Source organism: Dama dama, chromosome 13, assembly GCF_033118175.1.
Source record: "Dama dama isolate Ldn47 chromosome 13, ASM3311817v1, whole genome shotgun sequence".
NCBI classification, from domain to species: domain Eukaryota; kingdom Metazoa; phylum Chordata; class Mammalia; order Artiodactyla; family Cervidae; genus Dama; species Dama dama.
Genome location: NC_083693.1, coordinates 57947707 through 58236064, shown reverse-complemented (window position 1 = coordinate 58236064; position 288358 = coordinate 57947707). Strand labels below are relative to the sequence as shown.

The 288358-nt window shown below is 35.9% G+C and overlaps 1 protein-coding gene across 1 annotated transcript; it reads left to right on the top strand.

The window, feature by feature from the left end:
* Positions 1-151041: 151041 nt before the first annotated feature.
* Positions 151042-151690, top strand: LOC133068457 (large ribosomal subunit protein uL30-like). Its single transcript, XM_061159678.1, has one exon. The coding sequence runs from the start codon at positions 151057-151059 to the stop codon at positions 151681-151683; it is 627 nt and encodes a 208-aa protein (XP_061015661.1). The 5' UTR covers positions 151042-151056; the 3' UTR covers positions 151684-151690.
* The last annotated feature ends 136668 nt before the right edge of the window (positions 151691-288358 follow it).

The following is a 288358-nucleotide window of genomic DNA, read 5'->3' as shown; positions in this document are numbered from 1 at the left end:
TCTGGAGAGGAAAATAAAGTTGCCAACCACACTTGTGACATACCACTGGCTCTATGAGGCACCCTTACTTCACGTGGAAGGGTGTCTTTAAATTGCTGACATGTGGAACCTGCCCCCTGACTCCCCAAAGCTTATTAACCCCTTAACTGTCTCCCAGCATGTGTGGGGAGTATGTGTGCATCCATGTATGCGTGCATGCATGTGCTTGCACATAAGATATGCCTGGGCTGTCTTTGCTATATGTACATAGGGCCATTGGATCTTTATTTTTGATTAATTTGTTCTGATTTTTTGGTCTGTTTTTTAAGGGAATGTCATGAACAAATGTCAGGATATACAATGCCAAATAAAGATATTGTATTTATTAAAAAAAAAAAAGCCTTTCATCAAGAGGCTCTTTAGTTCTTCTTCGCTTTCTGCCATAAGGTTGGTATCATCTGCTATCTGAGGTTATTGATATTTCTCCCGGCAATCTTGATTCCAGCTTGTGATTCTTCCAGCCCAGCGTTTCTCATGATGTACTCTGCATATAAGTTGAATAAGCAGGGTGACAATATACAGCCTTGACATATTCCTTTTCCTTTTTGGAACCAGTCTGTTGTTCCATGTCCAGTTCACAGATTTCTCAAGAGACAGGTCAGGTGGTCTGGTATCCCCATCTCCTTAAGGATTTTCCACAATTTGTTGTGATCCACACAGTCAAAGGCTTTGGCATAATCAGTAAAGCAGAAATAGATGTTTTTCTGGAATTCTCTTGCGTTTTCGATCATCCAGTGGATGTTGGCAATCAGATCTCTGGTTCCTCTGCCTTTTCTAAATCCAGCTTGCACATCTGGAAGTTCATGGTTCACATACTGTTGAAGTCTGACTTGGAGAATTTTGAGCGTTACTTAGCTAGCCTGTGAGATGAGTGCAATTGTGCAGTAGTTTGAGCATTCTTTGGCATTGCCTTTCTTTGGGATTGGGGTGAAAACTGACATTTCCCAGTCCTGTGGCCACTGCTGAGTTTTCCACATGTGTTGGCATACTTTGTGCAGCACTTTCACAGCATCATCTTTTAGAATTTGAAATAGTTCAGCTGGAATTCCATCACCTCCATTAGTTTTGTTTGTAGTGATGCTTCCTAAGGCCCACTTGATTTCATATTCCAGGATGTCTGGCTCTAGGTGAGTGATCCCACCATCATGATTGTCTGGGTCATGAAGACCTTTTTTGTACAGTTCTGTGTATTTCTGCCACCTCTTCTTAATATCTTCTGCTTCTTTTAGGTCCATACCATTTCTTTCTGTGATTGTGCCCATCTTTGCATGAAATGTTCCCTTGGTATCTCTAATTTTCTTGAAGAGATCTCTAGTCTTTCCCATTCTATTGTCTTCCTCGATTTCTTTGCATTGATCACTGAGGAAGGCTTTCTTATCTCTCCTTGATATTCTTTGGAACCTTGCATTCAAATGGGTATATCTTTCCTTTTCTCCTTTGCCTTTCACTTCTCTTCTTTTCTCAGCTATTTGTAAGGCCTCCTCAGACAGCCATTTTGCTTTTTTGCATTTCTTTTTCTAGGGGATGGTCTTGATTCCTGTCTCCTGTACAGTATCAAAAAATGCAGCGCTGGAGCATCTTTGAGGAGATTCCCCATGTCCAAGGGCAAAGGAGAAGCCCCAGCAAGATGATAGGAGGCGCAAACAAATTCACGTTTAGAATCAAACCCCATTCCTGCCAGAGATGCTCAGAGGGCTCAAACAAACCTTGTTCACACCAGGACCCAGAGACCCCACAGAGGCTGAGACAGACTGTGTTTGAGTGTCTCCTGCAGAGGTACGGGTCAGCAGTGGACTGCAACAGGGGCAGAGGCTCTGGATGCAGCAGACGTGGGTATGGCATAAACCCTCTTGGAGGAGGTCTCCATTAACCCCACCATAGAGCCACCAGAATTTACACAGGACTGGGAAACAGACTCTTGGAGGGCACAAACAGAACCCTGTGCACACCAGGACCCAGGAGAAAGGACCAGTGACCTCACCAAAGACCAACCCAGACTTGCCTGGGAATGTTCAGGAGTCTCCAGCAGAGGCTTGGGTCATTGGTGGCCTGCTGCAGGGCTGGGGGCACTGAGTGTAGCAGTGCATGCATGGGACCTTTTGCAGGAGGTCGCCATTATCTTCATTACCTCCACCATAGTCTGGCCCCAGGTAAATAGCAGGGAGGGAACACACCCCACCCATCAACAGAAAATTGGATTAAAGATTTACTGAGCATGATCCCACCCATCAGAACAAGACCCTGTTTCCCCCTCCTTCAGTCTCTCCCATCAGGAAGCTTCCATAAGCCTCTCATCCTTCTCCATCAGAGGGCAGACAGGCTGAAAACCACAATGACAGAAAACTAACCAATCTGATCACATGGACCACAGCCTTGCCTAATTCAATGAAACTATGAGCCATGCCTTATAGGGCCACCCAAGATGGACAGGTCATGGTGGAGATTTCTGACAAAATGTGGTCTACTGGAGAAGGGAATGGCACACCACTTCAGTATTCTTGCTCTGAGACTTTGAAAGATGAACTCCCCAGGTTGGTAGGTGCCCAATATGCTACTGGAGATCAGTGGAGAAATAACTCCAGAAAGAATGAAGAGATGGAGCCAAAGCAAAAACAATACCCAGTTGTGGATGTGACTGGTGATAGAAGCAAGGTCTATTGCTGTAAAGAGCAATATTGCATAGGAAACTGTAATGTTAGGTCCATGAATCAAGGCAAATTGGAAGTGGTCAAACAGATAGCAAGAGTGAACATCGACATTTTAGGAATCAGCAAACTAAGATAGACTGGAATGGGTGAATTTAACTCAGATGACCATTATATCTACTACTGTGGGCAGGAATCCCTTAGAAGAAATGGAGTAGCCATCATAGTCAACAAAAGAGTCCAAAACGCAGTACTTAGATGCAATCTCAAAAACAACAGAATGATTTCTGTTTATTTTCAAGGGAATCCATTCAATATCATAGTAATCCAAGTCTAGGTCCTGACCAGTAATGTTGAAGAAGCTGAAGTTGAATGGTTCTATGAAAACCTATTAGACCTTCTAGAACTAACACCCAAAAAAAGATGTCCTTTTCATTATAGGGGACTAGAATGCAAAAGTAGGAAGTCAAGAAACACCTGAAGTAACAGGCATATTTGGCCTTGGAGTACAGGATGAATCAGGTCCAAGGCTAATAGAGTTTTCCCAAGAGAACACACTGGTCATAGCAAACACATTTTCCAACAACACAAGAGAAGACTCTATACATGGACATCACCAGGTGGTCAATACCAGAATCAGATTGATTATATTCTTTGTAGCCAAAGATGGAAAAGCTCTATACAGTCAGCAAAAAGAAGACTGGGAGTGGACTGTGGCTCAGATCATGAACTCCTTATTGCCAAATTCAGATTGAAATTGAAGAAAGTAGGGAAAATCACTGGATCATTCAGGTATGACCTAAATCAAATTCCTTATGATTATACAGTGGAAGTGACAAATAGATTCAAGGGATTAGATCTGATAGAGTGCCTGAAGAACTATGGATGGAGGTTCATGATATTGTACAGGAGACAGGAATTAAGACCATCCCCAAGAAAAAAAAAATACAGGCAGCCTACAGAAGCTTTAAAAGGTAAGGGAGTGGCACAAAACCAGAAGTGCAGATCCATGGAACAGGATAGAAAGTCTAGAGATAAACCCACACACCTATGGCCATCTAATCTATGACAAAGTAGGCAAGAAAATACAATGGAGAAAAGACAGTGGTGTTGGGAAAAAACTGAATGGCTACATGTAAAAGAGTGAAATTTGTACACTAACATCATATAAAAAAATAAACTCAAAATGGATTAACGACCTAAATGTAAGTCCAGATACTATAAAACTCTTAGAGGAAAACATCGGCAGGAACCTCTGACATCAGTCACATCAAGATCTTTTTTGATCCACCGCCTAGTGAAAATAAAAAAATAAATAAGCAAATGGAACCTGCTGCTGCTGCTAAGTCGCTTCAGTTGTGTCCACCTCTGTGCCACCCCATAGATGGCAGTCCACCAGGCCCCCCCATCCCTGGGAATCTCCAGGCAAGAATACTGGAGTGGGTTGCCACTTCCTTCTCCAATACATGCATGCATGCTAAGTCACTTCAGTCGTGCCCAACTCTGTGCAACCCTATGGACAGCAGCCCACCAGGCTCCTCTGTCCATGGGAGTCTCTAGGCAAGAATACTGGAGTGGGTTGCCATTTCTTTCTCCAATTAAACTTAAAAACTTTTGTATAGCAAAGGAAACCATAAGTAAAACAGAAAGACAACCCTCAGAATAGGTGAAAATATTTGTAAATGAAGCACTGATAAGGGATTGAACTCTAAAACATACAAAGAGCTTATATATCAGAAAAGCAAACAAGTCAATAAAATTATGGGTGAACTTGCTAGTCGTGTCCAACTCTTTGCTACCCCCTGGACTGTAGCCTACCAGGCCCCTCCATTCATGGGATTTTCCAGGTAAGAAGATATAAATAGCCATTTCTCCAAAAAAGACATACAGATATACAAAGAGCACATGAAAACATGCTTAGCATCACTAATTGTTATAGAAATGCAAATCAAAAATACAGTGAGGTATCACCTCACACTGGTCAGATGGCCATCACCAAAAAATCTACAAATAACAAATGCAGGAGAAGGTGTGGAAAAAAGGGGTACTCTCCTACATTGTTTGTGGGAATGTAAATTGGTAAGGCTGCTATGGATAACAATATGGAGGTTCCTTAAAAAAACTAAAAATTGAATTACCATGTGACCCAACAATCCTACTCTTGGGCATATACCCAGATAAAAATATAATTCAAAATTATACATGCAAAAGACTGGTTTATTTAAGGAAAAAAGTTTAAAAATGCTTTTTTTAAGATAGAGATTTTTACATTCTAAAAAAGTACAAAATGATTTTTTGTTTTGTATCAAATCAAACTGACTATTCAGATTCTAGTGGTGGTAATTTTCTATACAAAACCAGTTACATGACTACTTAAGTTATGGCCATCCCTCCATTTAATACTGTCAGTACCAACAACACTAGGATTTTAAAATAGCCTTGGGACATGACAATATAAGGAAAGTTATGACCAACCTAGACAGCATATTAGAAAGCAGAGACATTACTTTGTCAAGAAAGGTCCATCAGTCAAGGCTATGGCTTTTCCAGTGGTCAAGTATGGATTATGAGAGTTGGACTATAAATAAAGCTGAGCACCAAAGAATTGATGCTTTTGAGCTGTGGTGTTGGAGAAGACTCTTGAGAGTCCCTTGGACTGCAAGGAGAGCCAACCAGTGCATCCTAAAGGAGATCAGTCCCGGGTGTTCATTGGAAGGATTGATGCTGAAGCTGAAACTCCAATACTTTGGCCACCTGATGCGAAGAGCTGACTCATTGGAAAAGACCCTGATGCTGGGAAAGATTGAGGGCAGGAGGTGATGGGGACGACAGAGGATGAGATGGTTGGATGGCATCACCGCCTCAATGGACATGGGTTTGGTTGGACTCTGGGAACTGGTGATGGACAGGGAGGCCTGGTCTTCTGCGGTTCATGAGGTCGCAAAGAGTCAGACACGACTGAGTGACTGAACTGAACTGAAACTACATATTTCTCCTGTAGAATAAAAAAAAAAATGCTTTATCTACATACTCATATAAACAGATATCAAACACTTAAGAGCAAGTAGTTTTGGTTTATAATTCAAGTTTTTGGTACTTATCACAAACAGAACTAAAGTAGTATATAAATAAAGGAATGTATCATTATTTGGAAAAATTATATCACATACAGAGAATGTTTTCACAGGGGTAATAGTGAATTTTGATTCATGATGGTAATCTCAACACATTTTAAAGGATACACACTAATAGAGAATAAAACAAAAGCATAGAGGAACGTGAAAAAGCATTCGTGCAAAAGTGAAGCTTTAAGCAATATTTTCCCTTCGTAAAAGTTGGTCATATGAAAGGGACTTCTGTGGCAATGAAGAGTTAAATTATTGGCAGCAAGAATCAGGAAAAGCACAGATCAGGGAATAAAGCACACATGAATTCTAAAGCACTTGTATTCCACAGCCTCACCCAGAACAGCAGAACAATCTTAGATGTCTCAGTGAATCAATAGAACAGGGGAAGTGTCCATGTTCAGACTCTAAATCTTTTCTTCTATTGTAATTTTGCAAATATTTTATGAGGTCAAAGTGTTTCTCAGATTCATTAGTTTTAACAGGAATGTTAATTCCATGCATTTTGTTCTACATAATCAATATGACTATTAAGTAATGTGTATGCACTATCTTAAGGAGATGAATGTACTCTGCCACTCTACCGATCTTAATATTTATTGAATGATGATTTTTAATCTCATTAAAACTGTGAGTGATGAGTTTAAACTACATGCCACTCATTATTAAAAATTGATTTATATTCTAGGACACCTGCATTTATTTCTAATGTGATCACTCTTATTTCACTTCTTTGTAGCTCCCAATAGATTATCAATTAATCTTGTTTCTAGACCCTGGTATAATGCTTGACAGGTGGTCAGCATGTATATAAATATATACAATTATATACAATATATGTGTGTATATATATATACACACAATATATATATACAATATATACACAATAAACTGTTAAGTAAATCATAAGTAACACAGTTATATCATTTCAGAAGATCTAATTATTCTAGACAAGATGACAAATAGTAGCCACTAATACCATAAATCTTTTGTCCATAACATTGACCTATTGTAAAAACCATTGCCAATGTAATGCCCAATTACAGCATCTAAGCTATTCCTCTATAAATTTACATTTACTGAAACATTCACGCATGCTTCCCCAAAATACATCCCTATTTTAGATATTGCCTTATAAATTATGGCAACATTTAAATTTTGGTACATAGTGTATTTAACTTAATCAGTGTTCCAAATATTACTAGCTTCGCATTTTGTATTAAGTACAATGCCACTAATCCATTTTCTTATATGAAGCAGGAATTTATTTAAGTAGTAAATCTCTTACTTGGTACCACAAGTTTTATGGATACAGTAGAGCTATAAGAATGGGAAAAGAGAAATTATAGATTGAAATTTTGAGCAAAACACCCCCCTGATTGTCTAGATAATGCTGCTGATTTTTTAAAGTACATTTATGGATGTTGAGGGCTTCCCTGGTAGCTCAGTTGGTAAATAATCCACCTGCAATGCAGGAGACCCTAGTTTGATTCCTAGATCAGGAAGATCTGCTGGAGAAAGGATAGGCTAACCACTTTGGTATTCTTGGGCGTCCCTGATAGCTCAGCTGGTAAAGAATCCATCTGCAATGCAGGAGACCTGGGTTTGACCTCTGGTTTGGGAAGATGGATGTTGAATATCACTTTGTAAATTACTTAAAAAAATAAATACATAGTTATTCTATAGTTACTATATTTCATAAAAAGAGGAAGAAATGTATCCACAATCTTACAGCTAAAGACAGAGACACAGCTAAAATCCATCTTTCTCTAACTCAAGTACACTTTCCACCATGTCATGGAAACTCACTATCAACCCCAACCTCACTCATACATATAATCTAGATAGAGTTATTTTTAACTCAGACATGCACATGGAAGTAAATATTCAGCATCATGGAAGGTTAGCCTTCCAACCTGCTCTCAGTTTTAGCCCATCTTTAGCAGTAATGAGTTTTGAATGTTTGTTTTATGCATTTTGAGGGGGTGATATCTCAAACTAAGTAGTATTGTTAAATATCTAATTTCCTATCTTTAACTCATACTGCTCTATCTATTTCTTTACTTTCTCTCCTCTAAATTTTCTTAGTTTTAGGGTTTTTTTTGTTTGTTTTTTGGTATTATTTGTTAAGTAAATCATATAGCAAGATTATCTTGGACTTTCTTTGATCATGTTTTAAATTTCACATATTATGGATATGTTTTAAATTTCACATATTATGGATATCTTAAATTCAACAATATGTGAACCGTGAACTTCCAGATGTTCAAGCTGGTTTTAGAAAAGGCAGAGGAACCAGAGATCAAATTGCCAACATCTGCTGGATCATCAAAAAAGCAAGAGAATTCCAGAAAAACATCTATTTCTGTTTTATTGACTATGCCAAAGCCTTTGACTGTGTGGATCACAATAAACTGTGGAAAATTCTGAGGGAGATGATGGGAATACCAGACCATCGAACCTGCCTCTTGAGAAACCTATATGCAGGTCAGGAAGCAACAGTTAGAACCAGACATGGAACAACAGACTGGATCCAAATAGGAAAAGGAGTATGGCAAGGCTGTATATTGTTACCCTGCTTATTTAACATATATACAGAGTACATCATGAGAAAGGCTGGGCTGGAGGAAGCACAAGCTGGACTTGAGACTGCCAGGAGAAATATCAATAACCTCAGATACGCAGATGACACCACCCTTATGGCAGAGAGTGAAGAGGAACTAAAAAGCCTCTTGATGAAAGTGAAAGAGGAGAGTGAAAAAGTTGGCTTAAAGCTCAACATTCAGAAAACGAAGATCATGGCATCTGGTCCCATCACTTCATGGCAAATAGATGGGGAAACAGTGGAAACAGAGTCAGACTTTATTTTTTGGGGCTCCAAAATCACTGCAGATTATTGACTGCAGCCATGAAATTAAAAGACGCTTACTCCTTGGAAGGAAAGTTATGACCAACCTAGATAGCATATTAAACAGCAGAGACATTTCTTTGTCAACAAAGGTCCATCTAGTCAAGGCTATGGGTTTTCCAGTAGTCAAGTATGGATGTGAGAGTTGGACTGTGAAGAAAGCTGAGCGCCGAAAAATTGATGCTTTTGAACTGTGGTGTTGGAGAAGACTCTTGAGAGTCCCTTGGACTGCAAGGAGAGCCAACCAGTCCATCCTAAAGGAGATCAGTCCTGAGTGTTCATTGGAAAGACTGATGCTGAAGCTGAAACTCCAATACTTTGGCCACCTCATGCGAAGAGTTGACTCATTGGAAAAGACCCTGATGCTGGGAGGGATTGGGGGCAGAAGGAGAAGGGGATGACAGAGGATGAGATGGCTGGATGGCATCACTGACTTGGTGACATGAGTTTGAGTAAACTCAAGGAGCTGGTGTTGGACAGGGAAGCCTGGCATGCTGTGATTCATGGGGTCACAGAGTCGGACATGACTGAGCGACTGAACTGTTTGAAATTCATTTTAAAAACTGTAATGGCTACGTAGTATTTTACATTAATAACATAACATAACACACTATGTCGTGTCTGACCCTTTGCAACCTCAGAGACTGTAGCACACCAGGCTACACTGTCTGTGTTATTTCCCAGGGAAGAATACTGGAGTAGGTTGCCATTTCCTTTTCTTAGAAAGATACCTACACCAGTATCATTATTTATTATTTATTATCAGTTACTTGTATTAATAGAAATAATGACTATTATTATACAGAGAATTACATTATTGAATTGGCTCACACGACTACGGAGGCTAGCTGGTCCCAAGCTTTTCAGCATGAGTTGGCAAGCTACAGACTCAGGCTGGTCTAGATATATGAAATATTTTTGCTCAGTCATCAGATTTTTATGTTCACTGCTTTATGAATACAAATAAAATATAGTATTTTCAATCTTCCAATGCAAAATATCATCAGAACTTAACTATCCTTTATTTAAAACAAAAATTAAAGTAACCCTCCCAAATTTGGGGCTTCCCTGATAAAGTTAGTAAATAATCCGCCTGCAGTGCAGGGACTCTGGTTCAATTCACATGTCGGAATGATCCGCTGGAGAAGGGATAGGTTACCCATTCCAGTGTTCTTGGGCTTAACTTGTGGCTCAGCTGGTAAAGAATCTACCTGCAATGCGGAAGACCTGGTTTCAAACCTTCGGTTGGGAAAATCCCCTGGAGAAGAGAAAGGCTACCCACTCCAGTATTCTGGCCTGGAGAGTTCCAAGGACTGTACAGTTCATGGGGTTGCAAAGAGTCAGACACGACTGAGCGACTTTCACTTCACTTCACTCCTAATTTTTAATATTAGATTATACTTTATCTCGTCATTTAATAAGGTGTTAATGTCAGTCCCTATAGGAGGCGTTATAGTTTTTCCACACCATTACTTGTATTTATAGTTAAATATATCAAAGCATTTTATTTCTTGTTAATGAAAATTTTTTTCATCTATCTTTTATTTTAAATAAACAAAAATGTAAATACACAGCTACACTCCCAACTCTTTCCTTTTTAACATCTCTTTCCATAGAAAGAAACACTATCACAGGGCTGAGATGAATCATTTCATCCAGTATTTAGCACTTGTGATCTATTTTCAAAGTCTCTGGTCTGAATCATATAAAATTTTTATTGTTGGTCAGAAAGTTCAGACATTAGCAATTTCATAAGGCTCAATTTTACTAAGTATAAACCATTACTTTGAGGCTTTTAAATAAATGTAAAGGCTACCAGAAAATGAGTTGTCCTTTGAAAATGATTTGTAAAACCTACAAAGTTCTATCTATTGAAGTTGGAGAGTCAATAAAGATTGTACTTAATATAAAGCAGATTATAAACATGTTCTAATTTCTATTTTTAAAAAAAATTGCATTGCCTGAAGTAAGAAATCAATTAAAAAATATAGATTCCCCTTTCTTTTGATTATGTTAGTGGTTCAGTCATGTCTGACTCTTTGCGACCACAAGACTGTAGCCCACCAGACTCCCCTATCCATGGGATTCTCCAGGCAAAAATACTAGAGTGGGTTGCCATTTCCTTTTCTGGAGGATCTTCCTCACCCAGGGATCTATATTTAGTCACTTTTCATGAAGAAATCAAAATCTTTCCTTTCAGTTTAAAAATAAAACAAGTATTTGAAATATAATAGGGAAAAATAAGTTGCTTTTTAAAAAGTCCTCTGGAAGTAGTTCCATTCTGAAAAAAAATTTGCTTAAATTACATAAAAAGTTGGGCAAAAGCAAATGATTCTATTATTCCATTTGCCATGTGTGCATTAATGAGATTGAGCGGCTGAGAATTAGGATAAATCCTTCACCCAATGGAAAGAAGTGGAAAAGTCGATTTTTTTCTTCCTCACAGATAATTTGGAAATAATTTCACAAACCATTTTACATAGTTTCCTGAATAATGTTAATAGCTTTATGATTAAAAATAGTATAAATTAACTAATTCTTGGTTGACTTTGAAATAAATGTATCTTTTAAAGTCAGAAGACAACAGTCTAGATGGCTGGATGGCATCACCGACTTGGTGACATGAGTTTGAGTAAACTCAAGGAGCTGGTGTTGGACAGGGAAGCCTGGCATGCTGTGATTCATGGGGTCACAGAGTCGGACGTGACAGATCGACTGAACTGTTTGAAATTCATTTTAAAAACAGCATGCAGCATGACTGCATGCTAAGTCGCTTGTCTCCTGTGGCTCCTGAATTGGCAGTCAGGTTCCTTACCAGTAGCGCCACCTGGGAGGACCCAGATCACTTATATCAAATAGCTCTTACCAAGATGTATAAAAGTTAGCAGTGCTTTCTTTCAGAATTTAACAATTTTCAGATTTATAGATAAATTTATCAACTGCACTGTTTCTCTTATTTACTTCCCCAAAGAATCTATATTCACAGAGATTTTTATAGTATTTAACGAGAATATATACAAGTGAAAGGCAAAAAAAATCACTTTAATATATCCTCTGTGCTCAGTCACTCAGTTGTGTCTAACTCTTTGTGGCTCCGTAGACTGCCAGCAACCAGGCTCCTCTGTCCACGGAATTTTCCAGGTAAGATACTGGAGTGGGTTGCCATTCCCTTTTCCAGGATGTCTCCCAACCCAGGGATCAAACTTGCATCTCTTGCATCTCCTGCATTTGTAGGCAGATTCTTTATACTAGCACCACCTGAGAAGCTCAATATATACTATATAGGCTATTAAAATACTAAATTAAAACAGGAGATGATATCCGTGAACTTGGTAGCATACTTTAGGTTCTATTATTTCACTTAGGTTTTTTCTGAATAAGAAAACTATTTTTGTCATTTCAGTTCTAACAGACATCAGTTCCCATACACACGTAAACATATCTTTTTAAATTAAAAAGAAAAACTGAACAAAAAATAATATAAAGTTGTAAGAATTGAAATATGTTAGAACACTCTGAGGTATTCTGGAAATGGGATGACTTTTTTTCAATGGAGGATTTCAATATTTATTTGCAATACAAATTCTCTAAATTCTTAATGTTCACTTCAAATTTTCACTTCAGAAACACTGGGCTTCTACAAATCCTAATTTTCATTCCAACAACTTATTTAGCATTAAACAAATAGATACTGTAGTCTGCCATTCTTAAGTGCATAACTGAGTTTTTATGCACTATCTTACAGAGTTATTACTGAAATATACATTTCTTATTCCTATGATATTATGTATGTGTTTTATTTCTCATTTACTCGGAGGTGATAACTTTCCTGTTATTCCTGTTAGTCCATATTTGACAAATTGTTGTTGTTTAGTTGCCAAGTCATGTCTGACTTTTTTGTGACCCCATGGACTGTAGTCTGCCACACTCCTCTGTCCATGGGATTTCCCAGGCAAGAGTACTGGAATGAGTTGCCATTTTCTTCTCCAGGGGATCTTTCTGACCTAGAGATGGAACCTGCATCTCCTGCATTGGTAGGCAGATTCTTTACCACAGAGCCACCAGGAAAACCCATTTGACAAACTGAAGCCAACGTGATGATTGCTGAGAACTCATACACTCCAGAGTAAAGTTGTCATTTTTGGCATTTCTGCTGACTTGATCTACTTTGTATTTAACATGTAATGCTAAGATAGTGTCCAATTTACGTACATGATTATGAGCACCAGCCAAATGGCAACCCATCCAAGTATTCTTGCCTGGAAAATCCCATGGAGTTTGGCAGGTTATTGTCCATGGGGTCACAGAGTTGGACATGACTTAGTGACTAAACCACCACCACCAGAAAGTCTTAACCTTTTCTTGCATAGAATAAATATTCTTATATTCAACTGTGGATATGTAGTCATTTAAAAATATTCCTGTGCAGTTTAATGATAGTTGAGTGGACTAAATTATAAAATCCTGAGTTAGCACTAAGTCCCACAGAGAAAAGTTTAGGCAAGTTAAGTATTGTTCCCATGTGTGACTGTATAAATGACTATATTATAGAGAAAACCCTGGAGTAAGAAACGGAAACCGGCTCCAGTATTCTTTCCTGCAAAATCCCATGGACAGAGGAGCCTGGCAGTTTATAAGTCCATGGGGTTGCAAAGAGTTGGACATGACTGAGCAAACACACATACACATACAGAAACATCACACCCATGGGTACATAGGTATATGTATGTGTGTATATGTGTATTTCATATTTTATAAAATACTAGATTTTACTTTTGTTTAGTGGTGAAAAAACAGAAGGAATTGCCAAATCAAAGCCTATTTCTTCTCCACAAGTGATGTTAGTTTCTTCAATCCTTCTCTAAGGCAAAGAGGAAAAAATGGAATACTATCAGGAGTTTGAAGTTATGTTGTTTTCTTTATTCTAAGCAATATTTTAAATTAAATTATAGAGATTAATATCCTATGATGGAAGAAGCTGAGTTTGTAGTTGCTTCTCTTTAACTTTCAAAATTCTATCCCATTCATCCCCTAATTATATACAATGAAGTTTATATACCTTTCATTTTCATTCAATGATAATTTCTTGAATTGTTAATCTCACTTCTAGAATCAAGGTGAAGTTTTTATTCTTCACTTCAAATATGTGAAAGATATATAACTTTATTATTTATAACAAAGCTTAAATTGCTCAGGAAGGCTCATGTCCATTCTTGACAGGATACAAATATTTTGTTGAATATTATCAATGAAAAGTAGATAATCATTTTAAAATTTATATCAGTTTTTAAGCCTAACATATCCCATTTTGAATATTTTCATTGAATTAAAAATTAAAAGTTGTCATCAAACCTCCCTCTACCTGATTCAAAAGGGACTTCTCTGCTTTTTCCAGTAAGATAGTGACTGAATGTAGCAGAAAGTTTCCATAATCTCATGGTAGCAATTGAGTTGGTCTCTGTTTTTCTGTCACCCTAGTGACCTTACAGAACTTTACTGATGTCTCTCGCTGACTCTGTTCAAGGACACCTGCTGTGGTGCCTTACAACAAACCCTCCTTTTTTTACACTCACATCCATGGTTCTCCCCTCTTCCTCACAGGACTCAGCACTTGAAAACTCAACTATATTTTCTTCAAATTACTAGAGGATTTGTTTCATCATGGCTGCATGCTAAACCAACTAGGTACTTATGGGAAATCAAGAAATTAATAATAATAGCATCAATGTTCATTAGGTGCTTTGTGGATACTAATTAGACCTCAGTTCCTACGCTTAGAACTGACAAAACATCACATGACTAGGTCTCACCATAAGTTAAATTTAAATATAGAGCATATATAAATATACAGATGAGGAAACAATGGAAACAGTGAGAGGTTTGTTTTCTTCTACTCCAAAATCACTGCAGATGGTGACTGCAGCCATGAAATTAAAAGACATTTGCTCCTTGGAAGAAAACCTGTGACAAATCTAGATAGCATATTAAAAAGCAGAGATATAACTTTACTGACAAAGGTCTGTCTAGTTAAGCTATGGTTTTTTCAGCAGTCATGTATGGATGTGAGAGCTGGACCATAAAGAAGGCTGAGCAGTAAAGAATTGATGCGTTAGAACTGTGGTGTTGGAGAAGACTCTTGAGAGCCCCTTGGATAGCAAGGAGATCAAACCAATCAATTCTAAAGGAAATCAACCCAGAATATTCACTGGAAGGACTGATGCTGAACCCGAAGCTCCAATATTTTGGCCACTTGATGCTAAGAGTTGACTCATTAGAAAAAACCCTGATGCTGGGAAAGATTGAAGGCAGGAGGAGAAGGGGATGACAGAAGATGAGATGGTTGGATTGCATCACCGATTCAATGGACATGAGTTTGGGCAAGCTCCGGGAGATGGTGAAGGCCTGAGAAGCCTGGCATGCTGCAGTCCATGGGGTCACAAAGAGTTGGACACAATTGAACAACAATACAGCAGGTATTAGGGAAGTGGAGTATTAGAAAAAGTTGTATGATTTTATTGATAAATTAAAACAAAGACACAACAGACAAAAAGAAACACATATTTTATAGGCCTCAATATGTTTGTATGAGCAAAGAGGAACTTGTCTAGGGACACAAACTCATGGAACATAGGGCACCTGACAATTCTTTTATACCTTACTTATTTTAATACTTAAGCATATAGCTTCTTATATCAAACATATACTGCCTTCATAATAATAAGCAAAAATTCAAATGTGAAATATTTTAATATAACTATGTATAATTTATTAATAAAGCTGACCTGGCAGCATTCAATCAGAGAGAAGCTTTACATATCCTCACCAGCATCTTCAGTTCCCAGACCCTGAGTCCCATATCTATTTCAAAGTTTTCATAGAAATATTTAAGAACAAAATTCCAGTTTACTTTAATGACAAAATATCAATGTCTCATCCAAATAAGGCTTATTCCTCTCTCTCTTTTAATATCTATAATGGATGTAGAAGTCTTCTATTTGGAAGGGAGGTGAGGAATCTGGCTCATGGCTAAAAACTCACGTGTGATTTTTCAGGCCCCATCACAGGTATTAACGAAGCTTTATTCCGCAGGCTGCTTGGGGAAGAGCTGCCGTCCCCACAGCAGAGTTGGTGCATGATCAGAACACTGCAGTCTCTGAAAGGAGTTGTAGTCAGGGATGCTGGCACTCTGTCCAGCCACTGTCTTTGCATATTGACATTCCTAGTCTAGTCACCTGCATTCCCAGGTCTCTTGTCTGAGGCCTTGAGCATGGTATTTTTAGGTCGTTTAAGTAGGGCAAGAGAGAGAAACCTTGGAGGCATATCTCGCAGAACCCAGCACTTTCACTCTTGGTCCTTCCCTTTGCCTCCCCCAGGTCCAGGGTCCATAAAGATGCCAGAGCCTTTTGCTCAGGCACGCAGATAGTTGCTCAGTCATGCCTGATGCTTTGCGATACCATGGACTATGGCCCACCAGGCTCCTCTGTCAATGGGATTCTCCAGACAAGAATATTGGAGTGGGTTGCCGTTTGCTCAGGACCCCCTCAAAATATAGAATGACCACATCAATGTCTATGCTGATCCACCTGATCTTCCAGCTCTGAGCTCTTCCATGGGTGAAAATACAATAGGGGGAATTGGAGTACTGAGTTTTAGATTCTGACCTAACACCCTCTCATTAAGTGATTAAAGACCTAATTCTTACCTGTCGAGTTTGTTGCTTTAATCAGCTACTCTGGCACCTGGCAACTTGGCTCTCTCTCTCTGTCCAGACTCAGTTGAGGTCCTCACAGGAGGCAACATAGGTTTCTTTTCTTTCATCTACAACAAGGTATGAATTAAAAATTATACAAACTTAGGATCAATGAAGAGAGGAATCAGATTAATGTGGCTAGGGTGTTATGTCTGAATGGATGAATAATAGTTCAGTCTGGGCATCACAGAAACACAAAAGCTATTTTTTAAAATTTCTTCTCCTAAAGTTTCAAGAACAACTCCCCAGATACAAGCATGTATGTTTGCACGCCACCCTCCCACTACTTTAAGCCTCTTGGATCAAGTCCCTTTGATCATAACTGAACTCTGGTTCCATTCCACAGGTCCATTTGGCCCACCAGAAAATGCATATTATTTCATGATTAGAATACCTTGTAAGCTACTTTCTTTCACTACAGTTCTTCCAATCTACTCTTAGCTTTAGGATGTTTGTTTAAATCACTAGGGACTCAGGGATTGGTCCATGTTTTTTTTCTCCTCCCCCAGGTTCCAGTGGCTGCATACTAGGATTTCTAAATAAAAATATTGGAAATCATTCCATGTAACTGGAGGGATAAGAGAAAAAATACAATATTAGAAGGCAGTGCTGTGCAAAGAATTCCTTATTACCAAGTCCCTGATCATTTCCAGAGCCTTCCTTTATATTTCCTTGAGGTTTGTAATGCCCTGCAAATCACCAGACTGTTTGAGATGAATTCTTGTCTAGTTTTACATAAATCTCATAGCAGTTCAGGCACTCTACTTTTCAATTTTTTGAGTTTTGATACCTAAGCAGAAACAAAAAATAAGAAATATCTTATTTTCACATTGAAAATATTGTAACTTCACATTTATACAAAAAACTGACATCAGGCATCCTCATCAGTTTAGGGAAATAAGGTCTATATGACCTGAACAGTGATTTTACTCTCCTCAAAGTTTGAAAAACAAAATGAATTTTAAAAACCTTAAAATTCTACCATTGTGATGACTGAACTCATGAAAAAATTATTGGGCCATGATTCACTGAAGATCTTAGAAATACATTAAATAATTCAGGATCATTTTACAAGCTAACAGAGAACTTATTCTAGAAGATCTATTTCCTAGATTCATATTACAATGAATATTTTAACATTTCATATCTATTTAAGAATGTATTTTGAAAGAAAAAATCAAAGGATTTTTTCTAGATGGTTTAATCTTAAAATTATTTTTTCTAATTGAACAAAAAAATACTTATATACATGACTTGTTTTTATAGATCTCCTCCTGTGTTTATTAAATGCCTGATCTAGTTGTAATCCTACCATTACAATAGCAGAACAATAGCCTGATCTATACCTACAATTTCTGGTATAGGTGGTGGCACTGTTCTTTATAGTTGGCACACATTATCATTTTAAATTATTTAAGCCTATCTACGTGAATATTGTTTATATGCAGTTCCCTGGTGGCTCAGTTGGTAAAGATCTGCCTGCAAGGCAGGAGACCTGGGTTCGATCCCTGAGTTGGGAAGATCCCCTGGAGGAGGGCAGGGCAACCCACTCCAGTATTCTTGCCTGGAGAATCCCCATGGATGGAGGAGCCTGGCGGGCTACAATCCATGGGGTCTCAAAGAGTCAGACATGACATGGGTTCACAAACAGTGCTTAGTTGACTAAGCACTCACACTTGAAGAGTAAGTGTGTGTTTATACCAATACCAATATTCCTGGTATTATCTTTATATCATTAAACTTAGAAGAAAATATACAAATATACAAATCATTAAAGAAAAGTTGCTTTTATGTTTTCAACAGTAAATTAAACATGTAATTTCTCATGTGACTGTCTGCATGGAATCTTTGGCAGTATATTTCAAATGCCCTAGACTAGGGGGGTTGAGTCTTAACAAATATTGACAGAGCATTTTAATTCAATATTAGTATATCACTAGTGAAATATTTGAGCTCATTATCAAAATAAAACAGCTTGACCTAATTACAATAACTAGCTATACTGTGGCTTAAAACAGTAACTTTATTTAACTAATATATATGAAAATTTAGAAAACATTTGAATTGAAACTTGTTTCTTTGTGGATTTGTATAATAAGTAATAAGTGTTTGTATAATAAGTAAGGTGCTTGTGCAAGTATTCCTGTTTTAATTTGTTGAAAGAAAAATGTTTTGTAGTGCAAGAAGAAAATCATTTATCAACTGTGACCATAATTGCATATTCAGAAGAAATAGAAAAAAAAAAGCTTAATGATTGTATTAAATCCATATAAATGGTTCTCTGTTCATGGATTTGAAATAAACTAATATGAATCTCTTTTAGGTGGTACTGATACAGTATGTTGTCTAGCAATAATTATCTTCTCTACTGAGGCAAAAACTTTCTGAGTACTTTAGCCAGTGTTCCAAAATTATGAGACTTTTCAGGCTAGCTGGTGGAGACATGGGTTATTCTCAATCCTCTATCTCTCCAAATAGTTCATTTAGGCAATTTTGTGGTTACAGAATCTGTTCCCTGTCTCTCAAGGATCACTGACCTCTGCATGGTATTCAATGTATTATGTCATGTATTTTATCCAGTTTTAGGTGGCTGTGCAGAACAGACAATGAGCCCTAGATTAAGACTGCTCAGGTTTCACCTAATAAACTATGAAGGGGTCAATCTATCTCCAAAAACTTTAAATACAATCCACAGCATATCTCAATAATATTTGCAAGAATAAAAAGAAAATCATCGATCATCAAATTTCTTCCAGCCATGATAGAGTAACTGGGCATTAGAGCTCTGCTTCAGTATGCATACCTCTTCTCTCGTACTCCATTTTGCAAAAACAAGGTTCCTTGAACTCCCAAGGATTCTAACTGCATATCCTCCATTCAAGAATATCTGTGTGCTCTGATAGGATCCGCCTTCCTTTGCTACAGCTAGGAAATTCTCTTTAGGTTTTAATTTATGGCAATATTAGAACTTAGTCATTTGTTTCTTTTTTTTTTCAGATAGTCAATATCTGAAAACAATTGTTTCTATATTTTAGGTTTTTAGTTGTTTATTTTAGGAGAGCAAATTAGATGGATCTTATTCCATTTAACAAGAGGTATAAATGGTCTCTAGTGATTTTTAATCTTGAAATTTATCGGAACATCAGGTTAACCCACTATGTTAATGATTTTTACACTGATTTGACTTGTGAACTGAAAGCAAATGTTTTAAATGCCTCAGTAAAACATGTATAAAGTATACAGTGGGATATCAACTTGAAAAAAAGTCAAAGGTATTTCTCACTCAGTAAAGTTTGTACGAGTTCTCTGATTTTCAGCATATTGAGATATTCCCACCAAAGTGAAAACTGTCAAACCTCATAGCACTTATTCTGAAAAAAGAATGATAATCATTTTTTAGGCATTTGGGGATTTTGGAAGTTAAGTATGCCATAGTTGTGTGAGTTATATCAACTCACCTTGAAAGTAAAAGTGAAAGTCGCTCAGTTGTGTCTGACTCTTTGCAACCCCATGGACAACATAGTCCATGGAATTCTCCAGGCCAGAATACTGGAGTGGGTAGCCTTTCCCTTCTCCAGGGGATCTTCCCAACCCAGGGATCAAACTCAGGTCTTCTGCATTGTGGGTGGATTCTTTACCAGCTGAGCCACAAGCGAAGGCCAAGAATACTGGAGTGAGTAGCCTATCTCTTCCCCAGGGGATGTTCCCTACCCAGGAATTGAACCGGGGTCTCCTGCATTGCACCTTTACCCTGAGTTATCAGAGAAGCCCAGCTATCAACTCGCCACAGATTCATCTTTTAGATTTGCAGGGCCTTTAAGGCCATAGCAAGAGAAGCTCTCCAGCAAATCCAGATTGTAGTACAAGCTGCCCTAGGACTTGAAACTTGAACTAATGATCTAACAGAATCATTGATGCTTGAAGGACCAGTGTTTTAAGAAACCTCTGAAAAGATCAAAAGGAAATTCATAGCCCAGAACTCTGGTGTATGTATCTCCCTTCTTCTGCAGGTGTCTATTCTCTTTTTGACAAATAACTATGGTTTGTTAATGGATTTAGGTAGACAGCGAATGCCTAACCAGGAACATCCAGCAATCACGATGTCTAAGCTTCCCACTATGAACTTATCACTGGCTGATCTAACTCTTCACAAGGAGCGTTGGAGTGGGGGACATGCGTAGCATATGAGTATCATCAAATGAAAATGATTTCTAAGAAAATGAACTCAGGTAGACTCAGAAATGAATGTAGGTTGAATGAGAAGGTGACTTGGGCTCTTTTGATACTTATTCCTATTGCTTTGTCTCTTGTCCTTCAATCCATGCTATGGTATCCTCAGAAGTTCATTATGACCAAATGACTGAGGAGGAAGAAATTTAAGTGTCAATTACAATTTACTCTACATCATGCAATGGCATAATCTGAATTAGTGGGAAAGTTCAAGCATTACAGCCTTCTCAGGAATAAATCTGAAAAAGTTGGCAATAGTTGGGCCGAATGGTCAATGACCCAAAAGAAAGAGGATTGAGAAGTCAGTGACAAAAAGGACTATGGAAGATATAAATGGGTGGACATTTCAGAATGGGCACATCGTGCATGCCCAAGAAAGGGGTGTCTACTGCAGAGGTGTGCTTCATCATCAGATGGCATTCTGATTGCTACTCTCATTGCTTAAATGATGTTTCCTTTGGCTGCTTAAGTGTAGCTACCCTGTCTTTGTAAATCTGGGATTGCATCATACCAGATATTAGAGAACTCACTTTCCATGGCAACACTCCTAATGTCAACTCTAGTCACTGTTAAAGATTAAAGACAGTCACTATTGAGCTTCTCAGTATGTTGATACTCTCATCATTGGTGTGTTTCTTTTTCTTTTTCCTTAAATAAGTTGTCTCCTGGGCTCTCCAGTGATGATATTCATGGGATGGATTCTCAGGTAATACACAATCAGTCCATTCAAATAAACCCACTTCCCTAAATTCCTAGAAACTTTTCTCAAATTTTGCCAAGGGAATACTAGTCTTGATATGATTTTCACTGTAGGCATATGGTTACCAAAATATGGTGCCAGAACCAGCAGCATCAATATCATCTGGGATCCTATTGGAAACGTACATTTTTGGCTCCAACCCATGTGTATCAAATCAGAACCCCTGGGTGGAGGCCCCAGTCACCTGTGTTCTACTAAGACCTCCAAGTGATTCTTATGTTAAAATTTAACAATTACTCTACTGTAGACCATTATCAAATTCAAGTTTTACAGAGCTTTCTCAGACTGAGGCCAGTTTCAGGCACGAAGTGTGTTTTACAGAGCATGAAAGGTCAAGTTATAGAGTAGTGTATTGCTTTCTCTTAAAATTGCATGTTTGTTAAATAATGTGTTCATTAAATCAAGTAAACATGTGTGTGGAAACATATAATTGTGTACCCCTGTCACAAAAGAAGATGCATTCTTAATGCTCAGTTTATTTATTTCTATATTTTATGTAAAATTGTATTTGCATTAATGTAACCATATTTTAGCATATTATGTTTTTGTCAGATGTTGGTATATGAGTGTTATGCCAGCAAAATAGTACTTTTTCTATTTTCTGAAAAAAAATAACCTAGAATTGGTGTTTTATTCTTTAATATTTAATAGAATTTAGTGAAACTGTGAAATGTAGGCCTGGATTTTCTTTTATGTAATTAATTTTAATTTCCTTAATAGAAATTTATTCAAACTTTCCCTTTCTTTTTTCTTAGTGAGTTCTATTTTTTAGGAAAATTTCAATTCATCTAAACAGTTGAATTTGTTGCAACTTTTTCCATAATCTTTTTACCATTTTAATGCTAGTAGGATTTGTTATGAAAATCCTTGTTTTTATTCCTGATATTGATGCATTGATTCTTTCTTGATTTTAATGACCAGTCCAGTTTGGAGGTCTGCCAATTTTATTGATCATTTCAATGACTCAACAATTTTTATTTGTTTGTTGCTTAAATTGGATTTCTGCTATCATCTTCATTACTTATTTCTATTTACTTTGAACTTTACTCTTTTTTCCCCCCCTAGTTTCTCATTTTTGGATATTAACATGGTAGGCAGAATAATACCTCCTCTCAAATACCCACATTTCAGTCCTCCAAACCTATGAGTAAACTACATTACATGACAGAAGGGACATTGAAGGTGCAATTAAATTAAGGATATAGAAATGGTGAGACTGTTCTAGGTTATATTGGTGGGCAGAAAGTAATTTTTAAGTTCCTTATAATGGAAGGCAAAAGAATAAAAATTAGAGAAGATCGTAGAAGCAGAAATGGGCTTTCCTGGTGGCTTAGTGATAAAGAACCTACTTGCCAATGCAGGAGACACAAGTTCGAACCCTGGGTCCAGGTCAGGAAGATCCCCTCGAGAAGAGAATATCAACCCACTCCAATATTCTTGCCTGGGAGATCCCATGGACAGAGGAACTTGGCTGGCTACAGTCCACGGGGGTCACAAAAAGAGTCAAACATGACTTACTGACTAAACAAGAACAAAAATAAAAGTAGAAGTCAAAATAACAACATTGCTGGAAAGAGTCATGAGCCAAGGAATACAGGCAGCCTCTAAAATCTAGCAAAGGAAAGGAACCTATTCTCCTGTAGAACCTCCAGGAGGTACGCAGCCCTGCCTCATAAGATCTGTTTTCATATTTCTGACCTCCAAATGGTAAGATACTGCAGTTCTGTGCATTAAGCCCCTAATTTGTGGTAATATATTGTAGCAACAATAAGAATATAATACACATAGAAATGTATTTTATTTTTGTTTTATTTTGTAACATAATTTGAAATTACATTAACCTCTAAACACTACTTTAGCTACATTCTATAAATTTTGATATTTATATTTTCAATGCCATTCAATTAAAAATATTTTCTAATTTATCTTGTGATTTCATGTATGGTCTATGAGAAATGTGATGTTTCGTTTCCAAATATAGGCTTTTCCAGATACATTAATGTTATTGACTTTTAGTTATTTGTTGTCCAATATATTAGCAACTACCAGTCACATGTAGCTGATAAAAACTTGGAATGAACTGAAACTGGAATTAAAGCATATAAAACTATAAAATCATAACATTTCAAAGACTTACTATGTAAACCTAATCTATAAAATGTAAATATCTCATTAAAATAGCAGATAATTCAATGTAAAACATAATATTTTCTATATATTGCTGCTGCTGCTAAGTCGCTTCAGTCGTGTCCGACTCTGTGCAACCTCATAGATGGCAGCCCACCAGGCTTCCCCATCCCTGGGATTCTCCAGGCAAGAACACTGGAGTGGGCTGCCATTTCCTTCTCCAATGCATGAAAGTGAAAACTGAAAGTGAAGTCGCTCACTCGTGTCCGACTCTTAAGGACCCCATGGACTGCAGCCTACCAGGCTCCTCCGTCCATGTACTGGATTAAATAAAATAAATTATTAAATTAAAATAAATTTTATATGTCTCTTTTTCCTTTCATGTGGTTAATAAGAATTTTAAATTACACACGTGACTCACATTTGTGACTTACATAATCTTTCTACTGAACAGCATTGTCGTAATTTAACCCCACTGTAATCAACTTCCTCATCTCCAAATATATTTTTCCTCACGTTCCTCTAGTCTATCTTCTTGTTATCTGTTTGCCTTTTTCATTATCAATGACAGCATAATGTTAGAAAGTAAACTTCAAACATTCTCAACTCTAACAATCAAAATTCATTTATTGTAGTCTTCCGTTTCATTGCTTTCCCACACACTAATCCTACCATTTTTATTTCTGAACCTATTCATATTACAATGCATGGCAATCATTATTAGTCCCTCACAGGATCCCTAAATTACACTGTCTCTGACAGTAAACTCAATTATCAGTTCCTGTTTTGACTGCAGCTAAGTAGAATGAACGCTGGTGAGAAAGCAACACAAAAGTGGCTTGTTTATGGTTATGGTAAATTCATGGCATCAAGGCAAAGGAAAAGAATCAGACCACAATTGTCAATGATGTCTGATTTTCCATTTCCCCAAATGAAAATTTCTATTCTTTATCTCCTAAACCCTCCTACTTTGTCTAGGGGTATGCTTTGAGGTACTATGAATTCAATGGTGATAACCAGATATTGTTATTACTGCTTACTAATATCCAGTGGTGCCAATAGGTGAATAAAATGTGTAATTACTTACCTTTGATCAGGTGATCCCAGAAAAAACTTGGAAGAGAAATTTTTAAGCTAAGATCTGTATTATCAGGCTGAGCCAAATGTACAAAAAAGAGTATGTATAACCAAGGACTGCTTTATCATTTTATCAAAAACCATACAACTGTACTTCCTTCAAAACAGAAAAAATTCTGTATAGTTCAACATAGTCTTTTTTTAATAACAGAATTCTAAATTACCACCCTTTGGATCTTTTCAGTATTTTTAAATGAACTAATACATATTAAATAAGCACATTGTGTTTGTAATCAGAAAATATTTTGATTTGATTTGATTGCTAACACATTAAATTTAAAACCCTGCAGCTGAGAACATACCAGTATTCAAGCAATCTTGCAATACTTTAGATTTTAGGGAGAATATTTTAAAATTCTGGTGTATGACACATTTTGCAAGTAGTTTTGGAATGTTTGCCTAGTTCTTTGCATGAAATAAGTCCTATTTTATATAATAATATACATGTCTTATAATATATATATATATTCATAAAGGGAAAATAGCACCAATTGAATAATGCATAAATATAATTAACAATTAACAATACATTCATTTCAAAAGACTTTAAGACATACAGTCAGTTTCTGTTCTGTGGGCACCACATTTGCATCAATCATTATAAATAAATAGAGACGATACTTTCAGTGATAGGAACAATGGACACACTATTCAATCTCTCCAATTCTATGAACTGAGGTCATTTGTCAAACTGAAAATAATCTCCAATTCTCCAGCTAAGGGCTCAAACTGGTATTAATTTAGTTTCAAATCCAAACAATATGAAGCCCTAATTAAGTAAGTACGGACATAAAAATTCATCATAGCTTTGTTTTGTTCCCACTCTTGCCTTCTTAGTTCTGTTTATGCCATTTCTGCTCTGTCATTGTCATAAAGCCCATTTTGTAGAAACTAGGTCCATGTCTTGCTCCTCTCCACCTACATCTGACCTTTGATAACATTTCTAGGATCCTACTTTCTCCCAGTCTTAGAATTGAGGACATAAAATGCACCCATGAGAAGGGTATCTATAAACTGTTACTCTACATTAGTAAGGACTTTGATTTGGGAAAATTCCATGGATGGGGAACTTGGTTCCACAGGCAATCTGAGAACACTTTTGCTGCTAACTTTACTTTTTGAAATATCTACTTAAAATTCTTTTTCTGGTATTCTTCTTTAGTTGTCCTATTTCACTATTTCCAATAATTTTTTAATCCATTCTACTATATTTTTCAATGCTTTCCTCATATACTTCTGAACATTTACAGTGGCATCCTAAGTGCTAATTCTAATAATATCTTTGTTCCTTCTTAACAATTTGCACTATTTTTCATTATTGAAAAACACTGTTAAACTTGATGGTTTACAAAATTACTGTCAGTAGTTTCTCCCTGGTGCTTAATCCCTTTCCATATCTATTGCTTCACAGAAGGCTCTTCCTCTGCCACTCAACTGACATTATCCATCAAGGGTCTCAAGTTGGTGCTGTGTTTTGCATTACATATCCCCATGGTGATCTCATCAACAGTCAGAGATCCAACTAACCTATGTCTGACTATGATTCTGAAGTGTATATTTCAAGTAGGAGCTTCTATCATGTTACAGAAGTTTATTTCCAGTGTAACTATAATAATAGACTACCCAAAATTCAATACAATACTAATAGAAGAAAAATAAAGTGTCAGTAACTAAAATCACTGTGAATCAGGTACAATGATAAATAAACATGGCAGCTGGCTTGAAAGTCTTCACATGACTGTTAGGCACTAAAGACATCATTACAAAATATTGTTTAAGTATAAACCAGAAATATGTTTAGCATAATGGAGCTTTCTAGATTAAACACCCATGGAGTTTGTCTTTTATTGCTCTCTGTCTCTATCAAAGCTATCAACTTTGTCACATGAATGAGGTCATGATTTATAGATATTTTCCCCAAACCATAGATTGTGAGTTGGAGGATGAAAGGATGATGGTGTAGACATGGACCACATGACAGGCCAAGAATTATTAACATGAGCCATTTGTACTGACTGTGCAAAATAAACACTGTTAAGTAAATATGAGCACTCGAAGATAATACAAAAACAGCACACTTGTATTTCAGTTTTGCCCCACTGGAGTAATCAAGCACTGTGTCGAGAAGTTATAGAGCTCCTATTGTGTTTCATGGGCTGAAAAGGCAACCAGTCAGAATCTTGGTGGGGTCTAGAATCTGGAATCAGGGGATCAATTTGGTTGGTTCTAATAGAAATGAAAATCTAAATTACTTTAGAGACTGTACTTCTGGTACTGGGCCCTCAAAGGACAATATCTACAAGAGTTACCTAAAAGAGTACAAGGACCTTAAGAGTTATGGACTGAAAAACACAGGTTAGAACACACTACGTTGAGTGTAATATCAACAGAGGAGCATTTTAGTGGTTTTTTTTTTTATTTCTCTTTTAAACCACATTGATCTGTGCTGGAAGTTGGATCTGCAGGATTTAGCTCTACCATGGCTTTAATTTGTTGACCCAATGTTGAAAGGCCACATAAAACAGAGATATTGTGTATCATTAAGCACCAAGAGCCGCACAACTGTAATAGAATGATAGACAGCAGGACTTTTCTCTTTTTCCTCTAAAAGTTTGAGTATGCCCCTGAGTGGAAGAAATGTAGCCTTATAAAGTTTGTTTTTCCTTTAGGTAGATTTTATGATTTCCAATGGAGCCACTTGTACTGGATAGATATGTAAAATTAAAGAATTAGTACATGCCTCTAATGGTGAATTCTGTTATAGAAAGCCTCACAGCAATTGTCTTGTCAAAGTTCTGAATAATTTATATTAATAAAAAGTTTGCCAAGTGAACAAGGTGGTAAAGAGTTAAGAGTGCTACTAGAATGAAGCAAAACATGAACCAAAGCATTAGGCATGAAACAGAATAGTATATCCAGGGAATTAAGAGTTTTGCAGTGGTATAGTATGTGCTTCAAAACAACACAGATGTATTTGTTCTGGTATCCATAGCACCACAGCAGTTTTAAACAAAGAGTGGACCAGTAGTAATTGTACAATGGTAAACGAGTACATAAACTAATGTAAAGTGTAAGGAGACTGAATTCAGTAAAAACTTAAGAAAAGGTTAACTTCTAAAGTTACTTATAGGTCATAATAAGACACTTTAGTTTTACTCATCAGTAAAATAGTGTTGTACTGTCATCATAGGAATGATTACTTTTTTTTGAGTTGTCTGGGAAGTTGGTGTGGAGCTCAGGAGAGAGGAGGAACTCTTCAACAACAAATCCTCTACATGCAAATTTTCTTCACATATCGAGATTTTGATATGTTTCTCGAAAATAAATTTGATTAGAGATGAGGTTTATTTAAAATTTTAGAAATACTAGAAAAAAATGAAAATCACATATCTTAATTATCAGCTTGTTGCATGTTCAAACTCTTCAAATGAATGTGAATTTCAAAATAATGCAATCACAGCTTAAGGTGTTTTAAATAACCTCATTTACCTCAACATTAATTTCCTCCTCTTATCATCTCAATTACATTTACATTGCAAATAGCTTTACTTTGATGATTTGTAATCAATTTTATATTTATATTGTGATAACAAAAATTAGTGTTCTTATGACTAAATCACTTAATGCAATAATCTCACTACATAAATTCACATAATCACTCTGACCAAAATATATTTGTACACACAGCTTGGGGGGAAAAGTGTCTTTGATGACATACTCATTTTAATGTAATGCGGTGCATCTGAATGACTTCCAATTTATTGAGACTGTTTGGCAAATAAAATGCTTTATACACACACACATAGAATTACCTTATAGATGAATAATCATTTTATATGAATAGAAATTCATGAAAATATATATATATATATTATGTATATATTATCAATGAAAGGCTAATCTGCAGATTTGGAGCATTGAGAGATGGGTCTCAGGTTCAAGTTCTAAGTGCATGCACAAACAGGGAATCATTAGCAGTGCTACAATATGTGCTTTAAAGTAACAGTAGATACATTTGTTCTGGTATTCATTACACTGAAGCAGTTTTAGGAAAAGAGCAGTAATTCTTTTGCAATATACACATGTATCAAACCAGTATGTTGTCATACATACATACATAACCACCTCAAGGTCCATCCATGTTGTAATAAATAGCAGGATTTCCTTCTTCCTTCTTTCTCATGACTGAATAATAGTCCCCTATATTTGAGTATATATATTCCCCTTGACACACTCATCAGTTGAAGAGATAAGCCAAACAGAGAAAGACAAATAATGATTGATATCATTTGTATATGAAAATTTAAGAAGCTGACTCATAAAAACAGTGAGTAGAATGGTGGTTATTCAGTTTTCAATTTTGTCTTTATGTTGCTTTAATATCTAGTATCAAACTCAAAATAATTTGAGTCATAAGTGTTATCTCATTTCTGAATTAGTTACTATAATATTTAAATTATCTATTTCTGGATTATTTGGTAGAATGAGTGTCTTTATATATGTGAACCTCAGGTTGTCCTCAGTGGAAGATATTTACTTATTTATGAAAAGTTTAATGACTACAATGCCATTTAGTTTACTGTTTAACCCGTTTAGTTTATCATTAACATTTCTCTAGGAAATTACACATTTTAGCTAATTATATCAAAATAATTTGTAAAGGATTTTTCAAAGATTCAGATAAACACTCTTAAGCAAAAAAAAATTACACACACACACACACACACACACACACACACATATATATATATGATTATTAAACATTTTACCAGCAAATTTGACCTGTCAGTTAGGAAGGAATAAAGGAAATTAAGCTAATTTTAAAATCATGTTCTTTGTCTTTCCATGATCCTCTACAAATAATTACCTTTATCTATTTTGCAACAATAAAACACCCTATATAGTATTTTTCTACATTCAGGATCAAGCCTAGGAATATATATGTAAGGAAATCAAGGTCAATGCAACAACAGCAACATTACCTTAATTCCTTGTACAGTACTGTAGGGTTTATATAGTGCATTATATTAGTTATCTCATTTAACATGCACTGCATTTCTACCAAGAAAGGGTTATATCCCTGTGATCAAATAATGTGACCACATTATTAACTGAGTCACTCAGATTACACAGCTGAGCTGAGATTTAATTATATGTCTTTAGACAACAAATGAAATGTTATTTTTACTATACCTCATATTATTGTTTTCTTAAAAGTACTCTTTAGAATAACTTGAAATATTAAAATCCATTCAATGAAATCCAACCTGCAAATGCAGAATCTATTATTTCCCCTGAAAAATACATGTCCTATTTTGGTTGAAAGTACTGAAAGAATGCTATAAAATGAATCTCCAATATGACAAACCCGAGAGCTTAGAAAAGGCAGATCTTTTCACACCTTTAAACTGGAAACATCAAAAGCATCTGGAAATTGAATTTTCACAGTAGGGGCTGGGAAGGAAAAGTAAGAACGTAACGATATAGTACTTAATTATCATAATTCACCCCAGGTGTTGAAATGTTTGGAAAAGATATATTTATAATGAGTATCAAACCATGTATTCGCAAACTGCAAAAGATAAAAAGTTTTGGTGAAACATCATGTGTATTATACAAGGAAGATAAAGCAAAGTTAATTTTTGCCAAGTACTGGTATTTTTTCCTAATATTCACATAGAAATGAAAATTTTATACAGTTACTTGTGTTACAATCTGTTGATAAACTGAGTGAGGCAATTGCTATGAGACATAAAAAGTCTTATAATAATTGCCAAATCATATTGTTCACCACTAAGAGTAGTATTATATGATGCATAGTCTTTTGTGAAAATCTTTGTTAGTTTCACTGGACTATTGGCTGTCACAGGTAAATGTAAGCATGACATAAATCTGAACTATAAGACTACTAAAAAGTTACAATTTCACTAATGTCAAGAACTTATAATTCGGAGAAAAATAAGGAAATTACATTTTGCATGTAAAATAATTTTAAAAATCTTACTGCCTGTATAGTTTGGAAATTTGATATTTAAAAATGTCAGTTAAAATAAGCATAGAGAGAAAAAATAAATTGATAACTACAGATGTTGGAAATTTCCAAAACCATACATGAACTAAGAGAGGTTGAGGAAATAAAGCAGTTTCGTGATCCATCTCAGCATGACTACATGCAAAACTGAATACAATTACATATCCTAAAAATGAATATAAGACTGTATGTCTCTTAAAAGATTCTCACAAGTGAGTACTACAAATAAATAATTCCAAATTAGGTTCTTACTTGCTACAGGAAAATTTTATAGTAAAATTTTTTTAATTTTACTATAAAAGGTCTGTATAGTCACTGTAGTCATGTATAGATGTGAGAGTTGGACCATAAAGAAAGCTGAGCACTAAAGAATTGATGCTTTTGAACTGTGGTGTTGGAGAAGACTTGACAGTCCCTTAGACTGCAAGGATATCAAATCAGTCAATCCTAGAGGAAACCAACCGTGAATATGCATTGGAAAGAATGATGCTGAAGCTTCAATATTTGGCCACCTCATTTGAAGAACTGACCCATTGGAAAAGAATCTGGTGCTGGGAAAGATTGAAGGCAGGAGGAGAAGGGGATGACAGAGGATGAGATGGTTGGATGGCATCACAGACTCAATGGACATGAGTTTGAGCAAGCTCTGGGAGTTGGTGATGGACAGGGAAGCCTGGTGTGCTGCAGTCCATGGGGTCGCAAAGAATCAGATAGGACTGAGCAACTGAACTGAAGACACAGTGCTTTTCCATCCACACACACACACACACACACACACACACACACACACACTAAGTGCTGAGAAATATCTAAGCTCAACAACATAAGTTTACATTGAAGGAAAACTTTCATTCCCAAAAGGTGTTATTAATCAAGCAGATAGGTCTATGAAATACTCTTAGAACAATATCATCTTATGCTGTACACATTAAACTTAAATCTAAATAGTAATAGTATATAAAGCTATACAAATACTGGAAGCAAATTAGGATTAACTGCTGTATAAACTGTGTAGGAGAGGCTTATTTAGCTTGATTTAAAGGAATATGAAAATAAAATATTTTCATGGTAAAAAAATAAATATTTATATATTTCTAAGAGAAAATATTTGTAACATATATCACAGAAAAAAAAACAATATCTTTAATATAAAAAATATCTTTAAAATGGAGGAAAAGCATAAAGTAAAAATCTTAGGGAAAATGAATTTGGGCAAAATGTATGAACAATCAATGCATTAAAAAGAAAAAAAGAATACTGTAAAACTGGCCCTAGGAAAAGTTCTTCATCTTTACTCATAATAGTAGACTTGCAAATTTAACCCTCAAACAAGTGAATCTGATAATATCTAACACAAGTATAACACAATGATAAGGACCAAACAGAAAAAGAAGAGATTAAGAAGAGGTGTCAAGAATACACAGAACTGTAAAAAGAAAATAAGACCTGGATAACTGGGATTACTGTTGAAATATAGAATGAGGATAATAACATATATAGGAAAAGCTATTAGCTTATGAGGAGAAAAGCTAATTTAACATTATACTTTCACAACCTTGAACTTTCAACTTGACTGTTTCGTCACCCACTCTGAGGATGGTGCAAACAGTGAGGCCAATGGACAGCACCATTATCCTTCCGTACTCCATTTCAGAGGAGATGAGAGAGGTGGAGAGGCCAGTAAAAATACTGCTGAGATTACTGGCATATGATGGATAGATCTAAATGTTGTCTCTTCTGAGGTTCCAGGAGCAGGAAAGATTTCCGAGTTGGGATTGCTTGTTAGTATTAGATCCACTGCAACTCAAGAAAATATTTGGGACTAGATTTAAGATGTCTGCTCCATGGAGACCACTTTGGGCTGACAACCAAAGACTTCCTGAATCTGTTTTTTTTTTTTAATTAAATTCATTTATTTTTAATTGGAGGATAATTGCTTTACAATATTGTGTTGGTTTCTGCCACATATCAGCAGGAATCAGCCAAAGGTATATGTATATCTCCTCCCTCCATCATTATTTTTTTATCACATCTTTTATTCTTGGAGTCTGCACAAATGATATTCCAGTATCAGGCTACCTGAATCAGATCCACGAATTTGCTTATTGAAGTTCATTTTCCTACTTCCCCTCCTATGGATAGAATTAAAATTTCTTAAGGTAGGGTCCTAAAATCTGTAATTTTTTCAAAATATCCTGGACGACACATGCACGCTAACATATGGAAACCAATGCACTACGCTCTGCTCCCCACAGTAGGATTCTTTCCTTGGGAGTTTATCTACAGTAATTCCTAGAGGAAGCTAAAACCTTGTTCAAAAACCAAATGCACTCTTTCTATCAAGTCGCAACCTCCTCTCTGAATGAGAAGAAAAAAGCTTTTTTAAATGAAACATTTCAGTGTGAACAAAGATTATGAGTTTAGAGAATAAGAATTTTAAAGCAAACAAGACAGAATAAACCAAAAAGGAAGTGTAAAAATATGTCTATTTACTGGAGTACTTCATTACATTCAAATTTCTAAGTATAAGACTGGAAATGAAAGGGTAATTCTATAACTAACTATATGCGTTAGTAGCAGCTTAAAAGAAATATATTATTTCCCCAAACTGCTTACCCTCATGTTGCTTTTTCCAACTCTTTTTAAAATCAGCACTTACAGTATGCTAAGCATATTGAAAGGCACAATTAAAGACTCCAGATGTGACTGTGATTTAGCTTGATGAAAGAAATTGTGAGACACTGATGATCAACGCTAATTTCTTACATTCTGCTCAATCTTGGCAGTAACATGAGTAAATCCCACACAATGTTGTTGCACCACATTAATTATTTTCTCCTACTTTACTCAAATATGCCATGCATTTGAAATTAATAGGCTTCTTCAGATAACAACAAATAGAGGACTCTGCCAAATATACGTACACAAGTTGTCTAAGCCAGAATATGTACCTAGAATAACTTGTTAATGGCAATTGATTGATATTTCTATAAGCTGGGAGCAATGTGCTTTATGATACTTTTTGGAGGGTGGTCCAATTTTTTATTTTTGCAAAGCAACCTAAGATTAGCATTACAAATGGGAATTTCCACAAATGAATCTTTTCAATATTAGGAAATGTTCTTAAACTTTGAAATTTATGATAAATATCTCTAACTATGCTTTATGATATGGAGTCTTAATCTGTTTTTCTGTTACTGTAACTTTGAGCATCAGATATTAATACATTGGATAATAAATCCAGTGAGGGAGGTGGTACATGACAGTGAATATATTGGTTTAACCAGATTTGAGTTACACTTAGCCTTGCTAACTTAATATCCCTGAAAACTTTGACAACAAACTTGATATTTTCTTCTGTCAATCAAAACATGAATGCCTGTTCTACAGTATGCTTATGATGATTAAAATGTACAATGTACATGAACTGTTGGTCTGAGTTTTCTGTGTTTAATAAATAGCCAATTAATTCCTATGAATATGATGAAAATAGTTGATAACAGGCTAATAAAAGTATATTGAATTTGAATCCATTTATAGGATATTAGAGACCCAAGGAAGGAGAGTAATTTTGAAAATGACCTAGCTGAATGGGAAGGCAAGAAGTCAGGGAAGTCCTCGAGCTGTAAACTCAAGGTGGCTCAGATGGTAAAGAATCTGTCTGCAACACTGGAGACTGGGGTTCAGTCCCTGGGTTAGGAAGATCGTCTGGAGAAGGGAATGGCAACCCACTCCAGTATTCTTGCCTGGGGAATTCCATGGAGAGGAGCCTGGTAGGCTACAGTCCAAAGGGTCCCAAAGACTTGGACACAACTGAGAGACTAACACTTTCACTTTCAAGTGAGAAAAAACCACTGAGGGTCTTCCTTAATATTTTAAGACCTTAAAATCTCTATTTTTCTGTTTATTCTTACCTTAATGTCTAGGAGGTGCTAAAATCTCTTGACAAAGTGATTTTTTTTGAAAGAAGTAAAGAGGTATTAGAGACTGAAGAGTTTCTGTAAAATTGATCAGTAAAGAAGCCTATGGAGTTCTTGGTCACTAGCAAAGATATGTTGTTTTTGTTCAGTTGCTAAGTTGTGTCTGACTCTTTTATGACCCCATGGACTAACAGCCCACCAGGCTTCTCTGTCCATGGGACTTTGCAGGCAAGAATACTGAAGTGGTTTGCCATTTCCCTCTCCAGGGGATCTTCCCAACCCAGGGATCAAGCCCACATCTTCTGCACCGGCAGGTGGATTCTTTACAGCTGAACCACCAGCAAAGTTAGGTTCAAATCAGGTTCAAAAGCTCTGATTATTCTGGTAACACATTAGCAAGCAAGATATTGTCATGTTGAAAACAAATCATAAGATAATTTCCTATGCATTATTCCATGTAAATTCAGAACAAGAATTACAAAGAGTATTCAGTACCTCTTTTGAAGAATTTTAAATAAGGTATTTAAAATGTATGCTATGGGATCTTCATATCCAGTAAAGGATTAGGGCTATCGAAATTTTAATACTTCATTTTTAGAGTCCTTTAGAGTCAGAGAAATATCAGATATTTATTAACAGCTGCTATTGTAATACATAAACACCCAAATCTTTATTCTTTAACAAGTATGATTTATTACTTGCTAAAGTCCAGTCTGCAGCATTGGGATGCTGACTGGACATAGTCACTCAAGAATACAGTCTGATAAAGGCTCTTCCATATTCCACAGGTAATTTCTAAAGTTTCTTTGTCAGAAAAGGTTGGCATTACCCTGTTCTAAACCTCTTGGAGCTTACTGATATAGTACATTTCAGCCTGCCCTCCAACCCCCAGCATGTACCACTCAAATGAGGGCTTTCTTTGAAAATCTGGGTCTGTCCAGCCTGCAAACACCACAGGCTGTCACTACTGCTGAGTATTGCATGTCTTCAGTAAGAGTGCTCAACCAGAACCTGATTGGACCTGCTGGATAAGCACCCGATTTCTCCTGTCCCTATTGGCTGGATAATTTGAGATACATGAGCTACAATGACCCCTTACGTTCTACAATAGGTGTTAGACTCCAGGGACTTACATTGTTAACTTGCCTGATCACATGCCTTTATTGTCTGCCTTGCCTTTCCTGATACTATAAGCCTGAAGGAAAAATATGGAAGAATATGTGTTCAATTATTGATATAGATCACTAGATAGAGAAGGAGGTACTGTGGGCTTTGGGGGTCATATAAGAAAGTGCTTTCAGGTTAAATGATCAGGGAAAAAAATACCAAAATTAAGTGTGCACATGATCAAATATAAATCTATGTGAAGAAATTCAACTATTTGGTAAATATAAATTTAATATAGATTACAATAAAATATTGCTTTAAGCTTATTTCATGTGGTTGTATACAAAGTTAGTCATGTTATAATCTTATATCTGCAAGAATGTACAGACATACATACCTTATAACAACATAGGGAATCTAGATGGAAAGCACTGTCTTAACTCTCTAATGCCAGCTTTCAATATATCTGAAATATGTGTTGTTAGTCTTGGAGAGAAGTAGGTATGTACCAGATTGATTCTTTTCAGACCATCCAAAGTGATATCTATATGGGCATGCCTAGGCCAAGAAGCCATATCATTTTCAAGAGATAAGCTAAATAGGAATGAAGATTTCAAAATGCCATAATGACAGTTAGTAAGAAAAGATACTTATAAATATAACCTTCAAGGAGTGAGCTTGTTGAAGTCAGCAATTTTTGGAATCTGCTCCCTACCATGTACTCATAATACCTTAAAAATCAGATTAAATCAACATCATATTTTTTGAATTACTATAGAAATAATTAGAAGAATAAATGTGTGCATCATAGTGCCAAATAGATTTATTGTTGTTATTATTTTACTACCAGAAGCCAATGCATACCCATGGTGTACTCTATTATTTACACATTTCACAAAACAAGATGAAAACTTAAGTGATTTTTATATTATACAGGAATGCTTTTTTGAGTGTATAATATAAAAATAAATCACTTTTGCCTACATGTATCCATCTTTCATTTTTCAAAGGAAATATATATAGCATATTGTATAAACTAGAATGTTACAATATAAAAATATGTCATCAATGGAACAGTTATATATTTGAGATTTCCAAGAAAATTCAGTGCATGTGTACATGTCTTTTTTTATACACCTTTTAAACTACTCTCCTTTCATAAATTACTTTTGTTAAACACATTTTATGACATTTACCATACTGTACTTTCCTTATCACTTTCTATATCTGTTTTTCTTACTAAGCTCTGAATTCCTTGAGGGTATCAATCAGATCCTATTCTAAATAAAGTAAAGGAATTAAATATTACTTCTTGGTTTTGAAAACTGAAAATGCCATTTAGAGAAGCTTACACTACATGGTGCTTCATTCATCATTCATGCAACCATTTATAAAATTGTCTTTGCACTGACTACATTCTCACTCCTGTGTGAAGAGTTGAAACTAGAAGATGTGTAGCATAATCTTTATTCTAAAATATGAGGGAGTCAATAAACAGTACTGAGCAGTAGAAAGATATGTATGATTTGTGTTCATACAGAACATTCTAGGAGCAGTTCTAAGGATCTGAGCATAGGCAACTAAAGAGAAGTGAATACGCAGAACATATTATAATGCTCAAGATTACAGGATTTGAGGTGCTAACACTGTGTATATTTGATACAAACATTCCAAAGCTTTTCTACTACAGCTAATCCATAGAAATGGCTCCTAATGAATGAGACCTTCAAGTACTCACACACAGTATATGCCCCCTCATCAAATTTGGGCTTGCCTTGTTACTCTCTTTGATCAATAAAATGCAGTTAAGTAATTCTGTGTAACTTCCAAAGATAGTCCTTAGAAGATCTGAAGTGCCCCTTTTACCTTTTAGAACATTTGCTCTTAAAAACTTGATCTTGCAACTTCCCTGGTGGTGCAGTGGATAAGAATCTGTCTGCTAATGCAGGGGACACAGGTTCAATCCCTGGTCAGGATAATTCCACATGCTGCAGAGCCACTGAGACTGTGCACCTACTACTGAAACCCAAGTGCCTAGAGTCTGTGCTTTGCAACAGGAGAAGCCACCACAATGAGAAGTCCACGCACTGCAGTTAGAGAGTAGACCCCTTTCACCACAGCTAGAGAAAGTCCGTGCAGAGCAATGAAGACCCAGCACAGCACCCACCCCTCAAAAAGAAACAGTTACCTTGTTGTTAGAAGTCAAAGCCACATGGAAAGATCACAGTGACAGAATCTTTGTCGTTCTCACTAAGATCCATGAAGAAGCTCCTAGTCAAGAACCAGCATTAACTGGAACCACATAGGTTAAATGTCTTGAACATTTCAGCCCAATACAGACTACAGATTCTAGCGGCACCTGATGACAATGACCTGGAGCAGAAGAACCATCCAGCTGAGCCACTGTCAACAAATGGAATCATGAGAAATTAAAAAAAAAAAAATAATTGTCAAATAATCCAGCAGGCTTTAGAACAGATTTGCCATGCAGCACAGATACCTAAACAGATATTGGTAACAAAATTAGGCTGTAGCTGTGACAAAAGGCTGAAATAGTGGATCGGCTTTGGGACCAGCTGTCAGGTGCAAGCTAGAAGGGTCCTAAGGAGAATGTTAGTAAAGATTGAACGGGAAATTTTAGTCTAGTGCAAAAAGTGCCCTGTGTTAGGAATTTTGGCAGCACTAGTTTCTGCAGAAAATATGGGGAAAAAATTATCTGTTGAACTTATAACCCTGATGAATAACATTTCCTTCTTAAAAAAGAGAAGCAGTGCCCAGTGCCTTTGAATTTTGGGACTAATATATATTTCATTTGAGTTTGCAATTCTAATCCATTTACCTAATAAGATGAAAAGATGCTAGTTTTAAATAAGATGCAGAGAACCTGTAGTGCAATAAGTCCAGACTGCAGTGCAGGCTCTTATGCCAACTGTCCCTAAGACCCAGCAGATTTAATGGTGCTAAGGATGATAGGGATGAAGTTTGTCATATTTGGCAGGACAATGTTGGTGATTCACAGTACGCGTGTGTGTGTTCTGTTGTTTTTGACTCTTTGCAACCCTATAGACTATAGCCAATGAGGCTCCTCTGTCCATGGGATTTTCCAGGCAAGAATACTGGAGTGTATTGCCATTTCCTCCTCCAGGGGATCTTCCCAACCCAGGGAACAAACCCAGGTCTCCTACACTGGCAGGTGAATTCTCTACCACTGAGCCACCTGGGAAGCCCAATTCACAGTGTATACTTCCATAAGTTTGGAGTAAAGCTATGTTGATCTCTACACATAACTATTCACTTCATGCTTGTTTTGGGGTCCCAGAAGTGACTAAATATTTTAACTTGTCCCCCAATTTATCAGGCATCCCCAGTGGCTCAGGAGTAAAGAATCTGCCTGCAATGCATGAGACACAGGAGGTGTTGGTTTGTCCCCTGGGTTGGGAAGATCCCCTGAAAGAGGGCATGGCAACCCACTCCAGTATTCTGGAAAATCCCAAGGACAGCGGACCCTGGTAAGCTATAGTCCATAGGGTTGAAAAGTGTCAGACAAGACTGAAGTGACTAAGCACACTCATATCAATTTACCATAAAATTCCATATGTCCACCATTAACTGGGTGTTGTCTGCCTCATCAAGCCATAAAGTTGAGTGTGCAAAGTAGCACTCAATCTTCAAAAGTAGGTAGCATACACACAAACAATGTTACTGGGTCCAAGCTCACTCTACTTGACACACGATAGAACAATAAATCAGAGACAAGGTGTGAGGCAAAGAATATGACTTTATTCAGAGAGCTGGCTGACTGAGAAGATGGCAGACTAACATCTCAAAATAACCATCTTGTCAGGGCCTGGATGACAGGTTCTTTTGCAGATCAGAAATGGGGGTGGGGTGAGGAATCAAAGTAAAGAGAACTTTTAATTCTTGCAAATATCTCCTAGAATGGCAAGCCTCAGGCAGGTGGATGTGTTAGCTTCACTCCGTTATAGTCATTTCATGGGTGGTGTGAAATGGAATATCTCCTGTCATATCAATAAACAAAGATACCACAGCTATTTGTGATCCCAGCCCCCAAATGTGATCTGCTGAGCCACAGTGGCAAGCAGTAGACAAGAGGTGCTATTTCCCACACAAAGAACTAAAGAATGTCACGGTCCTTCACAAGTGGGCAGGGGCAGGCTCATTCTCTATGAGCCAAACAAAGCCACCCTATAGCCCAACGGTCAAGAAGAGGGAGGCTGGCAGGTCTCCCTGAAGCAGGCCATTATGTATACCCACAATCACAAAAGTGGCAAAATAAGAGTTGAAGTCACAGAAGTGGATCCAGTATGAAGTCAAAATTAACCCTTCCCAGTTAAAATAAGACTCAGTTACTAAAAAAACAAAGTTCCTGTTTTCATGACTTCTCCTACCACTACATAGCCTCCCCTTTCTCTTTACCGACATTTATGGTCCATGAGAAATTCTTTATGCACAGTATGTAGTGAGTCTGGCTTAAAAATAACTCTCCAAAGTGTTTTGGTACCACCCAAAAGTGAAGATATGCAGCATTAGCACACTACTCAGGAGTAGCTCTGAAGCAACATTTTCAGAGAAAATCCTTCTACCAAGCAGTTTACCTTGTTGTTAACTTTGACTAGAAGGAGGATGTCCAGAATTTTAGTGCTACATTGACCTGTGGTGAACAGTTTGGCTTGAGAGTTAGGGGAATGGAAGGAATATGGTTGAAAAATCATTGATAAAGGGGACAGGAAAAGTTACAAGGATGGACATCTCTAATAAACATACTTATGCTCCACGGCCATGTTTAGGGGAAAAAAAAAAAAAGAATAATCAGGTAGACAAGATAAATTAGTCCTTGAATGTCAGTCAAATTCTCTCCAAGACTTCCCAGTGGGCATTGGCTAATGTAGTCATAGGGGGAAAATGGAGGGTATGTATGGATTAAGCAATAAGAACTTCCACTCACCAAGAATCATTTGGTGATGGCCACTGCTAAGTGTCAAACCTGCCAGAAAGAGACTAAAATACTTATCCCACAACATGCTACCATTCATTGAGAAGTCCCTCTGTCCACACTGGGTGAATTCTACAATGGAAGGTGGAATGATTTGTTCTCACTGTAATAGATAGCTAATTTTGATACTGATTTGCATTCCCTGCTTTGAAAGCTTCTGACAAAAAAAAAAAAAAAAACACATTAGTTATATGCTTATGTATGTACAAATCTCATCAAATTTATGCCAACAACATTGCTTATGTTTTCCCAATATCACTGATTCTTATCAGGGAAGTCATTGTCTATAAAATGAACTGTGCTAATGAGTTCTTGGTCAGGGAAGTTGCTAGTCTTATCATTTTCCCCATCACCCTGTTAAACAGTTGAATGACCTTTTACAGACAAAATCTTTTGCAAATTTACTCATGGTGCTCACTTGATGACAACACCACAGGGCTGGGATAGTATCCTCCTTGATGTATATACGCTAAGAATCAATATATTGTGTTGTTTCTCCCATACCCTGGATTCATGGTTCTGTGAGTAGAAGGATAAAATTTATAGCACCTCCTCTCACAGTTATACCTAATAAAAGACTTCACATTTTTTATTACCATCTTTTTGAAAATATGGGTTCTGCTGGATGGATTAGAGGCTGTGACAGGCAAAATTCTAAAAATCTGCTCCCTTCTCCCCCTATCACATATACACAGCATCCCTGTTCCCTGGTTATTCAAACATGAAAGAACTTACATGATGACATGATTTTGTGACATAATCAAAATCGCAAGTCAATCGGCCTTAAGATGTGAAGATTATCTGGTTATATCTGACTCAGTAAGGTGTACCTTAAAAACTAGAAGTAAAAGAACAAGCCAGGAAAGTATTCAAGAAAATGCTTCTGACTTTAAAAGAGGGAGAGGGCCATGCAATGAAGAATCCAAGCAGTGTCTGGAAGATGTGTCCTTCCCCTGGGCAACAGTCAGGAAACTCCATCCTAAACTATAAGGAAATATTAATAATCTTTCCTGACTGCATAAAAGAGCTTGGAAGTGTATTCTTCCATAGATCTTCCATCTAAATAAGAGTCCAGCTTAACTGACACCTTGATTTTGGCCTTAGAAGACCCCAAGCAAAGAACTCCAATTGAGCCCTGCTGTGAACTTCTCACATACAAAAACATAGAAAATGAGAGTTTTAAGCTCCCAAGTGTGTGGTAATATGTTGCAAAGCAATGAAAAGCTAATACATAAGCTTCAGTTTTCAGGGCACAAACTACTATCAGGATTGAACGATAAACTGGAGACCATGGTTGTCATTTGGCTCATGGCAACTGAGCCAACACGCGCGGGAGCTTACTGTGCAGACTGGGAAGATTCATTTAGCTGTTATCACAAAATAGGGGTAGTGAGAAATATGTAAGTTAGAAGATCTCCTAATTATATCTTAGTAATTTCATATCCAATAGGAAAAAATAATGGAAATTTACAGCTACCAAACACAGAAAACATTCATAACTGCCCAAGCCCCTTGGTAATAAAATTTTGGAATACTGACAAGGCAAAGAATTTTGACCAGCTGAGGTGCTTGCTGAAGGCAAAGTGACTATGTAGTGCATAGGGATGAGGGCTAAAACAGGAATGTTCTAAATACATTCTAAAGTTTCTCAGTATTATACAGTATATATATACTACTCAATAAGTTGTTTTGCTTATTGTCTGTTTGTGTATGTAGTGTAACTAGTTTGTAAAATAGAGGACTATAACTACTATTAAGGTCGTACTGATTGCAATTTAGATGTTTCATTGACTGAAGAGGTGTGGATTGTCTTTTATATAGCGATCTCCATGAAATGAAGCAAGACACACTTCCCTAAATAGATTTTAAGATCTCCTAAAATCTTCATTTTAAGATCTTCATCACTTAATCTCATTAGGTGTGGCTATTTTCAATGACATATATGAATATTATATATGTAAATCTGAGTTGACTATAATTTTAATTATGGTCAAGAAACCAGCACTTCAACTCTAATGCAATTTGCCCAATCAGAAAAACAAAAACTTAATTATTTAAAAAATGAATAAATAAAGTTTACCAAAAAAATTTAAATTAAAAAACAAAGCTTCTATTTGTCTATTGCATGTAAAAAAGATGTTACCCTCTTACCTAATTATAATGGAAATCTACTTTTTTTTTTTCTTTTCTATAGTAGTGAGAAAAAGGTGATGTTCTTCCCAAACTGGGTTACACACTAAATAATTTCTCTTCTGTTGCAGAGTCCTAATATTTAACTGGATGCACAAACAGGCAAGGACTGCTGCTTTTTAAAATAAGTTTGAAACCTCACTGGAATAAATCAACCATTTTTAAAACAAGTAGAACATGATACAATACATTAGACTTAGTAATTTCTTCTGAAGTACACCCACATTCAGGTCAAGTCTTAACCTGACCTGTTCAGGATTTTATATTAGGTTTACCACTGAGAAATGGAGAAACAAGGTAATGAACTAAAAGAGGAAATATATCAAATAGAAAGATGGCCTCTTTTCTTTAATGATAAGTGAGGAAATTGCTTTTTAGCCCAATAAATAATTGAACTCAGGGAGAAATAGAAATATAGGCAAAATAAAATAAAAATCAAACAAATTGAAACAATATCACTGCTACTACTACCACTACCAGCAATACCAGAAAATAATGAGGGCAAATAACTTCACTGTATAAAGCTTCATTTTCTTTAGTTAAAATGCAAACAATGGCCAGTATATTTCCTTGTCAGTTTTAGTGTTTTTCTGAAACTTGAAAATTAAAAATAACAGCCCTTTCCATAGTATATGATTGTGATAAGTGATACATTAAAGTCATCATTGGAATAAGTACTCAGTTTTTCACAAATCAACCTGCAAAGCATCCATTTTTAAGAAGTTTAAGTTTACTATTACTATGTGTGCTTAGATTGTTTGGACACTTATTTGCTGACCAAGTTTTTGTCTACTATTTACTATGTTATTTTTTAAAGAGAAATTAGAGTGAGTTTTGTTAGGGTCATAAAATTTTACCCTTAATTCATTCCTTTACTTTTTAAATAAACATTTAATACAGGATAGTTTTTATATTTACATTACTTACAATAGCTTTTATTACAGTACTTTTACATTTACAGAAAGTTGCAAAGATAATAATTCTCTTTTACACCATGTTCAGTTTCCTCTATTAATGTCTTACATTAGTTGGGTACATTTGTCATGCAAATGAACAATATCAACATATGATTATTAATTAAACCCTTGTTTATTCAGATTTCCTTATTTTCTGCTTAGTATCATTTTTCTATTCTGGTCTACCACTTTGTATATTGCCATCATGTCTCTTGGCAGTCACAATTTTGAAGACTGTCATTGTTTCTGATGACTTCATGCATTTTGAGGAGTACTGGTAAGGAAATTTTTAAGCTACTTTTCCACATGAGTTTGCCTGATGTTTCTTTCATCATTGTTTTGGGTGTATGGGTTACTGATGATGACTTTGGCCACCTAACTGAGGTTGTGTTGGTCAGGTTCCTCTACTAAGCTTTTCATTTTCCTTCCTTTCCATACTGGTATTAGAAACCAAGCACTGAACACTAAATGTGCTTGTTGTTCGTCTCCAACTATATGTTACTCTGTAGATTTATATCAATCTGTATTAGATTAGAGTGAATCCATACTGAAGTATCCAGCCCTAATCCAATATCACATAGATCATTCTAGTCTTCTGGCATTTTATATAAATACATTTTTAAATCTATAGACTCCACTGATGTCAGTGAAAAACCTGATTCACCATGTTCCATCCATTTACTTATTTGTTCAATCACAATATATATGTGACACATCAACCCACACCTCTATGGGGAAAAATCATACCAACTATAGTACAAAGCCAATGATCAGCTCCTTTTGTTTTTAGGGTCTCCACTTATTTCCAGAGTTACTTAGATAAGAACCTTTTTTCCTCCAACGTATTGAGTGATGTTATAGCATACATTTTTTATTAATTATTTTGTCACCATCTGAATTTCACCCTGAATTATCCAGATTCCTTAATTTTGTCTTATTAACATACATTAAGGTTCGTTATCTGTGCTAGGTATGAGATTACCAGTAGCATCTAACCTAAATCTCTTTTCTTACTTTCATGGTATTTTATGTCAATTGTAATTATTAGCCTAATTCTTCCATAGGTATTTCTTTATTTTCTGATTTCCCATAACAAGATTTTATTTTTGTCTTTGAGTTTCTGTGCAATTTCATTGTGATATATCCAAGAATGTGTGTGTGTGTGTGTGTGTGTGTGTGTGTGTGTGTGTAATATATATTTTGTTTTGCTTTGTTTTTATATTTATACTTCTTTATTTTGTAAGAACTTTCTGGATATGATTTTGGATCCTATCAAAAGTGTGAACATATCACACTTTCAGATATTATCTCAAAGTTCCTGGACTTTTTGTTTTCATTCATATTTGCTCTGCTTTTCAGCTGGGGAGGTTCATATTGACTTACTCTGAAGTTTCCTTATCCTTGTCTTACCTGATGAGCACAGTGAAGGCACCACTCTTTTCTGTCACTATGCTATTGATTTCTAGTGTCTCATTTTGATATTTTTTATGGTTTCTTCTCTCTGATGGCAGCCATAACCCATCTGTTCTTGCATGTTGTATACTTTTTTCATTAGAGCCCATAATATATTAATAATTCTTATTTTAAATTCCTAAACTTGTAATTCCAACAAATATGTCACATCTGAGTTTTATTTGGTTTGCTTTGTCTCTTCCATGTATTTTTCTTGCTTTTTGGTATGCCATTGCAATTTTTTAAAATTGAAAACAGGGTATGTCATATAAGGCAATAAGTGCTAACATAAATATTCTTTTAGTGTGAAGATTTATGATAATCTGCCTGGGATTTGGGCCATATTTAACATTTATTATAGCAATAGGTACAAGAGGTTTAAATGATTAAGGATCATTTATGGTCCTTGTTTTAGTTTCACTTCTAGGCTTTCAAATTCTCTTATGAATTGCTACTAAGAGAGACTCAGTGTGATATAGGTCTTTCAAGGCAGTACACTGTTATTATATTGGTGGTTTATGGTGTGTGGATAGAGAATGGGGCAGAGGACATTCTACAGTCTTCTGGTTGTGTCTCTCTTTTATTGGACCTTCACAAGTATTTATCCCTTCTTTAAGGACATACCCCTATTGCTATTCTCTTCCCTGTCTGGAGTCACTCCAACTTCTTTCTTAATATCCCTATGATATTTTTATTTCCTTCACAGAAGACATGAAGGCTGAAACTGCCTGGAGTTGGGCAGAGTTCTCTTCCTTTCCAGAGGATAAGGGTTCAGAATTGTCCCCTGGGAATCCCTTCCTCCTGGAGGTTGGCTCTTTACTAGGGGAAAGAGTCTAGGAGAATTTCATTGTGGTTAGTCTACCCCTCCCTCTTTCAGGACTATGAGATGATTTCTCTCAGCTTCTTAACATGAAAATCATTAAGGTTCCTGGAGAGAAACCCATGAAAATAGCAGAGTCCTGGTGAAACAACCTTCCATAGTTTCTCTGGATGCAGCCTCCAAGTAATTTTCCAAAATTACCATTTAAAGGATTTTTTTTAATCAGCTGTGCTGTCTGGTGGCTTCTGCCCCAGGCAAGCAGATAGACACGCAATATTGTACCTTGCTGTGGGAGGTCGGGGGGTGGGGGGCTGGCTATCTCTCTAGATTGCAAGGATTTGGGTGGCCTTACAACCAGTTTCTGAAAGGTCCATGAAAATGCACTGATTTTCATTTGTTCAGTTTTTCTGGTAAGGATAGGTGTAATGACTTCCAATCTTTTTACATGCCAAGGGGCTCAGCATGCCTTTTTTGCTATTATAGTTTATGATTGCCTATAATGATAATTACTGGATTATAAAATTTTGTTTCCTTACTACTATTCCACTGCTAGAAAAATAATGGGTATATTTCTGTTCTTACGTAGCTATCTTTATCATGAAATATACATGTTTATAATCATTTATATTAATAAGATGTCAACAAGCATTTAATTTTGCTAAAAATAAGACACAAATACTCTGGCATACTATTACTTATTTTTTCTTCTCACATTGTCTGCTTTTTGTCATTTTAGTTCCAGTTCCTTTAAAAATTATTTTCATCAAATGAAAATTTTTCATGTAAATATGAATGTGAAAGAGAGTTTTTTGTGTTAGTATTTTACATCATCCCTCTGCTTTCTTTGATTTCTTTATTAAGTTGGTTAACTATTTTGCTAGTTGTTCTAGAATAGTTGTTTCAGATATTGACTATAAATTATAAGCTTTGTGTGTCATTATATAACCAATTTTTAAAATTTTTACCTTTATACTAGAATGCTATTTTGGATGGGTATTAATTCTAGATTATAAAAAATCTTCTCCCAAATATTAATCTACTGCTTTATATAGTCTAAATTGTTAATTATAAGAAATTTGCAGTTAAATTGAATTTTATTTCTGAATAGCACTACATTTTCTTTTTAATGATCTGGAAACTTTTGGGGGGATTTTTCTTCACCCTAAATTTCTATATGTTCAACATTATACTCTACATTGGTGCCTTTTTTAAAAAATTAATACACATATAGTAGATCTTTAGAAAAATCCTCATTTTTATTCTGTTTTAGGAAATGATTTTTGCAGGTCATTATTAATTTTCCACTCTCTTTTACTTTCTGAAGATTCACATAAAGTATAGAAAGGGATTTGGGGGGAAAATTATTACTTCCCTTATTTACATGCTTTTCTACTAATCAAACAAGTCAATCCTAAAGGAAATTAACCCTGAATACTCACTGGAAGGACTGCTGCTGAAGCTGAAGCTTCCATACTTCAGCTACCTAATGTGAAGAGCCAACTCATTGGAAGAGACCTTGATGCTGGGAAAGACTGAAGGCAGTAGGAGAAGAGGGTGACAGAGGATGGGATGCTTGAATGGTATCAATGCCTCAGTGGACATGCGTTGAGCAAACTCTAGGAGATGGTGAAGGAAAGGGAAGCCTGGCATGCTGCAGCCCACAGGGTCATAAAGAGTCAGACACAGTGCACCAGGCCAGAGCACTTGTCTCATGCATCCCACCTGGGCTGGTGATCTGTTTCACCATAGATAGTATACATGCTGTTCTTTTGAAATATCCCACCCTCACATTCTCCCACAAAGTTCAAAAGTCTGTTCTGTATTTCTGTGTCTCTTTTTCTGTTCTGCATATAGGGTTATCGTTATCACCTTTCTAAATTCCATATATATGTGTTAGTATGCTGTAATGTTCTTTATCTTTCTGGCTTACTTCACTCTGTATAATGGGCTCTAGCTTCATCCATCTCATTAGGACTGGTTCAAATGAATTCTTTTTAATGGCTGAGTAATATTCCATGGTGTATATGTACCACAGCTTCCTTATCCATTCATCTGCTGATGGGCATCTAGGTTGCTTCCATGTCCTGGCTATTATAAACAGTGCTGCAATGAACATTGGGGTGCATGTGTCTCTTTCAGATCTGGTTTCCTCAGTGTGTATGCCCAGAAGTGGGATTGCTGGGTCATATGGCAGTTCTATTTCCAGTTTTTTAAGAAATCTCCACACTGTTTTCCATAGCGGCTGTACTAGTTTGCATTCCCACCAACAGTGTAAGAGGGTTCCCTTTTCTCCACAGCCTCTCCAGCATTTATTGCTTGTAGACTTTTGGATAGCAGCCACCCTGACTGGCGTGTAATGGTACCTCATTGTGGTTTTGATTTGCATTTCTCTAATAATGAGTGATGTTGAGCATCTTTTGATAATTTGTAATGAAATGGAATGAATACAAGATAATTTGAATTAAAAAAAAAAATAGTCAGACACAATTGAGTGACTGAACAACAACTAGTACTATTAATACAATAATGTTTTAAGGTCCTTTGCACATTGATGATCTGTGCAAATATTCAGCTGAATTTTTTCTTAGTTTAACTCTGGTTGGATAATTGATTTTCTAGTTTCTGAAACAGGTAGGCATAATGTTCCTGAACTGGAGAAAGGAAGGGAAGGTAAGTCTCTGGACTGCTCCTGTCATTCACCCACATTCTCAGTTGCCCATGCCCAAGGTACTGTTTAAGCTGCACTGTATGCAGATTTCACAACTGTGAGTTCAAGTAACAATGTCCTTGTTCAGTCACTGAGTTGTGTCTGACTCTTCTGCAATCCCATGGACTGTAGCTCTTCAGGCTCCTCTGTCCATGAGATTTTTCCAGGCAAGAATACTGGAGTGAGTTGCCATGCCCACTTCCAAGGGATCTTCCTGACCCAGAGATCGAACCCACTTCTTCTGTGTCTCCTTCATTGCAGGTGGATTCTTTATGAGAGAACCACCAGGGAAGTCTCTATAATAATATGCAAATGCCTGTGTTGTTGTTGTTCAGTCACCCAGTCATGTCCGACTCTTTGCGACCCCATAAACCGCAGCATGAAAGGCTTCTTTGTCCCTCACTATCTTCCAGAATTTGTCCAAGTTCATGTTCATTGCATCGGTGATGCCATCCAGCCATCTCATCCTCTGATGCCCTCTTCTCCATCTGCCCTCAATCTTTCCCAGCATCAGGGACTTTTCCAGTGAGTCATCTGTTCATATCAGATGACCAAAATATTGGAGGTTCAGTTTCAGCATCAGTCCTTCCAATGAATATTCACGGTTGATCTCCCTTAAGATTGACTGGTTTGATCTCCTTGCTGGCCAAAGGACTTTGAGGAGTCTTCTCCAGCATCACAGTTCGAAGGCATCAATTCTTTGGCGTTCTGCCTTCTTTATAGTATAGCTCTCACAACCGTACGTGACCGCTGGGAAGACCATAGCATTGACTATACAGACCTTTGTCGGCAGAGTATTGTTTCTGCTTTTCAACACACTGCCTAGGTTTGTCTTAGCTCTCTTGCCAAGAAGCAATTGTTTTCTGATTTCATGGCTGCTATTCCTGTCCAAGATGGAGCCCGAGAAAAGGAAATCTGTCACTGTTTCCACATTTCCCCCTTCTCTTTGCCATGTAGTAATGGGGCTGGATGTTATAATCTTAGGGTTTTTTTAATACTTAGTCTTAAGCTGGCTCTTCCACTCTCCCCCTTCACCCTCATCAAGAGGCTCTTTAGTTCCTCTTCTCTTTCTGCCATTAAAGTGGTATCATTCACATGTATGAGGTTGTTGATGTTTCTCCCGACCATGTTGATTCCAGCTTGTAATTTATCCAGCCTAGCATTTCTCATGATATGCTCAGCATAGGTTAAACAGAGTGATGGCAGACAGCCCTGTTGTATCCCTTTCTCAACCTTGAACCAATCAGTTATTCCATACAGGATTCTAACTGTTGTTTCCTGACCCACAAACAGGTTTCTCAAGAGACAGGTAAGATGGTCTAGTATTCCCATCTCTCTAAGAGCTTTCCACAGTTTGTCATGATCCACACAAAGGCTTTAGCATAGTCAATGAAACAGAGATGGATGTTTTTTTTCTGAAATTCTGTTGTTTTCTATATAATCCAGTGAATGTAGGCAATTTGATCTCTGGTTCCTCTTCCTTCTCTAAACCCAGCTTGGACATCTGGAAGTTCTTGGTTTGCATAATGCTGAAGCCTAGCATGCAGGATTTTAAGCATGACCTTACTAGCACTGGAGAAGAGTGCCAATGTCTGATGGTTAGCAAACTCTTTGTGCAAATGGCTATATATTGAGATTAATATAAAATTTTTAAAGCTCACATTTCCATCTTTTCATATTATTCAATTCTTTCATATTCATTTTTAATGAATATATTTACAGGTGTTTTATTAAGAGCGGGAGCAAATATGTCAGGCCTTGTAACATTAACAAGTTACACTAACATTACTAAATATTATTAAGGCTCATTAATGAGAATATTTTATTATTTTTTTTAATGCTGATTCATTTCACAAGCACTATTTTGATCTACGGGGAAAATGTAAAGATTCTGACAAAAGCAAAGTGTATGAGCACTCTGACATTCTTAATAGACTTTCATTGTTGAATATACATAACTAGAAATATTACCTTAGAAAGAACATTATTTCATGAATGAAAGCTCAAGATCTATACCATTTAGAGAATTGTAACCATTATTCTCAAAGCCACCAAAGTTTGTATTCATTTATTTCTGGCATTCTGGTTAGGAAAGCACTGATGTGAAACTGCTGCTAGTAATAGATGACAGTAGTAATAGATGACAGTGTTAAAGGGAAAAAGGTCAAGATGTCAAGGATAAGTTAAATTACATGGCCATGTTTAGGGACTTTTGAAAGAGAGACTATTAAAGAAATAAACACCTGGATCCCATATCTCAAAAAAAACTTAAAAGAGAATTTTAACATGCTTCTATTGAGAAGTTGACTTAATATGATTCTCAAAGATTTGTTTTTCTAAGTAAATGTCAAATTTCTGTATAAAGAACAGTACTGCTCACTTCTGAAGTGCAAATACTGTCAAGATGAAATGGATAATCTTTACAGTATCAAGAGGTATCTGGCTACAATTTCATCATATATTATACGATTTCTCTTTCATGAATTTTGACTTTGCTTTTTCCTTGCTCAATTCCCGTGCACTCCCCTCTATATACTGTCTGACTGTCTCTGCTGAGCTTCTTCTCCTTCACAGATTTAATAGGCCCACATATATTTCAACTTCTACAGTCTTTACATCTTCTTGTTTAAATGAGAAAATCTGATTACTTTCCATTAGTTTATCATGGCATTGCTCTGTATCAATTTCTTACATGCCCTTTGCCCCAAGTAGGCCACATGTCATTTACACCAAAGTAAGATGTTCTAACCAGGTATGTACCAGGACTATCCCAGCCCATCTAGCAAAAACATAGCTACCTAAAAGACAAGCTATTATTTTTTTTTTTTCCCCCCAGTGGGTTTTGTCATACATTAATATGAATCAGCCATGGATTTACATGTATTCCCAATCCCGATCCCCCCTCCCACCTCCCTCTCCACCCGATTCCTCTGGTTCTTCCCAGTGCACCAGGCCGGAGCACTTGTCTCGTGAACACAGATCACCAGCCCAGGTGGGACAAGCTATTATTAATATGCCATTAGAAGATTTAAGCAGAATCATTGCCATGAACGTCTTATATTGTATAATAGTAATCACTTCCTTTTTGATTATTTTTTTTTTTTAATTTATTAGGTCATAGTTGATTTACAATGTTGGGTTCATCTCAAGTGTACAGTAAAGTGGATCTTTTCTTCATGTACATATATCCACATGTCTTTAGCTTCTTTTCCCACATAGGCCATTATGGAGTATTGAGTAGAGTCCCCTGTGCTATACAGTAGGCCCCACGTGGTGGGGGTGGTGGTTTACTCACTAAATGTGTCTGACTCTTGCGGCCCCACGGGCTGCAGCCCGCCAGGCTCCTCTGTCCATGGGATTTCTCTGCAGGAATACTGGAGGGGGTGCCCATTTCCTTCTCCAGGAACAATAGGCCCTGGTCAGTTATCTATTTTATGCACAGTAGTGTGCATGTGTCAATCCCAGTCTTCTAATTTATCCCTCGTCCCTCTTATCCTCAAGGAACCATAAGTTTATTTTCTACATCTGCAATTCTGTGTTTTATACATAAGTTCATTTATAGTCATTTTTAAGAATCCACCTATAAGCTATATCATTTGATACTTGTCTTTAATGTAGCATTTTAATTTCCTTAATAATTTTAACTACATTTTTTATTTTTTTGTACTAGCTGCTATAAAATTTGCCATATATATCTCAACTGAATCAGCTTCCAACTTGTACTAGCTTAATTCTAGTATTATATATAAAATTATACCTTTATATATATGCCCTTTCCCTCTCACTATGGTATCATCACATGCATATCACATTAATGTGCAAAGTAAACAGTATGCTTTAATAATCACTACTTAGCATCAATAGTCATGTCCTTAGCCCTTGCTCTCATGTGCCTCTTTTGTGCTCTTTATTGGCAAATATATTTCTATATATCATAGGCCCTACAATAAATTATATAGAAACTATATATACATACATTATGTAAAGACTGATATACAATATTTATAAATATGTGTTACATATTATCTATAGCATGCATAATTTTATACAATGGCTTTGAAAGTAAATTAAGAGAAAATAAGAAAAATAAATATATTCCTACTTACTTGTATAATTATGCAATGCTTGTATTAATGTGGATTTGAATTACCATTTGGGTAAATCTGTAAAAATTAAGAGCCAGGAACCACTAAGCCAGGACTCTGAAGTTAGGGCTGGTAACAATGGCAAGCATCCCTCTGAGCCACTATTACAGAAACAGTCCAGCTGAGAGCCAGAGAGAGAGAAAGGTGGGTGTTTTTGACTGCGTCAGTAAGGAATGGAGTCTCTACTTTGTTAAAGAATTACTATTAATAATTAAAAACAAATAATTAGAAAAAAATCTAATTTCATATTCAAATATGACTGTGATCAGATCTTCAGGTTTTCTTTAATTGTTAATATTAAAATTAAAATCCTACATACAACTCCAATTTCTTAAAAAAAAAATGTACATGTTGGAGTGAATTATCAAGTTAGAATTAAGACAAAGATTAGTTATATTGTGAATCTAGATAATTACTAAAATATTGGTTATAGAACTTCTGTTGGATAATTTATAATTGCCAGTTTAATCTTTTTAAATGTTTAATCTTTTTAATGTTTTGTTTAACATAAAATAAAGCAAATCAAATTACATTTTCAACAATGAAAGACTCCAGAAGAAGTGACACCTTCCACTTAATTTGTGTCCTTAAGAAAATAATTAAAATCTTGAACCCTCAGTGTGTGTTCTATAAAATAATTTAATAAATAATTTAATAAATAATAATTTAAGGTTATTTTGCTAAGTAAATAAGAGGGTACATGAATTTTTAAAATACATTAATTTTATAAAATCATATATAAGTGAATTATATTTTGTAATTTGTGTTTATTAATATAACTTATTTAATTTTGGCTAATATTTAGTGCATTTTCTACTACAGTATACAAACCTACCTCACCAGGACTATAAGAGGGAAAAAGGAAGTAACAAACTGTCTTAAGGAAAAAAGAATAGACACTGTGGTTTGGAATACACTGACCTTGAAATGATTTCAATACAAAATCATGTGCAATTAATAAAGGACAGCAAATAAAATGAGCTTGAGTTAATTGAGCTTTATCATTAATTATCTAGGTAATCACAGTCAAGGGGTTAACCTCTCAGGATCTATACTCTAACCTTTCCAGTTCTACTGTATTATGATACACAGTAATATCAAGTAGATGGAAAAGCAGGAAAATGGTTTATGACTGATAGAGCCACATGATATTTTACTACATTATATTTGATACATTAACTGAAAACTCACCATTTATATTTTCCACCAACACTATGGTTTACAAATAATTTATTTTTTATCAGTAATATGAAAAAAAATCAGACAGGAGATGAGTGACACTGTTTTAGTTTTTCAAGGAGTAGTGTCAAAGAATTGTGCTTGGGAACTGTAGGGAGAAAAAGACACATAAAAGTAAAGGGAAAAAATGAATACTTCTTATCCAATTAAAGAATGAAAAAGGGCGGGGGGAATGGTAGAAACCATATGATATTTACTCTTAGCAAGACGAAAGTTGGTTTCTAAAATAATAGCCCAGGTAGAAGCTGACTGAATTTCTAAGTCCTCTGCTGAGGTATATGCTATAGCTGCAATAAATTCAAATTTCTCAGCCTGGGATCCTGCCTGTCATCTGCTACTGCAGTGAAGAATAGAATCAAGGTTAACATAGATGACTTAACTTCTGGCCGTTTCACAATTTGGTGGAATGATTGTTTACCCAAGAATAAGAAAACTCATTGCTATACCACTGAAGTTCATAATCTTTACTTAAATATCTAATTTTAAAAATGCACATTAAACACAGTCACTAAAAATCATCCCAGGTAGTGAATATGTTTATATGTGTATTATCTTCATTTTAATTGTTTTTATATTTTCATTTTGCTATTTTAAAAATATTAATGTATAGAGCTATCTCAGGAACTTGAAATGCACAGGGGCCTGTGCATAGGTCCTTGTGGCTTTTCCTCTAGAGAAGCGCATGATGGTCTATGTGGCAGTTTTGGGGTGCCAGGGTCACTCCTGGCATAGCAGGGGATACTAAAAGAATTGTAGACTTGGAATTTAAGTATAAGGAGATGAAGTAAGAAGAAATGTACTCAACATAATGTAGCAGATTAAAAGTAGAGAGTTTAAGAGGGGGAATAAGGTAGCAGAGTAGGAAGACAAATGCTTAAAAGAAAAAATACACCTACATGTGAAATAATTCAAATGGAAAACTAACTGGAAAATAGCAATAGAGCTTCTATACAACCAAAACTCCAAGAAACATCTCCATGTAACCAAGTAGGAAAAAAAAAAAAAACGGGGGTGCATCAGGTTTGGGCCTGAGCCTCAAGGAGGGATCTATAAGGAGGAAAAGGTCTGTAAGGGTGAACTCCCACCCTGTGGAGTGAGCTGCTCAATCTAAAATCTGGGCATCCTAGTCCTCGGGCTCTGAGAAGAAGAGAAAGCCCTCTTGATCGGTTGAAAATCCACAGAGACAGATGACAGACTAGAGAAGCCGAGACTCTACTCAGGAGGATTGTGTCTGTGATGCCTTGCTGACAATCAGGGAGGGGAGAGCCTTGAACTGGCGGTGCCACCTCACTGCACTTCCCAATCTGAAGGTGCAAACATCCTAGCCCTGCTTATTCCACACCACAGCCTTTATGATACCTGAGCAAAGATTCACTCCAGCTGCACAAACTGGGGCCCGGAGTGTGATTTAAGTGAAGCCCCAGAGGCCAGTGTCAATGTATGCAGTCATGGGGTCACAAACAAACGCAGACATAAAGAGAGGGAATGACAATCACTGTAGGAGACTAATGGCATCAATGGACAGTACATCCAAAGAAAATCAATAAGGCAACACAGGGACCAAATGAAAAAACAGACCACTTCGAATTAATTGTTATCTACAGTACACTCCATCCAAAGAAGAAAAAGAAAAACAGTATACACATTCTTTTCAAGTGTACATGGACTGTCCTCTAGGATAGACCATCTAGTAGATCACAAAACAATTCTCAAAAAAATAAGAAGATACAAATGATCTCAATGTATATTCCATCTTTTCTGATCACAATGGTATAAAACAAAAATTTAACCACAAAGCCCTCAACAAAATGTTAGCAAACTGAATCCAACAATACAGAAAAAGAATCACACATGATAGTTAAGTTGGATTCATTCTAGTGCTGCAATGATGGTTCAGCATATGTAGACCATTTGATGTAATACTCAGTATTAATAAAAGGAAAGACAAAAACCACGTTCATCTTAATAAATTCAGAAAAAAAATTGGCAAAATTTAACATCTGTGCATGACAAAAATTCTCACCAAAGTTGGGACAGATAGAACATATCTCAACATAGTAAAAGACATTTACAACAAACCCATAGCCAACATAATACTCATTAGTAAAAAGTTGAAAGTTTTCCCACTAAATTCAGGAAGAAGACAAGGATGTCCAGTCTCACCACTTATATATGACATATTAGAAATCCTACCTACAGTAATCATACAAGAAAAGGATATAGAAGGTATCTAAATTGGAAGGGCAAAGGTAAAGCTGTCACTCTTTGCAGATGACGTGATAGTCTATATTGAGAACCCTGAAGTTTCCCACCCCAAACTATTAAACTTATAGATGAGTTCAGCAAACTAGCAGGATACAAGATTAGTACACAGAAATCTGTCACACTTTTTACAATTATAATGAAATATCAGAAAGATAAACTAAATAAACAGTCTCTTTTAAAATTGTATCAAAAATAACTAGGAATAAACTTAACCAAGGAGGAGAAAACCAAGAAAACCAAGGAGGATGTTGTAAACTACAAAACGTTGAAAAAAGAAATTGAAGATGATTCAAAGAAATGCAAAGATATTCAATGCTTTTGGATTGGAAAAATTAAATTGTTAAAACTGTCATACTCCCCAAAACAATCTACAGATTTAATGCATCCTATCAAACACCCATGGCATTTTTCACGGAACCAGAGCAAACAATCTTAAAATTTATATGGAACCATATAAGAGCCAGAATTGCCAAAGCCATCGTGGGGAATAAGAACAAAGCTGGAGGGATGACCCTTACAAGTTTCAGACTATACTATATAGGTAAAGTAATCAAAACAGTATTGTATTTGCATAAACACAGACATATAAATCAATGGAACAGAAAAAAGAACTCAGAAATAAGCTCACACAACTATAGTCAATTAATCTATGACAAAGATGTCAAGAATATTCAATGGAGAAAAGTGGACAGTCTCTTCAACTAGTGGTGTTAGGAGAGCTAGACAGACTTATGGAAATCAATGAAATTAGAAAACTCCCTCACACCATATACAAAAATAAAGTCAAAATGATTTTAAAACCTAACTATATGACACTATAAAACTCCTAAAAGAGTACATAGACAAAAATACCTGTGACATAAATCATATAAATATTTTTTTAGATCAGCCTCCCAAGGCAAAAGAAATAAGAGCAAAAATTTAAAAATGGTATTTCATCAAACTTAAAACCTTTTGCACACCATGGAAATCATCAACAAAACAAAAAGACAATCTATAGAATGGAAGAAAATATTTGCAAATTATGCCACCAACAAAGGGTTAATGTTCAAATAAGCAAACATCTCATACAACTTCATCTCAATAAAATAAAAAACCCAATTAAAATATAGGGAGAAGACCTAAATACACATTTCTCCAAAGAAGACATACAGATGGCCAATAGGCATGTGAAAACATACTCAGCATAACTGACTGTTAGAGAAATGCAAACCAAAACCAAAATGAGGCATTGCCTTACACTGGTAAGAATGACTATCAAAAAAAGTGAACAAATAAATGCTGGAGAAAGGTGTGGAGAAAAAGGAACCCTTGTACAGTGTTGGGTATGTAAACTGGTGTAGCCACTATAGAAAACAGTAAGGAGGTTCCTCAAAACACTAAAAATAGAGTTTCTATATGATCCAACAATTCCTCGTCTAGAAATATACTCACACATTATATAATGGAGTATTAGTGAACCATAAGGAATATAATACTGCAATTTGCAGCATGTGGATGGACCTAGAGAATATCACACTTAGTGAATTAAATCAAATATTGAAAGACAAACACTATATGATATCACTTATTTGTAGAATCTAAAAATAATACAAATGAATCTATAGTAAAACTGATATAGACCCACAGACTGAATACAAATACATTGTTCCCACAGGGGAGAGAGAAGGAGGAGGGACAAATTAGAAGTATGGGATTAACAGATGCAAACTATAAAAAATAGACAAGCAACAAGAATTTACTGTATAGCACAAGGAGTTACATTCAATATTTTGTAATAACCTATAAAGGAATATAAACTGAAAAAACACTGAATCTCTTTGCTGCACATCTGCAAATCACACAATACTGTAAATCAAATAAATTTCAATTTAAAAAAGAAACTTGAAATGCTTTCATCAAAGATCAATGCATATTCCATTTAATTTACCAAGAAAAAGGCAATATAATCAATTCCCTAAAATATTATGAGATGAATACATGCACTGTCTTATCAAATCATAGAAGTCTTAGGTTATAACAAAAATCGTTTAGCTAAGTAAGATTTGAGGATGATACAGATCTTCCCAATGGCTCAGCCAGTCCAAGGTTATGTATCTTTGAAATGCAAGTTAACTATTACTCTTTTTAACACTCGTGAAGTGACTGTCATCTCTATTAAATAATAATATCACAAGTGACTGATATAGTAGAAGCAACATTTAATAATACCCTATTATTAAATGGCAAAGTGCATTTTCCAGTATTATGACGATGCTATGATGTTAGTACCTAGAACAAGTTTATCTGAAATCTCATTGGCTCACACACTGCAAGTATCATAAAGTTACACTTTAATCTTTCCTGAAGGTATAAAATTACTATTGTTTACAATTTCCAAGTGTACAAATATATAGTGAACAGGGTGAAAGTTTTTCATTGACTATGTCATATATCACAATGCTAAATATTACATAGATAAAGAAAATATCAAAATTTCTCCATCTTTAGCTACTATTTTGCAGCAGAAAAAAATTGCATAGCTCTTTGCATATACCAAAATATGTGTTGCATTATCAAAGCAAGTTAGGGAAATGTAAAAATATTAGAATCCACTAACATAAGTCCAATAACGAATTTGTTTCTTTTTTGAAAGATTAATCTGGATAATCAGTGCAAATTAAAGTCAGTTTATTTTTAGACTAACAAATAATTTCCCCTTTGTTTAGTTATTTGTAGATTATATAAAAAATAAAAATATATTAAATATGTCATTTTTCCCCTATGTTTTTAACTTTTGAACAATTTATAATATTTAAATGATGAGTAATATTTATGATATAATTCATTTTATAATTTATAACTATATTTATATAATACAGTATTAAAGTTGAAATAATAGTGAATGTAATTTATTTTAATAGTATTTGATCTTATATATGTAGATATACAGATATATATGTAAAATGATCAAAATGGAAATTTTATAGTAAAAAAGTCAGATATATCCAAATGCATATTTAGTTAAACATTTAGTCTCACAATTATATGTTAAGGACATTTACCTTCCTTTGGCAACTCAGGCTGTTTCCACGGAAACAACAGCTGGCACACAGAACCAGAATGTTTATAACTTTGATATTTCAGCTGTACTTGTCAGGTAGATGATGGAAATGTCATTTTTCAAAGAAGCACCTGCAGCTTTTAGGTTCCAACAGGTTCACAGACTATAACATTTTACCTCCTGAAAAAGTTTTAGTTCATAATGTTTCTGTATAAATCATAAATATGCCTGCTTTTAAGAGAGACTTACTTACTCTAGGTTTATTTTAGAAAATGACTTTTTAAATGTAATAACTGATTTGTGGTAACATAGAATTATAATGATCTACAGGGACCTTGGAGTCACAATGAGGAAAATTATCATGATAATTTGCCTTAATTCACACACTTACTGGCAGTAGATTCTGTCCAGAGCCACTTTTGTTCTATACTGCAAGCCTACTCTACTTCATTTCTCTTTGGCTGAAAATTCATCATTCTAGGAGGTTTTATTCTTAGTAGTAATAACATCTGGCTAGAGGACTGGTTTTCCCCTCTTTGTCTTTCCTTCCCATCCTACCCACGCCCCACAACTAGCCAATAAGTATAAAAAATATGCTGACTTTTTGACAAAAACGATCTGTTGTTACTGACTTATTCTTGTAAGAGATAAGCTTTAAAGTGCTAATACTCTGTTGGCTCAAAAATCCAAATTGCTTACTAAGATGCCCATCATCATTTCTTCCTGCCAATGCATTTAGAAAATTTGCTGTTCTTTTGAAATATCCCACCCTCACATTCTCCCACAAAGTTCAAAAGTCTGTTCTGTATTTCTGTGTCTCTTTTTCTGTTCTGCATATAGGGTTATCGTTATCACCTTTCTAAATTCCATATACATGTGTCAGTATGCTGTAATGTTCTTTATCTTTCTGGCTTACTTCACTCTGTATAAGGGGCTCCAGCTTCATCCATCTCATTAGGACTGGTTCAAATGAATTCTTTTTAATGGCTGAGTAATATTCCATGGTGTATATGTACCACAGCTTCCTTATCCATTCATCTGCTGATGGGCATCTAGGTTGCTTCCATGTCCTGGCTATTATAAACAGTGCTGCGATGAAACAGATCACCAGCCCAGGTGGGATGCACGAGACAAGTGCTCCGGCCTGGTGCACTGGGAAGACCCAGAGGAATCGGGTGGAGAGGGAGGTGGGAGGGGGGATCGGGATTGGGAATACATGTAAATCCATGGCTGATTCATATCAATGTATGACAAAACCCACTGGAAAAAAAAATAATAATAATAAAAAAAAATGAAAAACAAAACAAAACAAAAAAGAAAATTTGCTATTGCCTAAATAGCATCCACAACAGAAACAGTAGACTGAAACAGATCACCTGTGGTAAACAGAGGTTTCTCAAATCAAAGTTTCAAGATTATATTTTCAATTCAAGAAAATATGCTAGTGAAAGGAAAATAAAATTATATCCTCCTCAAAACTTTATGTTTTTAATTTTCTGTAAAGGACTCAAGCAAGTTGAAGTTATTTAAAAAGTTGATAGATTAGAGTAGCACTTCAGCATGTAAAAGGTACTCAGAGCCAATAAACTTACTCCAATATATATTTAATCAAAGCAGTCCAATCAGCTGGCCAAGATAAGCAGTGATGACTTTTAATGAGAACTTACTTGCTACGGGCAACGGATCAACTTCCAGTCATTCAGTGGAGTTATGGAGTAACTGCTGCATGCAAGACATCAGCAGGCTTTTGAATAACAGAAAGTAATTAAAGAGAAAATAACACCACTTGATAACAGCTCCAGAAATCTACATCTGAACCTGAGATATGTCAACAATTTTCATTAAAAATAGTGCGTCCAAATCTATGACTATATTCAAATCTCAAATTCTATGTTGGCTTTAGAACACTAGTGTGTTCTGTTGAAGGAATAAAAAAAGGCAAATGAACTTATGCAAAAGTGTCTTGCGGATTAAGTAAAAAGCTAAAACACGTGTAAAACAAGTGGAAATAATAGTGAAAACTAAAAATGCATATACACTGTGACCATGTAATCTCAATTTTGGAATTCATACCAACAGAAATATTACGATATGGCACTGGGAAGTGGGAAAAAAAGAAATAACTGACCATAGAGAAATTGTACCTAAATAATATTCTACTTGTCTTCTCAAAAAAAAAAAAAAAAATAGCTAAGCAAAATAATTAACTATCAACGATTTTGCCCAAAGTTTTGTTCAGAGTATTTTGTCACATTATGTCCAAAAGTTGCAAGTGAATGCATATATAATATGCTTATTATGAAAATAAAATAATAACAAAATACATATGTGCATATCTACAAATATGTTAAAGCATGAGAAAAATACTAAAATTAACATACCAGATTGGTAATTCTTGTTTAATTAGGGATGGATAGGATTAGAAAAATAGACAGGGACCAGATGATTGATACTTTCTTTGAGTATTTTTTGTCTCATTCTTAAACACAAATTTTTAAGTAAAAAATATGAAAAATGTAAAGAAATAAGGCCAAAGGAGGCAGGCATTACTGTTTTCATTCCAAGATTGTCACAAGAAAAACAATGTTAAGTAGATTTATGTATTTGAAAATGTTAAATATAATGCATTTATTCACTTAATAGATAATGAGTCAGTCACAATTAAGGTGCTTAGGAAACACTGAAGCATGAACCAGATAAATGTAACTGCCCTAGTGTACTTTATATCCTGGAGGAGAAAGACAAATCACAAACAAAAAAAAAATGATATTAAAATTGTGTAGTATTTTAGAAGGCAACAATTGTCATGAAACAAAGACTGAGTTAAACAGGGAAAAGGGATGAAAAACTTCAGTTAAACTGAGTGGTCAGTTTAGGGTCGCACTGAGAGCTGGCATTCAATAAAGAATTTAAAGGTGTTGAAGGTGTGAGGCCACTGACCTGGGAGATAATGTTCCAGAAAAAGAAATAGCTAGTACCTCTGCATTATGAAAACTCACAGCAAAAATTTAATTTTAAAATATAATTTTACTCATTGTTCCACCATTTACTTTTCCTGAGATCTCAGTCCTTTTCTTAAATTTCAAGGTTTCTATGCCATCAATATATAAGTACAGCACTTCTCATATTTTAATTCATTGGAGCTTTTATAATCATAGTTTTGCTTAACTTACACTTTGTGTATAATTTCTATGAGCTGCATCACCAAACAGAAATCTGGGAATGTGAAAATGAAAAAGAATTCCCTTCTCTGAAGGAATTCTGTTATGTAAGAAAGAGAAATTTACAAGGACATTATCACATTTTGCATGGCACACCTAAATAATGATACATTGGCTGATATGCATTAGATCCTTAATACAGTTTTATAAAAAGTCTATTTTAAAAGCTATTGGAAAAATACAGTATTATAAACTACCTCCCAGTTATGGTCTGCCCAGATAACAATAAACTATAACTCACTTGACTGAACCTTCCATGTCAATTTTCTAAACCCAATATATTATTCCCCCTAGTGTATATTTTATACATAGTATCATGCTGTGTTTAAAGTAATTAAAGTAATTAGTTTCATATGAAATCACTTAAATCAATTAAACATGGTATCCTTTAAAGAATTAGGTAAGAATGTTTTTAACACAAAATTAACATTCATTTAATAAAATTCAATAAAGATAAAAATAAACATTGCCTGATTTCCTGCTGGAAGTGTTCATCTATTTATTTCTATAGTTTTAAAATCACATCAATATACACTGATAAATTTCCAATGGAAATTTTACTTGTTTACATATTTTATGAGGTCTGTGGTTGGTTTTGACTTATTTCACAAAATGTGTTTTAAAATACATTTTAAATACAAAGACAAGGAATTTGGCACAGCATAAATTACATCAGTTACAGAGGATAAACACTCCAATACTCCCTAGTTCCAGTTCTATTTTAAGAATCTGATGGTATTTTAGGCAATTTAAAATCTATTAAATTATCAACACCTTAATTTATGAATGGGGTAAAATCACAGCTTAATGAGTGGTTGTGATACTTCAGTTAGATTTTGTGAATATTCTTCAGAATGTAGAGCTTATTTAGTGAAGTGCAAGTTGATCAGTCATGTCCGACTCTTTGCAACCCCATGGACTATACAGTCCATGGGATTCTCTAGGCCAGAATACTGGAGTGGATAGCGTTCCCTTCTCCAGGAGATCTTCCCAACCCAGGGATTGAACCGAGGTTTCCCGCATTGTAGGCAGATTCTTTACCATCTGAGCTACCATGGAAGCCTAGAGATTATGAGCTTATTTAAAATGAAGGTAAACAAATGAAAGTGAAAGAAGAGAGTGAAAAAGTTGGCTTAAAGCTCAACATTCAGAAAACTAAGATCATGGCATCCAGTCCCATCACTTTATGGCAAATAGATGGGGAAACAGTGGAAACAGTGGCTGACTTTATTTTTCTGGGCTCTAAAATCACTGCAGATGGTGATTGTAGCCATGAAATTAAAAGACGCTTACTCCTTGGAAGGAAAGTTATGACCAACCTAGACAGCATATTAAAAAGCAGAGACATATTTTGCCACCAAAGGTCCATCTAGTCAAGGCTATGGTTTATCCAGTGGTCAGGTATGGATATGAGAGTTGGACTATAAAGAAAGCTGAGTACAGAAAAATTGATGCTTTTGAACTGCGGTGTTGGAGAAGGCTCTTAAGAGTCCCTTGGACTGCAAGGAGATCCAACCAGTCCATCCTAAAGGAGATCAGTCCTGGGTGTTCGTTGGCAGGACTGATGTTGAAGTTGAAACTCCAATAATTTGGCCACCTGATGTGAAGAGCTAACTGATTAGAAAAGACCCTGATGCTGGGAAAGATTGAGGGCAGGAGGGGAAGGGGGCGACAGAGGATGAGATGGTTGGATGGCATCACCGACTCAATGGTCATGGGTTTGGGTGAACTCCGGGAGTTGGTGATGGACAGGGAGGCCTGGTGTGCTGCGGTTCAGTGAGTCACAAAGAGTCGGACACGACTGAGTGACTGAACTGACTGAAACAGAGATTGTTTAAAAACCAATAAGCCTGTCTTAAACATCATCTTTATTTTTTCTTTTATTTTTCTTAATATCAAATAAAGAGTTCAAAGTTTTCTCAATCTCTTTGTATGATGTTTCTTTAACAGTGTTTATTCATTTATCTCTCCTAATCTCACTTGTCTTCCTGGATTTTTTATATTCACCATAATGCTTTCATGACAACAATGAATTTGTGTTTAACCTGACAGTGTGGTACACCTGCACATGCATATTACTTCAATTAAATCAATGTGTATATTTTCACTGTGCTTATTAATCAACAAATTTAATTTTTTCTTAAAAGATGGTTTTAATATTTAATAAGTTTAAATGATTCTTCTACATGGTGCTATAAAAAAAGAGGCAACATTTGTGGAAGGTAAGTTTCTATGCATCTTACACTTCCTAAATTAAATCATCTTGGATTAGCAGTGAATCTTTTTTGTTTTGTTTTTCTTTGAATATCTAAGCTTTTTATAAAATTCTGTTTATTGTGGAGAATAAATATTCTGACACCATATTTTTAAAAGATTGAGTTTGTACTGGTAACATTTGCTGCAAGGGCTCCCCTGGTGGTGGGACAGTAAAGAATCCACCTGCAGTCTGGGAGACCTGGGTTTGACCCCTTGGTTGGGAAGATCCCCTGGAGGAGAGCATGGCAACCCACTCTGGTAGTCTTGCCTGGAGAATCCCCATGGACAGAGGAGCCTGTTAAGCTATAGTCCGTGGGGTCGCAAAGAATTGGACAGGACTGAGCAACCAAGCATAGCACAGAATCCTAAGTCATTGGTTTAAGACAATAAGTATTTATTAAGCATTAGCATTAGCTAAGGAACTCTGCAGGTCAGTGAGCAACTCTTGGTCTGGGTACTTTCACTTATGTACCCTAAAATAGCTGCAAGGTCACCTGTGATCTGACTTTTTTTTTGTGGGGGGGACACAGGTGTTAAGCTATCACTCTAGTCTAAGTAGAAGTACTTTATTTTTTTCCCAGTCTCTATGTTCTATATGATTTTACTTCATTTTTATGTTTAATTACAGTGGCTAAATTCTTAGGTACTATGTTGAATAAAAGGGATAAAAGCAGTCATCCTTGCCTTGTTCTTGACATTGCAATAAAAGCATTAACTATGGATGTTAGTTGTAGAGTTTTTTCGGCACATGCCATTAATCAAGCTGAAGTAGTTCTTTATTCCTAACTTGCTGAGAGTTTTTATCATGAAGGCTATTCAATTTTATCAATTTTGTTTTGCATCAATTGATATGATCAAATACTTTTTTCTTCTTTAGCCTGCCGCTGTGGTGAATTGCATTGATTGGTCTTCAAATGTTGCTGTTCCTTTGTTCAGTCGCTAAGTCATGTCTCTTTGCAACCCCAGGGACTGTGGCACACCAGGCTTTCCTGTCTTTCATAATCTCTCAGAGTTTGCTCAAACTCAAGTCCATTGAGTTGGTAATGCCGTAAAACCATCTCATCCTCTGTCACTCCCTTCTACTCAGGTCCTCAGTCTTTCCCACCATCAGGGTCTTTTCCAGCGAGTCAGCTCTTTGTATCAGATACCAAAGTAGTGGAGCTTCAACTTCAGCATCAGTCCTTCCAGTGAATACACAAGTTGGTTTCCTTTATGACTAATTGGTTTGATCTCTTTGCTGCCCCAGGGACTCACAAGAGTCCTCTCCAGCACCAAAATCCAAAGGCATCAATTTTTCAGTCCTCTTTATGGTCCAACTCTCACATCCACATATTACTACTGGAAAAGCCATAGCTTTGATAAACAGAATTTTGTCAGCAAAGTGATTTCTATGATTTTTGATTCCCTGTCTAGATTTGTCATAGTTTTTCTTCCAAGGAGCAAGTGTCTTTTATCTTGTTGCTGCAGTCGCTGTCCAAAGTGATTTTGGAGCCCAAGAAAATAAAATCTGTCAATATTTCCACTTTTTTTCCCTCATCTGTTTGCCATGAAGTGATGGGACCTGATTACATGATTTTAGTTTTTGAAATGTTGAGCTTCAAACCAGTTTTTACACTCTCCTCTTTCACCTTCCTCAAGAGGCTCTTTAGTTCTTCTTTGTTTTCTGCCATTAGAGTGGTGTCATCTGCATATCTGAGATTGTTGATAATTCTCCTGGCAATCTTGATTCCAGCTTGTGATTCATCCAGCTCGATATTTTGCATGATGTACTCTGAATTTAAGTTAAATAAGCAGGGTGACGATATAGAGCCTTGATGTACTCCTTTCCCAATTTTGAACCAGTCCGTTGTTCCATGTCTGGTTCTAATCGTTGCTTCTTGTCCTGCATACAGGTTTCTCAGAAGACAGGTGGTCTGATATTCTCATCTCTTTATGAATTTTCCACACTTTGTTGTTATCCCCACAGTCAAAGGCTTTAGTGTAGTCAATGAAGCAGAAGTAGATGGGTTTTTCTTTTTTCTTTTTTTTTTGGGGGGGGGAGGTGGGATTCCATTGCTTTTGCTATGATCCAAAGGAAGATGCAATTTGATCTGGTTCCTCTAGCTTTTCGAAATCCAGCTTGTCCACCTGGAAGTTCTCAGCTCATGTACCGTTGAAGCCTAGTTTGAAGGATTTTGAGCATTACCTTGTTAGTCTGTGAAATGAGTGCAATTGTGTGGTAGTTTGAACATTCTTTGGCATTGGATGAGCTTATTTCTCCACCTCTGTAACCTGGGCTGATCCGTTAACCAGTGATAGAAGTGACTCCTGCCACTGATACCAAATGAACAATTTTTGCCAGCCTGTGGCATGGTCTTTCTCCATTGTCTGGATCCATGTATTATATTTCTAGATACCCGCATCACTCCCAGTTGCCTTCACAATGTGTGAAGTCTGGAGCTGAGCCCGACTCAGGCATTTCCCATCTGAATAAAGCAAGCACTTGACCTGGCTGTAGCCCAGGCCCAGAGTGAACCCCACAAAAAAAAAAAGGAAAGGAAGAAGTAAAACTGTTTCTATTTGCAGATCACATGATTGTGCATAAACACCATCCCAAGGGATCTACAAAAATAATCCTTGAAGTCACAGGGCAGAATATCAATATTCAAGATTCAATTTCAGTTCTATATGGACAGGTGGAAAACCAATATCAAAACACAAACACACAAAGAAAATTAAATGCTGAGATACAAAGTTAACAGAACATTTATGAATCTTTTTGTTGAAACTTTTAAAATTCTTTGGAAAAAAATCAGAGAGGACAAATAAGTGGGAAAATTATTCATGCGGTCAATACATTAAAAATATTAGTTCTCTTCAAGTTGATTTACAGAGTGAATGCAAGTAATTGAAATTCTAACAAATTTTCTGTAGTCATAAACAAATTAATTCTAAAATTTATACAGAGGACTTCACTGGCAATCCAGTACTGAAGACTTCACATTTCTACTGCAGGGGGCACAGGTTCCATGCTCTAGTCAAGGCACTAAGATTCTGTATGCCTCCCCCTCAAAAATTAAAATGTAAAATTTGTATAGAAAGGACTGGCCATAGAATAGCTAAAACAATAACAAAGATAAGTCAACAAAATGACAATAATCATTCCATCGGCTATTAAAGCCTACTATTCAGTACAGTAGTCAATATAGACAATTTTAACCCAGGGAAAGACATATAGATCAACAAAACAGAATTCTAAAACCTAGAAATAGACCCACACAAATATGTCCAACTTATTTTGCAAAGTGTAAAAGAAGTTCAATATAGGAAGAATGTATAGCCTTCTCAACAAACTGCTCTAGAACAATTGAACATCAAGAAAAAAATGTGTTAACTTAAGCCTCACATATTACACAAAATGACTCAAAATGGATCACGATGTATACATGAAAATTAAAACTAAACTTTTGAAAAAAATAAGAAAATCATCAAGATCTACAGGCAGGAATTTCATTTTTAGACTCAACATCAAAGAACGAGCCATAAAAGAGCAAATAATATATCAGACATCATCAAAATTAAAAACCTTTGGTCTGCAAAATAATTTGATGGAAGATGGAAAGACAAGCTACAAACTGAGAGAAAATAATTGGAAATCACATCTGATAAAAGGCTTATATTTAGAATATATGAAGAAATGTCCAAAATCAATAGTATAGAAACCAAGTATTTGTTAATGGGAAATAATCTCCTTGTTTCTAAATATGTCTATTGGAGGTGTGGGGAGAAATTAATGATTTAAATCTGGAAAAAAAAAGAGAATTGAACACTGAATATCTTTCATTTGTGTTGGAGGAGGGATTGGGCTGGCAGCAGATTTTCTACTAGTTATTACTGTGCTACCAAGAGGTTATTCTACTTAATTGTTGCTCCTGTTCTCACAAGTTCCATGAAAGCTGAGTTGCCAGCCTGTGGACAAATTCACTTAAAGACATGCTAACCAGCTACTATAATGTCAGATGCACTATTATCCTTCACTATGTACCTAATACTTTGATTAATTTAAAAAAACCCTAGTATGATAGCTTATTTCTATATTATGAATTATGATACATAAATTGATAAGGGAAAGTATATTTTTAGGTAATACAATATAGGTAACCGTGAGCTCAACAATATTAGAAAATGTGCTGATTTGCTTGCTGTGAGAGGGATCTATGTGAAGACAATTTAACAGTAGGCTTTTAATTTTTGTAACTTTTGAACTCACTTTTTTTTTAGAAGCATTTTATTATGAACAAAGTATAGAAATGGAAAATATTTAGGGAAAAATTATATACTTACTGCTATATCTAGATTTTGCAAATGCACAGGTGAATATCACCAAATTAGTAATATCATTAAATATAAAAATATGCAATGCTTGCAATTACATATTGAGAAAGTGTAACAAAAGAGCTGTCCACTCTAGAATATTTTTCTCTAATTAAATAGTCTGTAATTGGCGGGAAAATGGCAGAAAGGCAGCAGTAAAAGTATTCAGAGTTAATTATCAATTAATTAAAAATGAGAGTATCATGTCCACCAATTAAAATGCATATTTACTCATTAATTAAGTACTCAGAAATCAACAAAATGCAAAAGCAAATTTTCACATCATTGTGAACTCCAGCCAAGTATGTACTTTTAATAAACTGCCAAAATCATAAATATCCTTTTAATAGATGGAATGTGAAAAGAAGAAAAGCCTAAACCAATATGCACTAAGGATAACTTTGTTATTTATGAAAATAGTCAATTAATAAATGAACACCTAGAAAATTACTTGTGAAACCTTTAAAAATCTAGGAAGATGCTATTTTTGATGTTTAATAAATCTGTCTGAATATCATTTCTGAGTCAAGAGGTTTTTGATAAAAAGTCTTATTGGTGAAAAATATAGAATATTAATGTAGCTGCCAGATCATTTTAGTGTATGTGAATAAGTACATATATTTGTTTGTGTGTATATACAATTATAATGCCTTACTACTATTAAGTAAGAGAACTATATGCATTTTATAAACTGATATTATTTTTTTAATTTCACCCAAGTCATGCCAACATTATAAGTTAAAGTGACTGTATTGAATAGGGTTATCTAGTCACTTCTAAGGCAAATGTCTAAAATTTGATTCTCAGAAAAATCCATCTAAAAATAGTTGCAGAGGGGAATGAGGAGGTAATGTTTAATTTGGTGCACAGTTTCAGTCAGCTAAACAGAAAAAAGGGTTCCAGAAATGGATGGTGATGATATTTGCACAAGAATGCAAATGTAATTAATGCCACAAAACTATACAGTGAGAATGATTAAAATGGACCTACTGTATACCCTGGGCTTCTCAGGCAGCACTAGTGGTGAAGAATCCACCTGCCAATACAAGAGACATAAGAAAGGCAGGCCCAATCCCTGGGTGGGGAAGATCCCCTGGAGGAGGGAGTGGCAAGAAAGGACAGTATTCTTGCCTGGAGAATCCCATGGACAGAGGAGCCTGGCAGGCTACAGTCCATAGGGTCGCAAAGAGTTAGACACAACTAAAGCAACTTAGCACACATCCACGCATAGCACAGAGAACACTGTTCAGTATTATGCTACAAACTAAATAGTAAAAGAATTTGAAAAAGAATAGATACATGTATACTGCACAAGGTCAGCTTTCATTCCAATCCCAAAGAAGGGCAATGGCAAAGAATGTTCAAATTACCACACAACTGCACTCATTTCACATGCTAGCAAGGTAATAATACTCAAAATCATTCAAGTTAGGCTTCAACAGTAAGTGAACCAAGAACTTCCAAATATACAAGCTGGATTTACAAAAGGTACAGGAAACAGAGATCCCATTGTCAAACATGCACTGGATCATAGAAAAAGCAAGGGAATTTCAGAAAAACATCTGCTTCATTGACTACTCCAAAGACTTTGACCATGTGCATCACGACCAATTGTGGAAAATTCTTAAAAAGATAGGAATATCAGATCACCTTGCCTGTCTCCTAAGAAATCTGTATGCAGGTCAAGAAGCAACAGTTAGAATTGGATATGGTGCAATGGGTTGGTTCAAAACTGGGAAAGAAGTATGTCAAGGTTGTATATTGTTACTTGGCTTATTTAAATTATATGCAGAGTATATTATGCAAAATGCTGGGCTAGATGAAGCCCAAGAAGGAATCAGGATTGCAGGAGAAATATCAGTAACCTCAGCTATGCAGATGACACCAGCCTTATGGCTGAAAGTGAAGAGGAACTAAAGAGTCTCTTGATGAAGGTGAAAGAGGAGAGTGAAGAGGCTGGCTTGAAACTCAACATTCAAAAAAATAACATCATGGCATTCAGCCCCATCACTTCATGGCAAAAAGATGGGGAAAAATGGAAACAGTGACAGGCTTTATTTTGGGGGGCTCCAAAATCACTGCAGATGGTGATTGCAGCTATGAAATTAAAAGATGCTTGCTCCTCAGAAGAAAAGTTATGAGGAACCTAGACAGTGCATTAAAAGGCAGAGACATTACTTTGCCAACAAAGGTCTGTTTAGTCAAAGCTATGGTTTTTCCAGTAGTCATGTATGGATGAGGGTTGGACCATAAAGAAGACAGAGCGCCCAAGAGCTGATGCTTTTGAACTGTGGTGCTGGCAAGACTCTTGAGAGTCCCTTAGACACCAAGGAGATCAAAGGACTCAATCCTAAAGGAAATCAGTCAATATTTATTGGAAGGACTGATGTTGAAGTTGAATCTCCAATACTTTGGCCACCTGATGCGAAGAACTGACTCATTGGAAAAGACTCTGATGCTGGGAAAGATTGAAGACAGGAGAAGAAAGGGATGACAGAGGATGAGATGGTTGGATAGCATCACTGACTTGATGGACATAAGTTTGAGCAAGCTCCAGGAGTTGGTAATGGATAGGGAAGCCTGGCGTGCTGCAGTCCATGGGGTTGCAAAGTGCTGGAGATGACAAGAGACTGAACAACAGCAGATACGTGTGTAAGTGAATCACTTTGCTGAACACTTGAAACTAACATACATGGTTAATCAATTATACTCCAAAATAGAAAGTTTTAAAAAAAGGTGCATTTTATGTTATGTATTTCTTACCACAATTTTTGAAAACTGATAAGTCACAGTAGTAACAGGTACACTTGATATGATGTGATGATACTGACAAAACAAAATTCACCAATCGGGAGTCTTGAGGTAGGAATAAAAAATTCATGGCCTTCTATCTCAAAGGTTAATAAATTAAATGTATGCAATTTCCTTTCATTTAATTACTTTTCAGTTTCTTCTCCAACTTCATCTTCTTATGTTTAATATTTTCTTTTTAATACTTTCTGTTAAATTATTTTAAATATGTATATATTTAATAAATACTTTACAAAGTTATCTTTACATTAAATTATATCACTGTTGGAATTGAAGTATTTAAAATAAAATTCCTAAGATTACTGAATACTTGCATACTAGCACACTAATGAAGCAATAACATTTCAAATAACGTGTATCTATATTACTATAAATAGGCTTGGGCATTTCTTAATTTCTAAAACCAGGTATTTAAAAAAACACAATGTTTTATATGTGGAATCTAAAATAGTAAAACTTGTAGAAGCATAAAATAGAACGGTAACAAGGGCTGGAGGAGAAAGAAACGGAGCTATTTGTTAGGGGATACAAAGTTTCATTTCTGAAAGTTCTGAAAGTTCATGAAGTCTAATATAAAACAATGTGAATATAGTTCACAATAGTTTATTATATACTTGAGATTTTTCTAAGTGTTCTTTCTCGTCACACATAAGAAAGTAATAATGACCTAAGGTATAGGTATATTAATTAGCTTGAATGTGGTGATTTTTTTCACAAAGTAAATACAAATAAAATCATCAAATTGTACATCAAAATCTAAAATTCACAATTATCAAATATACCTCAATAAAAAATTAAATAAAAACCATGTGTTAATGTAAGAAGACTTTCCATCTTTTCTACTTATTTGATCTCTTTGTGTGTGTGTCTGTATATATATATATACGAGATACACTAAATAGTTGTACTTAGCACCAGTCACCATAGGTTTATAAACTTATGATATAAATGCAGTTAAGGTTCTAATTTTATTGGCAAGTTAAACACAGATACAATGGTAAAGTAGAGAGGTTACTTCTGAATTAACAGACTGTTTTACTTGTTACCATTTTTTCATTATCTTATTTGTTAAAGTCCATTAACATATTTTAGAATATTTTTCTCATGTGATATGTTGATAGTTGAAATAGTCTATTTAATTATGTATTTTTCATCTTTTGAAAAATAGCATTTCCTTTCACTAATTTCAAGTCTGAGATAAAATATTATTTGCTTTTATGTTGGGTTTTCTCTGTGTATTTATCCAATTTAGCTAATTTATTTCAGTTGCAACATTAATGTGGTAATTAGATGGCTAATGACAGAATATGTTTATTAGAAAAATTAGATAATATGTTGAAGGCACAAACTACTGAGTTTAAACAACTTATATTTTTATGTATTTCCAGCTCCATTTTAGACAATTTTTGTTAAAGGAAGTGATGAAAATACAAAGTGGAACTAACATAATGAGGAGTTCAGTTCAGTTCAGTTCAGTCGCTCAGTCGTGTCCGACTCTTTGAGACCCCATGAATCGCAGCACGCCAGGCCTCCCTGTCCATCACCAACTCCCGGAGTTTACTCAAACTCATGTCCATCGAGTCGGTGATGCCATCCAGCCACCTCATCCTCTGTCGTCCCCTTCTCCTCCTGCCCCCAATCCCTCCTAGCATCAGGGTCTTTTCCAATGAGTCAACTCTTTGCATGAGGTGGCCAAAGTACTGGAGTTTCAGCTTCAGCATCAGTCCTTCCAATGAACACCCAGGACTGATCTCATTTAGGATGGACTGGTTGGATCTCCTTGCAGTCTAAGGGACTCTCAAGAGTCTTCTCAAACAACACAGTCCAAAAGCATCAGTTTTTCAGTAGCCGATGCTAATTATCTCAGCTGACTGAGAAGCAGTTAACTCAAAAGAGGATTCATTTGGTAGAGAAGTAGACATAGACAAGAATATACATTAATAGCTATAAAACAATTCCATTTTACCCTCACAAGAAATCCTAAATTTCTGCATCACACAGTATAAAAATAAATCAACAAGCAATAGTCGACCATTCAATCCTGAACATAAGTAACACAGGACAATTGGAAAACAAGATGGTCAAACAGTTCTTTAACCATATTTATAAATGATTGCTGTAAAGCACATCTTCCTCCTATCAGAGATCCAACACTTGTTCTTAGTTACCATTGTAACAACACCTGAATGAAGCTTGCTATTCCTGACCAATGAAAAGATTTCTGAACCTGATTTTTTCAGAAGAGATATCTAGTCTTAGTCACATTAAAAGTAGTTGGCATTTGATAAGCAAACATTAAAGGCAAGTTCTCAAACTCTGGATTCACAATCTCTTCAGTCTTGCTCTATATGTTTGCCACAGTCAGCTTCTGATATCATTTTGTGTTTGAAATATTCAGACAAAGGCCTCCTCACTTATCAATGAAAATGTTAGAATCTCTCAAACATCCAAAACTCCTGTAAGTTCTTTCTTATTTTAATTTTCCCCAAGAGACATAGTATTATTTACAGACCTAAGTTAGGCTAGTTAAATGATCCTTTGCTTGAAAATTTTGTTCTAGTATGAATTTCTATGATTGAGATATGCATGGACTTATGCATAATTACACATTCAGAAATTATAATATTTTGCCCTTTCTAGCTATCTCCTACTGATTGTTGTACTACAATAATTCAAAATCATCTTGAAGATAATTAACTTTAATCTAAATCAGCAGTGCATGCATGGGTGCTCAGTTGTGTCCTACCCTTTGTGACCCCATGGACTCCAGGCTCTTCTGCCCATGGAATTTTCCAGGCAAAAAATACTGGAATATCCTCCTCTAGGGGATCTTCTTAACCCAGGAATCGAACCTGTGTCTCCTGTGTCTCTTGCATTGGCATGTGGATTCTTCACCACTGAGCCACCTGGGAAGCCCCAAGTCAGCAGTATCACCCTCAATTAAGTTGTTGCTGAATATATCTTACGTATGGCCACGGGAATGTTAATATCTACACAGAGTATCTAAAACTTCTGTAAATGACATCTAAATTCATTTTTTTCCTTGCAATATGTTTTCAAAATTTACATGATGGAGTCATTCAGTTCATTCGCTCAGTCGTGTCTGACTCTTTGCGACCCCATGAACTGCAACACACCAGGCCTCCCTGTCCATCACCAACTCCCGGAGTTTACTCAAACTCATGTCCATTGAGTCGGGGATGCCATCCAGCCATCTCATCCTCTGTCGTCCCCTTCTCTTCCTGCCCTCTACCTTTCCCAGCATCAGGGTCTTTTCAAATGAGTCAGCTCTTTGCATCAGGTGGCCACAGTACTGGAGTTTCATCTTGAACATCAGTCCTTCCAATGAACAAGGGACTCTCAAGAGTCTTCTCCAACACCACAGTTCAAAAGCATCAATTCTTTGGAGGTCAGCTTTCTTTATAGTCCAACTCTCACATCTATACATGACCACTGGAAAAACCATAGCCTTGACTAGATGGGCCTTTGTTGACGAAGTAATGTCTCTACTTTTTAGTGTGCTGTCTAGGTTGGTCATAACTTTCCTTCCAAGGAGTAAGCGTCTTTTAATTTCATGGCTGCAATCACCATTTGCAGTGATTCTGGAGTCTAAAAAATAAAGTCAGCCACTGTTTCCACTGTTTTCCCATTTATTTGCCATGAAGTGACGGGACCGGATGGATTAAAGAAAGGTAAAGACTTCACACTTTTATCTTGATTTACAGGTTATTTATTTGGAATCCATGCTTTATATCACACACAAAAATTATAAAATTTAAACACATTTAATTATAATGAAATTCTCTCCAACTCAATAGCATTTTATTAATCCAATATTTCTATAATATAATTAAGAAAATCAATAGGGAGAGCATGGGAAAATACATGTGCCAAGTAGGAACTGGTATAATATTTGAAAATTTATCTCTAGAGTAGTAGTTTAAGGGACTTTTCATGATCATTTTAAAATTAAGTAATAAGCACTGTTTATAATTTAACATAACAGATCCATTTTAAAGATGTTGTTGAACTCATACGAATGTTAACATTTGCTTTTAAATCAATGTTATCTTTAACATCATAAGTTAGGAAATACAAAGAGAATATTTTATGAATTAATGTATTTTAACCCATGAACTATTCAAGCCTGAAATTTATTCTTCCAGTCAAGAAGAATGGTTTGTTCATTTTGGTTTTTCAAAAGTGTGAGGAATAACCCTTGTTTATATAAATATGAAAAATTACATAGTAATTGATTGAATAATTTGCCCTGAAAGGGCTTATACTCCCATATAAGAATGGATCTTAATTTTTAAATAATTTCTATATTGAAACTTTACACATGTGAAATTACCATGGACTAATATAGTCTATACATATCTATCCACTGCTACAATTGAACACAAGCTAACACATTATCATATTTTTTCCTATCTTATGGATGTGTTATGAATTATATTTTGTGTCTCTCTTTAGTTTCCTTTCTCTAGCCCACCTTAGACACGGTAATTTCCATGAACTGGTATATATCTTGTCTATATGATTACACTTAATATAGACCCTTTGATTTTTTTATGATATAGAACTTTTGTGTTTTCAAGTTTACATAAATGGTGTCATGCTGAATGAAAATTATACAGTATTATTTACTTAATGTTCTGGAAGTTTTTCCATATTGATTCATATAGTTGGGAAACTTTATTTCAACAACTGATTTAGTACTATTATTAGAACACAAGTATAAATCACTTATTTCCCTAGCAATGGACTTCATTGCAACAATGCTACAATGTATAACTGCACACATCTTTGTGAACATTTTTAACAGACTCCATGCATATTCATACCAATGTAACTGTGTTGGTAAAGCACTGACATTCTACTCCACTGAGTATTTTCAAACTGGTACTGTTAGAATTATGCCTATGCTCTAAATTCAGTACAGATTTTCTTTACATTCTTCTACTAGTCTTGTTGATTCTCTGTGGAACCACACTATCACTTCAAAACGATGATGTGCTCTCTATGTTTTATTTGTTTTTCTTGTATTAATTCAAATTATGCTCCTGCCATTGCTTAGACATACCTTTGAATCATCAAACTCTATCGGGACTGTGTGAAGGGGGGTTTACTTAAAGTGGATTTTTTTACGATCTGAGTCATCGGTTCAGTTCAGTTCAGTTCAGTCTCTGAGTGTGTCCGACTCTGCGAACCCGTGGACTGCAGCTCACTAGGCCTCCTTGTCCATCACTAACTCTAGGATTTTACTCAAACTCATTGTGTCGGTGATGCCATCCAACCATCTGAGCCATCGGGGAAGCCCTAATACTTTCTAAAAGAGACTATTAAATACCTTCCTGGTTTTGATAGTTTGTAGGAGAGTGTTTTTCACAACATCAGTGCAAGACAGATCAAGTGTGCAAAAAAGGGTAAGAATATAGAAGATCTAAACAATATATATAAGACAGTAAATTGAAATCTATACCTGATGATATATAATACATATTCACCTTAAGTATACAGCACATGCCCAAATAATTATTAACAAAACCAATCACAACCAGCTGAAAATCTGTTTTCAATGTTATTAAATACCTCTATGGTTAAAGGAGAAACACTACCTAAAATTGCTTAACTTTTTTAAAAGATGAGAAAAAAAAAACACTACTTAAATCAGAGTCTATGGGATGCCATTAAAAGCAGCAAGTACAAAACACCTCATTGCACTAAAATTTGCTATCCATAAATATGAGGAGATGGAAAATGTAAGTAAAATTCTTAGACCATAAAACTTAAAAAAGAACAACAACATAAGCTAGTGAGCACAAAATATAATGATTAAACAGAAAGCTATGAGTTAGAAAAATGAAAAACAATAATAAATTTAACACATTAAAATTCTATTTTAAAAAATTACAAATAGACAAACCACTATCCAGCTTCACTTTTAAAAGTTAGAAAGCACAAATAAAAAATAATAATAAATAAGGAGAAGTAATACTGAATCAGAAAAAAGAAAATAAAAATAAGCAGTTATCAGTGTCTACTGCCAGACCTATTTGCAAATAAACTTGAAAACCCAGATGAAGTGGATAACTTCCTACGGAAACTCAAATTGCCACTATTGATCTTATATTACTAGAAAGCTGAAAATATATAATAATAGAGGAAATAAAGATAGTTAAGACACTACCTGACCAAAAACACCAGGGTCAGACAGTTTCAGATGAGACTCCAGCAAATCTTCAAAGATTAGATAACCTCAATGCTCTATAAATCATTTCTGAGCATTGAAAGGAGGAAAACTTCTTAGTACCTTTTTTTTTTTTTTTTTAACATCAGTAAAGCGTTAAGACCAAAATTAGGTCAGAACCAATATAACAAAAAAACCCTATAGATTATTATGACATTAATATCAGTGTAAAATGCCAAAGAAAATGTTAGAAAAGAGAATCTAGCACTGCTTTGAGGAAATAATACATAATTAACAAGTGGGATCTATTACACAAGTGAAAATTTGATTCAACATTAGAAAATCTATCAATATCATATAGTACATTCATAGATCTGAAAAAAATCATACAATTTTCATTACAAATTCTGAAAAGATCTTTGACAAAATCAAACCTTCATGATTAAAAAAAAAAAAACTACTAAGTTATAAGAAAACACCACAAAAGTGTTAAAAACTGCTGATGAACTGGGAGAAAATATTTACAAACTATCCTACAAAGGGCTAATTTTTTCAATGTTTAGAGTATTCTTCTTGGGCTCCAAAATCACTGCGGACAGTGACTGCAGCCACAAAATTAAAGATGCTTGCTCCTTGGAAGAAAAGCTATGACAATCCTAGACAGTGTATTAGAAAGCAGAGACATCCTTTTGCTGGCAAAGGTCCAGATAGTCAAAGCTATGGTTTTTCCAGTAATTACGTACAAATGTGAGAGTTGGACCTTAAAGAAGGCTGAGACCTGAAGAATTGATGTTTTCTAATTGTGATGCTAGAGAAGAATTTTGAGAGTCCCTTGGATTGCCAGGGGATCAAACCAGACAATCCTAAAGGAAATCATCCCAAAATATTCAATAGAAGGACTGTCACTGAAGTTTAAGCTCTAACACTTCGGACACTTGATGCGAAGAACCAACTCACAAAGACCCTGATGCTGGGAAAGGACTGAAGGCAGGAGGAGAAGGTGGGGACAAAGGATGAGATGGTTTTGGTGGCATCACAGACTCAATGGACATGAGTTTGAGCAAACTCCAGAAGATGGTGAAGTACAGGTAAGCCTGGTGTGCTGTAGTCCACGGGGTTGCAAATAGTCGGCCAAGATTGAGCAACGGTACAACAAAAGAGTATTCTTAAATATTAGGAAGATGACAAACACTAATAGAAATTGTGAAAAGCACACAAAGAGACACTTGAAGAAAATATGTAAAAATGGCTTTCAAATATATGAAGAAATATTCAAAATCACCCTTATCTGGGCAAATGTAAATTAAAATAATAGTAAATTCCATTCTCTGTTTATCTAACTAGTATAAAAAATACATAACAACACATTCTGTGTAAGGTTATGGGAAAACACACTCAAATATTATTGCTTGGTATGCAAATTAGTATAAAAATGTGGAAAATTTGACAATATCTAAAAACCATGTATATATTAGACTTCTGATCTAGTATCATCCAGGAATCGACTTAAATATACATACCTAACAATATGAAAATACATATGTGTAAGGTTATCCATTTTGACAATGTAATAGTCAAATGTTGGAAAAATTCTAAAGGTCCACACTTTAGAAGAGTGGTTGAATCTATTATGTTACACCTACTATGTAACTATTAAAACAAGATATCTCAGAGCTGATTTTGAGTTATCATTATGACATACTATCGAATGAAGCAATCAAAGTACAAAGTATTAGTGATATACTTCTCTTCATGTAAGAAATAAGGATGCCTACTTAATTGTGCAAAAGGAATTCAGGAAGAACAAACCATAAAGTTAATAAATTACCTACAGAGAGTGGATGTGAAAGAGGTGAAAAAAAGAGGCTGAAGAGGGAGCACTATTTCTTGAACTATACCATTTTGCAGGGCTGAAATAAAATAGGTAAGTGGGCAAAGTGCCTGAGGTCCTTATATTTTGCCTTCTAGGTGCCTGATATATTCCATTCTAGTCCTGGTCCTGACTTTTTTGTATAGCTTTGACTTTTAAAACCATAGCAATATTTTACATATAAACATACAAACACACATATACATATACCTATAAAATTATAGAAGCAACAAGGATTTAGAAGAACTCAAGATATAATTCAGCAGTAACAAAGAAATTATTTACATTGCAAATGAAGAACATAACCATACCAAACAAGGTGGGAAAAATAACAAAGTGATCTAAAGCTAAAACCAAAAGTGGTGGTGACGTTGCTTTAGTCACTCAATCATGTCCAACTCTTATGACTTCATGGACTGTAGCCCACCAGTTCCTCTGTCCATGGGATTTTCCAGGCAAGAATACTGCAGTAGGTTGCCATTTGCTTCTCCAGGGATTGAACCCAGGTCTCCTGAATTGTAGGTGGACGTTTTACTGACTGAGCCACCAAGGAAGCCTAAATACTGCACTGTAGTTAATAAATTTGCTTTTCATAGGTATCCAGTTACCCACTTTGTAACTACTTTATATGTATACTAGGATTAAATAAATAAGTAAAGGTATGGTAGGTATTGAGAGTCATGTTTTCATGTTAAAGAAACAAGTTACAGACAAGGGAAAGAGAGGACAAGAATGAATATTGTGGTATTGGACTGGAGTCAGAGACATCATCATAAACTCATAGTTTTATTTATACATAACACACACATGTGTGTGTATGTATACACATACAGGTGGAGAAATAAATACATGTAAATATATGTAAGTGGGTTAGCATATATGCATATATTTCATGGTTTTGCTCATTGAAAGTAGGCTTCTAGATGCAATGACATCCCACTAGTAATAAGCACATCTAGGGCCAAGAGCTAGCTTTCTAGATACCATTTTCCAATTAAAGGGACAAAGGCTCTTTTAAGAAGAATTAGAAACTAGGGCTGGGACAGGGGGAAATGAGGCTGGAACATCTTCTGATACTATATAATAATCAATTTCTCAAAAAAATGAATGGGGCATATTAAGCAGCCAATCAAACAGAGGTCTCAACAACGAAAGTTGGAACAATTTAGGATCAACAACAAAAAAGCAGGTTTGAATTACATCCATATAACACAATAAAAATTAGTGAGTCCATATGATTTACAAATCTCTATATATCCACACTGACATGTGTGTGTGTACATGTATGAGAGAGAGGTGGGGACCTCTTAAGTACACAACAATTCCAATTAATAAATGTAAAAAAAAAAATGAGAGAAACACAAAATAATCATTAAACAAACACCACAGAAATAACTGATAAAATCATGATTCAACAATAAAATCAGTGGGCAAAACCTGGAGAGAAACAGGATATTAACAGTCTCAAAGGATCTTCCTCAGTATATTTATTGATTACAAAAGACAAAAAGAATGCTTTAGAATAGAGAAACACAGCAGCTATCCCCTTAACCAAGTCAAGATTAACATCATTAGTAAAAAACATATCAACATCAGGTAACCCCTGATACAGTGCACTGAGTAATAAATACATGTGATGTTCCCACCCCAAATACACAACCCAACCTAATCATTAGAAAACATCAACAAACCCAAACTGAGAGACAATCTATAAAATAATAGACCAGAATTCTTCAAAAGTGTGAAGGATATGAAAGACAGAAAAGAATGGGAAACTGTGAAAGGTTAAGGAGACAAAAAATTAAATGCAATGTGGGATCCTCGCTTGGATTCTAAAATTAAAAAATGACATTAAGGAGGAAAAAAAGCTGGTGATAGTCTAATGATATCTGTAGTTTAGTTGTTGCTACTACACTAGTCTTAATTACCTGATTTTGATCACTGCATTATGGTTTTGTAACGATAATGAGAAGCCAAATAAAGAACATGTTGGAACTGCCTATACCATTTCAACAACATGTTTATAAGCCTAATATTACTTCAACATACAAGTGTAAAAAATGAATGAAAACTCAATAATCTGTTGGATAATGTCAAATAATTTAATGCTTGTAAGAAGGTAAAGAATCTGCTTGCAATGCAGAAGACCCAAATTCAATTCCTGAGTCAGGAAGATCCCTTGAAATAGGAAATGGCACCACTCCAGTATTCTTACCTGGAGAATTTCATGGACACAGGAACCTGGCAGGCTACAGTCCACGCGGTTGTAAAGAGTTGGACACAGCTGAGTGCCTGCAATGCGGGAGACCTGGGTTCGATCCCTGGGTGGGGAAGATCCCCTGGAGGGGGGCATGGCAACCCACTCCAGTATTCTTGCCTGGAGAATCCCCAAGGACAGAGGAGCCTGCAGACTGCAGTGCACAGGGTCGCAACGAGTCTGACATGACTGAGTGACTACACATGCACACACACATGAGTGATTAACACAATAATTAGAACCTTGGCAGAAGAGAAAAAAGAGAATGGGACACAAAAATCTGTGAAGAAATATGGCCAAAAATTCCCCTAAATTGATGTACAATATCAACCTACATATCTAAAATGTCCAGCAAAACCCAAGCAAGTGAAATCAAAGATGGCTGTGCCTAGATACACCACCATACAGAGGAACTCCATAAACTGTTGAAATCCAAAGTATCTCAGGGCAGAATAAAATTTATTTATGTTTCCAATTATTTTCTACAGCTTGTCAATGTTGTATGGAGAAAGTGACAAATTGTATACTTTTAAACAAATGCAGAGAGACTCATGGATTCTTTCTGACAGTTTACGCCTTTTAAAATTCTCATTAGCCACTCAAATTTTTCTAAAACTTTATGACAGCCAACATAATAGCATCTTGGCAGCATACTCTGTACTGTACTTTTCAATGTTTCTTGCACCAGAAATTCTTGGTTTTTTTTTTTTTTTTTTTTTTGACTATTTATAATTGGGTAACTTCATGACATGTAAAATAAAACTTTGCCCAAAGCATGTTGCTCATTTTTCTGCAGAAGTCCTTCTTATTTCACATTTTCTTCATCCAAACCCTGAAACTGTTATTTCTCCTTTACCTATCATATGCTACATCTACTCTATTAGCATCTTTCATTTCATCCATTCCAAAGAGTTTCTTTAAATATTATTGAGAAATAAAAAAGTAAAAGTTCAAAGACTACAAGTCATTAACTGTGCACTTGTAAGAGATTAATTTATCTAAATCCATGGAGGAATCAAGAACAATACCCAAACTGGCATTCAATGAACTTCTTGAATATTAACACCAACTCATTCTTATCTATACTCCCTCCTCTCAAAGATTGTAAATATGCCCAATAAGCCTAAAATCTTAATTACTGATCTTTTTAAGCCATATTTTGCAAATTGTCTTTTTCTTTTAGAATTTTCTGATCTTCTTGATTCTATTGTGATTCACTTGTCTGCTTAATTTCACTCCGGTTTGTTTTTTTGTTTGTTTGTTTTGATCCATATATGATCTACTATTAACATTAGCTTTTATTATTTTAAATATCACTTTCATTCTGAGATTTCAACAAAAATTCCTTGAGCCAGCAACCCCTTCTCCATAATGTGAGAAGTTGGCAACTTGACTATCTACCTCGAGGGAGGAAAAATTCATGATTAGAGTACAGAATCATGGAGAGCATCTTTGAGAAATATTAAAAGGAACGATGTGTGATTCAGCATTTTATGATGGTTTATGACCAACTTAAGTACCACCTAATGCTTGTTCTTTAAGTTATATTTCAAATGCAAATCAGACTTTAACAATTTATCATACTTAAATAGAAAGGCTTAAACTATATTTAGATCTACTGATGCAGTCTGAAAGGTAGTCACATCAAAATTATCCTCCATGAGTAATTTGGGCACTCTTATTTCCTTACTGGTTTTTTAGAAAATGAGCCAACTCCTTAGTCATTAACTCTATTTCCTGTGGAGATGCAGCGGCAGACTTCAGGAGAAATGCAAATGCTAGCTACAGCCATCTCCTCAGATTTGACAAGAGGAAAATCCACAGCTATTTGACTCTGGACTTCTGCCATAAGCAATCTCGAATAAATAACTCTGAACTTAGGATATATGGGCACATTGAAATTCAAATGAGGGCCTCAGAGTTGCAAGGTTCATTTAAACAGCCCAGGATGAAACATGTTTAGCAGTGCTCTCAAATCTCTAACCCAGATTTTCTGGGGCTCCTGTCTGTCTCTATCCAATTTAACCCTAAAATAACTCTACTTATTCTGTGTATTAGAATTATGCAGATTAAAGAAAGCATTTAAAGTAAAATAATAATGGATGAGTTGTTGATAATAGAAAATATGTTTCCTCAGAAAATCATTAATTAGGCAAAAATCTACAACACATAAGCACACAAATTGATTTGATTTACTCAATGAAATTTCCTTGATTTTTATTTGTTACATCTTCCAGCAATTTCTAATATGTGTGAAAGTGAAAGTCTCTCAGTCGTGTCCGACTCTTTGCGACTCCATGGACTATACAGACTACGGAATTCTCCAGGCCAGAATACTGGAATGTGTAGCCTTTCCCTTCTCCAGGGGATCTTCCCAACCCAGGGATCGACCCCAGGTCTCCTGCATTGCAGGGGGATTCTTTACCATCTGAGCCACAAGAGAAGACCAAGAATACTGAAGTGGGTAGCCTATCGCTTCTCCAGCGAATCTTCCCCACCCAGGAATCGAACTAGGATCTCCTGCATTGAAGGCGGATTCTTTACCAACTGAGCTATCAGGGAAGCCCTAATGTGTGCAGTAGACAAAAAGGAAAACCATATTATCTTCATTAAGAACTATAAATAAGGTGACCATATAACTCTTCGTTCAAACCAGAAAACTTTTGAGAATGATGAAAATTACTTTAGAATATCTCATAAGTTATAAGTGTCCTAAGAAAATCAAGACATATGGTCCCTCAAGTTTTGGAAGGTGTGTATGTACTTAAGTTTATTAAAGTAACAAATGTTATTAATGATTTACCTATACAACTGATCCTCCAACTCTCACAAATAGATGAATGTTCAAAATAAAACAAATAATGTGAATTGATGTTATTTTAACTGATTCAGTCTTACGAAGTTTTAAATTCTTCTCATTTTTGGGTGGCTTTTGAAAGATAGTTGGCAATTATTTATTGATTCCTAAAGCTAATCATCTACTTAGATTTTATTCAAGTAAAGGAAATACAGATCATACTTAACAGAAGTTTAATTCTGATGCAAATCAAATTTATATGGAATTAGGAGAGAAGTTTTTGTTGTTGTTCAGTTGCTCAGCCGTGTCTGATTCTTTGTGACCCCATGGACTGCAGCACGCCAGGCTTCCCTGTCCTTCACCATCTCCTGGAACTTGCTTACATATTGAGTCAGTAATCCCATCCAACCATCTCGTACTCTGTCATCCCATTCTCCTCCTGCCTTCAATCCTTCCCAGCATTAGGGTTTTCTCAAATATTTCTAAAGCTCAATGAACTCCATCATGTAGTGATTTTTTGTTATTGTTCAGTTGCTCAGTTGTTGCCCAACTCTTTGCAACCCCATGGACTGCAGCATGACAAGCTTCCCTGGCCTTCACTATCTCCTGGAGTTTTCTCAAACTTAAGTCCATTGAGTCAGTGATGCCACTCAACTATCTCATCCTCTGCCACCCCATTCTCCTTCTGCCCTCAATCTTTCCCAGCATCAGGGAATTTTAGTGTAGTAGGTTTTTAGTTTAGTGGATTTTAGTAGTGATTTTTAATGTAGTAAATTTTCATTTAATTTTCATTTCACAGTTTTTCACTGTGTATCATTATATGTGTATTTATATTTGGTCGCTTACAATTACTAGTCTGAGGGCTAAATATTTCACTGGAAAAATAAAACTGGCTGCCACAGATTTGAGTAAGTCAGGTTATTCCTTTGACACAGAGATGTGGGGCAGACATTTAACATTCAGTGTTACATCTTATAGCCCTTAGCCACACAGTCATTGTGGTTTTTGAGAAGAGAGCCAAAATAAATTCCTTCCAAAAGCTCTTTTACCTAAGTCAATCTTCATTATAAAATTGAAAGTTACTTGAGATGATTGGCTACATTAAGATTTTCTGTAATTTGATTTCAAATTCTAGGTGGGAAAATGATTGTTTTTGTCTCAGAGCTAGAAGAGAATAGAACTAAATGTATTGTTATTGTTGCATCTAATAGGTATGTTATATGCCTGAATCTCCCATAAATCATCATTCCATTCTTTAACAGGACTCAAATTGCAAGACAGCTGATATTCTGTTATATGCCTGCTATGATTCCAATGGCCCACTCTGCACAGCAGAGGCTGTCCTGGATCAAATTATGTAATCATGTAACTATTCTCTTGAACAGTTTAAAAAGGAAAGAACATTTTTTCTTTTAAGAGTTGTTGTTCTGGAAAGTTTCACTTTCTTTTCCATTGCCCACACTTTCAGGAAATATTTTTATTTTTTTCAAAAAATATATATATACACACTTAATATATATATATATATATATATATAATCTGATTGTGTGATTTTTGCCTACAAGATATCTATTATGCCTCACCCTATGCCTGAAGCTTTTTTAAAAAACCATGAAATAATTCTCAACTTTATTTTCTCATCCGAAATCAATCTGATCGTAAAAAAATAACCATTTATTTCCCTAACAATTCTTAGTAGAAAGCTCCCATTTTGTGAAGAATTATGATTTGTTATTATAAACATAAATAATTATGTGACTTTTTGTTCAACTCTTTTGGCAACCTATGATTCATGTCAAAATCTGTCTTAAAATGAAAACTTCTGAGGTCCAAAAAAGTATTTTCAACTTGTTTTGGACAGTACAAAATATGTTACTAGATGCAATTTTGAGGATTAAATATATTTTTGGTTCACAAAAGTAACATGTCCCTTGAAGACAATTCTGTCTCCAAATAGACTGGCAACACTATCATAAATTAGTTTTTTGTTTTTTCTTTAACTCCTTGATATAGAAATAGTAGTTGCTTAAAGGCTAAATACAATCTGAAATACATCTAGTTATTAATTCTATTTTTTGTTGAACAAGTTGGCTTATACTTTGTCTATATTATATTTGCCTTAGTTGTAAAATTAGGTTTACTCTTTGGAAAAAGTCAGATACTTTACTACACAAAGTTGTAGTACAACTCTATGTTGGAAGAGTGGACTTAAAAGCAGAGGATGGCTAATACTTCTGAAGCCATTTACATTTCAGCATTAAGAGAGTATTTAATTGGTGACTTTGGTGCCCTGAAAGGCTGGAATGAGTGCAGTGTCTGACTAATGCACCTGTTGAATTATCTAAAATAGTTTCTCTTTCAGTAGAAGAGAGATTTCAGTTACACACGTCATTTATGCATGTACTACTCCCGTTGAAAATTAAAGGTAGTTATGCTGCACTTCAGCGTAACGTAGTTCATGTACTTGCCAAAATGGATGATACATAGGCACCTCTTTAAATGTCTGTGTCTATGGAGAGCTCTCTGCCTACATATGATTTTTCACATCTTGGCTTACACTTCCAAATGCAAATCCAACATGAAGGGACATTGTGAATATATTACACTTCTTCATGTGTTCATTTTTTAATGAAGCAAAATGATACAACAAAAAATTGAGGGTGCAATTTAATTAATTTGTAGGAGGTTTAATTCAGTTCTTAAAATGAGATTCTAATACCTATTTTATTCCAGTTATATCCCTTTACATTTAAAATGGTATTTAGAAATAAATTTTATTTAATGAATGGAAATGGATGAATTCCTTTACTTTCTGTCTGGCTTGTAATAACTGAGGGATGGACTAAGCTGTGTACTAATGATGCTACAGCCAATCATATAATTACTTTCTTAAAAATACATTAATTAAAACACAGTGTCTTTCCTGTTCACTTTGACCTACATTTTGGAAGAATGAAAATCTTGGTTTGGCAATTGATTAGAATCCCATTAGGCAGAAAAGATGAGGAGTTGAAATATATTTGATTATTCATATTCAAGTTACTATAATAGTAAAGCTAAATCCATAGACATGGTATATTCTCAGAGAAAATATTTCCATCCAGTATATGGCAAAACAATATCTTCTCATAGACTGGATGTAAATCATTTTCTTGAAATTAATGGGGAGATTATTCAGAGCAAAATTCTGTCTGTTTTATTGTCTAGGCATATGTCACTCACCCAGTGAGAGACAGAATTTTCAAAACTGAGTCCTCTTCTTATTCTTTATGACTCTTAGTAGTTCCCAGATTCTATACAGAATGGGGCTCTGTGTTCTCTTTAAATTGCCCTATTATCTAACCTTCTACATAAGAGAAATTTTAATATACCTGAGAAATGACAATGTAATGATGAAACCAGGGAATAATTTACTAAGCTTTCTCATAGCTATTCATGATGAAAGTAATGCTACAAGTTTTTAAAATAATAGTTTGTATATAAATGGATTAATAATATGGCATCCTTATAATCCATATTAGATCATAATCCCTTTTTATGTAACTGCTTTCATCTTTCTCACATATGCTAGTGAATTATTGATAACTGCAGACATACATGACAGAGTGGTGTTGGAACTCATAAACTATAACTTGACTGATTGTCAGAAACATTTTCTAAAATTCTGAAATCTTCAATTTCTATTTTAATTCAGTTTAACAAACACTGTTTTGTGAGTGATTAGATGATTTTGGTGATACAAATATACAACTTCCCAAGTTGTTATTGCTTCCTATTTCTAGGTTTCCACAATGGTTCCTCAACATTGTAAATAAAATTGGCCTCTTGGAAAGCTCAAAGCCATTCAGCTATACTGAGTCCTAGCAGTTACAAGTACATAATGATGATGCCAATTTTTTTTTTTCTTCTTTACAAACTCTTTGTTGAGAGCGGACTTTCAGTAGATCCAGGAAGGGAGCTGCTCTGCTACTGTATTGAAACCCCCACACAGAGGCAGATTCTCTACCAATGATTTAGCACTGACTCCCCACAAGAGTGCAGCAGGTAGTGGGCAAGTGGGTGGCCACCTTTCCAGACACCTGACTTTCAGGATGAGGAATTCTCTGCACTAGATCCAGGTCCTGATGCAGGGTTGGGCAAAAGGTGGGGTGCACTGCACTGCACCCCAAGTAAAAAGTGAAAGAAGTCACTCAATCACATCAACTCTTTGTGACCCCATGGACTATATAGTGCATGGAAATCTCCAGGCCTGAATACTGGACTGGGTAGCCTTTTCCTTCTCCAAGCGATCTTCCCAACACAGGGATTGAACCCAGGTCTTCCACATTGCAGGATCGAACCATCTGAGCCACAAGGGAAGCCCAAGAATACTGGAGTTGGTAGCCTATTCCTTCTCCAGTGGATCATCTTGGCCCAGTCAGTTTTTTTTTTCTGAACCATATATGGTTGAGACCTGCAGCAACATACCTCCTAAAATATTCAGTCAAGCAAACAAACAAAAACTCAATAGCCTAAGTCTACAAATAAGTTAAGATTATATTTTTTCATTCATTCCTATTCTTCACACTTAATTGATGATGCTACTTCTAGCCTTCTCCCCTAAAACCTCTTCATTCACTCATTCTATTTATATATACTCTTGTTCATTTTATAGCAGATATATTGATTTTCATATCATACTACACTGAAAAGAGGCATTTCCATAAAGATGACTGAATACTTCACTGGATATTTGACTACTAGGAACTTTGAGAAGGCAATTTACCTATCTGGGATGCTGAAATATGGTCTATCTACAGCACTAGTTAGTTGTTTGTTACTTGTTTCATATATAAATCATTTATAAATCAAATGATTTACATGAGAATGTGATATTGGTAGAATGGGAATGTGAAACTGGTAGAATTGTACATCTTGTGAAGAACAGTAATTATATGTACTTTTGTATTAATTATAATCTGACTGCTTTTCATATTCATGAGTTCCTAGTTCAGTCACTCAGTCATGTCTGACTCTTAGCGACCCCATGGACTGTAGCATGCCAGGCTTCCCTGTCCATCTCCAACTCCCAGAGTTTACTCAAACTCATATCCATTGAGTCAGTGATGCCATCCAAGCATCTCATCCTCTCTCATCCCCTTCTCCTCCTGCCCTCAATCTTTCCCAAAGCATCAAGGTCTTTTCAAATGAGTCAGTTCTTCACATCAGATGGCCAAAGTATTGGAGTTTCAACTTCAGCATCAGTCCTTCCAATGAATATTCAGGACTGATTTCTTTAGGATGGACTGGTTGAATCTCCTTGCTGTCCAAGGGACTCTCAGTCTTTTCCAACACCACAGTTCAAAAGCATCAATTATTCGGTGCTCAGCTTTCTTTATAGTCCAATTCTCACATCCATACATGACAACTGGAAAAACCATAGCTTTGACTAGACAGACATTTGTTGGCAAAGAAATGTCTCTGCTTTTTAATATGTTGTTTAGGTTCGTCATAACTTTTCTTCCAAGGAGCAAGCGTCTTTTAGTTTCATGACTAGAGTCACTATCTGCAGTGATTTTGGAGCCCCCCAAAATAAAGTCTGTCTCTGTTTCCATTGCTTCCCCATCTATTTGCCATTATGTGATGGGAGCAGATGCCATGATCTTAGTTTTCTGAATGTTGAGTTTTTTTTTTTTTTTTTGAATGTTGAGTTTTAAACCAACTTTTTCACACTCCTCTTTCACTTTCATTGAGAGGCTCTTTAGTTCTTCTTTGCTTTCTGCCATAAGGATCATGTTATCTGTATATCTGAGGTTATTGATATTTCTCCCAGCAATCTCGATTCCAACTTGTGCTTCCTCCAGCCCAGCCTTTCTCATGATGTACTCTGCATATATGTTAAATAAGCAGGGTGACAATATACAGCCTTGACGTACTCCTTTCCCGATTTGGAACCAGTCTATTGTTCCATGTCCAGTTCTAACTGTTGCTTCCTGACCTGCATACAGGTTTCTCAAGAGGTAGGTCAGGTGGTCTGGTATTCTCATCTCTTTCAGAATTTTCCACAGTTTGTTGTGATCCACACAGTCAAAGGCTTTGGTGTAGTCAATAAAGCATGGGTTCTTAAAACATACAAAAGAATCTATAAGTCCATTAGTCTCTCTCAAGAAATTTATTAATTGCAATGCCCCATCCCTCTAAATTTCTATTTCATAGCTCTGGCTTTGTCTTCTTTTACATGTTTTAACACTGCCTCTTTCAGTGGGTCACATAATTATTAGAATGCAGGTTTGAGGAAATGAAAATTACTATCATATTCTTTTTTCATAGACCTCAATCTAGTAGAGAGTTTTCTTTCTCTGCATGTTCCTCAGTGTGCTACAACTGGTCATTTTTTTTTTAATCAAAATGATAAATGTGGAATTGTAACCAGCAATATTTTAGCTTATAAGAATTCTGGATATTTGGAGTTCTTTATACTTATGGGACATTCTGGTTTCCTAATTTATAAATTCTTAATAGAAATTTAAATTATATTTCCCCTGGAGAGAAAACAGAAACCTACTGCAGTATTCTTGCCTGGGAAATCCCATTGACAGAGGAGCCTGGCAGGCTATAGTCCATGGGGTTGCAAAAGAGTCTGATATGGCTTAGCAGCTAATCAATGTAAACTTTTACATTAAAATATTGTGTCATTTGTACAGTATTTACTTGTAGAAGAGCTATGTAGTTTTGTGACTAGTTCTCTAACAGTTACTTGCTAAAAAATTTAATATAATTTGTGACATCTACCTATATACTAAATGAATAATAATCAACCTACAACTCTGTTAGGTTCCCATTACACAGAATAGTGATTAAAGATTTCTTTACATTTTAAATCATCACCATGATAAGTTATTTACATTCATCACCATAAAAATATATGAGCTTTATTCATTAAAAAACAAATGTGCAGAGCATAATACCTGAACTTGAGGTAATATGGGAAACTGCTGGGGATTCCCTAGTAACTCTGATGGTAAAGAAAGTGAAAACTGAAAGTGTTAGTCACTCAGTGCTGTCCAACCCTTTGTGACCCATGGACTGTAACCCACCAGGCTCCTCTGTCCATGAAATTCTCCAGGCAAGAATACTGGAGTGGGTTGCCATTCCCTTCTCAAGGGAATATTCCAAACCCAGGGATTGAACCCGGGTCTCCTGCATTGCAGGCGGAGTCTTCACAGTCTGAGCCACCAGGAACCCACTTGCAATGCAGGAGACGTCAGTTCGATCCCTGGGTTGGGACAATCGCCTGAAGAAGGGAATGGTTACCCACACCCACACAACATGAGGGAACTGGGGGAAAAAAAATCTCTGCTTAATTAGGTTCTCTTTTTGCATGCAAAAATATTGTAAAATTGTAATTGCTATTTGTAATCATACTTTATTTGGTGATATATTGATATAAAAGCATAACCTGAGAAATACTAACCTAATCATGGAGAAGAGAAAGTTATAGTAGAGCAAAAATAAGAAGAAAGAGGAGAAATTCACTAGATAAAGGAAAAGAAAATATTCTAGACAAAAAGGAAACAGCATCTGTAAAGACACTTACAGTGAGATTAGATGTACTAGGAACAAGGTAGAAAATACAGGAAGAGGCCAGACCATACAAAGCCATCCAGCATGTTAATGATTTGTCTTTTTGTCCCGGGGGCATAGCAAACTTATTGCGGTATTTTAATCAGGTATAGAGGGCATGGGTACAGGTGTCAGCTATATAATCATGGTTATGTTTCTAAAGCATCACTCTGCCTGCTTTTGGTGACGGTATTAAAGATAGACTGAATTAGGAATCCATAGATGGGGATGCATTAGCTGTCTGAAACCATCCTTTGACATATTTTACTAGCTGTGCAATGAAGGAGGAATCAAAGCCTTACATCACTAAAATTATTAATCACACTGTAACTTAGCATGTACTACAAATATGTCCAGTTAAATCAATCAGGAAATGATAAAATGATGTGCCAATGAGGACAATATCAAAAACTCTTAAACTTTTATCATTGACGAATAACTGCTTCACTTGGGAGTGATGCTGAAGAATGTTCGATTAGATCTGTCTGTGTGATCAAATATAATACTTCCTTTTCCAGGAAAAAGAATCTCCCTGTCAGGTCACTGTTTTCTGTAGCTTTGATAAAAGCCTAGTTCCTGATCTGATGCTTAGATTTATTAAATTCAAATGCTAACTATATAGCCTCTTTCTTTCAATTAGGAAACTAACATATATTTCAAGTATTATACTTCAGAGTGGCGAAAATTTGGATGGTGAAAACTTTTAGGCTTTTGGAATATCCTGAATGAAAACATAATATTGACAATTCCCATTCAAAACTGGAAAAAGGTGCCATATATTTATATATATATATGGAAAGTTACTCCCAGAACTAATTTTATAACAGAGATATTTTATCAAATAATCTCAAGAAAATTGAGATTTTGGAACTCATAAAGTGTATTTATGATTCAATACTAGATAAGACAGCTTGACTGATCAAGCTGATTTTATTGGCTGTATTTAGATTTTAGGCATGAGAGTACAAAATTGACTTGTTCCCAAAACTTCAAAGGCTGAGAGTGCTATAAAGTAATTCGGACATAACTCTCCCCATTTGACCCTCATTCACTGCATTTAGATAATAGATATGCAAGCTCTAGAGCAAGCGTATGAAAGAAATTTGAATAATATCCCTGAGGACACATGTGCTCATTTTGTATATCATTATATTCCATGTCATGAACTTAATACCATCTGTAAGAAAGTAAGAGCAGCGACAATTTTCCCAAGAAGATACAGGCGCCTGCTGAGATGGATCCAGGGCTGGCTGGTGACTGGCCCACGCTATGGTCCTATGGGATGGCTGATGAAGCATAGCCCGATGCTCCTAATACCTCGGGCAGGGTCCCCCCACCCCTCCACACACTCATGGTGATCCCTCCAACTGCGGTGGACAAGCACAGCTGAAGAAGCTTTGGCTGTTCTTACGGCAGCCAGCAGTGTGAGTTTCAACTTTTTTCAAAATTTTATTTTGTCTTTCAGTCATAGTGAGGAAGCTCTTCTGAAATCCTTAGGCAATATTAAGGGGAAGGCCACCCTGTGGTTCATGTGGCAGCCACAAGCACTAAACTAAAACCAAAAGTCTGTGAGCCTGAAGGATGCATCACAGCACATGGGCTTCTTCCTGTCGTGGCTTCTTAAGTACCATCAGGCAGCTCCTCTAGGTTCAGGCTCACACAGCTTTCTGAAGGATACTGATGAAGAGCATGTTTCTTTCAGATGTCTGGATTTTACTGGCAGTCTATGTTCCACAGATACATATTTTCTTTGTACCTTTATTTGGTGTCAAATGTATTCATATTTAAACCACTTTTGTGTACACTCCTTGCATATTCCATTTCAAATCACATTTTGGTAACTAAAATTTTAATAGTCATGAAAAGCTTCTGCTGTGGTGAATCTATTGTACTATTGGATAGAAATCTGAAACAGCACACATACAAATTTGAGGTTTATTACAAATACTTCATGAGTAATATTAAACCCTTTCAGTGGCTTGATCTGCCTCATTTAATTTGTAAAGAAATAAAAGATATGGCAATGCATTTACTTTTAGCCACAGAAACAATTTACACATTTCTCTTTTAATATGTAATGGTCTTTCATTGAAAGTGGCAGCTGAAAAATACCTTTAATTTTAAAATATCTTCTGATAGATCCTGGATTTCTTATTATTTAAAGAATGGTCTCATAGCCGTTAAGAAGTAAAGCATACTACATCATTTTATGGAGAAGGAACCTGAAGGTCAGCATGATTAAACACTTTTTCTGCTGCTTACAAAGTAAAGTCAAATGCAGAATTGAGAAAGTAATATATGAAACTTGGTCTCTTCCTCTACTCATTTTAAGCTTTAGCTCATTTTTTTTTTTTTTTTTTTCGTTTTTGGTAAAAGACACTTGCATAAGAAGTGGTATTAGAGTAATCATATTTTCTAGTCACACCTTAGTTATGTGAACACTGAGATTAAATAGCTGTTTGTCCATTTTGGTGTGCTGTTAACATATTTCAAAACTATTTTAAGTAATCTCATGGAACATATGCCCACTTAAAGGCATTCCTATATTTTCTTTCCTTAACTTGTTCTACAGGGAAAAATTAACACACATAATGCCTTGCTGGTTCATTAAAATGTGATTATTTTGGTATCAATAAGTAACATTTGATGGTTTGGCTGTGCTATTTGTAAGTAAGTTAATAAGAGTGATAGAACAAGAAGCTGTAGCAATACAGCATCTTCTAAAAACCATGTCTGGAAATCCAAGCTTCAAGTCTGAGAAGACTGCCAACCGAGGACAAATTAATAAATACATATTCACCTAAAATATTTATATAATTGGCATGCAAATTATACAAAAAGACCGATTGATAATAATTTTATAAAGAGATTTTACTTCTATAATAATTCCTTCAGGAGCCAGCATTTATCAGTGATGAACTGTCAATAATATCTGTTCACATTCAAAATGGCTTCAAGGGACAATTGGTTAATAGCTAGATGGCCCTAGCAAAAATTAAATCAAAATAAGCAGACAGAACACAAATGTTTCTTTAAAATAGAAAATCAAATATAATGCTGCCTAATAAAAAGTGTTTTAGTAAATAAGGATATTTTTGTAAAAATAAATGAATGTCACCCTCCCCACAAAATAGGTGATAATTACTCACTTGTCCTTTTCCATTCTCTAGAAGAAAAAGAAAAAGTGTTCTCAAATACAACTAGGAATCAGTAAAGCCTAATTTTCCTTAATTTATATGCACTAGGAATACTCTGAGAATTCTCCGTATCTCAGCTATAACTCTCAACAGGATTTAAACATGTACATATTTACATAAATCTAAATATCATTAGGATGGCCAGTTAAGAATACTTGAATATATAGGGTGGTAAATTTGCATATAAAACATAGGAGAAAAACACATATTTATGTATGTTCTCTTCCTTTCTCATTTCTTTTTTGAAGGTAAAACCACTTCTTCGGGATATCAAAAATAATCTATTAAAAATCCACATGGCGATCACAGAATGGGAAACAGTAATGTGCCATTCTGAAGCTCAAACACCTTCTCCAAACAGTATATCATCCCAAAGGTGGTAAATTATATGTTAAAATAAATACATAAACTCCTATTCTGTACAGCTCAGTCACAATTTTTTTCAAGTCCATGATCATCTTTTACTGAAACTGATCTCTACTCAGAAAAGCAAAGTCAGGCTGTAGGTTATAAGGAAGTTATATAAGTTATAAAGAATTTATATACAAATGTAAGTTACTGAATGGCAAACAGAAGGGGAAAAGGTGGAAGTAGTGACAGATTTCCTCTTGGGATTCAAAATTACTGCGGATGGTGACTGCAGCCATGAAATCAGAAAATGATTGCTTCTTGGCAGGAAAGCAATGACAAACCTAGATAGTGGGTTGAAAAGCAGACACTACTCTGCCGACAAAGGTCCCTACAGGCTCGTCTTCCCAGTGGCCGCATGTGGTTGTGAGAGCGGAACGGTAAAGAAGGCAGAATGCCAAAGAATTGATGCCTTCGAACTGTGGCGCTGGAGAAGAATCCTGAAAGTCCCTGGGACAGCAAGGAGATCAAACCAGGCAATCTTAAGGGAGATCAACCCTGAATATTCCCTGGAAGGACTGATGCTGAAGCTGAAGCTCCAGTATTTTCGTCATCTGATGCACACAGACAACTCATTGGAAAAGTCCCTCATGCCCGGAAAGATCAGGGGCAGAAGGGAAAGGGGGTGTCAGAGGATGAGACGCCTGGATGGCATCACCGATGCAAGGGACATGAACGTGGGCATGTTCACCGGGAGATGGTGAGGGACAGGGAAGCCTGGCATGCTGCAGTCCAAGGGGTCGCAAAGAGTCGGACACGACTGGGCAACTGAACAACAACATATAAAGAAGTAGGCTGAGCTTTTTAATGGATGAGACTTGAACATAGGCTTGTACTCAATAGGAAGGAAAATTAGCTGATCAGTCAATTCACTCCAAAATTTGGGTTAAAAAATAGTGAGAAGAACGGTGGCCAGCGAGGAACAAGAGTAAAGAGCGGAGTGAATCGGAGATGCTATGGCAGATAACTGTTGCTCATTAGATGGAGAGAAAAGAAGAGTCATGTAACCTAAGAACTGCCACTGGTCCAGACCAAGTTAAAATCCAACTTAAAATGCAAGCACTTGGTTTTATTTTTTGTATTGTTCTACATTTACAGGCTATATATGAACATCTATATAGAAAACTGAAAGAACACACAAAACTGTCCTTTGATTATCCTCCTCCTCGTCCTCTTTGGTAACCCAGTAAAAGTTTAATACAATTTGTTGAGCACTGTATCCAGGAGCACTTCTTGAAAGTAAAGGAAGAAGTAGCTAGTTCATCTGACTTGTATCTCTTTCAGCTACCTTTCTGTACCCCTTGCATAGGAGACATGGAACTGCTGAACCTCCAAGTTATCATGATGCAACTTTAAGGAGAAAACATAGAATGGCAGAGCAGAAAGATGAACAGAGGCTACCTTTTGTCAGCAATATTATAAATGAACTATTCTACTAGACTTGGAACATCTAATTCTAGCTTTTTTTTTTAACTTTGAAGAAAAATAAACCTTTACAATATTTAAGTACCTGTATTTCTGATCACTAGGATTACCACTGAAATATAATTCCTAATTGGCTCACCAAGCACCATTATCCAAGCTAGATAGTGGAAAAAAACATTGCATTTTTATTTCCCACTCTCATTTTTAACTCTCCTTCTATATTGAGAATTTGTTAAATATTAATATCTTAGCTAAGGTCAACTTTGGCAGCAGATTCTTTGGAAGATTACAGAAGACAATAGAGAACATGCCTCCAGGGCACAATCACACATGTCTTCAACTAGGATAGTTCTTAGAGCAGTCCACAGAGCTATCCAGGAGTGATTATCTATGCCTCTCCAAATGATGGTTTCAGAAGCAATAAAATAAAATTTGTAAGGCAGGTGTAGGAATAATATGACACCACATGGCCTTCAAAAGCCATTATCACTTGTGACAATTCCAGAGACAGCTTCTAGGTTCCTGCACGGGACATACACATAAGAATCATTAGACTCAAGAGAAATCCAAAGATATGTCCTACTAATATTCATTTCTCCTAGTCCAGATACAGTCTGCCAAATGTGGATCATTTTTGCAATGACTAAATGTACTAATAAAAGTTACCATCTCATCTTTATCAATTTTCTAGAGGAAAAGAGCTAAAATACTCAGGAAGAATGGGAAATGGTTGCTTTTAATGATTTGCCCACAGATATTATGGTAGAAAATAACACATTGATTTTAGAAAGAGAAGATTCTTAAATGTGAGATTAAGTAGTCTGTGGTTTATTCTGTATACTCTGGGGACACATGGAAAATTAGAGGTATTTTTAAAGAGAATGACAAACTGAATCAACTAGCATAAGACCTAGAAAATTCCAGAACTTTCTTGGATATAGAACTCAAGAAAATGGGAAGCATGTCATTTCACACACAACTTTAGAAGGGTTTCATCTTAAACCTCTGTCTATTGGAACTAGGTTATTTATCAACCAAATGGGGGCTCCTATTTTTACTATATTTATTTCATAGATATTTTCCAAAGACTGTTGGAAAGACACTATCTTCCAGATAGTTACCATTTGTCCCCCTGGATCCATTCTGTGATGGTTAGTTATATGTGTCAACCTAATTAGACTCAGGGATGCCCAGATAGATGGTAAAATATTATTACTGGGTATGTCTGTGTGAATATTTCTGGAAGAAATTAGGATTTGAATCAACAAGCTGAGTAAGGGAAATCTGCTCCCATGAATGTGGCTGGTATCATCCAATCCATTAAGGGACTGAATTGAATGAAAAGATGGAGGAAAAGCAAATTTGCTCTACTTTGAGCTGGGACATCTGTCCTCTCCTGCCCTCCAACATCAACACCACTGGGTATTATGTTTTCGGATAGGATCTTAACACCAATGACCCTCAATTCTCAGGCCTTTCTACTGAGATTTGTACTATCACCATTGGCTCCCCTGGTTCCTGGATTTTTGGACTAAGACTGGATTACACTACTGGTTTTCTTGGTTTACAAACTACAGATCTTGGGGTTTTCTTGACCTTCATAATTTCATAAGCCAATTCCTATAAGTAGTCTCTCTCTCTTTCTCCACACACACACAAATGTACTTCTACACCCTACTTTGTATCCTAAGAGACTGACCTTCATAAACCTCATCAAAAGGCTCCCTTGTACACTGACTTCTGACAGAGCTCAGCCAACTAGGGGACTTGGCAGGAGATGGAAGGGAAGGAGCAGACTGAGGTTAGGTACACATTGCTTTGGTTCTCTTCCTGCTGAGTGGCCACAGTATAACTGTGTCTCTTTACTCAAGGTCACTCATCTCCAAAAGTCCCTTTGTATAAAACTCTCTTGGTTTCCAGAAACCACCTCACCTCTCATTCTTTATAGCCCCAGGTTGGCTACAATTCCACCAAAGCACAGTGTTTCTAATCTATCCTCTGTAGCATCCCCTCTGTGGGTCTCTACTTTGGTATACAATAGTCCTTTCATTAAAATCTCCCTCTAATTTGGGAAGATCCCCTGGAGGAGTGCACAGCAACCCACTCCAGTATTCTTGCCTGATGAATCCCATGGACCAAGGAGCCTGGTGGTCTATAGTCCATGGGGTCACCAAGAGTCTGACACAACTGGAGTGACTTAGCACAATCTGCTTTTGTTGAATGTGCCTCTGATTCTTTCTGTTCTGACAAACATGGTCATAGAATCCCTCTTTGGTCATTCTCTTTGTTTTGTCTATATTACCTTATAGACATGGGATGATGGGGCCATTTCAGTTCAGTTCAGTTCAGTCGTGTCCGACTCTTTGCGACCCCATGGACTGTAGCACGCCAGGCCTCCTTGTCCATCACCAACTCCTGGAGTTTACTCAAACTCATGTCCATTGAGTCAGTGATGCTATCCAACCATCTCATCCTCTGTTGACCCCTTTTCCTCCTGCCCTCAATCTTTCCCAGCATCAGGGTTTTTTCAAATGAGTCAGCCGTTTGCAGCTCTTTGCATCAGATAGCCAAAGTATTGGAGTTTCAGCTTCAACATCAGTCCTTTCAATGAATATTCAGGACTGATTTCCTTTAGGATGGACTGGTTGGATCTCCCTGTAGTCCAAGGCACTCTCAAGAGTCTTCTCCAACACCACAGTTCAAAAGCATCAATTCTTCGGCACTCAGATTTCTTTATAGTCCTACTCTCACTCACATCCATACGTGACTACCGGAGAAACCATAGCTTTGACTTAGACAGACCTTTGTTGGCAAAGTAATGTCTCTGCTTTTTATTATGCTGTCTAAATTGGTCATAACTTTCCTCCCAAGTAGTAAGCATCTTTTAATTTCAAGGCTGCAGTCACCATCTGCAGTGATTTTGGAGCCCCAAAAAATAAAGTCTGCCACTGTTTCCACTGTTTCCCCATCTATTTGCCATGAAGTGATGGGATCAGATGCCAGCATTTCTTAAGTGATATAGGAAACAGTCTTCTCCATATTTTACACTAGTAATCTCTGTAATAAAGGGAGGTTTAGAAAATAACTTGCCCTAGATAGTAGAAGACCATTTCCTACCCATTTCCTAGTTAAAATTATAATGATATCAAATTTCAAAGGATTTGTATATGATTTCATCTGGTTTTCAGGAAAACAATTGTCAAGAAATCCTTACATTGTACCAGACTTTCATATACTGATCATAAATGAAAACACAAATTTAATTAATAATTAAATTGTTTCCCAAGGAATAATGAATGAGATAGTGATACAAAAGGGAATAAATGTATTTCAATATTCAGTATTTTCAGCCTCCAACTACTCTTTAATATGTCAAAAATACAAATACATGTATATGCCATCAAATTTATAAAGTGGTATAAAATGTAATTCTAGTGTAATACTACATTCATTTCATGATTAAAACGGGTCCATTTTGCTATTTTTGCTGGAATTTTACTTTTTAAAAATCTCTAGCTTACGAAGTTACCTAATCTTTTCTGATACTGGCTTACTATTTATGGCTCTCAACTAATTGTTGAGATTTAAATGATCATTTTTCTCACTACTGGTAAAAGTTGTATGTTTTAAACTTTCAGTCAATTTTGTTTTCTGATAATATATTCTTCTTACTTGTATTTCACTAATTCCTTTGAGGAAAATGTAGAGCCTTTATAATAAAACATGGCATTTAAAAAATGATTGCTATGACTTATTTTGAATACTTTCCTATGTTTGTAGTTCCTGGTACAGTATGAAAATAGTGATTATATGCCTTGAAATAATGGGTGTGATAATGTAATTTAATGTGTTACATTATAACATTTATAAAGCACTTGATTGAATTTAAAATCATTTTCTGAATTCACACAATGCATTTAGTATCAGATTAATATATTGATTTTCTTTCACTTCCATTCTCCTAATCTTACTTGGTTTTTAAAGTGAATTCCCATTCACAGCCTTATTTTTTGAAACAATTTTCCCCAACTAAGTTTCTTTATTCCTCTGATTCTTTTCCATTCAATTACTACAAACTTTCTCTTTTTAATTTAAAAAAATTCTTCAAAGAAACTATCCATTACATCTATAACCACTGACATCTGGTCTTCTTTATTTTTTTTTATTTTTTGATAAGTTGTTTTTCTTGTTTGATACCTGTTGTTTTTCCCCTAGGACAGTATACACTCTTTTTTCTATTTCACTTTTCACTTTAGATTTGTTATACCGAGAATAAATAATTTCTCTACTTTATAATGGAAATCAGCAGAGAATTTAACAGAGAATTCACCAAATAAGAAATAGCGGATATATTACTAAGTTTTCATTTAAGTGAAATATGGCCAGAAAGGAAATTGGCTCTACTGTAATATTGAAGCCATTTAATCTTGTGTATAATGGATTCTATAGACTGAATTGTGTCCCTCAAAATTCATATACTGAAGCCATAAGTCGCAACATAACTGTATCCAGAGTTAAGACCTTTAGGAGATTATTAAGGTTAAATGAGGTTACAGGGGTCTACACCTAACCCTAAGGAATGGCAGCCTAAGAGGAATAGGAAGAGAGACCTCTGCCAAGAGAGGACAAGGAGGAAAGGCAGTGACTGCAAACCAGGAAAGATTTCACCGGGGATTAAAGCCGCTTGTACTTTGATCTTGAACTTAGCCTCCAGAACTATGAGAAAAAACTCATTTCTGTTGTTTAAGTTATACAAACTACAGTATTTATATGCCAGACTATGCTAATACAATAGATAGAGACTACAGAAAAATTGTATATTTATATGTATTTTGAAATCTAAAAATAGACAATATGAAGTGTTTGTGACAAATGGCAATTATACATTTACAACCTGAAATGTTGCATTAGGGTAAGATTTCTCTCTTATACATTGCTAACAATGAACTAAAGGTGAGTTTTTTGTTTTGTTTTGAAATTTTATGTGAAAAGAATTATTTTTATCATTACAAGTAATCGATCTCATCTGAATATGCATCTCGTGGAAGTATTGCCATTTTGAGTGTGAAAAGAAAAGCTATTCCTTAGACGTAGACTTTGATGGGGTATTATATAGATTGAAATGTAATAGTAACAGGAAAATACTAAGTGTCCTAAAATGCACCCTTATCTTTTTTTTAAATATAAAACTGATTAAAAGTGAAAATGAATAATTGCTTTCAAAACTAACTATAAATAGTATAGGATTATTTCTTGTCTCTTTTATGGAAGCCACCAACAGCCAACTAAATATATTGAGGTTTCACTGACTCCTTAGTGAAGTAGTACCACAAGGAGAATGGTGAACAGGTTGGTCTTTGCTAGGAATTAAGAACATGAGACACCAAGTGTCTCTAGCTGGAGACTTTTGACTGAGGTAGTGTTAGACTGCCATCTGGAGACTATTTAAGTCAGATGCATCTTGAATTAGTATTAGTTTTTACATGTTTAGGGCTTTGTTGTTATTGTTTGTCTTTATTTTTTAATGGGGTTTGTTACATGTCTTCCATATTTTGCTGATAATGATTTCGATGATTTGTATTTGGCTTTATTAAAAACAAATATGGAAATGAAGAAGGATATGTGTTATAAAATTTTGAAATATTATTTCCAAACTTGTACATAAACATAAACAACACTATTGTCTGTGATAACATTCAGTTCTACAGTCAGTGCAACAGCCATACACAGTTGAAACAAATTACACCATAACCCATTATGTATGGCTGTTACATTGACTGTAGAATTGAATGCTATCCCTAGTAGCTCAAATGGCAAAGCATCTTCTTGCAATGCAAGAGACCTGGGTTCAATCCCTGGGTTGGGAAGATCCCCTGAAGATGGAAATGGCAACCCACTCCAGTATTCTTGCCTGGAGAATCCCATGCACAGAAGAGCCTTGTGGGCTACAATCCATGGGGTCGCAAAGAGTCAGACTTGACTGAGTGACTAACACACACACACATGATAATAATAATCAAGTTCAGTGTTTTTTTTCAAAAGTTAATAATATTTACTTAGAACCATCAAGATAATTCCTAACATCAAGATGCTCATAGTTTATTGAAGGCATAAAATGAATTAATGCATGCTTTATAAAAGGCAAATATTGCCTTTTCATTGTTTATGAGCATTTTTTTGGTCTGAAATAAGTTTTTCAATTATAATCTAGTTAAATCGATCTATATTTTACTTTATGCTTTGTGCATTTAGTACCTGCTTTAACAAACCTTTCATTAAACTGCTGTATTGTAGAACTGATCAATTCCAAAATTAAGAGGAAAAAATTGGGTTACCTCAGTTCAGTTCAGTTCAGTCGCTCAGTTCTGTCTGACTCTTTGCGACCCCATGAATGGCAGCACGCCAGGCCTCCCTGTCCGTCACCAGCTCCCAGAATCTACCCAAACCCATGACCATTGAGTCGGTGATACCATCCAGCCATCTCATCCTCTGTCGTCTCCTTCTCCTCCTGCCTTCAATCCCTCCCAGCATCAGGGTCTCTTCCTTAAATTTTTATAAAAGGGTGTTTCCAGGATTGCCAGAATGGTGACAGAATCAGAGAAGTTCTAAAATGCTCCCAGCATTTTCTTTGGGTTTCAAAATAAAATCTTTATGTTTTAACTTTACCTAATTTTTATGGTGGCCATTCTCTCTGACAAAATCCATTCCTCAATCCAACATTATTTCTCCCTATTTTTGGCTGTGCTACAAGGAAGCAGAGCTGACTCTGTAGTGGTCACAACTTCCAATTCATTTGGATTATATCCTGATAGTATTCCATTTTTCAAATCTCCAAAAAGTAGAGCTCAGAGTAACAAAGAAGATTGTCAGAAATGTTGAGCATGAGCAAAATTTATTTTTCTCCTTTGTTTATTGGAACTTAGGTTTTATGTTTTCTATGGTATAAAAAGCCAATATATACTGAATATTTCATACAATATTTTGCAGTCATTAGAATGGCAGCTCATACTTTCAAGATGTTTTTTCTGGACCACTGCTGTAAGGAGATTTAACAGATCATTATGGCCTTCTACATAGCCAGTCCTTTGGTGGACTGAGGAAACACAAAAGCTATGGGTTTTAATAAATTATCTTCAATTTAATTGGAAAATAATTTCTTTGTACAGAATAATATTACTGGAGAAGCAATAATGATGAATAAAATATTCAGAAAATCTGAGAATGGCAGTGTAGTGCTGATGATGTGACCATGTTTGCTAGATTAAAAAATAATTGTAAATCTCAGCTTCTATTTCAGTGGGGACAGATATATGATCTTTCCATAATGACGTGTCCAATGTAACCAACATTTAACCAGTTGGGTTAGCTAGTTCTCCTAGAAGGTAATACCATATTGGAGTGCAGGAGCGGATGTTCGCTGCTCATTAAAGCGGTCAGCAGTACAGTGGTTCGATTCATGTTGGGTAGTTATTTGTTGTTCTTGTACAGTACTTACTCTCCCTCTCAGAGCCATATATCATGTCAAAACTATTTCTCAAAAGTGATACATTTACTGCCCTAAAAGGACTGCAATCTCTAATATTCTTGCTTTATTAGGAATTACTTTGGGGCCTATATACTTTCTCATTAGTTACAGACATGCCAAGTACCAGATTCTCTAGATAATAAGCTTATCCTGCAGTCTGCATTTGATGGAGAGACATTTCTTCTAAGCATAATTAAGAGGTGACAGGTTTTGAGTCAATGGTGCAGTAGGTTTGAATGGTTTTCATAAATATTGCACATGAGCATGGATACCGGAAGGCATGGATGGTTGGGGACCAGCTACCAGATCAGTTATCATTCTAGCTGTCAGTACTGAAATGACTTTCTCCGTCTGACTTTGTCTTGTTCCTTATCCCCCAGTGATAAGTTGAAATTCTGACTTTAGTTAGTAATTTACAGATAAGGGATAATTTTATGGTACATGAGTAGAATTGGATATGGGAGCTCAAAGGGAATTTTTAAGGCAACGAAGCTATTTTGCTTGATATGTAGTGGTGGATACATGGCATTATGCATTCTTCAAAATCAGTAGAACTTTTCAGCAAAGAAAGTGAAGTTTAATGTATACAAATTAAATAAAAATCATTCAAGAAATATGGGGTTCCCAGGAGGGAATAAGTCTGTAATAAAACAATGTTGCTATTGATAATTTTTCAGAGAATGAAATAACCTCACTGAAGGAGGTGATGGAAAAAGGTGCTAACCAAAACAAATCTGGAAGTGAGTGAAGAATGTACACTGAAGGCAAAGGTAATGGGATATAAGCACTGAGTTCTAGTTAATAAAGTTGTTTCCCACAGGGTGCCTGCTAAGTCAGATAACAATTCTGAAACCATTATACATGAAACCACACAAACAGGCGTATTGAAACTGAACCATTAATAAGTGGATAGCAGATTCTGGAAGCCAAGTTTCATACATCTGGAGTGACGAGCAATGCAAAAACAGCCTAGAATGATCTGTATGGTAGTAAATTAGAGTTGAAAACAGTAATAAGACTGTGCATTCTACCTGACTGAACTCCGTACAAGAAGCTCTTCCAGAAGTCCAATACAATGTCTTTAATCATATCTCATACATAGATTTATTTACATGACTATACTTAGCTGCAAGGTAGCCTTCTTTTGTGTTTAGCTGAAAGCTTTGTTATCCCCAAATAAATTCAGGGTTCTGTTACTGAAAAAGTAAAAGCTGTAATTTAATTGAGTGATACCAAATACCCTCTACCATAGATGCCTTCCTCAGTCACAAAAAATAAATAAATAAACTCTAAATTACTTGAGGGTATAATCACTTAAAAAGAAGAGAACAAAATATAAATAATTATTTTTCTAATTAAGGTTTGGTCACATAACTTTTTATGTGTAAGATAAGGAATTTTTATAAAACAAAGGCTGTCAATTACATAAAACTCCAAGCATATTTATGCCCCCCATTATTTAAAATTAGTAACAAATACAAACTAGAAAATACTTGCAACATATATTAAGTATGCTCAATTTAATTCAGTATTCAATATGTTACAAGCCCTTAAGAATTACCAAAAGAAAAGAAAAGAAAAGAAAATCTATAGGGCTGATTCCACAAGAGTTGGAGATTTCCTGAAACTTTAGTGATTCTATAGCATGGCACCTGGCATCATAGCACTCATCAGATTCATTATGAAATATTTTAAAATATAAAGAACTGTCAAATGAATGACAAATTCCTTACTTACTATCAGTAGTTCTTTTGTTATGAAAATATGTTGTCATTCACTTATTTAGTCAGTGAGAAATTATTGGATATCTACTATTCAGTTCAAAAATTTGGGCAGATTGGGAAAGGGAAGTTGAGGAAATAATCATAATAAAATAGATTTTAAAATTCCAGTAATATTAAGTAGCAGTTTCTCCCAAAGTTGAAAGAAAATAAAAATAACACAAATCATTTGAGAATAAGATCTAAAATTAAAAAATTCCCCCCACCTTTCATGTTATATTAACATATGGTTATATTATATTTGATGTTCTTAAATTATTTCATATATCTAAGTTATTTCTTTCATTTGGCTTTCTTAACTTTCATTCTTCAAAATCAGGGCCTCTAATTTCTTTTGTTCAATTATTTTCACTCGCCCTGATTCTTAACTTCTCTTATTTTCTCCTTCACTTTTGCTTTCCACTATCCTTCAAAATTGGTAAAGGCATAGTTCATGTTGATGGCATCCTTTTATGTAAAAAAGGAAAAAAATTGTCTTCAGAAATGTTGGGTCTTGAGTGAGAAACCCAGCATTACAGACCATTTATGTCTTTTACATTTGTATAATATTGGACAAAATGACTTTTTTTGACATAAGACTATTTTATTAATACATTTTCTTTACATTTAAATGATTATATTTGTTCCTGGTATGATAGAAAAAATAAAGAATCCACATTATGTAGTAAAATTAGACTTTGAGGATGGCCATGCTGCTGCTGCTGCTAAGTCACTTCAGTTGTGTCTGACTCTGTGCGACCCCATAGACGGCAGCCCACCAGGCTCCCCCGTCCCTGGGATTCTCCAGGCAAGATCACTGGAGTGGGTTGCCATTGCCTTCTCCATTGCATGTATGCATGCTAAGTCGCTTCAGTCACGTCCGACTCTATGCAACCCTATGGGCAGCAGCCCACCAGGCTCCTCCGTCCACAGGATTCTCCAGGCAAGAACACTGGAGTTGGTTGCCATTTCCTTCTCCAAAGATGGCCATGCTTCTCAAATAAAAACATACAAGAATTTCTCTAACAATGCCTGTGAGAGTACAATATTTTTTCAATATAATGATCTTCAGTTGAAGGTAATACTGTCCAGGTACAGATCAGCTCTGTCATAGAATCAAGGAAGAAAGGCCATTACTAGGAAGCAAGCATCAAAAAGCTGTTGAGTTATTCCAGAGCTATACAATCATAGCAGTTACCATGTAGGAAGTTAATTTAACTTCGTGAATTAGGAAAAGTAAAACCACTAAATCGAGAAACTGCATAAATCAAAAACAGCCCCAAATTAAAAAGCCATCAGAGGAAATGAAACAAGGCATTCTCGTAGGCACTGTTTTAAAAAAAGGATAATTAAACGACATGCATATGAATGACCAGACTAACAAAGAATTGAAGTAAATATTACAGTCGTTGAAACAATTTACTATATTTAATCACTTAAGAATTGTGCTGTCACCAAGTTTTTGTTTCAAAATGTAAAGTAATGCAACTAACCTAATAATCATTTTCAAGTGTTTGTTCTTCTAGGATATTATAAAGGAACTATGTAACAGAATCTGAATGTAAATAAGCAACTCCAAATGTAATATAGTTATTTAACCCCTATTTAGTGTAGGCACAGTGAAATGTGCTGTGAGTGAGTGGGAAGGACATGAAAAGAGTGGTCAGAATTTAAATTTCAGGCTAATCCATAAGAAGCTAGAACAGAAAAAAAAGTTTACAAAACAGATGTAGTTTGATTTAATTTCCACTGGATCTAGTAGTCTACCATGAAGCACATGCTTAACAAAATCATTACCTCAAAAAGAAATAAAAGGAAAAAAATGTAAATATATTTGACTTTTAGTTGAATTTTATGTTCTGAAAGAAGGCTGATATTAGCTAGAACTGCAATGCTATTTTTAAAAACTGTATCTTTTTTTTATTTGTATTTTAGTTATTAGTAAGACATGAGAGAAAATACAAGTAAATAATAAAGCCGTAGGTAATTATATATGGATGATCATGAAAAAAATTAAACTAAATGTACCACCTGGATCAAGATTTTCCTACTATGATGTTGTTATTTGTAGTTACCCTTGGACAGTAATTTAGAAGTTGTCTATTTTTACCCTGGACAGCATTTTTTTTGGTAGTATATCAATTTTTTATCTACTTTTCCTCCTTGACACATAAATTAACTATCTTCTAGGAAATTTTATTTTGCAAATGCCTTTTTTAATTACTGAAGAGGTAATTTAAAACATAAGTAGATGCAACAGCAAACCTGAGTTATTACATTCATTTAACTGTATTCTTAAGGAGGAGGAAGGCCTTCACAGGTCAAAATCAAGGGCATTTTAAATGCCAGGTTTCCAGTTAAATGTCAAGTGTACTTGGACATATTCCCAATTCAGGCTTGTTTTTGGCTTAGCCGCTGAAGTGACAGGACCATTCAGTGAAACTCACTTTTTTGTAAAGAACAGTGTGCGCATTTATCTAAATCTCCTCATTTTTTCTTTTCCTCTCCATGCGGTGTGTGCTGTGCTGTGTTTAGTCACTCAGTCATGGCTTTTTTAACCACATACAGGTAACATGTGCAACACACACACACATTACTTCTTTTTTCCAGAGAAGCAAAGGGTCCTAGAGCTTCCTTCTACTTTGCATAAAATGTATTCCCAGCTCTGTACACTCTATCTTACCAAGCAGAGTTAGCATGAGACTCATGCTAGATAAGCCACAGAAGCCTAGCTAGTCAAAGTTAAAAGCTTGCCTCAGGAGTTCTGGGCCTAACACACAGCCAATAGTTAAGTTTTCTTTTCCTAGACATTTTCCTAAGGAAACAGGACCTTGATATACAGAAAGCTGATAACTGAAAGGATCCAGGTGTCTGTGGATGCCATAATTACAGGTTGCTTCATTACATAGCAACATACAGGTTGCTTCTTACATAGCTTCATTGGGGCAACTAAAATATCCAGGCACTAAAGAACTTAAAGAGGCTTCTACGGCAATGATTCTCAACCCAGATGACAGAATATCTTTAGGAAAAACTTTTCAAACTATTTTCAAATCCAGATTCATATGATTCTCTCACAGTGTTACTTCCTTCTCAATTAATTTCTGTATTAACTGTATTTAACAGACTTCTGAAGGACATATGGTACTTGGATTTAGAAAAAAATGATTAGAACTCATTGCTTTAATGTTTTAGGTTCTAACTCAAGTAGGCCTGGTGGGATATTTATTCATTTAATAAGCATATATTTAACATTACTATTTCTCTAACAGTGCTCTAATAGGTTTAAATTACTATTTCATTTGATCCTATAATAATCATAAGTAATTACCACTGTCTCATTTTTAGGTGGGAAAAACAAGGCATCATAGAATAAGGAATTTACCCAAGGTTGCACACCTAGTAAATGGTTGAGATGAATTTGAACTCAGTCCAAATCCTGAGACCATGCCCTTAAATACAAAACTTTGTTTGCAATGTCCTGAAACCAGAAAGGTCAGTCGAAACAGTAACAGCTGGGCAGAACAACATTGTCTAAACACTCCAAGAGTGACATGGTAGTCACCAGCAACATGTGGCTATCTACAGTTAAATGTTTTTTCATTAAAATGATAGAAAAATTTCTTCCTCCATCATGCTATCCACATATCAAGTGATTTTGATAAGCTACACATCTTCAATGGTTGACATTTTGGAAAACACAGGTAAAGAACTCTGTCATCACAGAAAGTCCTATTGAACACTGTTCAATACCTCACAATTAGTTTATCAGCATTTGTTACAGAAGTGTCCCAGATCATGGGCATTATTTTGGCACTGGAAGGAATTCTGGTAGACCAATGCTTTTCTAACTTCAGTGTATATTAAATCACTTGCACATTTTGTTTAAATCCAGCTTCTGATTCACTAGGTCTGGGGTGGGACCTGAGAATCTATATCCCTTAAAAAAGATAATAGAAACTTATTATGACCCATAAATGATTACTGTCACTTTATGGTCTAAGGATCATTTTTCTTGGTTATCTCAGAGTGCAGAAATATCACTGCTTCTAGAATTCAGAGCTAGTTTGGGGTCTAAAAATCTGTATAAAACCCATCTATGAATCCTCTTATTTTCTCAATCTCACAGTAAAAATAGGTGTCTGTGCTCAGTCACTCAGTAGTGTCCAACTGTGTGAGACTCCATGGACTGCAGTAATTTGCACTTCTGAAAAGACTACAACAGTGCTAAGGTCTTCGTTATGAGTTTCACAAGCAAAGAAGAATTATATTCCCATTACATATTCTTCCCTTAGAAGACACTTGGATCTTGCAGGTAAAAAAAAAAAAATGTAGTTTGAAGTGACAACATTTTTGAAATATAAAGTGATCCTATAATTCCCGGGATCAGTATATATTGCTTAAGGCTTACTGCATACTTTTCAGGATGCCCACTGTATTAGTGGCTTCAAACAAACATTGCTTTTCTCTTGTAGGCCTGTTTCCCATCTGTTGTTCACATAGTAAATGACTTCAGCTGATAGGGACTGATAGCAGCTGAACTTCAATTTATGCCAAATATTGGGTTAAGTCAATTTTATTCCTTGCCACATTCTGGGACCAATAGCTAGCTTGGAATGTTCTTCTCATGGTGGAAGACAGGATATCAAGAGGTCAAAGTAACTCACATGAGGACGTACAAAGCCTTTTTCACACAAAGTCAGTCATGTGGATAAATGTGTGGGATACAATTTCAGTGGGAAAGTACACTCCCAAGAAGGATGGAGGAGAATGTGAATGTTTGCTGAATATTAATATATTCTACTACAGACAGTTCCTGATGTATAATTGTTCAGTTGAGCACTTAACAACTTAACGAGACAAGAAAGCAAACACACTTTACTTTGAATTTGGAATTTTGATCTTTTTTTCCAAGCTAGTGATATGTAGTAGGAACTCTCTCCTAGTGGTAGACCATGAGGCTTAGCTCCCAGTCAGTCCCTCAATCATAAGAATAAACAACCAACACTCTTATAACCATCCTGTACCCATGCAACCATTCTGGTTTTCACTTTCAGTACAGTATTCAATAAATGACATATGATATTCAACACTTCATTATAAAATAATCTTTGTGTTAGATGGTTTTGCCCAACTTAGGCTAATGGAAGTGTTCTAAGCATGTTTAAGGTAGGTGAGACTAAGCTATATGTTCAGTAGGTTAGATGTAGTCAGTGCATTTTCCAATTATATTTTTTGATTTATGATGTTTTTATTGGGGTATAACTGCATTGTGAGTCAAAGAAAATCTGTATATTTACTGACTGTCACACCTTTTAAAGGTTGAAGATTCACCCTCACTTCTGCCAAACTTCAGGTAGTGAATGTTAAGAACTGTGAAGGATCTGATATATTTATTCTGGTTGTAAGCTGGAGACTTAGTCTACCACAGTTTCACAGAAGCTGGCAAAATAGGCTGCCCTGGGTCACTGCCCACTGCCCTGGGTCAGTGGCAAAGGGCTTTAACACAGTGCATCAAGCAGAATAAGCTTCATTTTTCTCACATGTTCCTCTGTCCCCCAAAGTCACACAGGGGAGATGAGACGGGCAGCCCAGGCACACACAGTGGGCTTATGTCACAGTTAATGAACTCTAAGTTTAGGAAACCCCCAATCATTTAAGGGAACTATGAGCCAACCTGCCCAAGGCTTTCCAGAGAGAAGGAGACATTATCTATATTATACTAATCAGGAAATAAACCTCTCTTTCTCTGAGGATCAAGCACTATACCTTCCAAGGATGATTTGCTATGAAAATATCCTTGAATAGACATTCCAGAACAAAAACTGGTATAAAAATTCATAAAGAACATGGAAAACTGTCTCTCAATAAGGAAACTGAAATGTCTCTTATATTCATGCCTTACACGCATCTCCTTATGGTGGCAGGTTTTTTTTTAATCATAGTAATGATATATAATATTGACGGAATTTACTTAACACTAGTCATAACTCAAAGCATTTTTCATTAAGTTAGTGCTCACTATAAGCCTATGAGGTACATATATTGTTGTAATCTGATCAATAACGAAATTGAATCACCGAACAAGTAAACTCACCAGAGAAGCCCAACTTTAAAGTGATGGGTTGGGATACTAACCTAGGTTGTCTATCTACAGAATCATAATCATTATGCTTCAAAGATGAGGTTACTTACTCTTATCTTCTCCAGAGTTTTGCTTTGTTTTGTTTTTTTAGCATTCTTATAACAAGCAATGGTTTCCTTCAAATAATGGTTGATGGATGTTTCTGGAAGGTAGTTCTTCAATTTTGACACAGAATGCCTCTCATCAGGAAGGTCTTTTATAATGCTTCGACATGTACTTCTAGGTTTTCAGTTCAAACACAAACTATGGTACTCAGAGATATGGGTCATATTCACAGGAGTAAATGTAAAGAGCAAATATAATACTAACATCACAGAACCTAGAAGATAATACGGTGTGTGTGGGGGGCAGAGGGTGGACTTTATAATCCTTTCTCTGCCAAAATGTCAGTAGGAATGAATGATTGTCCTCCCATGGCATAACCTTTAGAAAACAACCTTCATAGATCATGTTAAAGAGTCTACTCTGGAATGACAATTATGTTACTCTGGTATTGTTCTATTCAAAACTATCAACACCCAACAATATTATAAAATAAGTTTTACAAAATGAAGTAACTGAGAGCTACCTTTAATCATTTATAAACAGAAAATATCAGATAAATAACAGTGACAGGCTTTATTTTCTTGGGCTCCAAAATCATTGCAGATGGTGACTGCAGCCATGAAATTAAAAGACACTTGCTAAAAAATAAATAAATAAATAAATAAAAGACACTTGCTTCTTGGAAGAAAAGCTATGACAACCTAGATAACATATTGAAAAGCAGAGACATTACTTTGCCAAAAAAGGTCCACATAGTCAAAGCTATGGTTTTTCCTGTAGTCATGTATGGGTGAGAGTTGGACCATAAAGAAGACTGAGCACCAAAGAATTGATGTTTTTGAACTGTGGTGTTGGAGAAGACTCTGAGAGTCCCCTGAACTGCAAGGAGATCAAACCAGTTAATCCTAAAAGAAATCAGTCCTGAACATTCATTGGATGGACTGATGCTAAAGCTGAAGCTTCAATACTTTGGCCACCTGATGCGAAGAGCTGACTCACTTGAAAAGACCCTGATGCTGGGGAAGATTGAAGGCAGGAGGAGAAGGGGGCGACAGAAGATGAGATAGTTGGATGACATCACTGACTCAATGGACATGAATTTTAGCAAGCTCCAGAGATGACGAAGGACAGGGAAGCGTGGCGTGCTGCAGTCCACGGTGTCACAGAGTCGGACACAACTGATAGATTCAATCTAACTTGTAAATCATACTTAATTCCTGGCACATTCTTTCCTCACATCATATATATGCTTAGGAAATAAAGATGTTTTTATGTTTTATATCTGGTATTCAAGATTGTCAACACAATTCAGTTCAGTCGCTCAGTCATCAACACAGTGTCAACCCAATGGCTAATAAATATTGACTTCCCTCTGTTCCTGGTCATACGCAATATATTTATATTTTCCCATTATAACTGACCAAAAGAGTCTGTTTTTAATTCACTCAAATATCTGCAACGGAACAGAAAATAGTGCAAGGCTCATAAGTGAAGTCGCTCAGTCGTGTCCAACTCTTCGCTACCCCATGAACTGCATGGTCCACCAGGCTCCTCTGTCCATGAGATTTTCTAGGCAAGAGTAATGAAGTGGGTTGCCAGCAAGGTTCATAGGAGAGCTCTAAAAAAGGGCAATTATGAGATGAGCATGGTGAGAGACATCAAACTTGGAGAGACAGGCAACTTAGGACTGAGGTATGTCTCAAATATTAGCAAAGTAATCTGTGTACCACGGATAAACAGTGGAACTCCTTAGTGTACCTGAAAAGAAAAAAAAAAAAAAAAAAATCTATTGCATAACAAGAGAAGAGGAAGGGATAGAATATATTCTGTCTGCTCCAGTCCAGGAAAGTTGTTGACAAACTCATAAAACAGAATTCTCTACTGTCATAGAATCAGTTCCAAAAATATCATGTTCCCATATTTCTTAGCTATATTTTTCAAAGTGTTTTCTTATTTTTTCTAAACCATTGTTTTAAAAGCATCAGCTCCTAAATTTCTCCCTGTTCACCAAAGAATTCCAATACAATGTTTTCCCTATAATGATGACTTCCCAATGAAATCATCTTTCTCTTTCTACCATTCTTTCTTTTGAGATTAAAACATTACAGACCTTTAAAATTATATATTTGGGTTGACTGAACGGTATTTCCTAATTCTTTTAGGTTAATCACGTTGATGAGTAACAGTTGATCATAGTAGATGTTATTGAAGATTATTTGATTTTGGAACTATACGTTTGCTATATAGCATACATTTATGTTTGTCTACTACATGTTTAGGGCTTCCCTTGTGGCTCAGTGGTAAAGAATTTTCCTACTAATGCAGGAAATGTGAGTTCAATCCCTGGGTCAGGAAGATCTCCTGGAGAAGGAAATGGCAGCCCACTTTAGGATTCTTGCCTGGCAAATCCCACAGTCAGAGGAGCCTGGTGGGCTACAGTCCATGGGATCTCAAAGAGTTGGACGTGGCTTAGAGACTGAGCATGCAGACACTACATGTTAAGCATTATCTTGAGTATGCTAAAAATAAAAGCTAAAGTTAACAAAAGTTCTCTAAACCATTCATTTTGATTAATTGGTTTTCTTAATTTAAAAAAATATTGAAAAGTGGTAGATTGAGTGGAATTTCCTTAATAATCAATATGTCAGAATTTATAAACAGATGTATGTAATTCCATCAAGAACTAGGAAAGTCTTTATTTTCAGGAGCCATAGAAAGAAACTATTGTTAGGGAAAGAACACTGTTTTTACTTTAATTATTTTTAGGTTTGTTTTTTTTTTTTTTCTCTTAAGGTAGCTTCTGTAATTATTAGTTATTAATATGCAAAATTATCTTTACATTCTCTTATTGGGAAGAAAATATTTGCCATATTACAAAACCAAATAATTTATATATAATTATATATTTTTTCTTACCATAAAGATATTTCCCACTCTGTCTTAATGATGAAACTATGTTTGAAATTGGGTAGCACAAGTATTTCATCTTTGCTCTTCTTTTTCTCAAAAAAAACTTTGATTATTCTAGCATCTTTGCTTTTCTATATAAATTTTAGTATCTGCTTGTCAATATATATATTTAACAAGCCAATTGGATTAAGATTGTATTGTGCTGAAATGCATAATTCAGTTTAGAGAAAACTGAAAATAATTTTTTTTAATTCATGAAAAGAGAACATGATATATTCATTGTTTCACTTTAACATTTCTCAGCAATACTTTTTGTAAAATATTTTTTTCTAAAATTTACTGTCATTTTCTAAAGTGACACTGCATAACTTGGTTTAGATTTACTCGTAGGCATTAGCTACTGTCCTGGTGGTATCATAATTGTATATTAAAATTATTTTCCAAATGTTACTTGATGCTATGTAGAAATACAGTGATGTTTTCTACTTCAATACTGTGCATCCTGTCATGTTGCTAAGGATATGTAAGATCTAGTGTGTTCAGTACAATCAATAAGACTTTCTACTCACAGAATCATATAATATATGAATAAAGGCAGCTTTACTTCTTTTCTTTAATAGTTGCATTGAGACGTGAAAAATTCAAAGACTTTTAGAATATTTAAACAATTGTGCAATCATCACCATAATATAATTTTAAATAATCTCCCTTTTAAATTTTGTCTTTGATATCTTTTTATTACCTACTGCATTCATATCTATATTAAATTATTTAATAGAAATGGCATGAACAGGTATCCTTGATTTTTTGTGATCAAAGAGAGAAAGAGCTTAGTCTTTTACTATTTAGGTATCTGTGCCTGGTAGTTTTTCCTTTTAATATCTTTTACCGGGTTTTTAATGAATTTATATTAAAAGTTCTTATTTAAATAACCTTAGATCTTATAGATAATGACTATATCCTTTAAAAATTGTCACCAGTTCTAAAAAGAAACTTAATCTTTGTTCTTCTTTTTTTGTAAAGAAGGGCCTCTAATTCTATCAGTTTTCACACGTGGCATTGGTAGTAAAGAATCTGCTTGCCAGTGCAGGAAATATAAGAGACACAAGCTCCATCCCTGGGTCTGGAAGACCCTCTGGAGGAGGAAATGGTAACCCACTCCAGTATTCTTGCCTGAAGTATCCCATGGACAGAGGAACCCGCTGAGCCCCAGTCCATGGGGTTACAAAGAGTTGAACACAACTGAGCATCTGAGCACATAGCACAGTTAATTTTATCACTGCCTATAAAAACGCACAAAAATACACATTTTTTATTTAAATAAAGTATACACTTGATGAAAAAATAATACTGTTGATCGGCTAACAATGAAAAGAAGTGTGCCTTTGCTCCTATACTATCTGGTTTATAAATTAAGAAGATGCTTGATTTTTTAAAGAGTATTTTACTTAATCTAGAGTTAAAATACATGTTTAAATCACTAGTCTTTGACTTACCTTTTAGGCATACTCTATTGCCTGATAAAATACCTGAGTATTTATCACAAACCATCTGTTTCTTCCACCATCATACAACTGTTATAACACACCTCTTAATTGTTCTCTGTGCTTTATCTGTAATTACAGAAGGTTAAAGATTTATTAACCTTTAATAAAGGAGGGCCCAGAGGAGCTACTCCCCGTTCAAGGTCAGGAGGGGTGGCTGTGAGGAGATACCCCTCATCCAAGGTAAGGAGAGCTGCTGCACTTTGACGTCCAAGCTAAGAGAAACCCAAGTAAGATGGTAAGTGTTGCGAGAGGTCGTCAGAGGGCAGACATAGTGAAACCATAATCACAGAAAACTAGCCATCTATTCACATGGGCCACAGTCTTGTCTAACTCAATGAAATTAAGCCATACCTTGTGGGGCCACCTAGGATGGATGGGTCATGGTGGAGAGGTCTGACAGAATTCAGTATTCTTGCCTTGAGAACCCCATGAACAGTATGAAAAGGCAAAATGATAGGATACTGAAAGAGGAACTCCCCAGGTCAGTAGGTGCCCAATATTATAATGGAGATCAGTGGAGAAATAACTCCAGAAAGAATGCAGGGATGGAGCCAAAGCAAAAACACCACCCAGGTGTGGATGTGACTGGTGATAGAAGCAAGGTCCGATGCTGTAAAGAGCAATATTGCATAGGAACCTGGAATGTTAGGTCCATGAATCAAGGCAAATTGGAAGAGGTCAAACAGGAGATGCAAAGAGTGAATGTTGACATTCTAGGAATCAGTGAACTAAGATGGACTGGAATGGGTGAATTTAACTCAGATGACCATTATATCAACTACTGTGGGCAGGAATCCCTTAGAAGAAATGGAGTAGCCGTCATGGTCAACAAAAGAGTCCAAAATGCAGTACTTAGATGCAATCTCAAAAATGACAGAATGATCTCTGTTCATTTCCAAGTCAAACCATTCAATATCACGGGAATCCAAGTCTATAACTGACCAGTAACTCTGAAGAAGCTGAAGTTGAACAGTTCTATGAAGACCTACAAGACCTTTCAGAACAAATACCAAAAAAAAAGATGTCATTTTCATTATAGGGGATTGGAATGCCAAAGCAGGACGTCAAGAAACGCCTGGTGTAACAGGCAAATTTGGCCTTGGAGTACAGAATGAAGCAGAGCAAAGGCTAACAGAGTTTTGCCAAGAGAACATACTGGTCATAGCAAACACCCTCTTCCAACAACACAAGAGAAGACTCTACACATGGACATCACCAGATGTTCAACACCAAAATCAGATTATTTTCTTTGCAGCTGGGTATATTACCCTACACCTAAAATAAATTTCCTTCAATCTATTAAATGTACTGTCTCATTGCATGCAATTTTCTGAAGGTAATTCCTTTTTGGATTAAATTTTTTTACTTTCTAGAGGTTTTAATATGTTTATCTTTGATGTTCTGAAATTTTTTATTACTATAATACACATTTTCAATTTTGTAATACAAATTTTCAATATACATATATTATTTAATTTGGGGGCTAGTCATTTACTGAGTTTATTATATAAACTGATTATTTTATCCTTCAGCTCTAGGAATCACTTTTACTTTAAAAAATTCATTCTCTCCATGTTTTCATTTATTTCACATAAAAATCATGCCAGTCAAAAGTTGAATTGTTTTAGATTCCATTTTCTTGTTTCTTATCTTGGTAGCATACATATTTATTTCATTTTCTTTGTGTTCTCTTTGAAGATATTTCATCAATTTAAACCAAAAATTTTACCAGAATTTTGATTTACAAGATGTGCTTGTGTATTATTATTTATTTTTTAGAAGCTTTACTTGTTACATATATAATATTTTAATTAATAGCATTAAGAATATCTTAGGACTTTTATGTTTCTCTGGACATTTTATTTAATTTTGGACTATATATCAATGGACATGAGTTTAAGTCAGGTCCAGGAGTTGGTAATAGACAGGGAAGCCTGGCGTGCTTCAGTCCATGGGGTCACAAAGAGTCGGACACAACTGAGTGACTTAACTGAACTGATATATTTTGTATTCCAAGTTTTCCTCAAATTCGTGTGACTTTACACTACTTAAGAAAGAGTCAATAAATATGGTTGTTTGTGAGTTTTTGTAGGGCAGGTATAGAGATCTTCACTTTGGCCAAAAAAATGGCCACTGCATTGGTCATTCTTTAATGTCAAAACGCTAGGCATTTTGTAAGAGGCTATTATTTTTTTCCTGCCTACAATGTGTTCCTCTAAGGTATCAGGAACACAATTATCTGCTGTTTTACATATTAACTTCCAACTGATTCTCCATTCTTAATCTCATATCTCAATTCCACATTCTATATTGCCGGGTTCATTTTCTCTAAGTTCTGAGTACTTTCAATGGGGCACAAATGCAATTGACTTCTTTTCGACATATAGCACCTACTTTTCACTCTCAATTAAAGACTCAGTCTTTCTTCCATATTTATGAATCTTTTTAAATGGCAATGTCTGCTGATGGCGCAGCCCCTGATGAGATTATATTATTTAAAATATTTCCTTATTATTTGTAATCTTTAGAGAACTTCCTACCATTTTGAATATGAAGTTCACTTTTACTTTTTAAACAGAAGACTTTGCTTGTATGAAACAAAAATACCTACAGTTATGATATTTTCTACAGTCTAATATTTATATTTTCATTCAAGAATATTAATAAATATTCATGTCTTCCCACTCAATATTCATAGTTAGTACTAATATATTCAATTATTCATATCTCATCAACTTCTTAGGATGCTATATGCTTAAAACTTTTAATGTCATGAATATGTCTCAGCATATCTTAATGGTTAAAAAATATATGTATATAAAAAGAAAAATGTCTGGAAAAAATACATCTGGTTTAGGTCATCTATTTTGGGAGAATTTCTAAGTAACAAAAGGTTTAAATTGCTGAATATTTTTTGAATATCAGACATACTTAGTGTGTAACATTCGTTATATCATTTTAATTTCCAGAGTAGAGTTGAAATTAGTAAGTATTATTCTTATTTATTTATTTTTATTCTTAGTTAAAGATGCACAATCTTGGTCTTAGATTAAAGGACATGTTCCAAGATACAAAGCAGATAAAAATCAAAGCAAAATTTGAAACAAAAGATAACTGCTTCTGCCATTTCTGCGCATATGACCACATTATATAAAAATGCTGTTGCTGTTCAGTCGCTTCTTATCTGACTCTTTGTGACTCCATGGACTGAAGCTCACCAGGCTTCCCTGTCCTCCACTATATTAAAATGGATTAAATTCAATAACAACATCTAAATAATTTTATAATTAGATTTCTAAATAAAAAAATTGGAACGCCTAAGTAGCATACAATAAAATTTATATTTAAAATGAGAAGCTAGCAATACATAAGGCACATTTAAATGCTATTTTATCTTCTAATTTAAAGGATATCTTTACATTTAATGATATGATTGTGAATCTCAGTTTTCAACCTTTCTATAATCTAACCAATTTCAAACACATAACAATGAAGAACATAAATATAAAGCAATCAAAAGTCAGAGATCTATAAAGATACCAAACCTGGAAAGATACATGACTCTATTACCACAAAAACAAAAAAGACAGTGCATGATTAAAATAAAGTTACAAAAAACATTTAAAATGCATTCACACACTTACATAGTAGGCCATCAGTTCTTGTTCATTAAAACAAATGATAACAAACTTAGAAAAGATATAATTAAAAATGATATACATTTTAATATAGCTTGTGCCAAAAGTATTCACAATAAAGTGATTTGTTCTTAGAATTGTAGATACATGTAAACGAAAAGAAGGTAATCCAGTGGAGTAGTAACTTGATGCAGAACAAAGTCGTATTGGCATTTTTGATTGCACAACTGCTAAAATGCTGCTATAGAGAACAAACTTCTCTGCAAGTGATGTGTCATGTGGTAAAAAGAAATCTCTCACTGAAAAATGCTCATCCTTTTCTGCATTCACTATATCCTGAGACTGTTGAATTTTCAGGGCTTTTTTTCCCCATTTCCACTCAAAACTATGCTCTTTTTTTTGTAATGCAGCCACATCAGCAGACACAGCTTCACACTCTTCATACTGACAAGGATGCTGAAAATATTGTTGCTAAGCAACTTGATGCTGCACATTGGAACTCCCATTTTTTCTGATGAAAGTGACAGGAGAAAGATAGTGACATCAAGAGCTTTCTGATTTTTTTTTTAACTTAACAGTTGCAGTGAAAAGACAGGACGATGGGTTCAGTGAAAGAAAAAAGTCAAAAGACTGAAAAAAAGTTGTTCTGAACATCAAGAAAAATAACTGTGAAAGGAATCCTAAAAGAAGAGCATATCTGATTTATAGAAATGGATGGAAAAGCTTTAGAAACTAATCCAAAAAATAAACGAGAATTCTGTATGTAAAAATTGTCTTGGTAAAATAGATGGTCTACTAATGAAGAAAACCAAAAATGAAATACAAAGCCTTGATCCTTAAATCAAATGAATTAGTGCATTGAAACTTCCCTAACCCTTCCAGATTCCATTTCTTTTCTCTTGTGGTATGCTTCCAAGTTTGACTTTTTATCTCTGAATCAGAACAGTTTTGGTCTTTGAAATTTAACAGCTGGTAAAAAATAAGACTCTGAAAAATGATAAAGAGGTAACAGGGATAGACAGTTTTGAATCTCTCCAAGAAAAAAAAAAAAAAAAACAAAACTCTGCACTCTTATTCAGCCTAATGAAGAGAGACCATCTAAGTAATAAGGGCATAGGAAGAGGGAAAAGCCTTTGGATAGAACTGAACGCAACTGGACATGTACTGAACTGTGGAAAACAAAGCAGTGATAGTGATGATGGACTGAGGACTCTTCTTTCATTTCAACTTGAATGACTATAACATCAAACCAAAGTTGTAAAAAAAAAGAAAGAAAGAAAGAAAGAACTTGAAAAAGCACAAATACCATTAACAGTAATCTACAAATTATCAGTTTGAGATATTTTAGATATATATTTGATTCCTGATTTTAAAACTTTCTATGAGATCACAGCATCTGGTCCCATCACTTCAAGGCAAAGAAATGGGGGAAAATGGACAGACTATTTTCTTGGGCTCCAAAATCACTGCAGACAATGACTGCAGCCATGAAATTAAAAGATGCTTGCTCCTTGGAAGAAAAGCTATGACAAACCTAGACAGTCAATTAAAAAGCAGAGACACTACTTTGCTGACGAAGGTCTATCTAGTCAAAGCTATGGTGTTTCCAGTATTCATCTATGATGTGAGAGTTGGACCATAAAGAAGATTGAGCACTGAAGAAATGGATGCTTTCGAACTGTGGTGTTGAAGAAGACTCTTGAGAATTCCTTGGAAAGCAAAGAGATCAAACCAGTCAATCCTAAAGGAAATCAACCCTGAATGTTCATTGGAAGGATTGATGCTGAACCTGAAGCTTCAATACTTTAGCCACCTGATGTAAACAGCCGACTCATTAGAAAAGACCCTGATGCTGGGGAAGATTGAAGGCAGGAGGAAAAGGGGAGTACAGAGAATGAGATGGTTGGATGGCATCACTGACTCAATGGACATGAGTTTGAGTAAGTTCACAGAGATAGTGAAGAACAGGGAAGCCTGGTGTGCTGCAGTCCAGGTGTTGCAAAGAGTTAGACATGACTGAGCGACCGAACAACAAATGTGTTGATTAAGTTCTCTGAACTTCAGTTTATGCTTCTGTAAGATGGCACTGACATCTAACCTTTAGGGTTTGAGTGGTAAATGAAATAATATGCTAAGCTCTTACCACATGCCCTGATTTCTTTCACCAAAAAGAGCAATATATTCACTAATGGTTATAGTGTAAAATGAAATATTGACTGTGTGATGTGCAAACTTTTACTAATTTTGCCCATCAATATTATTGCACAGTCCACCACTGTTGGTTGAGTGGAGCAACTAAGAAATACAATCCATTGGTAATCTAAAGTTACAACTTTTAGTGAAAAAGTTCATCCTATTCTTCATTGTGAAAAATAGATTTAAAAGACAGTGCTAAAGTTTTATTTTATGAAATACTACATTCTCAACACTTCAGTACTTAAATATCTGGATTGTAAATTTGGTTCAGGAATTTAATTTATTCTGTCAGTACAGCTCTGCCTTGAAAGAGTGACTGGTCCATGTCCATGATGAATTGAAAGAAAATTAAAAACTCAAGGAAGACAAATAGCAAACTATTGATTTCATTCTAATTAACTTTGTAACAGTTTCTTCCTGGCATGGGTTAGTATGAATTGCTCCTTGCATTGTATCGCATGTTATGTTCCTGAGAGATGGCTCTTATCACCCAAAAGAAAGTACACAGAATTAGGGTAACTGATCCTGGAAGATGGTTGACATGGAGAAGCAGAAGGTGGACTCATTAGAAGTAGAGTATTCTGTGTGATTGGTTAGGCGTGCATACTTGACTTTCTCTGGTTGGTGCTAATTTGGAAGCAGGGACAAAAATTAGAGAAGCTATCAGTCTTTCAAGTCCTCACCATTTGTGGGCTAATGGTTGCAGATGTTATTGTTTACTGTTCTGGATTACTATTGACAGTAATCTGCAATTCTGATTTACATCAGGTTGGTTCCTGGGTTGTTTATTGTAGTTAAGGGGTTGGTTTCCTGGGTAGATCGTTGTACAACTTCAGGTTGTGGGTCACAGATCTGTTTTTATACATGATCTGACCACTGTCCATTCGTAATATTCGGCCTCTCAGTTCACTCTCCTTTATGGTAAGTAAGCTCATATTTTCCTTGGTGATTAGTGTGGACTTTGCATTTTTATTGAATTTAGGGATCCCAGTATGCTGGAGACAAATCTTGCTGTGGCCTACAGAGAAAAGCTACCACAGAGATACTCAAGGGTGCTGCTGCTCCCCTCATGAAGTTCTTGCGGCCTCAATGAAGTAAACGCTCTGTGGACTTTCCCAGAGGACAAACTAAAGAAATAAGTAAGGCGTGTCTTGCACAATAAATTTACTCAAGTATCCCACCATGCTTAAGCCTTTGTGTACCTTTCTAAATACCTTCTGACATTTTAAATTATCGTAGGTCATTTTTGGTTTGATAAGTCAGTCACCCACCCAACAAACTACTAGAGCTATTACCAGCCTCTCAAGTCTAGCCACGAATTCAGGCTTTCTGCTGATGATGCTATAGCAATAAATGTGTGCTGATTCGACTTGTGTATTATTTATATTCTGATCCCACATTCACAGCAACCACAGAATTCTATGAATTGCCAAGTCATGCAAATTCCCCTGTTATGTAGCATATCTCCTTATGGGTCACTTCTTATATCTCATTCTTCAAGGCATGCTGGGAATTCAGTCTAGTTAAATATTAAGAAGCAGGGAAATGTGGTAGGGATAAATACTGGAAAGGGTTAGCAATCCACTATAATGAAATCACCGTTGGAGGGACAGTTTCTTCAGGTGAGCAGAGTGTCCTTTATATAGGTAAAGGATACCTCTGCTGGCAAAGTTCAGTAGGACTAACAGTTGATGGTTTCTAGCTCCACTGGGATCTGCTCATTGGCCACATGAGCAGATTGTGGTCTGCAATTGGCCACATTCCCATTTTTAAGATCCCATCCCTTCCCGAGATACACTGTATGTTTAGGCATATAATTTGCATTGTAACTCAGTCACCTGCAGGATCAGATTTTGGGTATTATTTTCAGAAAGCACAGCCCTATGGCTATAAAAGGTAAGTATTACTTTTAGAGTAATCACAAAAACGTCTAGGTCCCTTATGTAGACCTTGAGGTGAGAACTAACTTAAAGGCTTGAGCTTAGCATGTTCTCTCTGGATGCTCTCCAGTGCTATTATGATATGGCAATATAATCCCTCTATTTACTGACATTCAATGACAACAAATGCTCTGTCACTAGGAATTTTGCCTTTTGTAGACACTTGCATTAGATTCTATTCTGTCAGAAACAGTATCAATATCAAAGTTTGTATTAGAGTTCAACAGAAGACGCATAAGCACTCCAGTACGTGAACTGAGAGCTATATTACAGAGATTTGACAGCATGCAATTGTAGCAGCGAGTTAAATAGTCTTTTTTTAGTGCCTTTGTGTCTGAAGCTGAAGGCTGAAGTCCAAAGGGTAGAAAATCAAGATATAAAGGGGAGAACAGAGACAAGCTTAATCTCATGAGAATAAACTAGGACCCAACAAGCATCAGCAGGCTGGAACATACAACTAGCATTTTCAAACTTATTAACTGGGCATCCTAAAAGAGATGTTGCAACATGTCTTTTCTGGGATTTTTATAGAAATCTTCTGTCAATCTAATTATATAAATTTATCTTTCGTCTAGTGTTCCTAATATTTCTCATTGATCTATTTTACCACTGAGTAGTTAAGTATGGAACTAATTCTTATTAATCCTCTAGGAATTAAGTGTATCTTTTCAATCCAGATATATGTGACTTTCACCAAATTATTAAAATAGGCTGTCACTATCTCATTTAACATGGCTTCTACTATATCCTGAGGTAATTTTTAGGACTGTTTACAACTATATTTCTCCTCTTTTCTGTACATGTAAGAATTGCACATTACATCTCTCTAGAGTTGAGCTTGGATGTGTGACTTACTACATATGATGAATGTACTCTGCCGGGAGCGGCATGTATCACTTTTCAGGTGAAGGTTTAAGATCTAGTTCATAATTTTCCTGTTAGGAAAAGTATCATTGCTCCAGATAATAAGAGTTCCATTAGTTTATGTTGGTAGCTGGGATAACTGGTGGTGACCTTCATGACTGACGTGAATGTCCAGATTTCTCAAAGGCAGTGTTCTGACTATAACACCCCGCATTTCCAATAGTAATAAGGTAAGACCTGAACTCCTACTATCAAACTGCTCCCTTTGCTTTCACTTCTGCTTTCCTAATTTAAAGACTAGCTGATACACGAACTTTTTATAAAACAGGCTGGAAATCTAGGGAGCAGTGAACATAAAACTAGCACAGGCATGTTTCACAAAAATTGAGATAGGAAGATTTTGGAAACTTGTCTCTACTTGGCAGGGATGTTCGAGAGCTAGAGATTACTTCCGCCAAGAATCAGATGACTGCACTGGTACTCTTTATGGTCAGAGATGAGCACACATCAATCATTATTTGTATTGAGGTCACTTACATTTTCTCATTCCATCTAGAGAAGCTCTGTCCAACACAGAAATCACTAGTCTCCTGTAGCTATTGAGTATGTGAAATATGGCCAGTCCAAGCCAAGCTCTGTTTTCAGTATAAAATATGCATTTGATTGAAAACATCAGGACCAAACAAAGAGAAAAAAAGAACGTAAAATATCTCACTATTGTTTTTTTTATATTGAACACATGTCAAAATGACAGTTTAGATGTAACTGCTTAAATAAAGTTTATAGTTAATATTAATTCCATCAGTTTCTATTTTAGATTTTAAGTGTTTCTATGAGAAAAAATTCAAATTATGAATTTGACTTACATTATATCTGTACCGAATAGTATTCGTCTGGACTTTGAAGATCAAATATGTCTATTATCTATAGAATGATTTATAGTGAATTTCCCATTAAGTAATCACCATATTGAAGTTCTAAGTTTTTAGTACTGCTTAAAGGAAATTCCTTTAAGAGATTTATTTACTATTGAGAATAAATTATTATTGATGTATTTTTGAAAATTCTAGGCTAGTGTGAATAGTATGTATATCTGTTGTGGTTATCGAGCATTTGTTAATTGAGATGTTTGACATTTTATACTAGACAGCCCAGAAATGGCTATTCTTCAAAGTTTTATTAAAAAATGGGATTAAAGATACCCAAAGTCTAATTTCATGTCTAGAGTTTCAATATCAGACTTCTAAGATGTGAATTTCATTCCTTGTCACTCAAATATATCTTCCAATTTGACTTAAAATGTGTGACTTTCAAATTTGATCAGATGCCTGAAATTGTTTCTTATCCTTCACTGAACTTATTATAAGTCCACACGACAAAGTTAGTGATTTAAGTAATTGATCCAATTTCCTCTCTTTCTCAAATAATATTAGCCTATATAACCCAAGTGCCAGATTTGAATTTTGCTAAGAGTGTAGTTTTAGGCAGAGAGAAAATAATGTAAAAAGTATTTGTATCTGATAACAAGTTGCAAAGTTTATAAAGAGATTTTCAGGTTTTTTGATAATGTTATATGCATGATATATATTATATGTATGTAAAGAAAATAATCAGAGTTTTGCAATGCTATTCTAATGCTGGATAGAGATGAACACGCAAACAAATAATCTAGGCTAGTGATAACAGTATCTCCTAGAAACCAAAATGGTGGCTGTTTTACTTTTGTATAACACTTCTTGCTTTTTCAAATTCCTTTCACATATTTTCACATAATTCACTTTAAAAACATTACAAAAAGATAGCTTTAATAATTAAAAATAAACAGTAGGCACTCTTCAAAGTAGTTTATATGCATTAGCTCACTTAAATCCCACAAAAAATTTAGATATCTTGCTGCTGCTGCTGCTGCTAAGTCACTTCAGTTGTGTCCAGCTCTATGCGACCCCACAGATGGCAGTCCACCAGGCTTCCCCATCCCTGGGATTCTCCAGGCAAGAACACTGGAGTGGGTTTCCATTTCCTTCTCCAATGCATGAAAGTGAAAAGTGAAAGTGAAGTCGCTCAGTCGCATCCAACTCTTCACGACCCCATGGACTGCAGCCTACCAGGCAAGAGTACTGGAGTGGGGTGCCATTGCCTTCTCCATTAGGTAACTTAACTATCTCTATTTTATAGTTGAAGGAACTAAGGGGCAGAAATGCTAAATATCTTGCTGAAATTCCCTTGTATGTAAGAGCAGAACTAGGATTTGAACTAGCAATTTAGATCTATGGTCTATGCTCTTAATTACACTAATTTTACAAGGAATGGTAAGTGCCTTGCTGTAATTTATAGGAATTAAAGTTTATTATTTTTATTTTATTATTCATTATGACTCCTTTCAATACATGGGAACTATAGTAAAGAAAGTGTAAGATGAAGAACAGACTGAAGGAAAGGAAGAAACAAAGGAAGAAGCAAAAGCATAAAAATTTTGAACAGTGTAATATTATTATGCAAGTTTTTAACATCACTACTAGACTTCTTTTTTAAGTTAGTAATTAAAATATGAACCAGGTATATATACCCTGCTAATAGATTGTTAGGTTCAATTTAAAATTCTATATAATATCATGAGTAGAAATGCTTTGATATTTGATTTGTAACTCATTCTGTTTGTGATGCTATGGATTCATCCCATTAAGAAAACACATAGGAATGACTAGAAATTACATTGAAAATATTTTTGGTGTAAAAGTATCAGAAACTAATCCGAAAAATAAAGAACTGTGTATTATCTATTCAGTCACATCAAAAACTATAGAAGGTTGTGTATGTGTGTGTCTGTGTGTGTGGGCCTTAAAGAAAAACTGATTCTAAAATATAAATGGCACCACAATGGATCAAGAAGAGGCAACATGATCCCAGACTATTTTATGAGGTTAATATATTCAGTATCTGATAATTAATAATCTCTATAAGGCTGAAATAATGTAGATAGGGTGGTTTTGGCAAAACAATAGGCAAACAGACCAACAGAACAGATCTCAATCCAGAATAGACCTATAGGAATACAGTTATTTAATCCACAGCAAAAAAGAAAAGTGAAAGTCGTTCAGTTGTATCTGACTCTTTACGACCTCATGGACTATACTGTCCCTGGAATTCTCTAGGCCAGAATATTGGAGTGGATAGCCTTTCCCCTTCTCCAGGGGATCTTCCCAATCTAGGAATGGAACCCAGGTCTCCTGCATTGCAGGCAGATTCTTTATCAGCTGAGCCACAAGGGAAGCTCAAGAATACTGAAGTGGGTAGCCTATTCTTTCTCCCACCAATCTCCCAACCCAGGAATCAAACCGGGGTCTCCTGCATTGCAGGTGGATTCTTAACCAACTGAGCAATCAGGGAATCCATAGAAAGGTAACACTCAATAAGGGCTTCCTCAGTGGCTCAGCAGTAAGCAATCTGCCTGCAGTGCATGAGACGCCGGAGATGCAGGTTCAGTTCCATAGGTTGGGAAGATCCCATGGAGTAGGAAATGGCAACCCACCCCAATGTTCTTGACTGGAAAATTCCATGGAGAGAGGAGCCTGGAGGACTATATAGGCCATGTAGTCTCATAGAGTCGAACCAAACTAAGCGACTGAACATTTGTGTCAGCTCTCAATAAAGTGGTGATCTTTTCAGTAAATTATATTCTGTCAATGAAATATTCACATAGAAAATAAAATAAATCTTGGCTTTACTTCACACTATGAACAAAAATAAATTTCAGGTGAATTTTTAACAAATTTTAAAAGACAGAAAACTAAGCTCCAAAAGATAACATAAGAGAATACTTTCATGACTTTAAAATAGACAGATTATTAAAGTGGACATAAAAACACTAACCATGAAGGAAAAAATATATATATAAACCATTAAGCCTTATACTATATATATATATATATATATATATACACATACATATATAGTGAGATATATATATATATATATATATTTGTGATACACATGTTTGTCAAAGCACCCATCCATAATGCATTTTAAATTCCTAAAATAAAATGTTTACAGTTAAGGCAACTACATTTTAAAAAGCAGTCAAAAGCCTTGAAAAAGTAGCTCACAAAAAATAGTACCCAAAGGCCAACATGAAAAATGAGAAAAATATATCATCACAGAAGGTTCAAGTAAAGCCATGAAGGGATACCACTAGGCATCCAACAGAAATGCTAAAACAACAACACTGACAATTGCTAATGAGGATGCAAAGGAAACCAGCACTCATCCTCTGCTAATGGGAATGTCATCTGATACCACCTTGGAAAACTATTTGAAAACTACCACTATCTCTGAATATCCTATGGTGCTTTGCTGTGATTAGTTGCTCAGTCATGTCAGATTCTTTGGCACCAGACCAGCTGGCTCTTCTGTCCATGGGATTCTCCAGGCAAGAATACTGGAGTGGGTTGCCATGCCCTCCCCCAGGGGATCTTCCCAACCCAGGGATCGAATCCAGGTCTCCCGCATTGCAGGCGGATTCTTTACTGTCTGAGCCACCAGGGAAGCCCAGGCATCCTATTACCCAAGTCCATTCCTAAGTATATACCCAAGAGAAGTGTGTATTTTTGTGCACAAAAGGTGATATACAAAAATGTTTATAACTATTATTTGCAATAGTTCCAAACCGAGAAAATCAAACTTCTCCTACATTCAACAACCAAGAAGCAACTCAAAAATAAGATACTGGGCAAAATAAACCAGTCACAGAAAGTACATACTAATTTTTTTTCACACAAATATCAAAAACAAGCCACAAAAGTCATTGATGGAAATCATTATACTGGTCATCTTTTAGAGGAATGATAAATGTGAGATGGGGAAGTAATGTTCAGTTTTTTGGTATGGGTAATGTGTATTTAAATAATTGTACTTGTGTGTTTTTTTAATCATAAGCCAAATTATATGACCTTTATTTTCCTCCTGTGCAGTCATTTTGTTTTCCAATTTTAAAAAGTTTCCTCCAGAAAAAGAAGACATGGAAAACTATAAGAGGTTAGATGAAAATACAATAACTCCAACTATGTTTGAGAGTTTCTTTTTGCAAGTATGTTTCTAAATTTCAAAAATAAGAACCTAAAAGTTAAGACATGATTGAAAATTTAGTACAGTGTTACACATTACTGTTACCTTTGGTCATTTCACAAATGGAATCTGTCATTGCACTATCCCTTTTTATATCAATATGAACTTTCTCCTTCCTGCTCACTCTCACTGTTGTGAAATTTTCTTCAAATTAATTTCAAACTTCACTACTGTCTAAATTCTTCATTAAATTTCCCTCCCACAGCTCTTTATTAACTGAAACATGATAAATGCCTGCTTGTACTGTATCACTCTCACATTCCCTAATAATAACAGTGGTGAAGGGAAGAATTGCTATTCAAGTCCATGATGATCCTTTCAGATTTATTGTTGCTGTACCAAATTATCAGAAATTTGCATGTTAAGTTGCATCAGTTGTGTCCGACTTTTTGCGACCGTACGGACTGCAGCCTGCCAGGCTCCTCTGTCCATGGGATTCTCAAGGCAAAAATACTGGAGTGGGTTGCCATGCCCTCCTCTGGGGCATAGGCAGGCAGGTAAGAACCTACTATCACCACCTGGGAAGCACAAATTTAGTGGCTTAAAATAACATACATAATTGTGAGAGTTATCTTACAATTCACCAGGCTCACTGAGCCAGAATCGAGGTTTCAAAAGCAGTGTTCCTTCTGAGGTTCTAGTAGAAGAATCTGTCTCCTTGACTTTTTCTGTCCCTGGGGCTGCTTGCATTCCTTACCTCGTGGCCACATCCTTCATCCTCAAAGGCAGCTGTGTAGCATCTTTGTATATCTTTCTCTGACACTCCTACCTTCTAGTCTTAAGGACCCTTTGATTACACTGGAGCAACTTTTGTAATTCAGGATAAATTTCCCATTTCAAGGTCCTTAACACGTGCAAAACTCCTTTCACTAAGTAAATTCACAGTCACTGGCTCTGGGATTAGAACACTGACATCTCTGTGGGGGCCTTTATTCTGCCTATCACTCATATCTTTCAACCACTGTCAGAGGTCTTAAAATGAAATTTTTGTCCCTAAAACATGTTGTTCTTTATATATTACTATCCTGGTTAAGACCATTACCATCCACATAAGAAATCAGTTTTTGTTAATGCTAATGAATGTTCATTCTTTCTCCCTCACAGTGCATACCTAATTAATAATCAAATAATGTAAAATGTAACCTCAGTTTACTGTACCTCCTCCTCTCCCTTGCTTATGCATTATTCATTCCCATACCATCTCTGGCTTGACCTAATGTAAAAATACCTTAATTAGATTTCCTATCACTAATACTATCTTCCTTACTCTCAAATCTATTATTTATTATGTTGGTAGATTTTTCTTTTTAAAGGGAAAATATGCCATGTTACAGGCTTCATGGGTGGCTCTGGTTGTAAAGAACTCGCCTGTCAACTCAGGAGACATAAGAGACGAGGGTTAGATCCCTGAGTTGGGAAGATCCCCTGGAGGAAGGCATGGCAACCCACTCCAGTATTCTTGCCTGGAGAATCCCATGAACAGAGGCGTCTGGCGGGCTACAGACCAGGGGTCGCAAAGAGTCAGACAGGGCTGAAATGACTTAGCACACACACACACACACACACACACACACACACACACACGCCATGTTACTCTCTAAATCAACCCAGCTGAGTTGCTCACTATATTATTAGAAAATGAAGTTTTTTCAAAGGTTACAGAGAATTTTATGATGCCAGCTCAACCTACGTTTCACTCTCACAGACCAACTGTGATATATAAATTATTGTCTCTCAGCTCCAAATCTCCCACTATCCATTAGGATTCTGGCACTGAGACTCTGCAAAACCATGAAATCAGAAGATAATGATTATCTTCATGAAAAACTACTCCTGTCTTGTTTTTAAACCCTTGTCAGAGACTGAATCCCTGAGGTAAAACATCAAGTGATGAAGCTATCTCAGCAGTCTACCAAGAAGTGCATGTTATCTAGCTCAGCAAGGCAGAAGTGTGAGTGTTCATAACCAGAGATATCATCAGACAGGAGGTAAGGCCCCAAGAGATCACGCATGCGTGCTCAGTTGCTCAGCCGTGCCTGACTGTTTACGACCCCACGGACTGTAGCCCGCTAGGCTCCCGTCCACGAAATTCTCCAGGCCAGAATATTGGAGTGGGCTGCCAAGCCATCCTCCGGGGGATCTTCCTGACTCAGGGATCAAACCCAGGTCTCCTACATTGCAGGCAGTTTCCTTACCATCTGAGCCACCAAGGAACTGGAGGCACCAAAGAGGTGCACCCATAGGTGGCTGAGACCCTCAGAGCAGCTACTCGAGTTTCATCCTTTCCTTTCCTCAGTCTGCACCTACAATCTGGAAGTACACAGGCACCACCATCTGATTAAAGGTATAATTTTTTTGTTTAACAAATTGTTTTCAGGCCGTACTTGTAACAATCAGAATTGGACTGCTGGAACACCCCAGTCTCAGTCAACAGCTTTCCAGAAAGACAGCAGTGCAGAGAAATTTTGCCAATAGGCAAAACCCAGGGGAGTATATTTAAGTCATCTATTTTATATTAAGAAATGCTTGGAAACATGGATCTGCACAGATTAATGGCTAATAGCTCTGCTTTGGCCTTATTGTCAAGAACTGGAAAGAATAGAATGGAAAGATTAGAAGAGAACAAAGCATAGGTTTTGAGAAAAAGGTAATGGATATTAAAATGTCTGCTTTTATTTGAAGCTCAGTAGAATGAGTATATATACATACTGGACCACATTAAGTCTCTTTGCAAGCCATTCTGGTACCTAAGTACATTGTGGTCATGATTTAAAAAAAAAGATAGAGTCTAGGTATGGACTCAACAAAAATGAGGTTTTTTTCACTGAATCTGACCTGGTTCCCTGAGTGTCTTATCTGCCAACAGCAGAGACAAATGTTGTCATGATATAGAGCTGTCACAGTTCTCTAGATGGACCAGCCACACAGCTGGTGGCAGATTGACTATACTGGATCCCTTCCAATATGGAGATATCGACTACTCTGCTTCACTGAAATAAACATGTAGCGCCTTCAACGGACATGCATTTCATGTTCACAACTCTTCCACTACTGTCAACATTCTGTGAACTTAGGGAATGACTTACTTTGTGTTCTAGTATTCTTCCCAAAGTTGTTTTTATCAAGGAATTTATTTCATATCAAACTGTTAGAACTGGATCCTGCCTATAGAGTTCACTCCTGCCTATAGAATCACTGTGTCACTTTGAAGGTTCTGGGATTAGAGAATGGTACAATAGCATAACAGTCTACTGAAGACTTTATTACAGCCCAATTGAGAGAGAATATGCTGAAACTGTATGTTTCTATCTTTCAGGATAGAGTATATACACTGAATAACCATGTTATATGTTGCGGTTCAGCCCAAACTAAAATAAATGAACCAAGAAATCAAAGGTTGACAAGAATCAAGAATCAAGAAATCATGATTTGCTCCTGCTCCTCTCATGTTTATACATAATTTACTTATACAAATTTGGCTGTTTATCCCTACAAATTTGGCCAATGTTAATTTGAAATCTTTTGTTCCCACGGCAGGTGAGATTGTTTGCTACCTGACCAGATAAGAAACCTAAATGCTAGCTGGGTGATAATTAACAACAACAACAAAAACAGACGGACAAAGAAGAAAAATACAATTTACCTATCGTAGAAACAGGAATTGATAACAGTTATGCATCTTCTTCCTTTTGTATTTTAGGTATGCACACACATTTGCATTCTGTCTCATGTACACAGGTTTATACTAACTATTCTTATTAATATTAACTACACTTTTGTCCTTTACTCATCAGTTTATATAAGAATTCCTAGTGGTATTTTGCTTTATAACTTGATCTTCCAAATTATAGACTATTCTGAAGAGACTGGGAATGAACGAGAAGAGTAATTTACATTGCTCAGAGATGAACCCTGCGACTATTGCCCCCAAATCACACTATGTTTCTTGGTATTTTGTTACTCACATTTTTGTAGAGACAGTGAAAGTGCTTTATTCATATAAATGGTTAACTACATCTTAGGGTGAAGCATAAATATATTGTCATGGTGTGAAAGTTAAATGTATGGAAGGGCACGTATAAAATGTTGCTTCACCAATGAAATACACTGTGATTGTTTTAACCCATTCCAAATTGTACCTCCTCATTGGGATGCTAAGACTGGAAGCATTATAATACCTACCTTTTTAAATTTTTTTTCTCATTTTATTTTATATGAGGCTCTAAGAAGAGTTGAAACAGGAACTAGGGAGAGTCATTGGACTATTTTTTCCTTTCAACTGCTATTCTTGTCAGTGGTATTCCAGCTTCTTTTCATTCACTAAAACTAATTCATGTACCCTCAAAGGTATCAGCACTAGGTAAGCAGCAATTTCCCCTCAGAGATCTAAGCCCCAGCTTCACTGGTACGCACGTCCAAGTGTCTCTGTTCTTATACCATCGATTGCTTGCATTTGTTCCTAGAGCCCAAGAGTTGATAGCTGTTTTTACTGCCATTATCTTATTTTATATTGAATTTGTTTTTCTAGTTCTCTAACACCTGTATCTGACTCTCTAAATAATAACCTCTTTGTTGAAAGCCTGATGGGATTTCTATACTATTAATATTAACCTGAGACTGACTGTCATGCTATTGCTTGCAACCGGTGGCATATTCTATAACCATGCTGACATCTTGAAGAAGTTCCTTGAATGTACTATATTCGTCCATGAATTAATGGTTTTGCATATCTATATCTCCTTACCTGAAATGCCTCAAACTGACTCGTTATTCATGAGACAGATTGAGTCACTCCTTTCTTCTCTCACTCAACCCACAATCAATCCTATGAAAAGTTACTTCTTGACAAGGTTATAATCTTATATACCACTCTTTTAACATTCATTAAAATTAGTTGGAAAAGTTCACTTATAAATCATTCTCATTAATCTGTGTGAGTTTTGAAGGCAGAAATCCTATGTTTTTAAATGTTCATCATCTAACAAAGTACCTTCACTATAATAAAACATAAATGTTTGATGAAGGAATTAATGATTGAAGACCTTCAGTCTTTAGTTCTCTCTCATTCTAAACTCTGTAATACATTTTATTCCTAGCAATTGCTGCAGTGACTTACTGTAAAGATTATGACAAGATTTATTTTATAAGAATTTATTACCAAAATGTCCCAATAAGTGCTCATCTCTTTGTCTTAAAGTCTTTTTTTCCCAATTACATATATATCTCAGCTGCACTGGAAATATTTTATGTACTCAATATGTACATGAGATTGGACAGAGCAGACATGAAATGTTCAATCAAAGAAGTTCTACTGGTTAGTGCCATTCAAGAGTAAACTCTTAGAATCTGGCATCACATGTTACACACAATTTAATACCAACAGCCTAAAGGCACTATTCAGCCTCTGTTTATGACACAATAAATCTACTTATAAACTAATATATAATACTTTTGAAAGTTGAAAGGCATCTGCTTTTTAGCACTCTGTAGCTCTTCAAGAGGATCTTGTGGCTCAGTTCGAACCACAAAGAGAAAAGGTTTCAGCAGAAGCTGAATGTTTTCTGATTGGTGTTGGCAATGCAGAAACTTTGACATAAAGCTTAAATTCATAAAATAACTGACACTTTCTCTTCATTGGTCAAAGACGCTTGGTTCAATTAATTTTACTTCTTATAAAATTCTTTAGATAGTGTGCAGGATGGTATTTTTCCAGTTTCTACCAAGTAACCTCTGACTGGAGAGAATGAATCTATATCCCTGGAGAAAATGGTGGAATAAACTGAAATGACCCTTTTATTTATGCCAGTTTATTGATCTACCCTCAGAAATGTGTCTTTTTACTATATAACATATCCTATTACTTTTAGTATTTAAAAATTGTTTCTCAGAATCTCATTCAGGAGAGAAGAGATCAAGATGGCAAGGTAGGAGGATGCTAAATTCCCTCCTGCCATGAGAACATCAAAAACATATCTAAGTGTTTGTGTTACTCGCTCAGTTAAGCCTGACTCTTTGCAACTCCACAGACTGTAACCCAACAGGCTTCTCTGTCCATGGGGATTCTCCAGGCAAGAATACTGGAGTGAGTAAGTCATTCCCTTCTCCAGGGGATCTTCCTGACCTAGAGATTGAACCAAGGTCTCCCACATTGCAGACAAATCCTTTACAATCTGAACCAGTGTAGCAAATCTCACTAAAAACAAACTGGAGAATGGCAAAAAGATTCTTCTGCAACTAAAGCTATAAAGACATCCATGTGGAGTCAGGAAGGAAGGGGGAGAAATGATCAGGTTGAGACCCGAACCCCTACAGAGGGGACACAGAAGAGGAGAGTATCATAGGCTCAGAGATTTTCCCTGGGGAATAAGTAGTTTGAACAACATATTATGCACCATAGATTTGTGGTCTCAGATTGAGAAGAGAAGCCTTATCTGGTTTGAAAACAGAAGGGTTGTAAGAAATCTAGACTCCGCTAGTGGAAAGTACACACACGCTTGCTCCCAGCAACAGGGTGGCGGAAGCAGATGAAAACTTCCCCGGGTTCTGGCCTGTTTCCTATGACTGCCCTATTGCACACCCTGGTCTGTGCCGAGCACGCCCTCTCAACTCTCCGCCTCGAGTGTCACTTTCCACTAGGCCAAAGGCAAGGAGGAGAGTGAGCAGTTGTGGAGGATGGAGCAGGTGTGGACCTGGCACTGAATCTGAATGGGGTGAGGATGGCCACTGCTGGCTCTTGCTGAGGTGGTAGACCAACCGCTGTACTTCCTCCATGCATTTTTATTTAAATGCTAGGAGGAGAAGGGGATGGCAGAGGATGAGATGGTTGGATGGCATCACCGACTCCATGGACATGAGTTTGAGCAAGCTCTGGGAGTTGGTGATGGACAGGGAAGCCTGGCGTGCTGCAGTCCATGGGGTTGCAAAGAGCTGGACACGACTGAGTGACTGAACTAAACTGAACTGAACTGAATGCTTACAAGCTGTTTAAAATACATGGAGTTTGTTGCTGTCCTCTTCCATGTCTACTAAACCAAGGGTAACTTGCATTTACTTATATTTTGTTAATTGTTTCATTACATACCTTGCCACCAATGTTACTTTCCATATTGTACACTCCACAATGTGTCCTAAGTCACTTCAGTCGTGTCTGACTCTTGGCAACCGTATGGACTGTAGCCCCCCAGGCTCCTCCGTCCATGGGATTCTCCAGGTGAGAATACTGGAGTGGGCTGCCATCTCCACCTCCAGGGGAACTTCCTGACCCAAGGATCAAACCCACGTCTCTTACGTCTCCTGTATTGGCAGGCAGGTTCTTTACCACTAGCCCACCTGGGAAGACCATACCACAGTAGCATTTTTTATTCATTCATAGTCATAGTGTAGTATATAGCTGCAATATTGCATGAGGCTTATGAATGTATTTAAATATGGAAATTATTTGAGATTTTAAACTGTAAATATAAAATATGTTAAATAAATATAAAATGAAATTCATATGACGATATTGAAAAGAGTTTAGATTGTTCTAGTTATCTCTTCAGAGGCCCTGCATACTAACTTTTACATTCCTGTTACTGTATTTCAGGGTCTGGCTCAGGTTTTACTTGCTTAAAAAGTTGATTTGTTTCAGTGTCACAGAATTATCAAATTCTGAAATGCTAACTCATTCTACAAAGCCTTGTGTGGGAATACTATTTAAAACAGAGGGCGATTTATCAGAATCTAACGAGAAGCATTAGGATGGTGCAAATGTAATTGCAGTTTCGGACTGTGAGTTTTAATCATTATAATTAGGTTTAAACACATATATAATAATCAAAATAGGGACAATTACAATCAACACATGTTTGCCAATGAGACATAAATTTGTTTATTCCTGTAGTGTAAAAATCCATGCTTCAGGATTCGACAAACTCTTGGAAAGCATTTTTTGCCTCCTGCTGTCTGTGAAAGCATTTTCCCTGCAAAAAGTTGTCAAGATGCTTGAAGAAGTGGTAATCTGTTGGCAAGAGGTCAGGTGAATATGGCAGATGAGGCGAAACTTCGTAGCCCAATTTGTTCAGCTTCTCAAGCGTTGGTTGTGTGACGTGTGGTCAGGCTGTGGTTGTCGTGAAGAAGAATTGGGTCCCTTTGGTCGACCAATGCCGGCTGCAGGTGTTGCAGTTTTCTTTGCATGTCATCGATCTGCTGAGCATACTTCTCAGAGGTAATGGTTTCACTGGGATTCAAAGTGGATCAGACAAGCAGCAGACTACCAAACAGTGGTCTGACCTTTGCTCGGTGCAATTTTGGCTTTGGGAAGTGCTTTGGAACTTCTCAGTCCATTCACTGAGCTGATCATCACCAGTTGTCATACAAAATCCACTTTTCATCACACATCACAATCCAACTGAGAAATGGTTTGTTATTGTTTTGTAACCACATTTATTTAAGAATGTATCCCAGTATCAAATGGCAAAGTTCAACAATGCAAAACCACAATTACTTTTGCACTGACCTAATATAAAAGGTTAATAGGAATAAGCACACACACATCCTCTGGCTAATACATTCTGCAAAAATGTAAGATGCATGGAAATAAAATCATGTTCAGGATGTAGCTTAGCATGGATGGCATCTGAAAAAGGAAAATTTAATACTCATATTTAAGTTGTAAAACTATTTAAAACTGTTTATTATGAAGTACTTATATATCTTTTCATTAAAGTGCACTAACTATGGGCACATTTAGTGTGAGGCATAGAGTAAGGCGTAAAAATGCACTGTTACTACACCTAAGGTAGGCTCTAATAATGTGGCAAAATTCTACAAACATATAATAACCCCAAACTGTTATCAAGGGAGAAGGATGTCCAGTACTGTGTGGCAGTATAAAATGGCTAAGTCTACAAAAGTAAACCAGGAAAGATTAACCAAGTAGGTGGCAATATGTTTTTACTAATGAGAAAATTCTGTCACTTTGAGCAAATTGGTTTATGCTGCAGGCCAGAATGCAGCCCTTTTTTTCTGAATTGTGCCCGGGTAGTTTTTGGTTTTAGACGAATTTGTCCTTCAGTTCAGTTCAGTTGCTCAGTCGTGTCCGACTCTTTGTGACTCCATGGTCACATGGAAGCATGCTAGGCTTCCCTGTCCATCACCAAATCCCAGAGCTTGCTCAAACTCATGTCCATCGAGTCAGTGATGCACAGAAGATAATTTGTCCTTATCTTCTTTCAAAAAGCCAAATTTATAAATGAAAAGCTGCTTATATTATTCCCTTATTATTTTTAATGGCTGTAGAATGTGCAGTAATGTGCAGGTTTCAATTGTGTTATTGCCGACTTTTCTCTCATTTATTTTCATCAGTCTTGCTAGAGTTTTATCAATTATGTTGACATTTCTGAAGATATTTTCTGTGGTGATTTTATACATCTTTTTATTTTCAACTTGATTATTTCTGCTTTTACATTCACTATTTCCTTCCTGATGCTTACTTTTGGCTTCTTTTGTTCTTATTTTTTTGTTTTTTTTTTTTTTCAGGGAATTGGAAATGAGGTTACTGATTTGACACTTCTTATTTCCAGTGTAAGTACTGAGTAGTATAAATTTCCCTTTGGTAGTATTTTCATCTCAAATGCTTTTATATATGTTCTCATTTTCATTCAGTTCTATATTATTATTTTATTTTTGATGATACTTCTCTTTAGCTCAGATTATTTAGAAGTGTGCTGTTTAATTTTCTTGTATTGTTTCTCCAAATGGCTTTCTGCTATTACTCTCCAGTTTGGTTCTGGAATGGCCAGAGCATATATGCTGCATAATTTCAGTGCTTTTAAATGTGTTGAGGCATATTTTATAGTCTAGAGTTTTGACTATATTGGTAAATATTCCTTAAGCTCTTGAAAAAACATGTACAATTATAAATATGTCCCATGTATGTCAATTATAAACTATTGGTTGGTTGTGCTGGTTAGATTTTCTAATTTCATGCTAAGTTTTTCTTGTTTTGTTTTGTTTTTTCCCCTAAGGTGTTCTATCAGGTCCTGAGAGAGGGTGTTAAAATCCCGAACTCTAACTATGGGCTTGTCTATTTCTCCTTTCAGCTAGATCAGACTTGACTCACCTATTTTAAGGCTGTGAATTTTGGTGCATACACATTTAGGACTGCTATGGCTTATGGTAGGTTGATACCTTTATCAAAATATAATGACCCTCTTTTCTTCAGTAATTTTCTTTTCTCTACACTCTAGTTGCATTGCACGGGCTTCTCATTACTGTGGCTTCTCTTGTTGCAGAGCCTGGGCTGTAGGGCTCATAGGATTCAGTAGTCACGGCTCCTGGGCTTTGGAGCACAGGCTTAAAAGTTGCTCACTGGGCTTAGTTGCTCCTGGCATGCGGGATCTTCCTGCATTAGGGATAGGCCATGTCTCCTGCATTGACAGGCAGATTCTTTACCACTAAGCCACAAGGGAAATCCTATGTGTTATTTTTAAGTGAGCTCGTTGACAGCATACAGTTGGCTTGTGTTTTTACACCCATTCTTCCGATCTCTATCATTTAATTGCTATATCTAGGCTAATTAATTATGAAAAAATTAGGACTTAATTATGCCATTTTATTTTTCCTATTTCTTCCCTATCTCTCTTGTTCTTTTGTTCTCTCTTCCTGTTTTTCTAGGTGTTACTTGAATATTTTTAAAATATTTTATATGTGTATGTGTGTTAGTTGCTCAGTCATGCCTGACTTTTTTGGCCTCATGGACTGTAGCCCACCAGGCTCCTCTGGAGTTCTTCTGCATAGGATTTGACTATTTTTCTCCATTTATTTTTTACTAAATAATTTACTTATCAATATGGACATGTATTTTCAAATATATTAGTCTTTAATAAATTGCTCTAATATAAGACAGGCTGTAAACTATCTGTGCAAATATTCCACCTGAAATTGGTGGAGCATAACTCCCCAGTCCTTAGGTAGAGGCTGTCTATTGTAAATTCCTTCCAGAGAGTACAGTATGGCAAGTTTGAAAAAGACATCTGACAACACTATACAGCCACATGATCAAAGTCAACATTAACAGTATCAGTAATGATGCCACATACTTTTAACATATACTCTTGATATGGTGTGAATAATATGGTACTTGCACTTTACCTGTGTTGTCCTCTTCCCCAAATCTACAAGCCCAGTGAAGTCATAGGGGAAATATCACATCAAGCCCAACTGAGAGACATTCTACAAAATACCTGACTAGTTCTCCTCAAAACTGCCAAATCATGGGAAAAAAGAAGACAATTTTAGAAATTGGCAAAGTCAAGCAAAGTCTTGGAAGAAATGATGAATCAATGTGACATTGCATTCCGGGTTGTATTTTGGATCTGAAAAGGGGCATCATGATAAAACTAGGAAATCTGAGTATAAAATGTACTATAACACTGCATCATTATTGGTTGACTGGTAACGCAAGATGCTAACAAAAAGGCAAATCGGGTATGGGCTGTATAGGTACTCTTTGTGCTATCTTCACAATTTTTTTACAAAAACCTAAAACTCTTCTAAAAATAAAGTTTATGAACTATATTAACATATAATATTTTAAACCTAAAAATCTTCTAAAAATAAAGTTTATTAAATACATTAACATTGCTGTTTATAACATTCTTTTACTGTGTACCACTGAAAGGAGAGAAAGAAACATTTTTATGGTCATTCACAGAGATTTCATTCTGTCCATATCAAAGACTCATGATATCCCACTTTAAGATCTGAGCCTCTTTCTTCATTATTAGATTATGCATACAAAATCAGCATAGAATTTTACTATACCATAGTTATTTACATATTTCTCAGTTTTAATGCAATATTATGATTTCAAATTAGTTCAATCTATGCTTATCCTCAGTTCTGACAACACTTTGAAATGAAGCTTTTCAATTATTAGCTTGTGTTAATGGTTCACATAAGAAAGGATTCCACCATCCATAGCAACTGCTTAGAAACAAATGTCAGGCATTCTTCTAACCCACTTCTAAGGTGAACACTGAATCAGGAGGGCGTATTTGTTCTCGTTTTATTTTTCACTAAAATTCCAGGCCTCTGAGAGGAAATTGATTCTGACCATATGACTGAAAGAGCAGAGAATGAAATTTATAAGACTCTTGGGGAAGCAATTGAAATATAAAACATGGTATACTAGTGCTTTATAGCAAAACTCCAAGCAGCCTAAATTCTCTAAAGTACAAATGCCCTTTTATAGAGAAAGGCTTAAAATTTTTAAAAATCACTTCTATGGTTAGAAGGAAATATTATTAATAACAATGATATCATTGATTTTTCCATTTTAAGCCACAAATTATATTAATGATAATATTACTTAATATATAATACTGTAGTACAGCTTTTATGAAAAATGAAAATATTTACTAAACAGCAACATACTACTGTAACAGATGCTGGGTAACAGTTTTCTTCTTCCCCAGAATTTGTCACTAGAACCAAAAAACCAAGAAAAAAGAAGTACACCTTGGAGCCTCCTCTGCCCACCCTCTGTCTACCGCAACCTTGGAGTTAGGCTTTGATAAGAAATGCGGGTAAATTCAATTCATGGCATTAGGACCATAAATCCCCCAAACAACAACCTACCTGGTCTAAGGGAAGAAGATATGAAAATATTATTATGACCAGAAAAGAATAATACAAGAAAATGGAGCAAAATACAATACCATTCATGGATGTAGATACAAAAATTCTTAACAAAAATAATTAGCAACTAAAATCCAGCAGCATATAAAAGAATGATACCACATGGTCAAGCTTGAATGCTAATTATTTCAACATACAAAAATCAAGGTAATTCACCACCTTAATAGATGAAGGAAACGGTATTAGGCACACATTTAAATAGAAGCAGATAAAGCATTTTGCAAAATACATTACTTTTTTTAATGTTCAGCAAAGTAGAAACAGAAAGAATTTTCTCAACCTAATAAAGACATATATGAAAAACCTACAATAAATGCATGGCTGAAATATCCCATGCTTTGCCTCTAGAACAGACACCAATAAAAAAATGTACAACCTCAGTATTTCTATTCAACATTATTTAAAGGAGGTCTTAGTGAGAACAATAAGAAAAGGAGAAAGAAGAAAAAGAAATAAAATCCAAATGAGACTAGAAAGGAAGAGGTAAAGCTCTCTTGATTTGCAGATAAATCCTAAGGAATATACAAAAATCTACTAAAACTGGTAAATAAAATTTAATAAATATAGTCAATATATAAAAATCAATTTTATTTATTTTTATCAGTAATTCATGGAGGAAGACAGGGCAACCCACTCCAGTATTCTTATCTGGAGAATACCATGGGCAGAAGAGCCTGGCAAGTTACAGTCCACTGGGTCACAAAGAGTCAGATGCGACTGAAGCGACTTATATACACACACGTGCACATATCAGTAATTAACAATTAGAAAATGAAATACAAATACTACTTATAATACCATAAAAACTCTAAAACTTATGAATAAATAAAACAAAATATGTTCAAGGCCTTTACATTAAAAGCCATAACACATTTTCAAGAGATTAAAGAAAAGAAAAAAAGGAAATGGACTGCTATACCATGATCGTAGATTGGAAGATTCAATCTTTTTGAGATATCATTTATCCTCACATTCATGTATAGATTTATTGCAATTTCAGTAAAAATACAAATAGAAATTTCCCCCTAGGAATGAATCAGATAATTTAAAATTTTATTTGGAAAGACAAAAATCTGGAAAAAAATCGTAAATTTGAAGAACTCATCCTACTTGACTTCAAGTGTTACTAAAAGGTATGCTAATCGAGATAGTCTGATATCAGTAAAATGATAAGCATATAAATCAATTAAACAAAATAGAAAGGCCATCACTCAGAAGTGATTAATAAATTTCAACATTATGGCCAAAACAATTGAATGAAGAGGGGAGAAAAAAAATCTCTTCAATAAAAAGTACTGAAATGACTAGTTGTGTGAAAGGAAAAGAAACCTAGCCCCACCGTGACTGAGAGACCATGGCAGCCTAGAAAAAAAAAAAAAAAGAAACCTAGCCCCTACCTCACATCATACACAAAAATCAAATGTATTAAATCATAATCCAAAATATGAAATCCAGAACAATAAAGCTCCTAGAAGAAAATATAGAGGGATAACCTTAAGATCGTGGCATAAGTGAAGATTTCTTTAGAGAAAATACAGATGGCAAAAAGCATAATAGAGAAAAATGAAATAGTGGTCTTCATAAAAATTAGCAGAAAACATTTACAACATGTATATCTGAAGAGGGACTTATATTCAGAATATAAAAAATAATTCTTGCATTCAAGAATGAGCCATGAAACAACAAAACAAAACACACAAAGGACTTGATCAGACAATTCCCAAAAGATATACAAATGGCCAATAAGCACATGAACAAATGTCTATCATAAATTTTCCAAAGGAAAAATGCGAAGTAAAATCAAAATACTATATACCCACTAAAATGGCTAAATGGAAATGACTGAAAACACCAAATCAAATGTTGAAGATTAACTCTCAAAGTTTATAGGGGAGGGGAATAACAGCGACCTCAGAAAACTGTTCGTGGAAAATTAAACATTTACTCTGTGATCTAGCAATTCCAATTCTAAGCATTTCTCCAAGAAAAGAGCAAATTTTATCCACAAATAATCTTGTAAAAAATGTTCATATTGTGTTTCTTCATAATATGGAAACAACTCTGATGTCTATCTGAGGAAAATGGATATTTATATAATAAGATGAACTACCATAAAGCAAGGAAAAAGAATATCTGATACATGCAAAACATGAATAAAATATTTTTAACTTGAAAAATACCTTGTATAAGGCAGACACACAAAATAATGCAGACACACTAACAAGATTACTAATTCCAAATACATAAAATTCTAGAATGGGTGAAACATGGCCTAACCACCTTCTGTATGGAGGCTTATCCCTCTTGTACCTCAATCCTGGATCTTAACAAAGTTGTCCCCTCACTAACTCTGGTCAGGGCAACACTGACTTTCTTCCTAAAGCAATTGTGATAAAGATAGATGTGAGCCATGGAGAATTAGCATTAAGGAAAGACTTCCTTTTCAGCCCTCAAACAAGAGCAGTGGTCAGCAGTCATTTTTCATATTTCTTCCACTATTTCCTTCATGGTCTTCTGCAGCTGCAGAGTCTTTCCCTTGAGTTCATACCTGGGCCTGGACAGCTGGCCTAGAGTGACTGAGCAAGATAAGTGTGTAAAGGCCTGCACGCTTCACTCAATTTGGGACACTGAGGAGTCAGCAGTGGCGTCAGAGCTCCCCCCTCCAGCCAGGTTGGCCTAGGATTTGTAGGACCTGTGTGGTGGTTCACCTCCTCCCTCTAAGTGAGACTGCATCCATCCTCTTCTTTTCATGGTGCTGATCCCTAAAAAACATCTCACACTTCACTCTTCATCTTGACGTCTGTTGACATCTGAACAGAAGAAGGAAACACGTAGCAGTGCCTTCACAGGCAGCACATCATCGGCAGCTTGGACCCCTAACTGTGGCCAGTGTAAGCTGAGAGCACGCACAGGCCCCACCTGCTCCAGCACTTCCCCCTTTGGGGCAAGGCTTTAGTGAGGTGAGAGGGGAAAACACAAACAGGGCCAGCTCGGGCCCAACCTCACGGCTTCTGCTGCAGCAGCTTGAGCAAACCCCACCTGGAAAGGCAGTGATGCCCACTGAGCAATGGAAAGTCCTGCCTCAAACCCCGCTCTGGCTCTTGCACCCCTACCAAGGTGAATGAACAAATGTAACAACACAGAAACAGACCCACCAATATAGCAAATAAGCCAGTGGTTAACACAGGGGAGAGTGCTGGAGGGAAGGGTGGAATAGGTGATGGTTACCTAGAGTCATAAACTACCGGTTATAAAACAAGTCAAAGTAACATAATGCACCGCACATGGAACACACTCAATATTTTGTGATGCCTTTGTATGGTGTGCAATCTATAAAAAATCCAATCACTATATTGAACACCAAAAACTAACAGAGTCAACTCTACCTCAATAACTTTAAAAATTATTTTAAAAATAAGTTAAAAATTTGGAGAGAAAAGAAAGAAAAAAGAAGGGAGAGTAGGAGGGAGACAGCTGTCCTTGACTCTTTCAAATATAGTTTTATTGAGTCTTAATATTTTTAAGGAAATAACAGCTAATGAATGAAGATACGGGCTAAGCAGTTATAGTAATTAGTTCCAACTTGAACTCTATTAAATATAAAGCATGTAACAACATGAATCTAAAAGGTTGAACTGAAACTGGGCTAGCAAAATTGCTCAAAGATATATAAGAAATTTATCTGTAAATACTTCATTTTTCATCTTGTTTCACTAAAAATTCTATATGCTCTTTTATGTTGATATTCTCCTTTAAATACTTACAATATCACTATGGGGGACAAGTCAGTGTAAATAGCAAGCTACATTTTCATTCTCTTCTAATCTGTTGAGCAAAAGGGACCCAGGGAATTCATAAAGGTAGATGAATTTAATCAACTTAAACAATGCCTAATTTGTGACTCTAAGCATCTACACTCATTCCTAAAACTATTGTTGAAAGAGATTGATCATATATATTGCATGTGGCAGAATACATTTTCATTCCATTCTTTCATGATAATAAGCCTCATGACTTCAGTCTGAAAAGTTTTATAGACTTATACATGCATATGTAAATATATAATTATGCCAAAAATGTAAAAGCATTATGCATATCTAAAGCAGATATGTGTTAAAACTAGAATAATTTCTGAATAGATACCTTAGGTCCATTAACATCATAATATATGAATTATCACACCAGGTTAAGCACCATTACCTCAAATTTAATAAAAAACAAAAAATGAGCTTATTAGACAGATATAGATATTCTGTTAGAGGTCAGCCTCAAATATTCAGGCTTCATTTAATAACTCTCGAGGTATATAGGTTTCAGACTGAAATTCTCAGTGGTAAGTCTTTTTAGTACATCCCTTATATTTGACTGTAAGCACTTTATAAGTAGGATTTGTGTCTGAGCCATCTTCCTCTTCTAAACTCCACTCCAAAGACCTACCACTGTTCTTTTGTAATAGTAAGTTTTTAGGGAATTACACTGGGGCTTTTAAGACATGTCATGTCATTTTATGGTTGGTGAAAATAACTTTACTGAATTAGAAATAAATACATAAAAACTCTGGGATTATCTCCTCTACTGATTCTTCCTACTCTACCAAGTATTTGGGGTACCTATTCTCCCTGAGTTAAAATCAATTTAAGTTTCAGTTCTATCTGTAACCAAGAAAGACTAATTATTTAGATATGCAATAACAGACACAAAATTTTACTAAAATTGTGTAATAAAATAATATGTTTCTGCAACAGTTCTCTCACATATATGAAAAGAAAAGTAACTCTGCCTTTTTTAGTGAAAAGTGTTTTATCAGAGAAAAGGCAAGGAACTGTCCAAGATAAATGTTCAATTAAAAAATAGAACATATATATCTATGTATCTTTGTGTATGACTTACACAAAGTTAAGTTATATACATGCATAAATGTATGTGCATAATTCTTCAATACATTTATTCATTTCAACCAAACAAAATTTTCAAGTAATCATTGGACTGAGGAAGCTAGTGATATTGGTGACTCCAAATATTTTGCTCAGCAATTTTTGTGTTTTCATACTGACAGGTCATGAATTAGAAGTAACACCATATATTTGTTTATGGTTTTATTTACTTAGTGATTTGAAATTAATCAAACAAATACTACCATGCCTAGAGTTAAAATACATATGGAATTTTGAACAAATACACCACATAAACATACCTATAGTCTATTAAAGATTGCAGAATAACTGCATGCATTTCTCTTTCCTTTCAAAAAGTCATTCACCTGACAGTAAGAAAGAAAGCATTGCTTACACATATAAGGAAAACAGGAAAAAATAGTAGGCATGAAATTTCAAAACATTTTGGAAAAGGAAACAACTGGCAGAATCTGTTTTAACTTATGAAAGCAATGACAAATGCAATGCTTGGAATGGGAGAGACAGGTGAAAAGGGAGACAATATTACCTATCACCTGCTGAAGGACTAGCAATTCATGGTTCTACCACATAACACAGAACCAATGGTCAGGAAAGGGAGTAAAGATCAGGAAACATGAAAGTTTTGTGTTCAAACAGGACTACCTGTCACCCTCTCTCTATGAATGTAACTGATAAATATCACTAACAGACTTCACATGTCTTGCAGTGAAATGCTCATATTAAAGTGTCTATTTTAATGCAAGACACTAGACTCCTGAAACTAAACAGCTAAACAGAAATGATGGGGGAAAAAGTGCTGAAAGCATCTCTCAGGAAAAGCTTGCTTGCCGCCTAATCACACTGTAACAAAACCATTCACTTAGTGAACTAAGCTCATGGCAATATCAATTCTAATCTATGCTTTATGCCTTACTTTTAAGTATAAATGCTTTATCAAAGATAGCCAGATATTTGAGAAAAAAATCTTTATCAGAAAAGGGAAGAAACTAAAACAAAGAAATAAAAAAGGCAGGCAATCTAGAGGAAATATAAAAATGCAGAAAGTAGAAAATATCTTTTTAAAAGTAAAATCTATAATTGATGTCCTCAGAAAAATAAAGATGTTTTGTTCACAAAGTAAGAAGATAATAAAATAACAGAGAAATAACAACTTCTAGATATTAAAAATAGGATGCCTAACTTTTTAAGTGAAAGGATAAAATTAAAATAAAAAGACAAGGACTTGTATTATATAATTTCCTAAAAGGAAAAGGCTAGAAAGAGAAAGAAATGACCTATCCAAAGGAAAATTACAAAAATATCCTAGAGTTGAAGTCCAAAATTGCTGACTGAACACATGCTAAGTTGCTTCAGTTGTGTCCGACTCTTTCCAACCCTATGGACCGTAGTTCTCCAGGCTCCTCTGTCCATGGGATTTTTCAGGCAAGAATACTGAAGTGGGTTGCGATGCCCTCCTCCAAGGGATCTTCCCAATGTAGGAATCAAAACCACATCTCTTACATCTCCTGCATTAGCAGATGGATTCTTCATCATTTAGCGCCATTCACTGATTGAATGGGCACACTTAGTTGTGGACTAAATGAATGTAGATCACATCAGTGAGAAAGCTTGAGTTTTAAATTCCTTGAACCAGCCCTGGCTGGAACCATGGACAGTGCAGAAGATTAGAAAAAAGAAGATTCCTGCTGTGCCAGAAACCCTTAAGAAAAAGCGAAAGAACTTCGCAGAGCTTAAGACCAAGCACCTGAGAAAGAAGTTTGCCCAAAAGATGCTTCAAAAGGCAAGGAGGAAGCTTATTTATGAAAAAGCTAAGCATTACCATAAGGAATACAGGCAGATGTACAGAACTGAACTTCGAATGGCTAGGCTGGCACAAAAAGCCGGCAACTTCTATGTACCCGTGGAACCCAAATTGGCATTTGTCATCAGGATCAGAGGTATCAACGGTGTGAGCCCAAAGGCTCGAAAGGTATTGCAGCTCCTTTGCCTCCGGCAGATCTTCAGTGGCACCTTTGTGAAGCTCAACAAGGCATCAATTGACATGCTGAGAATTGTGGAGCCATACATTGCCTGGGGGTACCCACATCTGAAGTCTGTAAATGAATTGATCTACAAGCATGGTTATGGCAAAATCAACAAAAAGCGAATTGCCCTGACAGACAACGCATTGATTGCTCGATCTCTTGGGAAATACGGAATCATCTGCATGGAAGATCTGATTCATGAGATCTATACCGTTGGAAAAAGTTTCAAAGAAGCAAACAACTTCCTGTGGCCCTTTAGATTGTCTTCTCCACCAGGTGGAATGAAGAAAAAGACCACCCATTTTGTAGAAGGTGGAGATGCTGGCAACAGGGAAGACCAGATTAACAGGCTTATTAGAAGGATGAACTAAGGTATCTACCAGGATTATTTTTGTAATCTGGTCTGTTTAATAAACAATTGAAACAAATTGAAATGTAAAAAAAAAATAAAAAATAAATTCCTTGAACCAAAAACATTATACAAACACAAACAGTATTCAGAATGGTATCAGAAAATTCAATGGTATACTGTATCCTAGAAGACACTGGAAATACATCTTCAGCATTCTGAGGGAAGGTTACTCCATCCTAGAATTCTATACATACTCAATTTAGCGAGGTCGCAAAAACTGATTTTGCTATTTAGCAACATGAGAGAGTTAATGAAAAAAGAAGATAGGACTGAAGAGGCTGAGAATTCAACCGCAGATCACAGAGTAAAGGAGACAGCAGGATGAAGACTTGCAGCAGGCCGAGAGAGCTCCCAACACACTCTGTAGCAAGAAGGCAAAGAAGTGTGTGAACAAAGACTATTAAAAAATAATCTCAATTGATAGTTTATTGATGTTTGTGGATTTAAAAGTGTTGGTATTTGGAAAAATATTTGACAAGAGTTGTGGACTCAAAAAAAAAAAAAAAAAAAAGAGTTGTGGACCAAATGGGAAAAAGTGAAATAATGCTTAATTCAAGGAAATAAGAAAGCTGTATAACAAAGGAATTATGTGATAGAATGCTAACATTGTTCTTCAAAATGTGGTCGCTGACTGGCTACCAGTCCTCAACTGTGCATTACCATATAGTGAGGAGATAAGTAGCTTCAGTAAATCAACTACATCAATGAGCACATTGTTTTTCCCCGCAGGTATTTTATTTTTTTCATACAAGATTTTCTCTAGGAAAGAAATATATTGATTTTCTTTCCTACAAGGGCCCCTTTTTCTATTGCAACCCCTGCAGTTTGAGTATTATTATGTTAGTATAGCTTTCTGGCTATGAGTTTAAACAAAAATTCTGACAAAAGTGTTGTGAAGATTGACAGAAGACGTAAAAACAGTTAATACAGAAAGAGCTATATTTTCCAATTACATAGGATGAAGTTAATGTTTATCTAAAATATATAAATCAAAGACAACAGTATAAGAATAATATTAAGATATACTGAAGAAAGTTTTTAAATGCTAATGCTAACATTGTTTGTCTTTACAAACAATACTGAAGGTGAGCAAGGGTTGGACAGCAAAATTTTCTATATTTGCTATACAATGAAAATTTGACATATAATGAAATTGCTATATTTCATTAAAGCCATTTAGCATTGGTATACCCTTATCCATATACATATATTACATTGATAAAAATTTTAATTGATTTTAAATAGTCTATAAAAACTCTTTTTAAGAGTTTGTTTATGATCAAATAATTTCACATATATTGAGAACATATTTGCATATCAAAGATCTGAATATTTGATGAGTACAATAGTTGAATCATGTTTAAGAACTTTGACAAAATAAAAAAATAATAAAACATTATATGAATCAAATACAAAGTGAAAATAGCTTTAAAAGCACTGAAAAACAAGAAGAAGCATTACAGAGGAGAGGAAGAACAAAAATTATTAAAATTAAAGAGAGATATCATTATAAATAATCACTAGAAAGTTTCCAGCAGCATGCCACAGGACTCTGGCTCATATGCTCAGCTGTGTCCAACTCTTTGCAACCCCATGGACTTTAGCCCTCAGGCTTCGCTGTCCATGGAATTTTTCAGGCAAGAATACTGGAGTGGGTTGCCTACTCCAGGGGATCTTCCCGACCCAGGGATTGAACTCATGTCTCTTGTGTCTCCTGCAGTGGAGGCTGATTCTTTACCACTGAGCCACAATAGCTTATAATAGATACAAATAAATATAATATAGGAAACATGTCTTACAACCCTGAATATTACAGAAGTATATTGGGAACAAGAAAGAAACACATTCCAGAAATATGACAGTACTCTGTCAATAACTACTGAGAATTTCCAAAATAGCATACCTAATGCTTCCCTTGTGGCTCACTGGTAAAGTATCCACCCACAATACAGGAGACCTGAGCTCAATACCTGGCTTGGGAAGATACCCTGGAGAAGGAAAAGGCTATCCACTCCAGTATTCTGGCCTAGAGAATCCCATGGGCTGTATAGTTCATGGCGTCTCAAAGAGTTGTACATGACTGAGTAACTTTCACGTCACTTCACAAAGTTGAAATGGTGGACCTCAACCTAGGAGCTCAATATAGAGCTTGAAACAATTTAATAAGTACTAACTCTTTGGAGCAAATATTCAATGTACTACACTTAGGAAGCTGCATTTAATTGGAAAGTGAAGAAAAATATTTATATAAATATGTGACTAGTTTTAAAATCTTATGGAGAACGACTCATTTGAAGAACTCTGTGTCTTTTAAAGAACCAAACTGAAAAAGCATTTCAGTCTCCCGCTGAATGCTGACTAGATTAATTAAGGTAGACAGAACTGACTGCTGTAATTGAATTACAATCTTTTCTAAGAGTGGTTGTTGCCTTATTCTCTGTATTTTATTGACTCTTTTATGAGTTCTACTGCTAAATCAATTCTAATCACTGCATCAACTGGAAAAATTCCACATTCCACTGCCAGATCAATTATAGTCACACAATCAATAGCTGGTACTGAAGCCTTTTTGATTAAAAGAAGATAAACAAAAGAAATAATAGAAACTCTACTAAAATAGAAAGTTAAAATAATTCTATTTCTGTATTAAAGAAAAGCAAACTAATTTAATACATAAATTTGCACATTGAATATAAAATTCAATGATAAAAATTATTTGTACTGAAATAATATGTTCATAGTAATTATTTAACCTATTTTGATTTACTGTTAATGAATCATTTCACAGTTAACAAAAATGTCTTGTGGCACTTATATACATTGGATTGAAATTATTTACAATATATAAATTTCACACTGAGCCTTGGATCTATTGGTTCCTCTTCTATTTATTTCATCATTTCTTTGTTGTTTTTGTTGTCTCTCCAAAACTTTCCTCCTTTGAAAGTAACATCACCTTTTATTTTCCTATTAAGAAGTACCTCTGGGATACAGTCCCACTATTCTCAATTGTTTCAAAACTTAATCAGGGGTTTTCATTTCTCCTAACTTATGTTTTCCTAAATGACTACAATAGTATTTTAAAGTCACTCGTAATGTATTTTTCTTGAATGCCTTTAATGCCCTCAAATAAAATGACATTTACTTATATGCATATGTGTGTGCTATGTCATTTCAATCATGTCCTATTCTTTGTGACTCTATAGATCATAGCTCTCCAGGCTCTTCTGTCCATGGGTTTCTCCAGGCAAGAATACTGGAGTGGACTGCTAAGCCCTCTTCCAAGGGGGTTTCCCCATCCATAATCAAACCTGCATCTCTTACATCTCCTGCATTGGCAGGGGGGTTCTTTACCACTAGCACCACCTGGGAAGCCCTTACTTAAATGACCTAATTATAACTCAGAACATTTGATGATGTCAAATTTCCACACATCAAATTGCATATTGTGTTTTCTCTTGTGACTGTAAACACCTTATGGTTTGTGTTTTCTTTTCCCTGTTATTATTGGGAATATATTAAGATTTGTGTTCAGTATCATGGTGATTTTCTAGCCACCACCACTTCCCTAAGTGACTTGACTTTTGGAATAGTCAAAAAACAGTAGAGTTTCTTCCTTGATATGCATTATTTGATAAGCTTCAGATAGTACTATTTTCAGTTCTGACATGCTAAAAGTGGTACATGCATAAATAACATTATAAGGGCATCACACCATCAATTAATTGTGTTCCCGTGGGGCCCCAACAGTTAGAATACAGTGTAAACATTTCTGCAGTACACAAACAATTCTTAAAGGGAATCTGATATCACCACCAAATACTGTCCATCTTCTCTGGATTGCTGAGGTTCACAGAGGCATAGAATTAGTAAAATCCTGCAAATGATCTTGGCTTAGGCTTTCATTAGAATAAAACCTAAATATCTATCAACAGATGAATGGATAAAGAAGATATGGTACACATATACAATGGAATATTACTCAGGCATTAAAAAGAATGAAATAATGCCATCTGCAGCAACTTGGATGAACCTGGAGATTATCATATTAAGTGAAGTAAGTCGGAGAGAAAGACAAGTATCATATGATATCAGTTACATGTGGAATGTTAAAAGTAATACAAATGAAATGACTTATAAAACAGAGATGGACTCACAGAATTAGAAAACAAACTGATGATCACCAAAGAAGCAATGTCAGGGGGAGGGATAAATTAGTTGGTTTGGATTAGCATGTATGCTGCTGCTGCTAAGTCGCTTCAGTCGTGTCCGACTCTGTGAGACCCCATAGACGGCAGCCCACCAGGCTCCGCCATCCCTGGGATTCTCCAGGCAAGGACACTGGAGTGGGTTGCCATTTCCTTCTCTAATGCATGAAAGTGAAAAGTGAAAGTGAAGTCGCTCAGTCATGTCCGACTCTTAGCGACCCCATGGCCTGCAGCCCACCAGGCTCCTCCATCCAAGGGATTTTCCAGGCAAGAGTACTGGAGTGGAGTGCCATTGCCTTCTCCGATTAGCATGTATACCTATATATAACAGATAATCAACGAGGACCTACTGCATAACACAGGGAACTCTACTCAATACTCTGTAATAACCTATATGAGAAAATAAACTGAAAAGGATTGAATATATAACTGAATCACTTTTCTGTAAACCTAAAACTAACATAACATTATAAATTGACTCTAATCCAATATAAAATTTAAAAAAGTTAAGATAAAAATAAATGGCATTTCAAAAAGAAAGAAAAAAGTAGTATATAGCCAGACATATAGCAAAAATTTTGAAAATAATGAGATAATTCAGTGGACTAATTTGCTTTCTCTAAAACTTAATGATACAATTGGACATTGCCTAAACAGAACAAAAGTTGTAATAGGTACAATAACAACTGTCTGGTTTTGTTTTCCATTTAAAGCATTATAAATTGGAAAATGGGGTTATAAATAACTAATACATGGATCTCAGTTTTTTAAACTATATTTTCTGCCTTCACCTGCCATAGAGCCCTGGTATGTCACCTTTAGAGTGATACTCTTAATTTCATTTAATGTTCATCTACCATTCTTGCTCTCCTCCACATTACTATCCTGAGATATTTTAAGGTGAGCAGAGGAGGAGTGGAGAACATGGAATATACTTACATAAGCACATATGTATACATTTCTCTGAACTCACTCCTGCTGTCCTCCATTGTTGTGTTCCACTGGCCCTCTGTTCTACATCTCATGATTTGCTCTCCGTATCACTGCTCTTGAAAAACTCTTTTTTTGAATTACTGAACCTTTTCATGTCTGATTAACAGCTCTTTTATTGGGCCTTTCCCTAGTAGTAGTGTTGCCTCATCTCTATTCCCTTCTTTACTCCACCCCTCATCTCTGCTCTATGTGATTTAGACCTTTCAGGGATGGGTTAAACCAGGAAATGATGATAAAACAGCTTTTAAAAGGCATGTGAAATCCACATCCTCTCCATTGCTTGAAGCTTGCTGCTGTGTGTGACCCCCACTCCAAACCTCTTCAAATTTCTCTCATAAGTTCTACGTCCTTAAAGTCTGGTCTACATATTAAAGTTCTTGACCATCCAAGAGGTGTGTATACATCTTAACAACAATTTTGAACTGGATTAAATTAGGGACTGTTTTACCCCCAAGAACATCAATAGTTGTGACTATCACAGTGTCACAGGACTCTTCTCAACAGGGAAGAACCTCCCTGAGACTTCTTTGACAATAGGAAGGTTGTGTTGAAAACATGCAGCATTTCTGCCCTAGATAAAAGCCCGCACTGCAATAGTGATTACGTGTCTTAGTCAAAATATGCAGATTTAATATGTAAAGTAGACTATGTTCTGACTTTTGTGGCTTTCTCTTATACCCATTCTATTTTGAACTCTCTGGTGAGGGTAGAAACTTGCTCTCTTTCACATATACCCTGTGCAGAGAGAGAAAATGCTGACAAGAGAATATGAACATAATTTGAAAATTCACCAAAATTTCACCTACGTGAATAATATTGATCCCTGAGACTTGTGACAGAAATGGAAATCATTTTTTTTAATAACACTATTTTGATAGTTTTTCAAGTCATAGTACAAAAGCCACCTTGTATTTGTTGGTGCTTTTACTGTTTATAAAACCTTTTTGAGAACCTTAGGCTCTATGAATTTCTATAAGAATCCTCTGAAATAGAAAAGACAGAACAAATGCTTAGTACAAAATCAGTCAAGTGGAGTGGCCATCAAAAATTGAATTTAGAGCATCTGTAATATGCAATATTTTTTAGTAGCTAAGTCATATCGAACTCTGTGACCCCTTGAACTGTAGCCCACCAGGCCTCTCTGCCCATGGGATTTCCCAGGTAGAATACTGGGTGGGTTGCCATTTTCTTCTCCAGGGGATCTTCCCAACTCAGACTGAATCCACATCTCCTGCATTGGCAGGCAGATTCTTTACTGAGCCAACAAGGAAGCCCATAATATACAATACCTTACTATAATTTTACTTACCTTCATTTTACTTACATTCAGCCCAACAAGCAAACCTTGCTCTATTGCTTTGAAATATTTTTAATAAATATTCTTTATTTGTATTACCAATCCTGCATTTAATATCATTATCAACTTAAAGCTAGAGTAAAGTAATAATGAGTTAACTGTTTTCTCCCTTCCTCCCCCAACAGCAATTCTAGTTATGTATTAAATTAAATCTCCCTACAATATTATGATGATCATATGACTTCCTTATTGAAATTCTTTAATATTTCATTATTGGCTAGAGGATAATATGTCAGGATAAGTCTGGGTATCACTTAGAATCCTTGGTATCACTGATTGTTTCATCCTGGCAAGTCAGGATACTACACTGAATAAAAGACCATCAAGTTTAGAAATAATGACCTCAGAAAAAATCCTCTTTCTACCTCTTGCAGTCATTGAAACCACAGCATTTTGTATCCTCAGTTTACTCAACTGTAAGATGAGACTAGTTGTTCTTAGCTGTAGTGTAGGGTAAGAGAGTTAGAGAAGGGGAAGTTCGGACAAAGAACAGATCACCTTTAATGAGGCGAGAAGGAGCAGCAGTCAGATTAGTGAGCTGCTCCACTAACCCAAGAAAAGAGTAAGTATATATAGGCATATATGTGGAAATCTACTGTCTTAAGGGGGCCTGTTTCTCTCCAAGGTTGTTTGGAGAAGTTATCTCTTAAGCGGCTGGGGCAAGGAATTCTGGAGATGGGCCAAGGGCTGGGAGCTGGGCATAATCAAACTTAATGTCCATTTTTTTCTTCCAGTGAGAGAGTTTTTTGTTTTGCATAGAATGGTGGGGAAGACCCGGAGGGGAGTTTTAACTCCAGGCTATTTTGAGCCGTGTAACTTTCCTTCATGTAGTGTTGTGAGATTTTCATTATTATTTACCAAAGCTTATTTTCTACCATTCCTTGATGTCAAATTATTTCATCTTAATAAACTTAAAGAATCACATAGAAATGTTTTTTTCTTGCCACATATATCAGTCTTATTTGCCTACCTGCATTCTGTTATATCCAATCAAAATCTCAGAACAGGAGGAGGCAAAGAAAAGTGTAAACCAAACAAACAAAAAAACTCAGGTGAAACAGTTTTGAGAATTTTATTACTTATCAATTTTTATCATAATAGGTAAATAAAAAAATGAATAATGAAGCCAAAGTATCTTTTTTTATACATTTAAAGTACACTAACAACAAAGATAAATGTAGAATTTTGATGTTGGATAGAGTTTATTCGTATTAATGCTAACAAATATGCACAAAATGATATCATTAAATGACAGAAAAAGAAAATGAAGAGAAAAGTAGCTCTTGATACAGTCAAGTATGATGAATTTTGGCTGCAAAATCACCAACCATGGGAAGATATTAATCTTTGCTATAATAAATTTAAAAGTTATCAGTGAATAACAAGATGACTTTCAGTCTATTCAAATATTAGTTTGCTGCATCAATCTGCCTACGACTTTTTTTTAGTTCCTTAGAATGGTAATGATATATTTCTTCTAGCCTCCATTAAACTTTTATAAGCTCAATGATCCCAGATAATGCACATCTTCATTGGTTTACCAGTTGCTTATTTTTATATTCTATCAGTAAGCATATTTTGCATTTACTAGCAATAACTTTAAATATTTCAGTAGCTCACAGTCCATTAAATACAATTAGTATAAAATGTCTGCAGATGACAAAGTGAGAAATTAAGTTATTAGCAAATCAATCAAAGAAAATTGCAAGGATAGCAGAAGTGGATAATATCAGTTCCATGGCAGCAGAGCCCTAGTAAAAGCAAGTGTTTATTTCAGCCTGCAGATGGGAAACACTAGAATTACAGGCCTGTTCCTTGACAACACTGCACACATTAGATGACATTTTACAGAAACAGGATTACATAGGAGTGTCAGGTGGCACTAGTGGTAAAGTACCCACCTGCCAATTCAGGATACTTAGAGTCATAGGTTAGATCCCTGGGTTGGGAAGATCCCCTGAAGGAGGACCCGGGAACCCACTCCAGTATTCTTGCCTGGAAAATCCCCTGGACAGAGGAGCCTAGCCTGCTATAGTCCATAGTGTGGCAAAGAGTTAGACCTCAATGAAGCAACTAGCATGTAGCACAGATATCTTCACAAGGGAGAAGAGGTAGATTTTTATCTTGGTAGAAAACGGTTACATGAGATAATGTGGTGAATATGATTCTCTTAACTATGCTAGGTCCCATATTGAGCTCAAATATTAGCAATTTTGCTATATCCTTATAAAGCTTGAGCACAGAGAACTCCAATTTTCTTCTGCTCATTTCTAGCCCAAGCCAGTCATATACACAACCTTTCACATCTCCTTAATACCGACTCTGCCCTTCCATTTGTTAGGCCAGAAAAAATCAGATTTATCTTTGCCACCTCTCTTTCCCTCACTAACCTAAACTCAATTGATCCACTCAATGGATCCCTTGGATCCACCTTCAAAAATATACCCAGAATCTTATACATTCTTACCAATGCCAATGAAACCATCATGACCTCAGCCTCCTCATCCATCCCAGCCTCCACCAATCAGTATGCTTCTACATTTACCCCCTTTCCACCAATGTTAACCAGCATCCAGAAGGATGTGCTAAAATTCGTCACATCAGGATTCTCCTCTGTACCGAACCCACAATAGGGAACTGCAAACACAATTATGGAAACATCCCTTTCAGTGACCTCTGATCATATCTAGTACTACCCCAGCCTTGTTCCAGACACAGTGGCCTTCATCTAGTTCCTAGGAAACACCAGTATGGTATCCAAATAATTAGGGTCTTGATTCTAGCAGTTTTCTCAAAATGAAACACAATTTTCCCCAGATATCTATTTGATGAATTCCCTCACATCCTTCAACTGTTTGCTCTAAGTTCAACTCATAGTTACTCATTTCTTGTACCCCACTCCCTGCTGCCTTCTAGCCCCTACACTCTATTCCTTCACTCTGCTCTAATGTTTGCTTTATGTTTCCAAAAACTTACTTTATTTCTGTCTTCCCTTCTGGACCATAAGCTCCACAAAAGCAGAAGTCTTTCTTAGTTTGTTCACTGATACACCACAAGCCTCTAAAACAGGAATTATATTTGAGGAATGTAATATGAAGGACTGCTCTGTAAACTTATTAGCTCTAGGTTAATAAGGCTTGATAATAAGGCTATTTGTGCAAGAATCCCTACTTAGGCAATAATTCATAATTCTCCCTTCTCTACCCAGCAACTGAATGACCTATAATATGGGCTCCATCCATTCACAGAAAATATATACAGTAAAGAATTAGAGGCCTCACTTTTCAAAAAGGGCCTAATAATCACTGTTGTATAAAACTCCAAATTATATTAGGTGAATAAAACAAAATACATAAAATGAAAAATACTACATTACATACTTCATTCTTTAGAGAGATTTTTACCCATGAGTTTTCTCTTACTAGGGAGTCAATAATAGTTTAATGAGATGAAGAATCAATGCCTATTCCCAGTTTGAAACAGATCTAATGAGATTTATAATATGAATCTAGAAGACTGTATACTTTTGAGTTATTTATACAAACTCTTTTTCAAATAATATTGCTATTATTACTAGTATACCCTGTCCCTCTGCTGTTTTTTTTTTTTTTTTTCTTTCTATTTTTTTTCTCCCATCCTGATTTTGTTCTTCTGTATTCTACCCTTGCAATGAAACCCTCTTTTCTACACCTATCGTTTCTCTTTCTCTTCTTAAACTCTTCTTCTCCTTATGGCCCTGACACAAGCTATAGTGTGTGGTCTTCTCAGGGTTGACCTATCTACAATTTTAAGATTAAACAGTCTCTCAAAGGCATACTTACTTCCATTTGGATAAAGTCTTTGGGCTCAATTAACAAAAGCTGCTTACCAGAATTTCAAATCTCCTACATAGGCTTTAATGCATCACCAGCAAAATATTTGTAACATCTCATTCTCTATAATCTTTCAGACATCCTACATAAATAACACATATCTTTAAAAAAGTGTATATTTAGAGCATTTCCTTTTATCAATTTTCTATTATACCAATTGAGTTTTGCATTGTGACTATAGTCTTCGCCTTCCTTTTATTCCCTTTAATAACCCAAGAGTTCATAAAACCCCAGTGGGCTTTTAAAGCATAATATTGCATAAACATTTCTTGCAGGGAGTTGAATTCATTGGGAAATTCTTTCTCTTTGACTGGCCTTTATAGTTGTGGATATATACATATGTATGTGTACACAATATATAGGAACATACTTTATTAATATTTACTTCTATCTGTTATGCTGCCAAATGATCTGATACAAAATTTTGTTTAGACTACTCCAGCTCCTCTAGATCATATGAAATTATTCATCATCTATGAGGTTTACTGGAAACAATGACAGCAATTCCAACTTCCTTCCCTTTAATCAAGAGATTGACTACTCTTATATTAAATGATACAGATTACAAAATAACGGTGGCTTGCCTATTAGATTGTCAAGCTGTTTGAAGTCTAGCTAACGTTTCCCTCTTCCTATTATTTCTTCAAAGCCATCCACAGCAAGGTTCATCCCACCTCTGGAATGATGCCAATATTTAAAAAAAAAAAAAAGTAAACAAACGTTCATTATGAAAAGACACCTGCTCAATACTTCTTGTGCCATCTGACTTTATAAGCGCTGATCAAAGTATTATCCAAACATTTCAGTGAATAATATTTCCTTCTATTTCTTCTCATTTTGTCAAGACAATTTCCAGTACTTCTTTACCATGAGAACTTGGTTGTTTATTTGATCACAAGCCCAATAAAAACTGTAACAGAAAACACCTTACTAGGCAATTGAAATTATAGAGACTACCTGTGTATATTTATATGTCTAAGTTTTTGTCTGCTCCTAAATTCATAAATATCACTACATATTCTCTCGCAGTTAAGACAACTAGTAATTGTAATACCAGCCCCCTGGTGGCTCAGCGAATAGAGAATGTCTGCAATGCAATGCGGGAGACTCAAGTTCGATCCCTGGGTCAGAAAGATCCCCTGGAGAAGGGAATGGCAACCCACTCCATTATTCTTGCTTGGAGAATCCCATGGACAGAGGAGCCTGGTGGGTTACAGTCCATGGGTTGCAAAGAGTCAGACATGACTGAGCAACTAACATTTCACACTTTCACTTGACAACTATTGTAAGATGCACCAGTACTTTACATCTTCTAAGAGAAAAAAATGCTATTGGTTATAACTGTCACATGTAACTGTGAGACACAAGCTGCTTTCAGAAATAAAAAAATTTTTAAAAAACTAATCTTATATTGGATGATTCAAAGGAAAGAACGTTACTCCTTTTTCTTATGAATAGAAGATACATGTTTAAGTAATATACAGCAAATATGATTCACTTGAATGAGCTCAGATATAATTGGATATTATTATAGATCAGATATTTGAAATTTCCTGAATAAATACCAACTTTAAGATCAGCAGAATCTTACGGCACAATATTGTTCATTCAAAAGCATATCCTAAGGTGGCCATTTCATCTCGATTTGCTCACAATTTTTTGTTTTCACACTGAAAGTCCTGCACCCCAGATGTATTAGTCTGCTAGAACTGTCATAACAAAATATCACCGACCATGAACCTCAAATGACAGAATTTTTTTTTCACAGTTCTGGAGGATGGAAAGTCCAAGGTCAAAGTTTTGGCAGGGTTCAGTGTCTGATGATAGCTCTCTTTCTGACTGTAGATGGCCCCCTTCTCACTGCATCGTCACATGGCCCTTGCTATGAGTGACACCAGAAAGAGAGAGATTTCTCTTCTCACAAGGTTATGGCCTTAGCTTTATGACTTTGAGTGTGTGCATGCTAAGTCGCTTCAGTCGTATCCTCTGTCCATGGGATTATCCAGGCAAATATACTAGAGTGGGTTATCATGCCCTCCTCCAGAGGATCTTCCCAACCCAGGGATTGAACCTGCATCTCTTATATCTCCTATACTGGTGGTGGGTGGGGCTTCCCTGGTGGCTCAAAGAGTAAAGAATCTGCCTGAAATGTGGGAGACCTGGGTTTGATCCCTGGGTTGGGAAGATCCCCTGGAGAAGGGAATGGCTACCCACTCCAGTATTATTGCCTGGAGAATTCCAGGTACAAAGAGGAGCCTGGCAGGCTACAGTCCATGGAGTTGCAAAGAATCAGGTCACAAAACCCTGAGTGACTAATTCTTTCACTTTTCTTTACCACTAGCACCACTCAGGGGGAACTTTATGACCTCGCAAGCATGCTGTCACTGTCATGCGTGCTAAAGTCTCTTCACTCGTGTCCGACTCTGCCAGCCTCCTCTATCCATGGGATTCTCCAGGCAAGAATACTGGAGTGGGTTGCCATGCCTTCCTCCAACCTTAATTTCTTCCTAAAAGCCCTGTCTCCAAAAACACTCACTTTGAGGTTTAGGGCTGAAACAGAACATTTTGAAAGGACAAAATTTACTCCATTGCACCAGGAAACCCCTCAGTCCTGGGCAAACTGGGATGGCTGATCACTAAGTTATACTTTCTTACATGAAACGCTAAAAAGAAAATCCATTTGGTTGTAACTCTGCGTGAACTCATTTAAAAATTAATATAATCTTAACCAGAAATAAAATAGTTCTCTACAACTTACATTTTTCTTTGATGAATTAACATTTACATTATTTAAATACACAAACAATATGTCATGTGTAGGATAGAAGATACAGGCCATCAGATTTTATAATCACTGAGCACAGGGTACATCACTGAGCCAGGATACTACGTGAATCACTCTTTCTTCCTTCAACACTCTCCTTGTTATGCAGGGATGCAAAACCTTAAAAAAATGTACATTTTATAAGCTCCATTGCCAGCGGGGTTCCAATTTAAGTTTCTCTCAAAGTAGACTTTGCACAAATTCTGCAAGACACTGGAAAACAAGATGTCATCATTGCCTCAGAAACTTAGAGCCAAAAAGGTCCACTGTTCTGCTGGAAAGAACCATTTATTGCTGGCAGCTGAAATCGTCTGTAGTTTCCCGGGATTCCTGCTTTCTTATTTCCTGCACCCTATCAGCAGCTTCTCTGACCTTCACTCCTATAAGCTATTAATTATTTCTATTAAATAGAAAGAAGGTTCATTGAAATCTAGAGTGCTTTCTTCTGTGCTAAAGGAATTATAATGAATAAAATTATATAGAGTGCTTTCTAGAAATAATACTGAAATAATTTTGTTTATCTTTTCCTCATAAAAATTATAAGAAAAAACCTAGTGCTCTCTGCATTCAATACAATATAATCATTTTTTAAACACTAGATTTTATTTTCCGGAAAGGAAAATAAAACTAATTAAAAAGCTTGGCAAAAATCACACACACACACAAATATGTTTTTCCATTTACTATCACCCCATCATCTTTTGCCCTAAGAAAGAAATCAGATCTTCATCTAAATATCTTAGAAAATGAAACACAAACTTAGAAAATGGCAAGGGATCTTGTTGCTTGAACTACTTACTTGTATATGATGTCCATTTAAATCTGTTTCAAATCCCATTTAAAAGAATCAAGGCAAAAAAAAAAATCACAGTCCACTGTAGTGGGTTGTATATCTTCAGTAGTATCTTTTTATGTCTGTTTATATCTAAGAAATGATATCTTAGTTTATAAACTATAACAATTTCAAAGTATTTCTCATATAACCTCAATTTCCCATGTGCCCATTTCCCAAAGAACTTCCTGCCCCCCAAATGAAGTCTTTGGGCCACATCAGACAGCATTTAGAGATCTTAGTTTCCAAACCAGGGAACAAACCCATGCTCCCTTCAGTGAAGGCACAGATTCTTCACCACTGGAAAACCAGGGATGTGCTGAAGAAGAATAGAAGAGTCTTTTAAATAAAAACATTAATCAAGACAAACTGCTTAAAGGGGAAGCTCTTTTCTAGATTTTGTCTTGTCAGTATCAAGTCGGCATAGCAGGACCACTATTTAATAGTGAATTATTTTATTTACTTATCATTAGTCACTTTGGCATTATTTGGCATGTTTGCATACTAGCATGCTTAATTTAATTCAGATAACTTCCAGATTTCATAGCTCAAAATCTTATCAAAAGACTCTTTTCTCTGGGTTATCAATATAGATTATGCCATTAGCTTTGTAATACAAATATATATCTCAACGTACTTGTGATATTTTCAAATGTTATGCCAAAGCTAAGATTAATATTCAAGATATTATTATGATTTACTACTACATAGTAAATATAGTAGTCCTCCATAAATTGTTGTTTGTTTTGAAAATTCAAGTCAAAAAATTACAATCGGAAAAGGTAATTATGGTTTTGAAAAGGAACCAAAGAGAAAGTAAGGCAGTTTTATCCTATATCACTGTATATTTTAGAAAGAATTTCATAGACTTCTTTGTGTGCACAATTATAGTTTATTTTTATATTGTTGACTCTCAGTTACTGTCACTTAAATATGGAAATCAAAGATAAATAGGAGTCAAGAATGTTTATTCTCTAAATGTCATTCATGATCTATTCTGCAATTTACAAAGTGACATTTTAATGCATCACCTTCTTAATCTCATGTGTATAGAGTAATATAATCAGATGACTTGAAGGAGCCAAAATTTTAATTTGAGTATCTCCAAAGTCAGCTATTTTAAGCTTTTAAGGCAAGACTTAATTTAGATTATACTTGTATAAAATCGCATGTTCCCAGATATGGCACCCCAATCCAAACAATGATGGATATGGCATATAGGTTAGGATAGATGGCATCACAGGATATGGCATAGAGGTTAGGTAAACAGGGAAACTGTCTTCTCCTTTTATATAGACTATAAATGTCATGGAATTATAAACATATGTTCTCTTGCTTAAATGTACAGAACTGGATTGGTGTATGAATTAGATTGTAAATACGGGAAAATACAAATTTGTCTCATATGATTCCTTATTTAAATTTAGTTTGTGCTTTACATTAATGCTCTGAGAAATAGAAGAATGTCATTCTTTAAAAGGCAGGATACCAGCTGACTGCAATGAAACATACTTTGTAAAAACTTTAGGAAGTTTTGAGAAAAACTGATTCATAGGCCCTGATTAGAAGGTTACACATCTTGCCTAGAAACCAAAGCTAATTAGTTGGAATAGTCTATTTTCCCTTTTTTTTTTTTAAATTGAGGGAAGGACATGATACATATAGGAAGGAAAAATGTTAACTCTCTCACTGTTTTCACACAATTTTTCATTAAAAGATATCACCTGGGGTGGGGGGTGGGGGGCAGATATCACTAGGAGAAAATCACTTGCTCTGGTTAAAATGTTAGACAAGCCAATATCACTAGCCCATTACTAGATGCAAGCAAGGTTTTTACAATATTAACTAACAGTAATTACTAACAGGCATTGAATATCTGCTGAAAAGTCAACCTTATTTAAGCATTTGCATGTATCATCTCTTTTTACTGTCTCAGAAATCTTGCCAGGGAAGTGCTATTATAACTTCCATCTTGCAGATAAAATAACAGAAAGATCATTAGAGAAAGAAAGCCAAATGCTATTCATACAATGTTCGACTTCAGAAGCTGAGCTCTAAAGCGCTGTAATCAGCAATGTCTTAAGAGATTATTCATTATGGCAGTGATATAACTTCCTTAAATCATTGTGCCCTTCCTTATCCTTGAGAAGGACAAGTTGAGTATTATCAAGAAAAGTGATATCTTCGATGAGCTTTAAGATCCTAGCAAGTGTGTAACCGGGGAATGATTTTAAAAGGTAAGCTTTGTGAAGAGGGGGATTAACAATTTCTAAATCTTCTGTTTGACAAAGACATGTGTGCTCAGTCACTTCAGTCACATCTGAATGTTTGCAACCCTATGGACTGCAGCCCGCCAGGCTCCTCTGTCCATGGGTTTCTCCAGGCAAAAATACTGAAGTGGGTTGCCATATCCTCCTCCATGGGATCTTCCTGACCAGGGATCAAACTTGCATCTCCTGCACTGCAGGGAGATTCTTTACTGCTGAGCCACCAGGGAAGCCCTTGGCCAAGACAAGCTTGACTCAATGCCCCTAATAGGTAAGCCAATAAAGAATCCGCCAGCCAAGGCAGGAGATGCAAGTGACACAGGAGACACGGGTTGGATCCGCTGGGGAGGAAAATCCCCTGGAGGAGCCTATGGCAACCCACTCCAGTGGAGAATCCACGGACAGAGGAGCCGGGCAGGCTACAGTCCAAAGAGGTTTCAAAGAGTCAGACCTGATTGAGCAAACACACACACACCACACACACACACACACACACAGAGGCAAATATCAGACAAGTTTCTTCTTGACTCTTGGCCCCTTGATGTCCCATTTTATACTGTATTTCCCTTAGAAAACTTGCAATTATAAAATCTTTTTTCTGGCCCTTTCTTAGGTAAATCTTCTATAACCCAGGAATGTCTTTTTTAAGGACCTGGAAATCATTCCTTTGAAATGCAATCATTAAGAAAAGCAGGGACCCAATCTCCTAGTCTCTGTGGAAGGGTAATAGTGTAACTTCAATGAGGACAATTAGCAAAAACAGACAGCCTGTCACAGGGATCACCTTCCAGCTAATACCCTCCAGTACTTTCCCATTAGCTTACACCAGGGTTTCAAAAATTCTCCCACGTTGTGTTCTAGCAGAGGTGATTTCAATAGTCTTGAATAAATCTTTCTGCTTTTAGTATGTCCAATGCACTTTTTTTTCCTATAGATGCTTTACACACCAATGACCAGGTCCTGAAGGCTGTAACTAAACGGTGCAGAGAATCTGGACCTGACTGGTGAGATGAGGATCAAACTCCATGTTAAGAATTTTGATTTTCATTCTAAGAGCATTCACTAAAGGTCTTTAAGGTTTGAGTGCAGAAAGAAGGGGGAAAGAAGTTGACTATAACACAATATAACTTTTATGTTTAAAAACAAAAACAAAACATAGTGTAAAGAGAAGGAGCGCAGAATGGTTTAAGTGTATTTGTAGGCTGACAGATTAATCAGATGAGAGAAGATGGCAGATCCAGGTAAGAAAGAATTATAAATATTTAGTATATATTTAAGAGGTAACTCTCAGGTGTGGATGGTGAGATTGAAAAAGGGATGAGCGTAAATCATTGTGAAATATAGTCTATATATCTGGAATAAGTTTATTTAATATCCACCACCTTTATACGTTTAATATAAATGTGGATGATTGATGTGCTAGTCAATATTCTCAAAACATTTTATACATATATATACATAAAGGAAAATTAATTTCTAGAAAAGATAGTCAGATAGCTACAATTTAACCAACTGTATGTCAAAATGCGACTTTTCTAATTTCTTAAAGGTACAGATAGAATTTAATCAAATAGAATTAAGATTCTACTTAATCCCATGAACAATTTTTTAAAGTTCCCACAACGAGTCTGAAAGCTGCTTTTAGCATCCCTAACTAAGAAAGCCTTACAAAATATGACTCTTTCCCACAGTTATGCATATTGATTTCTTTAATATTCAGAAGCATGGGTTACTATGAATAATAAAGTGAGATGGATTATGAGAGTATTTATTGTTTGATGAATGGAGTGGGTGATCATCTGAATCAGAGCAAAAACACTAAGAACAAAGCATATCAATGCACATAACTATTCATACCATAAAAGAATAAAAATGTAAATGTGATTAATATACTTGAAATACGAAAGCTGTGACTTCTCTATGCTTTCTTTCTTTCACTGAATTTTGTCATTAATAACCTTTCATGAACTCAAAAAAAAGAATCTAAAATAAGAAATATAATTGTGAGAAAATAAGAAAGCCCATTACCATTTACAATAGAAGAAAACTGAATACCCTTCAAAAATCATTTACTGATCCTTTTGATTTGAAATAACATGATCATTGTTCTGCAAATGACCCACGCACACAGATCAATAGAGAGGCCTATTCTTTCCAGAGTTCTGTGAGGAAACTGTATTTATAGTTGTACGTAAGACAGCACATTTTAAAAATGAATAAAATCAGAATTTAAAACATTATATAACACCGTTTCAATTATGCCCAACCCCAGTTTTTACTCTCTGAACAGCAGATTTCATCTTGTGAAAATCCTTCCAGATGTTTCACATATAAATTTAGTTTCAGTAATTCGAAAAGAGCATCCCTAACTCATAATCCTTCCTCTTTACATACTTTATTGTGGTTTATTAAACCACCTTACTTATAACACGTGTGTGTGTGTATGCGCGTTAGTTTCTCAGTCGTGTCCAATTCTTTGAGACCCTATGAATGTAGCCCGCCAGGTTCCTCTGTCCATGGGATTCTCCAGGCAAGACTACTGGAGTGGGTAGTCATTCCCTTCTCCAGGGGATCTTCCTGACCCAGGGATCAAACCCCAGTCTCCCACATTGCAGGCAGATTCTTTACCATCTGAACCACCAGGGAAGCCCTTATTTCTATTAATTAAGTCATTAAATAGTTGATTTTCTTAGGTGTTTCTCCACTCTTTATTATTTTATCGATCGCAAACTTCTGTTGATTTTTTAAAACATGTTATTCACCTCTACCTGTCCTTTCTCTCCCTTAAGACAGCATATGAAATGAAATCTAGGCAAGCACCTACAACATACATTAGTACAAGTACAAAGATTAAGACCTCAAGACCTCACTACTTCTTTCAGGGGATTCATGTTCTAGAGTTAAGCAAGAAGGGTCTGTAATCTGAGAGACTGTTATGCTGGCAGATTGGCCACTTTGCTAGGTCTATCTTTTCAAGCGATTGAGTTTCTCATACTAAAAGTACATAACCATTTACATCTGGAAGGGTTTTTAAAAACAAAGAACAAAAAGGAGAGGGAGAAAGAAGATAGAATGTTTGTGTGCAGTGCTGAAGAGGACACGAAATAATATACAACAACACACACAATGGTGTGAGAGAGATAACACGACAAAGGAAAAAAAAACAAAAAAAAACAGGATTCAGTGTTGTCCCCTAGAGCCTCTGAAAGCTCCGTGAAGTAAACTCAACAGAAAAATAAAATGGCTTTAGAGGCAGCAATTATTTCAGCGGGAAAGTTAAGTAGACCATCAGAGGAAATTTTTTTTTTTTTTTTTTTACACCACAGATCATTTTTTTTATTTTTTTTTATTTTTATTAGTTGGAGGCCAATCACTTCACAACATTTCAGTGGGTTTTGTCATACATTGATATGAATCAGCCATGGATTTACACATATTTCCCATCCCGATCCCCCCTCCCACCTCCCTCTCCACCCGATTCCCCTGGGTCCTCCCAGTGCACCAGGCCGGAGCACTTGTCTCAAGCATCCCACCTGGGCTGGTGATCTGTTTCACCATAGATAGTATACATGCTGTTCTTTTGAAATATCCACCCTCACATTCTCCCACAAAGTTCAAAAGTCTGTTCTGTATTTCTGTGTCTCTTTTTCTGTTCTGCATATAGGGTTATCGTTACCACCTTTCTAAATTCCATATATATGTGTTAGTATGCTGTAATGTTCTTTATCTTTCTGGCTTACTTCACTCTGTATAAGGGGCTCCAGCTTCATCCATCTCATTAGGACTGGTTCAAATGAATTCTTTTTAATGGCTGAGTAATATTCCATGGTGTATATGTGACACAATGGACCAGCTAGACCTAATTGATATCTATAGGACATTTCACCCCAAAACAATCAACTTCACCTTTTTCTCAAGTGCACACAGAACATTCTCCAGAATAGATCACATCCTGGGCCATAAATCTGGTCTTGGAAAATTCAAAAAAATTGAAATCATTCCAGTCATCTTTTCTGACCACAGTGCAGTAAGATTAGATCTCAATTACAGGGAAAAAATTGTTAAAACTTCAAACACATGGAGGCTAAATAACACGCTTCTGAATAACCAACAAATCATAGAAGAAATCAAAAAAGAAATCAAAATATGTATAGAAATGAATGAAAATGAAAACACAACAACCCAAAACCCATGGGACACTGTAAAAGCAGTGCTAAGGGGAAGGTTCATAGCATTACAGGCTTACATCAAGAAACAAGAAAAAAACCAAATAAATAACCTAACTCTACACCTAAAGCAATTAGAGAAGGAAGAAATGAAGAACCCCAGGGTTAGCAGAAGAAAAGAAATCTTAAAAATTAGGGCAGAAATAAATGCAAAAGAAACTAAAGAGACCATAGCAAAAATCAACAAAGCTAAAAGCTGGTTTTTTGAAAAAATAAACAAAATTGACAAACCATTAGCAAGACTCATTAAGAAACAAAGAGAGAAGAACCAAATTAACAAAATTAGAAATGAAAATGGAGAGATCACAACAGACAACACTGAAATACAAAGGATCATAAGAGACAACTACCAGCAGCTCTATGGCAATAAAATGGACAACTTGGATGAAATGGACAAGTTCTTAGAAAAGTATAACTTTCCAAAACTGAACCAGGAAGAAATAGAAGATCTTAACAGACCCATCACAAGCAAGGAAATCAAAACTGTCATCAAAAATCTTCCAGCAAACAAAAGCCCAGGACCAGATGGCTTCACAGCTGAATTCTACCAAAAATTTAGAGAAGAGCTAACACCTATCTTACTCAAACTCTTCCAGAAAATTGCAGAGGAAGGTAAACTTCCAAACTCATTCTATGAGGCCACCATCACCGTAATTCCAAAACCAGACAAAGATGCCACCAAAAAAGAAAACTACAGGCCAATATCACTGATGAACATAGATGCAAAAATCCTTAACAAAATTCTAGCACACAGAATCCAACAACATATTAAAAAAATCATACACCATGACCAAGTGGGCTTTATCCCAGGAATGCAAGGATTCTTTAATATCCGCAAATCAATCAATGTAATACACCACATTAACAAATTGAAAGATAAAAACCATATGATTATCTCAATAGATGCAGAGAAAGCCTTTGACAAAATTCAACACTCATTTATGATTAAAACTCTCCAGAAAGCAGGAATAGAAGGAACATAGCTCAACATAAAAAAAGCTATATATGACAAACCCACAGCAAGCATCACCCTCAATGGTGAAAAATTGAAAGCATTTCCCCTGAAATCAGGAACAAGACAAGGGTGCCCACTCTCACCACTACTATTCAACATAGTGTTGGAAGTTCTGGCCACAGCAATCAGAGCAGAAAAAGAAGTAAAAGGAATCCAGATAGGAAAAGAAGAAGTGAAACTCTCACTGTTTGCAGATGACATGATCCTCTACATAGAAAACCCTAAAGACTCTACCAGAAAATTACTAGAGCTAATCAATGAATATAGTAAAGTTGCAGGATATAAAATTAACACACAGAAATCCCTTGCATTCCTATATACTAACAATGAAAAAACAGAAAGAGAAATTAAGGAAACAATACCATTCACCATTGCAACAAAAAGAATAAAATACTTAGGAGTATATCTACCTAAAGAAACAAAAGACCTATACATAGAAAACTATAAAACACTGATGAAAGAAATCAAAGAGGACACAAACAGATGGAGAAACATACCATGTTCATGGATTGGAAGAATCAATATTGTCAAAATGGCTATTCTACCCAAAGCAGTCTATAGATTCAATGCAATCCCTATCAAGCTACCAACGGTATTTTTCACAGAACTAGACCAAAGAATTTCACAATTTGTATGGAAATACAAAAAACCTCGAATAGCCAAAGTAATCTTGAGAAAGAAGAATGGAACTGGAGGAATCAACCTGCCTGACTTCAGACTCTACTACAAAGCCACAGTCATCAAGACAGTATGGTACTGGCACAAAGACAGAAATATAGATCAATGGAACAGAATTGAAAGCCCAGAGATAAATCCACGAACCTATGGACACCTTATCTTTGACAAAGGAGGCAAGGATATACAACGGAAAAAAGACAACCTCTTTAACAAGTGGTGCTGGGAAAACTGGTCAACCACTTGTAAAAGAATGAAACTAGAACACTTTCTAACACCATACACAAAAATAAACTCAAAATGGATTAAAGATCTATATGTAAGACCAGAAACAGAGGAAATTTTTATTTAAAAGTAGCATAAGCCAGGAGACTGCTACACAGCTAAACCATGGTCACATCTTTTCTAATAAACTCTTCTGTCAGTTCTTTAGGTAAAGAGGAAATATAAATTTAATGAAAACTACAAAGACTTCAGAGGCCTAGTAAATAAGAGATATGAACAATATGAATATTTAATTCAAAAGATTAATCAATGTTGGACCTTATCTCAACCAAATAATATAACCATTGAATTATCCTTAAATTACTATCTTTAATTAAACTGTCATTTAAGATTGATATTTACAGTTGATTTATATCCACTGCTACCGATTGATGGCTAGAAGAGAGGTGAGCGGACTGTCACATGTGTAGATTTGATCCCTCTGAGGGGTGAAAATCCTCTAAGGAATTATAAGATTAATACATTTGGTCAAATGGCTGTCTCATCTGTATATTTTTCTTAGATGTATTTATAATTCCATGATCACTGCCCTACCTTTTCTCCTGAACATCCAACTGTATTAGAATTAATCTCTTTCATAGCCTTTAAGGAGGTAACTTAATCTAATGAAGAATCAGATATCAAAAAAGCCAAGCCCAATTTTATGTATTCAGGTTTCCCCCCTAAATGTTGGAGTATTTTCTTTCAAAATAATTTTCTGTTGTTGTTTATTTGCTAAGTTGTGTCCAGTTCTTTGCAACCCCCACAGACAATAGCCCACCAGGTTCCTCTGTCCATGGGATTTCCCAGGCAAGAATACTGGAGTGGATTGCCATTTCCTTCTCCAGGGGATCTTCCCAACCCAGGGATCGAACCTGTGCCTCCTGCATTAGCAGGTAGGGTCTTCACTACTGAGCTACCAGGGAAATCAAAATAACTAGCATATACTTAAAGTGTTCTTCATTCAGACTCACAGAAGTAGAGAGTGTGGTCTTATCAAAAGCCCCTCCCTGTGGATATGTTAAGAGTGGAATAGAAGGGTCCTACTGTGACACAGTCCTTTTTCACTCTTATTTTAGATATTTTTATAACTTTTATTTTTCCCTCTATCTCATCCTTTTGTAAAGAGGCACTAAAGAACTGGTATAAACACTAATTATTCAAAATATTACAAAATATACTTTGTGTAATACCCTCAAAATCTCTCTTGATAAAAATTTAAATAAGAACCAAAATAAAAATTAAACAACTTCAACCAAATATTTAATCATTGTGACTGTCAAACACAGAAAGTTTTAATATTTGAGAAAAATAACAACAAACTTTAAAATGATAATTTATTCAAGCTCTTAACATAAAATCCTTATTCAGCTAGATCTGTCTTGTATGATATGTTCTTTTCAGTCTATAACTGTGTAATAAGAGAAGGTGATTTGGATCCCTCGAGGCCCTTTTCACAAGCTAAAATATATTTTTCTGCATTTGGAATTTCTTTCTAGTAGGTGTTCTATAACCCTAATATATGCTTCACACAGTAGCCACATCTGTTCCACCACAGGTGATACAGGCAAAGCTTCCAACAGAATTGCTCAAACATTCAATAAAGCAGTTAGGCAGATGTCTTTGAGTTTCTTTGATGTACAGTTTTGTTAGACTTCATGCTGATTATGCAACAAACAACTGCAGAAAGTGTGCAATGTGAAATATTATTGACAATATTTTGAAAAGCTGAAGTTAAATTTAAAATCTGACTTGTACAGCAGCTTATACGATGTGCCTAAAAGAGAATAAAGTAGAAAGATTCACTCTTTTGGTGAGCTGCATGGAGGAAAAGTGGGTAATCATATAAAACTCTTATACGGTACATACATATTATTAGGTATGTCAGAACTTTTAAAATGTGGCTTCACACTCAACCAATGTTATCATTAACAGTGGGATTTGATAGGTAATGTTGGTCTATTTTTACCTACTAAGATAAAAGCAAGATCAAGAAGCTTATCAAACCATCTGTCTCTATTCCCCAAGCTATGCTGGTAATGATTAATAGAACCTGTGGTTCCCGTTATAAGACTGCAAAGCTGAGTAATAAGAGCTAGGTGAACATTGTTGCCTTTTCTTAGCTGGAGTTGTACTATATATAAGTGAATGGATGAATGCCTTTGCACTGATGCCAACATCGTTTTCTAATATCAGACACATTATTATGTCCTTACTCTGAGAAGTTTAAAATTGCGTAGTAGTTTTAAACGTAAGAGAAAATGATCTTAAGAATTTAGATTTTTTCATGGTTGCCTTTTCTACTTGACCTCTGAAGTGTGCTGCTCTAACTTTAGAGAAAGGATGGAAATATTCTTCCATCTTGTTTTTCATCTTCTCTGTAGATATTGTGGATTGAACACACTTTGATAAAATTACAGAACTGTCCCACAGTTTCTTTCCATCTGATTTCTTGGTGCATAAGATAGGCAAACCAGATTCTACTTTTTATTCGTTCATAATTGAATAGCTATTTCTCCTTTAACATGCTAAACTAAAATAAAACCATGACAAAGAAACAATCAATAAATAATATGTACATTAATTAATTTAACAAATATGTATGATATGCCTCTGTTTTACTAGCTACTATCCTAGGAATCAAGATTGCCGGGAGAATCAAGATTGGAACCAAGATTGCCAGGAGAAACAAGACTGGAACCAAGATTGCCAGGAGAAACATCAATAACCTCAGATATGCAGATGACAAACCCCTTATGGCAGAAAGAAGAACCTAAGAGCCTCTTGATGAAAGTGAAAGAGGAGAGTGAAAAAGTTGGCTTAAAACTCAACATTCAGAAAACTAAGATCATGGCATTTGGTCCCATCACTTCATGACAAACAGACGGGGAAATAATGGAAACAGTGGCAGATTTTGTTTGGGGCTCCAAAATACTGCAGATGGTGACTGCAGCCATGAAATTAAAAGATGCTTGTTCTTTGGAAGAAAAGTTATGACCAACCTAGACAGCATATTAAAAAGCAGAGACATTACTTTGCCAATAAAAGCCAAAGCTTTGTTTTTTCCAGTAGTCATGTATGGATGTGAGAGTTAGACTATAAAGATAGCTGAGCGCCAAAGAATTGATGCTTTTGTACTGTGGTGTTGGAGAAGACTCTTGAGAGTCCCTTGAACTGCAAGGAGATCCAGCCAGTCCATCCTAAAAGAAATCAGTCCTGAATATTCATTGGAAGGACTGATGCTGAAGCTGAAGCTCCACTACTTTGGCCACCTGATACAAAGAGTTGACTCACTGGAAAAGACCCTGATGCTGGGAAAGATTGAGGGTGGGAGAAGAAGGGGACGACAGAGGATGAGATGGTTTGATGGCATCACCAACTCATTGAACATGAATTCGAGTAAGCTCTGGGATTTGGTGAAGGACAGGAAGTCTGGCCTGCTGCAGTCCATGGGGTCGCAAAAAGTCAGATGCGACTGAGTGACTGAACTGAACTGAACTCTAGAAACTGAGAACACAATAGAAAAAAATTGATCTTCCCACTCAATTTATATTTTAGTGGGAGATGATATTTATATATTATGTATAAATAAACACATGCTAAATTTATACATTATAAATCTATAAATACCATATACCAAATGTCAGTGAGTGCAATGAGGAAAAATAGAGGGGAATGGAAGGGATGGTGGGGAGTTGCAAAAAGATAATTTTATTGGAGTCAAATGCTTTTGAAAAATAATTTGGAAAAAAAGAATATTGCCTATAATTAGTCAGTTTTTCTGTGTGTCTCTGTATGCATATACATGTGAGTATAAATAATGTAAGTGTAGTTTCTCCATGCTTTGGCTTCCCTGATAGCTCAGCTGGTCAAGAATCTGCCTGCAACGCAGGAGAGCCCGATTCCATTCCTGGGTTGGGAGGATCCACTGGATAAGGGACAGGCTTCCCACTCCAGTATTCTTGGGCTTCCCTGGTGGCTCAGCTGGTAAAGAATCCACCTGCCATGTGCGAGACCTGGATCCAATCCCTGGGTTGGGAAGATCTGGAGAAGGGAAAGGCTACCCACTGCAATATTGTAGCCTAGAGAATTCCATGGACTGTATAGTCCATGGGGTCACAAAGAGTTGGACATGACTGAGCAACTTTCACTTTCACTTTATTCAGTTTAAATACATCAACAACATTGCTCTTCCACTTCTAGGGAAAATGCTTAAAAGGCATGACTTCAGAAGTAAATCAGAGTAGAAATAGGAACTATGAGATCAGAATTCATCTTCTTCTCCTAAACAATCTGGAAATTTGGGAAACAGAGTTAAAAGAAGAAATACATATGAGCTTCCTGTTAACTGATAATTGTAGACAGTTGAAAAGTGAATTCAAAATTCTTATCTAGTAGATTTTAAGTAGAAATTAAGTTCAATATGAAAACAAATGATCAAGTGGACTTGGTCTACAAACAAGCCCAGGGAAGACATGAAACAGGCCAGAGGTCTGATATAGAGCTCTCAAATGGAAGCTTTTTTTTAATGCCACACCCACTTCGAGGCTACCAAAGACAGTGCGTGTTGGGACATCAAATATCGAGTTGCATCAGGATTTCTATGTAACAGCCAAAAGGCTTTCAAAGCAGTGCCTCCAGGTCGGCTTGGAACTGAGAAATGTGCTGTAGATAGACAAGATCCTGATCCAATCTGGGCAATCACTCTTCTGTGTTTTTTTTTCTCATTTATGTTATGTTTTGTTAACATTGCAAAATTATGCATGTGAAATAAGTATAAAAGAAGTCAAAAGAATTTATAATCAATCGAGTACAAGTTTAAGACACCTAAAGTATTATATAAACAGAATTCCTATAAAAATAGCTATTTTAAAACTCTTACAATGAAAAATGTGTCTCAATTGTACCGTCTATCTAGTGATAGGTTATATTCTAGAATAAATTCATAGAAAAGAATCTAAAATTTTATTTCCACAATAAACTAAATTGATAGCAGTTTTATGGATGTTTTTATGTTTTGTCAAAGAGTGAACAAAACATCAGTGTTTGTAGAAACACTTAAGGCTTCTAGTTCAGAGTCTAAGGTTATGTACTTAAAAATCAGGACATTTTTTATATGAAAAAACTGGTTACAAAGAGTATGAGAGTATTTTACTATACACATATAACACATTTATATGTGTAGGCACACACTACACGGATCTAAAGGTCATGCATTAGTGGATTAACCCTTGATGAGTGTGCTTATGAATATTTTAATGTGATTTTACTATTTCGTGAAGCATGTTTTTCAGAAAAGAAAATAAATTATTTAAATCATAGGAGAGAGGGATGTGAGGAATTCACCCAACAAAAAGTATAAGGCATAACCTCTTCTATGCTTCTGAGACATATGCTTGTCTGTTTCTTGGTTAAATGATATGTATGATTCAGTGAATGCACAGCGTAGATTTTCTTTGTGTTCTGACAACACTAATATGCTGTCATTGGTCCTGTTATAAAGAATTCTCATTTATTTCCTTCACACCAAATAATTTACATTTCTCTCACCATATATCATTAATTTCTTCTCAAGTCTAACCATAATTTTCATTTTCACATCGCTGTTAATAGTTGCAGGAATTCCATAACAATACTTTTATTTTCAACCACCTGCAAAAGTCATAACATATTTAAATATTCTAAATTATTTTAAAAAACAATAACCCCATAAAACCCTATTATTTAATAGTATCAGAATAACTGACTTTCCTTCCTAATATGGCTCTTTCTTTCTGAACATTTTGCAACATAATGACATATATATATATTATTTAACTGAAAAACTGCTGATTTGAACTATCATTTTTAAATATTGACACATTCTTCCTAAAATATAATTTGATAAGGTATTCTTAGAGCTACACTTTGAGTTATTCTCAATAGATTGTTGGGAAATTTTAATTTAAAAATCAACTTTTGCTACAATGGCATCCTCATAAACTATGCTTCAATAACTTAGAAATGGCAAAAACAACCCTGAAACTTGTCATAATTTTGTCTCCAAAGACCGGTGACTTTAATAATAATGAACAATGTGAATCCCTCCAATGTTCAGTAAACTGGCTTTGGAGGGAAATGTTCATTTTTCACGTTAACAAAGTAAAATGCAGGTAAAAAGGGAAAAAGGTTCACACTATCTGAAATAGCTTTGAACACACATCCTCATTAGCTAACTTGAAAGGGAATCCTAAAGGGGATAAAACTTCTGTTTGTATCCAAGAGGCATAACCTATCACAATAGAAGACAAGTTTCTAAGGGTGCTTCAGAGTGAATGACAGTTTCATATTATTGCAGTCTTAAAAAATGAAATCACTCCAAATAATTGTTGTGTAAACGATATATTCACTCGCTGAAGATGTTTTATCACTTCTGTTTACAAAGCAGAACTGAAGCAGACAGCATGAAATTAAGGTCAGAGTTGGATCTGAAACCAGCATATGGTAATAACTGAATAGCATATACAGTATTCTTGTTTCCACTTTTCAGGAGAGAAAATTTTACTCTCATAGGCTCTACTTTTTATTCTTTCAGAAGGTTTAAACCTTTGATATCATATGTAAAACATAAGATGTAAATTAATTTTAGTGTAAAATTATTTCCAATAAGCCCTCTAAAGCTAGGTGAATATCTAATTCATAAATTTGCAACCCCCACACCAAAAATGTGTTGCTACAGTACAATATGATTTACTCAATTAGATGGGGAAATATGATTTATATGTTGTCAATTAGGTAAGAAGTAATTTGCAGAAGTCTGCCAAAGAAGAAAAATGTTTTTACAAATCAGTTTTATTTATATGGATCTGGTTTTTTTAAAAAAATTGAAAACTTATTGAAAAATATTACTCAAAACACACAATGTCCCACAAGATTGTATCTCTGCATATAATTATTTGACACATTTTATTACTGGCATATCATATCCCTCTCTATTTTATATGACAAAAAGTCTTTAAAATAATATTCTAAAATAACATTTATATTAAAATGCATAGGATGGTTATTTTATTTGAAAATGTTCAGAAAACTTATTTGCATTTTTATTATGCTGAAAATATAATTCTACTTACATATTCAAAAATCAAGGCTATCTAGATTCAAATAAGTAAAGTTTTAAGATACTAAGAAAAGACCCATTGAATAGGGTTGAAATATCCAAATAAGAGATTACAAGAACAGTTTTGTACTAATGTAACCAAGTCTGTTATGACAAGTTTGGAGAGATATATACAATTCAGTGAAGTGTGAAGAGAAAGTATTCAGGGAACAGACATGTTAAGCGAATAGCCCATAAGCCATGCCATTCACTGGGAATTCTGACTTTAGCTTAAGAGCAATCAATCGTGATGGTATGTATAGTCAGCAATGGGGACAAGATATGAGAATGCATATTGAAGGAGTTTCTGTAGGAGTCCATGCTTTAGCAAGATCATCTTAATAATAGATGGAAGAATAGTCCAAGAAATAAGACAGGGTGGGGAGAGAGGTTACAAGCTGTTAAAGTTTTGTAGGCAAGAGATGATGATTGGGATCTTAATAAAAATAAGGACAAGCCGAACAAATTGGAATGATTCAGGAAATATAAAATAGATAATCTCAACAAGATTCAGTGATTAACTTTGTATATCAGAGTAAGAGAGAGGCAGAAATTCAGGACCAGATTCTAACTCTGGTTTGGTAAATCCACAATGTTCAAAGGGAAGCAAGGTAATACAGAAGGTTGAAGATGATTTTTTTAAAACTGTCTGATTTTTTACTTTGAAGTTACGTGCCTGCAGAAAACAAAAGTAGAGCTGTCCCAGTGAACAGATGATCTGGGTCTGAAGTTTGGGTCAGAAATGTCCATTTGGTAGTAAATGGTATACAAATGATAAATAAAACTGCAAAAATGAACAGAGGAAATAAGAAACACCAACATAGACATGTGGAAAATTCTTAAAGACCGGACCACCTTATCTGTCTCCTGAGAAACCAATATGTGGTTCAAGAAGCAACCATTAGAACCTTGAACAACTGACTGGTTCCAAATTGGGAAAGGAGTACAACAAGGCTGTATATTGTCAGCCTATTTATTTAAGTAATATGTAAGAGAGTAGTTTTTAAGGTTTTAACTTTGCCATTCCAGAAATGCTTCTTTCTCTTACTTTTACTATCATTTAGGCAAGGAGTGATTTGTTCATCCTGATATAATGCCAGCCCCATCCTTAGGTCATTGTCCCCTCTGACCCACCTCATTAAACAATATTTCTAACAGGACTTTCTACCCTAAGTGGTTCTGGTCACAGTCTTTGCCATATAGGCATAAATGTCTGTGTGACAACAAATAACTTCAATGCTCAGAAACTACCTTACTTCTTTTGTAGAAAACATCATATGCAATGCTGGTCTAGATGAAGAACAAGCTGGAATCAAGACTGCCAGGAGAAATATCAACAACCTCAGATACGTAGATGATAACACTTTAATGACTGAATGTGAAAAGGAACTAAATAGCCTCTTACTGGGGTTGAAAGAAGAGAGTGAAAAAGCTGGCTTAAAACTCAACATTCAAAAAACTAAGATCATGGCATCTGGTCCCATCACTTTATGACAAATAGAAGGTTAAAAATTGGAAGCAGTGACAGATTTTATCAGATTTTATTTTCTTAGGTTCCAAAATCACTGAAGACAGTGACTGCAGCCAGGAAATTAAAAGGAAGGAAAGCTATGACAAAACTAGACAGCATATTAAAAGACAGAGACATTACTATGCTGACAAAGGCCCGAATAGTCAAAGCTTTGGTTTTACCAGTAGTCATATAAGGATATGAATGTTGGACCATAAAGAAGGCTGAAAGATGAAAAATTGATGCTTTTGAACTGTGGTGTTGGAGAAGACTCTTGAGAGTCCCTTGGACTGCAAGGAGATCAAACCAGTTAATGCTAAAGGAAATCAACCCTGAGTATTCATTAGAAAGACTGATGCTGAAGCTGAAGTTCCAACACTTTGGCCACCTGATATGAAGAGCTAACTCACTGGAAAAGACCCCGATGCTGGGAGGGATTGGGGGCAGGAGGAGAAGGGGATGACAGAGGATGAGATGGTTGGATGGCAAAGTAATATCTCTGCTTTTTAATATGCTGTCTAGATTGGTCATAGCTTTTCTTCCAAGGAGCAAATGTTTTCTAATTTCATGACTGCAGTCACCATCTGCAGTGATTTTGGAGTCAAATAAATAAATAAAGTTCTCTGTTTTCATTGTTTCCCCATATATTTGCCATGAAGTGATGGGACCGGATGCCATGATCTTAGTTTTCTGAATGTTGTGTTTTAAGCCACCTTTTTCACTCTCCACCTTCACTTTCCTCAAGAGGCTCTGTAATTCTTCTTCACTTTCTGCCATAAGGGTGGTGTCATCTGCATATCTGAGGTCACTGATATTTCTCCCTGCAGTCTAGATTCCAGCTCCTGCTTCATCCAGCCCAGTGTTTCTCATGATGCTCTGCACATAAGCGTACAGTATTCTGTACTCTGCATATAAGTTCAATAAGCAGGGTGACAGTACACAGCCTTGATGTGCTCCTTTTCCTATTTGGAACCAGTGTGTTTGTTATTTTTGATTGTCTTCTGGATCTATACTTGGAAATGTATTTGTAGCAACACTTAAAAAACATGGATAAATGTGTTATCCTCTGCAGAGGATTTGTATCTGCCTTAAAGACTAGGAGCTCTGCAAGTAATGCTTGTCTCATATCAGGTTTAAACCCTTGATCGCCCTTCTTTCTGTGTCAGTACTCAGACATATGCCCAGAATTGTTTCTTTGTTTTCTTCTTTGTTTCTGTAACTTTATTGAGGCATATTTCACATAACAAAAATGTGAGAAAAGAGAATTTCAATCTTTTGCATGTGAATATCTGTGTATTTGGGGCTTCCCAGGTGGCACAGTGGTGAAGAATCTGCCTGCCAATGATGGAGGTGCGACAGACTCAGGTTCGATCCCTGGGTCAGGAAAATCCCCTAGGGGAGGAAATGGCAATCCACTCCAGTATTTTTTCCTGGGAAATCCTGTGGATAGAGGAGTCTGGTGGGGCTACAGTCCACAGGGTTGCAAAGAGTTGGACACAACTGAGTGACTGAGCACATACACACACATCCATGTATCCAAGGACTATATGGTAAAATGTCTCCTCTTTCACAAATATATTATCTTGGCACTCCTGCCGAAAATCAGTTGGCTGCAAGTGCAAGAGTTTATTTCTGAGCTCTTAATTCTATTACACAAAATCAAAGTATCTACCCACACACGAGCCACATTGTCTTGATTACTTACTTCAGAGTAAGATTTAAAATCAGGAAATGTGAGTCCTTCAACTTTTCTTCTTTTTCAATATTGCTTTGAATATTCTGGATTCCTGCCTTTCCCTATGAATGTTATGATCAGCTTATCATTTTCTGAGAAAAAAGCTGGGGATTATAAAGATTATAAAGATTGTGTTGTTTGTACATCAAATTGGGGAGTATTTCCATTTTAGTCAAATGGAATTACCCAATAAATAAATAAGTATAGGACATTTTTCTATTTATTTAGGTTGTTGCAAAAATGTTGGCTTTCAGTCTACTACAGGCTTTAGGAGAAAGAACACACTGCAACAAGTTAATAGGCCACAAAGTTTGCCATTCTTACCAAAATTCAGTAATTATTCTTGACTAACCATTTTGTAGATTTTACAAAGTTCTGGTTAACTTTACAGTTTTAATTTTATGGTTTAATTTAAAAATTTTTTGCATTGTTCTCATTGCTTTACCAGAGCGTAGTTTTGAAGGTTTTAACTTTGTCATTCTAGAAATGCTCTTCCTCTTATTTTTAATATCATTTAGGCAAGGAGTGATTTGGTCATCCAGTTATAATGCCTCCCATCCTAAAGTCATTGTCCCCTCTGACCTCACTCATTAAAAGATATTTCTAACAAGACTTCCTACCCTAAGTAGTTCTGGTTACAGTCTTTGCTATATTGATATAAATGTCTAGGTGACAATAAATAACTTCAGTGCTCAAAAACTACCTTATTTTTTTGACCACAGACTAAATGCAGAAACTAGCCTTTGAGTTTCTCATTGTGTTAAATCTTATTAGATTTCACTAACATGAAGGATATATTTTAAGATGTATTTTATATAGCATTGTTTCTTATTATCAATGAGTAGGATAATCCCTGAAAACTGAATGAGATCCCTTCAGGTGAAGAATGTGGAAAGAGAATTTTGAACGGAGAAAATATTATCTATGTATCTGCAGGAAAAAAGCAAGTTTGAAAAAAAAAAAAATTCTGAGTGTGGATAGACAAAGAGACAAAAATATCATTAGTGCAATGAGTAACGGCCATGGTGGCAGAAAATGTAACAGTGAGAAAACAGGAAGCTCAGTGAGAACCTTAAAGACTATGAGAAACACATGCCCTTTATTCCACCAGGTAAACCATTATCATGACCTGCATTACAATTTGTAAATAATTCAAACATGAAAAACATCAAAAATATATAACTGATTTTACTTTTATGTATTATCCTTAAAATAATTAATTTTCTGGGTCATTTTCAAAAACTGTTCTGCTGATTAGGAAAGGAATTCAATATTGTAAAAATACTTGTTGCTGTTGTTTAGTGGATAAGTCATGTCAGACTCTTTTAGACCCCATGGACTATCGTCTGCCAGGATCCTCTGTCCATGGGATTCCCCAGGCAAGATTTCCCCATTTCCTTCTCCAGGGGATCTTCCCAACCCACAGGCTGATTCTTTACCACTGAGTCACCTGGGAAGCCCTAAAAATACTTCAGAAACACTTTACTTTCTTCCCCTGAGATTTCACAATGATAATAGCAATAAGTTAAGGTTTCCAAAATTTATTTAGCTTGTATTCTAGCTCAGTAGTATTTACTTTAGGAAAATTTGGTTTCATTATTGCATACCAGATTATTATTCTGCCTCTCTAGGTTTTAAGTAATATAAGTTTAATTTTTGATGAATTAAACATTAAAACACTAAGATATTTTATTTTATGTTTTAGATGTGAAAGTTTACAAATTACAGTTTTATTTAAGATAAGACCTGACAGGCTATGTCATCTGAACTGAGGTCACTGAATCCTTGCGAACAGATGTTATTTGCAATGGTATTGTGGTTTTCATTTTGAAAAGGTATTATCGGAGTTAGAACTCTACAGAAAATGTACACAGTCAAGTTCATACAAAGTTTAATGCTTATAATAGACCACTCAAGAAACAAATGCACATGCTATGTATTTATCCGAGTCAGTAACATTTTATGGCCATGTGTTTCTGTAAGACGAATAAAACACACTGCTGTGAATTCTCTCTCCTTCTCCAGTGCTTGATGGTTTGAAGAAAAGTTAAACCATGAGAGGTGGCATTTTTTTCTTTCATGCAATTAATTTTTCTTTAAGTTACATGTAGTAAGCTTAACAACTCAATTCTCTGTCTGCTTATTATTTATTATTAAAGCACTTCTGTCTTTATCTTCTCTTGGAGAAATGTGTTTAACTGATTTAATCAAGTATACGAATTTGAAAATTATGATAATTACTTCTATGCTTTTATAAAATATTTAAATAATTTTTTAAAAAACCTGCAAACTTTCATATAATTTTAGTATTATTTTGCTTTGCTAATTAATCATAACATTTTTGTACTTAAGAGAAATGCAAGAAAATGGCCATGTCCAGTGTTAATGTGACAATACTGAAATTTTTCATTTAAGGTTATTTTCTCCTACATTGTTTGATAGCTACATCCAACAGACCTTGTGTTTTTTAATTATATTCCCTCATACTTACCTTTTACTATAAGCATAACAAATAAAAATATCAACACATTAAAACACAAAAACACATGAGAAATGTTGCTGAAAATCTATCTTTATTAAAGATGAAATCTTTTCTCTTCATATTATTAGAAATATACCATATATTAAAAGAATTGAAAGAATAAGTATCAGGAATTTCTCTTTCACTTTCAGGAATTTTTATGGGAGAATAAACATACTTAAATTTGTCTTTGAATGAGGCTTTATGGAGCATATATTCATCCCAGAATGAGGTGTTGATATTTTAGACTATATGGTTTTCAATAGCAGATTTTACCACCTTCAGAGGAGAGCTTTTAGACATTTTGGAGATGATAAATGGTCATTCCCTTAAATACAATTATCCAGTCACTGAAGTTAATTGTCTCCAAAACATTAAATTAAATAACTTTATATTAAACATCTTTCTTGACAAAGCTGATATTAAAATAACACTAAATGTATCCACCTCTGTACAAAGATACAACTTTTTGATCACACCATCCTTCTGATCATAATATACAACTGAGATGTGAATGACTTCCTCCTCCAATCAACTTCCAATTATATCGCCCTACTCTTCCCTCTTAATTTTCTTTAAATCAAATATTATGCACAAATTATATTTCATTGAACTACATAATCTCTGGAAATCCTTGAATTCAGAATTAATAATGAGACAATGTGCAGCATTTTACATTAATAGATTTTTTTTTTTAAATAAAGAACCAAGAATTTGTTGGATATACTATTTTCAAGATGCTATCTTAGTAATGTGTAGTGTGTGCTAAGTTGTTTCAGTCGTGTCCAACTTTTGTCTATGGGATTCTCCAGGCAAGAATACTGGAATGGGTTGCCATGCCTTCCTCCAGGGGATCTTCCCCACCCAGGGATCAAACCCTCATCTTCTGCAGCTCCTACTCTGTAAGCGGCTTTTTTGCCACCAAGCCACTGGGAAAGCCCCTTTACCATATATAAAAACTGCCAAGTAATTTTATTTGCTCCCAATTCTTCCCTCTCTCCAGTTAATCTATTGTAGACTACTAATGTATCTAAAATATGGATCTGATTATATTTTTACATGATAATTATAAAATAGAAGATTTTATAGGCTCTTTTAAATCTGGAGTAAATATTTCTAATTCTTAAGCATATCCATAGACCACAGCAATGTCTAACTCAAAGAAACTATGAGCAATGCCGTGTAGGGCCACCCAAGACAGACGGGTCAAGGTGGAGAGTTCTGACAAAATGTGGTCCACTGGAGAAGGGAGTGGCAAACCACTTCAGTACTCTTGCCTTGAGAACCCCATGAACAGTATGAAAAGGCAAAAAGATATATGACACTGAAAGATGAACTCCCCAGGTCAGTAGGTGCCCAATATGCTAATAGAGATCAGTGGAGAAATAACTCCAGAAAGAATGAAGGGATGGAGCCAAAGTAAAAACAATACCCAGCTGTGGATGCGACTGGTGATGGAAGCAAGGTCTGATGCTGTAAAGAGCAATATTGCATAGGAACCTGGAATGTTAGGTCCATGAATCACGCCAAATTGGAAGTGGTCAAACAGGAGTGGCAAGAGTGAATGTCAACATTTTAGGAATCAGTGAACTGAAACGGACTGGAAAGGGTGAGTTTAAATCAGATGACCATTATATCTACTACTCTGGGCAAGAATCCCTTAGAAGAAATGGAGTAGTCATAGTCAACAAAAGAGTCTGAAATGCAGTACTTGGATGCAGTCTCAAAAATAACAGAATGAGTTCCTTTCTCTGTTCATTTCTAAGGCAAACCATTCAATATCACAGTAATCCAAGTCTATGACCCAACCAGTAATGCTGAAGAAGCTAAAGTTGAATGGTTCTAGGAAGACCTAGAAGACCTTTTAGAATTAACACGCACAAAAGATGTCCTTTTCATTATAGGGGACTGGAATGCAAAAGTAGGAAGTCAAGAAAAACCTGGCGGCGGCTAAGTCACCTCAGTCGTGTCCAAATCGGTGTGAACCCATAGAGGGCAGCCCACCAGGCTTCTCTGTCCCAGGGTTTCTCCAGGCAAGAACACTGGAGTGGGTTGCCATTTCCTTCTCCACCTGGAGTAACAGGCAAATTTGACTGTGGAGTACAGAAGGAAGCAGGGCAAAAGCTAATATAGTTTTGCCAAGAGAACTCACTGGTCATAGCAAACACCCTCTTCCAACAACACAAGAGAAGACTCTACACATTGACATCACCAGATGGTCAACACCAAAATCAGATTGATTAATTCTTTGCAGCCAAAGATGGAGAAGCTCTATACAGTCAGCAAAAACAAGACCAGGAACTGACTATGGCTCAGATCATAAACAACTTATTGCCAAATTCAGACTTAAATTGAAGAAAGTAGGGAAAACTACTAGACAATTCAGGTATGACCTAAGTCAAATCCCTTATGATTATACAGTGTAAGTGAGAAATAGATTTAAAGGAGTAGATCTGATGGACAGAGTGCCTGATGAACTATGGACAGAGGTTCATGACATTGTACAGGAGACAGGGGTCAAGAACAACCCCAAGAAAAAGAAATGCAAAAAAACAAAATGGCTGTCTGAGGTGGCCTTACAAATGGCCACAAAGAGGTGTCCTCTTCTGTGAAAAGAAGAGAAGTAAAAAGCAAAGGAGAAAAGGAAAGACATACCAATTTGAATGCAGAGTTCCAAAGAATAGCAAGGAGAGATAAGAAAGTCTTCCTCAGTGATCAATGCAAAGAAATAGAGGATAACAATAGAAAGGGAAAGACTAGAGATCTCTTCAAGAAAATTAGAGATACCAAGGGCACATTTCATGCAAAGATGGGCTCAATAAAGGACAGAAATGGTATGGACCAAATAGAAGCAGAAGATATTAAGAAGAGGTGGCAAGCACACACAGAAGAACTGTACAAAAGAGATCTTCATGACCCATATAATCATGATGGTGTGATCACTCACCTGGAACCAGACATCCTGGGATGTGAAGATAAGTGGGCCTTAGGAAGCATCACTATGAACAAAGCTGGTGGAGGTGATGGAATTCCAGTTCAGCTATTTAAAATCCTGAAAGACGATGCTGTGAAAGTGCTGCACTCAATATGCCAGCAAATTTGGAAAATTCAGCAGTGGACACAGGACTAGAAAAGGTCAGTTTTCATTCCAATCCTAAAGAAAGGCAATACCAAAGAATGCTCAAACTACCACACAATTTCACTCATCTCACACACTAGTAAAGTAATACTTAAAATTCTCCAAGCCAGCCTTCAACAGTACGTGAACCATGAACTTCCAGATGTTCAAGCTGGTTTTAGAAAAGGCAGAGGAACCAGAGATCAAATTGCCAACATCCACTGAATCATTGAAAAAGCAAAAGAGTTCCAGAAAAGCATCTATTTCTGCTTTATTGACTATGCCAAAGCCTTTGACTGTGTGGATCACAATAAACTGGAAAATTCTAAAAGATGGGAATACCAGACCACCTGACCTGCCTCTTAGGAAACTTGTAAGGAAGCAACAGTTAGAACTGGACATGGAACAACAGACTGGTTCCAAATAGGAAAAGGAGTACATCAAGTGTGTGTATTGTCACCCTGCTTATTTAACTTATATGCATAGTACATCATGAGAAACGCTGGGCTAGATGAAGCCCAAGCTGGAATCAAGATTGTTGGGAGAAATATCAATAAACCTCAGATATGCAGGTGCCACCAACCTTGTGGCAGAAAGTGAAGAAGAAATAAAGAGCCTCTTGATGAAAGTGAAAGAGGAGAGTAAAAAAGCTGGCTTAAAACTCAACATTCAGAAAACTAAGATCATGGCATCCAATCCCATCACTTCATAGCAAATAGATGGGGAAACAGTGGAAATAGTGGCAGACCTTATTTTGGGGGGCTCCAAAATCACTGCAGATGGTGACTGCAGCCATGAAATTAAAACACATTTGCTCCTTGGAAGAAAAGCTATGACCAACCTAGACAGCATATTAAAAAGCAGAGACATTACTTTTTGCCAACAAAGTTCCATCAAGTCAAGGCTATGGTTGTTCCAGTAGTCATGCATGGATGTGAGAGTTGGACTATAAAAAAAGCTGAGTGCTGAAGAATTGATGCTTTTGAACTGTGGTGTTGGAGAAGACTCTTGAGAGTCCCTTGGACTGCAAGGAGATCCAACCAGTCCATCCTAAAGGAAATCAGTCTTGAATATTCATTAGAAGGACTGATGCTGAAGCTGAAACTCCAATATTTTGGCCACTTGATGTGAAGAGCTGACTCATTGGAAAAGACCCTGATGCTGGGAAAGATTGAAGATGGGAGGAGAATGGGACGACAAAGGATGAGATGGTTGGATGACATCACCAACTCAATGGACATCTTTTGGGTAAACTCCGGGAGTTGGCGATGGAAAGGGAGGCCTGGCGTGCTGCAGTTCACGGAGTCCCCAAGAGTCGGACACAACTGAGTGACTGAACTGAAGTGAATCATATCCTGTATAGTTTTTTATGATATATTCAGGCCCCAAAGCTAATACTCCATATGCTGATATTTTCCCATCAGTCCTTTGCAGTGAACCTCTAGCAGAATACTTGCCATGTTTTGGTCTCATATTTCCATGCAGTTGATTCTATTTTATTTTCTACACAAAATACTTTATATCTAAAAATATAATTCTTTCCAACATCTTATGTCATACATTATCTTTGTAAAGCCCTCTCCTTTTTTTCACAGAATTAATTGCCTTTTCCTATGCTTTCATAGTATTTGTGTACAGTCTCTCTAAAGTACTTGTCACAAAATATTAGTGAGTTAATTTCATTTTTTCTTTGTGGTAGCAGGGGTTATATGCTGTTCATATTCATAGTCTATCAACTAGCACAATGCTTACCAAAAATGCACATTTATTTGAATTAAAATATATTTAAAAAATATTAATCCCATGAAAAGTCTTGACATCTAAAGATAGTTACTGTTTATAGTCCCTTCAAATGCTTTTTAAATAGCAAAAGACATAAATGTTGTTTGTAGTGAAAAAGTGTATTATTCATTTGGTTAATAAAATCATAGATACTGCCTAAATTTTTTAGCCTCCCTCAAAGTTTCTGAGAACAATCCAATAAACAATTAGTAATTAATATATTAAAATGTACAACATTTTGCTATATCCAAACAATGCCATTGTTGAGTAAAAGCATATTTCAGAGGAATAAACAAAGGAGCGCAAGAGTACCAGTCTCAGTTTAGATATTTAGGGTTAATAAAGAGATGTAAGAAATATTTTAGTGTGCTATCTTTTTTTCTGAGGTTTCTTGTTCTTCATTCAGTTCAGGACACCTTGATCTTCACCCTTCTGGCTAATGCAACTTTAAAAAGTTCTATCATTTTATCATTAAAGCTATCTCATTTCTTCATTTTCATAACAAACTTATGAGGACACATTAAATTAAAAAATAGGGATTCTTAAAACATGTAGTAGACAAGGAAAGAGTTTCCCTAGTGGTTCAGCGGTAAAGAATCCATTTGCCAGTGCAGGAGACATAGGTTCAGTCTCTAGGTTGGGAAGATCCTGTGGAGGAGGAAATGGCAACCCACTTCAGTATTCTTGCCTGGGAAAAGCCATGGACAGGAGCCTCGGAGGCTACAGTTCATGGTGATTGCCGAAGAGTTGGACAGGACTTACAGGCTAAACAATAGACAAGAAAAGGAGAAGGATCCCATTGTCTCAATTTGTTTTGTTTTGTTTTGTTTTTTTAATATTTACAAAATGTCTTCTCAAGCTTGGATGAGGTGTAGAAAGATAGGTAAAATAATATATATATATGTCGCAAAATCATCTGACATTTTATATGCAAAGTTAATGTAATCTAATTGAAAAGTACAATGGGCTTTGAAGCAGTCTTGTTATTTCAGAACTCAAATTTAGGTTCTTCTTAAATATTTTAGGATTACTAAAGAGCTTTCAAATGGACAGAACATGCCCAGGTGGCATTAGTAGTAAAGAACCCTCCTGCCAATGCGGGAGACACAGAGGAGATGTGGGCTCAATCCCTGGGTCAGGAAGATTCCCTGTAATAGGAAATGTCAACCCCTTCCAGTATTCTTGACTGGAGAATCCCATGGTCATAGGAGACTGACTAGCTATAATCCATAGGGTTGCAAAGAGTAGAACACTACTGAAGTGACTTTGCACATACACAAGAAATGTGAACACAATTTTACAATCACAGGAAATAGTTTAGCCCTTTTTTTAAACTCTGAAAGGCCTTTTAAGTTATTTTGTATCACTCTTTGAATGTACTATTTTACAAGGTATTTCAATTTCATATTTATTATAATGAGATTTCAAACATTAGAAGCTCTTCTGTTATTGTTTCATTACTACTTTTGCTATCTATGGCAAGAGAATGCATGCATATTTAACAAAATATTTGCGAGTTCCAGATGTATGGTGCAAAAGGTTGATTGAACAAAGGCAAATTCTAAAAGACATTCCTATTAAGTGTGACCTGAAAAGCAATTGACCATGTTTCCATTCAGTCTTAATGCACTGATTGTCTTATTGCTTGCTTTCTGTAGCATTTTATATTTTCTTTCTCTATAGTAAGTGAATGGGAAAAGAAGAATAAAAGTAAAAGTTAACAATGTCTCTTTACCTCACTTCTCCAAGGCTATTTTCTTAATTAATCTAACAGTTTGTTGTGTATATACCCTACAAACATATAAAATATGTATGTGTTATATATTTAACTATCTACCTATCAAGAATCCTTATTTAATGTTTAATGAAGCACAACACACATGCACAAGATGTTAAAAAGAATACAACTCAATGAATTATCACAAGCAAATATTCATATGACTACCACCCATGTAAAAAATAGAACATTGTTAGCCCCCAAAAGCTTTCTCCTGCTCTTATCAATTACCATCTCTAACCACATTCCAAGGTTAATTGTTATGCTAATTTCTAAGACTATATTTTAACTTTCTTCAGTCTTTTTGGAAATTTACCTAACAATATTTAAGTATGCATATTTTTGTGCCTGCCTTCTTTTGCTAAATTATGTTTGTGAAATACAGTTGTTACAGAGTGATATTTTATCAGCTTTAATTATTGCTTGTTATTCTCCTGTATGATATGCTACAGTTTAATTATCACTCTAACATTGTTGGACATTTGGTATGTTTCTGGTTTTGGACTTATGGGTTGAACTGTGTTCCCTCAAAATTCCTATGTTGAAGGCCAAACTCCAATACATTAGAATGTGGCTTTAATTAGCAATAAAGTCTTCACAGAGGAAATCAAGCTAAAATAAGATCATTATGAGGGTTCCTAATCTGACTGGTGTCTTTATAAAAATTAGAAAATTGGAGACATACACCCACAGAATAAAGGCCATATCAAGATGAAGGCAGAAATTTGGGTGATACTTAACACAAGACAAAGATTGATCGTGTTAGTCAGTCATTCATGTCTGACTCTTTGCAACCCCATGGACTGGGGACGGCCAGGCTCCTCTTTCTGTGGAATTCTCCACTCAAGAATACCATACAAGACAAAAGACTGCCAACAAACCATCAAAAGCTTGGCAAGAGGCAGAGAAGAGATTTTTCTCTTGGAGCCCTCAGAAGGATGCAATACTGCCAATATCTTGATCTTGGACTTTTAATCTTCAGACATATAAGACAATTATTTCTGTTGTTGAAACCATCCAGGTTGTGGCACTTGTCACAGCAGCTCCAGCAAACTAATACATGACCACTATAAATAATGTAACTGCAAACATTCTTGTATCCATCTTATTATATACATAAACACAGATTTATATTGGGTATAGAAATATGAGTGCAAGTGGTATGTGATAGAGAATTTATGTGCTCAACCTCAGCAGATAATTCCAGTTTTCAAAGTGTCTGTGTCAATTTACTACATGATGTGTAAAAAAAATTTTATTTCTTTCTGTCTTCAGTATGACAAGGTATTACAGTGTGTTTAATCTTAGACATTTTGATGGATATTTTACTGTGTATCACCACGACTTTAATAAACATTTCCATAGTTACTGATAAGGTTGAATAGTTGAATACTTTTCATATTTTCATTGGACATTTAACATACTCTTTGTGAAATACTGTTCATATCTATGGCCTATTTTTCTTTTGTATTGCTTCATATCGTCTTGTGAGAATTCTTTGTAGAGTTAAGAAATGAGCCCATTGCCTGTTATATATCTTACAAACACCATCTCCTTCTCTGTCTCCTGCATTTTCAGTCTCTTAATAGTTCCTTTCATAAATGAAAGCTTTTAATTTTAATGAAGTCCAATCACTTTAAGCAAATAAAGAAGACAAAACTTTTAAGACTCCCAAATCCTAACAGTCTCCTTTTGTAACTTATAGAATATTAATCTGTGTTTTACATCTAGCTTTTTCTTTCTTGTATGGTATATAGCAGTGGTCAGATTTTATCAGTTTGCATATGGATATCTAATTTGCCTAGCATGATTTAACACAAAGTTTTTTGGTTTTAGATCAAATATCCATATGTGCCTGGCTCTATTTCTGGACTAATTAGCTCTAGTTTTCTATGCATGTATGGACTTCACTGGTGGCTCAGATGGTAAAGTCTCTGCCTACAATGTGGGAAGACCCAGGTTCAAACCCTGGGTTGAGAAGATCCCCTGGAGAAGGAAATGGCAACCCACTCCAGTATTTTTGCCTGGAAAATCTCATGGACAGAGGAGCCTGGTAGGCTACAGTCCACGGTGTTGCAAAGAGTCAGACACTACTGTGACTTCACTTTCTTTTTTCTTTCTTTCTTCTATGTGTATATTCTTGTACTCTAAAAAGTTACCTACCTACTATAGCTTTGTAACATCTTTAAAGTACATCTTGATAGTCAAGTTCTCAGAAAATGTTTCCACCTTCTTCAAAAGTGTCATAGCTATTCTATTTTTGACTTTTTGAATCTCCATTAGGTTTCAGGACCATCTTGACAAATTAGAAATACACACACGGGCACAAACTCTGCATATACATACAACCTAATGAAATTTTATTTCCTACCAAAATGAATCCATAGATCACTTTGTTAAGAACTGTAAGAACTGACAACTGTACAGTACTGAATTTCCTAATTCATGAACAAGGATAAGATCCTAGTTCTTATCCTTGTTCATGAATTAAGACCTAAATTAACTAATTTAGTTAAAAGTTTTAATTTTTTTATGAAACTTAATATTTTCTGTGTTTACATATAATACATATTTTTGTGACTTGTTAATTGGAATTATGTACACTTGATAATGTTATAAATGGTAAAAATACTTTTTTCTTTCATTATAAGTATTTATCTATACACACAAATACAAAATATTTTAACCTGTATCCAGAAAACATGCTAAATATCACTTAATTCTAATAATCTAATTGCATTATTCTTCAAATGTCATCTGCTAATTGTGAAAAAAAAATGAAAGCTTTAATTCTTTAATTTTTGTTTAACATTAAACCAGTTAATAACCTTACAAGGACTTGTAAGTGCTCAAGTGGAAAAAACAAAGGAATTTCACATAACCCACTTTAAATCAAAAGCCAGAAATGATGAAGCTCAGTGAAGAAGCATGTTGAAAGCCAAGATATGTCACAGCTACATCTCTTGAGCCAAACAGTTGGCCAAGTTGTGAATGCAGCAAGGAAAACATTACTGAGAGAAATCAAAACTGCTATTGCTGTGAAAACAGGAATGATAAGAAAATGATACAGCCTTATTGCTGATATGGAGAAAGTTTCAGGGGTCTGGACAGATGATCAGACATTCATGGAATTCCCTTAAGCCAAAGCCTAATCCTCAACAAGGCCCTAACTCTTAGCCACACGAGGAAGGCCAACAGAGGTGAGGGAGCTGGAGAGGACAAGTTTGAAGCTAGCAGAGGTTGGTTCACGAGGTTTAAAGAAAGAAGTCACCTCCACAACATAAAAGTGCCACGTGAAGCAACAAGTGCTGGTGTAGAACCTGAAGCAAGTTATCCTGAAGATTTACTTAAGATCGTTAATGAAGGGGCTACCCTATACAATAAATTCTCAAAGTAAACAAAACAGTCTTCCATTGGAAGAAGATGCCACAGAGGACTTTCAAAGCTAGAGAAGAGAAAACTATGACTGGTTTCAAAGCTTCAAAAGACAGGCTGACTCTTGTTAAGGGCTAAGGCAGCTGGGACTATAAGTTGAAGTCAATGTGCATTTATCATTCCCCAAATCTGAAAATTATGCTAAATCTACTGGCTGTGCTCTATAAATGAAACAACAAAGCCTGAAGAACATTTATTTACAGCATGGTTTACTGAATATTTTAAGCCTATTGTTGAATCCTACTACTTAGATTTTTTTTTAATGTTACTACTCATTGACAACACACCTAGTCATCCAAGAGCTCTGATGGAGATGCACAATGAGATCCATATTGTTTTCCTGCCTAACACAACATCCATTCTGAAGACCATGGATCAAGGAGTTACTTCAACTTTCAAGTCTTTTTATTTAAGAGATACATTTCATAAGGCTATAGCTGTCAAAGATGGGGATTCCTCTGATGGGTCTATGCAAAGTAAATTGAAAACCTTCTGGAAAAGATTTACCATTCTAGATATCATTAATAACATTTGTGATTAGTGGGATGAAGTAACCGTGTCAACATTAACAGGAGTTTGGAAAAAGTTGGCTCCAATCCTCACGGACAAAAAGGAAGGATTCAAGACTTCAGTGGAGGGAATAACTGCAGATGTGGTAGAAAGAGCAAGAGAACTAGACCCTGGAGATATGACTGACATGACTGAATTGCTGCAGTCTCATTATAGAACGTTACTACATGAGGGGTTGATTCTTATGGATGAAAAATGAAAATAGTTTTTTTTAAGATACAATCTACTTCTAGTCAAGATGCAATGAAAATTGTTGAAATGACAACAAAAGATTTAGGATTTAGGGTTGGATAAACTTAGTTAACAAAACAGTGAAAGAATTTGAGAAGACGGACTCCAATTTCAAATGTCCTTCTGTGGGTAAAATACTACCAAACATCATTGCAGGCTATAGAGAAATTGTTTGTAAAAGGAAGAGTCAATCAATATGGCAAATATGTTTGTTGTCTTATTTTAAGAAATTGCTATAGCCACCCCAGCAAATGTAACTTTAATCGGTTGGCAGCTATCACCATGGAGGCAAGACCCTTCAACTGCAAAAAGATCATAACTCACTGTAGGGTCAAAAGACAGCATTTTTAACAATAAAGTAGTTTTAATTATGATATGTTCATTGTTTTTTTTTTAGATATAATGCTATTTCACATTTAATAAATAACAGTATAAACATAAATTTTATGCACTGGGAAATCAAAGAATTGGTGACTCATTTTATAGTGATATTCACATTATAGCAGTGGTCTGAAATTCAACATATAATATCTCTGAGGTATGCTTGTATTTTATCTGTATCTTAATCTTAACTTTCTTACTTTGCTTAGATATATTTTCTAATTTTGAAGGAAACTTCTTTTCCTGCAAAAATCTAATGTAGTTTGTGATATCTGCGTATGTGAGTTTATGTGTATGTATGATTATTCTTTGTATACACTGTCAGATTTGATTTAACAATATTTTGTTTAGAATTTTTGCATTTATATTTAGGTCTGAGATTGGCCTTTAATTTTTTCCTCATATTTAAAATCCCCTTATGATTTTTGTTATCAGAATAGTATTAAACTTATAAATTAAATTAGGCATGTTTTCTCAATTCATATTCTATGTGTTTCTGTGTTTAGCATCATTTATTCCTTAAATATTTGAACTGACTCCCTAGTAACATTATATGTGCCTGAAGTTTCCTTGTGGGAAACTTTTAATAATATATTCAATTTCTGTAATCTCTCCAACTTTCACTTTCTTGTATTCAAATATTCTATTTCTCCTTCTACATTATTTATATAGAATGGGACATTTCATCTAAATTTTCAAATTTATTGATATAAATATACTTATGAGATCCTTTTATGGTCATTTTAATTTGTACTGATGTCCCTCTTTTATCCCTTTAAGTATTTTTATCCTTTATCCTTCCTCAATTTTCCTTGCTGAGGTAAGTGTACATCTTTTGGAAAAAACAACATTATAATTCTTTTTTGGTATTATTTTCATTTACATAATTAATGTCAACTTTAATTTTTATAATTTCTTCTACCTTTCATTGCTAGCAAACTTAATCTATCCATAAAATGGCCAGGAGTCAGTCCAGAATTCCAGACATTCCTGGAATAAGCATAGTAATCTACGTTACCTAAAACTTAAAGAAAAAAAAAGAAAACAGGCTAACTAATTATTATATCCTAGTCTCAGAAATTTGAATTGAAAATAACATATTGGTAAATATAAAACTGGAATCATGCTATAGCTATATAGGGTGGAAAAGATATATATTTTATAAGAAAAAAGTGACACTGATGGAGCACACATGGGAAGTGGAAAGATGGAAATTCTTTTACAATATTCTTATTAGATCTTATCCATATTCTGGAAGCAGGAATTTCTACCTTTATAACCACCTGTCTCTCCTACTCAAAGAAACATTGAACAATAATGACTAAGAAAATAAATAGAACAGCCTAGGACTTGGTTATAATTTATCTATTTCTTCCCTTTTTATTGATGATATCCCATCTTTCAAGTTGATGTGAAATAGATCACAATATTTCAATTAAAAAACCTTAAGAAACTTCTATAAAATGTGTACATTGGAAATAGTTTGTTCAATTTTCAAGAAAGAGATTAAAATTTGACTACTAGATTAACTTAATGATTCAACTTATTCTCTAGAATAAGATAAGTTTACAGGAGTATATTAATATTACAAATGTATAGGAATTACACAAGTGTTTCATGATTTGTAAGAATTCAAGAGGACAGACACCCCTCAAATGGTAGAAGAGCCAACTTCCTCTAATTCCTTAATATTCATAAATGTTTTCTCATTAAAATATCTAAAGTATTTCAGAATAGCTTACTAGTCATCAATTAAGAGCTCACAAATATCCATAAAAAGGTTCATATGTCTTAGATAATAAACCTAAATTAATTTTGTACTATTATTATTTGAACTCAGAAAATTGAATTGTAATAGTGTGTAAAGAATGCTTTGGACTTCTCAGAAAAAGAGCTCTTCTTAACTACTATGAATCAAATAATTGCCATTAATCATTATCTTTTTATTGGAAATTGATGGTCTGAGCTTTTCCATTAATTACTGTAACTGTAGTTAGAATATTTCCTTTGTAGAGGTATTTATGCCATCTCTTTCTAAGAAAACCTTTTGTTTCATTTAACAAAACTTATAGACATGTAAAATAACTAGTAAATGTTAGCAAAAAACTTCAAAGATGATATTCAATAGGAATACAATTTAATTTATATAAAAAGTACCCAATAAATGGCATAAATTTATCATATGTCTTGGAAGATTCACTGGAGAAGGGAAAAGCTACCTACTCCAGTATTCTGGCCTGGAGAATTCCACTGACTATACAGTGCATGGGGTCGCAAAGAGTCAGACACGACTGAATGAATTTGACTTGTTTCACTTGTTGAAATATTCATTAGAATCCATTTACTTACCTTTGGTATGTGTTCTGCCTCATAGATACAATCTTTTTGAAAATTACCATTTTGAGTACTTCTTCATAATTTGTATTTTATCAAATGTTAACATAATTGAAAAAGGAAATGAACCAAAACAAATTGTTCATATAAAATGAGACACATTTGAAGTTTTGTGGAAACATTCCACTGAATTTTAAAGAAAGATAAAAACATGGAACTTTTCATGTTGTCACAAAATCAGGAAGTATGGATATGTATATCCTCAATTGTTAAAGGTTTTATTATTCATTGACATCTCCGTTTAGAGATTACATAATTATAGAATGAAGTAGATTCATCAAGAATCCACGCTTCTTTCACAGGGACTGTCACAAGCAGAGGATGAAGGAAAGTGAAAATATGTGTACTATATTATTTAAAGAATTGTGGTTCAAAGACAGAAATATAGAGCAATGGAACAAAAGAGAAAACCCAGAGATAAATCCATGTACCTGTGGACACCTTAGCTTCGACAAAGGAGGCAAGAAAATACAATGGAAAAAAGACAACCTCTTTAACAAGTGGTGCTGGGAAAACTGGTCAACCACTTGTAAATGAATGAAACTAGAACACTCTCTAACACCATACACAAAAATAAACTCAAAATGGATTAAAGATCTAAATGTAAGACCAGAAACTATAAAATTCCTAGAGGAGAACATAGGCAAAACACTCTCCAACATAAATCACAGCAAGATCCTCTATGACCCACCTCCCAGAATATTGGAAATAAAAGCAAAAATAAACAAATGGGACCTAATGAAACTTAAAAGCTTTTGCACAACAAAGGAAACTATAAGCAAAGTGAAAAGACAGCCTTCAGAATGGGAGAAAATAATAGCAAATGAATAAACAGACAAAGGATTAATCTCAAAAATATACAAGCAACTCTTGAAGCTCAATTCCAGAAAAATAAATGACCCAGTCAAAAAATGGGCCAAAGATCTAAACAGATATTTCTCCAAAGAAGACATACAGATGGCTAACAAACACATGAAAAGATGCTCAACATCACTCATTATCAGAGAAATGCAAAGCAAAACCTCAACGAGGTACCATGACACTCCAGTCAGAATGGCTGCTATCCAAAAGCCTACAAGCAATAAATGCTGGAGAGGGTGTGGAGAAAAGGGAACCCTCTTACACTGTTGGTGGGAATGCAAACTAGTACAGCCGCTATGGAGAACAGTGTGGAGATTCCTTAAAAAACTGGAAATAGAACTGCCATATGACCCAGCAATCCCACTCCTGGGCATACACACTGAGGAAACCAGATCTGAAAGAGACACGTGCACCCCAATGTTCATCGCAGCACTGTTTATAATAGCCAGGACATGGAAGCAACCTAGATGCCCATCAGCAGACGAATGGATCAGGAAGCTGCAGTACATATACATAATGGAATATTACTCAGCCATTAAAAAGAATTCATTTGAATTGGTTCTAATGAGGTGGATGAAACTGGAGCCCATTATACAGAGTGAAGTAAGCCAGAAAGAAAAACACCAATACAGTATACTAACGCATATATATGGAATTTAGAAAGATGGTAACAATAACCCTATATGCAAGACAGAAAAAGAGACACAGAAGTACAGAACAGACTTTTGGACTCTATGGGAGAAGGCGAGAGTGGGATGATCTGAGAGAACAGAATCAAAACATGTATATTATCAAGTGTGAAACAGTTCGCTAGTCCAGGTTGGATGCATGAGACAAGTGCTCGGGGCTGGAGCACTGGGATGACCCAGAGGGATGGGATGGGGAGGGAGGTGGGGATCAGGATGGGGAACGCATGTAAATCCATGGCTGATTCATGTCAGTGTGTGGCAAAAACCACTAAAATACTGTAAAGTAATTAGCCTCCAACTAATAAAAATAACTGGGGAAAAAAAAGAAAAAAATGTGTAGAAAAAAATAAAGAATTGTGGTAATTATACTCAACATGTATTTGATACTTAAGACTAGAGGGAAATAACAAAAAATTTTCCAACTTGAAACCACTCTAGATCAGTATTTAAATAGGCAGAAATGATACTCCTGTTTAGAATATTTTTCTTGTTTTCATGCACTGACACCAAACCTAACTAAAACTAGAATATATAACATTATATCTCTCTAGAAAGTGAATTTTCACTTTAGATTTACTATGTAACACTGGAAAACATATTATTTTGGGTTTTCAAATACACAGAACGTAGATAAAATACTTTCAAACATGAAAGGGGTGATACAAAGAAAATTTAAGCAAATATATTAAGATTAAATCATTCTTAACATGGCTCCTAAATTTGATACACGTATCCATGTGTTCAATTAAAAAAATACAGTTATAAATATATATTTCCATTAAATACAAATCCCTAGAACTCAATAAAAGTGATGCCTAACTATTTTGTTCACCCTGCAACCCAGAACCCTGACTTAAGTGGTTAGTTTAGAGGATCTTGACAAAGTGTCTACATATAACACTATCTGAAGGATTTTTTTTTCCTTTTAAAAAATTATAAAAAGTACTTTGTAAAGGTTAAATCATTTGGCCTAAACTTGCCATCAGTTTTCCCTTCCTTACACTAATAATGCATGATTCACTATACTTGAGGACAAAGGTCTGAACAAGTTAGAACTTTCAGCTCTCTGTCCTACATTATTTCAGTTACAACACTTAGCTATTGTTGTGTAACATTCCACCATCAAACTTAATGGCTTGAAATTTTATTTATTCTGCTCACAAATCTGCAATTTGTTCAAGGTTTATAGCAGTTTATTTTTGGTCTATGTGACATTAGCTGAGGCAATTTGATTTGCTTGAGGACTCTCAGTTTTCAACATGGTATATTTCCATGGCGGCAAACTGATGCCAGCAGTTGGCTGGGATTTCAGCTGGAGCTATAAATCCAGGGCTTTTGTTCCTGCTATTTACTCTTCCTCAAATCATGGTGGTTATGATGTTTGAGGGATGTGGGTTTTTTCGCATTTCTCTGTATGCGTGTGTTTTATGAGGGTAACTGCTGTTATTATTAAAACAAAATCAGGGCCACGGGGATGGAAAGTTGGGTAGATGTGGGGACAAGAGAGAGAGTGGCAGAAACAAGATTGCAGATCTACCAAAACTACCTGGAAGAATGAGCAAGAACCCTAACAGTGAAAGAAAAGGGAAAGACTGCATTTAGTACCAAATGAATTTGAAATACTAATATCTTAAACATGACTGGGAATCTTATTGTCCCTGACCCAAGGCTTAAATACAGTGTATTTATACAAGCTAAAAAAGATTGGTGCAAATATTAGTTTGAATAGGGAAATAGAACTCTCTCTCAGTTCCAAAAGGAAGAATTAAAGACAGGATTAAGGCTGCACAGAGATCCAGAACATATAGGGGTAGAGAGAAAAATACCCTAGTGACCTACATGTAAAATATATTATAAACAAGGTAATGAGAGTTTAGGTTAACAGAGGGTTATCTTCTAAGAGAAAGAGAACCTGGTTGTGACAGTAAGACATATATATATGGTCTCTACACCCAGTTCCTGGGTAGGGCTCCCCAAACCACTGTAACTGCCTAGGAGATAAGAATGATAGGAGCATCTTTTGTCATAATATTTGGGTTTTGTCACAGCTCCTAAAATATCTTTCTTTTTTTTTTTCTTCTAAAATATCTTGACAGCAATAAAGATGAGAGGAGAATTTTTTGTTATTCATATCAAGTCCCTTTCAACAACACCCGAGTTTGTTAATAAGGTGACTTTTGGTAAGCCTGCAAGGATGAAGAACTGGCTGTAAGAGGAATCCATCAGAAGATTATAGGGTTGGAATTTTCAACCCCACCATCCAACTTCCAGATAAGGGAAACCGGTTGGAGGTTGAGTTAATCATCAATGACCAATGACTTTTGAAATGTGGTGTTGGAGAAGACTGTTGAGAGTCCCTTGGACTAGCAAGGATATCCAACTAGTCAATCCTAAAATAAATAATTCCTCAATATTCATTGGAAGACTGATGCTGAAGCTCCAATACTTTGGCCACCTGATGCGAAGAACTGACTCATTGGAAAAGACCCTGATGCTGGAGAAGATTGAAGGCGGGAGGAGAAGGGGATGACAAAGGATGAGATCGTTGGATGGCATCACCAACTCGATGGACATGAGTTTGACTAAGCTACACGAGTTGGTGATGGACAGGAAAGCCTGGCATGCTGTATCCATGGGGTCACAAAAAGGCGGACATTACTGAGAAACTGAACTGAACTGACCAACGACTTAACCAATCATACCCATATTTTAAAGCTGCCATTAAAAACAGTTACCAAAGGGATTCACAGAACGTCCTGATTGGTGAACACAAGTAGGTGCTGGAGGGTAATGCTCCTAAGTAAGAGCATGGAAACTACATCCATTCCCCAGATTTTGTCCTATGTATCTCTTCCATCTGACTATTCCTGAGTAATATCCTTTATGATAAACTGGCAATCTAGTAAGTAAAATGTTTTCCTAAATTCTGCAAGCTGCCCTAGCAAATGATCGAACCTGAACAGTGGGTTATAGGACATCTCCATGAAAAGAAAAAAAATGGAGATCTCCATGATACTAAGAGTTGAAGCAGTTGCCTCTCAAAAATAGATCATAGTAGGAAGCCCCACCTACCCAAGGACATTATCAGCAGACACACAAAGAAACCCAACCTAAGCTAACAGTAAAGATCTACGTCAAAACAATTCTGTAAAGTTGGAAAGAGGAGCCTAATTACCCAAACACGAAGATACCAATGTAAGGAATCAAGGACAATGAAAAAATCAGGTAAAAATGATACCACCAAAGGAAATTAATGAAGCTGTGGTCACTGACCCTAAAAAACATAAAGATCTATGAACTGTCAGACAAATAATTCAAAATAATTTTCTCAAGGAAGTTTGGTGGACTCCAAAAACATACCAACAACTAAGCAAAATTAGGAAAATAATCCATGAATAAAATGAGAAGTTCAACAAAGAAATGGAAGCCATAAAATAAAACTAAACAGAAACCCTAGAGTTGAAAAAAAAAAAATCATTGAATAATTCAATAGAGACTTCTAAAAGAAGACTCAACCATGCAGAAGAAAAACTTGCTAAACTGTAGCATAAAGTATTTAAATTTTCCAGTCAGTGGAAGAGAAAGAAAACAAATGGAAAAAAAAAAAAAAAGTAAACAAAGGCTTCAGGACTCATAGCACACAATGAAAATAAGCAATATTCACATCTTGCAAATTCCAGAAGGAGAAGAGAAATAAAAAGGTACAGAAAATGTATTTGAAGCAATAATGGCTACAAACTTCCAAATTCTGGGAAGGGAAATAGAAATTTCTTCTCTTATGCAGTTAGTTTAAATAAAATTTAAACTGAAAAAAAAAAAAAAGAGACATTTTAAGACAATAGTAACCAAGAAAAGCAGGGGTAGCTACACTAATATCAGACAGAATAGACTTTAAGTTAAAAATCCAGATCCATGAGCCCTGAAGGACCCCAAATATATTGAACCTGAGTAGGGCTACACCAAGACACATTACAATTAAACCATTGAAAGTAAAAGACAGAGATTTAAAAATCAGCCAAAGGGGAAAAAAGAGAGAGAGAGATGTTACATATAAGGGGATCCCCATAAGACAACAGCAGATTTTCCAACATAAACTTTCCAGACCAGAAAAAAATGGAATGACATATTGAAATACTAGGGGAAAAAAAAAAAAAAAAAACACAATAACAACAAATGTGAGAGGGTGGGGACTTCCTTGGCAGTCCAGTGATTACGACTCTGTGCTTTCACCGCAGGGAACACAGGTTCAATCCTGAGTCAGGGAACTAAGATCTTGTATGCCATGTGGCACAGTCAAAAAATACCAACAAAACAAAACAAAACACCTTGTTAACTAAAAATGCAATAACCAGTGATAAAGAAAGGACAAAGAACTTCATGAACAAACAAAAATTGGAGAGAACATATTAACACTATAATTGACTTACAAGAAATGCTAAAGTGAACTATTTAAGTGGAGGTAAAAAGACACTAACATCATAAAAACATAATAAATAATGAGGCACAAAATTCACAGGTAATGGTAAATATACAGTTAAAGTTAGATTCTGTAATAAGCGAATAGTGGAGAAGACATTTATGACTCCAGTTTAAAAATTAAAAATAAATGTAGTAAAAATAACTGTAACTACAATAATCTGTTAGTAGTCACAGAATAGTAAGATAATAAACTGTAGCAACAATAACATAAATGTGAGAAGGAAAAGTAAAAGTGTAAAGTTTAGGAACGCTGTTGAAATTAAGTTGTTATCAGCTTAAAATTAGGTATCATAGTTTTAAGGTATTTCATGTAAGCTCATGGTAACCATATGGGATGACCTTATGGCTATTACACAAAAGAACATGCTAAAGAAGTCAAAGCATACTGATATCAAAAATCATCAAAACACACATGCAAAAAGACAGCAGTTTAAGAAACAAGGAATAATGGATCCATAAAACAACTAGAAAACAATGAACAAAATGACAACTATAAGCCCTTATTTTATCTATTAATAATTACTTCAAGTGTAAATGGATTAAACTCTCCAATCACAAGACAAAAATAGTTGAATGTTTTTAAAAAAACAAACAAAACCCCAGGAGCCAACAATATGCTGCCTACTAGAGACTGACTTTAGATCTAAAGATACACATACCTACAATGAAGGGATGGAAAAAGACATTTTAGTAAAACTGTAACCAAAAAATGTAAATAAATAAACAAGCAGATGTAGCTATACTTATATCTGAATTTGAACTAAATCCAAAATGTGAGAAGGAAACAAAGACAAAGAAGGGCATGTATAATGATAAAGGGGTCAATCCATACAGAAGAGAAGGCAATGGCACCCCTCTCCAGTACTCTTGCCTGGAAAATCCCATGGACGGAGGAGCCTGGTGGGCTGAAGTCCATGGGGTGTGAAAAGTCGGACACGACTGAGCGACTTCACTTTCACTTTTTACTTTCCTGCATTGGAGAAGGAAATGGCAACCCACTCCAGTGTTCTTGCCTGGAGAATCCCAGGGATGACGGAGCCTCGTGGGCTGCCGTCTACGGGGTCGCACAGAGTTGGACACGACTGAAGCGACTTAGCAGCAGCATACACCAAACATCAGTGCAGTTTTATATATTAAAGAAAAAAAAATCTCAAGGGAGAAATAAGCAGCATTACAATAATAATTGGAGACTTTAACATCCTACTCTCAACAATGGGTAAGTTATCCAGACAGAGACAATAAGGAAATAGCAGACTTGAACAATGCTATAGACCAAATGTACCTAATAGACATATAGGAAGTTCTATCCAGCAATAACAGAAAACACTTTGTACTCAGGCACACACAGGGAACATTTTCCAGTCCAGACCAATTGTCAGACCACAAAATCAAATTAGCAAATGAAGAAGACAGAAATCATACCAAGTATCTCTTTTGATCAGAATAGCATAAAACTAGAAATCAATAAAAAGAGGAAAATTTTAAAATTCACAAATAAGTGGGAATTAAACATTTATTTAAACAACCAATAAATTGAAAAGAAATTAAAGGGGAAACAAAAAATTTCTTGAGACAAACAGAAATGGAAACACAACATACCTGAATTTATGGGATTCAACAAAAACATTTCTAAGAGGAAAGTTCATGGCAATAAATGCCTATGTTAAGAAGCAAGAAAAATCCCAGGGAAACAATGTAACACTATACCTTAAAGATATATATATATATTTTTTTATTAGTTGGAGGCTAATTACTTCACAACATTTCAGTGGGTTTTGTCATACATTGATATGAATCAGCCATAGATTTACACGTATTCCCCATCCCGATCCCCCCCCCCCACCTCCCTCTCCACCCGACTTTTAAATAAAGATGTTTAAAAAAGAGAAAAGATTGAGCTCAAAGTTAGCAGAAGGAAGGAAACAATAGAGATTAGGGCAGAAATAAATAAAATGAAGAATAGAAAAGCAATAGAAAACTTTAACCAAACTAAGAGTTGGTCCTTTGAAAACATAAAATTTACAAATCCTTAACTACACTAAAAAAAGGAGGAGGAATGACCAAGATCAACAAAATTTTAATTTTGAAAAAGGGAACATTACAACTTGTATCACAAAAAAACAAGGAAAAGAAGAGGCTACCATGGAAAACTATGCATCAACAAACTGGACAACCTAGAAGAAACAGAAAAATTCTTAGAAACAACCTACCAAGAATGAGTTAGTAACAAAGAGAAAACCTGAGTAGCCTAATGATTAGTAAGGAGATTGAGCCAGTGATCAAAAATCTCTTGGTGAAAAAAAGCTCAGCATCAGATGGCTTCATTAGTAAATTATTCCAAACAGTTAAAGAATTAATATCAATCCTTCTCAAAACTTTCCAAAAAGCTGAAGAGAAGGGAACACACCTATGCTTAGTTTCAAGGCCAGCATTATCCTGATAACACTGTCAGACAAGGACAATACTAGAAAATAAAACTATAGGCCAATATCCTTGATGGATACAGATGTAAAAATTCTCAAAAAATCCTAGTAAACCAAATTCAGCATCACATTAAAACTATTATTCATCACTTTCAACTGCGAATTATCCTTGGGATGCTGATGGTTCAACATACACAAATCAATCAATGTGATACATTACATTAATAGAATGAAAGAAAAAATGATTTCATGATCTTAATAGGTGCAGAAAAAGTATTTGACAAAATTCAACATCCATTCATGATAGAAACACTTAAAATGAGGCATAAAAGATACATATCTCAATATAACAAAGAACATATATGACAAGCCCATAGCTAACATCATACTCAATGGTGAAAGGCTGAAAGAATTTACTCTAAGATCAGGAACAAGGCAAGGCCTCTCACTACATCCAATCAACACAGTACTGGAAATCCTATCTAGAGCAAGCAGGAAAGAAAAGAAAAGAATTAGAAAGGAAGAAGTAAAATTAACTCTACTTTCAGATTACATGGACTTGACATATTAAAAAATCCTTGAGACTGAACCAAAAAGAAAATAAAAACTGTTAAAACTAATGACTTCAATAAAATTGCAAGGTATAAAATTAACATAGAAAATTAACAATGTTTCCATATACCAACAAAGAACTTCCTGAAAAAAAAAAAGTAAGAAATGATCACAAATTAACAATGTTTCCATATACCAACAAAGAACTTCCTGAAAAAAAAGAAAGTAAGAAATGATCACATTTGCCATAGCATCAAGAACAATAAAATATTCAGGAGTAAGTTTAACCAAGAAAGTGACAGATGTCTACTCCAAAAACAAGACACTGATAAAAGAAATCAAAGAAAGTACTAACAAATGGAAAGGTATGTGTTCATAAACTGGAAGAATTAACTGTTAAAATGTTAATATTACCAAAAGTTATCTACAGATTCAAGAAGATAGGTAAGTGAGACTACTTCAAACTAAAAAGCTTCTGCATAACAAAAGAAACCATCTCCAAAATGAAGAGTACCTACATGTGGGGGAAAAAAATAAAATTATAAACTATATATATTCCCAGGTGACTCAGTGGTAAAGAATCCGTCTGCCAAGCAGGAGATTTTGGGTTCGATCCCTGAGTTGGGAAAATACCCTGGAGAAGGAGATGGCAACCCACTCTAGTATTCTTGCCCGGGAAATCCCATGAACAGAGTACTCTGGCAGGCTACCATCATGGAATCGCAAAGGAGTCGGACATGATTTAGCAACTAAACAACAACAACATATTTGATAAGGGGTTAATAATAAATATATAATAGCAAAAAAATGACCCAATTAAAATTTGGGCAAAGGAAAAATGTGTAGACATTTTTTCAAAGAAGATATACAAATGACCTACAGACACAAACATACTTTGGAGATATTGGAAGTTTGGTTCCAGACCACATCAATAAAAGCAAATATCAAAGGTATGTCATACAAATCTTTTGGCTTCCCAGTACATACATAAAAGTTATTTTTACTCTATACAGTAATTAAGTGTATAGTAGCATTATGTCTAAGAAAATAATGTACATACCTTCATTAAACAATGTCATTGCTTGAAATGACATCTAATCATATCATGAGTCCTCTATGAGTCACAATCTTTTTTTGCAATAATAGCATCAAAGATTACTGATCATATAACCACAACAAATACAATAATGGTGAAAAATTTTGAAATAGCCATGAGAATGACCAAATGTGACAGAGACACAAACTGAATGACTGCTGTTGGAAAAAATGGCACCCGTACTGTTGCTCAATACAGTGTTGCTCCATTCAATGTGTAAAAAAAATACAGTATCTGAGAAGTACAACAAAGCAAAGCACAGAAGAGTGAGGTATGTCTATACACGCAAATATGCTCATCATCACTAGTCATTATGAAAATATCAATTAAACCAAAATGAGATATCACCTCACACCTGTTAGAATGGCCACCATCAAAAAGAATTGTTGCTGTTTAGTCGTTAAGTCCTATCTGACTCTTTTAAGACCCCATGGACTGTAGCCTGGCAGGCTGCTCTGTCTGTGTGATTACCTAGGCAAGAATCCTAGAGTGGGTTGCCATTTCCTTCTCCAAGGGATCTTCCCAAACCAGAGATCGAATCCACATCTCTTGCATCAGCAGGCAGATTCTTTACCACTGAGCCACCAGGGAAGCTCATCAAAAGATAAGTGAAAATAAATGTGGGTGAGGGTGTGGAGAAAAAGGAAACTTTATGTACTATTGAAGGGATTATAAATTAGTACAGTCACTGTGTAAAGCATTATGAATGTTCTTCAAAAAATTAAATATAGAACTACCATATGATTCAGAAATTTTACTTATGAGCGTATATCTAATAGGAAATAAAAGCAAAAACGCAAAAAGTTATCTGCACCCTAATGTTCAGAGTAGCATTATTTACAATAGCCAAGACATGGAAACAACCTCAGGTATCCACCAGTGGATGAACAGATAAAGAAGATGTAGGGCATTTATACACAACAGAATATTAGTCATTCATATGAAAAAAACAAAAACAAGATAATCCTTCCATTGTGATAACATGGATAGACCTAAAGGGATTATGCTAAGTGAAATAAATCAGACAGAAAGAAACAAATATTGTGTGATCTCACTTATAAGTGGAATGAAAAAAAACAAAAACAAAAACATCCAACTCATAGAAAAGAGATCAGATTTGTGGTTACCAGAGGTAGGAGTAGGGAAGGGGGAAATTGGAGAAGAAGGTAGTAAGAGGTAAAATCTTTCTGTAATAAAATAAATAAGTACTAGAGATGTACAACACGATGACTGTGGTTAACACTGCTGTATGACATACAGGAAAGTTGTTAAAAGGACAGATTCTAAGAGTTCTCATTACAAGAATTTATTTTCCTTTTTATTGTATCTCCATGAGATGATGAAATGATAGCTAAACCTACTGTGGCAATCACTTCGCAATATTTGTGAATCAAACTATCATGCTGTACACCTTAAATTTACACAGTGCTTTATGTCAATTATTTCTCAAAACTGAAAAAAATAAAATAAAAAATAATTTAAAATAGTCTTAACTATATATATATATACACACACATACATAATTATGGATTTCTACTTAACTTTCCAACATCTTTTGATCCTCTCCCTTATTGCTATGTCCTGAATGTAATATGCTGTTTTCCTGGTATTTTTGCAGAGATGCTACATGTACCTCAAACACTTCTACTCTCCTCCTCCACTCACCCACATTCATCTGGCTCGTCCTTGATTCCAACAGAGCCTAACTATTAAAAAAAAAGGAAAAATTTTCTGTATTCCATTTTCCAATTCACTTTTTACAGTTCATTTTGGTATTGGTGCTTACTGATACTTGGATTATTTATAAAAATACCTATATAAATTACTTTTAATGCCACATAAATATAGCATAAAATAAATGGGAATATAGGGGGAAGGGGAGGAGAGGGTGAAATGAATGGAAAGAGTAACATGGAAACTTATATCACCATATGTAAAATAGAGAGCCAACAGGAAAGTCAAACAGGGGCTCTGTAGCAACCTAGAGGGGTGGGATGGGAGGGAGATGGGAGGGAGCTTCAAAAGGGAGGGAATGTATGTATACCTATTGAGGTTTCTTGCAAACTTCAATATACTGTTGAGGTTTGACAGAAAACAGCAAAGTTCTATAAAGCAATTATCCTTTAATAAAAAATAAGTTAATTTTAAAAAATGGGAATATAGAAAAACATCTTATGTATTTAATAAAAGTTATAACTCAATATAAATAGTTTAGAACTGAAAGTGAATATTTTGCTTACTTTATTCAGTTTGATGGCCTGAACTGTAATTTCGTTTGAGGATTAAAAGCCATTTGTACTTCTCCTAGTCTCATTAAAAATAAATTACTCTTTTTGAAGCACATTTCAACATTTATTTCAAGTTAAACCTGAAAAACTGTAATTAGCAAAAATCCATGGACGAGAGCCTCACTTTCAATCATGTATCATTAAAACGAAATTTCACTTAAGAAAAGAAAACAAAAAATAAACACACATACACATAAACACACACACGCATACAAGCAAAATAGAAGAATCTGATACTGGTATGGCTTTGACTCAGACAACCATTGAGGAAGTTTCAGAACCTTGGAAGTTCACTAAAATACTGCAGCTTTCCCATAATACTCACTCTATCAACGCAGTCAATTTTTCTCCTAGAAAACAGAAATAATTCTCAAATTATACTAGGCATTTGAAACTAAATCTTAACATTTATTAAGTGACAATAAAGAAAATAATCAAAAAAGAAAGTCATCTAAAGTCCATCCTGCTTAAGAGGAAATTATTTCTAAGATTATAGATTCATTTTTATTTCGATATGTGATAAAGTTGATTATAACTATTAAGTCAGCAAAGGGAATTTTCAGTACAAATACTGGCGTGTAAACAAATGCTATCTTCTCAACTAGGTCTACTCAAACCACCCTCCTCCATACACCTCTAATTCTTCTTAGCCTTATCCTGATCTACACTTTCCCAAAGCACTTTGTTTTCTAATATCCTACAAAATATATATATTTGTAATATGTATTTTTACTTCTGTTTCTTCACAAAGACAGGGAATTTTCTGTATTTTATTTCCTGATGTATGTAAGAACCATATAATAGCTTTTCTGCATAAAACTAGGGAAAGTCAATCAAATTAAAGAATAACATAGCTAAAGGGATTTTCTACAGCAAAATAAGTAAACAGAACTGTATTGACCCTATATCATGCCATAATCTAAACTTCCCTGTCATTAAAACAAGTCATAACCACGCATTACTCTAAATCATTTCAACACAGCCGCAGAAGTAACAGTGTTTAATGTGTCCTGCTGCATGCACTTCAGAATACCACTAGATTTACTAAATGAGACACCTAGGTCATTTCATTTTTGTTTATTTTTACTTTGAATTTTAAAAGTTAAATAGTAGAACCTGCAGCCATAGTATATATGACTCCTAAGATCCTCAAATTAAATTCTCACTCGGAAAATTTAAAAATACTGTACCTTCTCTTTTTCTTGTTGAAGGTATCTTTGATTTATTAGGTTTAAAACTGTAGTGAAGCAAGAAAATTGCAATTATTGAAGAGGACCAAGATTTATTATTTGTTCTTTTTGATATGACGGACAGAAAATGAATCAAACTATAAAAAATGCATAATAAAATTACCAGGTTTTGATGCTTTCCAAACTAATAATTACAAGCCTGAAAGAACATCAGTACTTGATAGATGGAATAACCCTGTTATTTACACATCAAGGTTTCTTTGACACTGAACAAAAACAGGTCTGTTGATGGCTGTGTTCTTAAACTGTAATAAATATCCACGCACGTTTCATTACTGAAACAAAGCAAAACATGCTTGTGTATGTTGGTGGGTGCATTTACTTTTTTCTGAGAATTTTCTAGACATTTCACATCTTATTATTAACTGATTTTGAATATACCACTTTGAGTGAAAACACTCCTACATCATAAGCCAAAGTGAGATTTTACACAAACAAGATAAATATTTCTAAATATTACTTCATGAAAGTATCATAAAAAATAAAAGTGAGCATTGGTATACCTCATAAGATTGCAAAGGGTGATAAAGTTCAACATTAAACCTGATAAAATATTTTTTCTCACATATGTAATATAATTAAAACAAGGTACTTTTGCTGCTCTATTCTACTACTGATAAAATGGTGGCAGGGATAGAGGTAATCTATGAGTTCAGCATGTAGACTTCCACTCACCAAGGCCAACCTGGCTACAGCCCACGCTGAGTGTCCAGTAGGACAGCCGCTGAGACCCTCAACATGGTGCCTTTCCTCACGGATGGTCAGCCAGGTACTTGATAAAGCAAGTTAATTATACTGTACAGCTTCTGTTGTGGAAGAGATTTTTTTGTGGATCTGATTTTCCTGCATCCAGTGAATTTGCCACCATTTACTATCTGTGGACTCACAGAATGCCACGTCTGTAATGGTATTCCACACAGCCTTGTTTCTGATCAAGGAATTCACCTCACAGCAAAAACAAGTGGAGCAATGGGTCCATACTCTTGTAATTCACTGGTCTTACCACGTTTCCCACCATTCGGAACCACCTGGCTTGAGATAATGGTAGAACTGACTTTTAAAGACTCAGTTACTGTGTCAGTTAGGTGGCAATACTTTGCAGGGCTATGGCAAAGTTCTCCAGGAGGCTGCGTGTGCTCTGAATCAGAGTGCAAAATGTGGCATTGTTTCTCCCACAGCCAGGATTCACAGGTCCAGGGATCAAAGGATGGAAATATAAGTGGCATCACTCACTATGACCCCAGTGACCCACTAGCAAAACAGTTGCTTCTTATTGCCACGACTTTATGAATTTCTGGCTTAGAAGTAGTAGTCCCAAAGGGAGGAATGCTTCCACCAAGAGACACAACAATGATTCCATTGAATAGGAAGTTAAGATTGCCACCCAGCCACTTTGGGTTTCTCATGACTTTGACTCAGCAGGCAGAGAAAGGGGTTACCACGCTCGTTGGGTTGACTGATCCTAATCACGAAGGGGAAATCGGACAGCTATTCCACAATGGAGATATGGAAAAACATGTCTGGAATACAAGAGATCACTTAGAATGTTAGTTTTACTATGACTTGTGATTAAACAATGGAAGTCTATAACAAGCCAATTCAGACAGGACCAGACCCTTCAGGAATCAAGGTTTGGATCACCCTTACCCACATTCCAGGTAAAGAATCACAACCATCTGGGGTGCTTTTTAACTCTAAAGGGAACATGGAATGTGTAATGGAAAAAGGCAGTTATAAATATGAGCTATGACCACATTGGGCTTCCCAGGTGGTGCTGGTGGTAAAGAACTCACCTGCCAATGTAGGAGACATAAGAGACAGAGGTTTGATCCCTGGGTGGGAAAGATCCCCTGGAGTAGGAAATGGCAAGCCACTCCAGTATTCTTGCCTGGAGAATCCCATGGACAGAGGAGTTTGGTGGGCTATAGTACTTAAACTTTATAGGCTTAAACTTTCTTTGCAACCATGAGGTTGCAAAGAGTCGGACATGACTGAGTGACTTTGCACATGACCACATCACCAGTTACAGAAATGAGGACTGTGATTACCATGAGTATTTCTTCCTTATTTTCTATGAATATGGTTATATCTGTGTGTATATTTACGTCTATCTACCTACCTGCCTAGGAAATATCTGTTTTTTCCCTTATTACACCCTTATCATATAACATAAGATGCACTGACTTTATATCAAAGTATTTAAATTACAGGATATCACAGAGAAGAGTAAACATCACCCAAAGACTTTTTATCCTTTTCTGTGCAAAGATTAGTGTGTTTTCAGTTGTATACTGAAATAGGTGCATCATGTTAAACAGAAGTATGATACTGTTATTTTCTTTAGAGATTAAAAATGGAAATGCTTATGGGTATCAAGTTGACAAAGGATGGATTCATCATGACTAATTTTTGTCAACTTAGCTAGGCCATGGTCTGTAGAAATTAAGTAATGTAGATTATTAGCCTTAATGTGGGCAGACTTCATCCAACAGATTGAAGCCCTTAAGAGAAAAGAGGCAAAGCACCCCTCAAAAAAGGGAAGAATTTCTGTTTTGCATATAGGGTTATCATTACCATCTTTCTAAATTCCATATATATATGTGTTAGTATGCTGTAATGTTCTTTATCTTTCTGGCTTACTTCACTCTGTATAATGGGCTCCAGTTTCATCCATCTCATTAGAACTGATTCAAATGAATTCTTTTTAACGGCTGAGTAATATTCCATGGTGTATATGTACCACAGCCTCCTTATCCATTCGTCTGCTGATGGGCATCGAGGTTGCTTCCATGTCCTGGCTATTATAAACAGTGCTGCGATGAACATTGGGGTGCACGTGTCTCTTTCAGATCTGGTTTCCTCAGTGTGTATGCCCAGAAGTGGTATTGCTGGGTCATATGCCAGCTCTATTTTAGTTTTTTTTTTTTTTTTTGAGACACAGAAGTACAGAACAGACTTTTGAACTCTGTGGGAGAAGGTGAGGGTGGGATGTGTTGAAAGAACAGCATGTATATTATCTAGGGTGAAACAGGTCACCAGCCCAGGTGGGATGCATGAGACAAGTGCTCGGGCCTGGTGCACTGGGAAGACCCAGAGGAATCGGGTGGAGAGGGAGGTGGGAGGGGGGATCGGGATGGGGAATACATGTAAATCCATGGCTGATTCATATCAATGTATGACAAAACCCACTGAAATGTTGTGAAGTAGTTAGCCTCCAACCAATAAAAAATATATAAATTTAAAAAATTAAAAAATTTAAAAAATAAAAATAAATAAATAAATAAAAATTAAAAAAAATGGGAAGAATTTGTATCCAGATTGGCTTTAGACTTGAGTTGCAACATTCACTCTCTATTCCTTGGTCTCCAGCCTGTTAGCCTACCCTATGGATTTTGAACTTGCTATCCTCCAAAATTATGTGACCCAATTTCTAAAAGTAACTCTCTCCCCACATTCATACACACACACACACACACACACAGCACAGAACATACATACTCCACATTGGTTCTGTTTCTCGGAGAATCCTGATTAATACAGGAGGCTGTCTATATGTTATAGATGAAAAAGAAGTGTATGAGAATAGTTGATTAACTTCTTCCAATCATCTGTCCAGTCTTATCTCCAGGCAAATTACCCTCAAATAAGTTTTACCCCCAAAAGCTATGCTTCTTCATGCCTCTGCAAATTTTGTCTATTCTGCTACCATTCACTGGAATGTTATTCTACAACTACTCTGGAAATCTAATTCTTGTCCTTTAAAGTTCAGCTCAAGTAGTACCTCCCAGCATGGTTCCTTAGCATCTTCCCCTGTAGTCCAATTTGAGTTACTTGCTATTCCTACAGAATGGCAGTTGTTTGAAAACCATGCCCTCTCCATTATCAAAGTAAATACTAATGACTTGTTTTATTGTTGGTCTCCTTTAGTGAGTTGTGAGCGTACATAAATTAGTAAATTGTTTTATTTCCTTAGTATTTTCATGCTGATGGTGTTGTACTATATGCTATAACCACTCATTCTTCTGATTTCTGAATGAAAATATGCTTAGAAAATGATTACAGTCATTATGTAGCTCTCTGTCCTAATTATAATGATGATAATATGATATCCCTCCATCTCTGTTTCTAATGGGTTGGCCTTCTAGTTATTTATGTGTTTTATTCCATTATCACTGAAGTATTGTTAGGTCCTGCTCTAGGATAAGAGAACATCTATTTTACACCATAAACTATTTTGTTTCCCAATCCTGACGTTACAGCTGAGCTTGAGTAAAACAACTCGTATTCTTCAGAGCCATGCAGTAAAAAGCCCAATGTAGCTACTGAATAAAATAAATGTCAACAATGTTTAATCACATTTCTGATGTAGGCAGAAATAAAATTGTCAAAACTTGTCTGAATCTAATTCCAGGTACATGAGTAGAGAGCTCTGTTTCCAATGTTGGCTTGAGGTTTTATGAAACTGTTGAAGAATGTTGTTTAATAAATATTCTATGTTAACTGGCTGGTCAGCTCAGTTTCTCCACTGTAAAAAGTCATCCTGTTTCCATATGACTTCCTGTTGTAAAAGTTTAAACTTTCTGGAATGTTTCATGCACTGTCTGTATTATTACTGAGAGCATTGTCAGAGCAAGTGATGGTAATGGGGAAAAACCCAGCATGATTTTAAGAAAATAAAAGTTGTATAGGATATAAATTCCTCTCTTTCCATTTACAAGCAAAGGAAGTCAAACAAATTAAGAGTGGTTGTACAATTTCAGATTAAATTAGGTAATGATGATATTGCAGTCATTAGAATTCACAGAGTGTTTGGGGGCTTTTAGACATGGGTAAACAAAGTTCCAAATATATTTTCACTAATCATCTCAGCTTCTTACCCACACCCAGGTAACTTTTCAAATATACACTTTCCTATGATTTGAAATCCCATTATATAAAAAATTTGTGAAACAAATCTCTCAGTGGAGGGTTTTTCCTTAGATCACTTCTATTGTCAAAAGAATTAAATTGTAGACTCATTTTCCTTAAAACATAACAAACCTATCTTAAAAATCTAAGAATCCAATTATTGTGCAGTATATGCATATGAGATTAGGTTAGGTGAACCTGCAAATATTTAGAAAACTATATTAGTACTCTACATTATATGAACTAGACGAAAATGGAGTTCACTTTTTCAAGTTCAATAAAAGTGTTAATAGAAATATTAATAGAAAGGAAGAGTAGGTACAAAATGGATGTAGCATTTTTTAAATAAAAATTTTATTTTTCATTTCACCTAGTCAATACTATGATTATAATTTTCCTGTAGACTTGATCATATTTTCCTGAAAGATCAATAAACAGAAAATCAAACCAGATAAATAGTTGAAGTTAAATTATAAATACACTTATTCTTATGAATAAATATTTTTCAAAATCCCATGGACAAATATGCAAATATAACTTTGCTAAGACTCTAGCTTCTATTACATAGTCCTTCCTAATCTATATCTTTCAGACCCTTCAAAGGAAATCATGGCTGAACTACTAAGAGTCATATTTTGTTTACCTAATACTTACATAAACATTATATGACTTCAAATGAATGCAGCCACTGGAGCTATAATATTAGGAATTATTATAAAGTACTGTTTATAAACTGAGTAAGAAATTGTCTTAGGTACTGCTGAAGTGGTAAACTGTCTCAGCTATTCCCTTGTAGGTTACCTTCCAGAGGTACACAATCTAAATGTATAGTGTTATACATGTACTAAAACAGATAAATCTGAAGTTTTGCAATTGTAAGCAGTCATTCCACATATTTTTGAGGGGAAGATTGTTTTGTTTTGCTTTTCAGAGCCACTATATACAAAACTGAACTTAGAAGGGTAAAAAGCAGATGTCAAATAGTCTTATCTTAAACCAGGTTTCTTCCAAAAAATGCAAAAATAAAAACAGGCATGCTTAAGTCCATTGTTCTATAAATAGAAGCAATATATATTGCTTCCCTGGTGGATCAGCTGGTAAAGAATCCACCTGCAATGCAGGAGACCTGGGTTCAATCCCTGGGTGGGGAAGATACCCTGGAGAAGGGAAAGGCTACCCACTCCAGTATTCTGGCCTGGAGAATTCCATGAGGTCGCAGAGAGTCAGACACAACTGAGCGACTTTCACTTTTAGTTTCTTCCACTTTCATACTTTGAAAAATGCTATCTTAATGCTCTAGTGGAAGAGTAATACATGACAATCCTACTAAGTTCCAGAAGTGAAGTACGTAGTTCGGGAAACTTTAGCAAAATTTTTGCTAAAAAATACCTATGATTAAACGAACTGTACTTTCCATCTAAGGCTTACAGAGCAGTGGATATCATGTCTTAATTCCATTCAGTTATTGTTATCCTCTAAATTATATTGAAATTATCATCATTTTCTATTTCAGCAATGACACAAATATCTTCATAACATGAACTTACAAAAATATCTGTTGGTATTACTTGTTGTCATTTTTCAATCACTAAGTCATGTCAGACTCTTTGTGACCCCAATACGTACTTCGTTTATATTTTTAAAACTTTTAATGTTCAATTTTGTTAAAGCATATTCTCACAAAATATATTCCAATTGCTTTTTGAGGAGGAATTAAATTTTCATCTTAGAATATTTTTAGGTTCACAGAAAAGTTGAAGAGATAGTAAAGGGTCCCCATATACCTGATAGCCACTATTTGCCTACTATTAACATCTTAAATATATTAATACTATATTATTATTTACGTATATACTTTATGTCTTGGTCCTCCAACCTTATCATGGCCACCTCCAAACACAGAGCTGACAATTTGCACCCCCCAGCAGATGGACAAGTAGAGAAGACATTTTCAGTGTATCACAGCTAAGCTCTCAGAACAAAAGTTTTAGGTGGAAAAAAAAACCTTGTCCAGTTTTATTGGTGACCCACAGCACTCAGATACTAGTTTGATGAGAATCACAAACTCAACCAGTCTACAAGGCTAGCTCCAACAACAGGCTTATAAGGCTTGTGTCTGGTTTTAAACTGCAATTCAACCTGTGACTCTTGATTTAACCTGTGATTCTCTTTTGGATGACATGCAACACTGTTTTACAGCACAATACAAAAATAGAAGCACAAAAGAGCAATAATGAATGAAACACAATTGTCTGTTTCTTCCAAGGATGCCAAACAAATTGAACTAGTAACAAATCCTCAGTGCCAAACTGAGACAATAACCAAGGCATTTAATGCAGAGAGACTCGAGTTCAAACCTGAAGCTGACTCAGTACACTGGAACAGGAAATCCATAAACCAAGAGTAACAAGACACAAGTGGCCCCTGTGAATATCTGAATTTCATACAAACTGACAGCAATTGGCAGTGCTGACCGTATCTCCACGGAACCTCCAGGAAAACTGTGGAAATAAAAGAGGCTATTTATTCAGAGCTTGCTATACCTAGGGAATCAGCTACCATGACTTAAAGATTTGGCAGAAACTCAAAGACAGGCAGAGGAGTAGAATAGACGGAGAGAGAAAGAGAGGAGTCTTCAAGAAAATTCCAATTGTAGGTTGCTCATTCAGGGAAACTGGAAGTGGCTTCTTGGGCTGGTTGCTATGTTGTCATCAATGGTCTGACTCTTATGGTATTTGTATATTCACCATTCCAATATGTGTTTCCAGGTAAAATTTTGTCAAATTTATTCATATTTCAGAATTATATAACTGGGATAGATTAATACCCTTATACAATTAGGCACTTCTGTATCAAATCAGTCAAGGTCTCTAGATAAACAGAACCAGTAGGATATGTAAGGAAATACACACACACACATATGTATCCTTGACTGATTTCAAGGAATTGGGTTATGCTCAAGGATTGTCTTAAAAGTCCATAGGGCCTGCCAGCAGCCTGGAATTCTCTGGTAAGAGTTTACACTGCAGCCTTGAGGGGGAATTTCTTTTCTTTTCCTCAGAAAAACAGTTTTTCTCTTAAGGCCTTTCAATAGATAGGGCTCATCCATATCATTAAGAAAAATACTGTTCAAGTCAACTGACTGTAGCCGTTTACCCTATCTACAAACACCTTCACAGCAGCAACATGTAGATTAATATCTGACTAACTGCCCACTATAGCTAAGGAAATTTGACACTTAAAACCTAACCATCACAGTTTTAAACCAGGCAACCAAGAATATTCTTTCCATTTGGTCAGTTCTCTCCTGAAAATGATAACTTTATCATTGTAAGTGAAATTTTAGTATTTTTGTAGGTTTCATTTTTCCTATGTAATTTCTTCTGAAAATGTGACAGAGTCTTTATAAATTGCATATTATGACTGGTTATTACAGTTATATTGGATAGCAATTTTAATGGAGCTATGTTGAACCAGCCACCTTATTGGAGAAGGAAATTTCATAAAAATGTTTTTCTGGATTTGGAAATGCAGGTGCATCATTTGTTGGATTATTTTTTATTATATAAAGAGACATTAAGAGTCTAAACTGTGACAGGTGCATTTAAATACTATTAGTCTCATCCAAAATAGAGATAAAACCACACGAGAATTATTTTTGTTAAAATCCTGGGAATCTTTTTCTTGTTTTGATTGTTTTTCTCTTAGTTTTTATATGTGTAATAGAATACAGAATAACAGAATTGATGGGTGTTTTAGAAGAAGTATATCAAAATTTAGATTACTGGAGACATTTTCTTAAGTTAAGTAGTACAGAAAGCAAGTGATAAGACTAAAGACAGAGGAATAGACACCATCTCCTGAATATTAACTTCATCACAGCATGAAACGGAGAAGCACTAATCCAATCCAGGGCTCTTGCCTGGAAAATCCCGTGGACAGAGGAGCCTGGTAGGCTGCGGTCCATGGGGTCACTAAGAGTCGGACACGACTGAGCGATTTCACTTTCACTTTTCACTTTCATGCATTGGAGAAGGAAATGGCAACCCACTCCAGTGTTCTTGCCTGGAGAATCCCAGGGACAGGGGAGCCTGGTGGGCTGCCGTCTATGGGCTCGCACAGAATCAGACATGACTGATGCGTCTTAGCAGCAGCAGCAGCAGCAGCATAGCATGAAAATCCCTGGGACATACCTGCAGAGGGTGTAACTTTCCATAAGGCAATGAAACTCCATTGCCCTCTATATGAAGTTTAATTCCACTGGTCACATTTAACTCTTGATAACATTAACTCTTATTTTCCTTTCCTCAGATTTTGCCATATGTTAGTAGAAAATTAATAAATAACCCACATTCAAATTTCTCAAGAAGAATTTGAAAATAATTCTAAAAAATTACTTTTATTATTGGAGAAGAGATACAATAAAGGCCAAAGACACAGATGGGGAAAAAAGTCTTAAAACTGTATTTCCTTTCAGTATCATTTATTACTTTTCACAGAGAGACAGTTCCTAAAGATAATCTTAGAGTTATCTAAGTCTTAAATTCAGACACCCCTCCCAAAAAAGTAGTAACATATGGTAATGAAAATCTCCAAAGTTAGAACTTCATTTTGCATCACTGTCATTTCTGCATGGTCTTGAAAGTAATACAAAAGTATGACTAAAGGGGAGAGCAATAGAATCACCATCTATAGGGTTTAAGAAAATAGATAGTGTGGGAAAGAAACAGGATAACTAGAAAGGATAACATATGGGGCAAAAATACTGTGTGTGGTGGTAGAGAAGAGGGGGAAAGGGAATAAGAATACATGAGGTTTATATATATATATATGTTACGTATATTCTGAAGTACCACAAGCAAGATGCGATGGTAAAGAAAAGGAATTCAGACTGAACCTATTTTTGACTGCAATTCTCCAAATTAATGGATTTTTTTAGTGTTATTGACGTGGTCACTTTACATAGCTCAACCAGTTATTAAGAAAACTGTGCCTTTTACTGAACCCATTTGAACAGGAATTATAAACAAAATACCAGCGAGAAGTATTTAATCAATGACTGGATTGGAAAGCAAAAAATACTTGCTTTACAAAGAGATATTCTTTGCAGATGTATTCTCACAGTGTTTTCATGAAGTCCCTAGTTTGCTGAGCTTGAATTAAATGCTTCTTTTTTAAGTTCCAAGACTTGAATCTCTGCGTAACCATGGGTAAGCTACAAAGAAAGTGAGTCAAGTTCCACCAGAAAACCCACCGTCTACAGAAATATCAAGAGTAGGGCATTAATTTTAGTGTGTGAGTGGAAATGCTTCTTGAGTAAGAAGATTTCAGTGATATTTCCTGAGTTTCTCCCAGGTGATAATGGTACAAGTGTCAGACGAATGGGGTTATACCACCCTAAATTTGTCTTCTCAGTCATCTATCTCTTTTTAACCTTAACTTAGAAGAACCATTCTGGAAAATATTACAAACCTACAAGATTTGTGCAAACCTTCTAAGTTACTAAAGAATAAATACAGGTTTTAAATTAGGGTTTCAGGATAAATATAGCTGTTTTTGATTGCCATCAATCATGTAAGATATTCACAGTAAATATTAGCCAGAAGATATCATTCTCCAATATTATTTTACTAAACTTATGATAAACAATCATTTTTCAATTTCAGCTAATTTGTTCTCATTTATCATCATCCCACATAAGAAAGACAGACATAAATGATCCATCTTAATAACAACAAAAGAGAGGATACATAAATATAAACAAGTTATTTTAGCACACAGCTCCCAAATTCTGACCTTTCTTTCTTAAACATCCTTCCTTTCAAAATATACCTTCTTCTCTTTGCCTATGATATCTTTTCTCTATCCTGTATACTATTGGTATCCTGATATCTTTGTCCATATTCCCATACATATATAACTGTCAAGTGACCAACCACATGCACTTTTGCAGACACAGGTTTGTATATCTAAGTGGCGGTAGTGGTAAAGAACCTGCCTGCCAATACAGGAGACGTAAGAGACACCGGTTCTTCTCTGGGTCAGGAAGATCCCTTGGAGGAGGGCATGGCAACCCACTCGGTATTCTTGCCTGGAGAATCCCAGGGACAGAGGAGCCTGGCAGGCTGCAGTCCATGGGGTCGCAAAGAGTCACATAAGACTGAAGCGACTTAGCGCGCTGCACACACAGCAAGCCCCCCTTTCTGCTGACTAAAACAACAAAATCGTTAGACTCTACTTTCTCAGTCATTTTCTTATACCTCTTACTGACACAATCTACTATGGATTATAGGCAGATCCTGCTGCCTTAGTGTAATTAAGTGGTATACTCTAAAAGTAAGATCTCTGACAATATCAATTTCAAATGTTTTTAAATAAACGGATTTCATATAAAGGATGCACGTGTGTGTGTGTGTGTGTGTGTGTGTGTGTGTGTGTGAGTCACTCAGCCGTGTCTGACTCTCTGCAACCCCATGGAGTATAGCCCGCCAGGCTCCTCTGTCCTTGGGATTCTCCAGGCAGGAACACTGAAGCGGGTTGTCATTCCCTACTCTAGTGAAAGATGCATAGTACTTTTAATTAAAGAACCATCAAAACACATGTTTCTTGTGTACCTGCAATGCCTATTCTGTCTCCATCAAAGGAGAGAGAAAGTTTCTATGATCTCTAAGTGGCTTATCTGACAAAGGGAATCATCCTGCTACCTGGGTCAGCGTGTTTTCTTGTTCTATTGGGACAAGGAAAACCAAAACAAAAGCTAAAGACAAAATAAAATGTTAGAAAAATTCCTGCAATGGCAATTCATCCATTTTGCCATAAGCAAAGCAGGGGTACTACTAAAAATTTTAGAAAAACAAAAGAGATGCTGCATTTCTAATGTTTTTAAAACATTATAAACATATATAAATTCAATCTTGAAAGTACTTTGTAATTGGTAACACTAAAAACTCCACTATATTTGGCCTTGATCCTCTAAATAAAAATAATTAACCTTACAGGTGAATATATCTATGTTAGACAGTATGTGTAGGTATGAATCACTAAAAGTATCTACTATGAGATTTCTATGTGGAATATAAAAGTCTATTTGCCAGCTTTGAAACAGCTTGCTATTTGCAGAATCTGTGCCAAAGCATTCTGATTCTCTCACAGATTGCACACCAGGACACTGCATTAAATACCTTTACTATATGTTAATATGATAATAGAACAATAAAAATTATTTTATATACACATTAGCATTCTGGGGTGGCTCTTTATTTTGGGGGACTCCAAAATCACTGCAGATGGTGACTGCAGCCATGAAATTAAAAGACGCTTGTTCCTTGGAAGAAAGGCTATGACCAACCTAGACAGCATATTAAAAAGCAGAGACATTACATTCTCTGTAATGTAATTACATTACATTACTAGATGGAACAAAGTTCCGTCTAGTCAAGGCTATGGTTTTTCCAGTAGTCATGTATGGATATGAGAGTTGGACTATAAAGAAAGCTGAGCACCAAAGAATTGATGCTTTTGAACTGTGGTGTTGGAGAAGACTCTTGAGAGTCCCTTGGACTACAAGGAGATCCAACCAGTCCATCCTAAAGGAAATCAGTCCTGAATATTCATTGGAAGGATTGATGCTGAAGCTGAAGCTCCAGTACTTTGGCCACCTGATGAGAAGAACCAACTCATTGGAAAAGACCCTGATGCTGGGAAAGATTAAAGGTGGGAGGAGAAGGGGACAACAGAGGATGAGATGGTTGGATGGCATCACTGACTCTATGGACATGAGTTTGAGTAAGCTCCAGGAGCTGGTGATGGACAGGGAGGCCTGGCATGCTGCAGTCCATGGGGATGCAGAGTCGGACACAACTGAGCAACTGAAGTGAACTGAACTGAGCTTATTTACATATACATTAATCAGAGAATGACTGCTCTATAATAGAATCTATTTCTCTACAGTAAAGAAACCAAGGTCTATATATCATACAATAAATTGATAGAGTAATTTAGGGGCAGTTTTCAATACTTAACAGTAACTATATGAATTATACCACAGAAGTAACAGAATTATGTCTTTGAGACCAGCCCTTGCCATTCACTGTTTCAGTGCTCCAAATTCACTCTAAGCAATGTGTAACTGTTTTTAGAATTGGCTTTTGTGCTCTTTTTATCCTTTTATTTCCCAGAACATGGTCATTGTAATTCTGATTATTTAGAATAACTTTTGGATTGACATAGTAATATACCAGGAAAAAGGACAGGTATATAAGATTCTGGTATCCATCAAGGTCAAGAAAATAGGAAAACCAAAGCTATATCCTTTTTTTGACAATGAATTTAATGTATGAAATTGTTTAAACAGGCATTGAGGGACTAACAGGAGTAGCTCACGCCTCTAGGGCAGAAAGAACAAAGGGAAAAATTTGAGGTTGTTAGAATTTAGGAGCTTATAGGAATCTCACATCTCTGAAAAGGAGGTGTCATGTATTGATGCCGATTTATCTGAGTGAGGGAGTACATTGGGGAATGTGAAAAAAATCAAAATTTGGAACTGGAACCTACTGCCACTAGTGGGGTTTTGCTGAGACAGTGTCAGCGGGGATAGGAACAGGCAAGTCTCTCCTTCCTCTACCTGCCTTTGGGCCTCTCTTCAGTGCCCCTTGTGGTAAAGCCCAAGAGAGATCAAGCTATCAAAGGAGAAATGGGATTTCTAGAATCACAGGCCCAGCATCACAAAGCCTAACACCGAAGGATGAGTTAGAACAAATAAATAAGAGCTTAGTAATCAACACACTGGTAGAAATCCCAGCTTTTCTGAGAAGTTCCAATGTATTCATATTCAGGGTCTATTTTACTCTTAAATATGCCATGATATGGATGACAAGTTGTATGAGCAAGTTTACAGATAAAACCATAAACACAAATTAAATTGAAGTCTCCATGGTAAATAGGTTCTAGAGATGGCCACATTCAATTTCTTCTCTTCTGACTGTACATGCTGCTTCCCATATGAAGAGTTGGAGTCTACATCGCCTCAACTTGAATCTGGGCTGATCATTGTAACTTGCTTGAAGAAAAGAATATGGTAACAGTGACATTCTGAGGTTAGGTCATTAGAAAAACTTGCAGTATCTAAGTTTCTTGAAATACTTCTCTTGGGACACTCTCAGCAAGAACCCAGCAACTGTGCTATGAGATGCCCAAGCCTCATAAAGAGATTGCATGTGGGTCTTCAGTGGACAATCCAACTAAAGTCCCAGCTAAGAGCCAGCACCAAGCAAGTACCATGTAGTAACCTTTTCACACATCCAGCAAAGTCAAGCCTTCTGATGATGACATTCCCAGCTGACATACAATTACCACACATGGGAGACACAAGTGAAAACTGTTTAGTTGGACTACATTAATACTTATAAATATTAAAGGTAACAATAAATTGTAGTTTTGAGACACTAGGTTATAAGATGTTTATTTTTATAGTATACATAATTAGAATAGCCTATCTCTTTAGTTTCCCAATGACTTTTCTAAGTGAGTTGTGACCCACCAAACAAATATCTCTAACTTCATACAACTAACATTAGGTTTACCAATAAATCTTTTTTTCTTGACTAGTTTCCTGTGTTTCCCCCTTAGATCAACAAGTAGATTATAAACATATGAAAGGAAAGGATCATGTCCTATTTTGCTTCTAAATCTCCCACTTGATAAGCAAAAATTAACTATGTATAAGACTGTATTAGTCTCAGTTGCTACCATATAACCTTTAAACTAAAAATTTAACTTTCATGAGTCAGCAGGTTAACTACAATTGGACTAATCAAGGTAAGAATTAACTACACAGTTCTGTTCCACAATGTGGGTCATCAGAACTTGTATTCAGGCTTTGGGTAGAGTTTTAGGTCTACTTCTTCTGAAGGTCTTCTTTAGGTATTCTTCTTCTGAAGCCAAGACTGTAGTGCAACAGGTGCTAAGGCCATTCTCTCCTTTTGAAGGATCACTAGAGCACAAGAGGCAAACCAAATATTCCAACACATTCAAGGCTTCTGCTTACATCACACCTGTGGTCATTCCAGAGGCCAAAGTGAGCCACAGAGTCCATGAAATCAGTGGAGTTAAGAGATGTACTTTGTCCAAGTGTGAGCATGGAAAAATAAATATTTGCTAGACCAGATAGACTTTACATACACATATATATAACATTTGTATATATATAAAACATTACATCCAAAAGATAGAATTGTTCTCAAGTGCACAGTGATGGGATATTTTCCAGAGAGATCACGTTAAATCACAGTAGACTCAAGAAGTCTGAAGTCATGTGAAACATCTTTTCTAATCACAAAGGTATGAAACTAAAAATCAATCATTAGAAAAAACAGGAAAATTCATAACACCTGGGATTAAACAACATGATACTGAGCAGCCGGTGAGTCATCAAAAAAAATTAAATTAATCAAAAGATATCAGACACAAATGAAAAAAGAAAAATGGCATACCAAAATCTATATAATGCAGCAAAAAGTGGATCTAAGAGAGAAGTTCTTAGCAATACAGGCTTACCTCAAGAAATAAGAAGAATCCTCAGTCTATTCAGATTTTCCACTTGTTAACAATTCAGTCTTTGAAGAATGTATGTTTCTAGAAATTCATCTGTTTCTTCTAAGTTGTCCAATTTGTTGGCATGTAATTGTTCATAGTTTTCTTATGACCCTCTATATTTTGTGGTATGAGTTGTAACTTTTTTCTCATCTCTAATTTTGAGTCCTTTCTCTTTTTTTCTAGGTTAGTCTAGCTAAAGGTTTGTCAATTATATTTTTCAAAGAACCAACTCGGTTCCATCAAGGTTTGTTTTTTGTAGTTTTTATTTCATTTATTTCCAATTTGATCTTTATAATTTACTTGTTTCTACTAATTTTAGGCTTTGTTTGTTCCTTTTCTAGTTCCTTTAGGTGTAAAGTTGTTTACTGGGGACTTTTAAGTCTGATTTAATGTATCATTTAATTCTAAGGTTTCCTTATTGATTTCCTGTCTGGATTATCTATTCATTGATGTAAATTAGGTATTAAAGTCTCCAGTTTCAATTTCTCCCTTTCAGATTGTTAATATTTGCTTTATATATCTTGGTGATCTTCTGCTGTATACGTTTATAACATTGCATCCTCTTGCTGGATCGACTCCTTTATCACTGTGTAATGCCCTATTTGTCTTTTATTACAATTTTTGTTTTTAAAACTATTTTGTCTGATTCGTGTTTTGTTGTTGCAGTTCAGTTGCTCAGCTAACGTCCGACTCTGCGACCCCATGGACCGCAGCACGCCAGGCCTCCCTGTCCTTCACCATCTTCCGGAGCTTGCTCAAACTCATGTCCATTGGGTCAGTGATGCCATCCAGCCATCTCATCCTCTGTCGTCCCCTTCTCCTTCTGCCCTCAATCTTTCCCAGCATCAGGGTCTTTTCTAATGAGTCAGTTCTTTGCATCAGGTAGCCAAAGTTTAGCTACTTGAAATTTCATTTCCAATTCCTCAGGATATATTTGTCTATCACTTTCCTTATGTGTGTGTCTTTCTGAAGTGACTCTCTTGTAGGCAGCATACAGATGGGCCTTGACCTTTTATCCATTAGGCCATTCTAAGTCTTTGATTGACAAATTTGGCACATTGGCCAGTTCGATCACTGGTTTGGGAAGATTCCCTGGAGGAGAAAATGGCAACCTACTCTGTTTTCTTGCCTATAACATCTCATGAACAGAGGAGCCTGGGGGTGAGAGGGGAGGTTATAGTCCACAGGGTCACAAGAGTCAGATACGACTGAGCACACACACACATATTTTCATTTTGTTCATTGTTTTCTGGCTGCTTTTGTAAATTCCTCCCTGTTTCTTTCCTTTTGTCCTTCTTCCTTTCCTTGTGTTTTGATGGTTTTCTTCAGCATTATGCTTAGATTCCTTTCTTATTTTCTTCCACGTATTTAATATTTCTTCCTTGTGGTAACTGTTAGGTTCACTTATGATATCCTATGCAGCTCATAGCCTGTTTTAAATTGGTAACAACTTCAATGTGAACACATTCAAAGGTTTATCTTTTTACTCTATCCCCCACATTTTATACTTTTGATGACACATTTTACATATTTTTATTTTATGCATCCTTTAACTATTGTAATTTTAGTTATCTTTGCTACTTTTGTCTTAAATTTCATGCTTGCTTTATAAGTAAATGGTCTACTACTTTATTATATCTTTACCTTTTCCAGTGAGATGTTTATTTTTGTATGTTTCCTTGGATTTCCCTGGTGGCTCAGATGGTAAAGCATCTGTCTACAACGCAGGAGACCTGGGTTTGATCCCTGGGTCGGGAAGATTCCCTGGAGAAGGAAATGACAACCCACCCCAGGACTCTTGCCTAGAAAATCCCATGGACGGAGGCGCCTGGTGTCCATGGGGTCGCAAAGAGTCGGACACGACTGAGCGACTTCACTTTCACTTATTATTAATTAGTGCCATTTCTTTTGAGCTTAAAGAAGTTTCTTTAATATTTCTTATGTAGTGACTGCTTTAGGGGTATGATGAATTCCTTTATCTTTAGCCAGGTTCGCAAGGGGCATCCCCAGTGTGGGCCCTGTGCTCTCTCCTCTTGTGTTGAGGCCAGGGCTGTCACAGGGCACTGGTGAGCCAACTTGGTCCCCGGACTGGCTGGGAAGCCCAGCCAAGCGAGCAGGGCTCTCAGCAGAGTAAACTCACTGGCGCTAACAGATTAGATGGAGAATTTGTAAAGGGCACCTGACATCATGAGCTTTTCAAGGTAGCCTGAGATCATATACATGGCCCCTGCCAGGGACTCAGTCCCTCGGCAGTGTTCCAGCTGGTTCCTGCCTCCACAGTAGATACTGTAAGACTAATAGGTGGGTCCCTTTCACCCACAGTCCATGTGCTTTTCAATTTGCTGGGTTTTTTTTGCTGGTTTGGGGGTCGAGTCACTCTTTGCACGAGCACTTTACAAGCAGATTTTCTGTCCCCTGCAGTTCCATAGTTTTCCTGGGTGTATTTCCTGTTGGTTTTCAAAACCATGTGTTTGGGGGGCTCATCTCTACTGTGAAGGATCTACAGAGCTGGAATCCTCACTGCTCAGGGAAAAGGACATGGCTTTGTGATGCCTCCTGACTGTGGACTGCCATAGGAAGGGTGGGAGTTTTTGACAGGTGACCCCATATCTCACCTCTCCTACTCATCTTCATGCTCCCCTTTGACCCTTTGTTGTGCAGGCTCTGCTCATCCACTTTTCAGGTCCCTTCTGAGGGAATTAATCCATATGTACTTGTAGCTTTGTTGTGTCAAAGGAGGAGGCTCTTCACTCCCATGTTGAACCACACCTAACTGGAAATTTTGTTTCAGAATCTAAAATATTGAATATTTTAGAGAAAAATGTTCATTGATAAGGCTAGAATAAAGACTATCAGAGTCATTATTTCCCCTCAAGTAAAAACAATGCAAAATAATATACTGTTGATCTTTACATTACAGCCATAGAAACTGGTATCCTAAATGTGTTTTCTGATATAGTATTTATTATTAAGATGTCTTATTTAAATGAATACTAAACAAATTATAAAGGTTAGCCCTTTAACGCACTGAATGTATAACTTTTAAAAAGTAACTGTGCAGGAAAAAAATATATAATCTAGTATTGTACCATTTTTCTTGTCATTCTGTAAAATTCAAAGTGACTCATCAATGCCTTCAAGGTATACAATTAAAATATCTGAGTTCAGATATTATGCACATCCATATTGGTCCAAAATGAACACACAGAAAACATCAACCACATGTATACAGCAAGAATAATACTAAATCAAATAAATCATTAACTCCAAATACTTTGCATTTACTGCTGTAAATCACTGATTCAAGTAAAATGATGCACTATTTTAATTCACAGTGAACTATGCAGGCATGTCTAAAATTTGTAAGATTATTCATGATAAATATCTTCACTTCCAAGGTAATGATGTGCCCTAAAGTATTAAAGATAAATAACTATGAGGAAAAAGTATTAATTTTATTTATCATCTTCACTTAGATTATATATTTAAATATTTGTAGGCTATGCTGTGTCAAAATAGCACTAAAAGCTTTAGTAAAAGTAGTGAAATGCTAAAAATGTTTTATTCTGATGAAAAACTATAGTTCTGACCTCTATGTTTTTAATTCCATTTCCTTTATGATCTTCAACAGGTATAACTAATCTATAGTGAAAAAAACTAAAAAGTGAGATTTTCTGAATGTGAAGTATTAATTAAGAAAACATGTGTAGGGAATTTCCCGTGTGGTGGAGATGATCTATATTGTGTTATAGGTTTAGATTATATGGCTGTGTGTATATGTCACTCATTGAATAGTTCACTTAGGTTAGAATTTGGGGTATTTGCAGTTTTGGGTTTATTATGAATAAAGCTATTATAAATATCTTGGAACATTCATTTTCTTTTTTTTTTTTTTTTTTTTTGTTCTTAGTTTGGCCATGCCATGCAGTTTGTGGGATCCTAGTTCCCCAGCCAAGGACTGAACCCATACCTTCAGCACTGAAAAAGTAGAGTTCTAACCACTGGACTGCTAGGGAATTCCCTGGAACATTTCTGGAAATGTGTACATACCTATATACTGAGATATATGTGTTGATATATAAGCTAGGTATATTAGTCTGCTAGAACTGCCAGAACAGAATACAGAAATTTATTTTCTCACAGTTCTAGGGGCTGGAAATCCAAGAGCAAGAGGCTGGCAGGGTTGTTTTCTGGTGAGACCTCTCTCTGACTTCATATTGCCTCTCCTCTGTGTATGCACACTCCTTATCGCTGCCCCTTTTTAGAAAGACACCAGACCTACTGATCAAGGCCCGATTTGTTTAACTTCGTTTAACCTTAAATATTTTTAAACATTCTATCTCCAAAGACAGGGGTTAGGGCTTCAAGGTATGAATGTACAGAGAGTGGGGGGCCAAATTCAACCTATAACACTGGGTCATGGTTAATGAAAAAGGACTCTCTTGGAATTGCTTGGAGGGCAGTTTGGATTAGGGCAGGCATAGGCTTTTATATGTCCAGGTCATAATTTTACAGGGGTTTAATTACTACAGGACCTTATTGTGGAGTTTTTAATTTTAGTGGCTGCCCCATGTTTTATAATTCAAAATAGAAAAGCAACATACAACACTATTCCTCAGACAGAGACTACATCATCATTGGATAACCTATTGTAACAGTTATAACAGTGCTTCAGGGATGACAGCAATGATGACAAAACAATGTGCCCCATTGTTCCAGTTCAAACACATATTACTATTTCATAGTTTATTTAGCTTGGAATATACGCATTCAGAAAACAGGACAGTACAGAAAATGCTGCAGGCAGTATCAACTCATCCAAGTAGAGCAGAGTTTCTGAAACTTGACCTACTCTTGGCTGCATATCAAGACACCCGGAGAGCTTTTAAAGTCCCTATGCTCATTCTTGTTGTTGTCCAGTCACTAAGTCAGGTCCGACTCTTCAAGACGCCGTGGACTCCAGCATGACAGGCTTCCCTGTCCTTCACTGTCTCCAAGAGTTTGCTCAAACTCATGTCCATTGAGTCGGTGATGCCATCAAACCATCTCATTCTCTGTCACCCTCTTCTCCTGCCCTCAATTTTTCTCATCATCAGGGTCTTTTCCAATGAGTCAGCTCTTAGCATCAGGTGGCCAAAGTATTGGCGGTTTCAGCTTCAGCATCAGCCCTTCCGGTGAATATTCAGGGTTGATTTCCTTTAGGATGGACTGGTTTGCTCTCCTTGCTGTTCAAGGAACTCGCTCTCATTCTTAACCCAGACAAATTAAATCAGAATCTCCGAGGTAACAACCTTGCATCAGCATTGGTTTAAAACACCCCAGGTGACTTCTACATGTAGTTGTGACTGAGAACCACTGATCTACAGCTTCAAATAACTGCAGTTCACACTAGGGTAATTTTATTAAGCCCGATTAGTCACTCAACATTACTTTTAGATTCTTGCTATACTCATCCCTTGCAAAGCACAGCTGATACATACATTAAAGGTAATATATTTCTAATTAACAACCTATATATACATAGAATATAATCCATTCAAAGGATAAATGTACATGTTTATTTAATGGATTTTTGTTCTATATAAGTTTTGTCCCACATGTAGATAGTGCCAAAATAGTAAATACAAAAAAAAAAAAAAAAACCTCAAATAAAAATTTTTAAATGAAGTATATTTAGCTAAGTTTTGAGGCTTCCCCCATGGCTCAGCAATAAAGAATCTGCCTGCAATGCAGGAGACTCAGGAGATGTGGGTTCAATCTCTGGGCTACGAAGGTTCTCTACCCAGGAGGGCATAGCAACACACTCCAGTATTCTTGCCTAGGAAATCTCATTCACAGAGGAGCCTGGCAGGCCACAGTCCATGGGGTCGCAAAGAGTTGGACATGATGGAAGGGAATGAGCATGCAGCTAAGTTTCTCACTTTTAAAGAGAGTTGTAATACATTAAAAAAAGGAAGGTTAGACTAAACCATGTGGTACTAGTCAGAAACATTAGAGTGAACTAATAGTTAGCTTAAAATATAGATATAAAAACAATTATATTAATAGATATATTGTTCACATAGATTATTATGACTACATATATTTATAATCTGTCTATAGATAAGGCCTAGAAACAATAATATCCCATCAACAAGGATATCAGTGTCCAGATCTTAGTTTCTTTTTTTTTTTTTCAGATCTTAGTTTCTAACTACTATTCTCTAATAAAAAGAACCAAGTTCCTTGGAGAAGTGACCAGTCCTAGGGCTGGGGCAGGCAAAATACAAAATGAGCTTTGAGCATCTTACTCCACCAGGCAGTAAGGAAGAGCACAAAATACAAAGGAAGGAGGACAGATTAGAGTAACAAAGGAGCCCCCTGTAAAGAGCTCTTTATGGCCAAAGCTGGAACAACTGGAACAGCAAAAGAAATAATGAAGTATTAGATCGTAATGCAAAGTACAAAATAAATACACATGAGTTTATACTGAAATAAATGATTGAATAAACAAATGATGAGGAACAGATTAATATTTCTTACAGAAGAGATTTACTTCATATATGTATATACTCCATGCTTCAAGAGGCTGATGCTTATAGCACACACATGCACACACACACAAACACTCATACACACACATTTTAGGCTGGGCTTGACTTAGTAACTTGCTTGCAAAGAACGGAATAGGTAAGGGGAGAAATGATAACTTTACACTGGAGAAAGCTGACAAACAATACTTTAATCAAGTAATGAAGTTTAATATCCCCAATGATGATGTGTGTATATCACATACTCCCTGATACAGTGTGCTGAGAAGGGCATGTAACCTCTGTGGTATTCTTCCCATAAACCTATAAATTCAGACTAAGCATCAGAAAAACATCTCAAGAACCCAGGTTGGAGGACATTCTGCAAGATACTTGGTCAGTACTTCTCAACATTCAAAGTCATAAAAAAACAAAGACAGACTCAGAAGCTGTCACTGACCAAAGCAGACTGAGGAGACACACGAAAGAAATGCCATGTGGTGCTCTGGACTGGATCCTGGAAGAGAAAGAGAACGTCAATGGGAAAACTGGGGACACAAACTCAGACTGCAGTCAGGAACACCGGAGTGGGTTGCCACGCCCTTCTCCAGGGGATCTCCTAGGGATAGAACCGGGTCTCTTACGTCTCCTGTATTCGCAGGCAGGTTCTTCACCATTAGTGCCACCTGGGAAGCCCCAAAACTGTAGTTTAGTTAAAAGTAATTTATCAAGGTCACTTTCTCAATTTTGACAACTGTGCCAAAGGAAATGTTAGACGTTAACTGTGGGAAGAATTAGTCAAAGGATATACATGACCTGTCTCTACTATGACTGCAATTTTTCTGAAAATCAAACATGAGTTCAAAATAAAGGTTCATTTAAAAATCTATCTAATTGGAAAGATATTTCTCTCAGTATAAAAACATGAATAAACACATTGAACTATTACAGGTACCACAGAGATTTCTTCTTTTTTCTCTATTAAAGATTATATTTTTAAAACAAGGAAATGTGATAGTCATTAAAACCTAAATTGCTCTCGCACAATAAGTAAAATTGTATTTTATACTATTCCCAGTGCAGCTACTTAAAGACATGTGCTAGGTTTGTTTTGGGTATGAATCAAACACTGAAACTAAAAACCCATTTAGATAAATATTACTTCAGAGCTTTTTGTCACTGTGTATCTGAGATTCCAAGTACATTGAAGCAGAGGGAGAAAATCAGTTGTCTAAATTCTTTGTCTTGTCACAGATTTATTGGATGGAATTTTATTTCTCTCAACATCTCTTGAAACTGATTTTCATTTTGCAATATTATTTCTTTAGAAAAGAGTTTAGTTTAATATCACGACTGCTCCAGCATATATTGTTTCTATTGAATTTTATTCAGGTCTTGAGAATCTCAGATAAAGAAATGTTTCAGAAATTACAATTCAACTTTATTTAAGTTTTAATTCTACTAAACCACAATGGGCCTAAAGATAGTGTGAAAGACTGCTGCATAAAATTTAAAGCTTTAGCTAGTCAAGATCTAGATGTTAAGAGTGAACTGAATGGACTGTTGAATAATTTAACATAAAAGGATGCTTACAACCATTCTTTCACAGATTCATATAATTACAGGCAATTAATTGCTACAGTACTATATAATAAACACCTTTTTTCACAAATGCAGTTGAACTTTTATTTTGGTTTTTGAGTGTATATATGTTTAAATGATCTCCCACCTCTATCATATTCTTTTTTTTTCTCATTCATTCTCTTGCTGTTTTCTATGTCTACTTTAAATAAGAGAAGCACATTTTTCACCTAATGATCAAAGTGTATATTCGACAGATAAAAAGAAAATAAATGTCAGAAGTCAATGACAGTTAAATTAAAAAGTAAATTTAACTAAACTTCTCAGTAACTACATTCATTCTGTAAATACCTGCGGCAGACTGTTACTTTAATATACCATGCTTCCCAGATTTCCACACTTGTCTAAGCCCCCTCTCATGACCTGATTTATCTGACACAGAAAAATTAGTAGAAGAGACGCTGTGCCCGTTCTGAGCCTAACCCTTAACTTGTCTGATATTCTTCTGCTTTCTTCTCTTCAGAACGCTTGCTAGAATGCTCCATCTTGCAATCAGGCTATGAGGGAGCCCAAGCCACCACATGGAAGAGAACCAGGGCTCCAGACTGACAGCCCAGCTGAGATCCCAGTCAAGCCTCCAGATGACTACAGACACCCAAACACTCGATCCAAGCAGACAAACCAGTCAACCTACAGAAGCATGGCGTGTAATAAACTGCTGTTTTAAGACCGAAGTTTGGGGGTGGTTTGAAATAACTTTACAGTGAATACACATTTATGAAGAACCATCGTTACATGAGGCTTTCTATTGTCAACGAGTCCTGGAGACAAGGAAAGATAAATGACAGTTTGGAAGGAGTCTAGAAAAAAACAATGAATATATGTTAATTCCTCTTATGATTGTGTTCTTCTAAAAGGAATTAGGCCTTTACCAGTAATTTAGAACTCTAGTGCAGCACATTGCTACTGAAAATATAATTCTCAATTCGCAAAATTAGTATCATCTGGAAGCTTGCTAGAAATGCAGACTCTCAGGCTCCACAAAGACCTTATAAATTAGAATCTGCATTTTAGTGGGGTCTCTTTCCTTAACATAAATTTAACTATGATATCACCAAGAATAATAACTTTGTAAACTTGTGCTTGTATCTGTGTGAGAGAGAGAGAATGATGGCCTGTATGTTGCCAAATGTTGTCTGTTATCATTTAGTAGCTAAGTCGTGTCTGCCTCTTTCGTGACTCCATGGACTGTTGCCTTCAAGGCTCCTCTGTCCATGGGATATTCCTGGCAAGAATCCTGGAGTAGGTTGCCATTTCCTCCTCCAGGGGATCTTCCCAACCAAGGAACTGAACCTGCGCCTCCTGCATGGCAGGCAGATTCTTTACCACTGAGCTACCTGGAAAGCCCCATATTGCATAATTTTCCAGAAAAGCCTGGAAATCCAATGAAGGAATATCATAACAGGATGCAAGAGTAATCAAAGAATATTGACCATAAAGTGGAAATACCCATTATAAACAATTCTGCCAAAACTGTCCTTTTACCTGAAATACTATCTTCACTTGAACCCTGCCTTGCTCTTGTGAATCATGGCAGTTAGTCACATGGTTGGAGAGGTGGTGGGAGAGAGGGTTGTGTATAAACCCAGGGTGAGATTGTCTCCTATGGGTATAAATTAGGTTCTTCTAAAGGGGAGTGGAATGCGGGTGGAGACTCTCAGGGAGGGGAAATGAAGGAGATCGAGATGAGACATCCTGCATGAAAATTCTGCCATTTTTATCTAATCCTGGAGTCCAGAAACATTTATATCTAACACTCAGCTTCTAGTTTTTGTTTCATTCATTTTGTTTTTGTTTGATATTTTATCTGGTTATTCTAAAATGTAAACACACTTCACTGTCTATGCAGAATTAATAATTAGGCTTTGAAGGAGATGACACCAGCATGGTACTATTAGCCCTGGATTGAAGGACAAGAGTAGTCCCAGACCAGAACTCTTAAGCGGCCATCCCTAGTCTAATCGTTAAATATCACACTTTGTTATGTTTGTTTCACTTCCTCTTTAGAGGCATAAAACATTACAAATATATCTAAACCTCCCAGAATTCTATCCCTGCCCTACTTCCCAAAGGAGTAACTTCTCTGCTGAAGATGTACAAATCATTCGTGTGGTTGCTCTTAAATTTTTTACAGTACAGTACATTGTGCCTAAAGTGAGATGTAGCTTTTAGGATTTACTAAAATTATATGTAACATTTTTCAAGTTGCTGCATTCACTCATCATTATATTCACGCACATTGATATAGTTTATATACAGGCTTCCTCGATTTACAGTGGTGCTATGCCCTGATAAACCCATTGCTGTAAGTTGACAATATTGTAAATCAAAAAATACACTTACTACATCAAACCTACTGAACATCATAGCTCAACCCAGTCTACTTTAAACATGCACAGAATACATGCAAATAGACTACTGTTGGATAAAACCATCTAACACAAAGCCTGTTTTATAATAAATTGCTGAATATCTCATGTAATTTATTGAATACTGTGCTGAAAGTGAAAAACAGAATGGTTACATGAGTATCGAATGGCTGCTAAGTATATCTGCTGCTTACCATGGGGTTGCTAAGAGTCAGACATGATTGAGTGACTTCACTTTCACTTTTTGCTTTCATGCATTGGAGAAAGAAATGGTAACCCACTCCAGTGTTCTTGCCTGGAAAATCCCAGGGATGGGGGAGCCTGATGGGCTGCCATCTATGGGGTCGCACAGAGTTGGACACGACTGAAGTGACTTAGCAGCAGCAGCAGCAGCCCTCATGACCACAGAGCTGACTGGGAGCTATAGTTTACTTCTGCTGCCCAGCATCTTGAGAGAGTATCCTACAACATATCACTAGCCTGAAAATTCCACTCAATTTCAAAGTATGATTTCTATTGAATGTATATCATTTCACACCAGTGTAAAGTTAAAAAATCACAAGTAGAATGAACCACCATAAAGCTGGGGCCATCTGTAGTTTATTTTAAACCTAAGGTTGTGTAGTATTTTATAAATACCCTATGATTTATCCAGTCCTCAGCTGGGGACTAGATCATATTTACATCCTTTACTATTACCATCAGTGATGAAATAAACATCCTTACTCAGAATATCTGTGCATATGTAAGATGTTTTCTGGGCTTCCCAGGTGGTGCTAGTGGTAAAGAACCCACCTTCCAATGCAGGAGACATAAGAGATGTGGGTTTGATCTCTAGGTCAGGAAGATCCCCTTGAGGAGAGCATGACAACCCACTCCAGTATTTTTGCCTGGAAAATCCCATGGACAGAGGAGCCTGGCAGGCTACAGTCAGTAGAGTTGAGAAGAGTTGGACACAGCTGAAGTAACTAGGCATGCACACACACAAGATGTTTTCCATGGGTTATATTTCATAACAGAACTGCTAAGTTGCATGTTATGTGCTTTTTCAACTTAAACTGATATTTCAAAATTATTCTCCAAAGAGATCCAATAGCATCATGAGTGAATGCAGAAGGGGTTAAGTATATATAAAAATAAATGCAACTGTAATAAATATATATTTTCCCAAATACACTAGAACAGAACTTCCTCAATTTGGCTGCACATTTGAATAACCAAAGAACTTTAAAAATGACCAAACCCTAGGCCTGTACCAGAGATTCTGATTATGGCTGAGCAGGAGCTGGTTCTTGCCAGCAGCATGATTTTAAAGACCTCTCCCCCAGATAATTCTAACTCAAAGTCAGGATAGAAAACCACTTCATCAGTGGTTCTCAAATTTTAGTTAGCACCAGAATATCACCTGGGGAGGAGGGTTTATTAAAACATAGATTGCTTGGCCCCACCCACAGGATTTCTGTTTGAGGATGCCTGAGGCGGGCTTGAGAGTATACGTTTCCAACAAGGTCCCAGGCCTACACTTTGAGAACAATTCCTCTAAACCAGAGCATGAAAAAAAAAAGCAGCCTTGACATCTAGTACTAACAGCTAAGCTATGATGTTCCTAGTTAACCAATTTTACAAACATCAAAATAATTTGAAGTCACTCTGTGTCCATAATGAACAAGGAAAAAAAAAATTATAAAATTATGTCTCAACTGACAAAAACTGGAATTTAGTGCAAACCACAAACATGATTAAGCATCTTCCTCTGCTGACACTAATCCTAGTGACTTCTGTTTCTTTATCCATTAAACGTTACCCTCTCTCCTTTCTTTCTGCCTCCTATGTAAAAATTACTAAGTTATTCAATCAAATCATTAGTCCCACTTTCATCCATGACCCAGTTCAGCAAAAACTCCCCATGCAAGCACAGATCACCTAACCCAGGTCTAAATCCTATAGTCCTCACTCCAGTATCCTCTGTGACACCCACATTTTCCCTTGCGGTACATCTTCCTCCTGAAACAAGTATTAAATCCAACTTTCTTTGACTACAGGTGTTACTGGTCATCTTTGGAGGACACTAAGAAAGTTTACCAATAAACTGGGAATGGGGATACACATTCATATACATGCACATACTTGATACACTACTGTACACACTTAAAATATTTGTTATATACACTACATATTAGTGTAAAAATTAATAAACAGAGATCTCAGTTAAATAGAGTTGTTGCCTCACAATCATAGCAGAGCCCAGCAGGGAAAATGATTTCTCCTCTTTCTGGGCAATGAAAAGCCCCAGAATTGTTGCTTCCTACAGCCCGCCCAACTTCCTTTTCCTCTCTGTTACAAACAAGTTTGCCTTTTCCTGCTGTGCTTGGACTTGTACATAACTCACGCGTGGTTGCAGACCCCAAATTGCAATTCTCTGCTGATCCCAAATACTCTCTTTGTTAGAGAAATATCTGGCAGTCTATTTGTTTCAGGTCAACATTAGACATGGTCATTGTAGAATTAAAGGGAATAATTCACAAAGGATAAAAAAGAAAAACAGTCAACCAGATACCCAGTCAAAACTATTGTCCTATTAAGGATAGTATTTTAGTTTTTTCTTAAGGTAAATATTATATAATTACAAAATGATTTGTAATACATTTTTTTACTTAAGAGGTCAGATTTTTTTCACATTATTTGGTGGAAAATAACTAATTAATAATATGTATATGAATATAACTAGTGTCAATATTAATATATCTATTATATAATTTAAATAGTTCCAAATTTCATCTTTCAGAGCAGAAATACAATAGATACTTTTTATACCATATGTACGTTAGCTTTGAATGACCCCAACATCTTAACAGTTCTTTTCTTCTTCCAGATAATTTTCTTCCTAATTGTATTTTAGGAACATATTTCTGTAGAGGAAAAACATCAACCTCAATTGAAGCTGTACTGGGTGGATTTCATACATGCCTAGTCATGTCCAACTGTTTGCAACCCCATGGACATAGCCCACCAGGCTCCTCTGTCCATGGGATTTCCCAGGTAAGAATACTGGAGTGGGTTGCCATTTTCTCCTCCAGAGGATCTCCCCAACTCAGAGATTCAACCTAGGTCTCCTGAATCTCCTGCTTTGCAGGTGGATTTCTTATCCTGAAGTACCAGGGAAGCCCCAGTTGAAGCTACTCCACCATTTAAGGTGTTGCTAGTGGTAAAGAACTCGCCTGCCAATGAAGGAGACATAGAGACCTGGGTTTGATCCCTGGATTGGGAAGATCCCCTGGAGAAGGATATGGCAACCCACTCCAGTATTCTTGCTTGGAGAATCCCATGAAGAGAGGAGTCTGGTGGGCTACAGTCCATGGGGTTGCAAAGTGTCAGACATGACTGAAGCAACTTAGCACACACACACAACCATTTAAGCTTCTTCCTTCAAATTCAATAAAATATTATTCTTTTCTATTGACTCTCATTTTTTTGGTCTTTTCTCATAACTTGCAAGTGTTCATTTCGGTATTTTTCACAGAACTAGACCAAAGAATTTCACAATTTGTATGGAAATACAAAAAACCTCGAATAGCCAAAGTAATCTTGAGAAAGAAGAATGGAACTGGAGGAATCAATCTGCCTGACTTCAGACTTTACTACAAAGCCACAGTCATCAAGACAGTATGGTACTGGCACAAAGACAGAAATATAGATCAATGGAACAGAATAGAAAGCCCAGAGATAAATCCACGAACCTATGGACACCTTATCTTTGACAAAGGAGGCAAGGATATACAATGGAAAAAAGACAACCTCTTTAACAAGTGGTGCTGGGAAAACTGGTCAACCACTTGTAAAAGAATGAAACTAGAACACTTTCTAACACCATACACAAAAATAAACTCAAAATGGATTAAAGATCTAAATATAAGACCAGAAACTATAAAACTCCTAGAGGAGAACATAGGCAAAACACTCTCCAACATAAATCACAGCAAGATCCTCTATGACCCACCTCCCAGAATATTGGAAATAAAAGCAAAACTAAACAAATGGGACCTAATGAAACTTAAAAGCTTTTGCACTACAAAGGAAACTATAAGTAAGGTGAAAAGACAGCCCTCAGATTGGGAGAAAATAATAGCAAATGAAGCAACAGACAAAGGATTAATCTCAAAAATATACAAGCAGCTCCTGCAGCTCAATTCCAGAAAAATAAATGACCCAATCAAAAAATGGGCCAAAGAACTAAACAGACATTTCTCCAAAGAAGACATACAGATGGCTAACAAACACATGAAAAGATGCTCAACATCACTCATTATTAGAGAAATGCAAATCAAAACCACAATGAGGTACCATTACACGCCAGCCAGGATGGCTGCTATCCAAAAGTCTACAAGCAATAAATGCTGGAGAGGGTGTGGAGAAAAGGGAACCCTCTTACACTGTTGGTGGGAATGCAAACTAGTAGAGCCGCTATGGAAAACAGTGTGGAGATTTCTTAAAAAACTGGAAATAGAACTGCCATATGACCCAGCAATCCCACTTCTGGGCATACACACTGAGGAAACCAGATCTGAAAGAGACACGTGCACCCCAATGTTCATCGCAGCACTGTTTATAATAGCCAGGACATGGAAGCAACCTAGATGCCCATCAGCAGATGAATGGATAAGGAAGCTGTGGTACATGTACACCATGGAATATTACTCAGCCATTAAAAAGAATTCATTTGAACCAGTCCTAATGAGATGGATGAAGCTAGAGCCCCTTATACAGAGTGAAGTAAGCCAGAAAGATAAAGAACATTACAGCATACTAACACATATATATGGAATTTAGAAAGATGGTAACGATAACCCTATATGCAAAACAGAAAAAGAGACACAGAAATACAGAACAGACTTTTGAACTCTGTGGGAGAATGTGAGGGTGGGATGTTTCAAAAGAACAGCATGTATACTATCTATGGTGAAACAGATCACCAGCCCAGGTGGGATGCTTGAGACAAGTGCTCCGGCCTGGTGCACTGGGAAGACCCAGAGGAATCGGGTAGAGAGGGAGGTGGGAGGGGGGATCGGGATGAGGAATACATGCAAATCCATGGCTGATTCATATCAATGTATGACAAAACCCACTGAAATGTTATGAAGTGATTGGCCTCCAACTAATAAAAAAAAAAAAAAATTAAAAAAAAAAAGGAAAAAGAAAATAGCTTATTTCTTAGAAAAAAAAAAATTGTGGGAATTTTCTATGCATTTTCCATAACTAAACAATTTACATCACATAATCATTTCCCATCATTCAAATGTTAGAAAGAAACATGTCATAGTAACTTAGCTACCTGGGGTTAGCATATTTTTCAAGAAGCTTTTTTCATACGTTCACATTTTTTCTGATAAGATTAATATATATTCTATTTTTTTAAGTCATGAAAGCACTTCTTCTTCCAAATATTATCTATAATTTATTTTACCATTATGTCATTAATGATTACTGTGACACAATAAACATGTGTCAGTGACGCCTAGCACTTGGGATTTTTGTTTCCCACACAGTGAATTTTCCAAAGAATTCCAATGTCCTCCCTCAGGCTGTCACCTGAAGAATAAAGGGTTATATGCACATTCTTGCTGCTGCTGCTGCTAAGTCGCTTCAGTCGTGTCCAACTCTGTGTGACCCCATAGACAGCAGCCCCTGTCCTTGGGATTCTCCAGGCAGGAACACTGGGGTGGGTTGCAATTTCCTTCTCCAATGAAGTGAAAGTGAAGTCGCTCAGTCGTGTCCAACTCCTAGCAACCCCGTGGACTGCAGCCTACCAGGCTCCTCCGTCCATGGGATTTTCCAGGCAAGAGTACTGGAGTGGGGTGCCATTGCGTTCTCCATGCACATTTTTAATAGACTAGAAATTCCTAAGACCACTGCAGAAATCAGTGCCATAAATGCCTGAGAATTCACAGACATCTGGCATGAAGTGTTTTTGTTTACTTATTTTTTATACCTAAAGAAGAACATAAGAGTTTTTTGATAAAGGTGCCACAGGGGATGTGTTAATTTCTTCTTTTCTACAGCGATTCACAGGTGGGCAGAGTCAGACTGTCTCTCTCTGAGCTAAACAAAGGCACTTTAGCTTAACAGTCAGGCAGAGGGGCAGGGTTCCCTGAGGTGTGTCACTCTGGATGCTTATAGCTACAGACAGCATCTTTTTAGTGACTGTGGCCACAAAAGCAAAGGAGAGCAAAGGTTAAAGTAAAAGAAACAGATCCAACCATGGAGCAAGATTTTGTTCTTCTCTGTTACAGGAATGAAGAACAAGTAATCAACAGATGACCAGATCTCTTCCCTAGCTTCCATTTCAGTAATCTCCCCAATTGTGACCAAACTGTGTGAACAAGATAACATCTAGAGGAAGATCACAGAGTTAGAGTCAAGGAGCCTGCATGCAGTGGGGAATGGCGATGACTCTGATGCTCTCTCTCAATGATTATCTGAGCATACTTCCCCCTTAGCAGGGCCCAATGTATTCGATAATATAACACCACCTATAGTTCTCTGACATGTAGATTCAAAAACTAATGTTGGTGAATAAATGCTTGCTGGGCCTTACAGAGAACGTGGGACACAGAGTGGACTCTGATCTCTAGGCCCTGACAGGTTTCCTTCTCCATACCTACCCCAAACTGCTTGCAGACATTTCTGGTAAAAGCTCTGTTCTGGAAACAGGTCCTCTACAAATTCTTTTAGGCCATTAAGGGAAAGGTCTTTGGATCTTGATAATTTTCAGCTTGAAAGAATGCACACACCAAAGAGATATTTTGGGGTAGCAAATTTTGCTCCTTTACGGATTCAATCCACGAAATATGCTATAGATATGAATAGATTCATAGTGATAGATCATTAGAGGACTTGCTGCACTTCCCAGGTGGCGCTAGTGGTAAAGACTTTGCCTGTCAATGAAGGAGAAACAAGAGATGTGGGTTTGTTCCCTGGGTCATTAAGATTCCCTGGAGTAGGAAATGCTACCCCACTCCAGTATTTTTGCCAGAAAAATTCCACAGGCAGAGAAGCCTGGCCGGCTACAGTCCTCCAGGCTGCAAAGAGCTGAACACGAGTGAGCGACAGCACATACACACACTCATAGGACTTGCTACAGGAGTGTCTATAGGAAGGGATTACTGTCCGATGACGCAACATAAAGAGAAAAGTGTTTATTCTGTCATTTATTCAACAGCATCACTCATTCTTTTGCATGGTGGGAAGACATAAGAAAGCTACCAATCAGTCCTTTCAAACCTCTTCATTCATAAAGATCTCATTTTCATGTATCTTTTTCCATCTTTTTCTAACCTCTCCACTTGTCAAATCAGTAATACAGAATGTTTTTTTTTTTTTTCTTTCTGAATGGTGTGTTTCTTTACTTAGCTATGCAAGTGGTGTGCCTTCTTGCATAGGAAACTTAATATATTAATACTTCAAGCTTTCTGAATGATATTTCAAAAGGGAGAGGTGGAAGTATTTAACAAGAAATGTAGAACAATTTCTTCAGTAAAGATTACTCACTTCTCAAATTAGTAGAAGAGAAAAAAATATGTTTTTTTCATACATACCATTGTTTTCCTGAGTATTTTGTTCCTCAGGCAGTCTGATTCCCTACATTCTATGAATTAGCTGTATTTTTCTACCTTAAGGAGCTCATCAGATGTCAATTTTACTGACATCTGGTCCCTTATTTTCTATAACAAAGAATTAATTTATTATTCTCTTACTGATCATTAAGTTAATCTGTATTTCAGAATAATTTTTTTTTTAAATACTGGTCTAACACTATTTACTTAAGAGGTTAAAAGTAGTCTAACTGGCTGTTGAGACTAACATTTTCAGTAATATTGCTGCTTTTTAGTAATTACAAGTTTAAATTTGGCCAAAATCCAGTTAGATTAGAAATTAAAAACTTTTATTTTTAATAAAAGTTTAAAGCAAATTATAATATTCTAATCTTAAACCATTCATAAATTGGTTTACTCTAATCTTAAACCATTTATAAATTTAATATCCTTAGTAAATACAGAATCTTTGATTTTTTTAAGACTGAAAAAACTGATTTTTATAAATCTCCTTCCTTTCCACCAAACATGCTTTTTGAAAAGACAGTATAAATAGAACTCAATTTACCTAATAAAAAGGATTAGATTTGAGTATCCTCAAATTTGAGGTTTGTCAATAATTCTACTGCATGCAAAAATTTTAATAGTAATTCCAAGGTTATTGACGATAGCTTTAGATAGGTGCCAAGTCTTCTTTAAAGGAGTAGTAGGTAATTATAGATAGATAAGCCTAGAAATCAGCAACTAGGTTTAAATTTATATGCATGCTAAGCCAAGCACCTACGATCAGAAGAGAATTAAGTGAAATGAAGTGAAGTGAAAGTCATTCAGTCATGTCTAACTTTTTGTGACCCCATGGACTATACAGTCCATGGAATTCTCCAGGCCAAAATACTGGAGTGGGTAGCCAGTCCCTTTTCCAAGGGATCTTCCTATCCAGGGGCTGAACAATGTCTCCTGCTTGGCAGGCAGATTCTTTATCACCGAGCCACCTGAGAATTAAGAGATATCTAAAAATATGTTCATTTTGATTGACCTCAGCTTTGAAAATCTTTTGAGAAATGACAAAGCCATTTATTTCTAGGTTTGAACTAAATTTGATTGACCACTTAAGTACTTTGATCACATGTATATAGCATGGTTATTTTGAAATGTCTGGAATTTGTTATTATGTGTTACATTTAATTCTCAAATATTAATATAAGACATTTGTGAAACACTCTTAACTGTCTGTGATTTTTTTTTAATCCTTAATTTTTTTCATACTTTTTTGAACTAAGAAATAAAGACAAAAGAATTGATGTTTATTTACACATGCCAAGTGCTATGATGAGCAAGTATTAGAAACTCCTTGCTGTATCCCTAGAAACCATGGACTGCAAAATTAGATTTTACAATGTTATTAAAATTTTTCTTCTCTAAACAAGATAAATGTTGAGTCAAAATAAATAAGACCTGTTTCTAAAGCAGTTGCCTTAAAAATAAATAAGCCAATGAAAAGTCAGTCCTGATATCTCATGTAACCTTGCAAGGTAGACAGACCAATGAGGTTCAGGCCATGCTACCTAGCACGTGGATATGACTGAGGAATGCTGTCAGAAAAGTCAGTTCTGAACATAGGATGAAAAGGCTTCCATAACACATGGTTTGTTCTCACAAGACTGTGTCACTCCCCTCTTCTAAAACAACAACTGGTTATAGAGGCCCAATTTGAAAGATTCTGATGCAGTTCTAAAAAGAATTACTTGCCTGTTATCTATTGTCATCCCTATCTATCTAAAAGAAACCTGCTCAAGAGCATTTCACTGTGGTTCCAAAGTAGACAGGGGGGGTGGGGGACTGACTTCACTTCTTATTTGATCACCCTAGACAAACCATTATGCTTCTTTCCCTCCATTTATCATTTATATGCAGGCACCCTGCCAAGAACTAAAGCACGATCCTTTATTTAATGTCTCACAAAAGCTTATCTATTAGATACTAATACTTTAATCCCCACTTAAAGAGGAGGCAAGTCAAACTAGAAAGAATATGTAACTTGCCAAATGTACCCTGATATTAAATTTTGGGGGTGGAGGAATTTAATTCCCAGACTGATTTGAAATCACGCTCTTAACCAGGGTCATTTAGTCATCATAATTAACCCTAAAAGGAGGTCATATTTATCCTAGATTTGGAGATGAGGAAACTGAGAATATGAGAACAGTGCCTTGGCTGAATCAGGAGAATTTAGAAATAATAGAGAGGAGAAGTTCCTTCCTCCCTTCCCTTTTACCAGTCTTTTCTTGATCTCTCATCTTTTGTGACATTGAACTAACTTACTGAAAGTCACTGTTTCCTTCACATCCAGTGACTCTTTAGAAATATGCTGCTTTTAAGGTAAAATTAAAATATACTTTTAAAAAACTATTTTCATTGTGTTACTGTTCATGTTAATTTATTTAAAATTTGCTTGAGTTTATTCCCCTAATTCTGTCCTATCTGTTTATATTTCATATTCTTGGGAGATGGTGGGTCACATCTACTTTACTCGTTCTGATGTCTTATGAGTACAGGTCCTTGGATGCTGGATGTTCCTCATAAAACTCAGAGAGCATTTATGTACAATCACTTCATCTACTTACACAGGTCCCCATCTTTGTATCTTCTTTATCTTTTTTATTTGCTTACTGATGTGTTTGGTTTTGTAACCATCAGAAGTTTTAGTTACAAGGAACTACTTATTAGATTTAACCAGAAAAGGAAGATTAATGGGAAGAATATTGGGTAGTTTTCATGACCTCCAGGAAAGCAGGATATCTCTGGGAAGGTTCAGACAAATTGAGACAAGTCAAGTAGACCTATAGCAGAAGACCCTGCCCCTCAGCACAGAACATGGGCATCACACAGCTGCTGGCCCCACGGGCAGGGCCACGCCTGAACCTGGATGCAGGTGCAGTTGGTGCTCCTGCAAATGAGTATGTACATATTTACTACAAAAAGTGCAGGGCTGGAGGAAACATAACCAAATCCAGAATGACTTTCTATTTTTCTGGGGAATATACAGTAACAAATGAAATCCATAGAACTGCTAGGTAGTTAGAATAGGAAAAAGGAGTCCAAAACAGCAGTGGCTAAAAGACAAAGAAGGGAAAAGCCCACAAAAATAGAACAAGGGAAGGTCTGAGGACTGGAGTGAGGACCTCAGGTAAAACAAACAGCCCTCCTGACTAGCCCAATTTACACAGGGCAGGCTCAGGGGGAAGGAGACAAATATATAAAAGGAGGAAGCCTAGAAGGATTGAGGCTCTCTCTTCTCTTCATCTTTTGGGTTGGCCTGCCCTCACTCCTCAAGGGTATACTATACTTTGTTTTTCCTAATAATACTGAGCTGTAACACGGATGCACCCATCACTTCAAATTTTTGCTGTGGTGAAACAGAACAGGAAATTACATACTCCCCCAACAGAACCTATCATCTTATTCACTGGATCGGGGGTCAACAAACTTTTTCTGTAAAAGTCACATAGTATTTTAGGCTCTACAGGCCATAGAGTCTCGGTCACAATTACTCAACCACTTTTATATTACAAAAACCGTCACAAACAATACATAAATGGATGAGTGAGGCTGGACTGATAAAACTTCATATTTGAACACTGAAATGTGAAGTTCACATAATTTTTGCATGTCACAAAGCAGTCCTTATTTTTTTTTTTCAGCCATACAAAAACAGGGCTAGATCTGATGTGCAGGCTGCAGACTCTCAACACCTGCATTAGAAAATTACAATCCCTTTCACTAGTGGGGATCTTTAAATACACTACCTGAATTACAAATGCACTCACACTTCAGGCTCAGGTTAACTTTATTTTCAAATACCTCTGAAAGGTTGGTGCTGAGACTTGAAAGAGGCCAGGATTCTTGGCATTTGGAGAAGAGGAATTCAATCTGGGGCCAGAGACAAGGCTTACTCACTCAGAGCTTTTGTGTAATAAAGTTTTATTAAAGTATAAAAGAGAGAGAGCTTCTGACATAGACATCAGAAGGGGGCAGAAAGAGTGCCCCCCTCCAGTCTTTAGTCGAATGTTATACAGCTACCAGCAGGCTGCTAATTAGAGAAAGGGAATGTCTCAAAACTCAGAAACTGGCACCAGACCCCACATCCACAACATGCATTTTGAGATAACATTGACACAAGGTGAGTCATCCTGGGCCATAAAATGATTGACATGAATCTTGAAAAAGGGCAGTTTTCCAAGTAAATATACAGTTTCATTAACATAGAGAAAAATGTATGAGTAAGACAAACTGGTTTGTTGAGCCCTTATTGGTTCTGAGTCTTAAGCAGAATCAACTTGAAGAAAGACAGAATTTAGGGTAAATACACAATTCATTAATAAGCTTAAGAAAAATATTTCCATAAGAAAAATGCATTGCTTAGCTCAAGGTTTGAGAAAAGTTAAGTTCAGCTGGAACCAAGTGTCATCATGGCAGCACAGAAGTTTAAGAGAAACACCCTTTTAAATTTGCATAGAGAAGGGAGAAAAATCTGACACTTGTAGTTTGTTTCCTCTTGCTGCTTAAGAGAAAGATAAAAAAACATCTGACACTTGCAGCCTATTTCCTCCATTTGGAGACCCCAAGCCTTCCTGCCTGTTACCCTCTCACCTAGAATTTTGCTTTTGCTTAAACAATAAAAATGGGTTCTTTAGGCTATTAAATTCAGCAAGATAGATTTTCTTCTCTTTATAATAATAGTATATTTTAAAAATCACTTTTTAGGGTGTTTGGTTTCATCTTACAGTATTAAAGAAATATCTTCAAGTGTTAAAAAGCACACTGCATTCAAATGAGTTTGCCTATACAGGAAGAACACAAGCATCATCCTAGTTAATTAAAGTTATTCACAATCAGGTATCAGCTGAGTACCTAGCAGTACAAACATGCATATTAAATATTCTCAGTGAGCCATTTTTTAAATAATTATTGTATCTTCAGCTGTAACAGTCAAAGCGAGATTATCCAATCATAGACACATATACACCTACCTAGGATTACCATGGAAAAGAAACTTTATCTATTCTTAAAATGTATGCTGGTTTTATCCACTTATCTTTAATGATCCTTTAGAAATGATGGGAAAGGACAGTTTTCAACCCAATCCCAAAGAAAGGCAATGCCAAGGAATGCTCAAACTACCGCACAATTGCACTCATCTCACATGCTAGCAAAGTAATGCTCAACATTCTCTAAGCCAGGCTTCAACAGTACACAAACTTCCAGATGTTCAAGCTGGATTTAGAAAAAGCAGAGGAACCAGAAATCAAATTGGCAACATCTGTTGGATCATCAAAAAAGCAAGAGAGTTCCAGAAAAACATCTATTTCTGCTTTAGTGACTATGCAAAAGCCTTTGACTGTGTGTATCACAACAAACTGGAAAATTCTGAAAGAGATGGGAATACTAGATCATCTGACCTGCCTCCTGAGAAATCTGTATGCAGGTCAAGAAGCTACATTTAGAACTGGACATGGAACAACAGTTTGGTTCCAAATAGGGAAAGATGTACGGCAAGGCTGTATATTGTCACCCTGCTTATTTAACTTAAATGCAGAGTACATCATGAGAAATGCTGGACTGGATGAAGCCCAAGCTGGAATCAAGATTGCCTGGAGAAATATCAATAACCTCGATATGCACCCTTATGGCAGAAAGCAAAGAAGAACTAAAGAGCCTCTTGATGAAAGTGGAAGAGGAGAGTGAAAAACTTGGCTTAAAACTCAACATTCAGAAAACTAAGATCATGGCATCTGGTCCCGTCACTTCATGGCAAATAGATGGGGAAACAGTGGAAACAGTGACAGACTTTATTTTTCCAGGGGCTCTAAAATCACTGCAGACAGTGACTGCAGCCATGAAATTATAAGAGGCTTGCTTACTGGAAGAAAAGCTATGACTAACCTAGACAGCACGTTATAAAGCAGAGTTATTACTTGGCCAACAAAGGTCCATCTAGTCAAAGCTATGGTTTTTCCAGTAGTCATGTATGGATGTGAGAGTTGGACTATAAAGAATGCTGAGTACCAAAGAATTGATGCTTTTGAACTGTGGTATTGGAGAAGACTCTTGAGAGTCCCTTGGACTGCAAGGAGATACAACCAGTCCATCCTAAAGAAATCAGTCCTGAATATTGGAAGGACTGATGCTGAAGTTGAAACTACAATATTTGGCCGCCTAATGTGCAGACCTGACTCATTGGAAAAAATCCTGATGCTGGGAAAGATTGAGGGCAGGAAGAAAAGGGGACAACAGAGGATGAGATGGTTAGATGCATCACCGACTGAATGGACATGAGTTTGAGTAAACTCTGGGAGTTGGTGAAGGACCAGCAAACCTGGGGTGCTGCAGTCCATGGCGTCACAAAGATTTGGACATGACTGAGTGACTGAACTGAACTGAGAGATGATGGGATCCTAAGGTTTGAATGTCACCTTTGAAAGTCATGAAATATTACATGTTTCATATATGTACTATCAATAAGAATAATCATCATGATATTCTAACTGAATTTTGGATAGCTCACATTGGTTCCTCTGCATGCATGCCTGCTCAGTTGCTCAGTTGTGTCCAACTCTTTGCAACCCCATGGACTGTAGCCCGCCAGGCTCCTCTGTCCATGGAATTCTCCAGGCAAGAATACTGGAGTGGGTTGCAATTTCCTCCTCCAGGGGATCCTCCCTACCCACGGATTGAACCCGTGTCTTTTGCACATCTTGTACTGCAGATGGATTCTTTACCTGCTGAGCCAAAAGGGAGGGCTCTGTTCATCTGACTTTTGATTAAAATTCTGATGCCATTCTATTAAAGCTAGCTGAGAGGAACAGGGAGAGGTAATGCTCAGAGTTCTGCTTTCAGTGTAGCTTTTCCTCTCCATTCTTCTTTACAGCCACGTATGGCTGTTGCCAACACATCCCACAGAGTGACTCAGACTCAGTTTCTCCCTGACCTCAGCTGAGCAGTCAAGGAAACATCCCATGAAACAGCAGCTGTGCCCTGGGGGAGAGCCAGCAGTGCGGCAGAACAGACATTTGGAAGAGCCTGCTTATGCCAACTACTTACACACACTGGAGCCCTACAGTAGGGACGCTGGTTGTCACCAAGTTTATGACTAGATGGATATGACAACATAATGAGCCAGAAATTGATGTGCTGTCAAATACTTAACTCTTTAGTATACGTGAGCTAGCAGAAGTAAGGCAACGTACATTTCTGAGAAACAGAATGGTTATTAAGCCCAAGAAAGTTTGGCATCATTTCAAAATGCTGGGGCCTTTCTCTGGGATTTTCCTATTGCGTTTTGTTACAGATTCTATACAGTATCACAATCAGCCACACAACTTCTGACTACCGTGGATCATAAAGGATGAGTTGCTACAGATTATAGTGCAGTCTAGACTCATTAAAATATTCTTATCAATCAAAGCTAGCAGCATTTTAGGACAAGAGGTAAATAGTATGAGTAACACACTCAAACTTAGCATGTGTTGAACACAAAATCAAAGATTTCAACGTAAGGTTTCTATTGCTTAGAATCAAAACCAGTCACTCACTTTAGTGATGATATCCTTATGTGCTCCATTATAACAAATAGCAGAAGTTTTACTGAAATATGTATTACCATTAGTACCTGCTGCTTTCTGCTCGCCAGTGCTCATGATTAGTGTATTATTAAAATAGTCAATCAGCATGATACCATGTTATGTAAAAGTGAGATTGTCATTATAACTGGAGACTAAATTGTGAAACAGAAACTGTTGTGATCTACTGGTGAAGATTCATGATGGTGAAGGTGCTTCACTATTCCTATTGGGTACAAATTACTTTTAAGTTTCAAGTCTTCCTGAAAGAGGAAAACAAACAAAACCCAACGAGATCACTGGTTTCATTTTAGGTATCTAAGTCCACATTGATCTATTCCTGCAAGACTATCACATTTGGTGCTCAGTCTGCAATTAAAGTCACCACTATATTAGACTTAAAACACTCCATCATCATTCTCCATGTCTCATTTATTTTCTGTAATTAGCAAACTGGAGAATTAAATGTCAATGTGATACCAAAAATCACATCTAAATGTTTCAAGCCTTGGATAATTACACTAAGCTCACCATCCTCTCTTCAATGTGACATTATTTTTTTTTTTATCACTTGAAAAAAGGGAAATCCAATTACTTCTAGAATCTTCCAGCCTTTACTTCATTCACCTCCATTCTTTACTTTACTCACCTATGGAATCAATGGAACAATATTGATATTGCTACTTTCTGAGGAGATATGTATATATCTATTGGTCAGTTCAGTTCAGTCACTCAGTCGTGTCCACCTCTTTGCCACCCCATGGACTGCATTACGCCAGGCCTCCCTGTCAATCACCAACTCCAAGATTTTACTCAAACTCAGGTCCATTGAGTCAGTGATGCCATCCAACCAACTCATCCTCTTTTGTCCCCTTCTCCTCCCACCTTCAATCTTTCCCAGCATCAGGGTCTTTTCAAATGAGTCAGCTCTTCGCATCAGATGGCCAAAGTATTGGAGTTTCAGCTTCAGCATCAGTCCTTCCAATGAACACCCAGGACTGATCTCCTTTAGGATGGACTGGATGGGCTCCTTACTATTCTTTGGAACTCTGCATTCAAATGGTTATATCTTTCCTTTTCTCCTTTGCTTTTTGCTTCTCGTCTTTTCACAGCTATTTGTAAGACCTCCTCAGATAGCCATTTTGCTTTTTTGCATTTCTTTTTCTCAGGGGATGGTCTTGCTCTGTACTAGGGATTATATAAGAACTATGTATCCTGCTTGAGAACAGTTTCTCATTCCTGAAAACCTTCTGACTAAGTATGATACCTTAAAATGTATATTATGGGAGTGCTTCTGGTAGGATCTTTCTATTGTTAAGTTCCAATCCTGTTATCCTAAAATGTAAATTGTTGGCGTGGGTCTGGTAAAATTTTCACAACCTTGAGACATTCTTTTGACTTGCTGTAATAACTAATTTAAAAAGTATGTAATTCCCTTGCTAAAAACTAGGAAAGAGGCACTCTCCGCCCCCCTTCTGATGTCTATGTCAGAAGCTTTCTCTGTCCCTTTGCACCTTAACAAAATTCTACTATACAAAAGCTCTTGAGCGATCAAGCCTGGTTCCTGGTTCTGAAGTTAAATTTTCTTCACAGATCACAAATTGAATACCGTTCACCCTAAGCTATTAATATTAAATATGTATATATCACAAAATTAACTACCAGAAATTACAACATAAGATCAAATAGTATTAATGAGAATTTAATGTTCATATGAGAACAATTTGTGAAATAGGACATTTCAGTTAAACAGTGGAACAAGATTCAGAAGTGTATTATTATAGGGTAGGCTATATAGTAAAAATGCAAAGGCTATTTATTCTTTACCATGACTGATTATAGCATTAGATTTTTCCTAGTGATAAGGGATTGGGTAAAAGTAGTTACCTCATGCCAACTCTGGGGTAATAACTTCAATTTCATTTAGAATTTCAAATGCATTTATAAGAAATAACATATAAACCAGTTTCTTTTTTTTTCTTTTTTTTTATTATTATTATTATTTTTTTTGGTCATACATTGATATGAATCAGCCATAGATTTACACGTATTCCCCATCCCGATCCCCCCTCCCACCTCCCTCTCCACCCGATTCCTCTGGGTCTTCCCAGTGCACCAGGTCCAGCACTTGTCTCATGCATCCCACCTGGGCTGGTGATCTGTTTCACCATAGATAGTATACATGCTGTTCTTTTGAAATATCCCACCCTCACCTTCTCCCACAGAGTTCAAAAGTCTGTTCTGTATTTCTGTGCCTCTTTTTCTGTTTTGCATATGGGGTTATCGTTACCATCTTTCTAAATTCCATATATATGTGTTAGTATGCTGTAATGTTCTTTATCTTTCTGGCTTACTTCACTCTGTATAAGGGGCTCCAGTTTCTGCTTATATGACTTCAGTGACTTCATCTGCTCAGGAATTTACAAGTCTTATCTCCATTTTGTATTTAATTTTATTTCAGTTCAGTTCAGTCATGTCCGACTCTTTGTGTCCCCAAGGACCGCAACACGGCAGGCTTCCCCATTCATCAACAACTCCCGAAGCTTACTCAAACTCATGTCCATTGAGTCGGTGATGCCATCCAACCATCTCATCCTCTGTCATCCCCTTCTCCTTCTGCCTTCAACCTTTCCCAGCAACAGGGTCTTTTCAAATGAGTCAGCTCTTTGCATCAGGTGGCTAAAGTATTGGAGTTTCAGCTCCAACATCAGTCCTTCCAGTGAATATTCAGGACTGATTTCCTTTAGGATGGACTGGTTGGATCTCCTTGCAGTCCAAGGGACTCTCGAGTCTTTTCCAACATCACAGTTCAAAAGCATCAATTCTTCAATGCTCAGCTTTTTTATACCAACTCTCACATCCATACATGACTACTGGAAAAACCATGGCCTTGGCTAGACAGACCTTTGTTGGCAAAGTAATGTCTCTGCTTTTTAATATGCTATCTAGGTTGGTCATAACTTTCCTTCCAAGGAGTAAGCATCTTTTAACTTCATGGCTGCAGTCACCATCTGCCATGATTTTAGATCCCTCAAAAAGTAAAGTCTCACCGTTTCCCCACCTATTTGCCATGAAGTGATGGGACCGGATGCCATGATCTTTGTTTTTTGAGTGTTGCATTTTAAGCCAGCTTTTTCACTCTCCTCTTCCACTTTCATCAAGAGGCTCTTTAGTTCTTCTTTGCTTTCTGCCATAAGGGTGGTGTCATCTGCATATCTAAGGTTATTGATATTTCTCCCGGCATCTTGATTCCAGCTTGGGCTTCATCCAGTCCAGCATTTCTCATGATGTACTCTGCATGAAAGTTAAATAAGCAGGGTGACAATATACAGCCTGGACGTACTCCTTTCCCAATCTGGAGCCAGTCTGTCGTTCCATGTCCAGTGCTAACTGTTGCTTCCTGACCTGCATACAGGTTTCTCAGGAGGCAGGTGAGGTGGTCTGGTATTCCCATCTCTTTCAGAATTTCCCACAGTTTGTGGTAATCCACATAGTCAAAGGCTTTTGCACAGTCAGTAAGGAAAAAATAGATGTTTTTCTAGAACTCTCTTGCTTTTTTGGTGATCCAGGGAATGTTGGCAATTTGATTCTGGTTCCTCTGCTTTTTCTTAATCCAGCTTGAACACCTGAAAGTTCATGGTTCATGTAATGCTGAAGCTTGGCTGGGAGAATTTTGAGCATTACTTTGCTAGCATGAGATGAGTGCAATTGTGTGGTAGTTTGAGAATTCTGTGGCATTGCCTTTCTTTTGGATTGGAATGAAAACTGACCTTTCTGGGTATAATTTTATTTATATTGTATCATATCATATCTAACAGCCAGATACTCAGAAACTGAGACAATGGTCATAAAAGTCTTTGGAGAAAACGATTCACAATATGTATCTGTAATACCATATAGCAAGTTCCTACCTCAAGAATACCTCATCACTCTTTCAAGGCCTGTGAATCTGTAAAGAGACTCAGGTTTTAGAATCAGTTACCAGTCATGAATTTCAAGCATTATGAAAAAAGACATGTCTTTTCCCACAATTTGGGAATTAAGTGGGCCCTTAACATTTAGTGTAATCCTAGGAATTCAGGGGACAAGATAAATTATCCCATCAGGTTGGGCCCATCTGATAATCACACATGTCCTACTAAGTATTATGTTAATTAATAGATGAATGCTGATAAAGTAATTTTGCGGATGTAGAGGTGAGCATTTTTTTTCCCCAAGTAGAAAATTGGTACAGGCATTTATAAAAGTAAAGCAGTATTAATATGTTAAAGAATAAAACAGGAAATGTTATAGCTGAATAAAATATTAGAACACAGTAAATAGTTATACAAATCATTAAACATGTGTGAATTACACATATATTTGGTGATAGTCCTTGTAATGAGTGGAATAAGGGCTGTTTAACGATATGACCAGAATGGATTTGCCAATTCTTTGCATCAGTAGCTCTGAACTCTAAATCACGGATGATTGTTTCTGACTAGCCCAGGTCAAGTTAAAGCTCTTGTTCATGTTGCAAACAATTGTGTGTATGGATGTGTGGAAGGGGGAAGACTGTGGGGACCTGAAAATCAAAGCTTCTTTCCTTTAGTTATAATGGGTGGTGACCTCTCTGTTCCTATAGTAAACCTCTAAAATTTAAGTTTAATGAAGGCAGTAACCTTGCCTATCTTATTCCCACTGCATACCCACTCCAACAGTCACACAGTTAGCAATCCATATATTTGTAAAATGAACTGATTTGTATATGAACAAATAATGGTAATTGCCTAAGTATTTTGAGGATTTTCAGATGTTTGGCAGTCAGAGAAATGATAACTGCTACATGGTGTTTTCAACATTGTTTTCTCTACAGTAAACAGTCTTCTTGATTCTTCTGCATTTATCTATGTGCCATGCGCTCAGTCATGTCTGACTATTTGTGTCCCATAGACTGTAGCCTGCTAGGCTCCTCTGTCCGTGGAATTTTCCAGGCAAGAATATTGGAGTGGGTTGCTATTTCCTCCCCCACAGGAATTTCCTTACCCAGATAGCGATCAAACCCACGTCTCCTGCATTGCAGGCAGATTCTTTACCTGCTGGGCCATCTGTAGTAGTAGTAGTAGTAGTAATAGCAGTAGTAGTAGTAGTAGCAGTAATAGTAGTAGTAGTAGTAGTAGTAAGAGTAGTAATAGTAGTAGTAGTAGTAAGAGTAGTAGTAGTAGTAATAGTAGTAGGAGTAGTAGTAGTAGGAGTAGGAGTAGTAGTAATAGTAGTAGTAGTAAGAGTAGTAGTAGTAAGAGTAGTAGTAGTAGTAAGAGTAGTAGTAGTAGTGATAGTAGTAGTAGTAGTAGTAGTAAGAGTAGTAGTAGTAGTAGTAGTAGTAATAGTAGTAGTAGTAAGAGGAGTAGTAGTAGTAGTAGTGGTAGTAAGAGGAGTAGTAGTAGTAGTAATAGTAGTGGTAGTAATAGTAGTAGTAGTAGTATTAAGAGTAGTAGTAGTAGTAAGAGTAGTAGTAGTAATAGTAGTAGTAGTAAGAGTAGTAGGAGTAGTAAGAGTAGTAGTAGTAGTAGTAAGAGTAGTAGTAGTAAGAGTAGTAGGAGTAGTAAGAGTAGTAGTAGTAAGAGTAGTAGGAGTAGTAAGAGTAGTAGTAGTAAGAGTAGTAGGAGTAGTAAGAGTGGTAGTAGTAGTAGTAATAGTAGTAGTAGTAAGAGTAGTAGTAGTAAGAGTAGTAGTAGTAAGAATAGTAGTAGTAGTAAGAGTAGTAGTAGTAGTAAGAGTAGTAAGAGTAGTAGTAGTAAGAGTAGTAGTAGTAGTATTGTTAGTCATTCAGTTGCGTCCGACTCTTTGCGACCTTATGGACTGTGGTCGCCAGGCTCCTCTGTCCATGGGCTTCTCCAGGCAAGAATACTGGAGTGGGCGGCCATTCCCTTCTCCAAGGAGCCCTCTATACTCCCACTCCAAAAATCACTCTCTTTCTCACTCTGATCTGGTCTGGCAGACAAAAAAATAAATAAATTAGAAAAGTGGGCTGGATATTTGGGCATCACAAACTCATTAAGACTTCTTGCTCTAGAGATTAATAGGCAATAAGCATCTGCTCATATGGTTTTTTAAAAATAGAAATATATATGATATTTTATATATATGGTCACTCCTACCTTTCAATGACTAAGTATGAATAAAATAATAACATCTGAATTTACATATCTTAGTGTTTGTATTTGGTATGTTTATTTTTTATTGATCATAAACAATTTAATCAAGTATTAATTTAATATACTATTGTGTGAATGTCTCATATTTTTATTATGTTTAAAGAGTTAAATCTTTTAATATATATTTTTGTTTTCTTATGTATTATTTTCTAACAAAAAGGGAATACATAAACTATTTTAATAATTTAAAATGGGGAACAGATCTTTAAAATATTATAGACAATTTTAAATAAATAATGTCAGAATCCAGTTGAGAATGTCAATATACTATGCAATAAATATTCAATGACTGAATTGTATATTACTCAATTTTTAGCATTAGCACTATTAAGCTACCCAATTCAACTCTGCAAAAATATCCGTCCACTTTGCCTAGCTGATAGGGGCTGCCCCCTCCACCTACAAGAGTTAGGGAGAGTTAAGAACAGAAAACATACTTTAGATCATCCTGTTACTACCAAACCACTTAGAAAGAGGATGGATAACAGAACCAAGCTGAAAACAATTAGCTTTCACAAGAAAACTATAATAATATTATAGGTTAAGAGTTAATGTGAAGGTGTGGGTCACTCCATTAAGATAAGAAATGTCACCCAGCACATTGGGATCAAATAATATAAGTACTGAACTCTCTATTACAAAATGTGTCCAAATACAAGCAGAAAAAACTCCTTGACAGAGAAGTACAGGATTCTAGCTACAGATGGACTAGAGAGTTTCTAAAGTGCCTCTTAACTCTGAGAGGCTGAGCTGGGTTAAGTATAACACCTCTGTGAATCAAGACCATCTCAGCCTCCACTGTGTGTTCTGTGATTTCATGGTTCTCAGCCTATTACGCGCTGACATTGCAGATTCAATGTAATTCAGTGCATCTTCACACAAAAGAATGGCTTAAATTTTGTCACTGTGTTTAGAGTTTCTAACACACTTTAACACACTTTTATATATGAGATTTTATTTCATTTTTGCCACAACTCTGCATAATAGAGAACATAGCTGTTTTAATTTCTGTATAATAAATTTGAAAATTAAGTCCTTGCTAGAAGGAGAGTGGCTTGGCCCAATTTCCACAATTAACAATTCATAGAATAGGAGCCAGACCATAATTCTTTCCCCTATATTTTCTGCCTTTGAGATTTGTACCTGATACAATCTTCCCACCTCATCCTACCATTATTTTTTCCAGGAATGGTGGAGGAATGTCTTTAAAAACTACATTTCTCTTGAAATGTCCAGTGTCTATTAGGTATCACTTTGTTATCTGTAATTTTATGCTTGCTCTAAACCAAGAGAATGCACACATTAACCAGGTAATGAACTGTTTTATCTCTGATGCCAAATAGTCTATGTTCTATTTGCCTCCTTTTAAATGTGCTGCTTCGGTGCTTTGTGGAGAGACCTGGCCTTAATCTGTAAGAGCAGGCTGCCAGCAGTTAGCTGGAAAACAATTTGCCTTAGCCTTTGCATGGCTAGTGTTTTATATTTGAAGTGGTATCGACATAGCACTTACAGCATTTGATAACTCAACTGCACAGGCAAGCAAAGTTAACTGAGGGAGGAAAGGACAGCTGGGAATGTTGCAGTGCACAGTATCTAAGCAGGTGCTGCTACAGAAAGAGCTAGAAGCTTTGCAGGAAGGAAGCCACCATGATGAATCAGCTTGCACAGGATCAGAGAACATCTGCTGCTCTGTTGCCTTTATATCCTTTTATATGTTGCCAATACCCTCCTACATACTCTGTGATATGTTTTGGGAGGTTGAAAAAACATAAGGGCTTTAGACAGTAGCAAAGCAAATTCTACATTATTGAACTTCCTTTTCCCTCAGAGGAGAGAATCTGTTTACTTTATTGTTCTGAGAAAGAACAATAAGCACACATGAACACAACCTGGGTTCCCACTGCACACCAAAGCCTCTAAGCCTCTTAGCTCAAGTCTTTGACTACACCTATATGCAAGCTCTACACGGTGGAACACTGCCATTTTAACTTCAGTTCAGTTCACTCGCTCAGTCCTGTCCGACTCTTTGCGACCCCGTGAGGGGCCAATAGTCTCCTTTTTGTACGCAAATGAGGTCACCGTTAAGCACTCAAAACTGTAATTTAGCAGATGCCTGGCAACCACAGGTTGTAATAAAGGTAAACATATGGGCAGTGCCTCCAGGGATGCCAAGCTTCAGAGGCGGTGGGGAGCTTGGAAAGCTGAACAAACCCTCTGCACACTGCAGGGGCCCTGAGTGGCCCCACCCTGCGTGCTGAGTCACATTTCTCTGAGGCTGTCGTCTTTCCTGCGGTCTAACATTTTGCCAACACCTGACCTTATGGCAGGGACAGCAGCAGAGTCTGAGATCAATGAAAAGCATAAACATCAGGAGAGGTGGAATGAAGTATCTATCATTTTAGGTACTTTAAAACAGTGAGAACCCAGAAAAACCAAACCAACTCAGGCCTGAAAATTTTGGAAATGTGTTCATAAAATTAAAAGTCAGAGGTAGAGCAGGTTCTAAAAGGACAGACAGTGGGGTCATTTTGCTCTCTGCTCTGTCATCAGCTTTATCCCAAGGCTGTACTGTCCCTCCCCACAGCACTTACAATATGATCTCTATGGCAATCAGGAGATCAGATAAACTGAAAAAAGAAATGTAATCCTCACTAGATAAAAATACATTACCCGTGTGTATGCTCAGTCATGTCCAACTCTGTGTGACCCCATGCACTGTAGCCCAGCAGGCTCTTCTGTCCATGGGATTTTATAGGGAAGAATACTGGCATGGGTAGCCATGTGCTTCTCCAGGGGATCTTCGTGATCCAGGGATGGAAACTGCATCTCTTGTGTCTCCTGCATTGAGCAGATACTCTTTATCAACTGAGCCACCTGGGAAGCAGCCATGAACAACTAAATTTTCAACGAATTACCTCAGCAAGACACAAAGGGAAACAACAACAATCAACTGCCTAATTTCTAGTGTGGTCTTGCAGGTGAAAAGTGAACTTTCCAAGGTCATTCATTCTGTGAAAGCCTATTACTTATAGTTTACTATTTAAAACTGGAAATAACCCAGCAAAATAGATATTATTAACCCAGATTATACAGATGAGAAAGTTAAGGCTCAAATGAATTGATAACTGATATATATGGTCATGGGCTTCCTAGATGATTCAGTGATAAAGAACCCACCTGCCAATGCAGGAGGTACAAGAGAATCAGTTTCAATCCCTGGGTCAGGAAGATCAGGTGGAGAAGGAATGGCAACCCACTCCAATATTCTTGCCTGGAAAATTCCATGGACAAAGGAGCCTGGCAGTCCATGGGGTTGCAAAGTCAGACACAACGGAGCGACTAGGCATACACACACACACACATATATGGTCACAGATATACTATCATCATGACAAACTTCTCCAGACTCATTAGTTAGAAGAGAATCACACACTACAAAAAAGAGAAAAATATTCTTGTCTTTAACAAAGATTCACTTCATTAGGGCAACCACAGATTCCCGTATTGGAATATACGAATTAGGAGGAAGAAATAGCTTCTTACTAATGGGGCAAAATCAAGGAGGGATAATTTGAGCTGGGAATTAAAGGACAGTGGGAATCAGAAGAGACAGAACTGAGAAGACAGGCATCTAAAAGGACAGATTCAGTTCAGTTGCTCAGGGGTGTCCAACTCTTTGTGACCTCACAGACTGCAACACGCCAGGCTTCCCTGTTTATCACAAACTCCAGGAGCTTACACAAGTTTATGTCCATTGAGCTGGTGATGCCATCCAACCATCTTGTCCTCTGTTATCCCCTTCTCCCCCTGCCTCCAATCTTTCCCAGCATCAGGGTCTTTTCAAATGAGTCAGTCCTTCGCATCAGGTAGCCAGACTATTGGACCTTGAACTTCAGCATCAGTCCTTCCAATGAATATTCAGGATTAATTTCCTTTTGGATGGACTGGTTGGATCTCCTTGCAGTCCAAAGGACTCTCATGAGTCTTCTCCAACACCATGGTTCAAAAGCATCAATTCTTTGGTACTCAGCTTTCTTTATGGTCCAACTCTCATATCCATACATGACTACCAAAAAAATCATAGCTTTGACTAGATGAACATTTGTCATCTAGCAAAGTAATAACTCTTCTTTTTAACATGTAGTACAGGCTGGTCAAAGCTTTTCTTCCAAGAAGGAAGCATCTTTTAATTTCATGGTTGCAGTCACCATCTGCAGTGATTTTAGAGCCCAAGAAAATAAAGTCTGTCACTGTTTCCATTGCTTCCCTATCTATTTGCCATGAAGTGATGGGACAGATGCCATCATCTCATTTTGTGAATGTTGAGTTTTAAGCCAACTTTTTCACTCTCCTCTTTCCCTTTCATCAACAGGCTCTTTAGTTCTTCTTGACTTTCTGCCATAAGGGTGGTGTCATCTGCATATCTGAGGTTATTGATATTTCTCCTGGCAATCTTGATTCCAGTTTGTGCTTCACCCAGCCCAGCATTTCTCATGATGTACTCTGCATATAAGTTAAATAAGCAGGGTAACAATATGCAGCCTTGACGTACTCCTTTTCCCAATTTGGAACCAATCCATTGTTCCATGTCTGGTTTTAACTTTTACTTCTTGCCCTGAATACAGATTTCTCAGGAGGCAGGTAAGGTGATCTGGTATTTCCATCTCTTGAAGCATTTTCAACAGCTGTTGTGATCTACATAGGCAAGGTCTTTGGCGTAGTCAATAAAACAGAAGTAGATGTTTTTCTAGAACTCTCTTGCTTTTTCAATGATCCAACAGATGTTGGCAATTTGATCTCTGGTTCCTCTGCCTTTTTAAAATCCAGCTTGAACATCTGGAAGTTCACGGTTTATGTACAGTTGAAACCTTGCTTGGAGAATTTAAAGCATTACTTTGCTAGCATGTGAGATGAATGCATTTGTGTGGTAGTTTGAACATTCTTTGCAATTGTCTTTCCTTGGTATTGGAATGAAAACTGACCTTTACCAGTCCTGTGGCCACTGCTGAGTTTTCCAAATTTGCTGGCATATTGAATGCAGCACTTTCACAGCATCATCTTTTAGTGAAATAGTTCAACTGGAATTCCATCACCTTCACTACCTTTGTTCATAGTGATGTTCCCTAAGGCACACTTGACTTAGAATTCCAGGATGTCTGGCTCTAGGTGAGTGACCACATCATTGTGGTTATCTACGTCAGTAAGAGCTTTTTTTTATAGTTCTGTGTATTCTTGCCACCTCTTCTTAATATCTTCTGCTTCTGTTAGGTCCATACCATTTCTGTCCTTTATTATGCCCATCTTTGCATGAAATGTTCCTTTGGTATCACTAATTTTCTTGAAGAGATCTCTAGTCTTCCCATTCTATTGTTTTCCTCTTATTTGTTTGCATTGATCACTGAGGAAGGCTTTCTTATCTCCCCTTGCTATTCTTTGGAACTCTGCATTCAGATGGGTATATATTTCTTTTTTTCCTTTGCCTTTGGCTTCTTTTCTCAGCTATTTGTAAGGCCTCCTCAGACAATCATTTTCCTGTTTTGCGTTTCTTTTTCGTGGGGATTAGCTTGATCAAAATAAGTAAGAGGGGAACACAGAGGTCAGTTTTGGTAACTGGAAAGTAATCTAGTCTCTTAAAATGTAGAAAAATTGCATTGTGCCAGATATTTCTTATTGCTTCTCATTCTCTGCACTCATCTCTTATTTGGCAATGACTTCGGCAATTAGCTCCAGTAATTTCTGACCAGCACAGGCCAGATTCTGGTAAGTATAACTCAAGTGTGTCTGCCCTGGCCACCTACTGAGAGTCTCTCTTTCTGCCCTGAGGCTTTCCAGCACTTGGACCTCAGATGACTGCAGAATCCTTTGGTACTCAGCTGCTTACAACTCAGAGGTCTGGAAGAGTTAACAAGGACAGCAATCCTTTTCCAATAAAGCACTAAAGATTTTGGCTAAACATTTATCCCATGCATTCTTCCAGCTGATGGATTGTAGCTACACACCATAACGTTTCTCTGAAGTCCTGTAATCACAAGGTCATGGTCTCCAACTCTAATCTGCCTGCATCCTACCCCAGAATTTACATATCTGTCTCTCCCACTAATCCTGCAAGGTGTCATGGTTTCACAATTCAGAAAGATTGAATAACTAAAAGCATGACAAATAGTGGTGTCATTTACGAACAGAAATAAGCTAGAGGAATATCAGATATTAAAGAGTATGCTTACAGACATTTTAAGTTTGTAAAGTAAGATATTCACATAAAGGTGCTAATACAATACAGATTTGCATTCATACTGGAATCAAATGGGGAAAAAATGACAGTGTAATAGGAAAATGGTAGTTGAAGTGACCTAATCATCAGTGGAAGACTATATACAGAGAGATTCAAACAGAATTTGAAATAAGAGAAAGAATCATCAAACATTATGGAGAAGATCTAGACCTATATAAAATTACTTTCAAGAGACAAAGGGGGTAATCAACATGTATACAAACACAGACAAACACACATACACAAAATGATGCAAGTAAAATAAATAGTGATTTTTGGAAAATTAATTGAAAGCAATTTCAAATATTTTTTCTCAGTAAAATAGTATAAAACACATTTGAATATAAAGAATATTTTAAAAATTGTGATGAGAGAAAAATAAAGCATTGATTTAACTCTAAGATGAAAATCTCTTCCTTTGACCCTTCTCTGCCTTCAGTTTCACCTTCCTCTAATTTCTCTCCATTCATTGGCAAGTTTCTATGAACACAAAGAAAAAAATCTACTAACTTTGGCTAGGGCTACTCTTTCACTACTTGATATACCCAGTCACCTCTACCTCAAACTTTGAAGTCCTTTTAAACCCCAGATTTTTCCTCTCTGATTTTCAACCCACCACAAGGAACTTTGGATATTTATCCAAAGAAAACTAGAATAACTCAAAAAGATATATACAACCCTATGTTCATTGCAGCATTATTTATAATAGCCAAGATATGGAAACAACTTAACTGTCCATCCATGGATGAATGGATAAAGAAAATGTGGTATATATGAGTGTTAGTTGCTCAGTTATGTCTGACTTTTTGAGACCCCCTTGGACTGTAGGCTACCAGGCTCCCCTGTCCATGGGATTTTCAAGGCAAGAATACTAGAGTGGCTTTCCACGCCCTTCTCCAGCGGATCATCCCAACCCATGGATCCAACTCGGGTTTTTTGCATTACAGGGGGATTCTTTGCCAGTTGAGCTACCAGGGAAGTCATGGTATATATAATGGGGTATTATTCATCCATAAAGGCTTCCCAGGTGGTTCAGTGGTAAAGAACCTGCCTGCCAATGCAGGAAACAGGAGAGACACAGCAGGTTCCATCCCTGAGTCAGGAAGATCCCCTGGAGAAGGAAATGGCAACCCACACCATTATTCTTGCCTGGAAAATCCCATGGACAGACAGGCTTGGGGTGCTACAGTGCATAGGGTCGCAAAGAGTCAGACACAACTGACCTTGCATGCCTCATTCATTCATAAAAAAGAATGAAATCTTGTCATTTGCAACAACATGGATGAAACTTATACCTTAAGGGAACCATGCTAAGTGAAACAAGTCAGACAAAGAAATACATATATTACATCATCTCCCAAGTGGAATCTAAAAACAAAGAGAAAAACCAAAATTAAAAAAAAAAACAAGGCTAAGCTCATAAACACAGAGAACACATCGGTGATTGGCAGAGGTGGAGGTTGGGGTAGTGGGTAGATGAAAAGAGTGAAGGGGGTCAAAAGGTACAAACATCCAGTTATAAAAAATAAGTTATGGTGATGTAAAGCATGCTGACTATAGTTAAAAATGTTGTCGTTTAGTCACTCAGTCATGTCTGACTCTTTAATAAGGTATTTTTTTTTCCATATCTGAAAGTTACCAAGAGAGTAGATATTAAAAGTCTTCATGATAAAAAAATCTCTACTTATGTATGGTGACAGAAGTTAATTATTGTGGTGATTAATTTATTGTTAATCTAGACTTTATTATTTTTTTATTTTTATTTTTTATTTTATTATTTATATTTATTTATTGTTAAACTAGACTTATTGTGTTGGTCATTATACAATATGTGGGAATCATTTTGCAAAAGATTGAATCATTATGTTGTACACATGAAACTGAAACTAATATAATGCCATTCAATAATGGCATAATAAAAAAAAAAAACTAGGATCAATATATTCTACAATGATTTTTGGATTTTTTTCTGTAAAAGTAAAATAGCTTTTACTATTCATAGTCATTTCCTTATTTACTTTCATCCTTATTTACTCTCATCTAGATTATTATTATGCCTTCCTAAAGGATCAATTTCTTGTCTTACTAATACATAAAATGTCACTAGTAGTTTGATGCTTCCTCTGTTGCCTAATAAATTAATAGGTAATCTTCTTCTGAGTTAAAAAGGAAAACTCCATTGTAAAATAAGCCCAATAACTTCCAGATCTTGTCTTACATTTTTTTCAGATTTTTATTTTACAAAGCTGGCAAACAGTATGACCAGCTGTTATTTGGAATTATCCCACAGTTTTCAACAGTTCCTTTTCAGCTCAAGAAATCATCTTTTCCTGGAGTGCCCTTGTCTCACTCTTAAGCTTAATTATTTCCTGTAATAAGTACAGCCATTCCCCAATCCCTTAAAATCCTTTTCAGTTGCTCTCACACTGATACTTTTTTTTTTTAAACCACAGGCATGAACTTCACCTTTAAAGGGTTTTCCTTTTTTTTTTAATCATATAAAGAACACAGACTGAAACCTTGTCACAATGATTATTTATTCCTTGTTTTTAAAGTATATATCAAAGTGTAAAAATATATTAAATTTAAGAGTGAATACTACTGTAATTTACATTTTGATGACTACTTCCTTGAGAGAAATGCTAGGTCTTTTCCTTATTTTTTCCCTATCAAAGTGCCTCTTGCACATTTAAGAATTCAATAAACATTTTGTGAATTGGACAATATTTTACTAAAGCAAGATACACATGTATTCTGAGAACTTTACACTCAATTAAATGATGAGATTTAGTGCTTCTATACTGTTATCTTTTTACTTAACATTATTGTGGGCTTCCCTTGTGGCTCAGCTGGTAAAGAATCCACCTGCAATGCAGGAGACCTGGGTTCGATTCCTGGGTTGGGAAGATCCCCTGGAGAAGGGAAAGGCTACCCACTCCAGTATTCTGGCCTGGAGAATTCCACGGACTGAATAGCCCATGAGGTCACAAAGAGTCCGACATGACTGAGTGACTTTCACTTCACTTCACTTAACATTATTTTATGTTGTTTTAAATTATATGTGGGACCTCCATATATTTAACTTATATGCAGAGTACATCACGAGAAATGTTGAGCTGGATGAAGCACAAGCTGGAATCAAGATTGCCAGGAGAAATATTAATAACCTCAGATATGCAGATGACACCACCCTCATGGAAGAAAACGAAGAACTAAACAGAGGAGAGTGAAAAAGTTGGCTTAAAGCTCAATATTCAGAAAACAAAGATCATGGCATCTTGTCCCATCACTTCATGGCAAATAGATGGAGAAACAATGGAAACAGTGACAGACTTTATTTTTGGGGGCTGCAAAATCACCGCAGATGGTGACTGCAGCCATGAAATTAAAAGACGCTTGTTTTGGGAAGAAAAGTTATGACCAACCTAGAGAGCATATTAAAAAGCAGAGACATTACTTTGTCAACAAAGGTCCATCTAGTCAAAGCTATGGTTTTTCCAGTAGTCATGTATGGATGTGAGAGTTGGACTATAAACAAAGCTGAGTGCTAAAGAAATGATGCTTTTGAACTGTGGTATTGAAGAAGACTCTTGAGAGTCCCTTGGACTGCAAGGAGATACAACCAGTCCATCCTAAGGGAAATCAGTCTTTAATATTCACTGGAAGAACTGATGCTGAAACTCCAATACTTTGGCCCCCTGAGGGGAAGAGCTGACTCATTTGAAAAGACTCTGATGCTGGGAAAGATTGAAGGCAGGAGGAGAAGGGGACAATAGAGGATGAGATGGTTGGATGGCATCACCGACTCAATGGACATGAGTTTGAGTAAACTCCAGTAGTTGGTGATGGACAGGGAGGCCTGGTGTGCTGCAGTCCATGGATCGCAAAGAGTTGGACACAACTAAGGGACTGAACTGAACTGAATTGTGGGATCACCTCAGGCAATGAGAAAGCTGTTTCACTAATTGTTCCACAAACTTAAAACTTATTCAGTTCAATTTATTGATGAAATTCTTTGCATCCAGACTACATTTGTTGAGTTTCATTGTAATAATCATATCATGAGCTAAATTATTTATCTTTTTATTAAAGTACAGTTTCATAAGAAAAATGTACAAATAAGTGTATGGTTGTATTGTACTGAGATACATTTTCTTTTGCTCATTATTTTCCTTGTGAGATTCATAGTTTTTTTTTTTTTTTTTTAAGTTTTCATAGTTGCAGAGTATTCATTATTTAAACATATGGAGATACTCATTTTATTGTCATTTGATTTTGATTTTCAGCACTTCATAAATATTGTGGTTTTTTTTAAAACAGATTGTGACAAACCTGCCCTAACTAAGTCTGCTGCCTCCATTTTTCCATAGCACTTGCTCATTCTGTGTCTCTGTGTCACATTCTGGTAATTCTTGCAGTGTTCAAACTTTCTCACCACTATTTTATTCATCATGGTGATCTGCAGTCATTTATCTTTGATGTGATCTATTATAATTGGGGGCACCAGGAATCTCACCCATATAAGAGGACAATCTTAACTGGTCAATGTATTCTGACTGCACCACTGACCAGCCATTCCCTAGTTTCTCTCCCTCTCCTTGGTCCTCCCAATTCCCTGTGACACAATAATATTGGAATTAGGCTGACTAATAACTATACAAAGGCCTCTAAGTGTTCAAGAAAAAGAAAAAGTCAATCAATGCAACAAACTTCATTGTTATCTTATTTTTAAAAATTGCAACAGCCACCCCAATCTTTAGCAACCACCGCTCAGGCTAGTCAGTGGTCATCAACACTGAGGCCAAGCCCTTCACCCACACACAAAACAATTATGACTCTGTAGACTCAGATGACAGCTAGCCTTTTTTTAGCAATAAAATATTTTAAATTAAGGTATGTACATTGTTTAGACAATACTCTTGCACACTTCACAGACTACAATATAATATAAACATTACTTTCATACAAACCAGGAAACCAAAAGATTCATATGACTCACTATTGTCATATTTGCTTACCGTGATGGTAAGAGACAGAACTCACAATTTCTCTGACAGATACCTGTATCACAACTTATTTTATATTTTATGGAATTCTGCTTGGTCTCCAATGGGAAGCTATTACAAATAAAGCGGCCACAAACATTCTGGCATGTGTGTTGTATGGCACAAAAATGTGCACTTTTGTGGTATATGTGTATCTGGGAGTGAAATGCTTTAGTGAAAGCAATTCTTTTACCCCTTTCCAGTTTGTCCATTTCTGTTCCCCTTAAACCTTAATTATAAAAATGAGATCACTAGGTAACATTTAACCTAACTCCTGATTTATGTTCTACTAAAGACACATAATACTTGCCTAACCTTTGATTCTTTCCTAGATTAAAAGAAGTAGGATTGAAGAATTAAATAGTTAAACAGTGACTAGTTCTCAATCCCCATCAGCCCCTTAGCAATCCTGCAGGCAGACCACAGGGGCAAAAGACACTCACTATCTGAAGAAATATCGTGAGGATTCAGCCAGCCTGCAGTCACAAAAAATGATGCTGAACTTAACCTTTTGCCTCAATGATTAACTGAGATTACTGCCCTTCTTTTTCCGTTTGAAAACTGTCATGGCTGAGCAGAATCTTGGGAGCTGGTTTTCGGGGACACAAGTATGCCTTCTCCCCAGATTGCTAACCTTCTAACTAAAGCAACCGTTCCTCCCTACCAACACATGCCTCTTGAGTATTGACTTTTGAGTGGCAAGCAGCCAGACCTGAGTACAGTAACATTAGTAAGCTGTGTGCGTAGTTGCTCAGTCGTGTCCAGCTCTTTGCGACCCCATGGACTGTAGCCCCCTGGCTCCTCTGTTCATAGGGATTCTCAGGGCAAGAATACTGGAGTGAGTTGCCATGACCTCCTCCAGAGGATCTTCGCAACCCGGGGATCAAATCCAGGTCTCCCGCGCTGCAGGCAGATTCTTTACTGTCTGAGCCACAGGGAAGTAAAGCAATATAAAACTTTTGAGTTTCAGAAGATACTGATAATTTTTCAAAGAAGTTGAATGAGTTTACACTATTACAGTTTGGTAGAATTTTACATCAGTTGATAGTATCACCTGCAGAGTATGAGATTTGCTATTGCTTACATTCTTACCTATATTTACCACTGTCTATTTTTAATTTTTCATGTATTTACTCATTTGTTCCATATTTTTTACCATTCAGTTGCATGTGCAGTGTTATTTCACTGTAACTACAGCTTGGATTTCTCTGATGACTAAAGAATTGAACATGCCTTCATGTATCTATTTGCTAATGCTATCTGTCCATTGAATTATTTTGCCCATTTTGTGGACTAGTTTCTTTCTACCTTTTGATTTATATAAGTTCTCCATGCTTTCTAGGGCTTCCCTGGTAGCTCAGATGGTAAAGAATCTGCAATCTGGGAGACCTGGGTTTGATCCCTGGGTCGGGAAAATCCCATGGAAAAGGGAATGGCTACCCACTCCAATATTCTAGCCTGGAGAATTCCATGGACAGTAGAGCTTTGCTGGCTACAGATCATGGGGTTGCAAAGAATGGGACACAACTGAGCGACTAACACTTTCACTTTTTATGTTTTCTAAGCTCTTTGTTGGTTACAAATAATGGAAATATATTGCCTGTTATATAGCTTGCAATTTAACCACTACCTTAATGGTGTCAATTAATGAAAATATCTTAGTTACAATATATCTCTTTCCAGTTCATGCACTTTTGTGTTCTATTAAGAATACTTTCTTAACCTATGTTCATGGAAATATTCTCTCATAAATTATACTTTTTAAAGAAAACTATTAAAATGGACTATGTTGCACTTGGTTTCTTTTCTCTGGATCTTGAATTGAGTATTTTTCAACATAGCTTCTAGTGTTTTACAGTTATAAATGTTCACATAGAAGCTGTGATTCTATATCAAGTATTTGTACTGAATTTATCTATTTTTTTTCCAAGCTATTGACAGAAAGTGAAGTATTATAATTTAGCTTTCAATTGAATTGTAATGGCTCCATTTAAAATTTCAAAATGTCAATATTCAAATGAAGCTTAAATAATATAGATTTAAAAAATTTTTATTAGTTGAGAACTCAACTATTAGGAAGTATTTGCCTTTTCCAGAATGCTACTTTGGCAGTACCTAAAATTGCTTAATTTTCATTATAATATTATTGCTCAATGTCTTCTAAAATCAGAACTAATGCCACTATGAATAGTAAGTAGGTGTTACCATTTAAACAAAATTCTAGCAGGTTAATGGCATGCCTAAACAAATTTATGATTGGTAAAATGAATACTAATCACACACATGTAATTTGTTTCATTTTTCAAACATCCAAACAATGGTATAAATTAATGGCTAATGTTGATCACCATGACAGAACTGAAACTATTTACCTGAAAAATGGTGAGGTAAATGTTGACAATGTCAGTGGCAGACACAATTTTCATAAACAGCGACTAAATCCAAATGTCTTACTATTTATCATGTTGACCTCTTACTGCAGCAGTTCTCAAAACTCAGAATACATAAAAAGCACAGGGGAGCTGGTTAAAAATACAGATTTCCCAAGTCCTACACTTAAGAATTTTAGCTCCACAGGCCTGATATTTGGTCTAGAAATCTGAACTTCATACGATACCTCAGGAGATATTGATACAGGCAATGAATACCAAATCCATTCAGGGTTGAACGTGACCTGAGTAAATCTATAATTTAACAGGAATCCATCTATTGACATCCTTGAGGTTCCTATTTATCTCCTGCTCACCCTTTCACACTTATGTATGGTACTGGCAAGGACCAGGCCCAGGCTGAGCAATATTGTATAGCAAAGGAGTCTCTCTCCTACTTGAGAATGAAATCTCTGATGAAACCCCCTGCAGAAACATCTCCAAAATTATATTCATTACTATAAAAAGTTTTCTTAAAAGTATTTTAAATGTTAATAGCTGATACACATTGATATTTTAGTATCTCCCCAAGGTCATTTCTATGTTAACCAAAACTTGAACTTTTAATAATTTGATAATGTAATAAAAGGTCTCCTAGAAACTTGTCAGAATTGTAGATAAAGGAAAAATGATAAATGACAAGATTCTCATATTTTCTTGTGCGTGTGTGTGTGTGTGTGTGTGTGTGTACACTGATATGTCCTACAGAAGTAGAAAGTTTGGCTCTGTACTACACTGAATATTAAGTCACTATGATGACAGGGAGCCTGACTTGGAGTTGGTCTCTAACAAATATTCTTTGAATAACTGAAGGCAAAAATAGTTTGAGAAATTGGGGTTTATAGGTTCTATGATAGGAGTCAGAGGAGGCAGGTTTGAGGATATGGAAGAGAATGTATATGGAGTCCCTGAAAGAACAGAACACTCTAGAGGCGATGGCTACAATTGCAAACTGGAGAAGCAAATTCACACAGAAGGTATGCTTTTCTCACCACGAAGCCATAAGAACAATGTATCTGCTAAAACTGAATACGAATAGAGTCTGAGAATTACAGTAAATGACTGAATAGTTGTTATGAAGAAGAGAAAACTTTTCATTTGCTTTCTCCTTCTGTTGTTATGGTTTCTTTGGTTGATTTTGTTTGTTTTGTTTACATCGGGGCAAATAGAATTGCCTGGTGAATTAAGCCAGTTGAGTGAATACGTAGAGAGGGATGCCAATCTATGAGTCTGTGATTGCCTATAGTTGTGCTCTGCAGCCTACGAACATGAACAGATGTTGTGGGTGACAGTGTTGCTCTTTGATGTCAGGTTAGAGAACTGCTGAATTCGAAAGAAAGGCAGCAAAAGCAACAAAATCTATGATGAACACACAAACAGAGGATAAAGGGAAAGAAGTAAAAATAGGGATAGTTTGATACTGAGAGAGACAACAGGGATAGACTTTAAGGGCATTATACTAAGTGAGATCAGTCAGACAAAGATAAATACTACCTGATATCACTTTTACATGGAACCTAAAAAAGCTGAACTCGTAAAGAAAGAATGGTGTTTACCAAGGGATGGGGAATGGGGAAAAGGGAAGATGTTCGTCAAATGATACACACTTAAAGTTAGAAGATGAGTAAATTCTGAGAGTCTAATGTGATATGCAGCATTGCAATTACAGTAAATGATACTGTATATAATTGGAAGTTTGTGCAAGAGACACAATCTTAAATGTTTTTAACATAAAAAAGAAACAATAATTATGTGACATATTGGACATGTTCGCTAGCTCTACTGGGGTTATTATATTGCAATATATAAATGCGTCAAACCAACATGCTATGCATCTTAAGTTACACAATGTTATATGTTAGTTACATCTCAATAAAGATTTTGATAGCACCAACTTGCATTTGAAGTGAAAGTAAAGAATTGAGAGAACAAAAAATGTTGGAGGTCGTGGGTAGAAATTTGAGTATTTGTTGTTACACTTTCACATTAGTTGTTCTAGTTGTGTTCATTGGGCCTGTGATCCAGTCTAGTGGATTACTATGCATGTGGGATTTAGAGGTAAGGGGAGAACGGATCTAATGACAATGGAAGAATGATGGGAAAGAAATGGCAGTGGAAAGAAAGATGATATCAACCTCCACTTTTTTTAAATTGACCAAGAGGCTTTTTTCTCAAGACATTTTATGAAGAATTTGTGCATAACAGAATGCACAAATTTCAATAAAGAAACATAATTTATAAAGCATTTTGCAAAGAAGATATGGGATAGAATGAGATGACAATTCTGCCCTCTGTCTCACACCCCTACCATCAGCGCAGAGAAATACTGGATTACAACTAAAAAGCATATGTACCAGGGGTTGTAAAAAAAAAAAACATCCTCAGGAGCCAAGTGAAAAAGTAACTCAATGAAGATACGCAAGCTGACTGTTAGTCTATTTCCACTGGCCTATGAATAAAAATCCTCGTATCTTGCAAATGTGGCAGATGAAGGAACAAGTTGACCAGCACCATAAGAAAATGCTCCTGTAAGACATTTTCAGAAGGTAAAGAATCTGCCTGCCATGTGGGAAACCCAGATTTCCCTGGCAGGCTATAGTACATGGGGTCTCAAAGAGTCAGACACAATTGAGTAACTAATACTTTCTTCTTTTCAAGACATTGTATAAAGCCATTAGTCTGAGGTCTCCAAAAATCAGTCATATAAAAAGGGTTTGTAGACTCTTTGAGAGAGCAAGAGAAAAATCAAATGCAATGTTCTTGTTTAAAAAATTAAAAGCTTCAAAATAAAATTTTGAAACAATCACAGAAATTTCAACAAAGGTAGGAGATTAAAGGAGTGTTTGTTAGTTAGAATATCAGCAATTGTTAAAGAAAGGTAGTATATACAAAACTTCATCATACCATTCTTTTTTGTATTCTTCTGTTTAATACCTTTCAAAATAAAAACTGCTAACAAAAGAAGAAAAGTAAAATAAACTACAATGCTATCAACAATTAGCTAGCTATTCTGAGATAATTTTTATTTTAGAAAATTTGATTTAAATTTTAAAATAAAATTAAAATAGAAAATTAATTCTGGTAAATATCTCTTTTTTAACAAGATAGTTGCCTTGTAGGTATTATATTAAATAATAATATTTTGAACATACAAAATATGCAGCATATACTGGAAGACTAATCCTAAAATTATGGGAATTTTTATGCAACTATGTTGTTTATACCAAGCAATATATTTTGTTTGACTTCAAGGCAAACTTGAAACCCTCTCAACATTTTGTTTAAATTAGTTTCCTGCCAGAACCACTCTGCTTTAGGTATCCAACTGTTATTTCTTTCATATAATTTCTTAACCTACTTGCTTTATATGAACTTTTCATCCAAAGTATTTAAACTAAATTTTTACTTTGGGATTATCACATTATTAAAACTTCATATTTCAAAGATACTCACTCTTTCCCCATACCAACTTATTTGATAGTGTAATATTGACACATTTTGCTATATTGATGATACTCATCTTTTACATGCTTTTTACTAGTTTGGATGTAACCTATAATAATTCATGATGTACACTTTCTTAAAAACTGAAGTATAATTGATTTGCAACAATTCAGGCGTACAGTAAAGTGACTCAGTTAAACATATATGTTTTTCAGATTCTTTTCTATTTTAGGCTTGAATATAGTTCCCTGTGCTATACAGTAGGTCCTTGTTGTTTGTATCTATTTTATATATGGTAGTATGCCTCTGTTGATCCCAAATCCCTAATTTATCCTTCCCTTCATTCTCATTTGGTACCCATCAATTTGTTTTCTATGTCTATGAGTCTATTTATATTTTGTAAATAAGTTCCTTTTTGTCATTTTTTTTAGATTCCACATATAAGTGATATCATATGACATTTGTCTTTCTGTCTGATTTACTTCAATCAGTATGACAGCCTCTAAGTTCATATATGTTGCTGCAAATGGCATTTTTCATCCTTTTTTATGGCTGCATAATATTCATACCATATATTCTTATGCAATGTCTTTTCTTAAAGTAACTGCCATAGGATTATTGTTTCCAGTAGTTGTTCAATGAGTGACTCTCCTTTGGAAAGCTTTCATTTTATAGTAACAAGTACACTTTCTAGCTTTATTTATTCAGTGCTTGTTTATATACAGATCTTAAGATATAAATGAGCAAATCTAATTTAATTTTCAATATCATTATACTCATGTAATTTAATTGGATTATAATAACAACTTCAATTTTCTTCATCTATCATATGTTACACTGGACTAATCCAGTAGAGGAAACATGTTTATGCCTGAATAAGCCTTAAGAATATATGATATTAGTTTTTTTTTTACCATCTTTATGATGTGATTAAAAAAACAAATTTTAAAAAATGAAAATTATATCATTACTGTATATGCCTACACTTATGTCACAATATCATGGACTTAACTGAATTGCCTAGATCAGTGAAGACTAGGCCAGTGCTGTTCAACAGATTTTCCTGAAATGATGGCAAAATTCTATAACTGTACCATCTGATTTAGTTTGAGTATTGAGTACTTGAAATGCAGCTTGTCTGACTGAAAAACTTGGGTCACTCGGGTCATTCCTTCTTTCAACTACGGACACCAAGACTCACAGAAACATTTCCTCAAGGATATGAGAAATCTACTGGAGATTCCTATTATAACTAGTTTAAGAGAAAGGAGAAAGAAATAGAATAAAGGAAGAAAATGTAGCTCTACCCAAGAGGGAAAACTTCAAATATCTCTGCTGCCAGAGTAAAAGCACTCCTTACTTTGGCAACAGTGGGAGGGAAAAAAAAAAAACCTGCCTATATGTAACCTACCCAAATGCCTGAAATGGAATCCAACCACTTAACATCATCTGTTAACTTGTGCCAATCTGCAGTCCCCCTCTATTTCAAGGGGACCTGTTGAGAGATCAATCCTAATCTTTTGTAGATGGAAACGGTACCAGCCACTTCTATAAAGCAATGTATTATTTGATTATTTTTTAAATGAGGAAGATTAATACAAACAAACAGAATTAATTCCCAAGATAAGAAAGATCAACTTCTGTTTTTTTAATAGAGCAGAATGTATTTACTCAAGAATTACTAGCTGATGAGAAAAATTTGATTATTTTGCTATTTGGCTTTCAATAATCTGAATGATTTCTTGAAGTCACAATAATGTTAATAGCACAGAACAAACACCATGATCAAGGGCCCTCTTCTATTTTTCCTTTCTTTTCTGTCAATTACAAACAGGGGTACTATAGACAAAAGACATAGCGGTTATACAGATTGAATTAAATGTCACTGTAACAGTAATAAGGGAAAATATTTTAAAAGGTAATCTTTTAATCCATTCAAATTACTCACATTAGTGATATTTAAGAAGATAACATATCCATAAATTAAGCTCAGTCAGTAAAGAATCTGCCTGCAATGCAGGAAACCTGGGTTTGATTCCTGGGTCAGGAAGATCCCCTGCAGAAGGAAATGGCAACCTACTCCAGTATTCTTGTCTGAAGAATCTCATAGACAGAGGAGCCTGACAGGCTACAGTCCATGGGGTAGCAAGAGTTGGACATGACTTAATGACTAAACCATCAACAAATTAAGTACAGACTACTAGGAGAAAATAGCAACAAGAGAAAAAATATTATAAAGAATTAATATATGTAACTACTGAACTAAAATATAATAAAATGGTCCCAGATAAGAGACAAGCTGGTAATATATAGGCAATATAAAAATCTCTACCAGAACATAGAGCATAAAGATATAATTAGAAAACAGAAGAGAAAACTAATACTCATGGACTCTAATTCGGTCATTGAGTCCAACATCTGCTTAAGGGTAGTTTTAGCAAATTCAGGGGAACACTTAAGAGGAGAAAGTCCTCAAAGCTTGAAAAAGATTGAATTGAAAGAAACCACAGGGAGGGAGGCGGGAGGGGGGATTGGGATGGGGAACACATGTAAATCCATGGCTGATTCATGTCAATGTATGGCAAAAACCACTACAATATTGTAAAGTAATTAGCCTCCAACTAATAAAAATAAATTAAAAAATATATATATATATATAATAAATAAATAAAGTGGAACAGGCTATTGTTGAGGACACAAAAAAAGAAAGAAAGAAAGAAAGAAACCATGTAGACCAAGGGGGATAAATGACCAGAACACTATATTTAGATAAAATGCTATGAAATTTTAATTTCAACCATTAAAGGAAAACTGAGTATTTTTAAAAGGAAAAACAAAATTTCCTAGAAAAGTAAATTTTAAATTAACACCAGATTTCTATTCAGCAGAAGTGAATTACAAAAACAAAAAGTTACATTAAAACATACAAAAAAATAAAAAGTTACATAAATACATATCAATGTATGACAAAACCCACTGAAATGTTGTGAAGTAATTAGCCTCCAACTAATAAAAAAAAAAAAAAAGAAAGGAAAAAAAAAAGTTACATAAAAAACAGAATTTTTTGTCTGGTCAATCATTCTATAAAATTTGAAAGCAAAATGAAAATATGTATAAATTAGTATGATTTTTAAATTACTCAGAAAGCAATTAAAAAAAAAACTGGAAAAGGAATCTAAGAATTTTGAGCACCTAGGATTAAAAAGCAGAAACTGCTGAGCATGTTTATGAATTGGGATTGATAGCTAAATTCTGATGCTGAAAATATACTTCACTAGTGATAAAGAGTTGCATAATTATAATAGTATTTCATTCTATTTATTGATTCTCAATTTTATGATCAACCTAGAAGTAAAACAAAAGTTAAAAATTATACTTTTAAGCAAATAATCAAAATACCATATGCTACGTATCTGTTTATAAACATTATAAATACTTTAAAATATATAAAATAAATAAAATTAAACATGTTATAGAAGAAACAGTGGGATAGGATAAGAATGGAGGAGGAAGTCTATTATAGAACACAATTTTCCAAAAAGGGAGAATAGAAACTGTTTACACCGATAAGAAATTTTAAAATAAGTATATTTAAAGTTATAACAAAGTCTGGCTGCACAGACAAAAAAAGAACTTAACAGTAGCTCGGTAAGTAAGGAAAGAACTTCATCTGTAACTTTAATTTATTCACTATTTCAATACTGTAACATATGCATGCATTACTTTTATAATTATAATATCAATTACTTACTGGTATCCTAAAGTATGTAATTCTTATATTAAAATGGCTTTGGTATGCTAAACTTTTCACAGAGTTAAATTTTTGCACAATTCAAAACCAAATCAGTGTATGTGTTCATTTATGAGGTGTTGAGCCATACTCAAGGAGTTCTCAATATATGGGTAGCATATTTAATTAAGCAAACACTCCTGAAGGACTTAATCATCACTGGAGCTCAGGGTTTTAGCAGGAGCCACCTGTTCTCCTTGCTTGTGTTCAGTATGCTCAGTGATGTCCAGCTCTTTGCCACCCCGGACTGCAGCCCACCAATCTCCTCTCTCTATGGAACCCTCTGGAGCGGGTTGCCATTTCTTAGGCCAGGGGATCTCCTGTGTCTCCTGTATTGCCAGGCATGTTTTTACCACTGAGTCACCTGGGAAGCCCTCATCTCGCTTGGCCCTGCAATAAAGATTTCCCTGCTAAAAGAAAACAAAGCAAAACACAAAGCTTGACTATAACTTATTTTCTTGATCAGGATGTCTGGATGTATTAAAATTATCCTCTGCAGCAAAATTTGGCAGACTTTTTTCTATAAAGGGCCAGACAGTAAATATTTTAGGCTTTTTGGGGTATAAGTTTTTCTTTGCAACTACTCAACATTGCTGTTGTAGCTTGAAAACAGCCATGGACAATACCTAAAGAATGAATTGTTACTAACTTCCAATAAAACTGTACTTCCAAAAGGAAGTGGAGAGCCTTATTTTGACACTCAGGCCTTATTTTATCAACACCAGTAATTCAGACTTGTCAGCTTTCCTTCATGCCTATTTTCTTGTTACCTACTTGCACAATTCTGACACATTATAACATACGTGTCAGTATTAAATTGCTGGGTATATTGTAGCAAAATTATGTCCTAGTAGGTATAAATCATTCACAGTTGTCTCTGCTTCATGCTGGGCACATACGACTTTCCTAGTTTTCTCTCATTATTTAATAGATTTATAACTGGTTTCATGATCCAGTCCTTTTACACTGATTAGAAACAGAAAGGTTTCTCACACTGACCATTCAGAGAATATGATCCACATTTTATTTCATTTTGTCTACCTGGAAAACTCATTTGTGTTCAATTCTAATTTCTCACTGCTGCTTGTAACAAGAGGCCAAAACAGAGTGTGAAGGCTTTTCTTTCAAACCTTGCTATATTAAGATAAAAATGATGAGCATTGTATTTCAATTGAGTCACTGACAGAATGATCTTAGTTTCTATTCAGAGAGCTCTGGTACATTCTCAGATGTAGATGAGAGATAATAGGCCTACAATGAATACTTCCTGCCAGTTTGATTAAACTGACAAGACCAGGAGATAAGGAAGTTCCACCTCCTCTTATTTTCCTGTTTAGCCTTTAGGGTGTTTTGTATTACAGCATTGTTGCTGTTTCCTCTGGTAAAGGCAGGTGAAGGTATTTATGGAAAGACTGTGATATACTCAGAAGACAACTGACAACAACTTGAGACACACAATGAAGTTGGAAATTTCTAAACGGAAATGCATGCTGATGCTAGGATAAGAGTCGACTGAACACACTAAGGGCTTCCCTGTGGCTCAGCTCTCAACTAGAAAAGAATCCACCTGCAATGCAGGAGACCTGGGTTCAATCCCTGGGTTGGGAAGATCCCCTGGAGAAGGGAAAGGTTACCCACTCCAGTATTCTGGCCTGGAGAATTCCACAGACTGTATAGTCCATGGGCTTCCCTCATAGCTCAGTTGGTAAAGAATCTGCCTGAAATGCACGAGACGTGGGTTAGATTCCTGCATCAGGAAGATCCCCTGGAGAAGGAAATGGCAACCCACTCCAGTATTCTTGCTGAAGAATCCCATGGACAGAGGAGCCTGGCAGGCTACAGTCCATGAGGTCTCAAGAGTTGGACATAACTTAGTGACTTTCACTTTCAGGTTGTGGGCTTCCCTAGTGGTTCAGCTTGGAGAAGGCAATGGCATCCCACTCCAGTACTCTTGCCTGGAAAATCCCATGGACAGAGGAGCCTGGTAGCTGCGGTCCACGGGGTCGCTAAGAGTCGGACACGACTGAGCGACTTTACTTTCACTTTTCACTTTAATGCATTGGAGAAGGAAATGGCAACCCACTCCAGTGCTCTTGCCTGGAGAATCCCAGGGACGGGGGAGCCTGATAAGCTGCCGTCTATGGGGTCGGACAGAGTTGGACACGACTGAAGTGACTTAGCAGCGGCAGTGGTTCAGCTGGTAAAGAATCTCCTGCAATGCAGGAGACCTGGGTTCAATCCCTGGATTGGGAAGATCCCCTAGAGAAGGAAATGACTATCCACTCAGGTATTCTGGCCTGGAGAATTCCATGGACTGTATAGTCCATGGGGTCACAAAGAGTTGGACACAACTGAACGACTTTCACTTGAATACACTCATGTTTAGCTTTAATGATAACACCACAGAGGCACATTATGGTGAACATTTCCTTTACTTGTCAGAATTTAAAAAGTGTGTATATAGAGATTTTTATCCTAGAGTGTTGTATGGTTCTGCCCTCAAAAGTTTAGCAAAAGGGTCTGTCTTCAGGTGCTCGAAACTGAAGTCCTCACAAAAAGAGGCTGAGTTCATAGTAAGCAGAATTAGAGTTGAAAGGACTTGTATTACACATACTCATTCTTGCATCCACACAAAAATCTAAGCTGCAGACTGGAATGTCACTCCTCTCTATTTACTGAATCCTTATCATTTTTCTTCTCCAAAAGTTGTACGGCTTAAAAGTTGGCTTAAAACTCCACATTCAGAAAACTAAGATCATGGCATCTTGTCCCATCACTTCATGGCAAATAGATGGGAAAACAGTGGAAACTGACAAACTTTATTTTGGGGGCTTTAAAATCACTGTAGATGGTGACTGCAGCCATGAAATTAAAAGATGCTTGCTCCTTGAAAGAAATGCTATGACCAACCTAGACAGCATGTTAAAAAGCAGAGACATTACTTTGCCAACAAAGGTCCATCTAGTCAAGGCTATGGTTTTTCCAGTAGTCATGTATGGGTGTTAGAGTTGGAGTTTAAAGAATGCTGAGTGCTGAAGAATTGATGCTTTTGAACTATGGTGTTGGAGAAGACTCTTTAGGGTCCCTTGGATAGTAAGGAGATCCAACCAGTCCATCCTCAAGGAAATCAGTCCTGAATATTCACTGGAAGGACTGATGCTGAAGCTGAAATTCCCAATAATTTGGCCATCTGATGTGAAGAACTAACTCATTTGAAAAGACCCTGATGCTGGGAAAGATTGAAGGCCGGAGAAGGGGGTGACAGAGGATGAGATGGTTGGATGGCATCAATGGACATGAGTTTGAATAAATTTTGGGAGTTGGTGATGGACAGGGAGGCCTGGCGTGCTGCAGTCCATGGGGTCACAAAGAGTCGGACACGACTAAGTGACTGAATTGAACTGAAAGTTGCATGCTTTCCTCTCACTTCTATAAGATCCTCACTCTGCACATACCATCAAAGTGCAAAATATGTGGAGTTTTTTTGTCCTTCTAGAAAGACACATATTTCTCCACCCTTGGTAAGCATGGGTGAAGACTGGTGGATCCTAGAAGTATATTTAGTAGCTATGTGTGTGCTTTGTATTCCTTCTATTTACAGCCCAATATCTCCTGTCTTTTCTTCTTTCACTAGGAGATTTTGTAGGTACTGTGACTCAGAGTTTGACTGAGTGCAACACAGTCCTTTTTCATGAACCTTAAAACTGGGGAATGGTGACTTCTCAAGGAGTAAGAACAGACTATTACCATTTAGTTTCCTGTAGCACAAAGGTTTATATCTTTAATTTGGAGAGAAAAAAGTTGCTTAGTGCGAACAGACACAGGCTGTGTCTCTTATCCACCTCTGAATCAAACACTACATTATCACATCCTCTAAAATCTCATATTATTTTCTACACATGGGGTTTTGTGACGCATCATGGGCATATGGCCAAATAATGCTACTAGTCCAATTTGGAGGTTCTCGCCTCTCTGAGATCAAATCAGGTGTTGCTTTTCCATTTTGCAACAAATGGAAAACTGTTTTTAAGTCCCATTTTCAGACACTAAACTGGCTCTGGAAGTGTCTGATTAGATTTTATTTACAAGAATTGTACTGTTACTACCTGCAAGTGAAAAATTCTATGAAAGGTTTAGTCCACAATGAAGTTATTACTGCTGAAGCAATTGGCACTGGGACTTTAAAATAGCAAATCCATCAATCGATGCATATGTATTTTCCTAGAGACATATCTAAGTAGATAACAATAAATATGGGGGAAAGAATAGGTGCATTACAGTACTAAACATAACACATTTGTTTAGAACTTTATAGATCAAACAGCAAAAATTACTAAGAATTTAGGTTATATGAGTAAAAATATTTGTTCTACTAAATAAAAAATATGTAAAATTCTGTCTCTAAGAACAGAGTCAACTTTCCTGTATATGTAGAATATTTATATAAAATTGACTCATTTCAAAAATTAAAAGTAATAAAAGCAACAAAAATTAATAACAAAAGTATATACAAGGTACAGGAAAATATCATTTAGGGGGAAAAATTTACCTAATGTCTAAATCAGTGAGTAAAACCAAAAGTTAGTTACATAATTTTTAAAGATAAGCAATAATGAGAACAAAACATGAAAATGTATAGAATTTTCCCAAAACTGTGGTCTCAGAGAAAAATGTATATTTAATGATTTTTCTTATTAAATAAGAAACTATGATCATTAACATTAACTAAAATTCAAATTAAAAGTATAAATCCTAATGTAAATTGCAGTTTTTAAGGATATAAAAATAAGAACAAAGCCTACCAAGGTTTATTAACTTTTCCCAAAACTGTATTCAGAGATAAATACAGTGTTTAATGATTTTTCTTATTAAACAAAAATAATATAATATAATATAATATAAACAAAAATACTAACCATAACTGCTGCTGCTACTGCGTCATGTCAGTCGTGTCCGACTCTGCAATCCCACAGACAGCAGCCTAACAGGCTCCTCTGTCCCTGGGATTCTCCAGGCAAGAATACTAGAGTGGGCTGCCATTTCCTTCTCCAATGCTAAGTTTGAGTTTAGTAATTATAAGCCAATGTTATTGATGTAGATTTGAGCAATGTTAAGTGACATATAAATACATATATCATGTTTATAAAAAAGGGGACAAAGGCAGTATCATGGAAGAATTTACAATTTCAGGTAATATATGTTTTTTCCCACAAGCAAGCATAATCCAAAAAGCAAAGATTAAAAAATTTACATATTTAGAAAAACTACTTCTTTTAATCATGAATATAATTTAAAATGTGAAAAAGGTATTATCCATTAACTTGAAAAATATAAAAAGTATAATTTTAGACAGGTATATTATGCACACAGTATATTATTACATATATACTTTATACATATATTTTCTCATATGCCCCCCAAAATGTTTAAAATGTTAAAATAAAATGTTTAAAATGAAATAGAAAAA

Coding starts and splice junctions, on each gene's coding strand:
- LOC133068457 (XM_061159678.1), top strand. CDS start 151,057: ATGCTTCAAAAGGCAAGGAGGAAGCTTATTTATGAAAAAGCTAAGCAT.